Below are 288358 nucleotides of genomic sequence, written 5' to 3' on the forward strand. Positions count from 1 at the left end.
AAATAATAATTATTAACCTCAATTTTCATGTTAATTTTCTTCATCATCTGTTTTCAACATATGATGAAGAAAATTTTGAACTGGGATCCATATGATCGTCATATGGATCCCAGTTCGAATCCGGTGAATTGATTTCGTTTTCATCGTCATCAGTGTCCCACAACAGATCATCTTCCGTATCATCCATAAGATTAGAGATACAGCACTTTTTAAATGATTTTATTACAGTCTCTACTTTTACTTTATTCCATGCTTTGATCACAAAATTGCACAACATATCAAGTGATGCAGCGCGCATAGATCCACCGTTTGTAAATGATTTTTCACCAGTCAACATCCAATTATTCCACTCTTCTCGCATGTGATCTTTAACTGGTTTGTTCAAGTAGTTGCAATATAGAAGTTAAACCACCTGGTATAACAGCAATTTTTGTGTTATTTTTTTTTCTAGAATACTAAGTCTTCTAGAAAAAAAAAACACAAAAATTGCTGTTATACCAGGTGGTTTAATGAATAAACTACGTTTTTTCATTATACCGCCTGGTCGCATATTTTTCATGACCTGTACTTCGAACTAGCACACTCTTACTACCTTTAGACTCCACTGTTTTATTGCTTATCATGTCAAAGCTCATAGGAGTTTCATCCATATTTCCAATATTTGACAATAGAAACTTATGTTCTTGTCTCAAATGAATAAAAAATTTATGGAAAGTGGTAAGTTTGTGGTCAAGATCTGCTGGTAGTTTTTGAGCAATTTTCGTTTTTTGTCGTATTACCAGATTTTGTCTGTTCATAAAACGATTACACCATCCTGAAGTAGCTTGAAATTCTTACTTTCATCCAGATTCAATCTTGACCATTTTGGTGCATATGCTCTAATCATATTTCTAGTCACAAGATAACCATTCTGCCTTTGTTCGAATACCTTCTGCAACGTGATTTTTCAGTTGCGGCCATTGGGTGATCCCCGTTCTCATCGCACATTTTTTTCTTTGGCCATTTTTTTAAAATATCTTCTTTCTTCCTCCATTCTCTTACCATCTTCTCAGTTATGTCAAACTTTCTTGCAGCAGCACAGTTATTAGTTTGCTTTGCCATTTCAATTACCAACTTTTTTTTATTTTAAATCGAGCTTCATACTTTCTTCGTTTTGTTGCTGGTTTCATGATTTTAAATAATAACAATTTTAATAATCCTAAAATTTAAAAAAAATGCAAAATTAATAATTAAAATTGGGGCTAATCACTTAATTAGGGTAATTCTCGTAAATACAAAATCTATGCTATGCCAAAAAAAAAAAAATAACAGATATGCATAGATATAAAAATAACGGATATAACAATACCTAACGTTGCATTAATACAAGAAAAAGAAATTTGGGGGATCGTCTTATACAACCGACATAAGCTTAAAACCTAAAAAATAGCCTAAAATTTAGGCTTCGTCTTATACGCCGCCGGTAGGTGAAAAAAAAATTTTTATTTCATCATAAGAGATTTTACAACTGCACTACATGAACGTTTCAGGAAGTAATAGTAAGGTAATTAAGTTCACTAGTTTGTCTATTTATTAGTAGCTATTTCTATTATGACTAGATTCTTATCAACAATTTTCTTCCAAATTAACGTTTTTTATTGTCTGGTCTCTAATACTGTCAGATTTTATATTTTGTTTTCTAAGATCTTCGTTTTCCTGTAAGTCTCTTTCTTGCCATCCCTGCATTATAGAGCTGTTTTGCTGACCGCTCATCTCCCATTCTATTTATGTAGCCAAATCACCTTAGATTTCAGAGAATCTTGAATGCTAAGAATATCAGATTCCTTCTAATACTTTCATTTTTAATATTATTCTACCGCTGACTTCATCTGTTCATTTCCTTTAATGTTCTTCCTTCATAATTGGTATTTTTTCGCCTCTATGCAACCTTTCAGATCCATAAGTTAAAATCGGTTAAACATGGTCTTGTACTCTGCTAATAATTTTTTTCAGTTGATTTCTCACCATACTAGCTTTGAATATTTTACATTTCCAAATTTAATTTGTATTTTTACTAAAAATTTGTGAATTCTAAGTAAAAGTTTTGAATTTTACTTGTTCTGTAGGTTCTCCATTGAGAATGAAGCTGATTTTGTTTTCTGTTTCTGCCTATTTTCATAGTCTACACCTCATTATTGCCTATTTTCATAATTTTGTTACAGCAGTTATTCAATTTGGTTAAGGAGTCTTAAAAAATTGACGGTCTTGTACTGGATTTATTTAACAGTCTAACATCATGCGCATAAGGTAAAGGGATGAGATTAGCATCTCCAATCATAGTAAAAAAAAAAAAAAAATTAACTCCAAAAATCAATATTTTTCTTAAACATAAGAGAATCAAAATTTTGGAATGAAATATCTACAACCTTTAAAATCATGGCATTTGAAGATATGCTTAATCTTCAGCATTCAGAAAAATTATTACTACAGATAAAATTTGAAAACTCGAATACTCTAATGTTCTCCATCTTAGGTAAAAGAAGCTGTGGTGTCAAAATTTCACTGATACCAAAATTTCAAATTTATTAAAGATAACAGAAGGATAAATGATATTTTCAAACCGAATCTAGTTCAAGAGCAAGCAAGATATAATAGTTTACAGAGAACATCTCTACAGAGAGCAGCAAGCTTGTATAGCTTGATACATGCGGAACAAAAACAGATGTAGAGAAATACGTAAAGAATTTAAAATTGACTCAGTAACAGGTGACGTCTAGAAATACGAAAATGGGTGGACTAATCACATTTAAAGTATGGTGATAACCCAAAACTATCCACAAATAAAAGATACTCCGACACCACTCAATGGGAAGAAATTTTCCAGTATAAAATTTTTTATACTATGACATTTGAGCAATTCTAGTCGAATATCATCACATTTCAAAAAACCCGATATTTACTCCTCCATATTTTATACCATTGTTCCGTCACTTCTGATCGCATTTAAGAATTTTTGAAAGTAGTCTCTAAAGGATGAATTACTTGACAGGAACTTTCGATATGATTTATTCTTTTCCTAAACTGTTTCATTACCTTCTGGAGTCCACATGAATTTCTCCTTGCAGAAAACTGCACGATGGTCTCGCTAGCTGATTCAATGTTTTCTTCATAGTTTTGCTACTGGGTCTGTAAGGTTTGGTTCTTATTTTCAAAAATGTTTTCTCCAATAACACAAATGTTACCGGAGAAACACAAACGAGTTTATGATTCACTTTTCCCTATTATGATTCACTTCTGAAAACAACTTTCATTCTTCATAGAGTTTTATTTTCAGTGTGATATTAATTTTTATCCTCCTCAACACTAAATAGTAATCACTTTCTATTACACGTGCTCTATATCTTTTCTATCTTCAACCAGTTTGATGGTATCGATAAAAACAACCTATTAACAGAAATTCGCATATTTTTATGCTTTTTTTCCTGATAATTTATACATATCTTTATGTATGAATATCTTATTAATAATAAGTCCATGTACTGAACAAAATTCGTGCATACTACTGTAGTTTGTAATTTTTGGTCAAATTTTTTTCTCCAAAAGATCTATCTGATATTCTTTTCTTATTCTTTTGTTCTTATGTGTTTTTCCCATAGGTCTTCAACAAGAAACAAGAATGGAATCTTTTTTTTATGTTAGATGCATCTCTAATGACTTAAAAAAAAAAACTCCTACACGTTTTCTTACTAGAATCTTTTGTGGAAGCATAAGCAAAAATTTCCCACATCACTTTACTTGAAACTGCCTACTATTCAAAAGGTTTATCTTTGTGGTTAGTGATAAATGCTTTAACTTCTCTTTATTACTATTTGTATGCGCGTAGTTTTTTTTTTTTTTTATCATTATTTAGAAAAATGTCAGCAGTTATTTTCCCCGTCTCGATGATTACTTATGATACAAAATTTTGTAATTCCTTTTCTTCCACATCTCTTCTGTTACTGGTGATAATTATTTGTCCATTTATATGTCTATGTTTCGTGTTTATTCCGTTAGGTGACTTTCCCTAGTTCACTGATGAAAATAGGGGGGGGGGATTAATACTAACCAAGCCGGTATGATATTTCATTATGTTATACCATTGCATCTGTGTGATGGTACAACATAATTTACCATAATCACAAATATGATGTTGCATTCTGATAGCGCATCATTTAAGGGGTTTTTTTTTTTTTTTTGGTTTCCCATGCATTGTCGATATTCTTTCCATCCAGCAACTGATCCCATTCCACTGAACTCAGTATACTCTTCAGTTGGTCATAATTTCCTGCTTTGGTTTATACAGCATGGAACTTTTTTTTTTTTTTTAATGGAACATTCATAAACTTAGTCCCTTTCCAAGTGAGTATTGCATGATCACTGTCACCAACCGGAGGCAGAATAGTTTCGTCTTTAACTGAAACGTCCTCTGATCAAATCTAACACTCTTTAACCTTGAGTTCCTTCTGTCACATGCTACTTCAGGAAGTTGTCGCGTAACAGCTCAATAAATGCATTTTCATTCCTCTCATGAGATTCTACTGTTACCCAATCAATATTTTGATAATTAAAGTCTCTCTCCCATTATGATTACTCTTCTCGCCCTGATCTTTTTTATTTGGTGATGCATTTCTTCATCACTAGCAACCGATCCACCAGGTCTGTAACAACACCCCATTGTGTAATTGATCTTGTTAGATTCCACCTCAAACCAGATTGCTTTAAACTTACCGCCACATGAAATACTGTTAGTAGTAATACTACAATCAGAGGTCTCAAGTCTAACTGGATTCAAGTCCTCCGATATCATTAGCAGCACGCCGCCCTCCTCTCCAATCCTGTCTATCCTTCATAAAAATACTGTACCTTTTACACTTCAAATACCAGTTAATATGTCTGATTCTGATAATCAGGTCTCAACATACAGACCAAGGCAACATTGTTTCTGATACAATATTCCTAGCAATCGTGTATAGACATAATAATCTACCTGCGTGTTCTTTTGTATACTCTTGTCTGCACGACAAAATTGGACAACTTGCAGATCTCTATTCTTCTCTAGTGTGTTATACATATAGGCATCTTCGCACACGTTTGATAGGTCCGAAAAGGGCGAACACAAAATAGAAATCGTTCTCTTCTCGTCAACATTTCCATGATAAAGCCCATTCCCATCGTTAACACAGTTAAATAACATTGCCGCTCTTACATTCACATTCTCACCATTCCTCCGTTTATAATTTAGTTTCCCTAATTCTCTCTGTTAGGTCTCATATCAGTTATTAGTTTTCTCAAGACTCCTGATACGTATTCAGGTGCAGACCATCCCTCTTATACAAATCCAATCTTCCCTCAAACTCACTCCACTCATCCATAAACTCGCACTCATTCCTTTTACACAGCCTACGCATCGAATCGTTTGCCATTATAGCCTTTCTTAATTCATTTTTATCATATCGAGATAATATACTTACTATTTTCACTTTCTTACTCTTGTCTCTTCCAAAGTAAAGAACTGTATACTGAAACGCAACACATGTATATACACACGCTGATTTCCAGTTATTCTTAGCATTCATTTTTCGATCTATGCTGATGCAGAAAATGATAGATGCAATACAAGGTTTGTAAGCATATGAGAAAGTCAAGGTAGGCTAGTCAATCTCAAGTCTTACATGTGATAGATTTCTACACTAATCATTACGAGGGAAAAGGCGAGAACCTTAATCGCACTCTTTCAAACTTTTTACGGACGTTCGTCACACTCAATGTTTTTACTATTTAGGAATGATAGCAAATACTGGTTAATTAAATTTAAAATTAAACTTCGCATGAAAATATTGCATTAACTTACAAAGTTAATACCCATTTCTTTAATTTTAAAAACCAAAATGTTTTAATAAGTTTTAAAAAAAAATGAATGCATGGTTAATTTTTGATGTAAACTGTTTGAACTGTGGAATACTCGAATTATTTCAATAAGCGTTACACAGAGAAGTATACGAGTCGGCCAGGTTAGTTGTCATTTCTCTTTTACTACTTATTCAGAAAATGAACAAATGTTATTTTCTTAAAAAAAAAAATAGCATCCTTACATGATTTAAATAAGATTATACGACCCCTTGACGCATTTATCACAGGCGGATCAGACTGATACATTTGCCTAAAATCTGGCTGCACATAAATACTAAACTGAAATTCGGCTGCCACAAAACAAATTGAGCTTTTGGTTGATCTGTTATCATCTTGAGACCTGATTACAATGGGATAAGCAATATTGTTCATTGTTTCGCAATTACAGCTTAAGCAAGTAAAGCTAATCTATGAGAACAATGGGCTATGTCCGTAAACTGCATGTACTCTTTAGGTCGATTTGCATTTTTTGGGGATGAAAAAACTAGAATTTCCAGGAAGAAAACCTCTCCGTATGAGACAGCTAAAATCACCACCAGTAGAAAACGTCCTCATAAAAATTCATCGCGTCCAGGAGGATTTGAAACCAGGTTTTTCTCCCTAACCAAAGAGCATCATCGATGACAACAGAGCCACGGAGATGAATAACTATCTCGAGTAAATATCAAAAATATTTGCATTTAAAATATCATTTTTGTGTGTATATTAAACTTCTACATAGTAGTGTCATCGAGATCATTGATAAAAGACCCAGATAACGCTACTATTTCAATGAAATCTTTGATTCTATTTCTAACATCCCTGATTGCTAGAACAAAATGTCGGCTATCCTAAGAGACTTCACGGTTTTCCTGCTTGTCTATATATGCCTGCGCAACCATTATAGGAAAATATTAAACACCTTTCCTGACTCCGCTGCACAATCGTGAGGGAGATATATATTCTCCTTCCTTCAAAAGACTTGAATCCGAAACCCGACTTCTAAGAGGAACTTTCATATGAGCTTTAACAGAAGGTGAGTTAGGTATCTCGAATGCATGTGTATGAGGGTTTTTTTTCCCGAAAAACTCTGGTTTCTCATTTCACTAAACAGGCAAACTGACAAAACACACAAACTTTATAGAGATAATGTAATGGCCTCACAGCCATAGTTGCTTCGACTAATTAACATGAAAGCAACCTATTGTAACTTTGATCTTCCAAAATAAGTCTAAATCTTTTTTGAATCGTTAGAATACATAGCTTTCACTAAGTTCATAAAAAGGCATTTGAAGTCCCCACTGATAAAGTGATTTTCAGTTTCCTCCGATTTTATTATTAGTAAAATATTTTCCTATGCTAAAAATGACACTACCTTCAAGAGATGTCCATTATCTTAAATATAGATAATTAAATTTTCTATATTTAATTTTCTATATTTAAGATAATGGACTTCAAGAGAAGTCCATTATCTTAAATATATATAATTAAATTTTCATGAAACTTGTTCGAAGTGCGTGGAGAGGCAAATTCACCACCATTTGTACGTAGTTTGAGTCATGTGTATGATCGGTCAGTTTATCGGGGGGGGGGGGGGAGACTTTCCAAAAAGAAAAACCATGTCGCTGTTAACTTATCTTCAGTTTAAATGCCGTTATAAAGGTTTATTCACGTCCTAAACACGTTGATCTGTTAACGAGATCAACAACGCTTAAGACGCCTACTAAAATGCGTGTGAAGCATTTTAGTAGGCATCTTCCTACTGACTCTGCCTAAGTTTCGAAACAGTAACATGATTTTTTTTTTTTTTTTTTTTTTTTTGTGACTCCCATCCACGAAAGGTTGTAAACCTACAGCACATCAATGCCGGCCTGGTTGATCGAGCGATTGGCGTATCTCTCTTCAGGCTGCGGGTTCGAATCCTGTCATAGGTAAAGTTTGCGATTGTCTCATTAATTCACACATACGAATAAATACACTTTCTCAAGATGGACTGGGTTGCTGTGGGAGAAGAGACCCAACTCTTCCCACATTAGGGAGATCGTCACCCAGCGGGGGGGGGGGATTCTACAGGCTAAATATCATCAGCACCGTTGGATAAAGTTTTTTTTTTTTTTTTTTTACTTTCATTTATTTTTTACATAAGCTTCCAAATAAGGGAGACGGTGGTTTCAGATCGGGGGAAGAAATTCATCTCCCACCTAAAGACGATCACAAACATCCATGTCCATGGCAGGATTCGAAACCGCAGCCGGTTGATTGGAGAGCAGGTAACCTAGTCACTCGACCAATGGTCGACAATTAGGAAATAATGATAAAATTAACAACCGCGATGATAAAAGAATAACCGCGAAGTTATTCTACATCGTTATTACTCTTCTGTGATAAATGGAACATCACAGAATAGAAATCTAAAATGAGAATATTTTTTCTTTTGGGCCAGGAACAAAAATTCCTTTCAAACACACACACACAGCTTTCTCTATAGCTCCGTTTTCGAACGAACTGATACTTATGCAAAAAAAAAAAAAAACGATGAGGACCTCACCGCATTAGAGACGCGAAACGATGGGAACACGTGACCACCGTCAATAGTAACTGAGCGCTGTATTAATGACCTTAGCAAATAGTACACTGGAGGGGTAAAAAAGTATCGCTTTCAAGCCTAATTAAACTCCAAGAACATCGGAAGGACTTGTCTGTTACGTATTAGACGACTTCGATTCGTTTGTAGTTAGTCCACCGTATGTGAGTTGTAGTCCAAAAAAACATAATTGAAATAAGTCATAAATAGATGAGCTCGCGTTTTTATGTTTGCAATAAGAAGCGAAAAAGAACGTAACTTTTTAACTTAGAGGGAAAAAAGAAACACTATTCTTGATTGAAGAAGTAGACTATATGCGGGTATCTACATAGTCAAATCTTTCGTATATTAAGAAACACATAAAATAGTTTATTTATTTAAACGAGTATCTCTACCGAACCGAATTCTCTTGATGATGAAAATTGACAAATAGTTTTACAGTCGTGCAAATATTAGAAAGATAGTAAAAATGTTAGGCATTAAAGTTGCTAACTCCATGTTCTCAATCATTTCTCTTGCTTTTGTCTCCATCATTTAATTAAGACGCTTCTGAGATGTTCTACTGGAGATTGTTTAGAATATCAAACTGTGAAAAGCGGACTAATAGATTAAAGTTTCTTAAACTTTTTCGGGAGTGCGTAACAGGAAATACATAAAGCTATTTCTTTTTCATAGAAAAATTTGCAAAGCTTGACAATGAACAGTTATATGCAAAATATTTTAATAAAAAAGCATTCAAAAAACTGTTTTAAAAAAACAATCTTACTCATATCGGTAAAAAAAATTAAATAATTGCAGTAATAATGAACGCTATCACTGAGCCGTAATAACTGGTGAGCAACGATTTGAACAGTCCACACAGTGTCGCCAGATAGTATTTTTCCTCATTCACGCAATTCCCTCCCCCACCACACACACACACACACATCCCCCCCCCTCTTCGAAAAAATTACACCTAATAAAAGTTATAAATGTATGATTTTGAGAAATCATTAAGTTTTTGTGGATTCGTTCGGTTTATTTGGACTTTCGGCCAAAGCAACTCAGGCTATGAGGCCACTGTATTATGTTTGTTAACTGCGTCTGTCCTAATTGCCAGTTTGCCTGCTTTGCTGGCTGAGAAACCCGAGTTTTCGGGATATTTTTGCGGATCCCAGTTTAAGAACTGCTTGAAATAGACCAGTTATTGGGAGGATCGGTATTTTAAGCCTCCTTAAGAGCAATGACATACTTTGGACAGACAGAAAGAATGGAAGGAAGACTTCTCAGAACAATAATGGATGATAGCAAATGACCCTCTGAGGTGGATGGATGGATGGTGTATCGGGAGAGATTGCTCTTTATAGACTTGGATTATCAGGATGTGGTGATGGTCAATCCTAATGAAAGTGTGGATAAATAATTTAACTGAAGGTTAATAAACAATAATGTATTAAGCAGTGGTTCTAAGATATTCCCAACACGCAATTACCTGTTTTGATTGAAATTATTTCAAATCCTCCCGCCTCCCCTCTTGAAGCAGTTGCTTCAATAAGGCGATCTGACAGTCCGACTTGTTATTCTTTCTCCAACCAACAAGCTGCAGGCATAGATGTTTTATGAATGTCTTTTCTTAGGAGATGAATTTCCTTACCTAGCGTGAGAACACCTCCCCATTTATTGGAAGCCTAAAGTGGCTTGAAATATTTCCATGCTTGGTCTGTAGAGCAGGGTTTCCGAAAGTGTATTGGAGAACAGCTTCTCCAGGATGTAATTTACATAAAAAATTTTCTGAATATTTATTTTTATTTTGTTTTTAACTAAATAACAAAACAAAGAAATTAGTATTTTTCAATAAATGATAGTTTTTGTTTTTTTTCTGTATTAGGCACGGAGATGCTTCGAAATAATGACGTGCCAAGAAGTGGAGGCTGCAAAACAGTTTGAGGAAGTCTGGCTTAAGGTTTGTTGTTTGGCGCTTTTTAGGAAGAATAAATGGATGAACAGCGGAATTAAAACACTTAACTGTTTTATGATGAAAACATTTTTCAGGAATGGGACCCAACGGTCATGAGAAATATGTAAAAATGTAGTGTTCGTTACTGATGAGGACAAAGTTTTCTGAATTCGCAGTTGATGTTGCACACACTTAAGATGCTTCTGGTACGTGGTGCATTGTCCGCAACTGACACCGAGTTTCCTTGTGAAGTGCGAGCTGCTGTGTGTTTATTCGGTGTGCCAGTGACTCACTATGTGTCCAAGTACAGGTATCACAGGTGGTCGACCAACCAACGCTTAGAGAGCTCGTTTACTATGTAACCTTCCCCCTTCGGCTTTCCCCTAAGTGTATTTGGGATGTGCGCATGCGTGGTCTTGGTCTCCGACCAGCACGTTGATGCCGTGGGCAATGTATGCACTCACACACTAACACAGACGCCAAGGCCTAACACCACCTAGATCTAGGGAAACTACAGTTGGCGTCGAGGAACGCTCGCGTGAGTCTACGGCCGCTCAGCTGAAAATGTCCGCGTATTACCATACGGTAGCAAAATGGCGCTTTGTTGACGTTCGAGCCAAAAATTATTAAAAGTGTGCGGAGATAAGAGTTACGTGTGCACGCCGCATTAAAATCGTGAATGCTTATCAGAAGACAGCACAATGGGAATGCTAAAAAAGGAAAAGGGACTGTTCGTCAGGAAGAGGAACGCTTGATTTCAGCCCCCACGGGACCCCTTCTTCTAGTCATGCGCCGAACTTTTGACGTCTTACGATAGATCAGGTAGGTGTCGTTGCTGTTAAACGCCCCCATATTAGAAGTTATGACAGGTTTATGATCACTCGTAAGTTCGGCATTGTAGTTGTAACTCAGTTTGTGATGTTGTGATTGTGTTAATGAGCACTTATCTGTCGGAATATCTACACTGCAAGCGCCATATGTACTTTGTATCTATAATTGCACGTTAGTGAGAATAAACAAACTTATTCATAGTAAGCTTCTTTATCAGACATTTGCATCTTCGTTCATCAGAAGCTTATTATAAACAAATTACGATTAACGGAAAGTTCATGAACTTTTATTTTCAGTATGAATTAAAAGTACGAATTAACTGAACTCATCCCACTGCATGTAATTACCTGTGTGTGTCAGAGAGAGAGAGAGAGAGATGGTGTGTGTAGGGGGGGAATGTTTATTCCCATTTCAGTTCCGATAATTACAATCTCGCGATTAGGATTCAGAAATGCTAAATTCTATCCAGCAACGGGAGGCTTTTAAAGGTGGGAAAAAAAATCTTAATCCTCCAAGTGTGCTTTCAAGGAAGGCTTCCTAGTATTAATTCTAAAGTACATTGTTTATCCAATCTTGGAGTGCTGTTGTCAAGATGGAGCCACAGATGTGTGTATATATATATAATCAGAATTAAAGTTCTAAATTATTAAAACCAAAAGGTGTTTTGTTAAATTTGTAGAGTTCGGGTAATTATTAGCTACACAAGAACAGATATTTTTCATCAAAGGGTAGTATTCTTTAATTCAATTTTTTTATTCTTCGCGTTGAATAATTTTACTTTCAGTCTTTCTTAGAATAAAAGTACGGTTTATTGATATACTTGGTAATTATTAGACAAGGTTTTATTTGAGCTCCGCTGTTATATTGATTCCAAATATTAGCCACGTACAAATTCTTCTCTCCCGGGCCTCAGAAGGAAGAACACGTGCCTGGTGCATATTCGAATTATGAGATGTTCTCCAATGTCTAGAATGGTGGATGGTTTTTCAAGTTTAGTGTGCGAGTCCACGCCCGTACTTATTAGTTCTATTTGGTCTCTACAGCAGGGTTTTAGGATTATCTAATTTTTAGTCCCCCTGTAGTACTAATGTGCTACAATATTTCTTAAATGGGATGCTTATTTAACAATAACAGACAATGTTATGCATTATAAAAGTCCAGCATGGTGGCATGTTCCGCTACTTGTAACTGCTCGTCTTATACCAACTATTAGCCTATGCTAAGTCACTTTAGGTCGCGCTTTAGCCCATTCATCATTGAAGCACGCGCACACACAATCCTTCAATATCAGCGTATATGCTTCATACAGCACAGAATGAACACGTGGCACTCTGGTGAAGCAGTGGATTTAACAAATAATGGGATTGTACCTAATAAACTTGCCACTCAGTGTGTATATAAATTAGAAACTTATGCAATATATTTCTTAACATTAGAGTTCATGGGCTTCCACTTTCTTCTCAGCCCCAATTATTTTAAAATTATTTTTTAAAATTATTATTATGTGACAATGGATAATCAGTAACAAAAATTCAACACAACAACAAAGAAATTATCACCGAAAGTAGGATCCCCGTAGCTAAGTCGGTATCGACGAAGCCCATTAGTTTGAATCTCTTCTAGGGCGCGAAGAACGCTTATCGGGACCTTTTGATTGAAGGTGAGTCAGTTGGTCTCACATGGTGGAGGTAATTGGGATGAGTAGAGATACTCTGAGGGTTGGGATATTTCCCATAACAGCGGGAGGGAAAGAATTTTTGTTTTTTCCTATGACAATTCCATTCACGAAAGGTTGGAACCTGTAGAACATAAGACACGTCGGTGGGCTAATGATTCTAGTGACCAAAAATGGTAATTTTTCAAGCGTTCAATGTGTCAAATGGGGGAAGCTGGTAGTTTCACACCAAACAGCGAAAATAACGCAAAGAGTGAGTATTAACAAATTTCAAGACCTACTTGAGATCAGTGGCGGAGGCCATATTTTATAGTTATAATGATAAGGCTTTTCATTATACGCAATATATTTAAATATTATATTGTTTGCGATGAGTGCAAGTACTCTCTACTAATCTGAGTATCAGCAATCGATAACGCGTTTACTAGCCGAACTAACTTTGCTAGCATAACATTTTCGACTATTTTATCCGAAAAATATAATCTAGCTTTGTATAACAATGCATCTCATGAGATATTATATTGGCTATCACTTACACTGTGGTCACGTGAATGCATAACTGCAGAAATATTTAACTTATCAAACACCAAAACTGCCAATTTCTTTCAACAACAGTTTGGAAATTGCTTTTAGTGCTTAAAGAGATTTTATTTCTTTAACCACAAATAACACGCTTGGGGCCTACCGCAATAAAACCTGCGAGTCCACGGAAGTGCCATATGATATTTTTATATGGTTCTTTATACTCGAGTCAATTAGATTTCGTAATAGTCACCAAATGTCTGCTCTAAAAGCCGTCTCAATTTCCATTTTAAAGTACTTGGGTGGGCACCTCAAATCTGGGAAGACTGAGTTTTTATATTTAAAATTTTTATATTTATTTATATTAAAATATATTTTTTTATACTTTTATATCATCATTCTGACATGTAACCGCTATGATATTCAATGCTCAGGTCTTTGAATTTTAGGATATTGGGTTTCTCTGTTCTGTTATTTATTTATAAGTCACTCAATCTATTACTGGGTGCAAGTTGAATACTTATAAATACTGCAGTTTTGGTGTTGAAAATAAATTATTTTATTAATAGAAAGGGGGATAGTAAATCCCTTTATGTTTTAATAGCCAGGTACGAAACTCGGATCGAAATTTTCGATCCGAGTTTCGTACCTGGCTATTAAAACAAAGGGATTTACCATCCCCCTTTCTATTAACATGTTCGCCAGTAAAATAGCCTTTCGGCTTATTAAATTATTTTATTTTTATTGAGCAATAAATGCTTTATTTTGCATTTTCGGTGTGGGATAATCGTTCTGCTGTAAGAGCAATAATATACCAGAAACTAAATGTTGCATTAACTTCAGAATAAAGCATTCACACACACACACACACACAGAATATTGCAAGGATGAAAAGGCTAATAACTAGAAATGTAGTTACTTTTAATCAGAGCGTAAAGTGCTTGTTTATTCAAGCAAGTAAATGGATGTTGTTTTTTTCTTTTCATTATCGGATGTAATTTGTTACTTGCAGGATAGTAACGCAATGTAAAATGAAGTCTCAATGATAAGTCCCATTGCAGGGTACCGAGCAGAAGTTGGACTTTAATATTGTCAAAATAATGAGATGTATTAAAAGTAATTCTGAGTGTAGCTTAAAGAAACACATATGAAATTTCTTTCTCACGCTCTTTTATGTTTTAGAAAAATATTAAAACGAAGAAGTTTTTTTTTTTTTTTTTTTCTTTTCAAAATGTGTGATACATGAACATTATTGACCTCCGCGTGGTTAGCCGAGTGGCTATGCGCTTCGCAACCATATGCCTGGGAAAGGAGTGTCCTAGGCTCGATTCTCGTCGCCGACTTGAGGAGCTTAAGGATCTATCTCCAACAGTCAAGTTAGCTGCACGTGGACAGCAAAGTTTTTCTCGCCAGTTTATCTGGGGTTTTTGCTCCCACAAGCAGGCAAACCGGCCTCGTGAACACACGGATTACAGTCAGGAATACTTAAGATCCAGCCATAGGCCTGATGGACATCTTATTGCCCTATTTATTTCAACCTTTAAATATGGGAGGCTTTTAAAAATAGGGGAAAAAAAATCCTCATCGCTAATTTGTGTTTTTACGATTCAGTGACAACCAGTAAAGCTAGTTAATTTGTAGTTTTAATTTTTTTTTAATTTCAAGATTTGTAAATTTTATTGAGCAATAAACGAATAATAAAATAAAAAAAATCATTCAACAATAAACATTTTTCATAATATTAGCTCAATTATTTTTCAGAGCTAACATGTGCTGCTTAGTAATAAATTAGGTTGTCACGAAACAGTATTTCCGGATTTTGCTCTTAAAAACAAAGATTGAATGTCAGTGGATGGCACATCAACATTTCAGCATCAAAACATTTGTTATAAAAATTTATTAGCTTTTTTTTTTTTTTTAAAAAAAAAAAGTCAGTGTGTTATGATGAGTATAATTAACGCCCTTATCTGCATACCTTAGAAAAGGTTTCTCAGCTCTAAAAGGTGAATCTGAATGAACGTGATATATGAAATTCACGAAGAAAGATAAAATAAAATAGAAAAATAAAGAAAGGAAACGGTAATTCATGCGCATGATAATATTGCATGTCAGAGGTTGTTCCGGTACTAGATCAGAGAACAGGACATGGTTATTTAGAGTCTGGTGATGACAAAGCTCTGTGACCTTTAATTGTCCTGTCCTTTGTCTATACCCCGCGCTGCTATCTGAGCCTTCATATCAGTTGCACACGCACGTCCCGTCTATACTTAATTTACTGTCTGTGGAATCTGTTTATTGCACATATAGTCCAGTCGGAGCATGAAAGTGATAACTAGCACGTTTTTCTTTCTTTTTTTTTTTAATTATCTCCATAAATTCAGAGTATTTATTTCAATGGAGGCATTTGAAACTGTATTGATTTACAAAAATATTTACAAACAAGCTATGCTCAAAATGAAAATGTCACAGAAACACAATTAATTCTGCAATATCATGACGAGAAAATGCAGAATTGCCTTGGCAGCAACATAATGAATTACGGTGATCACTGTTTTTAGATTTCTGAGTGTCGTTAAAAGATTTAAAACAGAATGAGTTTATCTCTTGTAAAAAGAGGAATAATTTGAGTATCCTTGTAGTGTCCAAGGAAACCAAACATCTTTGTATATCGGCTCTCACAAACATCTTATATGTTAAAAAAAAAATGAATAAATGAACAACTAAGCAAGGAAGTAGGAGCTTGGCTACAGTTTAGAAACAGCAACTTCACCGACATTTTAACAATGAGAGGTGCTCTTATTGCTGATGCTGTGGTACAGTTTGAATTTTGAAAAGGAAGTAAAACATTTTCAGCAATTAAAATAATGTCAGCCAAGCAACTGCATTTTTTACAAATGAGTTTTATTCTTTTTTTAATGAAAAAAAAAAGTAACACAGTCGACATAACGCATGCAACATTCATTTTCCTTTATTCGCCCTTCTTTACAACCGCCTTCTATTTTGATCCGTTTATCAGGAGACCTTAAATAACGCGAGAAACAACTAAATTCTTAATTTTGTTGTTTCTTACGTTATTTATGATGCGCTTCCTAATTCTGATCGGAAATTGCTGAGCGATGAGACATGGAGGTATCTGCACAGATAAGAACTACGTAGCAGTCAATCTTCATTTTAGTCCGATTAGGCTCAATTTCTCAGGATACCTTGCACAACGTAAGAACCAACTATATTCCAAATCTAATCGAAATCGATTTAATGATACGAGTCGTAGAGGTGTCTGCGGGGGAAAATCCTTTCTCCTGACCTTCCCTTTTCATTTTAGTCCTATTAAGTTGAATTTCAGAGTCTCCATAGTTCAGTCGGTATACTAGAGTTTCAAATCCTGCCTATTACGCGAAAACCCTTTATAAGGACTTTTCAACTAAAAGTGGGTTAACTAGTCTCATTAGGAGTTGGAAGAGTTTTTCTTCCATTAGTACTGATAAACGGGCTAAAGGATACATTCTTGCACTGACATCGCAAACTATGCAGATAGAAATAACCTCTATCACATCCTCAATAAGATTCATATGGAGTCAAGTTACGTGAAAGACTATATGAAAATGCTTTAATCGTTTTTTTTTTTTTTTTTTGTATGTTCTTTATTAATTCCATTTTAGTAGACAATATCCAAAGCTTAATTTCTCTTCTTCTTATGGGTCAATGCTCTGCTCGAACCTTTCTAATCCTTCTAACAACTTTCTTGTTCCAATTTCATGTTTTTGCTTGTAATTGTGGACCAAATAAATCGTTTAAATCAATCTTAGTCTGGTATATATATATATCATTTCTCTTGATGTTAGAAAGTGCAACATCGTCTCTGGATGGTTTCTGCAATTTCTGTTCTTCTCCCACTTGTTCTATAGTTTGGTTTCCTACTTTGATTTTTAACTTACGAAAGTAAGTAGACGAAATTATACCTGTGACTATTTTTTTTTATTATTATTCAATGTAATGCCATATTTTACATTGTGTAACATAGCATCGTTTCAACACAATATCGTCAGCATGATGAAGATTTATATTTTTTACCTCCTCTCTTTACTTCGGTTTTTCAATTCTTTCAAAAATTTCTTCATTGGAGAGATTTAACAGAATGAGAGGGGGAGGACACATAACCCAGTATAACATCTGTTTTAGGAAAGTTCGGCAGTTCAGTGTTAAATTTTATGCTTGCAGTTTGGTTTCATGACGGCGAAATGCTGAATCAGACGAACCCCAACTCACGAACATAATGTGTTTTTAAGTTCAATGTTCGCAAGATGAATTAATTTTTTTCATAACCACAGATAGCAAAAATAAAATGAATAATTCAAAAATAATTTATTCTAATCCGTAGCGCAATGGAAGAACGACCGTACGTTGCGCCCTTCGGTTGGAAAATGCTTAAGTTCGATTCTCGTTTTCCATTGCGCATAATAAAACAGAATTTGCTTTGGTACAAACTGGAACAGTTTAGTTTTGTGGGTCAAAAGGCTTATCGGCCTCTATTTGCATTACTACCGCAAGTGTTTTGGGTGAGATATTATGGATTTCTGAATTTATCAGGAACATATATTCACTTTTATTGTAAATGTATTTTTCCTTATTTTGTTTAAAATTCTATATTCTGGTTCATTTAGTTCCTATTTTCATGCCTTCTTTTGTTGAACAGGTTTAATATATATTTTATTATTCATCCACAGTTTCTCGTATTTCTATTTTGGAAATACGGTCATAGGTAGCGCCTCTAAAATGTTTCCATTACTTTTTCTATCTTTAGATTCTTTATCAGGTCCCATTACGCGTTCTAAATGACTTCTGATTTTCGTTGCAAACTCACTTTTAGTAGCCATTCTTTAGAGAATCAAAAGCCACGTGAAGTTCTTTATTTCTTCTCTTATAGTTTATTTTTTTAAAGTATAATGTGGTCCGAGTCTATATTTGAATTTCCGGTAAGTTTTTGTTTGTAATACTTCTTGTAAATCTGTTTCTAATAATTATATAATTTGAGTTTATTATTTCAGCTTTCTGAAGTATACATTTTTTTTTCTGTTTTGAAAGAAGATATTTATCATTATTAGAATATTTTGTTCACAAAACAATTAGACTTACACCTGTGTCATTGCAATAACAACGCCAAGTCCAAAGTTATTAATCGCTGCGAACATTTCTCTTCCTCTGGCTCCACTTGTGCATTCAAGTCCTCAAAGAATGATAAAAACAAGTTTATTTTATAACCTTCGGTAAGTTTTCCTAAAAGTCTCCAACCTGTATCATCACAACATAGGTTAGAAGAAGCATATATATGGAGAGTACCAACGTTTAAAGGTTTCCCTGAAATTTTGATTAGTACAGTTCGGTCATTTACAGACAAATATCCAGTTCACTCCCAAAGTCAAAGCACAAAATTATTATGCTTGAAAAGTTGGACTGGTCATTAGAAGAGCATGAAATTTTAATGAACAGACTCTGGCTAACAAATGGAGAGCATGTATGCTCTCCATTTTATGGAAGACCATAAAATCACAAAGTTGGCGTTTGTCTTGTTATAGAGGGCCCCCCCCCTTTTTTTTTCAATTCTCCCCCAAATCTGAAAAAATTTGAATTTTCCAGTCTTTTAAAAACTCCTTATTACTTGCCGCGAGCTAGTGTCGTCCGGATTTGTGTCGATAAACATATCAGAACGTAAATATCAAGCTACTTATTGAATATTATGAATGTGTGCTTAGAGCGATATCCATAACATATTTAGGATGATCATTGGTGAGGAAGAGATTAAAAGTGTTTACAAATGGTTAGAATTATCTGATGTTCTGGTAGGCATGAGGTTCTTGTGAGATTGCCGGTGACAGTAAATGCCTCGTTATCTCCAGCTGCTGGACTGGTGCAATCGGAAAAGGAAAATGCAGATGAAACTGGAAACTCGGGTTCGGGCCTTATTAACTATATGGTGGCCGACCTGATGCACCGTTTTACTGCTATATCTTGTACGTGTAGGTCTCTAAGTATGTTTGGTATGTCCTTGAAAGGTATCACACTGCATGGAAACGGGGGAAGACAAACCGGAACATCTACTCTGGAGACCAAAATAGCATTCATCTCTTCCTCCACAATAAATAGGGTGATAGTGGTGTTGCACTGGACGAAGGTTATTACCACCTATTGGATCTAACTGGCATTTCCTCCAACTAGGAAGATATTCTTTTGCTGTGAGAATGCTTGCTGGGTATGGCAGAATCTCTTTTTTGGAAACCGTCCACACCACCTTAGTCCGGGGTTGACCAATGACAGCGGTATATTGAACCTCTCCTGTCCATTAGTGCCTCAATACTTGAATTATGTATATATTTACGTTTTGGATAACTTGATATTATATTTATGGGGCACAAGCCTCTCATTGACCCAACGTTCCAGCTTGTTTCAAAGTTATCTACAGGATTCAGATAACGATTCTGGGTGGATTGGGAAATTTTAGATCATGTGGTGAGTAATACATCTCACTTTGTTAGCAATTGCAGTATTACTAGTGCTAAAGAAATCCTAGCTGTTTGTCATCGTGAATAGACCAAAGGCGGCTCATACCATATCAAAATCCATTCTGTTTAGATTACCAGCACTTGAATACATTTGAGATATTGAGTACATCGTCATAAAATATTTTAGGATTAATTGTGCTAGAAAAAGAATGCCATCAAAATTCAGAGAAATTGATTTAAATTATGTCCGAAGAGCTAAAGACAACTAACGATTAGAGAAACGTTTTAAGAAGTAAACGTTCTAAATAAAGTTTGATGTGCTTCGTATTTACTAATTTCCCTTCTCGACACAGACCCAGGGTTGGACCCTCTGTGTTGTGGAAAAAGCAGAGCTACGGCGCCCAGTGGGGAAAATAAATTTCTATACTGTATTTTCCCAACAGATGAATGCAATTTTGTGTCATTCAGTTGTATAATGGCGGCTTCTTCTGCCTGCGTCCCACAATAAGTGCGAATTTGCTTTTTACAGGACAGTTTTTTACATGAGTTTGTTTTCTAAGAATTAACTGAGTGTACGTAAAGGGCGCTGTTGTGTATTATAGTCGCCACCACCTATTATGAAATTCCTCTCTCTCCCCACCCCCTTTATTTTTCTAAATTTTTAAACCTCAAATTATTTCAAAAACACATCGGTACATACTCATCCCTAGCTTTAATGGCTGATAAATCAACTTTGTGTCAGATGTCAACATCTCATTCCTTCTCCATGTGATTTTCGTAAGCTGCAACAAGAGACTACAAACAAGAGCAGCGGTTGTGGAACGTCGAGATAACTCTTAAGCTATTACGGAGAGGCCATGGCACGTGTGCAATCAATCTTCAACGCTTTTTTTTTTTCTTAAGTCTGCAGCAATCCTGTCGTCCCTTAGCTATCGCACGTTCTTGCCTCTGGGTAATCTTTACATCAGAAAAGTTGGTCTAAAACGGTTCAGCGTCTGTGATTCTCTCTCTCTCTCTCTGCTTGCTCCTTTAACTAAAGTGTCGTGCGCTCTGGCCTTAGTAATCCTTATGGTGCATGTGGGTGCGCATTTCTTGTAACTATCTGTTGATACCATTTTATAATGTGTTTACTGTACGTGCCAACCAATTTCTTCTACCTGATATATCTCTTTCTTTTTGGAGTTCAAAGAACACAAAGGACTTTTTTATAGAATAATTACTTGAATACATTAGAATTTTTTTTCAAGAGCGATCTCCTGGTTTCAATAATGGGCATTCATGAGGTCTTTATGCCTATCATAACATAAAAAGCCAAACGGCTATTTTTTCTGGCGAAGTTAATTAAATTAAGGGGATAAAAAATCCCTTATTATTTTGCAGCCAGTATGCGAAACTCTCAGATCGAAAACTACGATCTAAGAGTTTCATGCCGAAGAACTATCGGCGAATCCAAGCGTAAGTGAACACCAAGGCAACTCGAAGCAAAGGTGGAGCAAGCTCCCTCACTATCCTTGATATTTTCTCATAATGTAAAATACAGCTCCTAGGAGATATAATACTGGGAGTAATACTCATAATGTAAAACATAATGTATCATAATGTAAATTAAAATAAAATAAAATCATAATGTAAATTAAAATAAAACATAATGCATCATAATGTAAAACACAGCTCTTAGGAGCTGTGATTTACATTATGAGTATTAATTTTGATATTCTGAAACAACTCTTTCCTTCTCTCAACACATTTAGCATACTCAGCGATATAGAAGGTAGCTGTTTAGCCTCATGACAATCTGAAAACAAGATTCAGGGATGTGATTTTTTTTTACTATCCTTGATATTTTCTCATAATGTAAAATACAGCTCATAGGAGATATAATACTGGGAGTAATACTCATAATGTAAAACACACCTCCTAGGAGCTGTGTTTTACAATATGAGAAAATATCAAGGATTAGTGAGGGAACTTGCTCCACCTTTGCTTCGAGTTGCCTTGGTGTTGTACTACCAGGTGTTCACTTACGCTTGGATTCGCCGATAGTTCTTCGGCATAAAACTCTTAGATCGTAGTTTTCGATCTCAGAGTTTCGCATACTGTGTGTAAAATAATAAGGGATTTTTTTATCCCCTTAATTTATCATAACATGTGTTCATTGCAAAATTATATTGCCAATACATTGAAGATTAATATGCCAGACTAGTGATTAACTCGGGATGAGAGGATTAGCTTTTCACCGACTCTTAGGAGACACTGGTAACATTTTTCATTAGGATCCTTAAGAGAGAAATTCCAGTTCCGGTTAATATTTCTCTCAGAAATATAATTTAGGATCTACATCATGATATTCTGAAACAACACTCTTTCCTTCTCTCAACACATTTAGCATACTCAGCGATGTAGAAGGTAGCTGTTTAGCCTCGTGACAATCTGAAAACAAGATTCAGGGATGTGATTTTTTTTTTTTTTTAAGGGGGAATAAAGGAGAAATACGTGATATATAGCAAACTATTCTCTTAGAGTGTAATTCAATTTGACTCCACCTGAAATTTCAAAGAAAAATAGGTTTTCTTCTATCTGTAACGAACTCTCAGAATTACGGATGAAATAATGACGGCATCCATGTATAAACTGTCTATTGTAATAACTAAACAAATAATTTATCTTTTACTACCTCAAAAGAAGAATGTTAACTGATCTAACAGCCTAAAAAGATTACGCTGGGACTGTTAGGAGGGAAAGAATACCTATCATTAAAGTTACATTCATTCCGTACCGGAAGGATTGCGTGATGCCTTTATTGATTGTTAACCTTGTTACTTTCTTAGCTTATCTAATAAAAGACTTTTGTTCTGTTTATTTCGCTTCTAGGAAATTTTCCATTTTTTTTTCTTTTTTTCATTCAATGAACCAATACTAGCTAACGAAATAAAGAAGTCACATGAAATTATCTCCTAATTTTCTTCAGGTCATAATCAACCTTTTATGTGCATTGTGTGTTGGCTGATAGCACTGCTCATTTTGGGGATAAAAGGGGGATGAGAACGAGAGAGAAATTTGCCAACAGGATCTTGGTCAAGAATAGTGATGCCTTTCATCTCCTGAAATTGCCATGTCATGACCTTTGGATACAATTAGAAACCTCTCACATGCTTGTAGCTGAACGTGCATAGCAGGAAAAAAGTTTCCTTTTACGTATTAGAATTGGAGTCTAAAAATTACCAGACGCCACAATATGAGCACTGAGCCTACTAAATGTTGTTTAGCCTTGCGGACTGCGGTGCCTGGAGACCATTTAGACTGACTATCAGTCAGTCAGACATCGACAAATTATTGACCTTGACCATAATGCGTATGTATCCGCATCTGTAGATATGCGTTCGATAATCATTTGTAACTCTCGTAAAACTTTTGTCCTTTGGTTTCGAAGTTAAGATGCTGCATTCAATACGAATGGAGGTTGTTAATCATTCCAGAATACGCCTGATCACTCCGTAGAAAGAGATTGAGAAAGAAAATGCAAAAGTATGTTCTCGAACACTTCTAACGAACACGAGGAAAAAAAAAACAGAGTAGGACATATTTTTCTTATACTGTACAACAGAAGAGTAAAGGGCAAAGGATTATGAAGTAATAAGACGAAGAGGACACCAGTGAAATGAGGCAGTTAGCCTTGAAAAAGTGAAAGATCTAGATAATGTTTTTTATATGCTGACAATATTGGCTCCTATAGGCCACTAAAGGCAAAGTGTGCTATGTACTGTAACGAGCTTTATAACTGCTAATAAAAGACTAATTAGGACCTCGTGAATACGATATTAGAACAAGACATGCCGAAGGTCGTAAGTGTTCGTGATGGTTTTATTGGAAAGTTGCTACCATTGTTTCACTTCAGGATTAAACTCTTAAAGTGAGAGCTGGGGTATATTCATTGATGACTGAATATACATTGTAAACGCCATACTTATTTACATTAGGAAAGCAGACTTTTTTTTTTCTGCTGTTGGTAAGTCTTTATATTTCATTTTTATCTGAAAAACAATTATCATCTGTGTTCCGATGTTCTTTTCTTTCTCGAGTATATTGCCTTGTTAATAGTTACTGATTTACTACTCCATTCTTTTCACACTAAACCGAAACCAGTTCACAATCCTGAAGGCGAAAAGAGAGTAACAGGATCTGTACTTCTACAGGCGTCTACTGGGCAACGGAGTGTTTGTTTGGATACTTAATGGTCTTCTTAACATCTGACAGTAGCCGAAAAGACGCCACTGAACCTCATGGTGCATCGCCCTCATGAACAAAGGAGATGAATAAGGAGTGACTTGAGACTATAAGGGCTGAACCAAAGGAGTTGGCTCTATCGCAACCGCCACGCCTATTCTAATGACTTTATAACCAGTAATTTGATGAAATCATGTGAAAATGGTCACCAAGCGTAGAGTATCCTCTACGCTGGATAAATACGACAAACAAATATATTTGTCTCAATGTCCACATTGCATTCACACCATGAAAAATCAGTGGTGCAGCACACTGATTCATTAAGTCCCAAAATGCAATGACGTAGGATCATTGACTGACTTCCTGCTTCTCTGCTCACATAACATCAACGCATGTTGGAATCAATGGCGCTTTATGAATAATAGATATATTCTATATATGAATAATAGACCTACAATATGAAGTCTTGGTTATCTCCTTCGGTTTTCATCTCATTCCTGAAACGCTTCCCACTTCCTATACGCTTATTGTCAAGTGGACGCATCTGCACCGGAAGCGATATTTCCTCCAAAAATAACAGCGAAATGCATGTTTGAAGCAGTGACATGTTTGACTTTACATGGCTTCGTACTTAAAATTTTTCTCATCTTTACTTTTTTGTTAACTTTTTTTCCCAAAAAAATTCCTGTCCAACCTCAAATAGTGACAACTATCATCAGTGAAAGAGGCGCGGATATTTTGGGGAAAGATTTTTCCATCTACACTTGAGGGAAATCTACTGTTTCCCTTTCCGTACCGTTTTGGAAATCACGTTTCCCAAACGGTTTCAAGATCAACTACTTTGGAGTCAAAATGCAATGCAGTTTCGCAAGCGAAAAAACCATCGTCTTCCAGTGCTGCTGATATTGCAGATATAATGTTGAAATAAGTATGGACCCCCCCCCCTTTACATGTAATGTATTAGTACGTATATTGGTGATGTCACATATGTCCTGTACTTCTATGTAGGACAACGCATGAGGGTAAAGGGATAAAATAAACCTCAAAAGCGGGGTTATAGAATGCCTTATCAGTGCTTTATTCGTCCGTGACACTGGTTAAACACTGCAAACATCCAAAATCAACTGCAAGAAACATTATTAACCGATGGAAATGTTAGGGTGCCACAAAAAGCTAATACTAAGCGATCAGATGATAGGATTTTGTTTATTTGGATTTACGGCCGAAGCAACTCAGGCTATGAGAGCCAGTGTATTGTGTCTGTTGGTTACGTGTGTTATCTAATGGCAGATTTGCCTACTTTGCGGGATGAAAAACTAGAGTTTTACAGGAGGAAAAAATTCTGCCACCTGCGTATGAGACCAGCTAACTCACTTTCTGAAAAGCCATGATAAAGTTTCTTCGAATCCTAGATGGAATTCGAACTAGATCGTTCCAACCAGAGTGCATCGTCAAAACCGACTGAGCTACGAAGATCAAAGAGTTTTCGGATTATGAAATTTCAGCTGTCCAATGTGGAAGCGACCAGACAGGAGTTCAAAAATTATCTACAGAGTCAAATTAGTAGTAAAACGATATATAGATTGACATAGTCTGATTCTAAGGAAGGGGAAGATGAATATAAGCCGTCAGTTATAGAAACCAATAGCACAGATATAAAAGAAAGCATCGTGAGTATATCACAGAGCGTTGGCAACTCGTGATATGGCGGTTGAACCACATACTGTTTTCCAAATATATGGGCGAGTGTGAACATGGATGATGTCTGGGTGCCTTATGTCAGAGGATAACATCCCAAATAAATGTTGATGGCTGAGGTGTAATGGGTCTGCAGCTATTTCTCATAGTATGGACAAAGACCCTTAGTTGGTTGAATATCTGGAATAAGGAATACTAACGGATATGCGGTTTGTAATTACGACTGCGGCATCTAAGACTGTGAGACCAGTATATTAAATGCGCGTTCTAATCGGTTTAATATATGAAAAATTGTTTTAATATACGAAAAAACCCTTTCCACTTCCGTATGAGACCGGCCATTGTGAAATATATATAAGCAAGTAGCAGGCATAATAATAAACTCTTGAGATATGGAATTCATTTTGGAAATGCATTATTTAATGAGTAGAATTTTCAATCTTGTAATCCCGAAAGGCCATTTTCACGGTGGGAAGTTGAAGAGAAAAAATAAATAGAAATAAAAAACTACGTGCGTGGATCGCAGGATGTTACACGCAAGAAGCGAGCTCGATCTATAACTCTTAGAATTCAAGGAAAAGTTACTGATATTATCGTCAAATATGATCGGGCACAATCTTGAAATGTATTGAATAGGAGGACGTCCTAAAATTGGGAAAGTTTAAGGCGATCATTTCTGTTGATGAATGTTAGTTTCATTTATGCAGTCTAATAGAAAACGACCTCGATGTAATAATACTTCAGTGTTATTCCAATAAATCTTGTAACCGATTAGGCGTGAGTGAAGAGATCCAGTTACCGGATATATTTTTGGTGTTCTAAACGTACTTGAGTAGACAGATTTGTCTGCCCACAATAAGCGCCTCCATTACTGGACATGCTCCTCCAAAGACAATCTAATGGTCTTTAGTTTTCAGTACACAGAAGGAAAATAAATACAGTGAGGTACTTTGTATTTATGCATTACGCGCTCCGAAAGATAAAATCTTTTTCTTTCCTATCCAGGAGTTTACAACTTCTTGCTCACGCAGTCATATTATGGACAGAAAAAGAACACTGATAGAAAATGTGGCTTTTAGATGGATGCGAATGTTTCTGTGGGTTAACAGTTAAATTAATTTTCGGTTGAAACCACATGTTTCTTAATATATAAACGTTTTAATAAAATAAACAATATAACCCAACAAGTCGTCGAACTTACATCATCAAGGGTATTACAAAAAAAAAAAAAAAATTCCATGGACTGCCAAAAAAACTAATTTAGAAATTATTTAAGTTAAGGGATATTACATCCCATATTGTTTCATAGCCGAATAAGAAACTCGAAAGTGTCATGCCGAATATAGAAACTATATAAAGTTCGGCGATTCCAAGCGTAAGCAAATACCTGGATAGTGCAACAACTGACCCATTTGGTAGTGCAACACTGAGGCAACTCATAGTAAGGGTGGAGCAAGCTCCGATCACTGTTCTTGGTATTTACTCATAATGTGAAACTCAGCTCCTAGGAGCTGTATTACTGTTCTACATTATGAGAGAAGGTCACTACCCAGACCGGTTTCAACCTTTATTGAGGTCTCATCAGTGAGTAGCTAGACCTATATAATACCAAGTTTGTAGCGAACAGAGCTTACATACCCTACTATGAGAATTGCCAAGAAGGTGTCCTAATAAATTACTAATTATATGAAGAGCCAAAGGCTTCAATTCGGCGACATGAACTTATTTAAGTTAATGGATATTCAGGGATATTACATTCCATATTGTTTCATAGCCGAATAAGGAACTATATAAAGTTAAGCGATTCCAAGCATAAGCAGTTCAATAGTGTTATTTAAATACGTATTTCAAACATAGTACAGTTTACATATTAACGTATTTGCTTACGCTTGGAATCGCCGAACTTTATATAGTTTCTATATTCGGCACGAAACTCTTTGAGTTTCTTATTCGGCTATGAAACAATATGGAATGTAATATCCCTGAATATCCATTAACTTAAATAAGTTCATGTCGCCGAATTGAAGCCTTTGGCTCTTCATATAATTAGTAATTTAGAAATATTAAAGATGATTGGAAACGATAGTAATCTGTTGAAAACCATTAAGAAAAGGAAAACCACCTATCTTGGTCACATACTAAGGCATGAATCCCTACAAAAAACGCTTCTAGAAGGAATGATACAAGGAAAAAGAAGAACAGATTGGATGGGAAATATTAAGGACTGGACCTTTTTTGTCCTATGAAGAATGCAAAAGAGAAGCACAAAACCGTACATGGTGGAAGCTCATGGTAGTCAACCTCCTTGAAGGAGATGACATCTAACAAGATAAGACTCGTTGGAACAAGCTAGTTGTTGCTGTCACGTTCTGTATTATGACGCATGTTATATCCCAGGTCTGAGGTGGTCAGATTTTTGATGAAAGTAGACCAAACTTGGTAGAGGATTAAGTCTTGATTTTTGTTACATTGTGTGGGGGATCCGAAGCATTTATGAGGCTTCTTTGTTCAGACATGCGAATCTGCCGAGACCTTCCTCGTCTGGCCTACGTATCAAATACCACAGGAGCAGTGAATTTTGTAAACTCCTCGTTTTCTCATGGGAGAATGCAAGAACCTAACAATGTAGTACATCGGCAAAAAAAGTCACTTTAACTTTGTAATCACAAAGCAACTTTGTAACATTCTTGATATAAGGTAACGTGATTGCATTCTTGAAATCTTGTTTATGTAAAGGAGTTGTATTAAGAATTTTATTAATTGTCTTCGGTTCGTACCCATTGAGGGCGAAAATATGTCTCAGATAGCGCAGTTCTTCACCACGCTTTTTTTTTTTTTTTTTTTTTTTTTTTTTTACATACTAGAAATGTATCTCGTAATATTTTAATGATATCTTTTGAAATGGATGTGGTAAGATGCGCATGTAAAAATCTTCCAGTCGCAGTAGGTTTTCTGTATACTGAAAATATCAATTTTTTTTTTTTTTTTTTTACTTCATTTACTCGAAAAGGATGTCAAGAAACGGTAATTTTTTGTAATCTTCTAGTTCAAAATGAATTTTATGGTTAAGTGCAAGCTGTTCAGATGTTAAGAAACGTATGGTCTCAATACCGAAAATTAACTTATAGCTCGCCAATACTGTACGTGTGTTAGATATGTGTGGTCAATTCAATAGTCTTATTTAAATACGTATTTCAAACATAGTACCGTTTACATATTAAGCGGTTAATTAGATTGTGCTTTATATATGTATAATGGTCCTTTAAGTATTTATATACGACTATATACGTCACTATGCGGTCAAGTGTTTCTGTAAAGTTGCAATGTCGTTCGGTATGATGTTGTTGTATATATTTATTAATATTTAGGTACCTGAAAACTATGATTATTCTCCTTGATTAAAAATAAATAAATAAATCAGATCAAATGCTCTGCAGATGATGGTACAATATTGGGTTTGCATGCTGATCCCAATATATGGCGATAATAAATCGAAAGAGAAAATATACAGATTTTGCAGTTTCACGCCATTTTTTTCTTGGTTACGAATAATTTCACGCAACTCAGTTGAAACTGTCTCCTTCTCTCTCTCTCTCTCTCTCTTCTGTTCCACATGACCTATAAAATGATGTATTGGCGTACCACGTTACTCGGCTCACTAGCAATGCTATTTTTCTAAACTTACAACGCATCGCTCCGCCACTACCGTCAATTTTTCCATATTATGGAAAATATCAGATGCAGTAAAGGACTAAAAAAATGTTTGCGACTATCGAACCGAAACATGTTCCGTTAGTTTATTTCAATCGTCCAGGCCTTAAGAAATACGTTGAGTGATTTTCGTTTCTTGAATTCTGTCTGGAAAACAACCGGTTTTCATTGGTTAAGTATCTAATTGTTATACGAACGGTTCACTAAGTTGCGTTACATCTATTGTAGTTCTTGTTGTCAAGAACTACAATACGGCACGTGTTCTCCAAGGAAGGTCATGGAACTGTCTTAGTCTATGCATATACCGTAGTTTCCTATTGTCTCGTTTTTAAAAGGAATTTTGCGTCACTTCCTAGTCCACAGCTCATTCATTCGCAAAAATGTGCTACCATTCCTATGGGGTGCAATTTCTTTTCAAAAAAAAAAAAAAAAAAACCACAGCATTCATAAGGGAGAGATGGTTTTCTTTGTGGTGCCCTAAATGATGATTGCATTCATTCGTAACATTCACACTTTAAGATTTCTTTATTAGTTATAGCTCATAAAGGAAAAGATTAAACGAATTTTTAGTATTCATTCAGCACTCTTTCACGACAGGGAAAAATCCCCCCCCCACTTCCCATTTGATATTATTACGTTCATGAACAGAAATCGTTATGCTTCTTTATATCAACATTACTGCGCAAATTAATTATCTTTTTACAGTTTGGATTTTTTTTTTAAACAAATATACAACCAGATATAAAATAGGTTTGTTGGAAGTTTTTTCCCACTTGGTTAGATTATAATAAATTTAGTTTAATCCTTTATCCAAATGTGAGCAAACAAAGTTTACACCTGAAGTATCTGTAGGACTGAGGCAATTCGTGGTAAAGGTGGACCAAGCTCTCATCACTCCTTGTCTTAGTATCTTCCATAATGCAAAGCGTATCTCCTTGCGGACATGCATACTGCTATGCATTAAGGAAGGGCCACTACCCAGACCGGAGACCTCAATAAAGATCGAAACTAGTCTGGGTAGTGGCCCTTCCTTAATGCATAGCAGTATGCATGTCCGCAAGGAGATACGCTTTGCATTATGGAAGATACTAAGACAAGGAGTGATGAGAGCTTGGTCCACCTTTACCACGAATTGCCTCAGTCCTATAGATACTTCAGGCGTAAACTTTGTTTGCTCACACTTGGATAAAGGATTAAACTAAATTTATTATAAAATAGGTTTGTTATATATAGCTGCATAATAGTTCTGAAAAGCGCTCAGGAAATGAGAGAATAACAACTATATGTGGGGTTTCACAAATGAAAAGTCGAACAATTCTTTCATCTCTGTAAAATGACTGGGCGATCATCGCGCCCTCTGAGAGAGAACTATATGTTAGTTCCTTTGGTACATAATATATTCACATGCTAAAATAATAATAAATTATATTTTTGAACCTCTGAAGATTTTATAAACGCAAAGTACAGCGTTCTCACTAGTTAAATCTTAAATACGAAGTATTAATAATAAATAAATAGACGCTCCCCGAAGATATCTTCTATTGGTTCGTTATTATGACTTTGCCATGAACAAAGACCTAAATATCAGGTAAATTATTTACGCCTTGCATTTAAAGTTTAAAAAAATGGCTGGATATTTTATTATTATTGAAGATCCCAAATGAATTCTCTCTCTCTCTCTCTCTCTCTCTCTCTATATATATATATATATATATATATTTTTTTTCTTCCTTTTCCTGCTTTGCGTGATGAAAAACCCAGGATAAACTGGAGAAAAACCCTACTGACACTCCTTCCCCAGGCATATGGTTGCGAAGCGCACAACCACTAGGCTAACCGCGCGGATATATATGTGTGTGTGCGCTTCGGATATGAAGAGAAAGACGACAACTAACATTCAAAAACGAAGCGTTATGATGGTGTCACACCTTAAATCTAGAAACAGAAAAAGCAGCATGCAGTGTAAGCATTCCTTTTATCCTCTATTCCAAAAGAATGAACAAGTATCAACTGAAACTCGGCAAAAACGGTCACGAAGTCTTCGAGTTAGTCTTTACTTCCTTTCTATCCAAGTCTCGGTGGTCCACGGGTTGAATCCTCTAATTCTGGATTTTAGGCCATTTAATGCAGCTGGCTTCCCATCCTTCTAAGGAGGAGTATTTTACGTCTGCAGATGTACGTTTAAGAAAAACCCGAGTTTCCAGGTAATCCTGGCACATTTGTAGGAGACTAACTCACCTTCAGATATTTCCAACCAAAGGTTTCGTCTACATCAGTGTTTCCCAACGTTTTTTGGATCATGCCCCGCCTCAAAGATTTTGATGTCCCCCCCCCCCAGCATAATAGTCAGCCAAGTTCTGAAAAAGCATAATAAAAATATGTACTTTAAATAAAAAAGTAACATGGGTAAAAGTGTTTTTAATTTGACTTTCTTCAATGAATATAAATTTTATATTACACTTTGTAAATTATAAAACATAAAACGAACTGAACTCGGGAAAATAAAATCCAGGTTAATGCGATCCTTGAGTTTGATGTCTGCTGCAAAGAGTTTTTATTTGAGGTACTAATTTAGTCATTTTCAATCACAAATCCAAATGGTTTGTGATATCCAGATGATTTCTTTTTTTCAGTAGTAAGTCACTTATAGCACTATTATTATATGACGACGGGAAGGGCAACAGTATTTTTTTGCAAAACTAATTGAATTTCGGTATTTCGTTTCTGTCTCGTCAGAAAGCCTTGCCATTATGTTGAATAAAGTTCTAACAGACTCATCATTTGCTTTTCTGAGCGTTCTTCTTGATACTGTATTTATGTTGACCGCTGTACTAATAATGTCAGCTTTTTTTCTCGGAAAATCAGGGTTGCAACATCGACAATTTATCGCCGACAATGGTGAATTTTTCGGTGATGAGGTGACGAATGCAACGTCATTTTCTTATTGTCCCCCCAATATTCAAATTGCCCCCCTTGTAGGGCTTACACCCCACATTGAGAAACACTGGTCTACACTGATTAAGCTACGGATGCTCGTTTACTTACTTTTATGCAGTAAGTTTTGCTTAGTTCTTTAAAATATTTAAATCACGTCCTTTTATTCTTTCTTTAAGAATCTTATGAATTGCTCCTGCAAAGTTGTATATTTTGCCCTTTTTTTTAGTTCATTTATGTTTCTAGGTATTGCGAATGAGGTTTAAAATTGTTATATGACAAATGAATAACAGACTGAGAGGTTAACTCGTAGAATCAGAATCTAGTTTAGCATGAACAGAAAATAGATTTTGTTCCTTTTAGCAAAATACTTGGGTCAATTCCTAAGTCTTTCACGTTTTAGCGTGTATCTGAACGTTATGTGGAAGAATATACAGTCGAAAGATGTTGCGGTCCTTATAGTAAAAGAAAGGTCAACATCCCATCACTGAACGTGAACAGCCTTCGGAGCACTAAATTCTGTTATCTTCCCGCCTTGTTTTGTAAACGAAAAATCAAAATTTTAAAAGAGCACACCGGAAGCAAACGATTCACCATTTTTTTTTTTTTTATCAGTACCGCCCGTGTTCTGGTTTTCCGCTAAATGACTTCGAGCGCTATATTTTTATGACACCATTCCAAAAGAATTATTCAGTGCGTGTTTCTCTTTAACTTCTTTAAATAACAAAAAGAAAAACGGTATTTTATAAACACAACAACTATTATGGTACAGAAGACGTTACAGTTCCACGAAGTTTAAGGCATTCTTTACTATTGTATATACAGCTTTTATGTGAAATGCAGTTTCTAATATCGTTCCATTTAAAGGCGTACCACTTTGTAAAGATTTTGTCCCGGTTCGCTGTAGACGATAAAAGTCGGCAAGACTTGGGTTTTAAATCTAGTGAACAGATATAATAATAAAACACAGCATAATAATTCGTCACTGTGTCAATCAACTAACAGATAATAAAAATTCACTCGCATCTCATTGTACCTACGAAAGTTCCAATAAAAGCAGGGAAACAAAACTCCGATACTTTCTAATTACAATCATGAGCACGTGTTCCCGCCAAAGATAATTTAGGAATTTTCTATACAACATTGCATGAAAAATTAATTACCTCAACATTTAAGAGATAAAAGTGGGTTCGTTCGACTGCATGCACCAAGAACACATCGCTTACCTATAAGTCGCTCTGCTGCTACCACAACTTTGTTGACAAGAATGGACATGAACTGACCGAGACATATTTCGTTCTATTCAAGATTTTTTCAGTTCTTTGTTAAATTTCATAATCTCATTAATTATTAAAATACCTTACTTAATTTTTTTTTTTTTTTTGTCTCTTTTGTTTGAACTATGCACAATAGATAATTTACACGAAATGACAAACCAGAAGTGAGTAAAATGTGACATGTTCTTGTTCATGTACAGACGCTTAGGAACACTTTCCAACGTCAATTCTCGAGAGGACACTTTAATTTTTTTTTTGTTTTTTTTTATGTAAGCACCTTCATATATTTATGAAGACGTTCATTAAATTTCGTGAGATTTCGAAAAAAATAAATTTCGGGCAAAGTGGGACCCAACGTGGGAATAGAACAATGAATTAAGGATATCTAATCCAAATAATTTAAATCCAATATCTGTGGTAAAACTGATGATATACAGAAGGAAAATGCCAATGCGTGCATTAGAGGAAAAGTGAAATATCTGATTATCGTCGTCATTTGTGTGAAATCGTGAATGAACACGAAATACATATTTGGGAACCAAACTTCATATACACGAGTTGCCACTGCACGTGGAATGCTGCTTATTTTAAATCTTCACGAGATGATTATCAAAAACTCTATTTGAATAAATTAAGCTTGAATCACTAACCTTTCTTCAGCAGTGCCATCAAATCTATTCATTACAAAAGAGCGGGGGGGGGGAATAACGGAAACTTCGGCTCAATGACCCTGCAAAGCACCACTATACCGGGGGGATCCATAAAATTTCTCGATCCCAGTAAAGATGATGTCATGTCATTATCGAAAGATAATACTTTATGAGTTGTAGTCGCGTATCCGATGAATTCTTGGTAAAGTTTCTGCTACTGGCACTTCTGAATGAGTACCCAAACCTAGTCGTGCATTATTATGTTTTCGCTTCGGAATGTGTCAAAAAACTTGAATATTCGCTGAAATTCAGATATGCGTTAATTTATAAACCAGAAATTTATTCAAGCAGTAATTATTCAATTATCCATTTAGAAGTAGAAATCATATCCCACTTATGAGAAATTCTCAAAAGTTCTTTTTTTTTTTTTTTAATTTATTTTCATTTTATCAAGAAACCAGTCGTATACACTCGCACATTCACGAAACTATTTGGCATTTAAATCTATCCGTAAACACTTCTTTGAGGAAGTTACGCCTGATTACTCGCGTGGGCAAAACGTCCAAAATAAATAACGAAAATAAATTTATTTTTCATGATTCTGATAAATGTTTTTTTGCTTGGATCACTTCTAGCTCAGCTCCCAGAACTAATATTACGGAAATACAATTCTGTCAAGACAACAGCAAATTCCTTGGAGGGATTAGACACATGGATCATTAAACAACCTGTGATGTCATTGGACACTAACTCTAAATCGGCGAAGACTTGAGAGTGTTCATTTCCGTGGTGATGAAAAAACTAACAAGCAGAAAGGAACGGCTTCGTTCAAGATGTCCACTGATAGTACTCCCTGCACTGACTCGAGGGGGGGGGGAGATGCTTTTACTCCAGAGGAGGGGGAATTGCACTTTTTATTTCCACGTTCTTCTGCCGGAGTAAACATACATTCTCAATAGATTGGCACTATACAGTACTACCTTTTCTTAACTATTTCTTGAAATCCTCCGATTCTAATACTTTATCAACGATTTTTAAAAGATCACTTACTAGCAAAAATACAAAACCCTTCAGGATAAAAATAAATAAATAAATAAAAATTTTAAAAAATGCAGTGTGATTAGCTTAAATTAACATTTCGAACTTTCCATTCTCACTTAACTGCCATTACCAACAGATGGAAACATCAATCATTTCAAAACTGGTTTCGAAAAGTTCAAATGTAGACGTGAAATAGATCCAGACAAGCAAAATTACTAGAAAATCAGTTACAAAGTATTTAAATACTAATCATTAGATCATTTTCCGGTAGGGTCTAAATAATAAATAATAGGCTCCTATTAGTAATTGGCATTATTTTCTATATTTCCAGGATGAATTAAAATTAATTCATCCTGAAAAAAAAAAAAGGTTCCCTCATAAAAAGAAACCTGCCCGTGACTACACATATCTATAGACATATTTATCACTTCGGAAAATGATCGTGGCCAGTTCCCCCTCCAGTTAGGAAGTCATAATTTCCTATCAATACCTCATCTCGAATTCAAATGCCTATCCTTGCGTTAGTAATCATAACATCATTATAATCAAACATAACACAATCACTATTCAGAATTGGAGTTTATAATTTCAAACTCTTTTCTCTACTTGTTAATGGGAAGAGATCTGTAACCCGAGCCAATCCACTGTCAAACCTTGAAATTCGCGACACCGACTTTTCTTCTTCATTATCTTCTATTACCTATTTTGTTCTGAACAAACTTCATTCACTCTCATTAAAATTATAATCTTCAAAAGTTAATGCCACTGCTTCATTTTTCTCGCTATCGATCTACGATACTAAAGTAAGCAGAATTGCAACCCGAGTTTTGGATTACCTTAAAACCTACTTTAAGTGCCTATTGAATATTGAGAGATTTCATTCCTTCGATTGAAAATGTGCAACATAAAGACCAATTTATACGTTTTATATTTTAATTATAAAGCGACTTTTTAAATAAATCCATATCCAAGTTAATATGTTTATAAATCTATTTTAAAACCAGTGTCATATTGTGGTATGCTTATTCAGACACTTTAACGCAGAGCTTTAACTTCACTTTATCGCTAAATATGGATTAATATTCTAAAAGTCACGCGGTTCTGCATTTTACTTGCGCTATCACGTGTTTGTTTGATAAGCATCCATTTACATAACTAGGTTAATCATCAAGTACTGTAATACGGAAGAAAAGACAACAGCGGTCACGCTTTTTTATTTATATAAAAATAAATAATTGCAGATAAATGAATGACAAGCCTGAAAAGTTTAGAATAATGGGGAATAGATGTCCACACAGAATTAATGGCATGCAAATGGATACGAAACACGATCATGATCTTTATGGTTGACAGCGGGTAACATTACATGCTCCATTTAATTGTTTTCCAAGTCACGTATACCACGACCAGCGCTCTGCTGTTCGTACCTTGCTGAAAAGGTTCTACAGCTGAAATGTGATATCTGGTTTTGTGTATGCCATAACTATTAAATTTGTTTCATATATGGAGCTATTCCGATGGATAAAATTCAGAAGCCCGTAGACTAATTTTAATTTTTGAGGGGCAGAAAGGACTGTACGAAAAACTCCTGAATTTCATGCTTACTAACCATTTCATTATTAAATTTAATCGGGAATATGAATACAGCTCTTACAATTTCCTATCGTGCCAAGGGAAGAGAAAATTTGAATATCTTACAATATCAGGCACTCCTAAATGACAGTAAAACGTGAAATAGTTCGAATTGACGCTGTGTTTTCATTGATATCGTAAACTTGTTTCGTATATATCGTCTTCTACGGATTCTGCAACCAAGAAAATCTTTCCTGCACAATTCTGTTATTTCCATTATAAGACCCGCTGTAATTATATTTTCAAAGTATATATTTTAATATGTATCCCGTTCATATTTTCATTGATATCGTAAACTTGTTTCGTATATATCGTCTTCTCTATATATCGTATTCACTATATATATATATAGTGAATACGATATATATATATATATAGTTCGAAAACAGAGGTTTCAATATATATATATATATATATATATATATATATATATATATATATAGTGAAACCTCTGTTTTCGAACTTAATTCGTTCCCGAAGGCTGTTCGGAAACCGAACTGTTCGAAAACTGAAACCATTTTCCCATAAGAATTAATGTAAAATGGATTAATCCGTTCCCGAACCTCAGATGATTGTTTATTTAAACCTTTACAACAGTAGTTCATGCATAAGATCATATACAAACATAATGAAAATGCATAAAATCTTACATAAAAAGAATAAACACAATAAATAGATTAAAAAAAAACACGAAAATTTAACTTCACTTTAACAATATATATATATATGGAGGAGAGTTGATGGCGTAAGTGGAAGAAGGTGAGTAAGGGTTCCCTTCCATAAAAACATTATTATTATTTTTAATTAATTATTATTATTATTATTTATTATTTTTTTTTTGAGTATTGTACAGATCGTTGATTTCGCCATACCGAACTGCATAGCAAGATTCGAGACACGAACGCCATTTTCATGTTTGGATACGATTTCTTTTTTCATCTCTATCGTGGTTGTAAGAACTTTTCTTTTCGCTTTGCTGCTATCACTATTCTTCTGCGACCCCATGGCGGCTTAATTAATAATAATTAATGAAAAAAAAAAAAAAAAGCACAAAACACAACAAAACTCGGCGTTCGACAACTGAGGTTCCGCTGTAATTACAAATACGTGATTTAGACAAAATCGATGATTGTAGGATCAAAAGCGGACTAATTTGTCTCATATAAGCAAATCGATCAAAGAAAATCAAGAAAGCTCACTGCAAATTCGAGCAGGTGTCTGCACTGAACGAAGGCTGCTGCGTAACTGACGCTTTCCCGCCTTACAGCTCAGCACGTGGTTGCCGTTTGCCTGTTCGGGAACCGAAATTCTGTACGGAAACCGGGACGTTTTTTGTTCGGAAAATATGTTCGGGAACCGAATTGTTCGAGAACAGAGGCGTTCGACAACCGAGGTTCCACTGTTTGTTTGTAGGTGTGTGTGTGTGTGTGTATATATATATATATGTATATATATATATATATATATATATTGAAGTATGAATTCCAAAGGCAAGTTACAGATTTATTTATAAAGATTTCAGATAAAGACAATACACTAGGGAATCTCCGAGTGCATTTGCTTCATCTGGAACATACTAAAATACAAAAAATGCATAAGTTTTTACTAACCTTTGTCCTATAATATATTCTGTTTCAACATTTTCTTTTATTGGTTATTGTATCTGTAAAAAAAAAAAAAAATATATATATATATATATATATATATATATATATATATATATAAGCGTTGTCTTAATAAAGAAACGAAAATCTTTATTTGTATAATACTAGAAGAAATATTGAAAAATATGCGTACAGCATCGCTCTCTGGTGTCAACGACTTCAGAAAAATACAATAGAAAAAATAATGTGATCAATTACTTAATTTACTCGCAATTTTGTAAACTTTCAGAAACACATAACTAAATACAAACTATTTATTAACGACGTTTGGGAAGGCAGCAGTAATTGGCAGAAACTGATTGCTTTGTGCGAGGAAACATGGCGTCATATCCGTCCTAGTCAACAAACGAAACTTGATTATACAGAGAGAAAATTATTATAGCAGACAATATTTGTTTTTACGTAAAGAAAAAATCGCTCTTTGCAAAAATATTATTCGATGTCCGAAAAACGATCACAGATATACTTAAGTTATGCCAAAATTAAGATTTGAGGGAATCTATTTAATCTTCTTGTTCATACACTTATGTAAATGATGGCATCACGAAAAGTTACCAAAACGAAATAATTAATAAACTGAAGTAATATGATTCCCCTACTGTTAGATATTTTCTCATATAATTTCTCCGATTTCTTCTAAACATGTGGCAACCAACTACCATCCTCTAACGCTTAACCTTTTTCGTCTCCGAAAGCTTCTTTGTCGTCTGTTCATTCACTTCCTGTCTAATGGAAATTTGTAAGAAACATTCAAGAAATCATCATACTTTTTATGACTGTATAAAAAGTATGGCTCTCAGACAGCGAAGTTTAATGTCAGCTCTCTCCATCTCGGCGAATTCTCAGCCCATCTATAATGCAGCACTTTTAGGCAGGCCTACGATTATCAGAAGTGCTTTTTTTTTCTTTTCTTTGTCGACGCATTCTCTAAGAAAACTAACTAAAAGATTATTCTATGGATGGGCAATGTAAAAATAAGATCGAGAGTGAGATTAAAGTTGATGAAAATCAAATAGGCATAAAAACGCTAAAGTAAGAAATGAAGATCAAAAAGGTGTACAGTGACGATCAAATAGTTGAAGGAAGGGGGGGGAGGACAAAGCAAAGTTACATTAAGAGTTTTTAGTTAAATGACAAATATTATTTTATGCATTTTTATTTGTAATACAAATTAAAAAGTGGACATAAATGTTACTGATGGAAACGAGGTCATTCATACTAACAAGGGGAAAATGGTTTTAAAAATTTAATCGCCTGGTAATATCGCAATCAGGTTTTCCAAAAAGTAAAGCCTGAATGCGCTATTGACACTGAAGCAGGGATGGCAAAATCTTTCTATAAAGATTTTGCCACCATTCCTGCAATTACACCTAATTCGTATTCCTTATGCAAGAAAAGGATGGATCGCATTTAAATTCATAGTTTCACAGACGTGTTTTTGTCCCACTCTCTTTATAGACTGCTTTACACTTTCATGTGTTGTATAATAATGTGAACATGCTAATAGCCTTATGCTCCCTTTACGCTGTTTAGAATGCTAACAAGTGAATAACAAACATCAGCTTTTACACGTGATCCTTCTTTCGCCTTTTGTCTGTTAATGGTGTTCGGGTGTCTTGGATTCTTTCGACAAGCCGTAAAGCGTTAGAGAAAACAGTAAGGCGTGGACAGAGTCAGCTAGACGAGTTCCCTAGCTTTATTTGTATGCAGAGCATAACTCCTTTCTTGCACTGATAAAAAGCAAGAGTGATCAGAAAAGTAATTTTGTCTATTGCACAGAGCTAGTATGTCTAAACGTGTAGAATCACTGTTATCGTTGTGTATTCAAAGAACTGTCCCGTTAATGATCGGCCCACCCCTGTTCATTACATCGTTTCCACTATTTAGCAACAAAAGCAAACAGAGGAGGTACCACGACCTCTAGATAACAGACAAATTTGTTTCATACCCAAACTGATAATGCTAAAAAGGGTAAATATCGAGTTCCTAACAAAGCCAACAAACTTAATGCCATTGCGGTTATTGACGCTCTGTTTTTTTTTTTTTTTACAACGGATGTATTGAACGTTATTGCGCTCGATGATTTCTATAGTCACGGATGATTTCCTAATCTCTCAGCAATGTGCTTCCTCTTTCAAAAGGTAAAGAAACCTGCTCGAAGATACCCTTCAGGGCCTATCGATCTAACAATTCGTATTTTTTAAACGTGCAAAAATCGCGGAAATCAGCACGTGATAACCATCTAGCACCTTCGCGCGTAGGCTTGCAACAATAACAATCGAATCCGAACAGTATAAATCATGTTATTAGCAACCCATTGAAGTCACCCAACGCATTGCGCAATGGTTTACTAAACAGAGAATGACCTGACTGCTTGTACGTGAGTGGCAAACGGAAAAGGGTGTTCCGCTATAAGAATATCGACCTTTCTCTATCTTCTTTAGCTAATTCTTTTGTTCGTTCGCGGTCTTTGTTTATTGCTCTCTTCCTTATGGAAATCTCATTGCTAATGAATTTCCAGCGAGTCAGTCTTTCCTAACCTCTTGATTATCAATTGTAGAGAGGGAGAGAGAGACAGCAAGCATTGAGAATATTAGAAACTCTCTCTCGTGATCGATTTAGGAAGTAAAAAAAGTGTATCACAAGAGAATCATCTAGAACACTTTTCTCTCTCTCTCAGTTCCCTGGACATTTTACTAATGTAGTTGTTTAAGTACCTTCCAACTGCAGATAAGACTGACTAACTCACCTTCAGGCGAAAAAAACCTTACAGGCGTTCTTCGCCTTCTCTTGATCAGATTCCAACGTGAGTCTTTCTCTACTACGAAGAACACACGACTATATTAAGATAAAAGCTTTCAACAGAAAACATTTTTCCTGATTCTGAAAGAATATTGTTTATCTGTGATTTATGTGCATAATGGTGTTTCGTTTGCGAGAGATAGACAGAGTGAGTGAGTGAGCATTGAGAATATTAAAAATCATATCGGAATTCGTGTTGTCGCTTTCCCATTGAAACAGCGCATAATTTATCACATATACAACGTAGCTTAAAAAAAAAAAAAAAAAAAGGAAGTAGCGTTCGCATTAATCTGTTTTACAACCCCACCTCCTATACTGCTTGAATGACGGCCGTCTACAACTGCATGTACAGATCCGAGACGCTGTAAGTGACGTCACATCAGGTAACTATTGTTGAAAAGTTGAAGCACACACAGTAAAAGGCCTGACCCTTGTCAAGCTACGCTTGGTCGAGTCGGCCTTGTAGGAGCAGGTTGTACACAGAAATATGAAGAGAAAATGACGCCCATAACATACAAGACTACCCTGGGTGATTTTCTTAGCTGGTTGACACAAGTTATAGACTTTACACCTGTCTTGCATCCATGAGTTAGGAAAATCATACAAGTTTTGTGGTTTGTTTTCCTAAGAGAATATTACTAGAGATTAACTAAAAATTCGTTCATTTTTATGCTGAAAATTTTTAAAGTCAAACTTTTTTTTTTTTTTCAATTATCTAGTTTATTTCTTAGGACCTCTGCAATAAAAAAAAAACAGAATACTAAATTTTAATTGAACAATTCAATTAACAGAAGTTGTGCATCGAAATAAATAACTGTTTTATACTGTATTTGTGTAAAGCAGCGGGTGAAAAATCTCTGTTGTCCGAAGGCAGTTATTTCCAGCCTGGGTTTAACGAGATTCAGATACACACAGGTCTTCCCGACTAAACAGAAATGTTACTAAGCTGTGATGTCTCTGTCATTTATGTGCTTTACAATCAAAAATACAAAGACGAATGAGATAAAATGCCAGCCAGTTTTGAGAACATCCTTTAACAGTGAGAGTTCCACATAATTTTGTAAACAACAAAAAAAAAAAAAAAAAGTGGGAGGAGCCAGACTAAGTTTAGCATTGTTGAATAATGCAGAAATCCATTGTGACCCGAGATCTGTTATAACCCTAATCGGTATATCAAGGTAATACTAAAAGAACAGTAAAGAACTGTCAGGAAATGCGGAGGGAGGAACGAAATGCGTCGTAAAGCGCTATGCATTGAAAGCAGTGATGGGAAAATAATTTATAAATTGGAAGAAAGAAAAAAAGATATTTGTCGTGTGTTTTCTTTATCGGATTCTTTTAGAATTTACTCTCGGCATAATTTTAAAAGGCTGAATAACTGAACAGACTGCAGAACATTTCTCTAGAAGTACAGTATTCGTGCAATATTGTTATGGGAGAAGGTTTCCTTTCTCCTCCTTAACTGAATGAATGTTCATGAAATCTAACTACTGAATACACGGATGATAAGATACATCAATGCCTTGCGTGGAGTGCAGGTGAGGATTGAGAGAGAAGTTTATTGTCATTCTTCTTGAACAGTTGCAGGCTGTGAGTTGTTTGGGGATACTTCATGAAGAAGGCTGTTCCAGAAGATAGGTTGAAAGAAAAATAAGATAAACACGTTCAGTGGGTTTGCAGACCTATTCCTCAAGAACTGGACATCTATTTGGAATGATTATTTTGATGGATAATTTGACAAACTGACTTCGGAATGAAACCCTTCCTTTTAAAAAAATATTGTTCTGTTATCTCTTTAGGAGCGCTACTATTTCCAAGTATACAATTTTTCTGCACTTTCCACTCACGGAATCAAACTGGGTGGAGAGCTTAAGTCAAGTTTGTAATAACAAAAATCGACAGCAACTCCAGAGAAACAGTCAAAAATAAAAGTTACTGTAGATTCTTTATCCAAAGCTGAATATTTTCTCTTCATCCACAAAGACGTCTGTTGAATTCAGTGGAATAACAATGAAAAACAAAGTCAGTTTTTCATTGTTATTCCACTTTGCATGTGTCTTGCAATTAACCCTATCCATTAAAAGATTCTGTAATGCCTTATACAGTTGTTGGTTTGGTAACTAACTGCAAGGCGATCTTGCTGTGAAGATGATTGATTTTTATAACGTGGGACTTTCATCAGAAAGTAATTTAAGACGGACATTAAAAAGGCATAGCATGTTAATCATTCAGATCAAGTAACTTTTCTTCTGCTGACAGCTTGCCGCCCCCCCCCCCCCTCAGCTATCTCAGATATACAGGAAGTTCCGTATGAACATGTGATGCTTACAATTCCTGGTGTTGATTTTGGCTTTTCACGGGGAAGAAGTTCAGCTCAGATTGCGATGTTTATTGAAATACGAACAACGCAAATTCATCAGGGACAACTTACGACCATGTGCTGATATCTTGTGTAAACAAACGTGAAACAGCCGGCTTAAGGGCAGAAGGAAGCACGTTTTTATTTACAAAAGAATTCTCAAGGCAGTGCAAGAATGTGTATTTACTTGTAGAAAGCAACTCACTTCACACTTACCTACATGTGAGGACGACAGCTTGACAGACGATAGTTGGTGTTTATCATCCTCACGTGATAAGACTTCTTTTGTGATGATAAACACGAAAAAAAAATTTCATAAATCAAGTATACACAGGTTTCAAATGGATTCTTTACTGTTACATAAGAACATATGTTGTCCTAAAGTAAAGTGAAAACTAGCCTTAGTGCTCTGAGCAGCAGCACATTGTAAGCGATAAAAAAAAAAAAAAAAAAAAAAACATTGCTTGATTGAGCCACAGTATCATTAAAAGTTACCGTTAAAAAAAAAAAAATAAAAAATAAAAATAAATAAAAATAAAAAAATCAATTCCACGCCACTGTACATCAGTGAGTCAACTGCATGCGGAGGGGAAGATAGACTAGTACCGCCTTAATATCCAGAAACAATGACTTCTGCTAACTTTAGTGTTCGCTGATTCATGACAGAATTATCATTAACAATAAAGTAGAGGGCATTTTCCCCACAAATGCTAATTAAAACCTTTGGATGGAGGTGCCCGTTGCTATGGTTAACATTTTTGTTACATCCTATATTATTAGCAGAAAGGAAAAGATAAATATGTGCATCACAATTAGAAGTATGCGTATCATATGTATATTAGTTAAGATCATTTGCTGAAATGCTATATGAAATGGCCGATCGGATTATTCAGTCTCAATTAGAATTAAATATAAAAAAAATCTTCTAACTCCTTTTATTCCCTATAGGGGATGAGAGACAATTTAGACTTATCTTTGGAGACTGAGAGGGGAGGGGTAGTTCAATCTCCACCGGTAGCTAATCAGAGATAGCTGGTTCAAGACTATCACTAATTATCTGCCTCCGGTGAAGCGAGGCAGACAAATGCTGATATCTCTCGGTTCCTAACCTTAACACACTATTTGTTTGAAACAGTGTAGGTTCTACGGTCGATTTTCTCGAGTTTATGGGATTAAAAACCGCATTTCCAGGAGAGAAAAAAAATTGCATTTGCCAGAGATTGATTAACCTGGGAACTGGTGGAAGAAAGGGTTACAAAAAAAGATTTCTCTGGTAGGCGACTATCGAATTGACAACAGCTTTTTTTCGGGAGGCCTAGTGCTTTGGAAGCAAACACGATTTCCACAGGGTTATACAGGCCTACATCGATGAATTTTGGTAATTGCAATATTGCATTTCATAAAATCTAGTACCCGTGTCATAATGTAAAAGATGCTAGGAACAGCCGTGAGGCGGAAATAAACATTCGATTTTCCACTGCAAAAAATACAGAAATATTCGTTATGAACTCCCTTAAATATATCTGTTAATGTCATTTAATTAGATAAACTGAAGACATAACCAATTTTTTTTTTTTATTAATTGCGCAACAAAACTGCTCAATTTTATTTCATTTTGTTTTTCCAACTTGGAAAACGGCGAGTAGTGTGTAGAATGCGCTGTGAAAGCTAAAAGCGTAAACGAATTACGATTCAATACGATAGATGTGTTGCAAAGCAGAGCAGGCCTTCCATAATGGACTATGGAGGTTTGTTGTAATAACCCCTATTATAATAATTTGTTGTAACACTTCTCTCTCTCGATTACTCTTCGGCTCCAAGAGAATGCAACAATAATAAACTAACCTGGGGTGCTTTCCCGTTGCACATTTTAGTTGGATTAATGCTAAACAATACGGTTAACACATGCCTTGTATGAGATTTGTCTGTTGCGTGTGTTCTCGAACCAGTTGGTAACTTTTCGCCGAGGGGCGAACGCATTTGGGTGATACCTTCCCTGTCCTATGTAAAGATACCCTCATCTCATCCTACATGGATTCGAAACCACCTTTTTCCTGCCAAGAGATTTTTCCCCTTTCCGAAAGAGTCATATGCGCAGGTATTCTAGAAATTAAGAATACATAAGATAAGAACACATATGCGAGAATTGATGTCTGTTGTAAAATGGCGCTGACCAGCAATGTCACGACATGACTGCTCAATAAAAGGTCCATGTTTATGTTATACTGTCATTCTAAAATCATTAGCCAAAACAAATTAACGGTTGGGGAATAAGATTACATCGAATAATAATTTACATCAGGTAACCAAAATGTTATCTAAAAATAAAGCGAAGTATTTGAAAGCTAAAGTGCAGAGATAAGTTTCTGATGAATGTTAATATTCATTTCATAAACTGTTCGGTTACGTGTCGTAAATAACGGAATGAATGTCAACACTATCCAGGATAAAAATGAATGAATATTAATATGAATTTCAAGACTGAAATGGGACAAGAATCACTTTGTTTTCCATTATTCACAGCTATTTCTGTAGGAATTCAAGTATTTAAAAAAAATGCTTCGTCATTAGATTCAATCAAGGATTACTCCTTAATCCTTTCCGACATCAGCATTTCACGGCGAGGTAGTTAAGCTACCTATTCCTAATAATGAGAGATTTTTTTAATGAAAGATTTTTTACTTCTTAAAAATCTGACGTTTCTAACCAAACCTAATATGAGTCATGGAGAGGGGGAAAAAAAAAACCAAAAAAAAACCACCAGGCTTAAGTATTCATTTAACGAAATGCCTAAAGAAATTACACCCTTGGCAATGAACGTGTTAAAGAAATTTTATGAGATTATAAAATGCAATGTAATTACATACGATTATTTCTTATAAAACGCAGGGTTTTATGTGAAAAAAGAATTTATGTGAAAATATTTAACACGAGTCCGTTGCATCCAACGCTATCTGCAGCCATTTCTTAATATTTCGTTAACTCCCCTGGGGGTTTATTCCAGCGAGACACCCTTCTTGGCGTACCCAATGACGTGTGCTTCATCACTTAATTTCGACTCGCCCTCACAACTCGGGGGGGGGGGGGGGGCTTTTACATCTAGATTTCTATGAAAAGGCATTCTGCCCTCTTGAAACTGTGGATAATGAAACAGGTAATGATGTGTGTGGTAATGAGGAAAGTGACAATAACGAAATCGTGTTAATAAATAAAACCACTCAAATGGGTTAAAAAAAAGGAAATTCAACAGATGGAATAAACCAATACTGAGAAAGAACGAACCACACAGAAAAGAAGCTCGTGGCCTGAAATTGTGATTCGTGACTAATGCATTTGTCACGAACACACAATACATTGAGTGCAGTGGGGAGCGTGGATTAGAATTCAGAGGTCTCCAAACTACGGCCCGCGGGTCAGATGCGGCCAGCGATATGATTTTATCCGGCCCGCCAATTGGACTAAGTTTTCAATAAGAATCGGCAAAAAAAAAAAAAAAAACGGGGTGTTGATAGATTTCAAATGCATTACTTAAAATTGTGTTCAAAATATATTCCTGAATAGCAAAAAGTAACAGTAATCCAAGTTACGGTCTTTCTGACTGTAAAAGGTCGGTTAAAATGGACTAACGAAGAAAAAAATTTGAATTTGACAAAATTTTACAAGCAAATTTGAAGAAATTTGCTCGTAAATTTATCTCTATTTTGGGGACAACGCATCTTTGCTAACAAACTTTTTCCCAAATGAAATATATCAAGTCAAAATACAGGGAAAATTTATCTGATGAACATTCGAAATCGCTACTTGTAATTAGCACTCAAAATTTGAGCCCGAGTTTAATAAGATTTTAAAAACACAAACACAGTTACATCATTCACATTAATGGTTTTATTATAATTTGTGATAAAAATATGAGAATTTGCTGATAGTGTTCGTTGTCATTAATATACGATAATTTAATCTCGCATGCTCTGTAATCAGTTTTTATTTGCTTTCAATAAAACTCATATATCTAGTTCAAGAGTTTTTTATTACTACGGCCCGCTGAACAGTGCTGAAGTACCCAATGTGGCCCTCACGGCGAAAAGTTTGGAGACCACTGGATTAGATGATCACTGCTCCGGATTTAGAATTAGAAACGATGATCTAGGACGTGGATCCACTTCAGTGTTCAATAAGCAGAACAGTAATCTGAATGCTAAGTAATTATAATCCTCATCCTAATAATGAATGTTTCCCCCAAAATAAAGAAACGCCTTGCGCTCTTCTCCCTTGCAATTATGGTAAAATTGTAGAGGGAAAAGATTCTTTAAACGTTTTTGCCACTGTTTTATACTTTATGAATTTTCATGTTTCTGAACTGAATTCATTCAGAAACATCCAGAAGACTATCTGTACATTGGAACATTTTTTCACTATAATTTTAACAAAGACTTTTGCATGGATTATTCCATCTCTCGTGAGCATTCTGTTTCCATTACTCTCCAGAGACTTTTGCTATCGCTGGGTGATTTCTCTTTGCCCACCCCGTAAGTCTACTCCGACGTCGGAGCACTTCACGAACAGGTTCTTTCAGCTCAAGAGGGATGGTCGGGAGGATGCCAAATGATCGTTCTATGGGAGGAATCAGTCCAGCCAAATATTGCAACATTTAGCTGGGCCTCTCCTTCCCCATTCCTAGTGATATGGAGAACATACTTCTCCATATCCACCTATCAGACAGGTATGAATTTCCATCAGATTCGCATCTTCTACAGTCAAGAAGTCACCACTCACCTTCATCTGAGCATCCACAGCAGCCGCCATTTTGAACTATTTCTGTGCTACGCTCATGTGACCACTCATTATATATTATATACACAGCGTGCCCGTTAAGTAATGAGATTGATTTTTTTTACAGGACAGCCCTTGGAATAAAAGTAACCAACATGTTTATAGTTCTGACCACTAGAGTGTGTTGTAATCGCAGGTGCAACTTTCGAGTCGGATGACTCAGCAATTTTCGTATGGCATCCGTTGAAATAACAGTATGTGAGTGGGGGGTGTCAGAAGTTGCGTTATGGAGGCAAAGAGCTGTGATAAACTTTTACTATAAATTGGGAAAAACTGCTAAGGAAAGTGTACCAAGACCTAAAAAAGTTTACGCCGATGAGTGACTGAGCTATGCACAGGTGTTATGCTGGTTTTCAACGTTTGAAGAGGAGAGGGAGTCCACGCGGTTCATCGTGGAGGATGAACCACGCTGTGGACGGCCCATTTCTGCATGGACAAATGAAAACGTGGTGAAAGCTAGGGAAACGGTTGCCCATGACAGGCGAATAACCAATAGGCTACTCGCTGTACAGTTTGGTGTCGGTAGGGAAACTGTCAGATTAATCTTAGAAAGAGATTTGAGCAAGAGGAAGATTTGTTCCAAGTTTGTGCCGCACATGTTGACACACGAGCAGAGAGAGCACCATATTGCATGTTGTCGAAATTTCATCCATGAAGTTGATTACGATCGTGATGTGTTGCAACGAAATGTCACCGGTGATGAAAGTTGGTGTTTTCAGTTTGATCCGGAAACGAAATGCCAGCGCATGGAACGTCTTCTCCCTGGCAGAAGAAAGTCAGGTTACAAAAATCACCTGTCAAGACAATGGTCATTTTGTTCTTTTTCGATGCTGCTGGAATTATCCACCACGATCGGTCAGTATTATTTAGGAGTAATGTAATGTCCGTACGCACGCATGCGACGTGTCAGGAAAGAACTGTTCCACAACAACAATTGGAGCACTGTACGCTACCTGTGAAGCAGTTTCAGGCTTCGAAGTCGATCTGTGTGATCGAACATTCTCCTATTCGCTAGATTTCACTCCAGTACACTTTTTTCCTCTTCCCAAAAGTGAAGTGTGCCTTGAAAGGGGCGTGCTTCAGCGACATTGAGGGCATCCAACTCGGTAGTATGACCCAGGGACTGAAGGAGTTTCCCCATTTAGGACTTCCACCGTGCCTTCGAACACCTGTACGACAAATGTAAACATTGTGTGCAATTGGAGGGACATTATTCTGAACCTATGTAATTGACAATTCAAAACATAGTTCTTTGTTTTGATATAATAATTGTCTCTTTACTTAACGGTGATGAGTCTTTGGACTCCCTGGAGGTGACAAATAATAATAAAAAAAATAATAATTAAAATAATTAACGGGCACACCGTGTTTGTGCGTGTGTATAGGGCGCAAAATCTGAACCGAGTCACCCTGGAATGTTCTGTCACTTTATATTTACTCTATAATATAAAATGATAAGCTTTTTTTTGTAACGTTTTTGTGTCACGTTTTTTGACAAGTTATTTGAAACGTTTTGAAACTCAGGGACTACCCTGAGTGTCGAGTCTTCAAAATTCGAGTCATCAGAATTCAAGGAGAAACTGGCCTTCCAGTCCGCAACTCGGGGGTGGGGGGAAGGAAGCCCCTTGGAGTTTTCAAAATTCGAGTCATCAGAATTTAAGGAGAACCGGCCTACCAGTCCACAACTCGGGGGGTTGGGCGCCATATGCGCCGGGGGAGTGGACCCTTTCGAGTTTTCAAAATTCGAGTCATCAGAATTCAAAGAGAACCGGCCTACCAGTCCGGAACTCGGGGGGGGGGAGCCGTAGGCGTCAGAGGGAGGAGCCCCCCCTAGTGCTAATATAAAGTCCCAAGGATGTCACAAGCGTTTTCAGACTCGCGCTTAGTTCTCACGTGATGTCTTTTTGTCATCCTGATTTGTGCCTATGAGACTTCTACTTCTGCCGTAAACTAGAGTTGGCAATGCTGTTTGGAAGCTCTTTCTTAAGTCTTTTGGCACATTCAACGGAACTGTCCATAGTAATTTGGAGGAGACCTGAATCAGTGAGTTGGCTTTATTCTCCTTCGCACTACCTTAAATTGAGGAACTCCCTGAAACTGTGTCTTTCAAATCCAGCCTTATCTGATTCGCACTTTTCTAGTGAAAGGGGGTTAAGAAATTCGTCGAATCAGCATTCGCCAAGAGATAAAGTCAAAGATTGCTGTCAACGTCAATTTCCTACAAATCTTTCGGAATGTCTATCTAGTTTTTTAGTTTATCACGGAATCTATCGTGGCCTGTTTCCGCTTGTCTTCGTATCCATACGTCAGAGAAAAAAAGATATCATTCGCACCGACTTCCCCCCCCCCATTTCTGTCTTTCTTTCCTCAGTTAAGGCTTTGTATATCGACCTTCCTTTATTTCTGCAGCTCAGCATATGAGCACGGAAAGTTTGTTTAAAGTAGTGATTAACTTCCGGCATGAGAAAACCCTCCTCTCCTGCCAGTTGTCCGTTATTTCCTCTCTTCTCTCTCCGTTATGATGTGATATGTCACTTCGAAGTCACGTAGTGCTTGTACCTTTCGTTCCGTCCTCCGACTTTTCACCCTAACTTAGGCCTTTGGCCAGCAAGATGAGACAACGCAAGGCGTTGATGCTGTGGATCATTACGATGTGCCGTTTTCCATTGTTGGCCGCGTGTGTTATTGGTATCGTACCTTGAGCATGCCGGTCACGTTCAGCACGCACTTGGCCCTATTCCAGCCCGTTCTTCTGGCAACTTGCCAAGGTTACTTGGCACAAAGCCAAAAGAGAAATTTTTGTGGGTCTCTCCTTATTTGTTTTTCTTTATTTTTTTTATTGTAGTTTTCAACTAATGACAATGATTACAAGTTAAGTGCGTTACACTCGAGAAGCTCTGTGAGGCACTTACCTGTTATATAAAAAAAATGACTTTACACATGCGCAGCTCAATTAAAAAAAGGGTAAAATGTGCATTTCAGGAAGTACATTTTAAATTATCCAATTTTGGTGGGCTTTGCACTTTTATATGTCCCACGGTGCCAGTGTGGTTATCCTTAACGTTCATCCTTTCGCAATTTACGCGATGAGAATCTGATAATCTCATTACTAATATAAAAAGCAATAATGGAACGCTTTTAACACTCGAAGTGTACCTGAACAACGAGCTGATGCTCGCCTGCATCAGCGGATGCTTTACTTTGCACTTCAGTTCGGAAAAAAGTTAGTTCTGCAGTAAGGGAAGTAATGAAAACGTGTTTAAGAAATAGGTACACAAATGCATTAACTTCTGCTAATGAAAAAAGAGGAAGCTCAATATATATGAGCGTTATCTTTGATGACGTGTGTACGTTTCCACAAAGATGGCTCAATAGACAGGATTATCTTTGTTTGGACTCCGATGCTTTTAATGCTTCGGACGTACTTCAAAGTGAAAATAGATAGAAAATGAAAGCAGATAGAATTATGCAATGTTTAATCTGCTCGAGAAATACATACATGGAATATCTATTTTACTAATACGTATTTTCATACATACTCGTATGTATTAAGATTTTGAAAGTAACTAAAGTTCCATTCTTATAATAAGATTCTGAACTATCATCTTCCATTTACGAAAAATAAACTTACACTAAACGACGCAATTGTATCTTTCCCTTGCAGTTTACAAATCTCCTTCCTCCTCCACCCTAATTTTTTCCCCTTTTCTGATTTTCTTCAAAATTGTATTTAATTTACGAAGTACGCTAGATTTTTCTTCATGTGCTTCGTTTGTCTTCATCAAAGCACCGGACACTAACCGAGAAAAAAAGTCGTTTATTAGAGTGAAAGACTTGAGGATTTTTCCAGCTGTGGACTGTCACTCGTAATAGCAACGTACTTGCGTCGTAAATGATGGTTTATCGGCACTATAAAATTTGGCGAAAACCGGTGACAACACGTAAGCTATACTCGTATTTCACAATGCCGCCACATATGCTATTTCCGGACTCTGTTGCGGATAAATAGGAAGCACGCTTTTCAGTCGGAAAGACACGAAAAATCATTTAAAGTTAGCATTTTTTTTTTTTTTTTTTTTTTTTTTTTTGTAAGCGATCACTCAGACGGATATGACAAGCAGCGCCACCTTCAAAGTTTTCGTGCCCTCGGGCTTAATATTATTTAGGGCACTAAAAAAGCATGAAAACATTTTTACTTTTTGCAATTTATTCAAAGCAAACAAAAAAAAAAAAATACAAACAAGTGAACAACAGAGCAGCATACCTGTAGAGAAGAAAAAATGTACATTACTTGAAACAAATGTCAGCTAATTCAGTACACACTAATATCATCAAAAATAGTTCGTGAAACAAGACCTAACAATTGCAATTTGCTGTCCATAAATACCTAACGGAATATAATGTATGATGCAATACAAACGATGCAGTATTAAACAAACATCGACAATAAATCGATACATGCCAAATTATATACGTGGAAATAATTCTCGGAATGACCCCTTCATTTCGCCGTTTATTGTCGGGAGTAATTAGTAATAAGCCAGTAGTGATAAAAAATTTAAAAAAAAATAAAAGAGAAAATAAAGGTAAAATGGCGAAACTAGACACAGACAATGGGTTTGGGTGGGGGATTCAAACTGAATTGTTCATGTTTTGCAGGCAGTGGATAACCTAAACAGTTCTAACTTTCTCACTACTATTATTATTCGTGACACCTCCAAGGAGTCCGAAGACTCATCGCGGGAGGACACCCACAACTGTCTCAACCACTACACCGAACCTCTACTACCAATCACCTCCATCAACGCCAACCACCACAACTAGTATTTTTTGTCTGTAAATTGCGTGTGTTCTGAATGGCCGATTTGTCTGTATGCGGGATGAAAAACCCAAGTTTCCGGGAGAAAAACCCCTGCTACCTCCGTATGAGATCGGCTAACTCACCTTCGATTGAAAAAGTCCACATAAAGATTCCTCCCGTCACGACGAGAATCGAACTTAGGCCTATTCCAATCGAAGGGTGCAATGTATCGTCGTTCTTCCAATTGCGCTACGGAGGCACTATTAGGAACTGTCTTTTCTTTGATACGTCCATGGTGTGCTACGTAGGTATTCAACTTTTCATGGAAAGAGCTGTACTTAAAAATGCCCTATCAAATCCTTTCAGTTGCTATTGCACAACATAAAAAAATTAGTCAAAATGGGAACCAGCCTATTTCTTTGAGAAGAAATAAATCAGTGTTTCTTCTCAAAAAAAAGATGGCTCAAATAGAAGTCACGTCTTTATAAGAAAGAAAAGGTATGAGTTTTCTTTCTAATATACATTCGGTATCTCAAATCAGAGACATTATTGTAACTTCACGATTTAGAGATTTTTTCCCTGCCAGTATATATAATCGCTCACGCGACTAATGTATTTCACTTTTTCGTAGTTGGTTTCCATCATTTCTCGAAGAACGGTGGAGCCAGTTGAGCAGAGTAGCGCCCATGGAAATAAAGAATACACATAAGGCAAGAACAACATGCTGTGAGAAGGCAGCCAGTGAGAGATGGGTCATCTTCTGACAACATCAAGAATTTTTCTGAAGTTTTTGATTAGCACTTAAGATTAGCAGGCACCCAAGTGAGAAGCAGAGTCTTGAGTAGAAAAGGACATCATACTTTTGGAAGCTGTGGATGCGTTATGTTATGCGAGGAAAAGTTCGAGTTCAGCTCAAGAAGAGAAATCTGATCTTTGAGATTTTGATATTATGAAAGCTAGGTGGAGGGGAAATGAGATCTTCCTTACAAAAAGGAATAGTAGATTGTGTTTTGATATCGACTGTCCTCAGTCCAATGAAAAATTGGCAAGACATTAGTAGAGTACATATGAAGAAGGGGAACGGAGTGTCATATTATCGGTAAAACTCTGGATAAATTTGAAGTCAGAGAGAGGTCACTGTATACACGTTAAGAGAATAACTCCATCCTCCAGTTTTGATAGAGAAATCTGAAGAAACGCGAAACTATTTACCAGATAAGAAATGGTTCCCTGTCTCTCTAGAAACTGGATGGAAAATGTGGTAAGTGGGCTTCTATACTACACCCAATGAAATATCTTGGAAATGTGAAAAACGACCACGCAAGTTCTTCCAAACCTCCATAGATTGCGACCAGAGGTAGGGGTTGTGAGTTAGAAAATTCACTGTAGAATCCATACTGGTGATGAAAGAGTTCATTGCTGATAACGTGTTCCATTATTTTTGAGAGACCAGAGGTAGAAACGATGAGGAGATGATACTTTTGTCACTTTTTTTAGAATGCGCTTAATATAGAGCTGCTGTAGAATAAATACCCATTAAGTATGAAAAACGATATGGTGGGTGTTAGCTCTGGAACACAGTAGAGGGGAAGATGTTATCAGGAGAAGACTTGTTACCTATGCTATTCACGATTCTTCTGATGTCATGGAGGAGGAGGAGGGGACAGAACCAGTGTAATGTTCCTACCACACACACACACATATGATAATTGGATATCTTACACAATTTCAGTGTAAATCGATTTACTTTCTTGTGTAAGGGGGGGGGGGGAGTAAAGAAACCGTGTTTAGATAGTAAAACTAATTGCTTAAGTACTCTGCCTAGGCTAGTAAAATTTCAGAACACCTTAACCTTATCACAATAAAAAAGGTCAATTCTTATCTAGATGTGATTTTTTTCTCGCATAATAAATTGTGTTTGTGTATGCGCGTGAGAGAGAGAGAATGCAGGTATGACTACTACTTCCGGTTAATTCCATCCTACGAGTCGTCTGTTTGGTTTAGTCAGAAACCAGCAACCTGAAACTAATTGCTCGCACTCCCTTAGACACTGGCCATTAAATTCTTCCCTTCGTGGACTGATAGCTTACAATTATTCCTGCTAGACTGTATTTAAAGTGTAACACACGACTTTTTGCTCCGCTTCTTATGGAGTAAAGTGTGACTTCATTACGCCACGTAAAAATTTACGATGCACAGCGTATTAAATACAACAGTGCTAATGAGCGACACGTGACTGTGAAAAATCAATGAGAAAATTGATTTACTTTGCAGTGAAATAATTACTGAATTTCAATTTTGAGGTCATCGGTATCATCACTGCATCCTCTCCCGGAAATGTTCATACTGCTAAAGAAAGACAGTCTCGATTTAGAAGACTGCAGTAACCCTCATTTTTATTTTATTTTCTTTATTTACTTATCTGATCATGAAGCATGGAGAGAGACAGATCGAGCAATCACACCAAAAAGAATTTTCTAAATTGAAATAAGAGGAGCTATGGAGAACATCCAACAGCCGCAGATATATGCGTGGGAAATGCATTCATACCATCAGCAGGAGAGAAGAAAATGCAAGATGTTTTTGTCTGGAAGTCAAAATACTAATTAGCCACCTACTGCAGAGCAAAACCTAATTAGTGCTCATAACAACATGTGTCCAGGAAATGAGATTGTTGTCTCGGTCGGTTCACTGAACGAACTCTCAGAGGGGGTGTTTTGACAGAATGATATTATTGCTGAAATGTTATTTCCTGTATGTGCTTTCTTACATTTCATCCAAGCCAAAAGGGGTATTTTGTCAGATAAGAATGGCTTCCTGTTCATCTGTCTCTGGCGCCTGACATACTTTGCAGCATTATCCGTGAAAAGGGAATTCAAATAGAAACAACGAAATGGAATGGATGAATCCATTATCTTCCATTCATTAGAAGATAATTCGTGTTTTAAATCAAAAGAAATTTTAAATTAGAAGATGATTGAAACAATGAAAAAAAACATACTAAATTTCGTAATGCATTTTATTTTTTTATTTTCACTAAAAAGGAACAAAATATTCAGGAACTACCAGATTATTGTTTTCAATCATAACAGAAAGCAAGTCCGGTGGTTGATTGCTATCTTTTGCGTGCCATATCTGTTGCCTAGTCATATGCAAGAGAAGGAACGGAACTACAGTCTACTAAATGAGGTCTACAACCTACATTGATATCCAGCAAAGGAAAGCCTTTACTGGAGAAGAACAATCATTTGCGTCATAATAGCAACGATTATCAGTTGCATATATCCTGCCTCTATTGTGTCACCATTATTTTAAAATCTGTTTTGGCCCTACCGAAATACTCAAGTTTCGAAATTCCACCCGTGGAACTCGGCGGAAATAAACACGAATGCGTTCCGTTCACAGCGCGCCCATGGTTGATGAGACTTCCCGTGAAGTGACTGCGTAGTTCTGATCAATCTCACAATCGACACGGGAAGGTGTGTTCCACCTGCTCATAACTCCCAAATGGCGCTCTTTACAGAAATAAACCTGACATAATCTAATGCAGTACAAACCTTAAGCTTTCAGAAACGAATTTTATTTTAAGTATCAAGTCCATTAGATCCATATTATTTGAAACTGCGTAGCTCATTTCTGTAAAAAAAAAAAAAAATTATATTATCCAAACAGAATTTTATTAAAATATATTAAATGGTAATTGGATTATATCACGACCCCCCCGGGGTGCAATAATTGCTTGCATTAATCCTCTTTATTATAGAGGATTAATGCAAGCAATGAGCAAGTGAAAAATTTTAACCAGGCGGCTGAAAAAATGCAACCAAGTTAAAAAATGAGTTGATTTATAAAAGGAATGTAATTCAAAAGATGTTAAATTTAAAATACTTTACTGAATAAAGAAGTCGCTTTGATTTATAAATATAATTTAAAAAGGCTAAAACTTAAATTCGATTTTAAAAGGCACCAGTTTATAGACAACTTATTTTTATTTATTTATTTATTTTGCCAACGACATGCTGTAGTTTTAACACAGTTAAAGATAAGTGACACCCGGTCACATAGATTAAAAAAAAAGTCCAACTAAATAAAATAAAGACATTTGACATTATCTGGGATATAATTTAGTGCAATATTTCTGATCACTATAATGATATTCCTCCTGAACACTTTTTTTTTTTTTTTTGAAGTTCATCTTTATAATATAGACGTATATGAACATTACTTTTTAAGCACGAATTCTGCAATATTCTCCCATATTAGAATTAGCAGTTAACACTATGAAACCAGTATATTTATGGTCCTTAATTGCTTGTATTTCAGAATGAGAAACCTGAATTTCCGCGAAGAATGAATTTGCAAACATCGAGGTAGGTGAAATCCACCCTGCCATTTCGGTATAAGATCGGCTTTCTCATTTTCAACTGAAAAACCTCAGCGCCTGTGTAGCTCAGTGGATGTGGCGTTTGCATACCACGGCGCTTGACCGCACGAAGGAAGACTTTGTTTCGAATTTAGTCGTGGACTAGAGAAATTTGTCTAAGCCTTTTTTCTATCGGTTCCCGAGTTAGTCGATCTCTGGCACGGCGAAGCGGGTTTTTTCTCCTAGAAACTCGGGTTTTTCGTCCTGTAAACTCAAGAAAATCGACCGTAGAACCCACATTATTTCAGACATTAAATATATTGTGTTAGGGACCACGATGGCGGCACTTGTTGAGCAGTCTCTCTTCACTGTGTGCCACTTAATTAGTGATAGCCTTGGGCCAGCTATCTCTGATTGGTTGCTAGAGTGGAGATTGAACTGCCCACTCAGTCTCCAAAAGTTAGATAGGGCTAAACGGCCTCGCCTACTCCCTATATACGGGAATAAAAAGGCGTTGGCTGATTTTTTTTTTTAAACCTTTAAAAGTTCTTTAGGTTATAGAACAACAACACAATTCATTAACGGAACAACTGAAATTTTATCCGTAATCCGAGTTCACTTTCACTAATCCCATATTTGCACAGTTAAGAGTGATCGATAGGTATAGCAGGCTAAATGGATAGGATTAGCCAGCTTACTGAGCATTAATTAGGTTTATATGACGGCAGTTTATTTATTAATGACAGGCCAATGAATAATATCACATTTTAACAGTAAAATACCATTGCTATGAATACTTTGTATGCACAAATATTTACCATCGTAATATTTGCAGTAACTATCGGAATGAAAATTTTTTTCAGTTAGTTTAGCATCGACTATAACGAAGTTGTGTTATATTGCAGAATACATGACACAGTTTTCATTACTTCAAATAGTAATGAAGACAATGTCGTCATTACATTTTGTTCGCCTTAGTAATAAAAAATTTAGGAATTTATATTCTCCGGTTAGCTAAAAGTAAATGAAAAAAAAAAAAAGAGTTATTGTTTCTTACCATTACGAAAACAGACAAATATTAATACGCTGATATTACATTTAAAAGTAAGTTGGCATACTTGCACACACATCAGTACCATTTATATATGTGCACGTATATTTTAGAAGTAAATTTACGTACTGTCATACACGTGAATATACATGAGTTATTTGATCTACGTGTAGACCTGTGATGAATTTGAGAAAAGCAGCACTGAATTTAGCCGCGTTTTTAACTTATTCTATACAGTTCTATTTTTAATACGTCTTATTCCTTTCTTACTTGTTTAGAATTAACTATATATTATCTTACAGAAAATTATACACTCAATTTTTAGTGTTTATTAGGAACTTTTAGAAGGAACCAGAGATAGAATTATCATAATTAAAACGCAGCATTGTATATACATTTGCGTCATTTAATAATCTAGTTTTATAAACATTTTTTTAATTTTCTTTCTGTTCTTGTTATTTGTAGCCATTTGGATGATAATCTTGATTTTATTTTAACGAGGAAGTGGTCACTACTTATTTCATCTCCTCTGTGAACTCTAACATCAAACGTCTTTTCATTTAAGATAAAGTAATGTAATATTGATTTCTATCCTCTTGCTGGACAATAAAAAAAGACAAAAAGATTAATAACAGCTGAAATGAAGTTTATGAGAAAAACTGCAAAGTATACCCTATTTGATCACAAAAGAAAAGAAATTATGAAAGAATTAAACCAGGAATCAGTTATAGAAAAAATTAAAAAAATATGAACATAAATGGACGGAACACGTTGAAAGAATGAAAACGGAAAGATTATCAAAACGAGCCTTAAAGTAAAAGCCATTAGGAAAAAGAAAACCAAGACGTTCTCTTAAGAGATTCAACGATGACTTCTAGGGCCGGAACAGGCCACTCTAGGCCTAAATCCTTGACAAGCATGATGATGATAAAACGCAGCAAAAATGGTAGCCATTCTTCGTGTACCCATGCATGGTTTGTACAGTTTCTCAGGATTCTGCTCCATTTGTTACTGAACCGTATTTTTGCTTGCTTTTTTTCTCCCCCCCCCCCTCCAGCCTAGTTCTAATCTTCGCGATCGACTTTTCTAGGATTATTATACATTATTCCTGTGATATTCTTATACACTTTTATTCTGTATAGAGAATAAAGAGTGTATAAAATTTTATTCAGTGAATAGAAAATATAGGAGGAATAGGGAACATTTCCTGCCCTGTCTACACTTACAACCATTTCTCTTCCTTATGCCAAAGTTAAGAAGAAGAAAAAAAAAAAAAAAGAAAGAAAAAATGGAATTCCTCTTTGTATGCTTTCTGGAACTTCCTCAAATGTGATTCTTTAAAATAACGAGGAGGAAAAGTGTAATTTTAAAAAGGAAATAAATAGCCTCTTTAAAGGCTATTTATTCCATACGACTGTGCTACGCTCACAATGCCGGAGAGATTCTTCAATAAGTGCTTTGGAAAGAAGACTCCTCGTTAACTAGCCCCATTACTTAATTTAAACAACTAAATTCGCTCTCTTGTGCTTCACTGCATCTACAAGTCATTCACTATTAAAAAGCCTGTGCCATAAATAACTAATCGCATAAAGTTTTAAATTTAACGGCAAAACCCGAAACCAAAATACGAGATGTAATAAAAGCAGACGAAATATTATTAATAGCTGCTAATGAGATGGAAGGAAGCAATAGAAACACTCCGAATGTACTTTATTAATAGATAGAGACCTTTATTATTAGTTTTGCTTGTCGAATAATTGTTTGAATGTTCTCATTTCACACACATTTTTCGACGTGTCGCACTTCACTGAAAAAAGTGGCTTATAATTTCCTGTGTTACGTTCTGGATTCTTATTATTTCTGACGTAATAAGGAGCAAACCCAAAGTCTTCGAAAATCCAAAAATTGGCTTGCAGTATTTACTGATGGCGAGTTAATAGTTACCTGTGGGATGGACACCAACGTTACAAGACGACTGAAGGAAGCGTGAGAAAATTTTCTGGTAAAACAGCGGAATCGTGCATTACTGGCTGACGGCTTCTCTGGTTGTCCAAACGAAGTGCCTTTCTAAGCGTGATGTCATTCAAGAGGTTTACAACTGCGAGAATATGCGAGAAATATCACAGCAAAATCTTCCTAGTTGAATATCGACTTAAAAGAGAAACTTGCAGTTGTAAGCGACACGCATCAAGTCATATTCGGCGTCACTTTGAATAAAAAAGGAGTTTCCCCCTTAAGCTTCAGATCAAAAAGCACGTCATGGGAAGGGGGATGAATATTACAAATCAAATTTATGACCAACGGCATAATCGAAGAAATGATAACATCTTTCGATGTTCACAAGGTCGAAAGTTCATAAAATTTCAAAAGTTGCGCGCATAAATCATTTGTATGCGCAGAACTTTATAACCGGTTTATATGTAGTAGTTCGTAAATAACCGATGTTTGGAAATTCGTCACGCTCTAGTTTTGATGACAGCTTGGAATGTTTCATTCACTGTCCAATCATCCGCGCACTTACTCGCAATAATGTGTTTCTCAAACTACCACATAAACTAAATATACACATCGATGCTTAAAAAACAACCCAAATCCAAGCAATTGTCCGGAGAGAACAGATCGGAATTCGAGTAGGAGATACTTCAGTGCCAGGCGATTCTTATATGGACTCTGCCGCAGAGTAAAAATCTAGTTTGAGCGCGATTTGTTTCTTCTACAGGCATGCTGAAGGAATTCGAGATACGCAAAAATAATACTGTAGTTTATGTTTATTTTCTACCTGCTTTCTTGAAGAGGGGCAGGGTCATTACTATTACAGTTTACGACTCGCAAGTGAAATATATATCCCCCCTCCCTTTCTTTTGCTACGACATACATCAACTATGGTTTCAAGGATGACTGAAACGAGGAAAGGAAACAAACTATTCATTCCCAAAGATGAAAAAAAGCTACTTACAAAATTGTAAGAAAGCTATTAAATTTAACATTTAATAAATGGCTTGCAAGTAGTAACTGAAACACTGCCGTAGGCTGGAGTTGTGAAGCATGCTAATTAAAAATTCTTTAGTCAAAAACAACAACAAAAAATTAATTTCATGATAAATTTCGTCTCATGTTGAAATATGAACTTTGGCGGTTGTTTGTTTCGTATAAAAAGAGGACAAACGATAGTTTTCTTAGTATATTGATAGTTTGAATATTATTATCGAAAGTTAGGAATTAAAATAAGTGTGATCGGGAATTAAAAAAAAAAAGTAAGGATACCAGTTTAACGTTAATAAATGTATTTTGGGTAAAGTATCGCACTATATCCATTCGTTAGTGTTATTTCACATGAAGAGAGGATCTTAGGAAAATAGTGAACAGAGAGCTAAAGTTTAAAGAATATATTGCAAAATCGATGAAACCATCACAAAGAAATGCTGCTATAGTAAGAAGATCGTCATTCCACCGTACATAACTAGGTTTAGAGACTACCTCTGGACTACCGCGCAGATGTGGCTTTAATTTCTTTGAGACAGTCTTGAAAATATTCAAAGGCGGACAATAAGGTAGTATCGGATTTGTGAAAAAGTGTATGTGATGATAGGTTGAGGAAATATAATTTGCAGAGTTCAGTAACTAAGTGGAGAAGGGTCGATATGATTGGGACAAACAGAACTTTACCAGACAGGGATGCTTCTCAAAGGATTCAAAAGGGAGAAAAGAGTTAATTGGTCATCCTTGAAAAATGCGTCGAGGTGTGGTGCATAACAACACAGTGAGGCATCACCTTTTTCCATAAATGCTGGTGAGTAGAAGTGTATTGTCAGATGATGCGGTAAGTGGATTGCTTCCTACTCTTACCTCCCTCGATGTACCATCTCCAGGAGGTGTGTGTGTGTAAATAAGTTTTTGATTGCGAATTTCTGAAGAAACAGGATATACTGCATCCTTCTACAGAAATCTGTAGTTTATTAATTCCGAAACAAAAGTAAAACCAAATATATTAGAAACGCAGAACGGTCTTATGTAGCTTTTATCTCCCTTCTTTGGAATTGGTTAAATATAGGTTTATTCCATTCGGCATGCTGGGATCGATGTCAGATGAGTATGAAAGATTGTAAATACAATGCACATAGGATAGACGCTAATTTCAGAGCGCAAGTTTCCTGGCACACCATTGTAAACTTTTCAACTTCGTGTTTAAAACTTAAACGTACAATGATTTTGTTGATTTTATATCTAATGGAATATTTTTCGTTAGATAGCCATAGCTTATGAAATGGAATATACAACTTCACAGGATCAAAATAATCAACAAAAAGTTATTACTTTTAAATATTGCGGAATCCAGGCATAATCCTGGAAATATTACATAATCGTCGAATTAACTATTTCCTTGTTAACAATTTATCCGTAGAGTGTATAAAGATTTTTTTAATCCTCTTAATGGGCAAATTATTCATGAAGAGAAAAGCGATCATCATTGATGAGTTAAGATAAAACATCAATGCCTCGTGCAGATGTTAAACAATAACATTTTCACAGTTCGTGATTCAATCAGCTTTCGCAATTGAAACACGCAGTTGTTGAAATTTTGACTAAGCCATTTGTGCTTAAACTAGACACCTGCCACTCTAAGCACAGCATGTATTAATAATGCGTGGCATTTCTGCACGCATTACCACAATTAATTATGTAATTTTTAATTATGGTTGGTAGTTCTTTGCGTCATAAACGATCTCGCTGATGAAGGTTGTTGAACCAACACGGATAAGCCACAAGTATATCTGGATGAATGCTACTGCAGTGCCACCTATCAGATACTCAGTGCGGAAGCGAATATTAGCTAGAAAAACATTTATCAAACAAGGAAATTACTTATGCATAAATATCAACTAAAATCGGGTCAAAGAATCGACTGAAATATTTGAATACTATTTACCACAGTAATACATATTTCGATTATTTTCAAGTATAATATACATTTTATTTATAAATTACGTATTTATTATATATTTATTTTAATCATTTAAGCTGTCCAAATTCCGCAACCATAAATAGAAATCCACAGCTTCTTGATTCGGATAATGAGACTCCAAATGCAGATAACGATGAATATAAGAATGGATTACTACAAATAATCGAAATAAGATATTGATTTCTTATGGCACTCTGAACTGTAACTTCTTCATCTGACACAAATTTGACTCAACTCACCTTCATATGACATGATGCAAAAAAGGAAACTGAGTAGCTCCGAACATATCGAAGATAGCATTTGTTTGGAAAGAACTGAGTTCGAATTCTGTCTAGGATGCGAAGAATCATTGTAATATCTTTTCAACTAAAGGTCAGTTAGCCAGCCTCATACAGAAATTGCAACGCTTTCACCTCTTGAAAACGAGCACACCAGCAATTAAAAGTAACAAAATGGCGTCACACAGCCTTAATTGCTTCATAACTCGATCCGTAAAACGAATTATCCTCTCACTGCCAGTAAACGCCATCCAGAAATTCTTTGTTAGAATCAGTTACAAACCTTGGTGTACAAAGAATTCCTAAAGTAGCAGAAACAAAAAAAAAAAAAGTACTACCTCTTGAAAAAGTCTTAATCTTACTTTGCGATAAGAAATCAATTCTTACAGTTTACTTATAGTTTAAGCATCTAAAACATGTAATCGCTTCTTTTAGAATTCTCTGTCAGAAATTGCCTTCCAAAGACACTAGGGTGAGTTCGTGTTTTGGTGCTCGCAAACAATAAATTAAATCCAGCACCTAAATAATGAGGTCCATGAAATAGGGATTTTTTTGGAGAATACCTCTGAAATGGGGTAGGACAAAAATTCCCAAATTTTTCCAATAGCATACCTGCAGAAGTATTAAAAGGGGAATGAAAATGAAAACAAGTATTATAAAAGTATATTCATAAAATCCCTCCTAGATTAAACAAGTGTTGAAGTGAAACATGCACTAGTGCATGTAGTCAGTAAGTTCAACAAGGAGGAAGATTGAAAGAAGAAAATAAATACTACTTAGTTGATGCGTCCTCGATTACAGGTTAAATATTACCTGGAAATAAGGACACAAAACACCTGTACAATTTTCCAATGCACAGCATAATTTTTATCTGATATTTATCTCATTTTATGCGTAATGGGAAATCGAAACTTACACACATATGCGGTCAGATGTCCGTCTTATCGACAAAGATTATCTAATAACATGAAAACAAACAGCAAAATAGAAAGAATGATGTATACTCACTTTCTGATACATCTCTCTGCACTGACGTCAACGGATTACGGGATTGTATCGAGCGTAGTGTCAAGTGAAGTGATAAGTTTTGTTTCTTTAAGATAAGCTTACTTATTTTAAATGTTTTTTGAGCAGAGAGCGGCAAAGCTCTGTGAAAATTTTATCATTTTATCATGCTCTTGTTATCATCTCTCTCTCTCTCTGAAAAACGTTTAAAATAGCAAGATCGACATTATTTGTTAGCTGACGTGAATCCAATTAAAACCAGTTTCCCTCAAAATTTAAGAGGGTCTTGTCATAAACTCCTCATATCCTTTGAAGAATATCGCAGAAGAAGAGAGATAGGAAAGCATCCCATCCGTGATACACAGAATGTAAAGAAAAAAGTCTGCACTTTTTATGGAATTCAAACACTGTTGCAACCGCTTCAGACTGTGCAACAATCAGGAACCACGAAAATCATTCGCCTTTTTACTTGCATCAAAAATGCTTTTTCCAATTTTGTCATTTTTTCTTCCTATGGGAAGAGTAAACGCAATACCTCGTAACCCGTTTGCATTTAGATAGCCGTGGTCTTTTTTTTTCTATTAACAAGCCAGGTGCGAATCGACACGAATCGATTGCAATGTGTCAATGTTGACACACAATTGTGACAATATTCAATCACGCATGAAATCCGTGTTTCGACTTCCGTGTGTAAAAGTTTTCCGCGGTGGGTCCTTGCGTCTTCCTGGTCTCCTGTAGAAGAATGTGCAAGATTCCTAAAACCCATAGTGAGAGGAAACCGTTCCACTATGTTAGTAACGGATGAATGCTGATCCTTAGACCAAACCTTTGGGGAAGCTTAAGGAAGTTTCTCCCAAAAGAATTAATAAATGGTCTTATAAAGATTAATTCTTAAGTATTTAACAATTAATTTCAATAAATAATAATAAATAATTCAATAAATAAATAATTTCATTAAAATGTATAAGAACTCATTATAGGGTTGCTAACCGTCTCATAAAAGAAACCTCGAATCCAACAGACATCAACCAATAATACTTTGATTGCAATGAAGGCCTGCCATATTTTCTGCCATGGGTTTCGCGGTAGAGAAATAATCATTGCTCTACGGAAAAAAACCAAGAGTGCAGGACAGGAACTGCTAATCACCGATCAGAAATGAAATGTCATAATAGTATTTCGCATAAAGGGCGGGCGGTGCGAGGAAGAGCTTTAACTTGTATGAGAAATTCTGGAACAGATCGTCAGCATCACTCACTGCCAGGGTCTAATAACAGGGGTGGTTACTGATCTCGTTGGATTAATTTCTTCGAAAAAAGAATGACCTGATGAAGGTAAATAAGTCATACTGTACCATACAGTGGCCACTGGCAAAGTTTTTTTTTTGGAGGGGGGGGGACTAGGACTTGTGTTGCCAATTCAGATAAAAAAAAGGGACCCTCAGCCCTCGAAAAGATGGCTCATCTCTAATGTACATGACCTCTATTTCAGACATTGAAGAAAAGCAGCTGTGTCAATTTATTAAAATAAATTGCTTCGTTGTGTGTATTAAAAAAAATAAATAAAAAATGAGTTACGGATTTATTATAGCATCTTAAAGTTAAAAGATGAAATACATTTTCTTTTTTAATAATCATTATTAATAAATAATTACATTTTAAATTAAGCAGCACTGATGAACGAGATGTGACTCTTTGTTTTCGGCAATTTTCCCTAAATCTGGAAATTTTTGGGATCCTTGCTGGTTTTTTTATTATTATTATTAGAACGGACAATTCATCGAGGAAGGCCCTGACATCATGTCAAGAACAACTATTCAACATTCACACAGTATCTATCATACTTCGCCTTGAACTCATTCACAGTCATGGCACCCACAACAGACTCTGGCAGCTTATTCCACTCATTCATCACTCTCCAAGAAAAAACCTGGCTCTAACGCCCTTGCTAACCACACTCTTGCCCAGCTTCCATGGATGGCCCCTAGTCCTCCCACCACTAGTCCTATTCTCAAAAATATCTTCTGAATTAATCTTATAGAAACCCTTCAGTAATTTGAATGTCTCAATCATATCACCCCTTTTCGCCTATCAGCCAATTTCTGCAACCCACAAATCTTCAACCTGTTCTCATAAGGTTCATTCCATAGACCTGCTATCATCTTGGTCACTCGTGTCTGGATCCTCTACACCTCCTCCCCATCAAGAAGAAACCCTGGCGCCCAAATTTGGGCACAGTAGTCTAGATAGGGTTTAATGAAGGCTCGATACAGAGGAACAATAACCTGTTTGTCTCTGCTCGTCAAAGTATTTTTCAGCAACCAAGTGATTTGATGAGCTGATTTAGCCACTTTTGCAATGTTTCCCCTAAACTTCAACTCCCTATCCACCAACACTCCCAAATCCCTGGCCTCGTCAATCTCCTGGAGTACAGTTCCACCAATGTGGTATACTGCTGCTAATCTTTTCACCCCAAAATGCATAACTTTACATTTTGCCACATTAAATTGACATCCATTCTCCTTAGCCCAGTCCTTCAAACTATCCAAATCAGCTTGCAAAGTTTTGACATCATGTGCATTCACTATTGCTCTACCCAACTTTGCATAATCAGCAAACAAATGAACACTTCCTCTCAGATCCTTTCCTATATCGTTAATGAACAAATTAAACAGTAGTGGTCCAAGAACAGAACCCTGCGGCACACCACTAGTCACAGGCCGTCTTTTGGACTCTACTCCTGAATAAACCACTCTCTGATATCTCTCAATGAACCACCCTCCTATCCATCTTACCAACCCTATATCCATCCCCATATGCTGCAGTTTACTAATTAGAATTCCATGTGGTATCCTGTTAAAGGCCTTAGCAAGGTCCAATAGGATCACTGTAAACCCATTACCCTTATCCAGTTCAGCCGTCACTGTGTTATAAAATGTGAGCAAGTTACTGAGGCATGATTTTTGATTTTTTTTTAATTGCTGAAATACACATTCTAACATTATTGCACAATTCACTACTTTATTAGTGAACACGCCTTTCTTCAACGTTTTTCTCATATGAGACAGCGAAGTTTCACCATGTCATTCATTGGAACAATTGTTACTCACAAATTATTGAGCCAAGCACTGCAGTCTGTACAAAATCTGTAGTCAGTCTGAATACATATCGCGATCAGCCATTTGGGAATACGTGATGCATTATCGGCAAGACTTTACATGCGAGGGATTTTTCATCATCATCATCAAATTCCTGCCATGTACCCTCAAGGGGTTTACAGGATATGACACTACTACATGAAAAATTTACATCATTACTAACTTCCTATCTACAATTTTCCTCCAAATCAGTCTGTTACTTGTCAAGACTCCAACATTATCAGATCTTATATTTCTATCGTCTAAGGCACTTTGTACCGTATCAATCCACCTATATCTTGGTCTTCCTCTGGGTCGTTTTCCTGCCAACCTGGCAGAGAACACTTGTTTTGCTAATATTTCCTCTCCCATTCTATTTAAGTGACCATATCACCTGAGATTAGCTCTGCTAACGCATTCCTGGATGCTAACAATGTCAAGTTCTTTCCTAATATCCTCATTTTTAATATGATATTACCATTGATGCCATCTGTTCACGCCTCTAATCGTTCTCAGGACTCTCATATTTGCGGTCTCTAGTCTTTGGTCAAGTGTTTTACTTCTGACCAAGCTCTCGGATCCATAAGTTAAAACTGGTTTGAACACTGTCTTGTATACAGCTAATTTAGTGTTCTGACTAATTTCTCTCTTATTCCATATGAATTTATTCAATTGACTTCCCACCATACAAGCTTTGCTGATTCTGTTGTCTATTTCTATATTTAGTTTACCATCTTCAGTAAAAATCGTGCCTAAGTAGCTGAAATGTTTTACTTGTTCCACAGGTTCTCCATTCACAACACAGTTGACATTTTCAATGATTCTGCCTATTTTCATCGTCTTTGTCTTTTTATTGCTGACGTTCATACCATATCTATTACAACAGCTATTCAATTTAGTCAGAGAATCTTGCAGACTTGTAGCGGATTTATTTAGAAGTATAACATCATCCTCATAAAGCAAAGAGCTGACATTAACATCTCCAATTTTGATATCAGGTTTAATATCACTTTCCTTCATAATGTGATCCATATAGATAATGAATAACAGAGGGGATAATGTACATCCTTGTCTCACACCAGATTTAACATTAAACCATCTTCCTGTACTTCCTTCAATTCTAACTGCTGACTTACAACTCAAATAAAGACTAAGTATTGCTTGATATAATGCCCCATTGACATATAACTGTAGCGTATTGAATAGCTTCTCTCTTGGCACCTTGTCATATGCCTTTTCCAAATCGACAAAACTTAAATACGGATCTTTGTTATATTCTCATGCTTTCTCAACTATTTGTCGTAAAGTAAAGATCTGATCCTGACAGCCTCTATTTGGCCTGAATCCAGCTTGTTCTTCACCAAGCTTTTCTTCCAAAATTCTTCTCAACCGTTTCTCAAGTATACTTGAGAAACGGTTGAGAAGAATTGTGGAAGATCTTGTGAATAGATCTTGCCAGGAACACTCAGTAGGGAAATACCTCTGTAATTCTCACATTCAATTTTATTTCCCTTTTTATATATGGGTACTATGAGAGCTCTACTCCAATCATCGGGAATTCGTCCCTCAGTCCAAGCCCTCTGAACCATGCAGTGCAGCCACTATAAGACTTTTATACCACCATACTTCAGCATTTCTGGTCGAATATCATCTACTCCTGCTGCCTTTCCACATTTCAAGCCTTTGATGGCTTTTTCTACTTCAAGTATGGATATGTATTCCTGACTGCATGCCCGGTCAGTGCTTTCCATCACTGTGCTGTCATCACTGCTTGTTTCATTTAGCAGTTTTTCAAAGTAATTACTCCATACTTCAAGGATATCTTTTTCTCCTGTTTTCATGTCACCTTTATCATCTCTTACTCCTTTTACAGCACTCTTTCCTCCATTCCTAAGCTTCTTCAACAACCTCCAGAATATTTTGCCACCTTCTTGATATTTATTTTCTATATTCTTGCCAAAGTCCTCCCATGATTTTTGTTTAGCTAGTTTAACACACTGTTTAGCTTTCTTACATTTGTCTCTGTAAGAGTAAAAGCTGACTTATTTGCCAGGAACTTTTGATATGCTTTCTTCTTTTCCTTCACTGCCTCTTTAACTTCCTGTGTCCACCAGGGAGTTCTGATTTTTTTTATCCTTGCACACAACCTCATCACATGTCTCTCTGGCAGAATCAATCAATGTTTTCTTCAGAGTTTGCCACAGAATCTTCAAGGTTTGATTCCTGTTCTCAAACTCTTTCATTTTCTTTTCAATAATCTTTCTGTATTTTAGTCTACAGTTCACATCTGAGAGCTGCTCAACTTTTATTCGCTTTAAAACTTTTTTACGTGTTATTCTTTTCAATATGAAATTCAATTTTATCCTGCTCAAGACTAAATAGTGATCACTTCCAATTTCATCTGTACACTCTGGTGTCCTGCACCAGGGAGAAAACATCACTATCAACAATAACATAGTCAATGAGACTTTTCTTATTCCTAGCCTCTTCTCTCCATGTGAATTTGTGAACATTTTTATGTTGGAACATGGTGTTAGTAATAACCAGTCCATGTCCCGAGCAGAAATCCAACAGATATCTGCCATTATTATTATTATTAGCTTTGCTCTTTTCTCCAAATTTTCCCAAAATATTTTTGTATGTCTCGCAATCATTTCCTACTCTGCTATTTAGATCCCCAACAAGGACCAACTTTTCCTTTTTCATTGTGTCAGTTGCTTTTTCTAAAGCGTCAAAAATTCCTCCACTTCTACCTTAGTAGAACCTTCTGTGGGACCATAGGCACAAATAAGTCTCATTGTCCAGTTCCGCATTCTCGTATTTGCCCACATTACTCTACTTGAGACTGACTGCCATTCAAGAAGATTAGCCTCGTATTTTGTGTTGAATACTATGGCTACTCCTTCTTTTCCTTGATTGTCATTGCCTGAATATAACATTTTGCATTTATTGCTCAGAAAGATCTCACCAGTTTTGGTCTTTTTTGTTTCAGTCACCCCTATTATGTCGATCTGGTACTTATCTAATTCCTTAGCTAGCTCCATTTCTTTGCCATTCAGGCTTCTTACGTTGATAGTACCGATCTTTAACTCTGGTGATATTCAGTTGGGGTTTGTTTTCAGATTTGTTCCAGTAGCTGAATTTTCGCTGTTCGCACTGGTTCCCTGGCGAAAACAACGGGGGCCTTGTTTAACCGGGCGACGCCCCCCCCCCCCAGCCGGCATGAAATTTTGTCATTTTGTACCATCATTTTTTATTTTGGTTTAACCAATAAGAATACAATTTGGTCGGCTAAATCCCAAATTGCCAGCCCATCCTCGTTCGTTCAGTATCAAAGTAGATACCCAACAACGTGCACCACGAGAAGGTGAGGATTGGACATTAGGTCAGAAGCCCTGGTGGGTTCTCCGCATTCCTTTAAAGTCTATGTGGTTTTTGACGTACATTATTGCAAAAATTTGTGCGATATTTCGTTCAGTTGCAACAAATATATGTTCAGTTGTTTGAAGTAGAGGAAAAGCTGGTCGGCTAAATCCCAAATTGCCAGCCCATCCTCGTTCGTTCAGTATCAAAGTAGATACCCAACAACGTGCACCACGAGAAGGTGAGGATTGGACATTAGGTCAGAAGCCCTGGTGGGTTCTCCGCATTCCTTTAAAGTCTATGTGGTTTTTGACGTACATTATTGCAAAAATTTGTGCGATATTTCGTTCAGTTGCAACAAATATATGTTCAGTTGCTTGAAGTAGAGGAAAAGCCGGAACTTCCGACTTTGCCTCTGCAAAATGAATAATTCAGCCAATGAAAGCCCACTTCCGTAACTTTCATTGAAGGAATTTACTTTCTCCGCTTTGCACGGTATGAGTCGTCCCGCTGGCCTCTTCTTTAAGTAAGTTTTAATGACTGCAAAATTGTATGCTTTCACCTATCAAGCAACGTGGACAGAGGTGATGAATTGTCGACTCGTGCATCTCCCAAGGTTATCTCAACGCACAGAGAGAGAGATAATACTTAAAGCTCCGGACTGGAAACGTTGGAATTCACAAAACTTGAGAGTACTTCTTCGAATGAAGCCTTGATAAGGTGTCTCCGTAGCTCATGTCGGTAGAAACAAGTTACCTTGATTGGAAGAACCGAGTTTGAATACTGTCCAAAGTCATACTTGAGACGGAAACCTTTATAAGGACTTCTCAGTTGAAGGAGCTAGCAGATACAGAAATATCCCGGAAAAGCAAGTTTTTTCATATTTCAAAACAAGCAAATCGGCCAGATAGTAAAAACTGAGTTGAACTTAGTCAACCTATTTATATATATATATAAGATTAACAACATCTTCGCATTAATTAGGTTATATGGAAAGAAATTACTTCAGTATGAGATGACACTGAGTCAAACACGTTAAGGAGAAGATGAGACGAGACAGAGGATTAATAAAATGACAATCATTAAGGATTCTCTCGATAACTGTCCTTGATTAAAGCACCGAATCAATAACGGGGTCGAATTACTCACTGAGATAGGTTGTTGCACATGACCTGCACTTGGTGAGGATGCTTGAAGAAAAAAAAAAAGGGGGGGGGGGAATGCACGCGGAAACGTCTATTTATTAACAAAAAAGTCGACTATTAAAAACTAACAATTTTTATAAGATTCGAAAAAGTGTTAATTCGAACTTGCTCAGGGTTGACGGAGTTAATAGGTCATCACCCCCCCCCCCGCTTAACAAAACTAATATACTAAAAGATAAATGAGATTTTTAATGTTTTTACTCCTCTGTAATTAAGAAAAGATGCATTTGCTGTTAATTACAAACAACTAAATATCGCTTTTCAATTTGGAAAGGATTACTTTTAAATATGACGTACATCAAGCTGTGGCTCAAATATTTAGTTTTCGAAGATATATTAGTGATACTTTTTTTTTTTCTAATAAAGACAACTTTCCGATGAGAACCTTATACTGCGCGATAGACGTTCTCTCCCTCCCTCTCCCGAGCAAGAAAGAAGATGAAAGAGATGCTGAACCATTTTACCAAAGGTACATTGAATGGATAGTCGCTACGACCGCCCTTTATATAAATAACGCTGGCTTTTTCAAGTTTTTCGTCTTGGGAAATAGTAGAGAGGTTGGGGAGCGGTGTGGGTGGGGCGAAGGAGATAAAACTTATGGACCGCCATGAAAGAAACCGAATTATTTTTTTACCCCCACGCACCAGAGAACTTAGCACCGCTTAACGCTGTCTCTAAGAGGCTGAGGGCGCACGTAGATCGCCGTCATCCGGGAAGCAATGCTCCACTTCCTCGGTCAGAAGAGAGTCGGCTACACAATGACCTCTGTCGTACCCCAGTTCGTCTAGTGATAACAAAGGACATCCCGTATCTAGCTGGCGTTTCGTGGAAAAAGGAAAAAAAAAAAATGTTACAAGGATTTGTGAGCACAAGGTGACGGTGACTAAAAGTCTGAAGTGCGTGCTGTTTGAAAGAAGAGAGTTTGAATGAATATACGAAGTAGAAATAATAAAAGGAAGGGCAGCCTCTCCTAAACGTTTATATATTGCAAAACGCGCGTGTTTATTTAAAGTTAGGTTTGTGTGTGCGTAGTAAGCGAAGAAAATATTATAGTATGCAGTAGCTCTTGAGAAGTTTACCCAATAGTCGTTACAAGGGTTCAGAATTAAAAATAAACTGATTTTATTATTAAAATTAAACGAATTCTCCATGAAGGGTGTAAAATTTAAATGCTATTAAAACGCCAAAAAGTATTTGTATATTATCTTTTATGGAAGATTTAATTTAAATGGTTGAAAGCATTCACGATGTACGTCAAGTTGACTTACAACAGTGACGAGAAAAGTCCTCATTGCTTAAAGGGAGGTTATGATAAGATCAAATGGAAAAAAGTTTAAAATCCGTTTAAGAGTAATTTAACCCAAACTAGGGTTTAATCACTTCGTCCCGGTTTCGATCCTGCTAAAATTATCCGTGTAACACGAGTCCTGAACACATGATAGGGGGGAGAGGAATCAAAAGACTGTTTTTTCTTTAATTACTCGTGAAATATCCCAAACACCTGCACAGTCTTATCTTTTTCTTCTCATGTCTCTCATTTCGAAGATTATTTTATTTTTAATGTAGCTCCCACCCACGAAAGTTTTTCCATAAACCTATAGTACATTCGTAGCATGGGTGGGCTAAGGATTATCCCCCCTATTTTTTTAAAGGGCTTTCATCCCTGAATAAGGCAAATTAGCCTAAGAGCATATAACAAAATTCAGCCAAGCGCATTGTGGGATGGGCCTGCAAGTGCAAGATACACTCAAGATAGCCCAAGACGGGGGGGGGGGGGGGAATTGGCGACTTCGGTCACGCGTGCCAAAATCATGTTGTAGAATCACCTGAATCTCTATGAGAACCAATTTCTTATCTGATAATTTCTCATGTTAATAGGGATTTCATGAATTCCTATTAATCATGTTGTATAATTTACTGATAACTCATGCAACAATAAATTATCAGTGGCTTAGTTTCCTGTTCGATGTGACAAATACTTTTTTTGGCATTGCTTACTAATTCTTTACTGTCACATCTGATCATTACATTGTTCTTTCAACAGTTTGACATGTCGCAATGAAATTTAGCATGCATGCATAGTATAGTATAGTATAGTAGTTAATTCATATTAAAATATCTTTTTAAGTGACTTTGTTGGCCCGCATTACAATCTACCGCTTAAACTTATGTTTCTCTGTTCCCACTGCCGAGGTATCTTAGTATTGGCATTATGCCATGAGAAAAGTAAAATCTTTTGTCTGTTTTTATAGTGACTGACTTTCAGATTTATGAAGATATCAAACAGAGACTTGCGAAATGTAATTATTTTACAATGAACAGATAGCAAGCAGCGCTTTTGGTATTTTTCAAAGGCCGTGGTTGTTACTTTTTCTCCATATTATTTTAAAACGTAGATTAAACCCGACTCTGAATGAGTTTTTGATATGGTGGGTGGGGGGGATTATAACTGCAAGAAAAAGAAGAGATGAGAGGGAGAAGGACAATAGTGAAGATGGCATATTCTTTAGCTTACAGCACTCTGCCAAAACTGCTCGCTTCCTGGTTAACATGTGGCACTTGAATCTTCTTGTACCCTTTCCTAAGTTCTAGCTTTGCCCCCCCTCCCCCCACTCTATCCTAAATTCCACACACAGTTGTTTTTTTTTTAACTAACTTTATTTAAACTTCTCTATTCCGACTATCTTTTTCGCTACCCTACCAATTACTTGCATCTATCCCAGTTCACTCCCTCCCTCACAAAAAAAATTCTGCCAACCTATCCTGAATGTCAACAACTCTGCACATTTTAGCGTCATCTTATCCTACAACATTTTATGGCGAGTAGTGCAGCAAGAAATATGTTAACATGGGGATTTATTAGTTTAATAAAAATTCTTAAGGTTTTTTTTTTTTTTTTTTGTATCTTTTGTGCGATTTTCCATTTTATGTGGTATTTTGCTTCCCAAGTGTTAGACTTGTTTGCCTGAGACTTAAAATAGCTTGAAAAAATGACCAAGTTGTTTAGTTCCAGATCAGGCTTATCGCATCCTATACAGCTACTTTTAAGACCTCTGCGACTACCCTATTGATATGCTTCATTATTTTAAGTGTAATGCAAAATAACAATCGAATTTCTAATAATGAAGGCTCTGTAATCAAAGCTTTAGCAAAAATCTTCGGCATGCGCACATCTGCTGCACCTACTTTTTAAAATAGTGATTTCGATCGCTATTTCACTTCGTGTCTCTCCATTGGGTCATTTTACAGACTGCATAACATTGTCCATTCTGTTGGCCAAATACCGGCGAGAAAGTGAGGTTTTAAATATCCTGACTCGTTAGGTCCCCAGGGTAGCCACGTGCCAAGTGTCACGACACCCTTCGCTGGACTTTGGCAGACAAATGTCAGGTCCGAGGTCACGGCCAAGTTCCCATCAGAAATGCGGGTCGAATATTTTCACTGGGGAAGAAAGGTGGTGGCGGCAGTGTGGCCTTGAGTGAGAAATAAATTCCCGTAACTGTTTCCTGGAGGGTTTCGAAAACAACCGTTCAAATATCAGCAATTCGATCGGAGTTTAGTTTCACTAGAGGAAGGCTTCTGACGCAAACGTAATACGAATGCGACTATTTGGTTCTGTATGTGAATGGTGATCACAATGATTCAGCGGTTTTATTATTATTAAAACAGTTACGGATTACAATTAAATTATAACAAAGCAAATTATAATATGATCTTAAAATATTTATTAAAATAAAACATATGAGTATTATATGTTAAATGTCGAATTTTAACAGTGACTTTTAATTAATACTTAAAATATTTCAGTCGTGGTACTGTTGTAAACCTGTTCAGAAAGGATGACATACTGCAGTTTCTCTTAACTTCTGTGTAATAATCAGAGAAAGAATAAAGAAAATGCCCTGCTAACGGATGTATACGAATGGGTTTGGTCGTTACAGCAGAATCAGAAAAAAATATTTTATATATATATATATATAACGAATAGTAGAGATAGATAGAGGGAGATGGATGTGATACCTGCATTGGAGTATGAGTGTAGAACGGGGGCAAGGCAATTAATTTCAAAGTTCTCTGTTCCAAAGCAATTAATTGCTTTGGAACAGAGCCTAGAACTGGGCTTTCTATGATTTAGAACGAATAATAATAATCGGTACGTTGTAATTTAGGACTTGAGACAAACTTATCCACTTGGCTAACCAGGCCGAGCGGATAAGTTTCCACTTTCCATTCAACAGGCTGCGAGTTCGAATCCCGCTGCAGAGAGATGTTTTGTGAACATCATTACGTGAGAAATGAATTTCATTATTTTGTGCGAAACCAGCTTGAGTAAGTTCCATATTTGGTCTCTGGATTAGGATTTTGAGATTATCTAACTTTCATACCCCCCCACCCCAAGGTATACACATGAAAGGTTTACATTTTATGGGTGAGATTTACATAAAAATGTTTCACTTGACTGGACTGTTACACAATAACTTATTCTCAAACTTGCAACTGTTTGTCTAGAGATCTACCCATCTTGAATAATACCTGATTCTTCCAAAGAACGAATAAATTTGAACATCTTGAGAGTTTGAAATGCAAAAGCAATAATTCGATATTGTATTATTATTAGTTATTACATTAATCGTACAGAAGAGATTGTATATCATAGCACGGTGTGTATTACGCAAATTTCGAGCCTTGAATAAGTTGGGGAGAAAAAAAAAGTATTATATTCTGTTGTGGGTGCATTAACATAAGCATTATTTCACGGGATGTAGAGCATTAGATGTGCCAATACGGCCTTGGTTTAGTAGAATATGTAGAAAAACCCCTCAAGCTTATTTCCTCTTTTATCTCAAACTTTGGGCGACCTTCCTAAATGGAAAAGCAGACTGCAGGGGTGTCGTGGGATGAAAGAAGCAGTGTCGTTGAAGACGAAATTGTGTGAGAGACAGTAAACGGATCTACACGTATACAGGCCGCTGAATTAGAAACCTCTATGTAGGTAAACGTCACTTAAGCATCGAATATGCAAAATACTTCGTCAAGCGTCACCACTTGTTTTTGGCAAGTATTCAAGAATACTGCTGGTCAGTAATCGTCAAGAGTGTTGATCAGAGCGGGAAAAACAAAGGAGCTTTCGGAGTTCGATAAACGTTAATTGTGGGTGCCCATCTGGCTTGGAGTCATGATTTTGAAAACAGCAGAGCTGACTGGTTTCTTAAAAGGTGAGATCTCCCTGGTGTTTAATCAGTAGGAAAATAACATGCATTGCTTGTCTAAGAGGCGTAACTGTAGTCCTAAGACAGTCTGTCAGGAACGAGATCGCCGTCATCTGAGATGTTGGTACTGAAAAACAGAACTTCTTGTGTTCAGAAATTGACCAAAGCATTTAATGAAGCCTGTTCCCGACCCAAAACTCACCGAACTAAATGCAGTGAATTGAAAAGGATTTGTACCGGCAATCGCATGCCTATACGGAAATCAAGGTATTAAATAAGAGTTTTTAATTTAGTGACCATACCGGTCACTACAAATGTGTACAAATGAAAAAACTTCGAATAGTCTTGATTTATATTATGAAAAGGATTCGATGCTTTTTCAGTCTCGCAACGCTCTCTACGCCAGGAAGCAGAGGGAAGAAAGGCAATGATAAGGTAGACCAACATGGAGAGGCATGAAGATGGGGGGGATTCGACCCCCCCAAAAAGGGGAAAGCAGAAAGATCTGAAAGGTAGTTAACAATTAGAGTTAATACAACCACTTTTGTGCATGAAAAAGAGAAATTTTGTCGTGGCTGTTTGGAATTATAGCCAAAGAAACTAATGCTATGACAGTATGTCTGTAAAATTACGTGTGTTCTTATGGTCGGGTTTGTCTGTTTTGCAGAATGAAAAAAAAAAAAAAAAAAAAAAACTGCGTTTATGACATCGGCTGAAGCTTTTGTTTGAATCATTCCAATCTTTGCTGTAACCAAACCAATAATTCCGCTATCAGAAATTATACAATTTAGGATTTAAGATATACACGAGAATGCCCATGAAATCCAATTTTGGTTATTTATAGTAATATTTGGTAGTGGCAAAAGTAGGTTAAGAAATTTATATGTCAGCATTATATAAGCCAAAAAGGGAGAGGGGATGGGGAAAATAATTCCATAAATCACCTCTAAAATTCTGAATAATGTCAATGTCGCATGAAATCAGCTACAAGCGCCTGCAAAGCTTACGAATTTTGAATGATGTCAACTGAATGACCTTGAATAATGTCAACCTAGCGCCCGTAATCCATTATGAGTGTGTGTGTGCTAAGCTTATGTATTGATCGTGTGGTTTTGTTGCATGCAGTAATGTTCGTTCTCCAACCAGTCAGACGTGTAAGACTTACTAATGGAAGATTGTTTGCTATAATTATATTTACAAAAAGAAAAATAGCTTCTTTTTTTTTGTGCAAGTCTAAATGATAGTTTATTAGAAAAACGATTCGAAATGAAAGCCAATAATTCCTGGCTTGACATTGTTATTTGGAAATCTGTATTAAAATTGGTTGACTGTAGGCTTCTTTTTAAGTGAGGGTGAAAAATCAGGCAAAGCAAAGTTATGTCTTCAGTATGTATTGTGTGTGAGAGAGAGAAGGATGACTCCAGGTTCAATTGTTCCGCTGATGAATGATTTTCACTACTACTACACAAGAAAATTTTATCATAAATACAACTTCTGTCTAATCACTTGCTCATTTTTTTTAAAATCCCAACTCTGCTGCCTTTTCTCCATAGTTCCCAACACAGATTATTTTATTTATTTTAAATAGTTAACGACAAAATCCAAAGTGATGATTGATCAAATAACCAATCTCTTTCCTTTATAGCCGTATAAGCCAAAATCACCTTTGAATAATTTTTTTTTATTTGCAAGTAGACAATTAATGTGGGCAAAATGGGTTTGATTCGGTCATGAGTAATAATGGATTTCGTTTAATAGCACAGTAGATAGTCCATTATGGATTAAATAACTTTGTTTTAATGCAAGATTTACTCCAAAACAAAGAAATGCAATCAAATTATTTTAACTCTTTGAACCGGTCATGCAAAACTTCGTTAGCGCACCAGTCAACCGAGTTCATGAAGAGGCGATTAAATTAAGACTTCAATAAACTTAAATCAAGCAAAATCATATTTGCAAGGGATTTTATAACTGTTTTTCGATTTTCAACCGATGTGTTCGCTAATTAACTTGCTGGTTGAAATTACGACTGTCGAAAGCATGTTTCCGAGGCCACGAGGAAAAGTTACGAATTATACCGAACTAGTCTAAATATACACGCATATGTGCGTGCACACACCTATAAAGTGAGCACATGCTGCCTTATTAAGACGATGTAGTGCAATCTTTGTCAAGAAATGTCCTTTTAGCAATGACGCCTTTTGTAGGAAAGGAAGCCAGCGCAGAATTTTTTTTTTTTTTTTTTTACGATCCGGGGGGGGGGAAATAACTAAAATAATAATTTAGAACTTGATTCTTTTAAAGTTTATTTCTTTTTGTTAGAGTAATAAACCTATGACAGTGATAGTTTGAGATTTTAGAGATGAAAGAATTAGAAATGAAAAGATGTGTGCGACTCAACGAGCGATCAAGGTCTGTGGAAGGAGATAAGAAATCTCCTTCCACAGAAATCTTATTCCATTCAGATTAACAGCGTTCTATTTCAGGGTCATTTCGAAAGTATGCATAATATCCTAACTTTTTCATAACTTGATGTTCTCAACACCGAGAATTATAAGCTGATTACAACTGTCATGTTATATTATAAAAAGCAGGCTTTTTTTTTTTTTTTTTTGCGAAGTGACAGCTGCCGTCACAAAACAAAATCAATTTTCCATCCAACACTAACCAAGAGTGGCTAAACTTACTACAGAAGTCCAGTATACATTGTCACCATTGATGCAGCCAGGCGATCAAGAAGGCTGTGGAAGGAGATGAGAAATATAATTTCAGAAGAAAGGTGATGGTGGAAGATCATGGAGAAGATGTGGCTGAATAGGAAGAAGTGAAAGGACCTGGTGTTCCAGCCTACCCGGATGGCTGGAAATGGGATGGATATATATACAGTCACGTTTAATGCTTTTTTTTATAATTTGACTCCAGGAAAAATTTTCAAATTTATCTAAACATAGCACGATCCTGATTACAATAGCGTAGTATCGATATCGCATAAAAGGATATTAAAGTTCAAAATTCGAAAATGACCTGTCTGTTGCAAAGAGCCAGCATAAATACGGCGCACTGTCCAGCCCTTTTAGCTGCAGGGGCATCCGATGCTTGTAACAATTCACATATTACATTACAAAACCCCAGAAGTCCAGTGTACATTGTCACCACTGATGCAGCCAGGATAGAGAAAGCCTGGTGAATTGAAAATTCAAACTGCTATTATTAGCATTTCAGTGCGCCAATAATGAGAAGTTTGTCCAAATCTAACTAATATATTTGACAGAAAATAGCGCAAAATTACCAAGAAACAAAGCGAATTCTGATCATGTTAATACCATAAGTTGAGCACAAGACAATACTCGTTACCAACAAAATAACGTAGCAGCACATTTTTAGTGTAGTACTCAAGTCGCTCATCATAATGTATAGATTTTCAGAATAAACAGTGCAAATCAAATCTTACAGAAGATAAATTCAATTATCTGGGAATTTTTGCAGATAAGTTTGGCATAAAATACAGACTAAACATGATAAAGTGCCATAAATGCTTATGGCTGGTTGATTGCCACAATTATTCCATTCAGATAAACAGCGTTTTATTTCAGGGTCATTTCGAAAGCATGCATAATATCCTAACTTTTTCATAACTTGATATTCTCAACACCGAGAATTATAAGCTGATTACAACTGCCATGTTATATCATAAAAAGCAGGTTTTTTTTTTTTTTTTTTTTTTTTTTTTTTTTTTTTCGAAGTGACAGCTGCCGTCACAAAAAAAAAAAAAAAAAAAAATCAATTTTCCATCCAACACTAACCAAGAGTGGCTAAGCTTACTACAGGAACTTTTTCTTGCGTGCAAATCAGCTGCACGCGAACTGACCTACTATTTTTATCTTCATCATAATGAACCGCAAAATGAAAGTATGTAATGAAACATATGAAGATTAATTCGATTAACCTGAACTTCTGTAAATGTTCCAGTTTATGTGCAAATAATCTTTCTGCGCGCAGGTGAATACTGCTATAAATCATCGCAGATATATTCCCCCCCCCCCTTCCTTTTTGAAGATGTATTACAATCATTTCTAAACTACAAAAGAAATCGTAAAATACATCCATCAACACTTGAACTTTCAAAATATTTACATTAATACTTCTAATAGGTCATTTCAAAAATGACTATTTAAACAGAAGATTTTTTTCATTGCAAGCATCATAAAATATGCATTACACAACATAGTTGAAACGAATGAAAAAAATATTATGGATTATAAGTTCTTTCCCTCGTGGGTGGTAGAATTTTTCCCTCCGGAAAGTCGGGTTTTTTTCATTCGCAAAGTGGCTACAATTCTTGTCAATTAATAGATTGGCTACATAGTCATGTCCCTAATTTCAAACAATAACTCTTCCATAGATATATGGTACGATGACTTAATTTATGTGAATCCTAACTACAGAAGGTAGTGAACCTATTGTACATTTAGTAGTGGGTGGGCTAATGGTTGAACAATATAGAACTTTCTCAAGTTATTTCAGGCCTCCAATATGCAGTGTGATAAAGTTTCACATTAAGCGATAAATCATCACTCCTAAGAAGTAGTTTGATTGAAAACTAGAATTGTTGTTTAAAATAGGGGAACATAATATACGTAACAGCAAACTTCCGTAAAATGGAGTTTCCCATGTACATATAATCAACCTGTACGGCTATATTTATATAAATCTTTAACACCTTTTTTATTATCTAAAGTGAATAAATGGAGCTCCTTAGACCTGACTTTCCGAAGATGGTGGCAACCGGTCTCCATCCTTCAACTTTCGCTGATAGTGAGCTCCACCTACTAATGTTTCAAGATTTCAACGAGGAGAGAGAGAAAAAACAACTACCGCCATTAAACCCTGACGGTAATATAAGTACAGTCGTCGACTAGAAAAACTTCTAGAACGACTAAAATCGAACATAGCGGTCTTTCTTCAGTCGGCCCACTGCTATGGAAGCGAAAGCTATTTCCCGAGGACTATATCCATGTTTTTAATAATTAAAATTTATTTCAGAAAGAACATTGACGAGATAATATACAGTAGACCCCCCTTATCCGCGGGGGGGATACGTTCCAGGATTCCCCGCGGATAGTATTGAACCCTATATATACTATGTGTTTCCTATACATATGATAAAGTTTAATTTATAAATTAGGCATAGTAAGAGATTAACAACAACTAATAATAAAATAGAACAATTATAACAACATACTGCAATAAAAGTTATCTGAATGTGAATGGAATCTTAGCAACCTCAGCATACGTTTTTATTATTATTTATGAAGTCGAAGACTTTCACCTCTTTCACTTAAAAGGACGTACTTTACGGCTTCTCTTTGGCATATCCGAATTGCCAGCATCACTACTCTTGCGCTTTGGGGCCATTATTAACTAAAATAAGGGTTACTTGAACGCAAGTATTGCAATACCGCGACAGTCGATCTAATAACCGAGAACTGCTCAGAACGGCACACAATTATTTAAAACTTATGAAATACTAAATTACTAAAAGAAAGAGCCATACAGTTCATTTCGGCGATGTAAAATTACATAATATTACATATATTAGATTCAACATTATTTCAAACCCCCGAGTTACCTTAGCTTGCACTACTTGATTAAAGTGACTAAGGCAACTCGTGAATGACGAGGATTGTATTCTCGTAAGCTCTCAGGTCAATTATAGTTTCTACAAACATTCGGCTTTGAAATAATGTTGGATCTAATATCCACTTTGCCGACGTAATTATAAATTGCTTATTTCCGGAATTTTCCATTTAATATTTTCGGACCGAGATTGGTCCGCGTATAACTGAAACTGCGGATTACCTCACTTTTCTATATTCGTTCAGGGACTACAGTACCTAAACATTCTTGATGAGATGATTGCTGTATTCGTAAAACTTTCAAATTAGTTACTTCCAAGGTATTTTTATGTCATTTTTTTTTTAAATTTAGTGCTGAACTAAACAATGGAATGGAAAATATTAAATTGAATACTAAATTAAAAAATAGAATAAAAATCATATACTGTAAGTGACTAATTTGAAATTTCTAAAATATAAATATTATCTTAAAAATATTCAGATGCGTCTTAGGAGGTTGGTTATAAGGGATCAGCTCCCTTTCTACTACGGTTTGCTATTACATTGGCATCAAATACCTGATGGTACATGAAATTAATTTTCAGAAACTCCGAACATTGATTTTCAATTTAGAGTGATGGTCCGCCAGACTCCTTTCCAGACGAGCACGTGCGTAGTGTTCGTTTGCTGTCTAACATCGCACCATGTCCGAAGCCATTCGTTTAATGGTGGTGGTGGGGGGGGGGGTTCAGTTTTGCATTTTTACAATTCTTTTGTGCTTTTTTAAATAAAAATATACCGAAGTTAACATAAAAGATTTAAAACACAGTAATTGTCCTTCTCTCATACATACAGATTCAACTATTTCAATATTTAAACTGAAAAATATTAAAACACTCATTTTTAAACCTTTGTGGATTAAACAAAATAGTTAAGTTTGTAACCCTTTTTATATTAAACCTCTTCGCGGCCATTTTCTTTAATAAACAAAAGAAATTTTCTACACGAGTCTACCTCCTACTACCAATAATCACCATTTGAACAACTAAGAAGAAAACCTTAATTTGCAAAATCGGAGATTTTTTTTGTTGTTGCTCTAACTTTTCGGAGTAGCGATTCTATCATCGTGCCTGAAAACATTTCGCTGTAGAACTTTTTTTTTTTTTAACGATAAGAATAATAATTATTATTCTCGCGCCATTGGATCATCTTCTCTAGAGAGCCTGAAAATTACTCCAAATATGTACAACTTCTTCATTCCACATATTCTATTTCCTCAGTTTTCTATATTCGTTCACAGGCCTTCATACATTTAAGCCCCACTAACAAAGGATTGCAAGCCTAACTCTGTTCTAGAAACCAGGGCATTTCAAACTATTTCAGGACTCCAAATAAAACTGTGGTCTCACACCAGCCAATGAAAGTCATTGATACCACAGCTGGATTCAAACCCACAGGCTGTTCAAGTGGTGGAGTAGTGTGCCCTCCCACGATGAGTCCAAGGACTTCTTGGAGGTGTCGGATAATAATAACAAATTGGAGCCATCGCCCGGCCAACCTTGCTAGCATTTGAGGCCTCAAAAAAACTTCTCTATTTATCCTTGGAAAATCACCTATTTCAAAACATGTCAACAAGTGATTAGCTTTTGTGACTGAGGAATAAATTAACCGTTGCTTGTCTATTCTTTCTATCTATTCTATTCTTCATTCTTGAATGGGGGAGAGTGAGAATACAATACTAATGTGGATTTTTTTTTAAGACTGATTGAAGTATATTACATAACAGCATTAATATTTATTAATCGGGTCTTATAACTGCGGTTAATCTGCACTACGCAAATAATATTCATGGAAAACTATTACTTATCTTTAACATCTTCTTTAGAAAAAGGCCTGTTTGGCCGAGTGGTTATGTTTACTTTTCAAGACATGAAAAATGACTTCCAGAAAAAAGAACATTCGTTGAAACAGTGCACAAATCGACGGACTAGAATCAAAATCATATTTTTTGATGTCTGCTGTGTACCAGAGTTCCTGGGGAGCAGTCGGAAGTAATACAAATATCGTCTGGTAGCAAGAATTTTGATTCAAATCCGATTAATGTCCTTTTGCCAAATCTAACCGACCTAGTCTCAACTGGACAGGAGGATTTTTAAATCCCAGGAACTTGCACTTTTTAATCACCGCGAAACAGAAAAACCGAACAATGAACACATGCGGCTGACATACATAAACTAAAACCCGTGGGATCGTAAACGTTTCAGTGCTCATTCCAAAAAACCCAACCGAGCTATGCTGCTTGCGACATTAGTCACCTTAATACCATAAATCGCAAATTTGAAAATATTATTTCTAGCTTAAATAGTAAAGTCACGTAAGAAGTTTATGTAAGGCATGTGTAACTTCCTATAGGGCGTGGTTGGTAGTAACTTCTAAAAGGGCAGACAACACAGCAATATATCTTTGTAGACTGTTTGGAATCCTCTCCTTGTGACAATGAATTTTTTTTATTTTTTGGTGCGTCTTGAAAAATGCATTAAGCACCTATTAGATTCGCTTTGCAGTCCGTTCGCAAGTTATTCCTGGAATCTGGTTCGAAGGATTTTATTGAGATAAATGTTTTGGTAAAAAAAACATTCCTTATCTAGCCCACTCAATTTTTGTTTCAACATTTGTATGAACAAAAATGGCAAAATATTTCAAAATTTTATATGTATAAAACTTTGTTCTGGGTATGGATGGAACATAGTATTCTCACTGAACTTCAAACGTAAGGCCCTTACAAAAGTTCACTGTTGTCCTACGCATGGAATAAAATTTGATATTTGAGAATAGAGCTCCTAAATAACTATGCCCTTCATTTCAGCTTTGGTTTACTCGGACCAATTTTAATATTAAAATTAGTCAAAACAAAATTATGTCTAAAATACAAGTGATGTGATAATGAAAGATGTAACCATTTCGAAATGCATAATTTTACGATTTCTTTGGTGTCATTACTTGTTTTAGTAGCCAATAACGTAGAATTTCTATCAACCTTTGTCAATTTGATTGTTTTGTAACATCAAGAAATTCAAGTTGAATAGAAACGACAAGTAGTTGCTTTATCTGCTTGCACTTAAGAATTATATTTAAATAAATAAACAATTCAGTTAATACTCAGCTCAATTATTAAAATGGAAAGTACTGCCACAGTGCATTATGGCTTTCAGTTTTTCATTAAGAAAATGAAAAAAAAATCACTTAAAAAATTGAGAACCCAGATGGCCTAACAGAATCTCATATAACGGCGCCTACGGTTGAATGACAGTTTAATCTGATCTTCCCTTTTAAATAAACGTATTAAACACTTTTAAAATGAGCAAAAACTAAACTGAAGTACAATTTTTAAATAAAGCTTAAATGCAGTTTAACTCTTGAATCACTATAATGTTCAGAAAAGATCGAGCAAGATATCCTTCATTCTTGTCTTAGATTGAAAATTAACGAACTTATTTTCTCTATATATATAAATATATATATATAATTATTATTATGTGACACCTCCAGGGAGTCCAAAGACTCATCGAGGGAAAGTGTGCCAACAGCATCGAACGATTGATTCCCTTCCAACTGCTAACCGCGCTCAAACTTGCTTAACTTTATACGTGAGCCATTAGTAGCAGAGGCTCTACCAATCGACCAACATTTGCTGGCATACATACATACATGTATAATCTTGATGAGGAAAACAAAGTGTTTCGGATATTTTAAGAAAAATGGACTTGTTAAAGTTCTTTCGTGTGTTCTCTTGCCAATCAATTTTCAAAAATTAGGAAAAAAAAAATGAAAACCGACTCATTTAAAATACCTTAATACATATGTAAGGAGCTAGAGTATCAGTTCAGCGGCATTTAGGAACTATCCTCTAAAACTGAGATAGGATGAAGAGAAAGTGATTTTCTTTAAAAGACACACCACCCTCACTCTGCAATTGCAAAATTTCATAATCCACAATTTGCAGAGATGCATGCTAACAAACCATAACATTTCCATTTGTTAATCATTGTGAAAAAGTGCCTCTGAGAAGTAAAATTTTTTCTGGTAGTTAAAAATAGCTTTAAAATTATCAGAGGGTTTGAAAAAAAGAAGTTATTGGAACCTATTTTTGAATGTTGATATTTACTTTTGACTTTTCTGCAATTTTCCCGCTTTCTTCGTTAATTTCAACGAGCACTTCCTCTTCCAGGATATTAATTTAGACATCCTGAAACCAAGTCGTCCCAAGTAGTAATTGATTCCACATTGTGGTGAGCAGTGACTTAACTTCATTATAAATATGACAATAAAAAATATAAATACAGTATAAATATAACAAGAAGATAAATATGAAAGATACTTTTTTATTTACTGGATAGAATATCATTTTACAGAATACAGTATATGATGTTCTATACCAGGCGTGGCCAACTTCATTCTATACGAGGGCCAATATATGTTAAATGGTAGGTCACGGGCTTGCACACTTTTAGATAGAAATTTAATTAAAAATAAACTGCATTTTTTCAAGGCAATAGTTATATGTATTGAATTACTATATTTGTTAAATCATTTTAATACTGGGAGAACAATATAAAATGCTTGATTGATTTAAAAGTTGTTAAATTAAATTTAATTACGTATTTCTGTTTTTTTTACATGTAACACAACTTAATGAGAACACTGTGGGCGTTCATATGCGGCAAGAAAGTCGATTTTCAACGATGATGACGATATTCGTAACAAATCCTGAAGGTGATCATCAGTCAGTCGGTTTCTTTGTGACGATTTAACCGCCCTCATCGTTGAGAAAGTGCATTCACATATGTATGTGCTTCCAAACATAGATGCAATTCTCAAGCTGAAATCACTCAATTCAAGATATTTTCCCCTTGGTATCAGTTTCCAAATGTCAACGCCTATCTCCACCTTTGACTGGAAAAAGGGGTCACTTTGAAGCTCACACAACTGCAATTGAATAGTGTCATGCTGCTCAGAAATCTCGCATTTCATTGGGTTGTTAAATAATGTCAGTTGTGGCCGCATGTCATCACTGAAGTTAGAAAATCGCTTACTGAATTGCTCCAAAAGGTGGTTTAACATTGGCACAAGAAAACTTGAGGTCAATGTCATGGTTTCTCCAGGTTAGACAGAACTGAAAAATGACTTAAATGACTAGGGTTCTCTGAAGGTTAAAACCCTTCAGTCGACTTATGAACCAATCTAGGTGTCCAACTAAATGTGAGATTGTTTGGTTACGTCCCTGTAACTACACGTTGAGTTCATTCATGTGGTGTGTGATGTCTGTTAGAAAGGCGAGTAAACTGTTAAAATGAGGATCACATAGTTTTGTGATTAGTTCTGTTCCTCTAGAAACTGTTTTATTTCCCTTTTCAAAGCAAGAAAACCGTTTCAAACAGTTCCCTCTGCTTAGCCAACGTACTTCTGTGTACAAAAGAAACTTGCGGTGTGTCAAAGCCTGATTTCCGCCCTTACTTAGATTCACACACTTCATTACAGTTTTCATAACATCCTCTATCTCCAGAATTTTACCACACAGAGCTTCCTGATGTATAATGCAGTGCAATACAAGGAAACTGATTCCAGCCTTTCTTAGTAAGCCAACTAAGTCTGTTTGAGCACCACGCATTGATTTGGCGCCATCCGTCACAATAGCTGTGAGATTGTTGATGTCACCAGTACCATTTACAACCTTCATAACTGCATCATAAATGTCTTGACCTTTGGCTGTGTTATGCAATGACTTTAATGAGAGTGAGCTTTTTTGTATTGATGTTGGTTTAGTAAAAATAGATTTCTGAGCACTAACCTTTCTCTTCAAATTACGTGCAATTTTAGTACGTACTTGATCAACGCATTCTTGGTATTTAGCGCATGGTGCTGTACGTAGTGTTTGAGGTTATATTCTTTGTGCACGGACAATACTTGCAAACAAACTGTGGTTTGTTGTCGTTATTGTTTATAAACAGAAATTCATTTTCCAATTTCTCCTGAAATGACCTGTTTTCTTCAAAGATCTTACGTTTCTTACTCATAGTACACAAACGCTGAAGTAACTGACCAGGGGACACAAACTGCAACAATAACACTGTTAACTGTGAAACTGAGTCTCTGAAACTGATCACTGTAACCAGAGCAGAGCAAGTGATGACTTTCAATGATGAGCTACTCTGGAGCCCACAGAAATCTACCACTCCCACTACTATAACTCGCACAGAGAAGCAGTAAATTTTATAAAATAAGTAATCTTTTTTAAAGCAATTTTGATTCTGTGTTGAGAATATAAATTGTTTCCGTCATCAGAAATAATGAATATAACTAGTATATCAATCAGAAAATCTGCTGTCGAAACTAATATTGATAACACATAATTTAATATAGTTTTTATCCTGCCGCGGGCCGCACAAAATCACGTTACGGGCCGCATGCGGCCCTGCTGTTGGCCATCTATGTTCCATACAGTACTGTTTCTTATAGAATATCATCTTAGAGAATTTACAGCTACTGCCATCTATCGAGCATTTTTGTAATAACATAACAGTTCCTATTACTTGAACTCTAGGTGTGCAAGAATAATCACGGGGGCCTGTTACGGGTTGCTAGTTCATTGGTAATGACGAAATATTATGAAAGTTTGAGAGGTATTATGGGAAAAATGAATATGAAAAATAAATTTCCTTAAAAATCAGTGTGTATTTATTATACTCTAAGATTTTCGTAGGTCGTTACATTCAAATCTGAAGAATAGGTTGGAAATTACGCTTTTAGAAGAATAGTTCTAAAGGAAAGGATAATTCTGAATGCGTAATTCTAAAATAGGCCTAATGTCGTTAATAGTTCTTTTATTTCTTTTTTTAGTCGGAAGCCATCATTTCAGAATACAGCCAATGACAGATGATTTGATTTAGTCTGTCTCAGACGGTAGTGGTAGGTTTTTACTCTTACAAAATCCAGCTGCGGGCATGGAATGCTTCCGATTGTCTTTTGGTGAGAGAAATTTTATTGTCTGATATGAGACCATCGCCTCATTTCAAGGCCTGAAGTAGCTTGAGAAAGTTCCATGTTTGGTCCCTAGAGCAGGGTTTCCTAACCTGATTAAAAAAAGAATAAAAATACAAAAAAAAAAAAAAAAAAATAGCCCCCACACGGCATTTATAAGTTTACAACTTTTCGTAAGTGGGAGTCGCATAAAAAAATCTATCCTGTCCACGCATACTTCAGCCAAAATACACGTCCCTTGAGATATGCAACAGCGAAATGGCCAATAGGAGCGTCTTTAAAAATTTAAGTTCCCTAGTCAGTTGATTCAACTTATCAGAGAATTAAAAGAAAGACAAAGCACGTGTAAATGTGTAAGACTTGTTTCATTATTTTGCAGATTTTACATCACTAATTCCAAGAAACGCTGGCATAATTGTAGATATGGAAATCATCGTAGACAAATTTGTTTCGTAATCTTTGTATAACAACATCTTTCATTATCACAACAACTTGAACCTGCAATCGTTTTGGATCTATTTGGATTTCTCCTAATTTTATAATTAAAATGGAAACAAATAATTTTAATAGCGATATTAAATACCAGATTTCATTCAACTCCATCAAGCCGGAGGGGATTATTTCAATTGCCGATCATTTTGCCAATAAAAAAAAAAGATCCGCTGTAAAAGGGGGGAAAAATCCTTTATCATGCTGTTGTGGGCTCTAAAACATTACGCTAAGTTAGCATTTCAGGGAACTGATCCCAGCTGACACTGCAATGCAAATTGCAAGTGTTTGTAGTAAAATTGTCTGATGTTTCCTCGAGGACTTGTATGAAGTGTGCAACAATTCGCGTTACTCAAAGAATTCTCTCACTGTGGTACATTTGTTAAAATGCAAGAAAAGTTTTTTAAACCGCTTTTTAATGCGTTTTATTACGAATGCTAACGTACTGTATACATACAGTTTTCTTCATCCATTTTGTCGCTACAAATGAAACCGGAGATCCTAAATACCGGATTTCACTAATTCCTCCCAACCGATACGGAATTATTACGATCAGTTCGAATCGTTTTACCAAATTTTGCCAATAAAAATGCACCGATTGAAACCAAAACTGAATCTCTCAGACATCTTATGTGCATCCTATTGTAAGCGTATCCTAATCCTGTGGCTTCCTCTCTCTCTCTTTGGGAGGGTTGCAGCTAAGGAGATAAATATGACGCAAGGTGGTTTTCCGTTGCCTTCCTGGCCATAAGTATTTATGACTGTAGCCGTGTGTGTTCACGGGGCCGGTTGGCCTGTTTTGGGGGAATGAAAAACCTGAGTTTCCGGGTGAACCCCACTTCCGTATGAGATCGGTTAACTCATCTTTAGTCGAAAGATGACCAGATAAAGGTTCCTCACATCACTGACGGGAATCGAACCCAGATCTTTCTGACCGAAGGCCTTCGTCTATACCGACTGAGCCACGGAGGCTCTTATTGCATGTGTATTTTCCAAAATTATCAATGGAGAAGGTAATAAGGGGTACCTCCCATATAATAACTAAACAAATGATTTATGGAGATCTCTGGGCTTCTCTCCCACTGAGAGATATTGTTTTCGTCAGCCTGTTCTCATATTTCGTAAACGATATTAAATTTCTTCCGAAGTTCAGTCTCCAGTTGACGCAAATTCATTTATTTCTCGTTGCTGGCCGAGATTAGGTTACTGCAAGCTTCAGCTGTTAAAGCTGCCTTCCGCCCTTTGTAATTTGATCTAAAGTTCTATCTGTCCGTCGTTCAATGTAATGGTGAAGGTGTGGAAAAGGCCTTTTCTCTATCACCAACTGTCTTCTTCATATATTGTACATAAACACCCTTCTCTTACTGACCTCTAACCCTATTCATAGTTTTGCAGATGATGCAGCACTCTCCATTCCTCCTACTCATATGACAAACTTTGAAGCGCTAAAGCATTCCAAGTTCTTCAACACAGTTCCCTTAATACTTATCCCCATACCATACTTCAGTGGAATTATGACAAACAGCAACCTATATGCATCGAAACACCATTTTTTTTTCTTCCTCCCGTAAAAAATCTTAGTACTTTTTCCACTTTCCTTCGATAACAGTCAGCAGTAAAGACGCCAGATCTTTCTCTCGTTCTTTCTTCCTGAACTGACACTTAACTGTAACTACCTCACTTCTATGTCACGTTCAGCCTTCAAAGGAGTGTGCATCCTTCTTCACTCAAGACGTTACTTTTCACTTGTCTAGCTGCTGTGTACCAAGTTTGTTACGTCCAATCTTGGAATACTGATCCTGGAAATTCCTGGTGTCAAAAAGAAGGCAGTTGGCTAATTGACGATCTTTTTCTCACTCTTTCCAGCCTCACAGACGGTTGATTTCCTCATTTCTTTTCTGAAAATGCTTTCATAGACGCTATTCAGCAAAATTGGCATCCATCATTTTCCCTCATTTCTGTTAAGCCAACAAAACATAAGCATCAGCTTCCCAACGTCCATGTACCTTTCAGCCGCTAACCCACATAACTTGCCACTCCATTAATCTTCATAGGAAAGGATGGAAAAGCCTTCCTAAAAATTACAACCTCTAACTCTTCAAAAAATTATCAGTAAATTCCTTCTCGTAAGATTAACCTACACATCAATTTGCTGCTGTTCTGCAACTTCTCGTGTGTGTGTGTGTGCGCGCGCGCGCGATATAAAAAAAGAATAACAAGAATATCGAGGTTGTAATATAAGGCTTATGTGACAGAGTCCACAATTTTGTTTGCTGCAGAGCCTGTTGTTACTATCATCATCATCGCTTGACTTCTTCATTGATTTTCGGGACTCATTGCAAAAGGCTACTCGTACATAAAGCTCACTAGGTGGATAGTAGTTATTTCATTAATCCCCTCATTCCACCCATTAAATATATTTTGTCGAGTCATTGCGTGTGTTTTAGAGCGGTTCTCAGCTCTAGTTTTAATACTGACTATTTTGATGCTTTGCTTGTTAATAACAAAAGGCACTAATTATTCTAGAAAAAAACTGAAATGAAGCCATAAGCAGCAGTTGATTGCTACAAAAACTTGACTATTTAACTGTGATTGTGTTTTTTAAGATAGCTAGTATAATGCGAAATAAATGAACACCCAAGATCGCGCGCTGATCAGAACAATATGATGATAGCGCGACGTCAAATGACAGATTTATACGCGAATAGCAAAAGTGTTGATTATATAAAGCTGCGTACCACAGCAACCAAAATAACGAAACAAAATATTAATCGCGGTTATTATAATTCACATTTCGGAAGAGGATCCTGCCTGAATGATGTAACATATATAATTTTCCGCCTCGGAGAAGGGTTCGCCAAAAGGTGTTCCGTCACTTAAAGACAATGCAAGGGCGCTTATTGTGGTTGTGCATCCAATTATCAGACGACCGCACCTGTAGGAACTTCCTAGTTCCGCCCGTGCATCGAAAACTGTGGTGTAATTTTACATTTACCCAAGTAAATAGAAAATTACTGGTTAACCGGACTTAGTCTGGTTAGCTCTAAGTGTGTCAAGTTGCCTACGTTGCATTAGGTGCATTATTGAGCCGAAACTTAATATTACGAAATAAAAAAATAAATAAAAAACGACAGCATAAAAAATGCATTTTTCCCCTTTACATCTTTTATCTTGCTTTTCTTTCTCAACTTTTGCTATACAGAATATACTCAACAACGTTATTATTATTATTATTATTCGATATTTATGCACTGGGCATTAATCATTTCGACAAAATTAAGAGCGCGATGTTGTTTTAAATTGGCTACTTGTCGAAACTTCAGAAACCGAAAATTGCAATTTCGTTCAGTTAAACACATTCGTTCCTCAGAGAAGTTAGTTATATTTCTGATTTGTTTTCCTTTAATGCAAGAAACCTTATATGGTTGAATTTTGCAAAGTATTACAACGTTTACCAAAGAATAATTTAGTAAATTTATACTACTTAGGAGAATAACAACAATAACTTAGTAACAAGAGAAAGCAGTTGACATCTAACAAATGATGACAAATCTCATATGGAACTATGAAAAATATATCCAGTAACGTTCCCTAATTCTCTTATCGATTCTCTCTCTTTTTTTTTTTAAGCCAAATGTTTATTCGATAAATGTTATCTTATCCATTTAATGAATAATAAAAAAAAAAAAAACTGTTCATCTTGAACATAAATCATTAGTTTTCCGGGTGGAAAAAAAAAGGGGGAAAAAAGCGATCTCAGAGAAAGCTGAAGGGAAACAAAGAAATTCAATAACAAACAGAAATGTAACCGATTCGTCTGGTGCCGTTTATCTGTTACTCCAATCATTCTCCAACCTGCTATTGTTACTGAAATAAAAGTATTGTTAAAAGATTGGCAAGCTGTTTACCTGAAAATGCTTCAGAACTTGAATTTTTGCATTACATTTTTTGTTGTTAAATTAAATTACTATTTTTGATGATAATATCAAATACGAAAAAATATTGGATCGAAATGTAAAAAAAAAAAAAAAAAAAAAAAAAAAAAAAGCTGTTTCAAAAAATTTAACAGATAAACGAATAAGAAGAAAAATTATTCCGGTAACGAATGGCTGCTTGTTTTTTCTTTATTTTAACAAGTTAAAACAAACTGATGCAGTTACAGATTGCAATTCCAACTATGTCTATTTGTTGCGGGGAAGGGGAAGTTTGGGGACCGTTTGCGAGTTTTCCTTGAACTCTTTAAGGTCAACTGTTTTCTCTAATGGGTGGCCGAGTAGATAACGTCCGCGCAGCTACAGGTTTAACCCCCCCCTCCCCCACCTTGGATATCGGTGTTTGTGAATATCAACTGGTAGCTTAAGACCTGAAGGGGGACTTTAAATACATATTTCGTTGAGTCTCTACAAGGGATTTCGAGTCATCTAAGTCTTAGCTCGCTGACAGTAGCAATTATATGTTGTTGGTTTCCAATCCTTCGTTATTGTCCTTAAAGAAGTTAATCAACAATCTCAGTGTGCTCATCACTACTCCCTATCCAACGGACACTATTTAGCTTCTACTTTGCGACGTTTCTATACATTCTACCGGTGTTGGCATCTATATATTCTCTATCTTAAAATAAATGCAATGACAAATCATCAATTCGCAGTCCGATTATAAACTCATAGACAGCTCTGCAATCTCTGCAATCCTTTACTATTTCAGAAACTGAACGTTTGTGTTTATTTCCCCCAAACTTCACCCCATCCAAGATACTTGTACGTCACCTTTCCTGATCCCTTTATTAAACGAAATACAGGTGGCGTCTCGTTAACAATACCATAATGAATAAATATATTACTGCATTTGTAGAAAAGGTGAAGCAAACTCTCTCGGAAAATAAGTAAATAAAAAGAGAATATTCACGTGATTCACTACACAGTATTCACAATACTTTGTGAATATACAGATATTCACAAAATATTCCGCCCCCCCCTGCAATATCTAAGAAAATTCACGACGATGCCCAGTGGCCTGGAAAGCCATGATTTAGAATACAGTCTCGTACGCCAAGTACCTTTATTATTATTATTTATTTTTTATTTTATTTATTTATTATTATTTTATTTTTTTTTTTTTTGCAGAAGGTAAATTAGCCAATTTTTTAAGGATGTGGCAGCGTTCTTCATCCCCTAAAACAGATAAACTGGACTTAAGAACACACGTAATTGCTAGATATACCAGACAATGAAAATAGGGTTAACCGTCCTTCCCAGATATTAATTAAGTTTACGTGAAGCCAAGTTACTCGTCCATGGCATGCCATTAGGCCTAGCACGTCAAAGGGAAAGTAAATACTGATCGAAGTATGCTGTAGATATTTATTACTGTTATTACTGTTTATACTTGTTAATTGTGTTCGTGTCACATGTCAAATTCTATGTAAGAATGGGAGGGAGAAACATCCATATTCATGCACTGTTGTGGCTCACGAAGTATTCTGGTCAAAGAAAAATGAAACGGTTCTTGTTTCAGAGGTTGCTGCCCCCTAACCCAGAAAGAAGTGCTGAGCTAATATGAACGTGTAATACAGAAATAAAACAGTCTGCTTCTTATCACGAGGAAATCATTGATCTGATGATAGTAAAGTAACTTAAGTTTCATTATTTGTTTTATGTATTAAGAAATCCTCTCCGAACCACAGGTAGTAAAGTTGAGAAAACCAAAATTGTGTACTCGTGGAGAATCAACATTAATCCCCTGCAAGGTAGGCTCCTTCTGTAAACATGCGCTGATGTTTCTGTTACTACTCGAAACATCTTTCAAGCGCATTTTGCGCTAACGTTATAGTTTCTTCGGTGTATTAATTGTCACAACTCTTCTGCCTTTCAAACTTATCTGAAGTTGGGAAAATAACTTCTTACTCGTGCGACATATACCGAGGTGCGAAGAGTGCGTGCATATTGGTCAAAAATTAATGCTCGTTTCAAAGATTAATGAAACTTCATTGTGATAAGAATATTGTTATGGTGAAGTTTCTATTCACTGGATATTAAATTTGCAGCCCTTTCCACTACTTGTTGCAAATGTTTATCTTGGTTAATGTTTTGTCATTGACGCTCGCGCTCATAATGCACCGAACTAGCTTCACTCGTAACTTTCGACAGATGTTCTTTTGCCCTTTAAATTAGAGACTCCTTTGCACAATTCACTGCGTCATTACCAAATACCACTTGCAATAGTTCACGTAATTCAGCTGCTGTCTTATCAATTTTCACACAAAACGATGCAAACACGTGCTATTTCCGATTGGCAGACTTTATGAAATACGACAACAGGCTTACTGCAGTAACATATTAAGTATATCATAACTTTATTGCTGCATGTATTAAAAATGTTAAATTCTATACCGACCTTATTTAGAAATGAATTCGTTGACTAATATTCTTAATTTCGTATTCGGAGGACGCTGCCTTATTTAGATTCTATCACACCGGCCGCTGAATTGAAAACTTTTATTTAATACCGTGTTTCGTATAGAAATGCGACTGCCAATACCGATCCTCTTCAATTCACTGCGCTTAGTTCGGTGAGTTTTGGGTCGGGAGCTGCCTTCATTAAATGCTTCGGTCAGTTGCTGCACACAGGACTCCGTTTGTCCGTACAAGCTTTCTCTGACGATGGAGATCGTCCCTGACGGACTGTTTTAGGACCACAGTTACGCCTCTTACACAAGCAATGTGGGTTATTTTTACGCTCATTAAACACCCGGGATCTCTCACCTTTTGAGAAACCAGTCAGCTGTGCTGCTTTCAAAATCGTGGCTTCAGCCAGAAGGGCATCCACAATAAGCCCTTAACCGAATTCCGAGAGATCATTTGTTTTTCCCATTGCGATCAGCACTGGTGACAATTACTGACCAGCCGCATTCCTAAATAGTTGTTGCCTAAAACATGTGGTGCCGCATGACCAAGTATTCTGCTTATACGCCTGCATAAGTTACGTTTATGAACATTTGCATAAAGATGTCTAATTTAGTGGCCGGTATGTGTGAAGTTTTGTTGTTTTAAACTTAAAGACACATGCTGCCTTAAATGCATGTACAGTATTTAAGCTATTAAGCCTAAGCACTTCCTGCTATATCTTTATTTGTAACCTAGATTTGTTTTATTTGGTGCAGTGCAATGTCTAAGACAAATATGTTAATACAAACAAATTTATTAATTAGTGCAATACTTTTTTTTGGGGGGGGGGGAGTGACATGCTCTCTAGTGCATCGCAGACCCTGCAGATCCAAACAAGCCAAGACACGAACAATGCTACCGAGTAGCAATGGCCAAAAGAAACGAAGTCCGTTACCCCCCCCCCCCCAAAAAAAAGATTTGTAATGAAGTGATTCTCAAACCGTATAGAGTATGGAATAGAATTATAGAAGACCTAAACATATTTCTCGAATATTTTATTCATATTTAGTATACATTACGTGGCAGGAATTTGTATTTCTTTAGCAACTTAAGGAATACAAATACAGACAAAAGAAAAAAAAAAAAATTTGAGGTTCTTGAAAAGAAAAAAAAGTCCATCAATACTTTAAAAGGATTAACTACAAAATTTCCAAGTCGTGTTGTCCAACGTTTTAACTCCGTCATTTTATATTATAAATTACAAAGAAAGTTGCATTGAAGTTGGGTGAAAGCGTCCTTAAAATGCAAAGTTTCCACCTCGATAAATCTACAAAACCGACTTTTAACACACAATAATGCAGTGAATTAATTAAATATCGTGATTTAGTTGTGCTAATTTAACTAACCCATCTCATAATTACTTTCTCACATCCAATCAAGTCAAAACCTGTTAGTATGTTAAACCAGATGATCTGGTCAGTATTTCCAAATGGCATGAAATAACTCTCAAGGATTGAATTAAAAAACAATCTTTTCCCCATTAACAGTACATTTTTAAACTTGCCAGAGTCAACCATATCAATACTCACATCATGAGATTTTTGCACAATTAAAAATAAGTTGAAATAAGCATTTTGGCCAACTTCGGACTTGGTCCACATACATGAATCCATCGATAAATTTAACTGCAAAGCTGCGGAAGTGCTATTCGGCTGTACTAGAGTGGGGAGTACAAACACGGCTGATATTCATCTTTTGACGTCATTGATTAAATCCTGCTACTTAAATATCATCGTTGAAATAACTTTTTTTAATAAGAGTATTTCGTGCTATCTATATTTTCTCTTCACACAGCGCATATTCTCTTTCGACCTTGACAATACTGACTCAGTCAACGGTGTTCAAAACCAGCGAGCACATTAAACTGCACGAATCGAAGTCTCGTAATGAAGAAAGGGCACGCAAATGGTTTCACTGATGGCTTATAACCGACTCTTCCGTAGACACTGAATGACGCTCGATATTTTTAGCGAAAAATGTCCTTCCTGACCATGAACAAGGTTGAACAGATAAGACGCGGGCTTATACTTGGATATTTAATGACTCGAGAAATTTTTGCTGCATTAACTGCTTTTCCCCCCTCTACGTCTGTCCTTTCCTTATACATGAAAGTGAGCAGCTGATAAGACCTCACGTGAATCATATATTTGACATTTTCCGCAAAGAGTTTGTTTAGTCGTGGGTGTGTAAGCTCAACGATAATCTATCAAGGAAGGAAAATAATATTTAAAAAAATAAGAATTAGAATTACGATTCGGAATTGACGCAAGTATGAAAACACACACACACACACACACACACACACAAAATTAGAACGAGGTAAAATACATATACAAAGCGTAAAATAAGTATTCAAAATATCGGGATATTACTATAAAAGTATGAATATTTTCCTTAAACTTAGACCGACATTTCTAGGAGAAAGTTGCAATTTTACCCCTTGAGCTATTCAAATCCAGTGAAATATGGGTTAAATGTGATGAATGTTTTGTGCATGATTATTCTTGTTTTTTTTTTTTTTTTTTTTTTCTTCTTCCTTGGAAAATCTTGGATGAAAAAGATCTGGATTTTTCACTAATTATAGGCGTTATTTACACACACAGGATTACTCACACGGTACGTCTTCGTGGCTTTGCTAAACTCACTTTTGAAAAGTGACCCAAAAGAAATTTCTAGACTTTTGTAAGAAAGGGCTAAGAATTGGAAGAAATTTCTAGCTCGATAACACCTGTCCACTCACTCCTTTTAACATCATATACAAAGCACAGTCAAACAGTTTCATAACAATTCAGAATGCAGTTACTTAAATACTCTTGCAATAATATTTTAAATGTTTTCACAATTAAACCTTTTTCTCTATTAAAACAGCACCTGCTGGTGAATGGGAAAGTGTGACATTACCATGTGTTTAATTACCTACTGTCACATGAGCAGATATTTCGTTGGGCAGCGGAATTCTGTATTTACTTGACTTGTCAAACCACTTGTGGTTTGACAAAGTGTGTAGCTGTAGAGCAGCGCTTCCCAAACTGTGGGCCGCTGCCCCCTTGGGGGCCGTAGATTTCGTTGAGGGGGGCCGTGAAATAATGAAAACAAATTTAAAATCTTTTAAGACTAAGTAGATTTTTTTTTATCTTAAAAGAAACGTATTTAATTTTTATTATTTCTTTTTTGTTATTTTTTATATTTTAATGGAAAAAATCACACATTGGTGCGGGTTCACGAATTTTGCTTCCTGCGTATTTCGGCGTTTAATGAATATTAGTAAATATATGCTTATTCATATAAGTTTCATTTCAAAGCTGAAATCTAAGAATTGCAGTTTCAAATATTTCACCTGATATTGACTTTTTGTGTAGCAGTATTGAAATACATCCACACATTAAATTATTAAACTTCTTTTATGTTTTTAACTCTTTCTTTATAACTATTCGTTTTACGTTTCATGTGCTTGTACTGCAAATGTACAATAACAATATATCTATCTATATAAAAATATAATGTGGCATGTCAAATGTGTATGTAAGATGCTGAAAATGTAATATTTGCATTTGATTTTTGCAATATTCGCTGTGTATATTTTGTATTGAATATAAATACAATACATTTTATAATAATATATGTCTATATATTACAATTTTTTTCGAGGGGGGGCGTGAAATATTTTAATTTTTCCAAAGGGGCCTTGGCATCCAGAAGTTTGGGAAGCACTGCTCTAGAGCAGTGCTTGTTCTCAGTCCAAAACAGACCACAGACCAGTAAAATGTATGCAGGGTATATAATTAATTAAAATATGTAATTTTAATAGTTCTGTGGACCAGTGATGAGGAAACGGTAATTTAAGGCTGGAATAGCCAAGCCAAAAATATTCAGGATCCATTGCTTTTCGTAAATGTATGCCTGAATGAAATAAAATAATCGAAAGAATTCACCAATTAATATTAACATAAATTTTGAAAATTAATGTCTTTAACAACTAAAACATTAAAATAAATTATTTACGTTGTTCCCGATAATTCACATTATTGAGAAGTGGCCATTAACAGTGATAGGGTGCCTTACTGAGCATTTCGCTCCCATAATTGATAAAGCTGAAGAAAAAGGTTGTTGGCCATTCATAATCTGTATTTTATTTTATTTGTTAAACAATCTGCTTTTAATTCTTGTTCAAGTTTCAATGAAGTATTTAATTCTTTTTCAGCACACTGAATTATCAGTTTATTAGTTTCACCTTTCTGGGAATCGGCTAATGCTGACACTATTAAAGTAAGTATATTTAAATACTCTTTTTTTTTCCGTTGAAGTTCACAAAACTATCGTTTTTAATTATTTTTGTAGTGAATGGTAAACCGTGAAGTTATCTTGTTTGGCTACGATTCTATGCAGAGATCTGAAAATGAGGTTAAGTTCGAAAGCACGGGATCGTTGTATTTATTTTTCGACTGTTCCCACTACTACAGAACACATCCGCAACTGTAAACACGAAACCACATTGTTATTCAAGTGAGATGTTGGACCTTGACTAATTTTTTTTTTTTTTTTTCTTGAATTAGCTGCATGGAGAAGGTCGCGCCGCTAACTCAAGGTGTAGCAGGTGCAAAAATTCATTAGACTTTCAACACAGTATAATAGATAGCAAATGTGTTTTGCAGCCACAACGCTTATGCACACATTCAAAAAGACTGCAAATATCAACGACGAAGAAAGGCCACGCTACCCGTCTACATCAACGGCTGATCAGAAAATTGAGAAACCCAGTACTTATTTCCTCGACAATAAAAGCATATCAAAGTGGTAAACTAACTCCTAATTAGTCGCAGTTCTCCCTATAAATTCACCCACAAAGGCTATCCCTCCATAAATCTGATACAAGATAAGTTTCAAAATCTTACAAGCAAACTGTATGCAACTGAGTCATGCGGAAAGTGATATTCTTGAAGTATTCAAGAACAGAACAGTGTACTTTTCCCACGCTAAGAAAAAATTTCTACATAGCAACATTCTAAGTAAAAGTGATGCTGACACTTCTCGTATTCATAAAGATCAGTCCTTGAACATGACCGGGATTGTAAGCAATGACTATTACAGTGAAATAGCTGACAGGCTGAAGCCAGCAATTCTAAGTACACGCTGAAAAACTGTTATCACGAGGTGTATTGTTGCAAGATCGAATTGGTCCTCATACTATTAAAACTTCTGACTTTGCACAATTCGAAGTAATGCAGCATTCTTCCAATCCAGACCTTGTTCCATCGGACTAACACTTCGTTTGGACGAATGAAATGCTTCGAAAAGACACAATTTTGACAAGTGATGAAAGAAGCATGTATAAAGATTCTTTGAGTCCTCGAACAGGATCTTTTCAACGAAAATAAATCATAGTAACCGACTGCATCAACCTAAGGTACAGAATGTGCACCGCTATTTCGGGTATATCCAATCCTAAACATGCCGAGGTGAATTCATACTTTCTGCATTGCTCTTATGCTGATTTTAACAAATTAGCATAAGAGCAATCCTTCAGTGGATCTTTTTCATGGCGGCATAATATGCGATGCCTCACAGTACATCTAAGGTAATTTATATCTTGTAATTTAGACTTGCTTTGCGATTAACGAAAGCAGTAAATTGTCGCAATTTTGTGACCTCTTAAACAGGCGACATGCGCTGAAAGATATTACGCACGAGAAGAAAACTGTTTTGCTATCATAAAACAGACTCATTGAGAGACTCCATAATCCTCGCGGAAGACAAGTCTTTCCCCACAGTTGCAAACAGTTGAGTGCGAGGGTTAGGGGAGCCAACCCCCCCCGTGTTATTCGAAAATCCACGTAGAACTTTTGACTCGCAAAATACTAACTACTAATAGCTTACTATTGACCGGAAGCCCTTACCGATAACAATGGGCGTCCGCAGACGGGTGCAAACCCCACCCCCGCCTTGGGATCTATTTGTGAAAAAAGAAACCCAAAAAAATAAATAAAAATGTATTGATGTAATAATTTTCTCCAAATTTTACCCCGCCACTGGAAAAGTTTGATTCCCCCCCCCCCCCCGGAAAATTTTCCGCAGATGCCGATAACACACATATTTTGTTATGCGATATTCTTAAAATTAAGTAAGCTATAGAAAAGAAAATGTTATTAAATCATAAAGAAGTGAAAATACATTTAGTGCTGTACTGTACTGTACTGTCCTGTCCGACCACAGATCCGAGATTCTAGTCTGGCAACTTGCCAAGAAGAGTCAATTCATGTCGAAGGGGAAAAAGAAATAAGCTGATGTACGAATTGGTCACCAAAACGCAAAATCTTCCAACTGTTATACAAGCAAAATAGTTACCACTTTAAAAACTACAATGTTCATAAAAGAAAAGTTATTTTTCCGACGTGTAATAATAAACAACTCATCCCACAAGACGGATTGATTACCCTATTATCGGAATGGATTCTCCTTCTTCTGACATGCGCAGAAGTGTAGAAGGTCTCGTATCTGTGGGCGTACAGTACTATATTTATCGATACGGTAAGTTTACGTCGTCTGTTTATAAGATAAATCGTCTGTCTGCCAGTACCTACATCAATATGTCTTGTATGATACAAAACACTGTAGATGTTATACGTATTACTAACACTAGATATCAAATATGAAAAGAAAACGTGAAAAAGAAATTCATATTTATTTTTACAGATATAACGATTCATGCATTGATAACGAAGAAGCAGCAACATGATTGCTTTATGGTAGCCTAGTGCAATCTATAGGATTACTTCGCGGTAGTCTAGCCTATATTACACTAATGAATGAATTTTCTGTTTATTTTATACTAATTAAATAAATTCAACTAATTAATAACAGTTAATTTTATGCAGTGATGATTTAACACTGCATCTTTACTTTTGTTTACATTTCTCTCGACTGCGAACGGTGTCATGTACGGTCTGTAAGTGTAGAAAGTTTTGATAAATTTTTTATAATAGATATTTGTGCATATTTATGATAGTAAATGACAAAATAGACTAGTCTAGTATCTGCATATATTTTATGCATGCATGACATACCTAACTTTTTCTTAATTTTTTCGATATTTCTAAGTACGAGATTCATCTACAATTTTCAAATTGTCGAAATCTCTAAAAAAATTTTCCAATATATTTATATTCAAAAAAACCCCGCGTATAAGTGGATCCGCGCAGTTCGAACCCGCGTTTTTGAAGGATCAACTGTAGTTCCTTTCAATAATGACTCGGAAGATTCAGTCATTAAGAATTAGTTGCGAAACAAATAACACTGCGGTATAAGTTATTGCTCCTCTGTTTTACAGAGGAACCATCCTAGTTTCTGAATCCGAAAATGCTTCAGTGAGAGGTGAGAAGAGTAGAGGCAGCGAGTTTTCCAGATGTATAATTATACTTAATGATTTACTATATGTATACGTATTCCTAGCATTTAAAATACTTACAAAGAGCATGAAGGCTACATTTTTTTTTTCGTACCCCCAAATGGGAAACCTAATTAAGTGGAACTTATTTGACGCTTATTACTTTATCAAAATGGAACTTATTAAATAATATGTTCATTTACTTAGTGTTCTTAGTTCATAATTATTTCTGAGGCTTGCTATATTTTCTGTTAAAAAAACTGATGATCTAGCCCACGGTCCAAATTATTTCCATCTTAAGACGGTGCTCGTTATTTGGGCTTCTGATATTATCAGTTTCATGGTAGCATCTCCGCCTCTGCTTATAATAATAATAATAAAAAAAGTCTCATTTCTATGTTGAAGTGATATTCCGATATCTCTCGCGATTAGTCCTTGGAAGTGTCACGTAATAATAATGTTCTAGGCTTAGGAATATCAACTCGCTAATCTTTAAAGTTATAATTGGGATAACGATCTGAAAACCTACATTTGAAAATTCCCGATATGCTAAATTTCAGTCAACATTGCCAAGAACCAAACTGAACTTATCGATGAACAATGAAATAAATTTCTATTATTAGATGAATATTCCTTATTTAAAAATAAATTACAATCCTGTTCTCTGCACAAAAAAAAAAAAATAATAATAATAATAATAATTTGTGGTAGATTCTTTTAGAGTTCTAATAACTGAATACAAAAACGGCGTGAAACGTAACTTGCTTCCTCGAGATGAGATAAGAAATGGCAACGCAACGTGGCATAAATCAAATGAGATCTGCCTGTTGAAAATTACAGTGGACAAGAAGGATTTGTGACCAGAATCAAATCAGATGGATTCGGTGTATTTCAAGAGGCTCAAGCATTGATTGATTTTTCTTTTGTTTGATATTTTTCAGATTTTTGTCTGATAAAAAAAAAAAATGTAAAATGAATATAAAAAGACTAACAAAATTTCCATATTTTATTATTTAAATTAAAATAATAAAAAAATACGGCTAATTTGCGATAAAACAACCTAGAAACCTATGAAAAGAATGCGCGCGCATTCTTTTATAACAAATTCCTTGTGTAATGGATATTTTGGATAGCAGCTTTGGCTTCGGCAGTTGGTAATACATTAGAATCACCTGCATTAATTAGTAGCAAAATAATAAAAAAAAAGCCTAATTTGTTGATTATAATTTCGTTTCAGTTTTTGGTAACAGAAAACACACAACTACACTTGCATGTCTTAAAAAGGAGTTGCTAGCCCCCCCCCCCCGGTGCTTTGAATACTGATCTCAAAATTCAGTTAAATTTCAAAATATTCTGTTACTTCAAAATTGGACGAAACCTGGCTGACCGACGCATGTTATCCTTTCCCTTCATGAAACGCAGCCAAAACGCGCATGCGTTCTTTAGATAACACTACGAAACAACCTTAATTGTGCTCCATAATGTCGACAATACGGCATTTTATACCCAGCAGCTGCGTCACGGTGAAGTCGTTGGGTTAGCATGTCGCACAAATTTCCCATATTGACAGTAACCTGGAAGAACAGAACACATCGTCAGGTCAAAAGGCTTTTTTTTCTTTTTCTTTTCTTTAACTGGTACTCCGACGTGCATGTTTCATCTAGCCGTCCATAATGGGAGCAGAGAACAATAGATCATCAAGGTTTAGTTGCAGACGTTGGGCCAGCGGCGGGTCACCCTCATTAACGGCACTAACAGAGTGTGATGTGTTAATCTTAACGATCCTCCCTTGCCCGATTCAACGTACGATATCTCACGAGCTTAAAAGAAATTGAAATCGCATGCCACTAAAGAAAACTACCCATCGGCAATGGAACTCATTATGCTTTTTTATTTATTTATTTTATTATTATTATTTTTTTTGAGTACAGAAAAAAAGAATATTAACTTTTGAATATCTAAATAAGCATTGCAATGTCTTTATTATATTAGAACAGTGATTCCAATTGCATCCTCCCACCCAAACGGTTATTCTTTGCTTCACAACTGTCCTCCAATGGTACGCAGGGTTAAATCGCTGGACCCAGCAGCCAACTCTGACGTAATAACAGCAACTATTGTTAAAACACTGTTTGAAACACGAAATTCTGAAATTAATACAACTAAGCAATTTCAATAAACAGGCTAAATGTTAAAATGTTCAAAGAGAACATTTTATGACATTTATGTATTGATCCACGACCAAAAGACGGGTGTTCCCGTGGTGAAAAACAAATTACAGGAAGCAACGTACTTTAACAATGTAAATTAACAGAACCCAGACAAAGAAAATTAGGTTAATTCCTGACACAGCTGAACATATGTTAAATATTCTTTGTTATAAATAGACTAGAAAATGGGAAAAGTTGTCGCTTAGTTCCATAAACTAGCGAGAGAATGTAATTTAAAGGAAAATGAAATAATATGTAGCATGCCTAAAAATAGTGCCAGGACTTGTGAATTCTAAATTCGAGTTGGAAAATTGTGTACCTCCCCCCTTACACAATCAGGAAATCAAAAGTAGATTGGTACATGTATCTATAATTTGAAATCAAGCATTTTTCAAGGGAAGGAGGGTTCCCTGACCGTGATTTTTCTCCTTAATAAGTGATGTGTTATTCATCTCACAAACAAGAACAAATATAAAATTGGCGGATAAACTGAACGCAACATTGCGTGCTAGCCTCGACCACAGTATAAGACAAAATGAAGTACTGTTAACAACATGTCAAAACAGTCTTACGAAAATTGTCAAAAGGTGGTGGGGGAGGAAGTAATTGTTTCGAGGTTGCGATTATTACGGCATCTAAGAATCAACAGTCATCCTCCTGTAAAGGGAAGTTATGAAACAAATGAATAAAATTTTTTACGGAAACAGAAACGAGAAAATATTCATTTATGAATTGTTAATCGACCTATCAAAGGATGATGTAGGGGCTTGTCATTTAAGATGGGAATTTCTTGTATTGCACAGTCATCAGGAACAACCAAAAACTCATTACTGGTTCCGACTGCTCGTCAAAATCATGCGAGCCCAAAGAGTAAGATAAGTAAAATCTATCGCGATGACTCGTCTGCGAAAATGATTTTATTGATCCAATTTTCAGTGTAGCAAAGTAAGTCAAAACCCAGACTTAAGAAACGGACAAACGTAGCTAAGAATAACTAACAATTAGCTATTCTTAGACATTCATTTGTTCTTCCACTTCTGAAATCTACGTGAGTGATCTTAACAGCCGGGAAGGAGTGCGTAAACTTATAACGAGTAATCCATTCTGCGCTTTTTTTTATTGTTCCGAAGCACACACTGCGACTAATAGACGGGGTGGTTTCAACTTTTGTAATCGTGTCCGCATTCGTTTACGTACCTCCTTTCAAGAACGAAGAATGTTTATTTCAAGGCCGCACAAAAGTAGAATAAACAAACACATCTGACCCTTGGCATCCATTCAAGTGTTACGCCCTAAGGCATGGTCCTCATTTAATGTCCGGAGCCGCAGTCTTCGATAACTGCCTTCAAGGTGTAGGCGATTGCTATTTTTATGTTAAGAACCTCTTGGACTGCTTCCAAGATAAGCACTAAGCTTATTTCTGGATACCTTTTTCTGTTTGCGATCTTATATACTGCGTGTCACTTGGTGATAATAAGTCAATGAAATTAGAGCTTTGAAGTTTTATAAACTTTTTCTTTTACTACCAGTAATGGATAAACGTGTGGGTAAAGCGTTTAACACAATCCATGACGTTGAATTCTCTTCTCCAGTATCTCGGATAATCCAGTGGAAGAAAGGAAAGGGTTTATGTTAGGCACCTCAAGCAGATTTGCTCTAAAGTGTTTCTTAAACTTTGGTCCGAGGAACCTTAGAGTTCTGCAAAAGTTTGGTGGGACTTGCCAAAGAAAACGGGCATTTATAACATATATAAATTTCTAAAAAGTAAAAAAAAAAACTTCTGTGAATGAGGAAAATACTTTCTGGCAAGACTATTTATGGTGATAGTCTATCCAGGGTGACTTCTCCGGTTGTTAGAGTAATATTAAAGCAGTGAAGGCGTTAATATGGCAGCAATGACTGAATTTATTTACCAATATGAGTAGGCAGTATGATTTTTTTTTTTTTTTTAAACGACAAAAGTTAGTGGTACTACTCACCCTGCCAGTGCCGGATTTAAGGCTGTTTATCCATAAGCTGTAACTTTTAAGAGGTCCTATCTACTGAATAAATTTTTACCTCAGTGAATTTATCTATACTGAGACGGAGGCCTTAAGCTATAGCGGGTCTGGCTTATGCGTAAATCTGGCCCTGGACCTTGTCGAAGAGCATACATCATCAACGAGCGATCTTAGCATGAATATAACTTGTGTAGCTGAAAGTCTGGAGCATCATCTTCACGCAAGAATAACAAACACGAGATTTTCCACTCTAAAAGGTGTGTTAATATCACACTATATGCGATTACAAGAGATTTGGTTTCGCATTCTGCATGATACTTTGTAAACCTCAGGGGCAAATCGATGACAATATGATAATCATCAAAAGTGTGCGTGGTTTTTAGTTCACCGCTTGTTGAATTAGAAGTACGTGAGATGAAGAAAAACCGATGTCAACAGGACTTTTCGTGTTTTCCTCTAACAAATTTGTTAACTAGTTAACAAAACAAAATTTGATAGAGGAAAAAAAACGAAAAGATTTATCTAGAATGTAAATTACAACCCATAATTAAAAAGCATGGATAAAAAATAAGAAGATTGAAATGGAAAGCACATGCTAATCGGATGGACCAAAAAAGAGTAGTTCAACTAGCCAGTGAAGACAAACTAAATACGAAAAGACCACTTGGTAAAAAAAAAAAAAATAAAGACTATCTGCATTGAAGACGCAACAAACTGAAGCTTAACGCAAGAGGAATTAATCTGTTAATAAAACATTCCAACTGGATACATTCCACATAATTAAAAAAAAAAACGAAAAAAAGACAGATCTACAGCACGTTTTGTACTATAAACCTTCCATGCCTACAGAAAAGAAGTGGTTTCAAATATCTTCAGAAGTCTGCTCGAATATCAACCGAAACAATGGAATCATTTGACTAATCTCGTCAGCGTGCCCTTCTCGCCACTGTATGTTGTCCGTATTAAATTCTGTTACTTGGCTACTTTTCAGTACTTTTCACTAATGGACCTATCACATCGACACATTATATAAAAGTTGCTTTAGTGTTACGTTATGGAGATAATATCGTCATATCTTTGTCGATTTATTCTTTCAAGGTCAGAAAGTCCCTTGTTCCATTTTCGGATCTCGAAAGAATAAATACTATAACCCAATGTCTGCAAGAATGGTTCTAGTAGTCGATAGGCTCGGTATTAACATCGGTTGGCGAAACCCATGTTTAGCTGAACTCCATCGCAAAAGCACAACAACAACAAAAAACAAAAACAACGTGACCGGATGAGTAGTGAACCGTCATTCCATTTCTCCCTCCCCACCACTTACTTGAAGTACACAAGACTGCTATCAGGATATATATATATATATATATATATCCTTCATTTGGTTATAAAAGTGTTTCATTTTGTGAAATCAGCACATGCTTTGAAATCCATCGTACTTCGATACATAACCATGAACGCTTGATCTGAAATGACCTGCGCATAATTATTCATTATTATGTCTGTTCAACGGTAATCAAAGATGAACCAGTGAATTCAACAATTATCATATGAAACCTCGAATTAAGAAAATGTTCAAATTTAGAAATAAATAAAATAATGGTTCGTTAAACTGCGGCTACGTTCTCCCCCCCAAAAAAAAAAAACTACTATTACCACACCTCATTAGAATAGAATTAAAATACAGCTAAACCAGCCATAATCGTAATTATATTCTCAGCAAAATCGATTTATCTAACAGATTTATGCCGCGCTGTTGTCACGGAAACCACCCACTAAGCCCTATTCTGTACCTTCCGCTGATGAAGTCAGAGACAAACGGTATTTTGCCGTACTACCGCGAAGGGGACTGGCTGTGATATTCACAAGAACGAAGTAATGCATTGAAAACAAACCGCATTTTAGATTTAATTTAAAAAAATGTCCGACTGAAAACAGCGCAACTTGTGCTACTCACCACTTCTGAGAATGTCGCATCTCTGATGCTTGCAACTGCGCCACGCCCTCATTATCATAAATACTGTATTACAATGGGGAGAGGGGGGGGGTTCTTTTGTGTAATCAGCTACAGTCACTAACTCGATCTCCTTACAGTGTACAGTGATCATGTCTCCCGCAACAATAACCTATTTTCACTTTTCTTTTTATCCCTACCCTAGGGAAGATTGGCGAAGAGGTTGTTGGTACCTGCGAAGACTAAGGCCGAATGAAAAACAAGATAGAAGGAGGGAGAAACCTTTCGCAACCTATCTTGTCGCAATGTATGCAGTGATATATCTGGTTTCCGTTGTTTTTCAGTAACCCAGATGAGAAGTTGGGAGAGAAAGAAAGAATAGATCCGTTAATATGAATTCAGATTGCTGTAATAAATTTGGCATGGAAGGAAGTAAGGGGTCGGTTGGGTCTCCTACATCTATAACGGCTGCCTTGTTAAGTGTCAGTGGTGCATTCTGTTTATCTGAGATGTTTAATATTTTGCAAGTGGTGTGTATGTTAGTGGTCTATGTAAGGTTTTCAAATTTCTGAAAGAGACAATACATGAAGGGAATGGTTTAGAAATAATACATTTTTAAGCATTTCTTGTTGATTTATAAAGCAAATGGGAGTAAGTAAATATTAGTCCTATAAAATAACGACCCCACTGACATAAGTTTCGCTTGCTTACAAAACTATTAACTGAACACAAACTAATAACACTTAGTTCAAATTCTTAATCTCTATTATAATTTAGAAAAAAAAAAAAAACACATCCGGAGTATTTTCGTTATTTAACTGAAAATTCATAACATTAGTTTTACTTAATTTCTCGAGGGGTATCTCTCCAACGTCATTGTGCGTGCTAAACATAAGTGGAGTTACAGATATTTGGGCGTCCCAAGCAAATTTAACTTTTGAAGCTTCATCGATGCATAAATTATGAATTAATACGGCGAAATACAATTTTTTTACTATTTTAAGAAATTCAAATTATCTCACTACTTGCGCAGTTGCGATATTAAATAAAATTTGTAAAAGAAATTAAATTTTAATATAACTCTACCGTAAATAATTCGGCACCGCACTACTTTACTATGAATGCTACAATGTAGAACTACTGCCAGAATTGTTCGCATGTTTCAATGTCGAGTGTTAGTTTATGCGGCTACCGCTCGATAATATTACAATAAGTAGTAGGCAGAATTCAGCCTACAGATAATTGTGACAACGGGAATATCAACTTGCAGTGCTCTTCTGTAGCGATTTCAGTGACATGAGGTTAATTATTACGCTAAATACAGTAATACCATAATTACAGCAGGCGTTACTTCACACTATACTTTTGCGCTGACTCCACCCACAGAAGGTTGCAAAAAGCAAACATAATAATATGTCACATTTTTTGTTTCTTGCTAACAGAAATATCTGGATTATATTTCAATAGAAGAAACATCGACTGCAAAACTATTTATTACGTAATTAGATTTATGGAGGAAAAAAATTAAAACTTACCAATCTTCCTGCTAAACAAAGCACCTTGGCAGACGACAATTGCAGCAAACGACCAAAAGGAAATTTTAACAATTGTAGCGCTACCTACATCTGAAACTGAATTTTATATCATCGTAATTGTTAAAAATAAATGCTCTTCCGAGAAATTTAAAAAAAATTAACAAAGCTATAAGAATTATATACGTACTATGAATAATTTAAATGGTAATCACAGTTTTGTGATAAATTCAGCACATCTGTTATAATAATTGGTTGTTATAAGGGGTTTGCAAAATAAATAACTATTTAAATTCGATTTGTCAGGCCATTTCTAGTCTGGCATGTTATTCTTTGGCAATGACTAAACGATTTCATTGAAATTTGGTATTTTCAGTTTTGGTTTCAGTCGAATATTTTTATTGATAAGATTTCGTAAGAATTTTGACAGTATTTCTGTTGCGATCTGACAAATTGCAACCAAAATGTAATTAATGACAATAATGTAGATGTTATTATTAATGACAAACTGTCTGCAGACCAAAAAATGGCCTTCGGTTCAACTGTTGCAAATAATCAAAGATGTCCGTTCACAATGCGATTATGAAACGCACGTATTTAGGATTCTACATGATTATTTCCTTACTTGTTAACACTATTTGTAGTTGATTTCAAGTGCACTTTAATTATTTTAACCTTTCCAAATTACGATTCATATTTTTTGGGGAAACCATCGCGCAAATTTGCAATTCTGAAAGTTTTATATTTATTGTGACATAACGGGAACTCCAATAATTCTGAAAGAACTTCAGTCTCCAACTCATCTATAAGAATTGGTCTGATCAAAAATTCTGTATATGGTCATTGTAATATTTAAGTATTTCAGTTCGAATGCCATTTATTTTACTTATCTTTCCATCTTTTAAGTTTTAAGTTACTTTTATCTACTTCTAACATTGAAAGGTACTCAGCCCTACGTACATTCATAAGCCAAAACATTATTACCACATAGCCCATTCAGGCCAACCCGACTGCACGGCTGACCGGAAACTGATTGGCTGGAGATTGTTTTCATTGATATCATCAGCCCTCTCATCACCATTGGACACACACACACACACACACCTTGACCACTAATTCTTACTCAGGAATCATTTCGAAGTAAATATTGCCCTACATGGTGACAATTGGCCCTATCGATCTGCAATCTTCCAGCGAGACAACGGCCCGAGTCACAAGTCTCGCATTGTGAAAGCATGGTTCGAAGAGTATATCTAATCTAATTATTCCGTGTACTTCCACGGACTCCCTTGATATGAAAACCGTCGAACATTTGTGTGGTCAATCTCGCTCGACAGATGACCTCTGGGAAGTTTTTCTATCTAGCTGGTCTGCAATACCTCGGAATACGTTCCATGGTGTAGCGTAGTCAATGCCAAGACGAGTGCAAGCGGTGATCTTAGCCAAAGGAGACCCAACACGCTGCTAGATAGATAATCGTTTGGCTCATGAGTATATTTCCTCGATATTCGCTGCTTGTATTCCATAAGTGGTGACTGATTTAGTATTTATCAAAGTAATTATTCCAGATGTGCAGAATATTCTCATTCTCAGTTTTTCTTTCAATTTAGTTATTTTATTTCCTTTTTAGTAAATAAGGTTGCTTTAAACTGAAAAAAAAAATTGCACTTTAGAATATTCATTCTAAAGTCTTTCCACCACTGTTATTTAGCTACATTTCAACGACGTCAGCTTTCTGTTTCTATAATGGTTAAAAATATATGCTGTTTGCGTACCAGGTTTTTACTATACTACTACTTCTTTTCCAAGATTGCTTCTTTAACCTCTTGAGGCAGCCAACAGAATTTCATTTTCTCTCTTTCTGCTGAAAAATTCGCTCGGCGCTTCCTTGGCTGACTCTTGGTTATCAAAGTTTTATTCTGATTTTGCAATTCAGTCCCTAAGGTTTCGCCCTTGTTTTTTTTTTTTTTTTGAAACTGCTTCATACGTTTTCTAATATAAATATGTTTTTATTATATGAGTCTGGAGTGCGCATTTCAACGAGGCTCGACTCTAAATGCTTTTCCGATGTAAAAGATTCAAAATCTTTTAGAAAAGTTTCTTTTAAACAGATTGAACTTAGACATTTTTCTTTCTTAAGCACGAAAATTTATTATAAAAGCATTTATCGTGAGGCGGTTCAATGTGTTTTACACTGTGCGAGCTCAGCTTCTTTACTTCTTCTACCGAATGTCCTGCTTTTCTAGCGTGTTACGCGCATTTTTATCACCCTTAAAAATGCATTGTAATCATTTCCCCCTTTCAACTCCTTGTTGTTATTATTAAATCTCGTTTGTGTATTAAATAATGTAATCGTCATCGTATGCTACGCTTTCGCGCATGCCTACACATTTAACCGCGTAAGCTTCCGTAACCGATAATCCCGCGGAATAAGGTTGGTTGCTCCTTATTCCTGGTAGTATCCCATGTCTGTCGAAGCGTGTGTTCACGGGGCCGGCTTGCCTGCTTTGCAGGAGAAAAAAAACCCAGGAAGAACTGGAAAAAAAACCTGCTGTCTACGCCCAAGACCGGCTAACTTGGCTATGGCTGAGGAAGAACCTTGAACTCCTCGCGTCTCCGGAGGGAATCGAACCTAGGACACTCCTTCCCCATTAATATGGTTGCGAAGCGCATAGCCACTAGGCTAACCCCGCGTACAATAATGTAATAAAGAAGAAATTAATCAAAGCGAAAAATTAAATATGAAATCAATATGAAATGATTGGAACGCATGAGAATACAGCACGTGACAGTAATTCAACAATACGATATAAATGATTCAGTTGGGAAAAAAATGGTCAATTATTACAGTAAAGTCAAATGAAGTGTAATTTGAATGAAGTCTAAAAAAATTGTTGAATTTCTGTTATGCGTGCATGCGCGCCTATGTTCCACCCATTTCATACTAAATTCACCTGTGGAAACTTGGGAGGAAAATTTATGTATTAAATTAATTATTTCACTGATTTTTATTTTATTTTATTTTTATTTTTGTTAACAATGCCTAGTTTATTGTATTACGTATTATACCGGTTGGCTATGCCTCCTCGTTCCTTTTTGCCTGACTAAATCAGCTTTTTTAACAATATTTTTAGAATGATCTCATTTGTTTTGATGTTTTTCCCAATAATAAAACTTATCTCAGCATTTTTTGTTCTGTTTTTGTTCCTCTGCTAGCTTCACTTTTTTCCCGTATGCTTACGCATTATTCAGATGATTGACTTTTCAGTGTTCTCCTGGGTTTCTCAACTAAAACAGCGAACGCTGTATTCAATGCTATGTGCTAAAAGAAGCGTAATTTTTTTTTTTATTGTTGTACCTTCCTAGTTAACACAACACAATAATTTTTAAATATTCAATCTGCTAAATCTCAAATTTCCAGCCAGTCATCGATGGTTCAGTGTCTAAATTGCTCCTTAATTAAATATAGGAAACACCACTGAAAGATGAGGATTTAAGATCAGAATCCTTAGTTGATTCTTCACAGTATTCTGTGAGGAGGCCTAATACGCCTAAGGTTTTCGTTGACAGTCCAACAAGGGTTTACAACTTATTCGTATATATGACGTAAAGGCTAGATAATCCAAAAAACAGGAATCAATCTAATTCTCAATAAATATGGAAATCAGATCTGAAATATTTCACACGTTTCAGGGCTCCAATAAGCATCGGGATTTGCTTTCGATTATTTTCATTTTATTTAACTCAAATCCATGAGATTAAATCATTTCAGATTTCGTGTGTTATAGAATGACGTAGAATGGACTTTGCGGAAAGATGATTAAATTAAGCTGCATGGTTATCAGTGATAAGTAACGGAATATCAAAATGCATGCATTAAATTCCTGTTCTTCAATAGTAACCAATAGTTGCAACAACAGACTGTAAGAAGTGATATACCTTTTCGTCTGCATCAAAATCTGATTGTTGTATTTCGTAATAATCAAGAATATATACCTTACTTGTATTTAAATATGAATTTCATTTAATGAGATAATTTCTGAATCTTGTTAAATCATTGATGTAGTATTTACCGTATACAGTATTTCTGAATGACATGAATTATTTACGAGATTTCATGAATTTTACCGTAGAAAGAAAAGATGGGAATACCTTGGTAAGAAATAACATTTGTGAAAACTCTTAAAATCTGAGAAAAACTAATATTGTGTTAAAATTATAAATATATTAAACTAGTAGGAGTTATTTATTCATATTAATTAAATACTAGTTAGTAGATCTGTCAGCAAGTATAGAGGGATTAAATCTTTTCCTTAAAGCTCTATGAAGTCTACCCTAGATGTAATTCGCCAAATAAAAATGCAGAAAAAAATAATTGAATTAATAAAATGATGAGTCTCTTGTTTATGTCTTAAAAAAAAAATATGGAACAAACCACAGTATCCACGTGATATATCACATGCTTTCATACATTAACATTCATTGTTTCAACGTCCGCGCGGTTAGCCTAGTGGCTTTGCGCTTCGCAACCATATGCCTGGGGAAGGAGTGTCCAAGGTTCGATTCCCGTCGCCGACGTGAGGAGCTTAAGGATCTTCCTCAGTCAAAGCCAAGTTAGCGGGTTTTTTTCCCCCCAGTTTAGCTGGGAGTTTTTCATCCCGCAAAGCAGGCAAACCGGCCGTGAACACACGGATCTACAGCCATAAATACTTAACCCCAATGAGAGGGCTCAAGTCGCCCCTATAGGGACTGGGGAGAAAAGGAAGGAAACTCCATATGAATAAATAAATAAATTGTTTCAACAAACTAAAATCGTTTGCTTAAAAAATCTGATGCTTAACAAATCGCAAATACTAATTGTAATGAAAATATGGAGGAACTGCTACACTGAGTTTAATCAGTATTCTTCAAAATCTAGGAACGCGCACCGTCCCAAATCTAAAAATAATTCATGTGGTTCCTCCATAGCAGCGGTATTCGCTCTTGGGAGAATTGAGATACATCTATTATTATTATTATTATTATTATTATATCATCAACATTATTATTTAATACTACACAAAAATTATAAAGTTCATAAATATCATAAAAGTCGGCAGCGTGTGCAAAAGGAAGGGAATCAACGATGTCTGTGATCCCTTTAAAAGAGTACGTATTCCCTTTATATTTATATATGCTACAAAAGGGGGGGGGGCTCGATTTACTCCTGCTCTTTGGCGAATTTTGGTTCCTATCTGGCGAATGCCTCGAATTTTGCTACTAGTTGAGAACATATTCATAGATAGGAGCATAAAAAGTAATTAATTTAAAAATAAGAGTTAGCCCCTTTAACATATTCAGAGATATTGTGTTACTACTTCCCCTGTAAGAAATTCTCGTATACCACTGCGAGAGAATATACTATATTTAACATGAGAATCGGTGATATTATAAATGTTTTCTTTTTATTCAGGAAAGTATTCAATTCTATTTCGTGCAATCATATAAAATCAGATTTATATAAACGTATATAATTATTCAATCACATGCAAAGTACATTAGTTGGATATTCAATGCATTACGCGTGGCAACATGATGAAGAGTTGTCAAATTACAAATTCCTACTTTTTTACTATGTTTAATTATATAATCTTCGGATAGATGGCGCCCTTCTTCCTGTGATTCTCAGAACAGCTGTAAAATTTCAGAGTATGGCAACTGATGATCCATATATAAAGTTTAACTCTTCGTCTATCCGTAATGGCAACGAACAGCCCATTTTCATCTTCTGATGATTCTTTGCATCACTTGTAATCTCCAGGGAGGGCGGTTACGTCATAGATCGATAACCGAGGATTACTTTGTTGGCAAATAATGCTTAACGTGTAGTCTCCCAGGACGGCATCCTAAGACTTCGTGACTTACGAGGGATGCTGCAATAATAGTGCAGTAGGGATGAAAGACAAATAAAGGAAATTTACGCCGCCAGGGAATGCATCTTACGATTTTATAGGATGTTGGTTAAATTCTCGAATACATGTCTTAGTCTAGGGAATTAGCTTCGTGAAGGGAAGGTTTATCAGGTTCATGTACTCGTATGAAAGGATGCTAATTGTTATGGCAGAAATAATTATCATTATTATTAATTTTCCCCTTTGGTAGTTTCATTGAGTAGGAAAGATTCACTACGCATGCTCCGTGTTTCGAAATAAACAGTAATTTTTATTCAGCATTTTTTTTTAACTTGTTCTTAACGATTTTTAAAATATGGCAAAGTTCGGTGTTTCTAATCTGAAAAACTGAAACTTCTTAAAATAAAATCTGAGAAATAAGTCACAGTAGACGCATTTCTAAGGAAAGAAATAGTATTAACTGACAACTTTCCGTCTTGTTACAGAACATCGCATTTTCCCGAGTATACTCCTCCTCTTCCTCCTCCTCTTTTTGTTGTTATTTTTCTCATACGCGTAATACTCGTACCAGTTGAAGACATCTACTAAAGATAAATGTTTTCATCCGATCACTGAGTACGAAAGTATAAATTATGATTCATTTCAAAGTTTCTGAAACAAAAAACTACGTGAAACTAGAATGCAAATAATTTATTAACTAACATTAATTATTTACAATCCATTTAATTAATTTTAATTAGCAAATGAATTATTTTCATTCTAGTTTCACGCAGTATTGTATGCCATAAACCTCGACATGAAATCTAGTGGAAGGCCAGTAATAATAATAATAAGAAGAAGAAGAAGAAAAGAAATCCGCTAACGCCTTTTATTCCCTATATGGAGTAGGCGAGGCCGTTTAACAACAACAACAATAATAATCTCGTAATGGAGAAAGAAATCAGAAATGGCAACGAAATATTTGAAGCATGTCCCGAATCTTTAGGATAACCCTCTTCTTCTAACGATAGTGGTTCTTTGCCCTGAATTCTTGTTTGTTACAAAGCCTATCGGCACTTCAGGGATGAGTGAGTTGAGAACGTAAAGAATTAGTTTTCTGATAAGTAGGAAAATATTCGTGTTCGTTGTAGAAAACATAAAAAAAAATTCCAGTATTTCGCATCTATCATAGCAAACAGACAGAAAGGTTCGAGTAAATAAAAATGCCATAAAATGATATAAAAAAAAACTGTCTAAACTTTTTATTGAATTATGGTTACAGAATAGAAGAAAATCGATATGAAGATCACAAAGATTCCTCTACAAAGGACAACTAGGCGCCATTGAAAGGAAGAAACAGAAAAAGTACCGGAAGGGAAGGGGAGAAGGGGGGGGGGGATCAAAACTGTAAATTGTTGCCTCTCCATACTTTTCGATGTTTATTAAATGAAGTAACTGGAAAACGATGATGAGAAATATTTTCATATAAATTATTCCACTAACTATGAACACTCGACAAAGAAGACCAGGAAGAAGATGGGAAGTGCACACTAGCGATGGAATTGATAATTAGGGGGAAAAAAAGAAAAAAGGAACTGAAGTGCGAGCTGAACTAACAATGGAAACCAGTGAAAGAAACGAAGTTGGCACGTGCATCTGCACGAGAAATCAATGAACGTGATCTGTGCCAAGCACTGTTGAAATGGCTGCATATGCCATTAGCATTCAAATTCCAGCCTTCGCACCGAATGTAATTAGTCTTCTTTGATGGTGCGGGTTCGCAGCACTATCACTTGAAAAACTGAAATTGAAAATTCAGGCGAATTTCTCGAACGCGGAGAACAAAAGAGTTTATTATTAAACAACCTTGGGTTTTGTAGACGTGAAAATGTCGTCCTAAGAAGCGTTGATAAATGTTGATGGATTTTTAATTTCTCAGCACGTGTGTGTGATGGTTACAGGGAGAATTTGAACAATATATGCTTTCGGTTCTAGAACTTACTTTAGAAAATCATTACTAATTAAAGTGAAGTAATTTTTTCTAAGAAAAAACTTCTTTTTTTTTCTGAACTTCGTGAGTTTTTTTTCATATGATCTTTGTGTTCAACTATTGCATTCCTTAGATTCCTCGTCCTTTTCACTTATCGATACAGTCTGACTTGATATATAAATAATAGATTAACATCACTATACTAAGAAATGCTCAATCGTAGTATACTTTTTTTCGTTCTTTTTTTTTTTTTTTTACAAAATCATCTTCAAGTAACATAATAGCCTTCTTAAGGCTATTATGTTACTTGAAAGGGAGAACATCGGTTCTTCCTTCGGTATGCGCCCCCCCCCCCCTCTATGTGAACATATATTAAGGGACTATAACTTTATTCTCGTAGTATCTTTACGTAATCAAATATCTGCAAATGACATAATTTAAATGTGCAGGAGGTCAAAGGTCAAAACTTCCCATCGAAGAAATTTGGTTCGCAAAATAGGTTTCGATGTAACATTAAAGTATATATTTAAGAAGAAGAATTCCCTGGCTAAAGACGACAAGTGCTGGCATGAATTCTCAATAAAACTTATGTTTCAAATTATTATTTTAACTATCTTTGAAATAGTGCGTATGCGTCGGAAAGTTCGTTTTATTTCCATGGAAATACTAGAATCTCTTCGAAATCCAAATAACTTTCATGAAATATGGATGGCCTGAGAAAGTAACTGCAGGTGTAACACATAAATGCAAATCTACAAAATCCTTCGCATTCTCTGTGACAGAGATTTAATGCATATTGCCCGATCAATGTCGTTTCTTTCTTTTGTTCGCAGCTTATTTACACACGAAAATGGAAATTACGTTATTTTCCAAGGATTACCAGACGCGATGCAGAGCATATAGTCAAGAGAGCTAATAGCCCCCGAATGTCGATGAACGTTTGCTGATAACAAAATGATGTGCGGATGGTTATTTCAAACGGAAAAACATTCGACTTCATTGCAGCGCTGTTTTCGTTGGAACTGATTTTCAGACTTCGCTTTTCGAAAGTGATGTGTTTAAATTGCATCAGCAGTGTATATCGGCGCTTTTTTGCAATTCAGTTTCCTTTTTAATTTTTTAATTTTTTTTTTTCGTTCGTTAAATCGGTGCTTTTTTAAATTTGCGGTGCAGATGTCTCATTTGTCACATCTAGCATAAACCTCGCATACTTCATATCAGGGAGTGAAAACCACGAATGGTTACGATGGACAAAACTGCAGCAGTTTTTAAAACTTTTTAATATAAAACTTATTATTGTCAACGACACCGACGAACATGAGTAAAATGGTAAATACGGAAGCACTGCTTTCATATTTTCTTTTTTTGGTTCAAGTATCGTACATATGGTATCCCCTCCTCCACACACACGCGAGCGCGCGCGCGCGCGCGCGTACTGCAAGGACCTGGATTCAAATTGGTCTAGGACGCGAAGAACTTTACGCGGCTTTTCAACTGAAGGTGAGTTAGCAGGTCTCATGAGCGGTGGAAAGATTTTTCCTACCGAAAACTCGGATTTTAATCACTGATACGGCATTAGAACAAATGCAATTTACAGACATAATACACTGGCCTCATAGTCTTAGCTGCTTCGGCCGTAAATCCAACATAATCAACCAACCTTCAAATATTAAGAGACTAATTTTTTAAACCGCTTCCTGTCGCTTTGAGCTTGAATTCTTATCAGTTATTTATTTATTTATGCTATTTTATTTCGATATGTATTATTAAACAAATATTTTTAACGCGATATTTCAACATGTTTGTTATACTGGTTGTCGTTCTCTGTTTTGTCGACATGATCTGTTTTTAAATTTATCAATTACTTTAATAATATCCCCAAATAATTGTTATTTCTTCATTTCTTCTGTCTGCCTATCTACCTTCGATTGAAATGTCGACCGTTCGATTCGGTCCATATTTCGATCGAAATATATATATATGTAGAAAGTTTTTTACCTTGGATATAATATACGTTAAAGATACCAAGCTATTTTAAACCTGGTTTTAATCCATTTCCCAAGTAAGCAAACAGACAAAGTCAAGTTTGCGCCTGCAAGTAATCTGGGTGACCCCCCGCACTTAGTGCAAGTCTTAGGTAACTCGTGGTAAAGGTGGAATAAGCTCTGATCACTATTCTTGGTATTTACCCTTAATGCAAAGCACATCTACTAGGGAGGTGATGTATGATGCTATGCAGCAGGCCCAAACTTCACTTTGTCTATTTGCTTACTTGGGAAATGGAGTAAAACCAGGTTTAAAATAGCTTAGTATCTTTAACATTTATTATACCTAAGGTAAAAAACTTTCTACATCTATCTCTCATCCTGAGATTTTTATTTAATAAAGTCAAAGCACCTTTGGTAACTTGTTTCGGTAAAATATTTATAAGCTCTATATTACTTAAACCTTGGTATTTCTAAGCCTGGCTCCCACTGATGAGACCTTAATAAAGGTCGAAACCGGTCTGGGTAGTGCCCCCCCCCCTTGCCTTTAAAGCATAGCATCATACATCTCCTCAAGGAGATGTGCTTTGCATTAAAGGTAAATACCAAGAATAGTGATCAGAGCTTATTCCACCTTTACCACGAGTTACCTAAGAGACTTGCACTACGTGCGGGGTCACTCAGACTTGCATTACTTGCAGACGCAAACTTGATTTTGTCTGTTTGCTTACTTGGGAAATGGATTAAAACCAGGTTTAAAATAGATTGGCATCTTTAACATATACAGTATATATACAGGGTGTTCGGGATAAATTTGACATATTTATAATTAATTATATTTTTCCGTAAGTTACATGTATTAACACACACTTCTCTTCATTTAAAAGTTTGGACCCTTCTTCATTCATATACAAGATGTCAGAAAGGATGGATAGCTGGAACCCACCTGAATCATGGAAGAGAATAACTTGTATCATGATGATTCGTGCCCGCCATCAAAATAAGGATATTACGACTGCTGCCCAATGCTCCCTGAATACAGTAAAAACAATCAGGCATGAACTAGAGACTTGCAATGGTGACTACGAGGATGTAGCAAGAAGAAAGATCCCTAGCAGACGATCTGATTGCGTTCGTACAGCAGAATTCCTCGCAAATCTGCAGGAACAGGTGTTGAAGAACCCTGGCATTGGAATTCGGGCTTTGTTCGTGGAGTTGCTAACTGTAGTCAAGCCCTGGATAACAAGGGTAGCCAATGGTAGGCCGTATGTATGGCAGCAGGATTCGGCCCCTTGCCACACCTCTGGGAAAAGTCAAAAATGGTTGTCTGAAAATTTCTACGACTTCACCAGTCCAAATGTTTGGCCTCCAAACTCCCCAGACCTTAACCCCATGGATTATTTTGTATGGGGCGCAGTTGAAAAAGACACCAATCGCACTTCCAGTAATACAAAAGCCCAGTTAATGGATAAAATTAAAACAGTTTTTGCGGCCCTTCCCAGGGAGACTGTAGCATCAGCTTGTTCGAGGTTCCGAAGCAGAATTGAAGCTGTGATCGATGCTAATGGTGGTTATTTTGAGTAAATCTTGTTGATAGTATTGTAATTAACTCTGCCTGTAATGTTTTTTGTCAATTCATTAAATTTAATAGATACAAAGAAGATTTTCTTTTTCCTTACGAAACTGTCAAATTTATCCCGAACACCCTGTATATGGCATGGAAGAGAAATCAAGATAATATAAAGTAAAAAAAAAATGGTTAAAAGAAATAATAAAAATGAGATAAAACTATAGACGGAGGGAAGGGGGAGGGGAGGGGGTCTGCTTTGGATAGAATTACGGCCGAAGCAACTGTAAGGTATAAAATTAGTATATTATATTGTCAGTTAAATGTTTCGCTGCGGGCATGGATATTTGTAAATATTTTCAAATGGGTAGATGATTTTCATCGCCCGGAGTGATACTACCACCTGCTTAGTGGAGACTTGGAGTGGCTTGAAAAGTTCGAGCTTCATTAAGTAATCAGAAACTCTGCTTTTGACCCTACAAAGTAGGATGTTATGGTTATCTAATTCTCAGCCTACGTATGGTACTAGTGTACGATAAGTTTGCAACTTTTCGTGATGGGATTCACATAATGAAAAAATAAAAATAAATTTGACTAATATTTCGTATACATCATTAGAGTAAAAAAAAAAAGAAAAAAAAGACAGACAGAATACGGTGAGTTGAAACAAAATGGAATATGATGGAGTTTGTCACGTAAATTTATTGGACGCTACTGAAAATGTCACTTTTTCTAATGATTCTTCTTCGAGGCTGACCTTTTTTGTGTTCTTGCTTCATATCTTCCTAATTGCTTCGCCTGCACGTGAAAAATGAAACATGAATATACAGACATACTTAAAAAAAACGTGACTGAAGTGTGTTACTGTTTTGAAGTTAAGGTCTAGACGAAGTAATTAGAAAGATATGCGGCAAGAACTAAAAAAAGGACAGAGAGAATCATAATAGCGTGTGGTATGTCTGGAACACAAAGGCTAGGAGGCTTGCAGAAATTAGAATAAAAAATATAGATCACATCAGTTTTCTCCAGGTAAATCTGGTCGTCTTTTGGACCCATTAGCTACATAATAAAATGAAAATTGTTTCTACGTAAATGTTTATTTCCACCAGTCAAATTTAAATAAAAATGACTACCTATTTCCAAGATGAGAAAGTGTCATTAGAAATCATAAGATTCGATTGCTTCATCTAGTCTTTATGCTCTGTACTTACTGTGTTTTGATTTTTCTCTCCACAACTTATCATGTTTTGCTCACCTTGTCTCGTTTTACTAATTATATTGTCCCGACCTTAAACAACTTTACCATATTTCTACAGCGCAACTGTTTTAATTGTATTTATGCATCTATATGTTCATGCTTTCAATTAAAAAAATGTTAATACTTTACATGTGTTCCAATTTAGCATATTCTGTATATTGATACCGATGATGTTGGCACAGTCGATACGCGCAATATTAGGTTTTGATAAACTGATGTTTTCCATTTAAGTGTCTTAACTTCTCTTTTCTCAATTTATTTTACCTTTTAATTATAAAATCAATAGTCAATTCTGTTTGCAGCTATTATCATATTGTTTTTTCAAGTTCTAATCTATTAAAAAAGAGTTGCGAATATTTGAAATAAAAAAAGAGAAAGAAACATTTTTTTGTGTGTGTGCTAATAATAATAATAACAACAATAACAGTTTAACATTGACAATACCTCTTTTCCGTTTCTGTTGTAGAATCCTATAAAAGAAGCAGAATAGAAGTATTATCATTATTCAGATATTAATAACTTAGAGTTTACGGGAAAATATATTAATGTTTAGCTTTGGCTCGGGCTTTGGAATTGTGAAACAATCTTAATTAATTTCATAAGCACAGTTTTCGCAACAGAACAGACAACGCTTTCTCAAATATTTATCTGAGCGTGTACTATCGGTTAGGTTCTGATTTGTATTTGACTTATTCATAGACATTACACCGAGTGCTTCATTTCGAATTAATCAGATATTTGCATTAATCTCTCATATCTCCTTCCTACTAATTAAAAAGAGTCGGACTAAGCGCATCGAATTACAGTGGTTGACGCCAAATAGCGAACGACTTGTTGCCAATGCAGAGCAGTAACCATGGAAACGTCTGGAGCGCAAAGTATCCCATCAATTATAAACAATTCAGCTCATCCTGGAAAAGGGAGTATGTAGGATGGGCCTTATGTCTCGAGGCCATTCAAAAGTTATTATCATAAGAAATTATTTCGAAACTTAAGGTCCGCCCTGTAAATATCACAAAAAAAAAAAAAAAGATCGGAGGCAGTTTATGTAAACATATCTAAATTAATAACATTTTAATTTGAATGAAAACTGGAAATCCATATGAAAGCAAGATAAAATTGAATCCCATCAATGTATCATATCAAATAGTTTTGAATAAAACAAAGGCATCATATCAGACTCTCTTTCATACCTTCATCTTTCATAACGATATGAAAAGTTGAATATCTTAACCGTTCATATTTTTATGAAAATACCAATTCACAAAGAAAGACGGCCATAATAAAACTTTAACGCATAATAAAACTCGAAGCGGTTTGCAATGTGAAAATAAGGTGATCTTGAAAGGTGGTTCGAATACTTGTACAAAATACAAATGAATATTTGTACTGTAAAGCAAAATCAAAAAGATTTCTAGAACATTAGTGTAACTTATAGAATCTTCATGGACTAAAACGCTCACGTGGATCGCTCGTTCCTGCGGAAGTAGTAAAAACAGTCTGCATAACTCAACGGTGGTTGATGGGAAAGTGCTCAAAAATTTTGCTAAGGAATTTCACCCAATTGCACTGATACGGGATTTGTGAATTTTTTCCATACAATTTTAGACTTCCAACTACAAAATATAAATAATAAATTCTAAGCTAATTTACATATGCTTTTACATTTACCATCTCTTGTTTACGGCGACACCCACGAAAGTACCTTACTATTACGTACTTTGAATATGAAATTTATAGTAGTGTCTACTTATATTATTCGACGAGATGAAATGAAATGAACTAATTAAAAAAAAAACACTCTGATTTTGTCTTAGTAACATTAATTTCCAAAGCGTCAAGTGTCCTTCCTGTAGAACAGGCATCTGCACGTTAAGATTCATTGATTATTGGTAAATTATAGCCTCGATTGACCACCTCTCGCACTGAAATATCGCCGCAGTTTAATTCATCGACGATCTACTTAATACTCTGCTGTAGTATACGTGGTACCTGTTGTTGTCATAGAAATGTAGAAGCATACCGTCACATGACATATTGTCAAGCAAATTATTTACAGAGATATAAGGATTTCAGTTTATAAAGAAGATTAAATTTCTCATCTCGTCTTTCCATGGGATTAAATATCTCTTTTCTCATCTTTCAATAGCCTGTTCTAACCAGTAACCTGGCACCGTATCATAATAAGCCAGCTTAATGCTACGATGAGACATTTAATTCCATCTGCAGAATCTGCTATGCCTGTCAAAATAATAACTCAGCAGTTATTCGTGGATAACCTTGTGGCCTCTCATATTCGTAACTGGCTGGCAAGATTATGTGACAGTTTTTGTATAATTTGTGAGTTTTTTCGACAGATTTGCTTGAGTCCGGAAGGGAGATGAAGGAAACTGACGAGTTTTCGTGGAATCTTGCTTTCCTATTCCACAGGATAACATTTTTAGTAACGCTTAGAAAATTCAGCTTTAATTTCTTTCCTAACCAAGTGAAGAGGATCCGATCCATTACACCAGAAAGCGTCTTAAATATTTATAAGATAGTTCTCATATTTTTCATATTTTCTGTGATCCGAATATGGTTTTTTTATATATATATATTTTTATAGCAGTTCTAAAAACACTGATAATAAACGCTAATACTGACAGCTACAATGGTAGTCTGGCAAATCCAGTGTTTGGCAGCAATCAATATTTCGTTTCCGGTTTTAATCACAAATTCGCCAGCTAAAGACGTTGTACATTAATTTACTGAATTATTTATTTAAGTACAATCTCCTTGTATATAAATGCATATATACTGCATTATATAAATGCAGTACAACATGTTCAAGGTTACAACTTATGTTTCACCATTGACTGAATAATTAATAATTGGAATTGTTCGATTCACGCTTTAGATTAGAAAACAAATGCACTGCGATCTAACGCCGATATTCGTTTGCTCTTGTCATTGCACGTTACGTCATTCCCAACTGTAACTGCTCAAATGGCAGTGTATTTTTAGTAAGCTTACGCGCCTTATTTCTGTGAGATATTATTATTATTATGATTTGACACCTCCAGGGAATCCAAAGACTCATCGAGGGAAAGTGTGCCAACAGCATCGAACGATTGGGTCCCATCCAACTACTAACAGTGCTCAAACTTACTTAACTGAGCCATTAGTAGCAGAGGCTCTACCAATCGACCAACCTGTGATATGAAACGTTTATTATTGGCGCGTGTTCGTGGTGAACTATTTTTTTGTAAATCTTAATTTTTTTTGTTAAAATAACATATAATTAATTATTTATTACAGATACAAGGCTGAATTATGACGAGTGTCACTGCTAAAAATATGAAAAGAATAATATTTTTTCAATTATCGTTACACGAAACAAATGCACTGCGATCTAACGCCGATATTCGTTTGCGCTTGTCATTGCTATTGATACGAAACTTTTATTATTGGTGTTTGTTCGTGGTGAGGATGAAATATTTTTAATAAATCAATTTTTAATATGTAAATTTATTTATTAATAAATTCGTTACTGATTAGGAAAAAAAAGTGTTTTTTTTTTTTTTTTTTTTTTTTTTGTATATGCAGCACCCCCACTTAAAATTTTCACCGGTCGCCACTGGTACTGCTCTTATTAAAAGATGGTCTAAATTACATGCTGGTAATGCAACATTATAAACGAATCGGAATATCAAACGTACAGGACTCTAGACAATTGATGAGTCCGAACAGTTGACGAAAAAATCGTGTGCAGATGTCACTGTTGCGAATTTGTTTCTGTATTATAGATTTTTCACATCACAACATTCTACGAAAGTTTGCAAATCTAAGTTACAGATAAAGAAGTAACATAAATCGTATAGGTTTCTTGTACTTTATATACAATGCGTTTTTATGTTTGACTTTTTTTTCTTTAATTTAAAATTTTTCAAACTCTAAAAAGAATCCTAGCAACGTCTCTTAACTCAGAAGAATTAAGAATATTAGTAAACGAACCATTTTGAAATAAGATTGGATAAAAAAATAAGATCAAATAAAATGCTATGAATTTGACTAATTTAAAAAAAATTACCTAGTTGTTACGGCTGTAGGATATGTGTAATTATTATGTGTTTCATCCATATTGATGCGTGAAAATATTTTTAAAAATAAGTAAATAAAAGTCAAGAAAAAAAAAGTGAGTGAATGAATAAGGGAGAGGGAATAGAGTGAATGAGTATACGCAAGTCAATCTAAACGCTGATAATAAACTTCGTAGTAAAGTTTTTTTTTTTTTTTTCCAGCATTGTCTGTCTCAGGCTGTAGCTGTGTGGTTAGTTTTTCCTCCAGATGATCCGATTTTACCATCGCAAACATAAAATCGAACACATTCGATAGTACATTCTGAAATAAATATGAATTTGGATAATGCAGTTTATGCACTATCCAATTAAACTGTACGCTGTTGCCACTCTACATGAACTTATGCCTCGATGTCTCTAATAAATATGTAGAAGGCTGACAATGATAATACTAATAAATCATCTAACGTCCTTTTATTTCCCAAAGTGAGTAGGCAAAGCTCTATTAGCAAAAATCAACTTTTGAAAGTCAGTAGACAAGTTGGCCTTCGTCCTTAATTGTCATCACTAACTTGAGCTTACGAATTTTTGATGATTTTCAAGCTCCAGGAAGAGAGAATGGCAAATAACCTGCCGCCATATTGTAATCCTAAACCCGAACAGTTCTGTGTTGTTGTCCTGTGCTGTGATTTTTCCGATATGTGAAGTTAAAATTCCAAGTTTCCGAAAGAAAAAAAAAAAAAAACACTTTAATTGCCTGTGCGGAGAGATCGACAAACTGGAGAACCAACCGGCTGAAAAAAGGCAAGAAAAAATTCCTCCATACGGTATCTAGAATCAAACCTACAACGTTCTTTCTTCTGGCGATTTGGCATTATGATAAGATTGGTTCAAGGTTAAATATTTTTATTCTTCTTCTTCTTCTTCTTCTTCCTTTCCAGCAATAGGCTAGTGGACTGTTACGGTCTCGTCCCATGTTTTCAAATGCAGTCCTCTATTCCTTCTCCCTTGAGGTCGATATCTCTGTATCTCTCTCGGGAGTCTTCCTTCACTCATTCTTTCTGTATGTTGTCTCCATCTCTCTCTCTCTCTCTCTCTCCAAAAAGATCGATGTAGTCTAAAATAGCTATCACCTCAAGTTCCTTTAAGATATCGCTTTTTTTTTTTTTTTTTGAAGTCGAGTGAAGTCTATTGTACTCATCTGTTTTGCACATGAATCTCATTTCAGAGCTTATCAGTCTTTTTCTGTCTGCTTGAGTTATAGTCCAGGCTTTGGAACCATATGTTAAGATAGCTCTTGCTATTGAGTTAGAATTCTTATTCTTGCTTATTAAATTTGGATTGAATATCTAATTAATAGTTTTTGTGTTATTCCTATATAATTGGTTATTTTATGTTGCATATATTTCTCTCTTTCATAAGATAAGTGGTAGCCTACATATTTGCATGTATTAATCTGTTACAAGAGCCTCCGTAGCTTAATCGGTATAGACGAAACCCTTTGGTCGGAAAGACCTGGGTTCGATTCTCACTCGATCTTTCGACGAAAGGTGAGGTAGCCAGTCTCATACGGAGGTAGGTTTTTTTTTTTTTCACCCGGAAATTCGGTTTTTTTTCGTCCCACAGAACAGGCAAACCAGCCCCATGAACGTACACGGATTGCACTCAGGAACGCATAAGACACAGTCATAGGCTTGATTCGTATGTTTTATGGACCCGAGCCCGGATAAAATTGGGCGCGCGCGGGGGGGAATTGAGATGGTACCACACCTACCCGTAAAAGGGGCTCACGACTGTTGTATCATCATCATCATCATACGAAATAAATATATTAACCTGTTCTATGATATCATCGTCAATGCAAATTTTGCTTCTAATTGGGTCTTGGCCTTTAAATGCCATGACTTTGGTTTTGGAAGTGGAGATTCCATATTGTATGTTTTTGCTATTTCATTTAATGAAAAGGCTGCTAGCTGTAGTGAATCTTCGTTATCTTCAATTAGAACCTGATCATCAGCAAATAAAATTGTATCGATGTTGGTGCAATCGTTTATTTGAATGCCGAAACGAGTTGTTTCCCTTCACTCTCTTATAATGTCATTAATAGAAATATTAAAGAGGCGTAATTAAAAATCAATTAAATGGTATACTTAATTGCATGACTACAATGAATATCATTCATACATAATGTGGAAATGCGCTTGTAATAATATGTTTTCTAAAAAAATTCTCTGTTGTAGTTAATAACAAAAAATTATCTTCAGTCTTAGGATCCCCCAGTTACTTCTTACCACTTGGGACTTCCGACTGCTTTCGAGAGGCGACTTTCGATTTTTCTGGTAAATGGCTGTAGTTCAATATCGTAGACGGTAAAATATGGCTAAACACAGAATCTAATAAAACAGAACTAAAAATAGCACCACCTCAGTAAAAGCAAGAGTTCAATACTAAGATTGTTATTTCTTTATGTAAAATATATTGGATTTACCCAAAATAATCTTACGACTTTGAAGTGAAGAGAATTTTGATATATCTTGTTTACAATTCTATATTCATATTAATAGTTTTGTATCCTCTTAGATTGGTTCCAGTAAGGGCATGTATAAGAAGATCCGTGAATACCCCACTAATAAAAAGAAAAGATGTAATTTTTAGCTTTCATTACTACTGTTTTGCTGGAAGACATTTATTTGATTAAAGCAAGAAAGTCTTAAATGAGATTTGTGTTATGTTTCTGTTTTATGACTGGTCTGTTCGGAAAATTTGCATTCTCACAAAGGGCTACTATTCAGAAATAATACTACAAAGAATACCTTTCACCTAAAGAATTGCTCGTAGATTACAAAAATAGATTTAAGTTTGGTTATAACTTTTTTTTTTTTTTTTTGAACTTGAATTGGATACAAATTATTTTAGGTTTCTTTCATTTAGCACACGAGAGGATTTATCTTTAAGTGATATCATTCTTGGCTGAATATTAGCTTAACAGCATAGGATCTTCCGCAGATGGTGCTCACAAATAAATGACAGAGAAGAGGCGAAACCCTTGCTTAAAATTCCGCTTTTCGATTAAAGGGAGAAAGAAATTCTAATAAGCATCCGTCCTTAAAATCAGTGGTTTTCAAACTCTGTGTAGCAGAGTTACCCTACGTCAAAATCTTTTTACTGTTTCTTTTTTCCTTCTAATTAAATATTTTTTTCCAAACATTGGTACTGCGTGTTAATAAGCCATTGATTAAGATATTCGTAAATTATTCATGTATTAATGAACATTTCAGAAATAAATATTAAGACACACATATATATACGTATTCGGAAATTTATTCCGAATAAATTTATTCGGAATAAATTTATCCCGAACACCCTGTATATACATGTAAAATATGTATATACAGGGTAAAGACTGTATGTATATATATATATATATACATACAGAAAATAAATGCATAAAAATTAATACGACGACCTATTTGATTAACAAATAACTGTAGGATTATCATTATTTTATTTATTTATTTGTCATTTGCGCTGTTTAAAGATATATTCACACGAAGACCTCAAAAATTTATTCAACAAAATACACTATATTCATATTCAGCATAATCTCCATTCTGACTTATCACTGCTGACCATTGTTTGGGAACGTCTTGTATTTATTTATTTAATTTTCTTTTATATGTTTGGTAAGTCGGATTCACGCCAGCAGAAACCTCATAAATGGTAGTAAAACGTTTTCCGTAGAGTATTTTTCTTTCAACTTAGTGACCCGATCGCATTCTGGATGACCCATGTCTGGAATGTACTAGCCATCTACATTTTTTAATAAGATTAGATAGTTTATGTGAAACATGTGGCCAAGCATTGTCATGGGCATATCTGATATGAGTTATATTCTCCTTCCATTTTTTTTAAAAATTTTATTTTGCTTTTTTTATTTTATTTAGAACACTAGAAACAAAAAATGAGCACTTAGCGTTTTGACTTCAACTTAGTGAAAATGGAAACTATTACATCTCACTGGCCACGCATGCGCGTGTTCAGAACTTTTGCAATGACCCCTCATATGACGCGAACGAAGTTCCTCTCGTCTCTCAACCATAGTTAAAAGTGATTTAAATTTCTAAATTTAAAAAAATTAATGATTTTGACTATTTTTGTTTTATAAAAATATATGGCACCTGATTTATACACTGATAATATGAAAATTAAGGATTTTCGGATTCACGAACAGAAATATCTATTTAATTTAAACTGCATTCAGTAAATGTTGCCAGTAATCACAGCGTACTGCAGCAAACAGCGTGCATGTGTATACGTATTACTGCTCAGATTATAATTACAAATAATCTGATTGAATATAAACTTTGAAAATCAAACACTGCTGTAACTGAACTAGAAGCGTGATCCGCAAAACCAAGGGCTCTGTGGATAATGCGGAAAAGATCTGGCTTCGAATTCGGTCTGGAATTTAAGAAACTTTGGGCTCACACGAAGGTAGAAGGTTTCCTCCTACTTGAAACTTAGATTTTTGCTTACGGGTTTAATTGTTTCTCATTGTTTTAAACCACCATTAAAGAAGTACTTGACTTTTCTCGCAAATCAGTGTGGATAGACTGGTTTTCTAGCAACATGTTGATGAGGGGCTCAATGTGTTACTAGAGGTTTTATTTATTTTTTTTTAGCATCATAATAATTTTTAAATTTAAATAATGAAAAGGAAAAAAAATCATCATAAATATATATAAATCATAATTTTCTTGTATATTTATTTTAACACAATAAAATTGTAAATCATTTTCTGTTAAAAGAAAATATGCAAAAAATAATTATAAAAAAAAACAGCTGAAAAGTTATCCGATAATGTAACTTTGATATATTTATCTGTCTTTCTTTTATATCTGATTTCTTGTAGCATACAGCAATAACCAGCCATCGTGTTGATCTTCTAATCTCTATCTATCTATCTATCTTTATTTCTTTAATGTTTCAATGAAACGTTTCCGTGTTCTCTACTATTGACTGTAAGATTCTTAGGGAAATAGTTTAGTGCGAGTTTTATAAACGGATCTGCAAACCATAGTACATCCCAGTTGTTTAACTTGATGGATCAAATTTGATCATTTAAGTTCTTGTTATTTTCTTAAGAAAGTTAATTTAAACCGTGCTTCTTTTTTAACACCCTTTACTTTCTTTGAAATCGCTCATCCGAAGTCAATTTCCGACTAAAAGCAAACGTTTTTAAGTTTTTTTACTGAAAGAGTCGAAGTTTATCACGTAGATAGGTGAAACAATCCCGATCTTTGGTTAAGGCTTTTACTAACTCCTTCATGAAATCCAGTTTTATGTGAAATGAGGTAAGAACTTTTTTTATCCCCCTCCTTGGCCAAAACTTTAATATTGAGTGTGTTTGAAGCTGCCATCAGCTTGATCTTCATGACCACTGGTAGCTACGAGGGTGGTCTGAAAAATCTCGGCCTAACAATGAAAAATCAAATTTATAATTTCAAAATTATTTTTATTTTTCAACATAATCTCCCTTAAGACTAATACATTTATTTCAGCGATTTCCCAGCGCCATTATCCCGTCCCTGTAGTGGTTCTCAGTAAGATCTGCAAAATACTCCTCTACAGCTGCAATCACTGAGGAAGAGTTTTAGTTCTGGGAAGAGACAGAAGTCAGAGGGAGCCAAATCTGGGGAATAGGGTGGATGTTCCAACAATTCATAGTGCATATCCCTTAATTTTCTCATAGCCAAAACACCTTTGTGGGAAGGTGCATTGGCCTGATGAAAGATGATTTTTTTCTTCTGCAAACTGAGTCTTTTCTCACGAATTTTTTCGTCTAGTCTGGTTAAAACATCGGAATAATATTTTATTGGTTATAAGGTTATTGTCTTATCCTTTTTAAGATAATTAATAAACAAAATGCTTTTAGCATCCCAAAACGCCGATGCCATGACCTTTCCTGCTGATGGAACCGACTTTGTCTTCTTTAGCGCTGAACAACCAGCTTCTGTCCACTGTTTTGACTGCTGTTTGGATTCTGGTGTGTAATGGTGAATTAAAGTCTCATCCCTAGTAATAAATCGACGCACAAAATCAGTTTTATTCTTGTTAAAACGCTCCGAGCACTGTTCAGAGATTTTCATGAGAGTGCGTTTTTGATCTGCTGTGAGCAAGCGCGGCACCCATCTTGCGCAAAGCTTTTTCATTTGCAATTCTTCATGCAAAATATATCCTACACGTTGTTTTGAAATGACCAAATGCCCATATTCTCAGGAATTTCACGCACTTTGACTCGCCAGTCATCCAATACCATATCGTGCACTTGATCAATGCTTTCTGGTGTTGTTACACTTTTTGGACGTGCTTCACGTGGATCATGTTCAAGTCTTGTACGGCCACGTTTAAACTCGGCAGTCCATTTCTTAATTGTCAAAAACGAAGGAGAAGTGTACCCATAAACTTTTATGAACTTCGAATGAATTTATTTTGGCGTTAAACCTTCTTTTACAAAGAATTTTATAACCGCAATGACTTGCAATTTCACATGGATGCTTATGACAAATGTACCAACTTAGAAAAAAAAATCTTACCGATAGTGTTGCCATCTATGGTCGAGGCCGAGAACGTTTCAGACCATCCTCGTACTGTTCTGGGTACATTGCTTAGATTTTGCGGAAGTGATCTAGCTAAGGCTTGTAGGGGATTCAACGAGATAAAATAAAACTCTTAAACGACCCATTAAAAGCTTGTTGCATAGTGGAGCAAACGCCGTAATTACTGAAGTAAGCACAATGCATGATTCTTGAATATAAGGAAAACATAAGGCAAAAGAGATTTCGTATATGAATCAAAGTATATTGAGGGAAAAAATAACTCTGAAGCTGAGAAGTTAATGGAAAATAGAATTGCATTTTTCTTTTTCTTTTTTGTATTCTCTTCTTTTCAACGTATTGAGTATTGTTATTCGTCATTAATTAAATATACTGTCCCTCCTCTAGGGACAGTATATTTAATTCCGAATGCCTGCTTAAGGTATGTCTGAAATACGAGTTAAATGAGTGCATTATTCCCATAACCCAAAGTAAAATGTAATATTTATGAGTTATTCAGTGTTATATATTCATTGTAAGAGTATGTGGACAGCAAATCTCCATTATTTCTTAGTGGAGGAATACTGGAGAATTTTTTTGTCCTGAATTAACGTGATTATTTATTTATTTATTTATTTTTTTGACTGCGGGATTCGAACCTAAACAGTCAGTAGTAATGCGATTTTTGCTGCTATTTATACTGATATACTGAATGTTCTCAATCCGGTATTGGTTAGGGGAAGCGAACTTGCATTAAGAAAGTTTCCCAGTGGGGAAACTTTCTTAATGCAAGTTCTTTAAAAAGAAGAAATGCATGTTTCTTTAAAAAGAAGAAACACAAAGAGAAAATAGCATCTAAAATAATAATAAAAAAAACATTATTCACTATTCATTATTATTCCTTATTCAGAAATACTGTCCTTATATATGATTAGTGTGTGTGTGTGTGTGTGTGTGTGTGTGTGTGTGTGTGTGTGTGTGTGTGTGTGTGTGTGTGTGTGTGTGTGTGTGTGTGTGTGTGTGTGTGTGTGTGTGTGTGTGTGTGTCAGAGAGTGAGAAACAAACAAAATGCCTGACATAAACGCAAACTGGGGGGAAAAGAAGAAAACAAGCGGGGTTGTTCTAGTAATCATGGCTCAAGTGAGTGTGAAGAAAGAAAGAAATAAGGGGTCGGGAGATCAGCGGAAAGGGAATGAGCCAATAATCACCCATTACAAGGGAGGATCAGCTTTCCGAGAAACGAAAGACAAGTGTATCCTACCATCTGAGAGTCATTCATTTGACCCTGTTCAAACAGGGAAAGAGCGGGGAAGAGACACACCGGGGAATCCAACTTCGCTCCATTCTTACACAAAGAATGCCGCCCCTGCGTTGTGGACTGCATACGTACTTGTGCAGCCTGATTGTGAGAGACAACCCAGCGGCCAGTGATGTGGGAGGGACGGTTTCTTGCTGAAATTCTAGGTATTTTGAACTCTTCAGACGATGTGATGGATGTTATCCCATACAACGGAATTTTTGTTTATTTGTTTTGCACGCCATTTGCTAGAAAATCTTCTGACCAGAAAGATATTATAGGAATAGTTGCATCAGCAAAGTTCGATGTGAATTTATTTTCATGAAATCTTGTACTGTACTATACTGTGCGCCATATACTGTGTTCCTGAGATCATTCTTCGTTAAATCAAATGTATTGAAAAATTCAACAATGAGATTAAGCGATTTATATGGTTGATCGGTTTTTGACCAGGAATCAGTAATACAAAAAATTAAAAAATATAAACATAAATGGATGGAACACGTTCAAGGAATGAAAACAGAAAGATTACCAAAACAAGCCTTAAAGTACAACCCATTAGGAAATAGAAAACCAGGACGTCCTCTTAAAAGATTCAACGATGACTTCTAAGGCAGGAACAGGCCTCTCTAGGCCTAAATCCTTGATTGGCATGTTGATGGTGATAATAATGATCAGTTTTTGTTTTCTAAAAGTCCTTTTCTGTTTTAGATGATAATTGGGTAGCGTATGTGGCCAACGGAACAACTGAATGAAAAATTGTTAATAATTGAATAATTGAACTACATCCGCAAGGAAAGAACTTAATTCTCTAAGAAATAATTCTGAAATTATTTTATACACCATGGTTATAATGTGCAAAGGTGTACAGAAAAGCGATGCTATTTTTCTCAGCGTAGGAGTAGATATTTTGCTGCAGAAAAAAAAAAAAAAAAGACTTTCCTTGACTTTATTCTATACTTTTATACAATTATTTTCCAACGAAATCATATATGTTCAAGTCTATGTTCAAGTAGTTAGTTTCCTGAGTCCAGTGATAAAATTCAGCGTTCTGGTGACAGACCATGTCATCACTTCCCCCATCAACAAGAAGTGAGATCCTCTCCAATGTTCATTCTTCAAGAACAGATGAAAGTCAAATGGCGCCAAGTCACGCAATGAGCGGTGTCCGTCTGCATCACTCATTGTGGAGAAAAGCTTCTGCATGTGAGGATCTGCACCGACATCGTCTGAACATATTGATCATTTTCACTGCGGTAACTGAACGATCTCAGATCGCAGCAGAACTGTGAAACTCACGCCAGAGTGGTAGAAAGCTCACTGAATGAGTACAGCTTTTGTTCACACCTCCAGGTGGTTTCTTTAATAAAAAATAAAAACAACCATCGCTTTTAAATATGTCCTCGTAAAACATCGCTGCATGCTTGGCCATGCTTTTTACTGTGTTTCTTTATTTATTAGAATGATTATAACGTCTGTTTTATATGATATCATAGAACAAGAGGGGGGGTGAGGAAAACAAGAGGAGAGAGAGAATAGCTGGAGCAAAAATAACTGGACATTAATCTGACCCTCAAATTGCACATCGTCAAGGACCATTTACTATTTAATCCAAACTGGAAATGATGCCTTCGCTGGTACAGCTATGAATTAACGAAAAATGGCTGAATGCTGTATGAATTCCATCTCACAACAATTTGAATCTGATCCTTTTATGCATTGATGTTCACATTTTGTGTAGATAATTCATTTTTAGAGTGCAGTTTGTCAACAGGAACTGTTGTAGTCCATATCTGGAAAAAAAGTGGCTGCACCGAACCAATTACCTACATTTTTGTGAGGGCACTGTGCACAATAATTCGCGGGGCATTTAAATCTAGTACCGCATGCGTGAAGTAATGATATCCACTGATAAAATAATATTTGATATTCTTTCTTTTTATGTCTATTGAATATTAGTATAGGTCGCAACAATTTCTTTTCCCACGTTAATTCATAATTTTGACGTTTCTTTCTTAAAGGAAAAAAAAAAAAAAAAAAAAAAAAAAAACCTCCCGCCTCTGAAAACCTAGATATATTAATTAAAGTTCCTGAAACTACTGTTGTAGAATTCGAAATGAAGTTTCTTCAGATGAAGTAACACCTGGTACCGTGTTAAGTTTTTACTTAACATCCTTCCGTTCCTTGTTGAACTGCTTTAAATTTCAAAACAGTCGAGAAGAAACAAAGATCCTCGCTTTTTTTGCAGACGCATCGTGTGCCTTAGGCTCGTTCTTTAATTCACATTTTTCCGTAGGATTTAAAATTAATCCAGATGGAAAGAGATCATGGTGTTTCTACACCATCTTCCAAGCTCCAGCTAACGGAGTAATTTTCTCGTCCGACAACGAATATGTTTTTTTTTTTTTTTTCCCTTTTCACGTCGTCATGTGGTTGCTGTGGAAACAAACATTCAAACATCTATTCTCGCCTAACTTTTCCGCTGCTTCAAAGATAGGAAAACACACTTGCTCGGTATCATTACATAGTCAGAACAGCGATTACAGAAAGGACACAAAAGTCATCGGTGATAAGTGGAGCGTCTGTTGTCGACACATGTGAAGAAAAACGTTTTACGACTCGATGCCGAGAGTAATAGCTTTGTCGTAGGTTTGTCTGTCGGCACGTACACAGAGCGTTTCCGATTTTATCGATCTGCATGTGGGTGGGTGTGTTTGCACTCGCGCTTATAAACGAAACCTAGCGCAATTGTTGATAGGCAATTGGATCAACACAGCCTGTTACTTTAGTCTGCCGTATGGCATGGAATATCGGTGGTACTGAACTGCGATAACACAGAAATGAGACAGAAGAATAAATCTTGTACTCAAACATTTATTTTATTCATTGTATCAGAGAGTGGAAAAATGGCTCCAGAGGATTCACACCTTCTGAGATGGACTTCACATTTGAAAATGAAAGTGAACGTTAACGAAATAATTTTATCTAATCATCGTCAAGCTCTGTGTTTTAAATGTAATTTGGTTAAGACGTATTGTGCAGTAAATTTGCTTTCATTCATAACTAACTGGAGTACCTAGTACTGCCAGGAAACGTTTGCTGATGAAACACACGTCACATTGCGAAATGGTGAGTTTATGAGAGGATGAGCTCCTTCTGAAAGTTGTGTTGTGAGTACGGTTCTACTTAAATTTTTTTAAAGTAGTGTTTGAACCTTTTCAGGACATCCAAAATAATGCCTTACATGATTATTTAACATTAATAATAATAATAATAAAAGCGACGTATTCGTGAAAATTTTATCTGTAAGATGTAATAACTGGGACAAATTATTGCTGTAAATTCGACGTAAGAGTAAATAAAATATTCCAACGCAGAACCTACCTACCATGGAAAGGTTAGAGGAATAGAATATCGAAGCGCACATCGTAGGATATTTTATTCTCATGGGAAAGAATATCATGAAATGGTATTCTAAATAACGTGCATATGAACAAGACAATTTTCCGTTTGAAATCAAATCATGTTATGAACAGAATGTAGCATGCAGTATTTGCAACCATAATTTTCCTGACATTGAATTACTGCAATGTGAATAGGCAACAGTGTTCGAAGTGTTCAATTGCATATCAAGTGAATGAAGACGCTCGAGACTTGTGCGATATAATGATAAATGTATCTTACACAGAGAAGAGAGTGCTACCAGCTAGAAATATTCACCGAAGTCACATATGTGTTCTGCAGTCTAAAAAAAAAAAAAAAAATAGTTTGTTAAAAATGAGCTCATCTGATCAGTTTTCAGAGAGAAAGAGACGAACGCTTTCTAACGTATTACAAATGCATAAGTTTTCACTGTTCAGTATGCAAAGTGCAATGCTAATAGCTTTTATTATGGGAGCACTAACAATAACGGGCTCAGGCGATTTGCTTACATTGTTTGCAAATTTTGAAAAAAGAGAGAGATGAGATTTAGAGAGATTTAGTCTAATTTCCAGCGGAAGGATGATTTAAATAACCTAATATCCATTATTCATTAAAATCAGCAAACTGTTTATTTTTAAGCAGTTTGTTTAAAAATTAAATCGAATTCAAGTTCCCGCTGAATTCAAAGGAAGCACTTCTGAAATTAATAAATTACACTTCCTTCCGCTTTCGTAACAGTTTACCCAAATATTAACATCGCGAGAGATGGAGAACTATCTGATTTCATGTCAAAATGGTTTGTAAACTATTCTGACAGCTTGTCAAATGATCAATGTCATTGCAAATCGACTTCACGGATTTTAGCGATGATATTAACTAAGAGAAAAACATTTATTGTCGAATTATAAAAAAATTAGTTTTAATAATAAATAGAATTCAAGTAGATTTACTAAATGTTTTTTTTTTTATTCTCTTAAATGTATATTGAAAACAAAGAATAGTAGCAATGCCCATTGTGTACATGTAAATTTAGTTTTTGCTTCCATCGCAGCTAGTTCACATTGTTTTGGGGGGCTTTAATTTAGAGGTCCACGATACGCAATGCAGATTGCGAGACGTGCACAGTTGAATAATGACAGAATTGCTAATACAATAACCTAAATTAGATACACATCGCATACTATTCAGCCTACCACACACACACACACACTTACGAGGACTGAACTTAGTGTCTGATATTGAAAACAAAAACAAAACAACAACAAAAAAAAATAGCTCTATTATTTAAAATGTTATTTTTATTATTTGAAAATTTCTTCTTTAGATGATCAGAAAAAAATTATTTCCTCGTGTTAGAGGAAAGCTATTCACTTTCCTCTAACACGAGTTTTCACTTATCCCGAATTCTTCCATCACCTCAACAAATTTCTTTACTTAACTGTTATGCCTAACTGCTTTTAAAGGATCTGGAAGTGGGGAAACGCATTTTCATTATTGAAGTGGTCGGTAAGTATCTTTGTATGATGTAGATGGGTACATAACTGACATCTTAATTTTAGATTAAATTTGAGAATAAACTTTACTATAGTTGAATACGCTAATCCTAATATCATAATCTTCAGGTTAGAGAAGCAAGCCAATCAAGAACGTATACGGTATATTGTAAAAAAAGAACCAAAGTAATTTCTGCACTTGCCTAGACTAAAAAAGAAATCTAAAGAGGTTTTTAGAATGCTTTCGTTTCAATGCTGTTCTGACTTGTATGACTGAGTATCGCACATTCAGAAGAATAGGAGAGACAGCATGCTAATAAATGAATATCCGTTGATCGATCAGTATGCACGCCTATCCTTTAATTTACCTTTTCCATCGACTCCCCCCCCCCCCTTTCAGTATGCAAAATAATTACAAATGAAATTCACGATTGTCATTTGTTTCAAATTCAAAAAAATAAATTTTCTGTCGACATATCAAACTTATCGTTCTAATTAAATATAGCATGGATCTCCATGAGCACTGATGCGTTTATTGCTGTCGTTGTAGGCTAATTTTAAAGCAAAATTGCAATGGATTACTTTTTTAGTTTTAATTAGTAGCTGAAGACCTTGCTTGGGTCAAACAAACTCTTCCAGTTACGAGTGGATATTGAACCGTCATAAGAAAAGCTGTTGCTCAACTTAGTTAAGATTTCTCTCAACAAATCGAAAGCAGTGTTCTATCAACATAATTAATGAATTTTTTTTATAATTTAAAAAGTCTGTAGTGAAAGGAATACCTTTCACTACAGACTTTTCCGTCATAAAGAAATTAATGACGTTGGGGATCACTTTCGAGCTGAATGAGGGCAGTGATCTTCCGTGAAATTTTCGACCAGTTTACCGTAGCGAGTGGCAAGAATTTGGCTCTCTTCCTCTTTTAGTGCAGTCACTGCGGCAACATTCCAAGTAGGACACACATTAACCTCGCCCTCATTCGGATTTTCTGCTAGCTTCAAACTTCTTTGGGAATCATATCAGAACAGACTCCAAGGGTAATTATTTTAAAACTTCATTTCCGCAAACCAGTGTTTATATCGCTGATTTTACAGGGCGCAGCATTAAATGTCATTAATGTGCATGAGTGTAGGAGATGTGACTAATAATAAGCTAAGACAACCAAGAGGCATGGACCGGGAGAGGGTACATCATAACAACTAATTGCGTGTCGACAGATTTTAGAGGTAGAAACTGTTTCATCTGAATAAGACGTAATTCATCTTTTAACCCAAAAGTCTTGTCGTTGAGATCGCGCTACAGAGGTCCTTTCATATGCATTCCAAATTATCAATATTATTTTTGGTGAATGTAGTAGGAACATAATGATGGCTTTAAATTTATACTTTAGAATTTACTGTTTTCTAATATTTAACTTTCGTTTTGTAAGCGCATTGTTCATCTAAACTGTATATTTTTAGGTGTTATTTTCTCATTGTGCATGGGATGTGAGGGTCTGTCGATGGCAATCAAACGTCCGGGACTATTCAAATCCTACAATAATACTAGGAATCATTCCTGGAATATTTCACTTAAGTATGCAAGCATCTATGTTCATGAGCAGTAATGTGTCCGCTTTCCGATCCAGAAAAGTATCTAAAGTAGTTCTTAAAAGTGCAAGCAAACATAACTTCGGTGATCTTGGCATCGTCTCTTAACCTGTATAAATTTCTTGATGATCTGGATCTATTTCCCTAGTTTTCCTGTCGTTGTTTAATGTTCCATTACAAGTTAAGGAACACTAAACAGTGTTTAATGTGGACGATCTATTGTCACACTGAATATCCCCCTCTCTTTTGCTCCTAGTTACGTCCACATCAATAAATGATGGAACGAAATCAAGAAACATACTAGAGCATTTAGGTTAAGGTGGGAATCACGTTTCATGAAAAAAAAAAAAATACACAAAATAACTTTGTGTACTTGTCTTTTGCCAAAACTATTTTTGTGTACAGCATTTTTCTGTTTTGTATATGTGGTGGTGTGTAAATCTGACGTATTTTGTACCTAGATATGATCTGTCATTCCTTAACTATACATACTGTAATTTTTGCATAATTTTAAAACTGTAATTTTGAATTTGCAAAAAATGAATTCAAAATTTTAAATTTGAAAAACACTTCGTGACTTTCAACAGAGAATTATATTTTGTTTTATTCGCTTTTCACAGATTAAGAAAATTTAGCATTTTCTTCAGATACTGCATGTGTGCTTTCTTGTCTCACATCTGGTTCTCTTTCTTTTAGGGCATTCCATGACGGACGAAGGAAAATATGCGAGCACCAAGATCCTCCTTACAAACGTCTCCATGGTTACCGCCAGAGAACCACGTGGTAGCAACTGGAACGTAACATGAGATGAGGCGTCCCTCTGAATACTGAGGGCAAGTCACGTCGCAATTCCGACGGCACACTTATTGACAGACAGAGTGGAACCGTCCTTCAGATACGCTTTGATGAAGAAGCAGGGGGATGATACAGAGCGAATACATGCGTTCTCAATAAAAGAGAGATTCTTTCTATCATTTTCATAAAGGAAAGAAAAGTATCCTCTATTGATTGTCAAGCCAAGTGACACACCCGCGGTCATTAGGATGGAAAAGTGATACTATCTGAACGCAGCGCGAGTTTTCAGTGCCTTATCTGAACCCTCATTAACACCTCTCTTCTGATGGCAGCATCCGAACTACTCATTTTTCTGTCAGCATCCGATATCAGCTAATCAGCGAATGTTAGCTGCAATTCCAATGCAATGAAAATATTTTCTGATTCGGATGGTGGAGAGCTGGGGCTTCCCTTCAATCTTGGCGTTGTCGGCAGCGACCACTCAACTTACAACAACGACTGTGACGGAATGCAGGTAACTACAGTCGAGACAACCCCCGCGATTATTGTAGAGTTTGCGCAGAACGGTCTTGGCGGGAACAAATCGATGGGTACTACCGACGTTGATGACCGACAGGCAGAGTCTGCACTTCACGCTGCTGCTAACGGAAACAGTTCCGAGGACTGCAGCAAGAAATCGCCAGAAGAGACGCTTCAGAAAGCGAGTAAATCTGACGATATTTTTCAACAATCCAACTGTATTCCCGTTGAAGGTCTGGAACCGGATGTGCGTAAGGAAACTGAAGGAGTCGGGGATGGAAAAATTGTGGAGACGGAAGAGAAGGAAAAAACACCGATAAACAACGATGAATCTGTTTCGAACCAAATGTCAGGTCATCATGTTGAAGAGCGAGAATTTATTCCTCAGTCAGACACCGATGAAGATATCGAACAATCGGATACGGCGCAGGGATGCGACACATTTTCGCCTACATCGGACATTCGATCATTAACAGACATCTTACATACGAAACAACTGAAGAACTCCGTGTTTGATAGTGAAAGTTATATGGAATCCACGCAGAATCTCCTTTCGTCGAATGTGGAAGAGAAAAGTCAATGTATATCCACTTCCTCTCCTGCAGACAACGAAACCAATCTAACAGAAGAGACATCTTGCAATGTCACCAGCGAAGAAGTATCAGAAGCGACGACAGTGGTAGAATTACAAGAACCTTTACAGACCGATCAGAATCAAAATGACAAAGGTAGGCAAGAATCGGAAAGCAAGTATGGAATTCAGTTTCCTGACGAGGACCAAGATGATTCTTCAAGTGCTTGTGTTAATCCATCCGAGGTAAGTGTTTGTGTAACAGAACCAGAAGAAGACAGAGACCTCCTGGACACCTCCTCAGACTGTTATCCTGAAAACAACTCTGCTGCAGCAATAACAACTAGTGGACCCAAATCCGTACTCAGGAAAAATTCTAGCTCGAAGAATATGAAGAGAAGAGTCACTTTTAATGAGTCGGTGACTGTGTATTGTGAAGGTACCGAAGTTCGCGAGGTAGCGCTGAAGATTAAGGAAACACCGCCGCCGTGTTACACGTATGATCCTCCAACGGAATATCAAGATTGGGAACCATTCGAACCACCAGCAGAATATAAAGATTTAGAGGCAGAATTAGCTGCACTACGCGAGAGAGAAGCTAACGGTGACGGTTCGTTCGTGCTGAGTTCTCTCGGGGCAGTGTTATTCGAGTGGTTCGATCCTCAAGGATTGGAAGAGGAGTGTGAGGAGTTCGTGGTACACTACAATAGTAATCGGAATATGGGGGAAGATGACTTGTATAGTTCGTCATTAGGCGACTCCGATGGCGACAATACAGAAGAAGAAGAAAATGATGATGATGAAAACAATCATCATCATCAGTATCAGGCAATGAGGAAAGATTATTTGGAGGAGCTAGCTAAAGAAATAAGCGAAGATACGACAGAGGATTTTTATCATTCGAGAGAAGAAAAAAACTCTGCAGTCTCCGATTTGAGCGTCGATAACATTCTGAAACACGACTCTGTCACAACTGAGAAAAAATCAGAATGCTTCGAAATCGAGTTGTCTCCGTCTCGACAGCCATCTTCGTCAGTCGCTCCAGTTTCCATAGCTGACCCCTTTCAGTCAACGACAAGCCAAGTTTCTATGTCGCCTCCTTTGAAAGAGTTGGTGATGACTGTGACTGGACGGCAGCCAAGAAATGATGACTGGGGAGTGGAGGTGAGTCCTTTGAACTCCGTCCAGGAGACAGACAGCGACTCTAGCGCCTCCTCTCAGGACACTATGATCATGATGACAACAGAGGAGAGCGAGCGGAACGAACAGCACATTCGGGACAGTTTTAAACGGTACGAAGACCTCCGGCGCCGTGTACTAGGAGAACAACTTCAGTTTGAAGGATGCGACAAGCTTCGAGTAGACGACATTGATATGTCCGATTCGTCCAGTGCCGAGGATTTCAAGTTGGATGGAGAGTGTGGCCGCAACGAGACCGAACTTGAAAGGACAAATTCATTTATTAGAAGGAGTATCGAAAATTCTGCGATTAGACGGAATCTTCTCCGAGGTGCCGAAGTAAAACGCCGTCAACCCAGGAGCAACAGTCGCCCTAAATCACCCACGCCATCCCGAGATTCCCTCATAGAGAAATTACGCTGGTTAACCGACACGACGGATGATGCCAAGGATCAGGTATCACCGGATGACAAATCCGAGGTCAATAAATTCCCTTTCGACGATAGTGCTGCTGATTCCATAACACTTTCTTCCGAAACAGGTCTAGTACAGCGCCCTCTAGTGAAGAAAAGGCCGGCTTCTTTGGAGTGCAATTTGGATGATACGGAACGTAGAGAGAGGTCTTCGCTAGCCGCTGTGTTTATCCCGAAGGATGTTCGAGAATGGAAAATTAATCCAGGACTTGCCAACAGGCATTTGACCTCATTTTCAGATAGCCACTCATCGTTGGGACAGTCGACAGAGATATTCTGTCCGGAAACTAGAGAGGAAAAGGAGAATCCCAGTATTAAGTCGTCGGATGTGTGTCTCCAAGCTAACAGCTCTGAAGGCGATGAACTGGAGCGTTTCGTGGAGCAATATCTAGACCGAATAGAACGAATTCGGAGACGATACAGCCTGACAGAAGAAAGTGATTTCGCTCTTGGATTCATCAGGCGACCGTCTGTGCGAGGAATACGACCGCGCTTCGGATCAACGACCGAAATTCTGAAGCAGATGCAGGCGCAGCTTCAGCCTCCGCTTTTGGCTAGTCCCGGAAATGTGAGAAGCCACATCACATGGCCTTACTTCGACACTGGCGAACGAACCCAGAGACTATTTCAAGGTCACGCGCAACCGATGTTAGCGAGAGTGCTGGAGGAGGATCCTGACTCTGATTCTCTTAACAGCGGGGAGAAAATGAAGGAACTAACCTACGGGTCGACATATGAGTGCAACCCGTATTTTCGAACTCGGAAAGGTAAAAGCGGTACGTCAGTAGGGGTTCATGTGCCGAAGAGCAGTTCGAGCACTTCCATTGCCTGCCCTTTTTTAAAGGACGAGAGAGGAGCACCAGAGGGAGCTAGCTCCTCTCCCAAAGTGTCTTCCGATTCTCTGTATCAGGGACTACCTTTCCACGAACCTCAGCCTACGAAACCGGAAATCTCTTCTAAAGAAGGTGTTATTTATTACGCTATGAAAGTGTGAAGGGTTCATATGTGTGTGTGCATCTTTAGTTTCGATCGGCGACATCCGAGCAGCCCGTCGCTGCATTCACAAAAGGAAAGTGCCCGGCGATGGCTTCCAAATAACATTTACACTTCGAAGAAACTCTTCGGTCATTTACGTGACTCGTCCATCATGTCCGAAGTTGTGTAAGTTCTGAATGTCAGCACGCTGTGATAAATATCCGTATCATCAAGAATCATTGTCGTTGGTACGTTTTTATGTGTTAGAGAGAGAGAGAGAGAGAGAGAGAGAGAGAGAGAGAGAGAGAGAGAGAGAGAGAGAGAGAGAGAGAGAGAGAGAGAGAGAAAGCGGTTTTAGTGTCTAACAGTGCATTTCAGAAGTGTCAATGGAAAACTAATTGAAATGTTTTCACATATATTTCCGCCAATTTCTATCTCTTTTATAAGTTAGTTGTAGATTTTTTTATTAATCGGAATTAATCCATAAATTTAAGTTTTAGATGCAGTAGCAGAATTCATATTGTATGATATTTTTTAAATGAAAACTTAATGATATTCTTATTTTCAAATTGTTTAGTGGATAGTGATGGATTTAGAAAACAGAAGGAAAAAAGAAAGTTTTAATGAAAGTATTCCGATTGGTACGCCATCTGCTCATTGTTGCAAACAATGTAAATAATATCTTAAATCCGAGTCCAATACTTTATTGACTTTATTGATTTTCGATTCATTTTAGAAATATTGTATTTAAGCAGCAGTCTGAAGGACTATGAGTATGTGCGCAAGCGCGCAATCAGTTCGTGACTGCGTGGATGTTATACTAGTCCCATAATTTTTAGTATAACTGAAACGTGTTGTAATTTTCTTTTGATGTTAGTAGGAATTTTCATGTGTTTAACGAAATTTTGTTTAATATAGATCACAGCTGCTTAATTTAGAGAAGAAAAAATGAGAAGGGATATAAGGGGATGTGTGTATGCGCACGCTCATGTAAGAGAACAGAGAGACAAATGTTTTTTTTTTGTTTTTGTTTTTTGATAGAGTTAAATCTCAAAGTAATAGCGTTTCTGACTATAAGGAACATCCTTATAATTCATAGTAACACCTTCTCAAATATAAAAACAATGCTGTTAAAGTAGTAATACAGTAGTCCAGAATATCACACAGTGATTCAACGCCACAAAAAAAATAATAAAATAAAATAAATAATTAAAGGAAGGAAAGGAAAACAATAACTAAATATTCCGACTGATCTTTCGTCCATCTAGCTTCTTTACTAATAAATATATATCAAGTTCTGAATATCTGAAATTGATAAGTGCAATTATGTAAATATGAGTAATATATGCCAGTTTTAATGTGCTGGACAGAGAAAAATTGTAAAACCACCAAAATCTCTGATAAAAATGAATTTTATAAAAGGCGCAATTAAGAGGTATTATACGTTTTAAAACTAAATGCCATAAAATATAAAATGAACCCCCCCCCCCCGTCCAAAAATTCCTTCATTTTTATGTGATTCTCATCCATAAACGTTTGTGAACTGATAGTACACTGTACCATAAGTGGAGTAACATTTTTTTTTTTAAATAATATTTTGTAATTTTTACCTAGTCAGGGGAACTCTTCTCTAGAGACCAAACACGGAACTTTTTCAAGTGATTTCAGGCCTCCAATAAGCGGGAAGGTAATGTCACACCGGATGATGAAATTCATCGAACCTGCAATCTGTTGATCGGTCAGCCAGCCCTTGTCTTTATTACTACAGAAAGTAAAGATAACTAAAAATGCTGTTACTAAATAATATGTAAAATATTAATTACGAATGGGTTTCCTGTTATAGGATGTGTAACCAAAATAAAATGGATAAAAATGGCAACTAGTTCATGACACAGGAAAGGATTGGTCTGCTTTTTTTTTTCATATTTATTTGTGTGTGTGTGTGTGTGTGTGTGTGTGTGTGTGTGTGTGTGTGTGTGTGTGTGTGTGTGTGTGTGTGTGTGTGTGTGTGTGTGTGTGTGTGTGTGTGTGTGTGATCTTTTAGAAAATGCAATCCTGTGTGGAATGTTTTGGATTACTTTCTGTATAAGGAAAAAAGAATAATTAATGTGAATAAACTTAGGATTGACGTGTTTGATTTCCGGCAGCCGATTATGAAGAGGTAACGAATATTTATGAACGCTGTAAATTTGATTAAATAATAAGAAGAAACATTTTAAACAGATTGGTTGGCATGAATCGAAAGTAATGCAATTACCAGGATGTGTTTGTTGTAGAAAATTTTGATGGATAGTGAATCGCTTCACCAAAGTTAACAAAGACTTCTGACTTTATTCTTAATGTATTTTGTGTCCTAACTGTCGTAGAATTTTATCACCGGGTGAATGGCGTTCAGTTCATTACCTGAAATTACGATATTTTCGACACAATTCGTTAAAAAAATGATGTTTTTGAACAAGGGAAAGGAAACAAATGTTTCAATTTTCATCATAAAATTAAATTTCCTCAAACTTTCGAAACTAAGGGACAAACTGATAAGCTAAAACATAACTACTGATTTGTTTCATTTTTTTCAAATATCTTAATTCAATAAAAACAAATTCGTAGTTATTAGCAAAAATATGGAGCCATTCTATTATAATTTGAAGAGTTAATTTTGTACTTTTGTTTAACAGAATGTCATTTTGAAACAAATTAAAGTAGGATTTAATGTCATGTTTATCCTTAGACAAAGTGATATGACATTACAGTCTATTTAATATATGTTTGCCTTCCTGTTAGCTCGTGGTTTGGAAGAAGGCACGTGTAATTAAGAATTCAGGTAAGGAGGTAAGAATGATTGGGCTAGTGTTTATAGCAGAATTTTATCTTTTATTTTTCTGTTTAAAACAATCGAGAAAAAGATAATCATTCCAAAAGCTGAAAGCTATTTGAAAATGAAAGTCGAAACTATTTTGAATATGTGGGTTTTTAAAGATTTTTTGCTTTCGCCCTTCCCTTCGTTCTGACGTTGGTTTGAGCAAATCATTGGAATCGCACTTCTTGACTATCATCAATGAGTCGGTGCCCTATTTAATTTTTAATAATTCTCTTTCGTTCTATATAAGCCATTGTGATCTATTGTGGACTACTCAGTTACCACATTAAAAGTATTTTTATGTTAAGAAAATAGAAACTTTACAAGAAAATCTTGGAATGCAGCATTCACTGATTTACTTTTATCACGTCTACAACGCGTGCGATTTAAAAAAAAAAAAAAAAAAAAAACATGTCATTTTGTAAGCTTCTGGCAGTTAATAATGTCTAGGTGACATTCACAAAGCAAAAATTTGGACAGTCATTACCATAATTAACACTTTGTATTTATCCATTCAAACGGTGCTTGAGTTCCTAAAACAAGGTCAACACAATAAAATACAGCATTCTGTGTAGAGCGGAAGTCTCTCTCTCTCTCTCATTTAAAATAATACAGAGCATGTGAAAAGTGTTTTATTCTGAAATTATTAGTGAAAAATGTCCTCTGAGATCATTTTTGCACTTTCTGTACAGAAATGAAACTTATAACGTCTAGATGTGAACAGAAATATACACAATGATTGCTGTATAAAACTAGACTCTTAAATAACTCTTTTCTTGGCAGTAAACAGTATCTTAATAAAGTTTCAGAGAGAGAGAGAGAGACTTCATGCTTGCAGAGCTGCCTCTTTTAAAAATAGTAAATACTATTTTCCAAAATAGTAAAAGAAAGACACTGAACTTTTCTTCGTAACAAGCATTACATGCTCCTGTCCATGCTACTAAAAATAGTCTCTATCAGGCACAAGCTAAACATGAAATTTACTTGTGCCTGACTGATGAGAGCAGAATGCAAGACCTGAACGGTGCCATTTAAATGACAAGCATTCTTTTAATCTTAATACGCCAGCTTAAATCTGAAGCAAGATCCGGTTATTATGCATTTAATTATTCAACGAAATTTGTCCTGTAACTCTTTTCATAACGGATATCAGCTGTTTGAATTGATGTAAAAGAATTACTTAAGTGCATGCGTATATTGAGATGATCAAATTAATTGATGATAAAGAAGAAGCAGTGAAGCGAACTCTAGCGGCAGTGAACTCTAAATAACAGTAAAATGCATACAATTTTTCAAGCGCCCAAGACAAAAAAATTCCAAGAAATACCATTAATTTGTTATTGTGATAGTCCCAAAGTGACCAATAATAGATAATAGGACCGGATTTAAGATATAACGCCCAAAGACCTTTTCTCATTTGCAGATACATAATAATTATTTAGACATAATATTCAGTTTACTTTATTTTTTGATATTTTTTTATATTATTGTATATTTATAATAATTTTAAATTATTATATAAATTTCAACTTTTAAAATTGTTATTTTAAATCGAATCATTTATATTAAAATGCTAACTTAAAAAACAAATAGATTTTTGGCATCTTAAGCAGTTACTGTTTACTTATGGGGCAAAAAAAAATTCAAAACAAATTATGATACAAATTATCAAGCAACTTACTTTAGATTTGAGAGTATTTATAACGAACGTCGTTCTTCAATTTCCCGAATAGCATAGCATTTACTGAATTCAAATTTTCTAGGCAAGTAAAATCCCCCCTTGAGAAAAAATTCCCAAGGATCAGGAATGATTTCTAAGTTGGTTGGTTTCCAGTTTTGAAAATTTTTCAGCTTTCTTTTCGTGTCGGGACAATATTTCCTTTTCCTTTAATAAAGGAATTTAGAAACCGAACAAAATGAACGAAATCAGATAATAAAAAGCAGACGATATACGATACATACTTTGTTACTGCGTAGATTGTGGTCTTATGAAACAACAAATAAATACAATAAAATCACTAAATAATGTCATTTAAAAATCACAATATTAAAAACGTGTTCTTTTTTTTTTATTTTCTTTGATAATTTTCGACTTTTAATTAAAAACACAGCAAAACCAAGTAAATTGAAACAGTCATAAATATGGGCTTATCACGTATAAGGGGGAAAAAAATCTACTCTGTACATCTGTTTTTCCTAACTTAAAATTTTGACGCTAGGAAGAATATTTCATCTCTGACGTAAAGACGTTGCTGGTTTAACTTGTTAAAATGTTACCGAAAATGCAAGCAGTTTTAAATTCACAGAATATTTTATATTTTAAATTAAATTAACAGAAATATGTACCAAATAAAAGTAGTTATTTATTAAGGATTTTCAGCCTTAAAATCAAAATATTTATTGACGATACAGATGTGGGCCTAAAAATAAAAATAAATTTGAACTGTTTCTCAGATGTGACAGTCTTAATTTTGCATCCTCCTTCTCCCACGCATAAGCACTCAGACGGCGCCATATACGCACAGCGCCAAGATATAAATGCAACGAATGATTTTCTTTCATATTGACGAAAAGAACTCTGCACATGAAACAAGCGAGTAGTGAGACTAAGAAGTGCAACACACAGCTGCTCTAACACAACAAACACTTTGTGAGAACAATTGAATTACAGGACGCTCAGAAATAAGAATAAAAGAAGAGGGGGAGCAGGAGGTGATGACGGAATATTTAAATCAAGATAAGAAAAATTGTTTCAAAGAGAGATCTCTTTGCCGGTTAACATTATACATCTATTTCTTATTTATACAATGATAAAAACTGTTGATGTGAAAATTGTTGATGTTTACATTATGGTGGCGTCATCATATTTCCGATTATCGGATAATAGTAAATCTGATGAGTAAACAGATATTGGTAGGTCGACTGTTGTTAAGGATTGTGATTAGCATTTTTTTTTTTTTTTCATTAAGATCCCTTATAAGGGATGTGCAGATTAAAATTATGTTTAAATTTTTAAATATAAAAATTAAAAAAAAAATTAAAAATAGTTGTGATGAGTCGCTGTTTCAAAAATAAAACATTTTTATGCTAATTACATTAAAACAGCCTACAAAGCATCCAAAACTGCAATGAATTCGTTCTTGAGACCTTTAACGATTTCTTTCTGAATGAAATATTTACGATTTTATATGGAATTTAAATCTTTCCTTTAAATTTAATTAAGTTATTTTATACTAAATATAAGACTAATAAATCACTGGTGAATTATAAATATATAAATAAACATCATAGGTGAATTAAAAAATATAAATAAATAATTTCACAATTTTTCCTTTGTTCCGTAAGGAACGGCTTAACGTGCCGCACAATTGGTCACCAATGCTTTACAGAGCATGCGCCATCGCGCTTCCTTACTAAACTGATGTGATTTGAAGTTCGGTAACGGATGCCCTTATGGCAAACAAAGATGGTCACGGAAAGAACATTCTACAGAAAATGTTACTGATTAACTCATTTAGAGCGGGCATAACACGAGATAGCTGAGCGAAGAAAGTTGTCGGAAAATCCAAAACTAAAGACATTTTTACTTTTGATTTTTTTAAAAATTATTTTGAAGAGACGCTTATACATTCTGAACTATAAACACGTCTATGCGCAAAAGAGAGTAGCTTCGTAGAGTTGACTGATATCATTGTTGATATTTTATACTGACCTTCATATCAACCGGAGAGATTAAATAGTTTAAGCATTTTATGAAAGCAAATGCGACTTGGAAATTAATTTTATATCATTCCATTTATCACGATTTTTTTTTCTATGTGCCCGTTCCGTTCTCCATCTATGAATGACTCATAACCTTTATTGGTCCAATATCTTTAGGATACTTGACTGTATTCTTTGCAGGACAAAATGATCAATTACGATTCAGAGAATAAAGATTTTCGAGTCAAACACCAAATTTCACACTGATAATTTTGCACACCAATGATTTCGTTCATTTCGTTAAATATGCAACAAAGATCTGCAAAGGGTAGCGGTTCACTAGCCAGGAACATTTCCATTTACGAACTACAAAAACATAAGTAGCCTTTGGAAACGTGTTTTGACACCTGAAGCCTTGGTAATCTTTCCACTGCTGTAGTTGACTTCTTAAACCCGCACGACCATGTTAAAACTGGATGACTCAGTTTTAAGATTTCGTTTAGCGAATCATCCTTATATAATGTCACACTTTAGGAAAAGAAAGATGTTGATGTTAGAAAGAAAGAAAGAAAAAGAATGATGTTACGTTCATAATAATAATAATAATAATAATAATAATAATAAAAGAATTTTCTTAGAAGAATCTGATTTTCAAATAAAAAACGTAATGAGGTAACACATTTCAATCGTAATGACGTTGTGCATAAATTGGAAAAATTATAAATATAAACAGCATTTAATGATTATATTGTGATTTCAAAATGTGATAGTGTAATTATTATTATCTATAAGTATAGAAGTTGCAAGAAAACCGCGCAGTTAGCCTAGTGGATTTGCGCTTCGCAACCATATGCTTCGGGAAGGAGTGTCCCAAGTTCGATTCCCTTTGTAGACGTGAGGAATTTGAGGATCTTTCTCAGGCATAGCCAAGTTAGCCGGTCTTGGGCGCGGTCAGTAGGGTTTTTTCCGCCAGTTTATCTGGCGTTTTTCATCCCGCAAACAGGCAAACCAGCCCCATGAACATACGCCTCTACAGTCAAAAATATATCCCCCCCAGCGGCAGACCAGGCGACGGGTCGGTTGGGAGTAGTACTAACAAAGAAGTCGCATCTAAAGTAACACGCGGACCCTGCATGGGAAGCGGGAATAACGCGTAGTAGAAGAAGATAGAGGTTATAAGAAAAAAATACTTCGAAATTTTAGAGACAAAAATGTCGTGTATTCATATAATTTTGTTTAAAAAAATGTGACCTTTAAAGATGAATGAGAGGAAGCGAAAAAAGTGTTCCCGAGGTCTGAAGTTCTGTAAAACTTACAACGGAAAAATAGATCAAAATATATTCCCCCCCCCCCCAAAAAAAGTGTGACATTATTAAAGAATGACCCTAAGTAGAATTCTGAGACTTTAACGCCTTGATGATTGACAAGGTTTGTTACAAGTCGGAACCCCAGGCAGGTTTGTTAATGGACCTCGGATAGGTCTACTGCAACTATTCAGTGCTATGTGATACACTCATTCTCTGTATCTATTCACTAACACAGTGTTTCTCAAACTTCAAATATCCGCGTACCCCTTCTTAAATTTTCATTATTACCCTTATCAAATAACAAATAAATAAATAAATAAAGTATATTTCATTGTAAATGTCATTTTATTTGAAATTAAAATGTCATTTTATATTTTTCTATTAAAAATAAATCACAAAAAATGTGATTTATTTTTAATAGAAAACGAAATTTGGAATAGGTTCCTTTTCATTTCCCGTCCATGAAAATCCGCATTTCAAGTAATTCATATCATACTTATGAAGATTTTTCATCTTCTTCCTAGTTGGTTCTCTAGAAATGTCAGACGACACACCCTTATCAATTTCATTTGATCCAGATGCAATATCAACATTTTCTTGTTGCTTACAGCTACTTGTATTTGCTATATTGCTCTGTTTTGTGGGTTTTATAAATCCAATCTTTAACCAATGATCCATACGTAAGAATTTGAAAGCTTAAAAAATTACCGTATTTACTCGAATATAACTCGCACTTTTTTCCAAAATTAAAGCTAAAAAATTGTGGTGCGAAATATGCGGGGATTTTCGGAAACTAAAGTTTTCAGGGAAAAAATTGCAAATGGTGTGACTTACCAAGAAGCGCCTAGTCGCTGTCCCTACTTTAGGCATCGAGAACAGTTTCCTTGTGTGCATCGTCAAAGTCATCTACCCAGATAGCTTCATCTTCTTTCCCATTATTTCAAGCAAAAATTACCAGTAAATTATAAGACTTGAGATATGTAGAGCAGCTATGAAGAAGTGCATATAATTGGTGCAGTATTAACAAAAGATCACGCGAACCAAAGACAAATTTACATTTCAGCAGTGGAGTTGAAATGCTAATTCTCTTTAACCGAATTCCATAATATCTGAAACACATTCACTACATATTTCTTAGTTTTAACACGTTCACGACTGGGTGGTGTCAAGGTGGAGTCTATACAGCAGTTTCTGTTGGAGGGGAGATGTGATTCATTAGCTAGTGCCGCTTTTATCCCAGTTGTCTCTAATTTCACTATTTGTTGAGAAATATAATGATTCCATGCGTTAATGATGCATAACCGAAAATATCCACGTACCCCCCAAAGACATTTTGCGTACCCCCAGGGGGGGGGTACGCATACCACACTTTTAGAAACACTGCACTAACAGAACAGTTATGCACACTATGATGAGTGTTGATGTTCACTGTGGCAGTGTATAGATTGCGAATTGCATATCTTTTCTTACTTTCCTCGTAATGCTATTTCTTAAAAGTGCTCAATGACAGAAACTCTTTCTTTACTAAATACTGTACTGTTTTTTATATTAAACTCAACCCTGTTTCTCTATCTGTCAAATGTTGTTTGAATAACAACCAACATCATTTTCATTTTGAGATGATAAAAGGTGGATCGCATTGCAAAATACGATGTAATGAATGAAATTTTATGCTTTTGATGTATACAGATTTAGTTTGCACGTGGATTGTTATAAAACAAAACGAAAAAATAAAAGAAAAACATTTTGTAGTTATATTAGGTCTCTGTAAAGTATGTTTTGCTGTATTGCGCTTTTGCAGGACAGAGAAGCCTTTGTTAAAAGTATATGAAATTACTGTACATAGATATAAATACCGCATATACTTGTATGTATACTATAATATATATGGAATGAATAAAATTATAGTTATATAACTGGTGTTGTAATGTACTTGTTTCATACGATGAATACACGATGTTGTTATATGACTATATAAGAGCCAAATAACAGAATTATACATTAACTTGTAAAAAATTACATTTATTATTATTACTTGAGACACATTTAAGGAGTCCAAGAACTCATCGAGGGGAGGTCACTCTACTCTCAACCCTCCATCTCCACTACTTAATCCGCCAAATGCACAGAACGCCACTATCATCATCATCATCATCTACACATAACGCAATCTATTGTCCATCATCCACCACTAGCATTTTTGTCTGCAAATTGCATGTGTTCTCATGATCGATTTGCCTGTACGCGGGGTGAAAAACAAGTTTCAGGGAGGAAAATCATGCTACTGCCTTATGATATCGGCTAGCTCACTATCAATTGAAAAACCCCACAAAAAATTCCCCTCGTTACAACGAGAATCGAACTGAGGTCTTTCCCAATAAAAGGGAGTAATGTGTACCGTTGTTCTTCCAATTGTGCTTCGGAACCGTTTAATGATTATGATTCACCTAGCAGTAATGAAAATTCGTGGAAGAGTGAGTGCTACATGCAAAACGAAAAACTCCTCATTGACCATAGCTAAATTTAGTTAACATTTTTATTTTTATTTAAATGTGCAAAGTAATTACCAAATTAGATAACGACAAAGCCAAAATCTATGTCGATTAAAAACGAAGGTTTTTTTTATGACTCCACCCATGAAAGGATGTAAACCTATAACATAATACATTAACGAATACAAAGTCATGTCGAACTTTTACGAAATCGGTACTTGACTAGGCCTGAGTATATTACCCAGACATTCAACCCTACTGAAAGTGATTACATAGGAATGAAATCTAGGTATAGATAGACATATGATTTCCACATCTCCCTCAGATAAAAGACAGTCCCTGCAGTAACAGGCAGAACTACGGGGGGGGGGTCTAATACTCTGAGGTGAGAAACCACTGATTCATAAGAATTCTCGAGTGTTTTGAGTGCGCCACCTCAAATATGATAACAGTATTCTAAGGTGGACTGGATTTCGGATTTATAAAGTATTAGGAGTTGAGCGAGTGAGTGTGTGTTTGTGTGTATGTGTGTGCGAGAGAGAGAGAGAGATCACAAAGTTTCTCGAATGCAAAAGGGGAATGGAGAGTATTGTTATCAGCAGAATTATATGTAGGATTTGTAGTTAAAAAGTCATTGATGTATAGGAGGAGCGCTGGAGAGAGAGTACAGAACTATAGAACATTCCAGAATCGATAAGGAAATCTAACGAGAGGGAGCTTTCCAGCATGACATGCAATGAATGACCAGAGATGAAACTGACAATTCATTCCTAAAGGTCAGGAGGGAGACCATGCGATGGTAGTTTGACAAGAAAGCTTCAATGCCAGACACAATTGGAAATGCCTTGGGAAATATCAAAAGCGATCACATGAGCTTCTTCAAATTTTTCTATGGCTAGTGTTCAAAGGTGAATAAGGTTAGCGAGGAAGTTGGGTATACTGTAGAACGAGAATGTCAGAATCCATATTGGTGATCACTAATAAACTTATAGTTGTTAAAGTAGGGAAAAAAGCTGGTTGTAATGATAATACTCTTAATACTCTATCACTTTCTAGAGTATTAAGGGGTGAACAAAGGGACGTTAATTTGATGGTTGATATTTCTGTCCTATTTTGGGGGGCTAGCTAGATAAACACTTGCTTTCATGTTATTACGTTGTCAGTTGGGTGTTACAGCTTATATGGGGGGGGGGGGGGTATACATGCAGCTAGATTTTAGCAAACTGGGTAAGTTTGCTAAAAACTGGAGGGACACCATCTAGACCAACAGACTAGTGGGGAATTTTCAGGTGTTCTTCTGATAAAAGTTCAAAGCGAGTAGACATTTGTGAACAGTTGTGAATTCCCCCCAAGCAACAGCCAGCCACATTGAGTGATGGAAAAGAATAAAAGACAACTGATAACGGATGTATGTTAATTATTTTTGATATTTCTTCCACACACGAGAGACGGAAGAGCCTATAGAAAACAAATGCTGAGTATGGGTAGGGTCAGGAGAAGAGTGATCTGTTGATCTTTTTCTTGAACTCTTGGAGATTGTATTCCTTTGGAAATGCTTCATGAGGAAGGCTGTTCACAGAAAAATAATGGAGTAGTATGTTCGGTGAGTATGTAGTTCGATTACAGGGATGGTGAGCAGCTGTTACTCGAGTTCCTGCACATCTGGATTATGTCTCCCATTTCTGCAGAAATGGGAGGCATAATGGATGCAAGTTCTGCTGAACAGTGGCCATGGAAAAATCTGTAGAAGAGTCACAATGCAGAAACTGATCTATGGGGAAAAACACTCTTTAGGAAGATCTTAGGTGCATCACCACCCCAAACACGTAAGCAGTATTCCAATGTTGATTGGATTTGTGATTCATATAGAGTAAGTGACTGTTCATTAGAGAAGTCCTGTCATCAGCAGAAAAGGATGCCAAGTTTTTTTTGGAAATTGATGAGGTTATAGAAGTGTATGATTGTGTCAAGACGGTTTGGAGTAAGAGTCAGTCTGAGAAAGATTTCGTCTTGACTGTTGAGATGAGTATTATCAAAAGTAAGCGGAGAAGATCTCAGGTCTGTTTTACAGGAAAACCAGCAAAACTGCATTTGGAAGCATTGAAATTGACTAGGTTGCTCTCACTACAATCAGAGATGATGTGATCATTTCAGGCACTTATTACAGATGATGTCGAAGTTTGAGATGTTTGAGCACTGCAAGGCTTGTCATATGAGTAGGATGAGTGGAGTGCGCTATCATCAGCAAAACTATGAATAGGGTGAACTCACAATGAGAGCAGGCTGTTTATATAAATAGGAAGAGGGTGAGTGAAATGACAGAGCCCTCAGGGACACCAGCATTGACAGGAAAGTCTGAGGAGAGAAAACACTTTCCACCATTACACCTAAGGATCAATCTGAGACAAAACTGGCGATCCATTTACACAAGAATGAAGACAGCTCAAATGATGGTTACTTGTTGAGAAGCCCTCAGTGCCACAACCTATCGCCTTGGCGATATTAAGAGCAATGGCAGAGGTTTCTCTAAACCTTTCCATGGAATGGGTCTAAAGGTGCGGGATGTAGACAAGTAGATCTCCTGTGAATCTAGATTGGCAAAGTTCATACTAGTGGCCACTAATTAGAAAGCAGTTATCCAGGTGTTGAAGATGGTAACCTTCTCTATTACTTTAGACAAACCTGATGTGAACACAATAGGTAGATAGCTTGATGGTAGACATTTATCTCCTTTTTGGGAACTGGTTGTATATGAGCTTTCTTTCATGCTAAAGCATATATGCAAGTTGAGCCCCATGTACACAAGTAGATCTCCTGTGAATCTAGATTGGCAAGGTCCATACTAGTGGCCACTAATTAGAAAGCAGTTCTCCAGGTGTTGAAGAAAATGACAGTTGGTAACCTTCTCTATTACTTTAGACAAAACTGATGTGAACACAATAGGTCGATAGCTTGTTCCCAAAAAGGACATTTATCTCCTTTTTGGGAACTGGTTGTATATGAGTTTTTCTTTCATGCTAAAGCATATATGAAAGTTGAGCACAGTTTAGTGAATAGATGACAGAGAAATATTAGTTCAGGAGCACATCTCTTGAACACAATGAGTGGGATTCAATCAGGTCCTGCTGCCTTTGTGGTATCCAAATTATTGAAGGTTCTTCAGATGTCTCCAGCAGATCACAGGAGGAATGAGATGCAATGTTCTAGGCAAAGAGGAAGGTAATTTCCCATGGTCGTCTATATAGGTGTCGAAGAGAAGAATGAAGCTATCAGCCTTGTTTTTAGGTGTTACAATGCAACCGTTAGAGTGAGATAGGCGGTAGCACAGATGGACAAAATTGCGCACAACAGATTTGGCTAGAGACCACAAGGCGCGACTACCAGTGGCACAAGCTGCGATTTTTCTACATTTATCCTTGTTGAATTTAGACTTTGCTCTTTTAATGGCGGCTTTACAAGTGTCGAGGATAACTGTTGGAAGCTGGTGTTTTGGTCTCTAGCCACTTGTGAAAGGCTGTTTACTTTTCTTGGACAGCCCTGAATTAGAAAATTTGGATAGAATGATGAATGAAAGTTTCCATTCCAATATGGATTATTTCTGTAACAAGATCACGACAGGTATCCGGATCTGAACAATGAAAACAGTAGTCTAGCCTGTAAAGGAGAAATCACATAGGTGCTCCCATTTGGCATTATAATGCCAGAGCATGTGAGGTTGTGAATGTCCGAAGGAAGAACGTTCCATCAGATACGAAATCTGGATGAGATTGTGGTCTGAATTACCAAGAGGAGAAGTCATTCACCAGAACAAAGTATCTGGAAGGAGACTAGATAAGAAGAGATCCAGAGTATTGGATGAGTTAAGGGGATTGTCGGGAATTCTGGTAAGGAAATGAAAGATCAGTGAAATTTGAAAAAAGTATTCAATTAGAATTGTGAACATTGAAATGGCCAATAAGGATGACTTCACTATTTGGTAATTTTGACTGAATGAAATCAATCTTTGAAGATAGGAAGTCAAAGAGGTCAGAATGATTTTCAGAATTGGGAGAACGGTAGAGGCGGCAGATGAATGAAACAAAATGTGGCAAAGAAATTTTGAGGTCAGGCATCCTTCTGCTAGAAATATCAAAACGCACAAAAGTATAAGAACTTTGAGGCTACAGAGTGATATCCACAGTGCAAAAGTAGGCAACTATGTTACGAGGCTTAAAGAGCTCGTGAAACATTCTAGTGCATAAATAGTTTATTATCAATAATCAATTAATCATAGAAATAATTTTATGTAGCCTCTGTCTTCACTTTCAGTAAAAAAAAAAATTTAAATAAAAATAAAAAATATTACAGTATCACCTAAACAAAGTATACTAGTTTTAAAATGATCTAGTGCAACTTAACTGTTTTTCATAAAAAAAAAGATTATAAATACAGTGTAGCTACAAATTATGACCTCTCTGCAGCTGGCTTTCAATGGTCTTCTTGAGAGAATGGGTTAGACTGCCATGCGTTTTGCCATTTGGACAAAAGTTCTTGAATTTCCTCGATTCCCACTGCAAGGTTAGTATGGAATTTACACTATACGAACAGTAATGATATAATTATTATCAGTTATATTATATTACTAAAAGCTATGAAACAATTCAATATCATATTCCCGATTTAGCAGATCTCTGGTACACGCAAAGCAGGGAGTTCCTCACAGAAACTCAGATTTTTAACTAAACATTTAAGTAGGGTTTGCTGTACTCCATGATATAGCAGGAAACTCAGCTGTTGGTGATGGCTAAGGGTAGAAGTGAGCTACCCACCGATTCCAGTTAGTTAGGACTAAAACAGCTCCTCTATTCTCTTGGAGAATATAACGGTTTTAGACTATTTATTTATTTTTAATAAATAAATCTATTCAAAACGCTATGTATTTTTAAACAGTTGAATATTATTTCATCCCACAGAATGCAGAATACCGAATCTTGAATAACCTTTTATTATTTTTTTTTTTACTTTTGCCTTATATGACTTAAAGTATTTTTGTAACATTCAATTGTACTCTGTGTCACTCTCCTACTTCGCTAAATCATTCTTATCCCCAAAGCCGGATTTAATTTTTTTTTAAATTCTTAATGACCACAGTTCCAACTAGCTTTATTTTAATCTACTTTCCAACTCATCCAGTACTACTCATCTTTTCTTGACCAGTTGTTTTTCTAAATATATTGTAGAGGTCACCATACCTTTTCTTTTTAAATACAAACCTTTATAAATCCAAGGCGCTATAGAAGCTTTTACCGACAGCCATATCCTTTGTGAGACTCGAATTCACTATCTGCTGGTTGGAAAGCGGGTGTGCTATCTACTTGGCCAACCAGGCCGACTTAACTGATGTCATAATTTCTATAACTCTAATCATTTACCAAAAATTATCCTTGTTGCTATACAGGCCTTCAGAAATTCCGATTTCATTCTAGTTTCCAAGTGTGCCGAGGCAGTCAATTATTTTATTTTTTTATATGGTTTCCGGGAAACCTGAGTAAGATTATAAACAAACTGTACATTACGAGTAATATGGTGGATGGACTTTGTTATATTTTTACATGATCCGGAAAGAAACCAAACAGATGTTTCAAGGTTCACTTCAGACCTTCAACAAGATGTGCAGTGGTCTCTTACTGGGAGAGACCACTGCACACTTGGCATTATTCTCCTTCACTTCTGTATAGATGACTAATGCATATTACCATCGGCCATATCTGAAACGGTGCACTACATACCTCCCATATCTACCTTTTGCCAGAAAGACAGTAGAATAATCTTGAATAATCTAAATATCAAAAAAATCTACTAGTGCTGTCTCTCCAATAGTATCTAAAAGTGGTGCCCCAAAACTAACACCCATCCTATATGATCTTAATACTCATCTGATATCCCCACAGAACGATGGGAAGCAAGTTCCTAATCCGACGTTCTCTAAAATAAAAACCAATACAAATAACTATTAAGCATTTCACTACGTGAAGGATCGCTAGTTAATCAATGACCACCAGTAATAATTCTGTTATATACTAGATTTACAGTCAATTTCTTCGTTTATTGCATTCTTTATGATTATAAAGAGACGCTTTTGGACTTGATATTTAGAACGCATTTGATACAGTAACCCAGATTTTTTTCTCAGATCGTTCAGTGTATCATGGTGGATGGCTTTATTCTTTCCAGATTTCTCTACTAATGCGAATATGCTCCAGATTGTTTGATTACTAATTTGACAAATCTTACAATGTGTTTGAACATTCCAAGCTTCAAGATCTGTAACCAATGCCTTGAACCCTGTTCTCTATACTATTCAATAGCAAGTAGCCACTTTCAGTGCTATCACCATATAGCCCTGTGTTTCTTTCTCGGACAAATGATCTTACTTTACCTTTGCTAATACCCAGTTCGCAAGATAAGACAAGAGAGTAGACTGGACCCCCTCTCTTTCTTCTTCGGCTGACATTTATCGCTAGCCTTTCTTGGCTCAAATACACTCTAGTAGATTCTTCAACATCCAAAAAATTTGGCGTTCTTTCAGTTCAAAATGTTACTTTCACCTGTCTAGTTATTAATTCTGCACAAATGACAATTCTATCGAACCTTGAAAATCTTACACATTTGGGATTTGGTTGGGTATTTAGAATTATTGCAGAAATAGCTAAGGATTTTTGAGGGCAGTGTGTTATGTTTGTTAATTGCACGTGTTTCGTCTGGCCACTTTGTGTTCAGGTTGAAAACCCATTTTCCGAAAGCAAAACCTTTCCTGTTTTGTATGTTTTACTAATCCGTTTACAGAAGGAAAACTTTCGTATGAGATCTGTTACTCATTGAATGATGCACCTCAATTTGGCTAATCATGGTCCTTTCCTCACAATCTCCAACCACTACTTCACAGGTAGTCTTGTTTATGAATTTTCAACATATGTTCAAGAGCATTGCTCCACTGCACCTCCCTTCCCTTTCTAATGAGCCTGCAATAACACAAACTGCCACCTAACATCCATGTAGAGTTCAAATGCTAACCCACCGAATCTGATTTTACCTGCTCCTCCTCTTTCATTCCATCATTTTCTATTCCCCATCCCTTATTCACAGATGCACTATTATTTTACTGCACTTTCCGAAATTTTTCCGGTATTTGGGATGGAAAATAAATCCTCAATTCTCAAATGTCTCTAAGTAAGCAGACCCAACTCTTTTTTGTCCCAGCTTTTGGAAGGCAGCTACTCTCCACTTTAGTCATCATTAATTATTCAGGTTACCTTTATAGAAGTTTGTAGGCTTTAGGGTGCAAGAATACAGCGGATAACTGCTGCCGCTTTGTGTCCCTAACTCATATTAGTCTGAAATAATGCCTTCTTTAGTCAGTTTTTCTGATTTGAGGAGGGGAGAGTCCCTAGTCCCTATTGCCTGTGATCGATTAACTCGGCAACTGTTTGAAAAATATAAACTTAGAAAAAGTTATTCCAGTTAGCGACTAGAATCGAACGAAAAAAAACGGTCTTTTTCGAACAATGCTATATCAGTAATCAGTAACTGACGGTAAATTCCACAATTGTGGAAGTTAAAATCTGTTACACAAGCACGCATCAAGATTATTAACACTCAACAAAACTAGAGCTCATTCCTCAATGTGGGAACACTTTTTTTTTTTGGTAATGTTATACCTTATTTCTCTCATAAATTGCCAAATAAGTTTATTTATATGCTCATCTCGACAAATTTTTAGTGGTATCTCTCCTCTGAAAAATCGAACTTGTTCCTAAGAAAATTAACTTCCCTCAGGAAAACAAAATGCTCATATTCTAGATACCCTCTCCTGAAGGGTGATATCATTAGAGATGTATTTTTTTTTTTTAAATGTGAATCCAACCCACGAAATGTAAACGTGCAGTTAGGCAGGGCTGGTGGCGTGTGCGAAGTGTGCAACATACACAGGCGCCTAAAAAGATGTCAAAAAATATGAGATAAGAGTTTAAACGAACAACGAATAGTACATATAATTATGAATGTACGTCTTCTTCTGTTCGGGCCCCTTCAGATCTCCCGGAAACGAACAAATAAATTCTGAAATTGTATCCTGGACCCGATTATATCACTTAATTTTTGATAAAAATTTACGAAAATATACCTAAAATAGTTCTTTATTTTTTGATGTATCATAAATCAACTTATGATTAATTGTTGAGTTCCGTGTAAAAAAAAAAAAATTGTATAAGCAGGACTAATCCGTAGATAAAGCGGTTTTCATTTCCTGTTCGTTTTATTCACAGTTTATTCAAAAAAAAAAAAAAAAAACTTTTTTGGAAAGGCGCAGAACATTAATCGCACACACAAGAAAAATACTAGGCGCCGGCGCTCCGTGTAGTACATATGTTATATCCACAAATGGAAAATTTCTTGATGCAAGTTGCAGGTTTTGAGAATATGCTAGTTATGTTTCTGCAACATTTTCTTTTCTTTCTTTTTTTTTTTTTTTTTAAATATCCACTAAAGCCTTTCTTTCAGATATAAACGCTTTATGCCTATTTCTTTAAGGTGCTTGCTAACCATGGCTCTCAAATATTACGACACTACGAGTACTGAAGACACTAAGCTTCTGTGATTGTTGTTCGTCTAAATAAATAAAACCCGGTATAACAAACATAATCAACACTATTTTCTCTCTACTACTCTGTTACACACCAACGATGTACTTGTAGATGGTATGATGTCCGCTTACAAATCCTGAAAATCACAGACTAGATTATGATGGAATTACTCAGCATAACACGGATCACCAATGGGGCACGCACGTCACATTTCATCGCGATATCAACTATTCATCTCACAATGATTCGTTGGCTTATATTGTGTCCAAAACCAAAGCACGAACACTATTTCTGATGATTACAACCGCAAATTCAGACGAATTAGCTTCTGGCAATTTGTATAATTGGCGATTTCGAGTAACAGCAGGTATACATTTGAATTATCGAATCGCGCGCCAAAGTAATACTATACATGATAAAAGACAAAAGGCTGTGCTATGTGTTCGAAGGAAGCTCTTATCGTGAAGGAATAAAGTTGAAATCGTGGATGTCTTGTAATGTCTCAAAGATACCATCTACATGAGTTCACATTATTGGGAAATTTATTGGAAAGCTTGAAAGGCTGCAAATTTACTGATATTGCCAGAGTTTGGAATCTCACATAGCATTGTATCCAGGTTCATTGCAGCGTTTCAAACATGGTTTCAGTGGTGGTGTATCCATAAAAATTGGACAAGACACCAATGGGTTAATGTACTTTACAGATGAGTCGTTTTTCCTTCGATTCTAGACGACACTTGATCTGGCGTGAAAATAGTACTCGGTTCCACTCTAGGGGTTCTGGCACCTCAATGCAAAGTTGATAAATGATAGTATTAAAACGTGTTTTTATTCTATTTTTTCTACCCACTTCAGCAACCCCGACGTGTGTGTGCAGGAAAAAAGGAATATGACTGGCGAACGATAGTGCAAAGAAGTTCTTTGGCATCATGTTCGATTGTTCTGGTACTGTTGGCAGATTTCATTTTTATGGATGACGATGCTACACCACATCGTACACAATTAGTGGAGATAGATCTGGAGCCCGAGGATACTAATCGAATCAAGTGGCTAGCATGCTGCTCAGATCTCATTCCCATAGAACACGTTTCAAACGTAGTGGGAGCATTGCTGCTCGAAATTCCCCTCCAGAAAACAAAGCCTTATCCTTGCTCTGAGGGAGGAGTGGGCCAGTTTGCCTAAGAACTCCCAGACCATTTGGTGCTATTGCATGACATTATGAGAGCTGCATTGCAGTTCGGGGTGGACATATTCCATGCTGAAATGTCACTCCACATAGTTTTCTGGAAGCTCTGTACATTCCTGCGACTATAATGATGAAAATTTTTTCATATATAGACAAAAATGTAGTTTGTCCTTAGCTTTTAGACAACAGTGTATTTTATTCAGATATATGTGTGTGGTGATTCCTACTTAACATTTCCTTGACTCATACATAATATTGAACAGATTTGATTTTGTAAAAACCCTGCATATAGTTTAATTCTTTATATGCCTTTGGGCTATAATTTTATTAGGGATTATTATTATGAAACATTTACATTGCAAAAAAACACTTAACAGGCTATTAGATATAACTTGGTGCCATAACAAAAATGAAACTAGATTTGCACAGATATACAGATATATTCTGTACAGATGTACAGAAAAATAACTTCTTTTTCAGAGTGACTTACCATATTACGATACTCGAATACAATATTCCATGATTAGTTTTTGATTAACGACTTCTAAATTCTATGATCTCTTTGAATTCAGATTTGATCAGTTCTTACATTTTGATCCTCTAAAGTTCTCTGAACTGCATCAATCCATCTATATTTCAGTCTTTCTTACCTACACTCTTCTAACAACAGTTTCTCTAATCTTTCATCTTCCCATTAGCACTGTTACTGTTGAATATTAAAAATATACATTTCTCTGATATTTTTGATGCACTTTTTTCTAAGGTTTGCAGTTTTGTGCATTTAGTGCTAGACAAAATGCAATGATTCTAACATTATGGCCTTTAAGGATCAATTTTGCCAAATTCTTTTGGTGGTTAAAAATCAGTTTCCCTCATGACAGAACGGGAAAAAAAATCTAACTTTGAAATTAGCTGGAAAATCAACTTAGGAAAAGTCCCTCCAATCAGTACGTAGAATCAAATCTAATACATATTTCTGCAAACCCAGCATAAAAGAAGTTATGCTATGCATACATCAATCTATTTTTAATACTTTCAGAGATTTAAAATTGTCCTTCAGTGGTATTCAGAGGTTTTTACTGTATCAAACTGAATTCATATATGATTAATAAAAAAAATAATTGTATAAGCAAACAAGCATTTCAACAGAAATGAAATGATCTGAATATAATCACAATTTTCCTATATTTATGAAACCTTTTTTTCTTCCATTAGGCAATTTAAACAACTAATACTTACTCTAATAAATTTAGTTTAATCCTTTATCCAAGTGTGAGCAAACAAAGTTTGTACCTGAAACTATCTTCAGGACTGGGGTAAGATGGTACAACACCAGGCAACTCTTTGCGAAGGTGGAGCAAGCTTACATCACTGCTATCTCAGTATCTCCCATAAAGCAAAACACATCTCCTTGCAGATATGTATAATGTTACGCATTAAGGGAAGGGCCACTACCCAGACTAGTTTCGACCTTTATTGAGGTCTCTTCAGTGGGAGCCAGGCCCAAGTGAAGATACCAGGCAGAAGCATTAGCAAGGTTATCTCTACCTATAGGAGTTTCCAAACGGTGTGCCACCTTTTTAATAAATTACTCTGGATTTAGAGAAAGAGTTGAAAGTTTATTTTTCACTTGGTTAGACTATAATAAATTTAGTTTAATCCTTTATCCAAGTGTGAGCAAACAAAGTTTGCACCTGAAAGTATCTTCAGGAGTGGGGTAAGGTGGTACAACACCAGGGCAACTCCTTGCAAAGGTGGACCAAGCTAACATCACTCCTCTCTGAGTTGCCATAAATGGCAACTCTGAGAGAGGAGTGATGTTAGCTTTATCCAAGTGTGAGCAAAATTTGTTTGCTCACACTTGGATAAAGGATTAAACTAAATTTATTATAGTCTAACCAAGTGAAAAATTAACTTTCAACATCTTTCTCTAAATCCAGAGTAATTTATTAAAAAGGTGGCACACCATTTGGCAACTCCTATAGGTAGAGATGATCCTGCTAATGCTTCTGGTTGGTATCTCCACTTGGGCCTGGCTCCCACAGAAGAGACCTCAATAAAGGTCGAAGCCTGGCTCCCGCTGATGAGACCTCAATAAAGGTCGAAACCAGTGGGGGCTATTATGAGTTCGCTCTCTTAAGGTTTTTGCCTTAAGGGAGCAATTCGAGTCTCCGGGGAAAGTGTTTTCCAGCCCTGCCCGGTGAGGGGCTTTGTTGGTGAATGCTTTTCTTTGGAATATGAGCAGTTCTGCTCGGTGGTGGGTGGAAGGCCATCACTGAGTGGAGCCAACGCTGATATGGACGGTCTTTCGCCCACAACTGAGTAGCCTAAGGATCGTCCGAATTTTTAGAGACGGCTTTACTTATTCATAAGGTCGAAACTAGTCTGGGTAGTGGCCCTTCCCTTAATGCATAGCATTAGACATATCCGCAAGGATGTGTTTTGCATTATGGGAGATACTGAGATAGGAGTGATGTTAGCTTGCTCCACCTTTGCAAGGACTTGTCCTGGTGTTGTACCACCTTACCCCAGTCCTGAAGATACTTTCAGACACAAACTTTGTTTACTCACACTTGGATAAAGGATTAAACTAAATTTATTATATTCTAACCAAGTGAAAAATAAACTTTCTCATCACTTGCCTTAATATACCATAATGCAAAGCCCATCTCCTTGCATAGCATTATGCATGTCTGCAAAGAGATGGGCTTTGCATTATGGGATACTAAAGCAAGTGATGAGAAGTAAATCCACCTTTGCCATGCATTGCCCCAGTCCTGAAGATACCTCAGGTGCAAACTTTGTTTGCTTACACTTGGATAAAGGATTAAACTAAACATAATTTATAGAATTATAAATTTCTATAAAACCAGGCTTCTAAAACCAAGTTAAAAAACTTCCAACATCCCTATCCTTTATCTGCAGGACATATTTTACCATCCAAAAGTGAGCCTTCATATGCTGCTACTAAGAGTAAAATTGTGAAGTAGTTCAGCGGAAATTAGGACAGGATTTCTCAGTGCACATCTGTGTGTACTATGGCACTTATGTACTACCACTAACATTCACATGTTGAGATATATACAGCATGTGGCAAAATATTATGCATATTAAAAAAAAATAATAACACTAATGTTCCTCTAACTTTTGAGACTGAGGGGCAGTCAATTTCTACTGTTAGCCAATCAGAGACAACTGGTGACTATCACATTCACTAGCGATGGGGGGGGGGTCATCTGCAATGAGTTTTCTGACTGATGGAAATACCCATGCAGTCAACTAGTGGACAATACTTTGAGAACTACTGTTTTAGATTTGACTACAATACAGAACAAACTATTAACATTTTTCATAAATCAAAAATTAGAAACCTGATAATTTTCAACAGACTACTATCTTTAACATCCAAAAGCAGCCACTCCATCTTGATTAATTTAAAACAAAAGTGGTTTACTGAGTAAATAATTTTAGAATATAAATTACCCACAACTCCTCAATAATAGTATTACAAAGACACATTCCTTAGCATCAATGCTTAACTCACTAATCACAGGTGGAACTGATTTAAAAAAAAAAGTTGATTTTTGGAGTTGTGCATTAACCAATCTGCTAGTTTTAAGTGAAAAATTGCATATATTTATTAAAAAAAAAAAAAATATTTATTGAACTCACTAATATTTTGCTGGTTTTTTACCCAGGGCACAATGATAACTGTGACAGGCACACAGCACTAAACAAAGTAATTGCAGAAACAATTTAAATTGTAACTGACACTTGATGTCCTTATATGATGTTCTCTATGGGTTGGATAGCTACAAAATTAATTTAGAGCAGTCCAAGCTATTAGGTCTTAAAATGACAGCCTTCCAGATCTTTAGTAAATTAATGCAACCATATTTGTTGAGTTTGGGAGAGTGCTTCATAGCTGATTCTAAAAATAGCCTCTCAGACCTGTAACAACTTCTATGTAATATATGTGAAGGAGCATCCAGAGTATGGTCTACTCATGACAGACCATCCCAAGTATGGTCTGTCATGGGTAGGAGGGATTGGGGGGGGGGATGCATGTAATATTTTATCTATTTTATGTGGGTTGTAGCCATATTTATTCATAGACCTAGGATCTTTGTGCTACTTACACTGTAAATAGCTACCACTCATAATGGTAGGTATTTACATAAACAATCACACCACCACCCTTTCCAATAATAGGGCATCCTCAAAACTTACTCACTGAGAACAGGGCTATTTGTTCAAATGACTCAGCACTGATACTGAGCTTTTGGGCCAATGGCTACAGTCTATATAAAATAGATAAAATATTACATGCACCCCCATCCCTCCTATACCCAACACACAGGATCACACCAAACCATTCCCGTTCCATACATTAAGGATGTGTGTGTGTATATATATATAACAAAAGCTCTTTGTAAATATGATCTCCTTACCACTTTAATTCAATCAGCTACTTTTTTTTTTATATGTTCCTCTAAAGATTGACTACATCCTCTTGAACATCCAGAAGTGTATAAAGTTCCATGCATCTGCAAGTTAGCCTACTTTGGACAGACTGGTAAATCAGTTAACATCTGATGGCAAGTTGGGATTGGCAAACCACATTCTGGATGCTCCTTCACATGGAATCAGATGGAGAAAAACATCTACATTATATTATATAGAAGTTGTTAAAGGTCTGAGAGGCTATTCTTAGAATCAACAATGAAGGCTCCCAACATCAACAAGTATGGTTGCATTAATTTATCTGAGATCTGGGAGTATATAATTTTAAGATCTAATAGCTGGACTGCTCTAAATTAACTTTGTTGCTATCCAACACCATGTAAGGACATTATGTGTCAGTTACAGAAACAATTTGAATTGTTTCTACAATTACTTGGTTTAGTGCTGTGTGCCTATCAGTTATCATTGTGCTCTGATGATGCTGGGTAGAAAACCAGCAAAATCTTAGTGAGTTTGATACCCCCCCCCCCATTGGTGTTGGTTATGCCTTTAAGCATTATTATGAGTAATGAACAACAACTAAGCCTTTCTTATGTACTACAGAAGTAATACTCTTTTTCTGAGTTAATATTACTAAGATTACAGATTATGCTATTAGGCTACAATATTTTAATTAACAGCAGAAGAAAATTAAAAATTAATACAACTGGAAACATTCAGGAATAATAAAGCATTGAAAAGACTCACGTATCCCATGGAAGGCTTCTAGAAATAAAACTAATTAGATGCAAAATCTTTCAGTCACATTGGTTGTGACATAGTTAGCTTAGATCTGTTCTTTGACAGCTCTTATTGATAAATTTACACCTACATTTATTGGCCTCAATAGTTATAGTCAAGTAGCAATGGTGGATATAACAAGATTGGAATAACTATCTTATTGAAGGCAAGAAGTGCATGAAAAAACAGCAGTATGTTAAGTCCTAGAGAATTTCTGGGTTATCTAAGCTCTGGCATATCTATAGTACAGTACGATAGGTTTCCAAATCCAGGATTGTCACAACAAATACTCAAACACATATTGGAATACTGAAACAAATTATGGTCTAAAAAATACAATATATCAGTGGAATTGCATGCCCATTTAAGTTAGATGTGCTGCTGTGTGGCTTATGCAACCCACATTACCAAAATTCACATCAATTTGACCATACGATTGCATTGTTATTGAGGTATGAAAAGTTTTATGAGAGCATAGCATATAGTGCTCATCTTAATTGGTCCAGTGCAATCAATTCTAAAATAACTTTGAATACTTTAATTTATCAATTAATATAATTTTAAATATGGAAAGCATAAATGTCAAATGAACAATAGCTATGCTTCACATGCACCATTTATATGAGAAGCACAGAGGGCTTATGCTTCATAGTGAGACATGAGTAATCTGAATTTTGATATGATTTTTAAATACAGCCATATAATAAGCACAGAAATCAGAAAAAAAAAAGTAATCACTTGGAAAATTATTTTTCTGGAATTTGCGAAAGTTCTGGAAGAAAAAAGGGACGTTCAGCATATTGTTAACATTTTCCCATTGTAAATATGGACCAAAAAAAGGTATAAATTATTTATAGAAAATTACTTGTCGATATCGGTGTCCTAAAACACATCAGTTCATACTTGATGCAAAACAGATAAAACTCTGAAAACAAAGACAGCATCTCATGACAAACAACAACGTTCAATTAGATTGGTTGACACAATAACTAATCACAGTCAATGATTTATGGATGGTATTGTCTCAGTGCCCACCCTGTTTCACCTTCTGGTTGGTTTAAAACCACTGGATTGCTAAGAATTTGACCTGCTGAACCATTTGTTCAAAGGGCTTAAAGTTGTCTGTATTTGTGATTGCACCCCAAGCTATTAACCTGAATGCAATGTTTAAGCGTTGAAAAGTGTCCTCTTCATGAAGCATTAGTATATTGTATTTAATTTTAGGAATCATGCAAAACCAGGAAGCAATTAGGGGATTCTTTAACAGGAATAAATGCAAAAATATAGTATCGGTGATAATGCTATTATGTGGGTATGCACCGCACACCCAGAATACACACCCCTGACATGTGTGTGTGTGTGTGTGTGTGTGTGTGTGTGTGTGTGTGTGTGTGTGTATGCATGGCAAAGGGGGGGGGGGTTCACAATGAATACAGAATCAATGAGTAAGCAACTGTTTCACATGCACTTTTTCACTAGTTTTTTTTTTTGAACTAGGATCTTTCTGAGGTTTACACTGAAAAATTGTCTCATAAGCAACACAGAATCTGATTGATCCACAGATGAATCACTTTAAAGGGGGAGGGAAATGCTGAAAATATGAGTATACTGAATAAGCAGATCACTAAAAACTGAATATATATTCAGAAGAATATGACTGAACATATTCTAAATATAGCTGACAGCGTGTAATTAATCACTTTCACTGCACTGCCTATGTAAAAGAAAATGCCGATAATGACACTAAGCTACTATAAATTGGTGCTGATAAAACTTAGAATAAAGTTTCAAGTATTGGTTTTGTATGATGAAAAGAATGCTCTTTTCACAGTTGCTGTGATTACAGGATATGCATGTGGTTCCCTGTAGTTAGCAAGTCCTTTTACAAATTAATCACTGAAGAAATGCCTATGACTCGACAATGACAATCTACAAAATTTTCCTATAATTTATTTTCATCCAAGATAAATAATATACAACAGAAAATTACATTTAAAAATTAAAACTTTTATAACTGATAAAAACAGTTCTTAAAATCTAGATTACAAACTATCTTCATTATATGAATTTCATGTACAATTCAACAGTTTACAGGAAATTTGCTTAGGAAATGTTTCTTCAAAAGACACTATAAAACTTGGTTATAATGCATATTATCATCCCCTTTTGAAATGCATATTTCACATTTTTTACTTAACACTGTACAATGTTCCAGGATTATGTACATTATTTTTGATTTTCATGATAACGGCAAAAGTCTCCTCCAGATAAAGATACTTGCCTGCACTTCTGTCCATCCTTTCTCTTACCAATACACAAACGTTTTGATGGTGTAGAATGTCGACTTGTACTATAATAAAATAAATGCATTTGTAATTTCAAAAAACATTTAGATGATTTTTCGGCATTACAGTGTTATAAAAAACAACTGAATATTAAAAAAAAAATTGTCTTCCATTATGTATTTTAAAATGAAGTGAACAGTAATCACAGCGAATGCAATAACAGATGTGTATATTCATTCATTTGTAACAACATTATCACAATGTTCTCCATAGAAATTATGACTTTTTTTTTCCCTATTGCAAACTGCATTTTTCATAGATCAGTTATCAAAAAATGCAGTGCTAATGCACCTTTAAAAACTTATAGTGTATAAAAGGAATAGAACTATAAATAAAAGGAATCAGATAAATAAAGGAACTACTGTGGAGACCAATACTACTCTGAACTTCCATTAAGTAATAAGATCAGTAGTGCAATACTGATAGTAGCATAAAAAGAATCAGCATTTCACTAATTCTCTTTATATTCCTCCCAACCCTCAGATGAAGATGCATACAGTGAATGTGGGTCTATTTTTTTTGAGAGAGAGATTTTCATCTTAGGTATAAGCTAGCATTTGCTACTTTCCTCCTTTATAATTTCATGCTAGCCTTTATATTCTTTCAAGAATAACAGTTTTTAGCACCACTATATTGTTGATGAAATATCATTGCATTACTTCAATGATGTAAATTAAAGATACCAAGAAATTATATACTTGGTTTAATCCGTTATCCAAGTGTAACCAAAAAGTTTGCACCTGAAGTATTTTCAGGACTGCAGCAACTCGTATAAAGAAGCTAATAATTTCACATCACATCATGTCTTATGGGGAATTATGGAAATACAAGCAGGACCAGAGGTCCATTTGCATTTTCATAATTCCCGATCATCATTTCACAAGGCATCCAAATATTGCCCTAACTAAGACCATCTCTATCTTATTTTTCATACTTCCACTACTCTTCTCATATTTTGGTAATTTATACCCTCAGTCCCAACATCTAATTCTCATTTCCCTAGCCTGACACATTCTCTTCCTCTCAGCATATTGCCATTCACTCAAATATCCATTTACAGTCAACAGATTTCACTTTCAAATTTATCCCATACTTCCACAAAATTCAAGACCACTCTTCCTACACATCCTAGTTATTATACTTCAGCAAAAAATTCACCCCTACTTCTCTCTCTCTCTCATTTTATGTCTTCAAGTTGCATTCAAAAACTAATTTTTCTTTTCCAGTCTGCTTCCTGTTTTCTTAATAGGACCCACAAAATATGCATCTACAGTTCATGAAATGGAGTTAAACCGAGGCTATTAAAAACATTTCACAACATATGACAAATTATACTGCAAAATCGACATTAGTGACATTTCATATATCAAGTTTTAGTGTCAATAAATTAATGCTGCATTAAAAAAAAATTAATAAATATTTGCCACAATTACTCTGAAGTATATATATATATATTTTTTTTTCTGACAGTAACATACATCTGTCCCATGTAGAAGTGACCAACATTTACTTTTAAGTAAGATAAAAATTAATATCACATTCAAAAGAAGAGCATGTAAGAAAATTTTTTAAATAATTAAAGTTTAGCAGCTTTCTCAGGTCAACTGTACTCAACTATACAAAAATTATTGAAGAAAAATTCAAACAATTCAAAAACAAGAACCAAACCTTGGAGTCTCAGTGGCAAGCTCTGATGAAAACAATGACTGATTCAGCCAGGGAGGCATGTGGTGGAGTTTGGTGGTAAGGCTTATGTATTGGCCTACTCATACCTGTACTTTAAGGAAATTACAGCATAGACTCCATTAGTCCACATTATGATTTCATTAAAAAATACTGTTATGTGATGAAGTAGTCTGCAAGGATAGAAAAATAAGGTGGACACAAGAAATTAAAGAAGCAGCTGTAGAAAAGCAGGAAGAATACCAAAAGTTCCCAGCAAATAAGTTGCCACGATGCTCTAAAACAGAGCACTGAAACTGTGTTCTGGAACTCCAGTGTTCATGAGAATCATCCAGGGATTCTGTGAGATTAATTTGAATTCAGGGATGTAAATAGATTATTTCTATTGCATCAAATAATTTAAAAAGTATCATTTTTGAATTGAGGTGCGAGGTGTCTACTGCCCATTCCCAGCATTAAAGTGTAATACCTAGTTGAGTGGTTTACCCATTCCTAGGTCAGCCAATCATAGATGCAAATGCAAAACATCAAAATAAGTGATGTAGAAAAGAAGAAAGCATACCAAATGTGGAGTATAAAGTGAAATCCAGTGACAGGAAGAATGCATAATGGGAACACAATTTATATCACAAGTCCAGATATTGCTCCCAACATTTTATTTACACACACATGAGAGTGGTCTGAAAAGTTCTCAGATGAAAAAGTTCTAACAATGAATTTATAATTGAAAAACGAATTTATAATTTCAAAATTATTTTTATTTTTCAACATTGTTCAGTGCCAATTGTTAAAACACTCCAAGCACTGTTCAGAGATTTTCATGCAAGTGCATTTTTGATCTTCTGTGAGCAAGCATGGCACCCTTCGCGTGCAAAGGTTTTTCATATGCAATTCTTAATGCAAAATATATCCTACACATTCTTTTGAAATGCCTATAGTCTCAGCAAAATCTTGAAGCAAAAGTGTTGTCTGTATCAATTGAAACGAATAAAATTGAATATCATGTGGTTATAAAATTCTTTGAAAAAGAAGGTTTAATGCCAAAAGAAATTCATTCTAAGTTCATAAAAGTTTATGGGCACTCTTCTCCTTCATTTTTGACAGTTAAGAAATGGGCTGTCGAGTTTAAACCTGGCCATACCAGCCTTGAAGATGATCCACATGAAGGACATCCAAAAAGTGTAACAACACCAGAAATCATTGATCAAGTGCATGATATTGTACTGAATGACCGGCGAGTCAAAGTGTGTGAAATTGCTGAGACTATAGGCATTTTCAAAAGAGCATGTAGGATATATTTTGCATGAAGAATTGCATATGAAAAAGCTTTGCACAAGATGGGTGCCACACTTGCTGTGAGCAAGCATGGCACCCATCATATGTATGTATGTACACACACACACACACACACACACACACACACACACACACACACACACACATGCGCATATACGAGGGTGATCTACACAAGGTGTAGATATTAAATAATGAGACTGGTGGCAAAAATGTGGTTTATTATTACAATTGTACGACTTAACTGTTATCTCCCTTCAACATACTTCCTCTATCTATACAGCATTGCATATGAATTTTCCATTGTTGGAAGCAGTGCTGCAAGTCATCAAGTGTTATCTGTTTCAGTAGTGCTGCAGTTTCTCCTTTATCTCATCCACTGACTGAAAATGGGTGCCCTTCAATGCAGATTTCAATTTTGGAAAAAAATAAAAGTGGAGCTGAGTCCGGCAAGTAAGGTGAATGGCCCAACACTGGGATCTTCTTATCAGCCAGATACTGCTTTACAGACAGTGCACTGTGGGATGTAGCGTTGTCCTGATGGAGAATCCAAGCGTTCTTCAACAGATTGGGTCTCTTCTTCCTAATTCATTGTCTCAACTTGGCCAGAACCTCAAGGTAATAGTTGGTTAACTGCCCGACCCTCTGGTACCCATTCAACTATTACCATACCATTGATATATATATATATATATATATATATATATATATATATATATATATATATATATAAATAAAAAAACGATCAGCATTGCCTTCAGTTTTGACTTGCTCATTCTTGCTTTTTTTCATTCTTGGTGACATGGGAGTTTTCCAGTGTTGGACCATCCACCTTACTCGCTGGACTTAGCTCCATGCAACTTTCAGGTTTTTCCAAAGTTGAAATCTGCAATCCGCATTGAAGGGCACCTATTTTCAGTCAGTGAATGAGGTAAAGGAGAAAATGGCAGCACTACTGAAGCAGATAACATCTGACTTGCAGCACTGCTTCCAACAATGGAAAATTCATTTGCAACGGTGCATAGATAGAGGAGGGGAGTATGTTGAAGAGGATAACAATTGAGTTGTTAACTGTAATAATAAACCACATTTTTGCAATCAGTCTCGTTATCTAATAGCTACACCTTGTGTGTGTGTGTGTGTGTGTGTGTGTGTGTGTGTGTGTGTGTGTGTGTGTGTGTGTGTGTGTGTGTGTGTGTGTATTTTAAACAGTTGTTGTTTAGCAGCTAAATGTGACAGTTCATTCTTATGATCACAATGAAATTGTAACATCTTCATATTAATTTATCAAACAGAATAAATTTTCCAATCGATGATAATTTAAAAAAATAATTAATAAATTTTAATAGATTTACCCTTCACTATGGGCCTTTGGTTAAAAATCAAACAACTTAAACAGAAAGCTGAACAAACAGAAGAAAAACATGAAAATTCTTCAGCAACATCTGCAATTGATTTACAATCAACTTCTGAAACTTCAGCATGCCAAACATCCATTTTGGAAAGTCTAAGGGGCCTATTAAAATACAGAAATTAAATGAAGTTGGTTCTAAAAAAAAAGGAAACACGATGAAAGCTACTTAAATTTTGGATATACTTGCGTAATGAAGATGAGCCAAACAGAGAATGTGTCAAATGTGAAAAATCCATAGTAGTCTGAATTCTGCAAAATTAAGAAGACATATGGAAAGTAACCACCCATATTGAAAGGCTTGAAATTTGAAACATTAAAATTTCAAGTGTAAATATGAAGAGCTCAAAAGCAAGAAAAATATTTTTCAAAGTTTATGTCAATCAATAATGAAAAATCGCTTGAAGTTTCCTACCTCATTAGTTATCATATTGCTAAAGAAGAGGAGGCATATACAATTGGAGAAAAATTAATAAAACTGTGCATCAAAGACTTAATTATCTGTAAGATTGGTGAGAAATATGTCAAAGAAACTGATAGGGTTATCCCCATCTTTGATATAACAGTTGCTAGATGCATTAGAGATATGTAACTTTATTGTGAGGTAATACTGTATGATTTAATATCTTGTTTAAAATTTTCTCCTCATGGTTTCATAATGCAATTAGATGAATCTTTGGGACATTGCTGGTTTGGCTATTTTGATCATTCTGGTACTATATTTTTAATTTAACTGTCCAAGAGCATATTCTTATGTGCTAGCCTCTTAAAGATAGATTTACTGGTGAAAACATTTTTGATGATATATATCATCAAAAATTTTACAAAAATTTTGGCATACCTTGCAAATATATTTTCAATTTTAAATGAAGTAAATATATTCCTCCAATGAACTAAAACTCATATATTTAAAGTAAATGATAACATAAATGCACTGGATTCTGAAATTCAATTTATGAATTTTGTATGTATGAAACAATGGCAAACTGTTTTGAAAAACCAAGCTACTTCTATATATATGGAGAAACATGGAATATCTTGGAAATCATTTTTCACATTAGTATCAACAAAGCCAAATCTTTATTGGGTACCAAGAAAGGAGTCATATCAAGAATAAAAACAATAGCTTCACATATTATGTTGATGCAGACAGCAAGGCGAATGTTCTCACTATGAAATGAATTCCAAAGAAATGAAAGATGTTTTAGATGACATTATGAAAATCATTAAATTTATCAAATTCTGGGAGCTAAACTCAAGATTATTCTCATTACTTTGCGAGAAGTTCTGTAGTTCTCACAAAATATCGCTCCTAGCAGAAGTACAACAACAGTTATCCAGAGGAAAAATTCTGAGTAGATATTATGACTTGGAAAAAAAAAAAAAAAAACTTAACTGAAACATGATTACTGCTCCAAATACATGAAAACATATGGATTCAGATTATGGCATACCTTGCAGATATATTTTCAATTTTAAATGAGGTAAATATATCCCTCCAAGGAACTAAATCTCATATATTTATTTAAAGTAAATGATAACATAAATGCACTGGATTCTGAAATTTGATTAATGAATTTCATATGTACAAAACAATGATATAAACTGTTTGCAAAACTAAGCTACTTCTTGATACTAAATGATTTGAATCTTCATAAAATTGTTCAAGAATATATAATATAATAGAGCATTTGATGAATCTGCAAGAATAGTTTCCGACACAGAATCATAGAATTGGATTAAAAACCCATTTGATCATTGTCACAGTGAAAATTTATCCAGGGAGAGAGCAATTAATTGATATATCTACAGATCTGACCTTAAAAATTAAGTATCAATGATGGGAAGAATTTCTTGATTTTTGGTCACAAATTTACACTGAATATCCTGAAGTGTCTGATCATGCCTTTTGTTACAACTTATTTATGTGAAAAGGCTTTTTCACATATACAGCAACAAAAACAAAACATAGGAATAAAATGATGCAGAACCAGAAATGCACTCACAACTGCAATCAATAAGACCAAACAATAATGTTCTTTGTGGAAATTAAACAAGCACATCCAAGTCATTAAACTGAAGTATGATTTTTCATATAATTTGTTAATCATGTTATAATAAAATTTATTTGTATGTATTTAGTGAATTTATTATTATTTAGTTATTAATTAATAAATGGGTTCATTAAAGCATTTATAAATAGTTTCTGTTTATATTGTATTAAATGTATTATTGCAACATTACTTGTAACATTTTGTTTAAGTATTACATGAAAAGTATTTATTAATGGGTTTTCAGACTGATTTTTCAGACTGATGGGTTTTCACTGATTTTCAGACTGAAAAGGGTTCCTCAGGTGTCTCAAGTTTGAAGACCACTACTCTAAAAGAATAGAGATCTAAGATATCTGTAAAGTAACTAAACAAAAAGTCATGGGACCTGATGGTGGCAAAATATTCTAGAGGCTACTGAAAAAGATAAAGAAATGGAGGAAAGAGTACTTACTGTAAAAGAAATCAAAGATGATAATGATTTCATGAAAACTGAAGATAAAGGTGTCTAGAATCATTACTTTGAAAGACAGTTAAACAAAACAACAGTGACAGAACAGTAGCATAAAATTTTCAAGAGGAAAGCAAACAGGAATACTTGAGGAAGAAAAAGTCATCAAAAACTTGAAATGTGGAAAGCCAGCTCAAGTAGATGACATTTGATCAGAAATGCTTAAATATGGAAGTATAAAAGTTTTGCAGTGCCTGCACTGTATAATTCAGAGTGCTTGGTGAGAAGGTCAAATTTCTGAAGACTGGAGTGAAGCTCTCAATTGCTCCCATCTATAAAAAAAGTGAATAAAGCTGAATGTTATAATTACAGAGGAATTTCTAAGTGTTCGCTTAATATTTATGCAAGCATACTTCAAAAGAGGCTGAGAAAAATTCTGGAAGGGAAACTTGGCGAAGCTGAGTTCAGTCCAAATAGAGGTTGTCAAGATTACATTTTCACTTTATGACAAATAGTGTTGAGAAATATTATAAACTTAGTTGCAAACAAAGTTTGCACCTGAAAGTATCTTCAGGACTGGGATAAGGTGGTACAACACTGGGAAACTCGTTGCAAAGGTGGAGCAAGCTAACATCACTCCTATCTCAGTATCTCCCATAATGCAAAACACATCTCCTTGCAGATATGTATAATGTTATGCATTAAGGGAAGGGCCACTACCCAGACTAGTTTCGACCTTTATTGAGGTCTCTTCAGTGGGAGCCAGGCCCAAGTGGAGATACCAGGCAGAAGCATTAGCAAGGTTATCTCTACCTATAGGAGTTTCCAAATGGTGTGGCACCTTTTTATTAAATTACTCTGGATTTAGAGAAAGATGTCGAAAGTTTATTTTTCACTTGGTTAGACTATAATAAATTTAGTTTAATCCTTTATCCAAGTGTGACAAATAAAGTTTGCACCTGAAAATATCTTCAGGACTGGGGGTGAGGTAGTACAACATCAGGCAACTTGTAGCAAAGGTGGACCAATCTAACATCACTCCTATCTCAGAGTTGCCATAAAGTGCTTAATGGCAACTCCTATAGGTAAAGATGACCTCGCCATTGCTTTTGCCTGGTATCTTCACTTGGGCCTGGCTCCCACTGAGGAGACATCAATAAAGGTCGAAACTACTCTGGGTAGTGGCCCTTCCCTTTAATGCATAACATTATACATATCCGCAAGGAGATGTGTTTTGCATTAAGGGAGACACTGAGATAGGAGTGATGTTAGCTTGCTCTATCTTTGCAATGAGTTGCCCAGTGTTGTACCACCTTACCCCAGTACTGAAGATACTTTCAGGCACAAACTTTCTTTGCTCACACTTGGATAAAGGATTAAACTAAATTTATTATAGTCTAACCAAGTGAAAAATAAACTTTCAAAGTGTTGAGAAATCATGGGAATATGACAACAATCTCTACTTAAGTTTTGTACATCTGGAAAAGGCATATGACAAGAGGCTCAGAGAAAAGATTCTCAAAACACTTCAATTATATGGGATAAATTGAACATGATATCGAGGAATACACAGTTTAAGTTGCAAGTTAGCAGTTAGAAGTGAAAGAAATACAGGAAGATATTTTGATATAAAATCAAGGGTAAAAGATAGTAACATTATCTCCACTCTTATTCATCATTATTATGAATGGCATTATAAAAGAAAGTGGCATTAAATCTGATATTAGAATCGTAGATGTCAAACTTAACTCTTTGCTTTTCGCAGCTGATGTTGAAATCCTGAACACACCCAATGTAAGGCTGAAAGAACTCTAAGTAAATTGAATTACAGATGTAACAAATTTGGCATGAAAATCAGCAATAAAAATACCAAAACTATGAAAATAAGCAGGAAGATAGGAAACTTCAGCTGCATGCTCAATGGAGTAAGAACAAGTAAAATATTTCAGCTATTTAGGCAGTTTTTAGTGAAGATGGAAAATTTCAAAATGGACAACAGGATAAGCAAAGCTTATTTAGCTAGTATAGTGGAGAGCTAACTGAATAAATTTATATGGAATAAGAGAGAAATTAGCTAAACCACCAAACTAGCAGTATACAAGACAGTGTTCAAACCAGTTTTAAGTTATGAATCTTAGTGTTGGGTTAGAAACAAAGTACTTGGTGGCTTTATTTCTGACCCAACTGTCTACTCTCATATCTGTTGTCTAGATTAGAAACCACAGATATGAGAGTTCTGAGAAAAATTAGGAATGAACAGATAGCATCAATGGCAGAATCATAATAAAAATTAAGACATTAGAAAGACCTGACATTGTTTACATTCAAGAATGTGTGAGCAGGGCTAATCTAAGGTGATATGGTCACTTAAATGGGAGAAGAAAGGTTGGAAAAACAAGCATTTGATGGCAGGAAAAAGGTCTGGATGAAGACCAAAGTCTAAGTGGATTGATTCATTCCAAAGTGCCTTAGAAAAATATAATGTTAGAGACAATAATAATGGAGTACTGACTACTTTGGAGGTAAACTGGTGATAAGAGATAAATAATGTAAACTTAATCATAGTGCTATCATTGTAACATGAACATCCCATGAGGATACACATCATGAAATTAAAGATGTTTTCTGTGAGCAAAAAGTTCTTTTGGGTCTGGTTCAAGGCTATTTTGGCTATGGATGTCACATGAAGCTCCTGTAAGATCAGCGATTTTTTTATTTATTTTTATCTGAAATCTCCATGGAGTCTCACGGAGAGGTTATAAATCGCCACCTTCTCTTAAATTTATTCACACTAGATGTACTCACTATCCCTAAAGGCAAACTATTTCACTCACTTACTGCTCTGTGAAAGAAAAACCTAGCTCTCATCCCTTTCTCGACTGCAAATAAACTTAACTTCTATGGGTGCCCAATGTTCTCTCCCCACCTTCCATATAACGAAAATTTTCATCAGATGATATATCCTATAATACCCATTCAGAAGTTCACAGACTCACATCACCCCCTCCCTTTTTCTTGTTAACCAGAGTCCATAATCCACATACTTGCGATCTGTCCTCATAATCTAAATCCCATAATCCAGATATAATCTTTGTAACTCTTCTTCTTCTTCGGGGGTCCCCCACGAGTTTGCTACAGGGTGAGTTGCCATAACGTAATGTCTTTAGAAGCCATCAAGTTCTGAAAAAAAAAAGTAAGGCTTTCAAAACCTTCACAAGAAACCACAAAAAAGCATTACACTCCCACACCTCCCCCATATCTTGAAAAACAGCTGGTCACAGCAATGAGACAATAGTCTGACAGAATCTTCCATGGCTTTAAAAATGCAGCAACTGCTTTTTGATATGAATCTGAGGTAAAAAAAGAAAAGGTGATCCAAGGAAGATGGTGAAATGCGTTTTATTATCCCATAAAGATGCCATATGATTCTAGAACCCATTCTCCTGCATTGCTTTCAATTCCAAGAAATCGGGGAGAAAAAAAAGTTAACTTTCTACTTCTTGTTTTCACAAGAAAACAAGCAAAAGCTAATGTAATACAACAAAGCTCAAATGGTGAAGTATATCTACAGCTGTTTTGGGATAAGCAACTGTAAACCTATATGACATAACAGATCAATACTATAATGCATATCATTTCTCTAGTTTATAATAATTGTAAACTGAATTCAGGAATCCTTTTGGCTGTGATGTTAGGTGTATTATGTTAAGGTCATAAGCTACACCAGAGTTATTATATACTTATACAATGTTTGGAAAGAAGTCAACAGATACTATAGTGTGAGGAATAAACAGCCATGGCAGTGACCTTAATAAGATGTAGGACTTTCTTTTGTTGCGATGACCAGCCATCCTATGGAGCATACTTTCCACAAGCATAGCATATCAACCAATGGGAATTTTAGACCATTCTTCTTGTAGGCAGAACGAAGTCCTGGACTGCTGTTGGGAAGACGTCCCTTGACTCGCCCAATGCTCCAGTTCATCCCACAAATGCTCAATATGGTTGAGATCAGGGCTCTGTGAAGGCAAGTCAAGTGTGGTGATGTTTGTCCACAAACCACACAGTTACAGCACCAGCCTTATGACATGGTGCCTGGGCCTGCTGAAAAAGACAATGGTCAGTACTGTAGAAATACCACAAAGCAGGAAGCACTGAATTGTCCCTCAATGTTCAGATAACTCTCACAGTTCAATGTTTGTGGCACTACAAACATAGGCCTGAGACCAAACCAGAAAAAAACAGGACCATAACATCACAAAGCCACCTTTGAATTTTACAGTTGGAGTTATGCAACTCTGGTAAGAGATCTTCACCAGGTATCCACCATGCTCACATTCGTCCATCTGCTTAGTAGAGAATGTTGAGTGATTCACTGCTCCATAACACAGCTTTCCAAGCTTCTCACTGTATATGCTCTTTGGGCCACTGAAGATGCATATTGGTTTGGGTAATGTGAGGATTGCATATTTGATCCTATCATGGAAACTTATATTGTGAGCCTCGGATCTGAATGTTTTTGTGCAGATCATGTTCCAGTCAATGCCAAAAACTTTGCATTCAAACTTGCCAGCCAACTAATGGCTGTTTTTACATATTATGGTCATGTCTGGAGAGTGTGGTGGGATGTCCACTGTGGATAGCACTTGCAGTCGACTCCCAGCGTTTCTACCTCAGTATGCTATCGGCGATTGTTGACCTGGGATGGTCCAATTTGTCAACAATTTGCTAAAAAAAATAGGCCTACAACATGGCATCCTATCATAATGCCTCTTTCAAACTCGGCCAGTTATTTTCTCATAGCCATTTCACCTGGACACAGTTGCACTGACTTAGGAGCATCATATTCCTCTAATTTATACCAGCTGCAAACATGTGACTCATTACATGGCACAATGCACCTTGCCCAATTACTTGTCAGTTGACTTCTTTTCAAGCAGTGTACATTAGCAATCTCAATAATGACAATATAAGCTTTGGGAGACTTAAGCAGTATTTGTACAAAAATAAATTGAGAAAGCTGAATTTATTAGCAATCACCTTCAAGCATTTCTCTGAGAATAAATAAAACATAAAAGAAACAAGATAAAAAGAAATAGCATAAGATTAATGTTGCATTAAAAATACAGAATTCTGCTAAAAAGGCAGGATGTCGGATTGAATTCCAATGGCATTGATGTCTGGTGAAGTTCTTAAGCAAAAGATGACTTTCAGCATGCACTGTAAAATCACACTTGCATACTGGAGACATATTTCCATTAATAAGTCCATGTTTGACATCTAAATCAAGCTTGCTGGTTATCTAAACCATAAGCTCACTCATAGGCTTACAGATTTACAGATTTTTTTGTGAGTGTGATAAGAAAGAGGAACAATGAAATTGAAAAATTCTTTTGATATTTACCTTCTGGCAGGTGAAGAATCATGATAGCTTGGCAGTAAAATATCTTCACCAAATATTAGGCTCCGAGAAACACCATCCACTTCAGCCTGAAACATGGCACAAAATCACGCAATTAAAAACTAGTTATGTTATGTTTTGTATCAATAAACTTAAGAGTGAGAGAATCTCACTTGATTTCAACTTGAGAAGAAATGGAGGGGAGGAAACTAAGTATATTTCTGAATCAACAGATTATACATAAAAATGATTTATCCCCTCTTTTTTTTTTTTTTAACTGATATTGTATCTACAGTAGCTGATACTATACTATCTACCAATAATTGTCTGGGACTCTAGCAATTAATGATTGATAGCAGCAGGCAAAAACCCTAATATCAGGTATGTCCATCTTTGGCTTTAATTACCTCCTGCACTCTTTGAGGGAGGCTTTCCACCAATGTGTGGTAGACATCAGGTGGAATTTGTCTCCATTCCACTGGCCATTCCTCCAAAGTAGCACTGAGTTCAGCAACAGATTAAGAATGTGCTGCTCTAGACCTCAATTGATGCTCCAATTCATCCCACAGGTGTTCAATTGGGTTGAGGTCAGGACTCCGCACAGGCAAGGGCAGTTGTTTAACACCAATCTCTTCATGCCAATTTCATAACAGCTGCAGCTTAGTGGTATTGTCATCTCGATAGTAACACGGATCTGTTCCATAAAAACTCCACAATGTAGGCAGCATCTGATTATCCAGAATATCAAGGTAATGATCTGCCTTCATGGAATCGCAGACAACGAGCTGTGGTGGTCCCACTCCAAACCAGCTTAATGCACTCCACACCATTACTCCTCCACCACCACCAAACTTTACTGTAGGTACAACACACTGTGGTAACAAGCATTCACCAGGCTGCCTCCACAATCACAACCTGCCATCAGACTGAAAACAAATGAACCTTGATTCATCGCTCCAGAGTACCGTTTTCCACTGGTCAATTGTCCAGTTCATATGCTCTTTGCACCAGGCCAGATGGGCTGCCTTCTTCATTGTTGTGACGTTTGTGTGCTACTGCTCTTCCATGGAAACCATAAATGGAGTTCTTTTCTTACAGTATTAGTGATCACCATGGTGCTACTGACACTCTGGAACTCATTACAGATGGTCTGTGTGATTGTAGCTGGTTTTTGCAGGCCATCCATTTTAGGGGATTTTCCTGAGTGTTTCCCTGCATTAGTGATGCCAGAATATCTCCATTTGTTGATCACATCGCCAACCATTGATTTTGGATGCTCCAGTTGCATGGCAATAGCACATATGGACATGCCACCAATGTGACACCACCCTCTCTCTCTCTCTCTTGAAGTTACTGAATTCATGTCATGTTGTCATACCACCTGTATTTAACTGCTACGATGAAATACTACTTCCTACCATCTGCAAACTGTTTTTTATGTTATTAACAAACCTTGGATGTTCCATAACTTCAAATAACAGGGCTGTCCAGACAATTATTGGTAGATAGTGTATAATGATGGATGATAGAGAAACTTAACTGAAAAAATGACTGTGTACTTCACCAAAATTATGCCCCATGGAAACCTTGTTAAAGATAACCTATCCTCTTACACCAATGTCTTATAATAATTAAATATTTTAATGAGATAGGCAAAAAATAAATATATTAAAAAACCCTTAAATATAGAACCAAATGGTAAAATTTCGGAAAGGATGAAAACATGAAAATTAGTTCCCTCTTTTATATGTATATCAAAAAGAACAACTAATTATAGCATGTAACTGGAGCGCACCTGCATACATTTTTCCATGTCAGCAACTTTTTATATTAACATAGGCTGCATCGTGACTGAGATTTATAAGCAGGCTACACTGAAGTTATTATATACTTATAAATTAGCAATCATTCAATGACAAAATATGCTTGGGAAGACAAGGAGTATTTGTGGAAAAATAAGTTGGATATCTGAAATTTTAAATCGTTTATAACAAAACATACAAGGTAAAGTGACTTGTTTTTAATAAACTATGAATATCAATTTACTAACATTTTTGCTATGCAACAATAATGACAAGAAGGTATTAAACGTAACCATGAATGTGAAATTTTAAAACAAGTAAATTAATGGAAAGAAATCTAACCCATAAATTACCTATCATAAGATAATTTATATATTATTACCTTATCATCCGAGTAGCATAAATACAAACATTATAAGAAAATTTCATGAAAAACATTAATGAGTACCATAGTATTTATTTTATTTTATTTTATTTTTGGGAGGGGGGGAGGGCAAAATCTACTTCATAGCAGTACCATTAATTCAAGCTGTCAAATGAAAATAGTCATCAGCCATTTGCAACTGAAATTTGTTTTTCATATGGTTCATGCATGAAAACATTTGTTCTCTAATATGTACTTGCAAACACACAATTATCATTGTGGCTAAGAAATGAAAGACCAGTACAGAATTCTGCTAGTCTTTTTGAAATATTTTTCCTATGCAAATCATTTAGTTATAAATGATTTCCAATTATAAATGATCAGGAACATCTTATATGTTGAGATTCAAGGCAAACAGATTTTGAAAGAGTCAAACTTCTTTCGAATGTTTGTGAAAATCACTTCAAAAACTCATTCTGAAATTAAATATTTTCTATAAATTTTGTTATTGGTATTAATACAGTCTTGTTCTCTTTTTTTCATTAGTTTCCAACATGTCAATTATGGAGTTTTTCTCCCTAATATATTACTTTTTAATAAGTTGAGTTCCATTTCAAATGCGTCGATCACTAAATTCATTGATCACTTAATTCATTTTTTAAGGAAAATATCAACAAAACAAGCTAACTGAAGAAGTCATTCGAAATAATCCCACAATTTTGGTAATTATTTGCACTTTTTGAAATGCATAATAATTAATTTCTAACAATTATAATAATTTTATATTATACAGATAGTATCTTTTTGTGATTAGCAGAAAATAGTGAAAAATAAATGGTAAATCAGCTGGTGTTGATAACATCAACCAGATATTCTCAAATTTCCATAGTTGCTAATATTCATTTTGAAGTTTCTAGGACAGAAAACTGTGTAAACACTGGAATGCAAATAAGTAATTTACTATCTAAAATTAATTCTTTACAGCCAACATTTTGCTAGCATTATCAGAGGCAATTTAACACCAACACCCTCAGTGAAGAGAAAAACTAAAATGACCTGGATTACAAGGGCAGCCATGTGCATGTATTGACTGCCCTTGTTATTAGGTTATTAATTTGTGTCTTTACTGAGGGTGTAATGTTAAATTGCCTCTGATAATGCTTAAGCTAGTGAAATGTCAGCTGTAAAAATAATTAATTTTAGATAGTAAATTGTTTATTTGCATTCCAGTGTCTACATATTTTCTGCTCCATAAATTTCGATATGAAAACAAGCTTAAATATTGGAGGAGCAATCAGAAGATCAAATTTAAGATTATTAGGGTGCAACTTTCATAGCAGCAATCAAAAAACAATGTGAGAATTACAGAGAATGTTCAATAGGAATTTTCCTATCGAATGTTTCATGTAAGATTTATGCAAGCATACTTGAAAACAGGCTAAGAAAAATTGTGGGAGGGGAATCATGGAGAAAAGTAAGCTGAATTCAGTCCAGACAAAGGTTGTCAGGATCAGATTTTCACTTTAAGACAAACACAGTTGAGAAATCATGGGAATATAATATCATCAAATTCCTGATATGTACCCTCAGGATATGATAGTACTGCATGAAAAAAGTTACACCATTACTAACTTTCTATCTACAATTTTCCTCCAAATCCATCTGTTACCTGTCAAGACTTCAACATTATCAGATCTAATATTTCTATCCTCTAAGGCACTTTTTACTGTATCAATCCACCTATATCTTGGTCTTCCTCTTGGTCTTTTTCCTGCCAACCTGGCAAACACTTGTTTTGTTAATCTTTCCTCTCCCATTCTTTTTAGGTGACCATACCACCTGAGATTAGCTCTGCTAACACATTCCTCGATGCTAACATTACGTTTTTTCCTAATATACTCGTTTTTAATATGATATTGCCACTGATGAAATCTGTTCACCCCTCTAATCTTTCTCAGGACTCTCAATATCTGTGGTCTCTAGTATTTGGTCAAGTGTTTTATTTCTAACCCAGCTCTTAGATCCATACGTTAAAACAGGTTTGAACACAGTCTTGTATACAGCTAATTTAGTGTTTTGACTAATTTCTCTCTTATTCCATATAATTTATTTGGTTGACTTCCTACCATACCAGCTTTGTTGATTCTGTTGTCTATTTCCCTATTTAATTTACGATCCTCACTAAACATCGTGCCTAAATAGCTTAAATGTTTCACTTGTTCTATAGGTTCTCCATTCACAATGCAGTTGATATTTTCAATGCTTCTGCCTATTTTCATTGTCTTTGTCTTGTTACTGCTGACCTTCATATCAAATCTATTACAAGAGTTATTCACTTTAGTCAAGGAATCTTGCAGAGTAAAGAGCTGAGTTAACATCTCCAATTTTGATATCAGGTTTAATATCACTTTCTTCATAATGTGATCCATATAGATAATAAATAACAGAGGGGATAATATACATCCTTGTCTGACACCAGATTTAACATAAAACCATCTTCCTGTACTTCCTTCAATTCTAATTGCTGATTTACAACTCAAATAAAGACTAAGTATTGCTTGATATAATGCTCCATTGACACCATACAACTGTAGCACTTTGAACAGCTTCTCTCTTGGCACCCTGTCATATCCTTTTTCCAGATCTACAAAACGTAAATACAGATCTTTGTTATATTCCCACAATTTCTCAACAATTTGTCGTAACGTGAAAATTTGAACCTGACAGCTTCTCTTCCACAATCCTTCTCAACCATTTCTCAAGTATACTAGAATAAATCTTACCAGGAACACTCAGCAGGAAATACTTCTGTAATTCTCATTCAGTTTTATTTCCCTTTTTTATATATGGGTACTATGAGAGCTCTACTGAAATCATCAGGAATTCGCCCCTTTGTCGCCTTCTGAACTATGCAGTGGAGCCACTGTAAGACATTTATACCTCCGTACTTGAGCATTTCTGGTCGAATATCATCTACTCCTGTTGCCTTTCCACATTTCAGGCTTTTTTTTTTTTTTCTACTTCAAGTATGGATATGTATTCCTGATTACATGTCTGTTAAGTGTTTATTACTACTGTGCTGTCATCACTGCTTGTTTCATTCAGCAATTACTCCATACATCAAGGATATCTTTTTCGTTCCTGTTTAATATTGAGATGGAGGTGGTGAGAGAAGACGTGCCTTGGACAATGTTGTATGCTGATGACATCATGCTGTGTGCAGAATCAAGAGAAGAAGTGACAGCTAAACCGGAAAGGTGGAGGAAACTACTGGAATAGAGAGGTATGAGACTGAGCAGAAGTAAGACAGTATATGTGTTGCAAAGTGGTGGCAGCCATGAGACAGATCTAGAGCTGGAAGGAAATGTCATTAGGAAGGTTAGGGACTTTAGTTACTTAGGAACAACACTGAAAGAGGATAGAGAGGCTGAGAAGGAAATGGGATGCAGGATACAAGCAGGAAGGAGGAAATGGAGAGAGAGAGAGAGAGAGAGAGAGAGAGAGAGAGAGAGATGGCTGGAGTGCTATGTGATAAGAGGGTGCCAATCAATCTAAAAGGCAAAATCTACAGGACAGTAGTGAGACCAGCTATGACACATGCTATGGAAACCATGGTCCTGAGGAAAAATAAAATCAGCAGGATGGAGGTAGCGGAAATGAGAATGCTTAGATGGATGTGCGGTGTGACCAGAAAGGATCGTCTGAGAAATGACCATTTAAGGGAAACGGTGAAAGTCACAAACTTAGTGGCAAAGATACAGGGAGAAAGGTTGAGATGATTCGGTTATGTGATGAGGAGGGAGGATGAATATGTGGGAAAAGGTCATGGATGTGCATGGGGGGGGGGGGGCAGCCAAAGAAGAGATGGAGGGAGCTGGTGAAGGAATTCTCAAGGATGAATAACTTGGATGTGGCTACAGATCAAGACAGGAGGATGTGGAGGAGATTCACTGAGAACAGCAACCCTACTTAAGTAGGACAAGCTTCAGAAGTTCAAGGATATCTTTTTCACCAGTTTTCATGTCACCTTTATCATCTCTAATTCCTTTAACAGCACTTTTCCCTTTATTTCTGAGCTTTTTCAACAACCTCCACAATATTTTGCCACCTTCTTGATATTTATTTTCTATGTTCTTACCAAAGTCTTCCCATGACTTTTGTTTAGCTAGTTTTACACAGTGTTTAGCTATCTTAAATTTGTCTCTGTATTCTTTAAGAGCACAAGCTGACTTATTTGGCAGGAACCTTTCATATGCTTTCTTCTTTTCCTTCACTGCCTCTTTAACTTCCTGTGTCCACCATGGAGTTCTAATTTTTCTATCCTTGCAGACAACTTCACCACATGCCTCTCTAGCTGAATTAATCAGGGCTTTCTTCAAGGCTTGCCACTGAATCTCCAAGGTTTGATTCCTGTTCTCAAACTCTTTCATTTTTTCTTCAATAATCTTTGTGTATTTCAGTCTGAGAGATGCTCAACTTTTAATAACTTTAAAACTTTCTTACACGTTATTCTTTTCAATATGAAATTCAATTTTATCCTGCTCAGGACTAAATAGTGATCACTTCCAATTTCAAATCCTCTGTATACTCTGGTGTCCTGAACCAGGGAGAAAACATCACTATCAACAATAACATAGTCAATGAGACTTTTCTTATTCCTTGCCTCTTCTCTCCATGTGAATTTGTGCACATTTTTATGTTGGAACATGGTGTTAGTAATAACCAGCCCATGTCCTAAGCAGAAATCCAACAGATATTTGCCATTATTATTAGCTTTGCTCTTTTCTCCAAATTTTCCCAAAACATTTTTGTATGTCTGACAATCACTTCCTACGCTGCTATTTAATCCCCAACAAGGACCAACTTTTCCTTTTTCATTGTGTCAGTAGCTTTCTCTCGAGCCTCAAAAAATTGCTCCACTTCTACCTTAGTAGAACCTTCTGTGGAACCATAGGCACAAATAAGTCTCATTGTCCAGTTCCCCATTCTTATATTTGTCCACATTACTCTACTTGAAACTGACTGCCATTCTAGAAGATTAGCCTCATATTTTGTGTTGAATACTATGGCTACTCCTTCTTTTCCTTGATTGTCATTGCCTGAATATAACATTTTGTATTCATTGCTCAGAAAGATCTCACCAGTTTTTGTCTTTTTTGTTTCAATCACCCCTATAATGTCGATCTGATACTTATCTAATTCCTCATCTAGCGCCATTTCTTTGCCATTCAGGCTTCTTATGTTGATAGTACCAATCTTTAACTCTGGTGATGTTGAGTTGGGGTGTGTTTTCGGATTTGTTCCAGTAGCTGACTTTTCGCTGTTCGCCCTGGTTCCCTGGCGAAAACAACGGGGGCCTTGTTTAACTGGGCGACGCCCTAGCCATCATGAAATTTTGTCATGTTGTACCATCATTTTTTATTTTGGTTTAACCAATAAGAATACAATTTGGTTGGCAAAACCACAAATTGCCAGCCCATCCTCGTTCGTTCAGTATCCAAGTAGATACCCAACAGGGTGCACCACGAGAAGGACATTAGGTCAGAAGCCCTGGTCGGTTCTCCGCATTCCTTTAAAGGCTATGTGGAGGCCTCCTCTCAGTTATACAGCTTTGACCCTTAAGCACCCCTGTTCTCCACATCTGGTTTATTAATATTCCTATGCTTGCCATCGAAGGAGCGCCATATCCATTTACGACAATCTTTTTGTCGTAAATGGATATGGCGGAATTTGGTATTGCAAATCATAATCATAAGGTCATTATCAAATTCCAGAAACATCTCTCCATATCCAAATTTTCCCATCCTGTGTTATTTGTACCAATCTTTGTATTCCAGTCTCCTCCAATGATGAGTATACCTGCTTCAGCACCTCATCCACTGCTGTCAGTTCTCTGATTACTTCTGTTGCAGTATTATTTAATTGTTTTTTTATATAGTTCGCTGCAATATCTTGTCCATCTGTGACAGCTACTGATCGTATTTGCCACTTCCTATTGACATTTCTTATAAGTTTATAGACCTCTCTAGTGTTTTGTGTTTTCCATAGTACTGTTCAATGTCTTTACATTGGTCCTCCAGCCATTTGGCTTTATGAGATCTTGATGCTTTCCATACTTTTTGCATTTTTGATGGTATAACTCATCTTCTGCCACTGAATTATCTCTTTTAACATGGAGTTAGTAAGGTTGGGTGTCACAGACCCCAAAGATTTTAAATTGGCTAACTTTTTAACAATGTATGGCAGTGAGTCATGCCTCAATATAGCTTCCCCTCCTGTAACCTGCTACTTGACACCATAGACAACAGGCTGTTGCACGCAAGCAAGTTTAGTGGGACCCCACCGTACCACTTTTATTACATTTTCCCACCTTACTAACGGCTGGTTAAGTTTCAATTCTCTTTTTTCTTGCACCAATTTCAGGGTTTCCGGAGTTATCCATTTCTTGTTGATCTTCTCTCTTTCAGGAATTACTTCCTCTACTGTTTTTTTTTTTTTTTTAGTACTGTAGTCTGTTGTTCTGCTTGTGTTTATGTTTCGTGTTTCACTTGTGGTCTCAAGCTTAGTTTCCAGTATGTCCTGATATGCTGTTCTTACCAGTCTTCATTTAGTCTTGAGATGTCTCTAGCTTTATGGAACTTTCCTTTATACTTCTGTTTCAATTTTAGTCTTATATTTGCAATCACTAAGCTGTGGTTCAAATCAATATCAGTTCCTTGGAATGATCTGCACTGTTGAACTGATGTTCTCCATATCTGGTCTATTAATATTCCTATGCCCGCCATCGAAGAAGTGCCATATCCATTTATGAAAATCTTATTGTTTTAATTTGGTACTGCAAATCATCAGGTCATTATCAAATTCCAGAAGCATCTCTCCACATTCATTTCTTTCTCCATATCCAAATTTTCCCATCCTGTGTTATTTCTACCAATCTTTGCATTCCAGTTACCTCCAATGATGAGTATACCTGCTTTGGCACCTGATCCATTTCTAGTTGTAGATCTCTGTAAAATTATCTGCCCAACCATTTAATATCACGAATGGTCCTGAATATTAAATGGTTGCACCTGCAGAGCTATTTGCATGTGCTCATTGTCAATCATTAAATAATGAAAAAATAAAATTAAAACTGGAAAATATAAGTCTTCTCCTAATAATATTTATTGAAATCGTAAAAAATGTTAATATTTATGTTATATTACAAACCTTTTTTAATTCCTCTGTCTTTGAATGCGAGTGTTACCAGTGTCCGTTTTGTTTGCATGTTTTATTTGTTTAGTCTACTGGCAACCGTATGCATGAGGGATGTGTCACCACTTCAGTGTTGTTGGCAGTCTTTGATTATACATTGCTAACAATGATAACAATTAACCATACAATACACAATGATAACAATTAACCACACAATACACAATGATAACAATTAAAAATTAATTTGTTAATTGTTATCATTTGACATGATAGGCAAGTATAAATTTTCATAAAAAAAATATTGGTGCCTGCCACTCTCTTCACAATCTCGAATGCGCCAGTGACCACAACCAGATTGAGAACCCCTGTGTTAGAGTAATTACTCTAGGAGGTGCATTCCATCCTAAAGCAAGACAAGGACTCATCATGGGAAACCCATTTGGACACTCAAACTTACATTCATTGTGAAAAATTTAAGGAGACAAACACACATATTGGAGTAATTACTTTACTTTTAATAATGAAAATAACACTTGACATTTTGACCTCTAACGAGGTCATCATCAGGAAAACATACGTATAGGACACAAGCAACACAAACATAAGATAAATCTAAATGCTTTCTTAATCTTTTACCCTAGCCTGCCCCTAGTCGTTATTTGACATTAACATATCATCTAAAAAAATAAAATAAAATAAAAATTGGACGCAGTTGACAAACAGACAAAATCTTTGCATTACACTATGGCTGAAATGATTGCATTGGATAATAGGCTATATTCAATTGCTCAAAACAGGATTTCCAAGGCAAATGAATCAATGTATTCTGCAGAGTACAATTTCTCAAAAGAAAATTTCTTTCAGTACCAGCTATCAGTGCATTTATCAAAAATTTTATCAGAAGAGGAAATATTTATGAAGAAACACCAGATGTAGGCTTCTCTAAAAATACCAAAAATATCTTTTCCTAAATCATAATTTATTAAGAATTCATTTTGATTAATAAATCTGTAATTATTCTCTATATTTCAAAATTTAAAATAAAAGTTCCATTAGTATTTTGATTTTCTCATTTGAGGAAGTAAGTGCAATATTTGTTCTGATTTTCATGCTGTATTTTTTTTTTTTTAAAATAAATGTCCCTTATGAAATTTAAATAATGATGGTTTTATTATATTGAAATGGAGAATATTATGGATCCAACCATACTTTTTAGCCATAGGTAGAAAAAAAATCTCAAAAACTTGGAAAATTTATCAGACATTATGAAAACATATCTTCAGCATCAGAGTTGTCTTAGCTTGCACTAAAAAACATGAACTTTACACAGGAGCCTGTATATTCACCTCTCATTACTGCATTTATTTGGTTTCACTGCCATATTATGTTCATTCTTCCAATAAACTCTAAAAGAAAAAACTTAAAACAGCAACAGTCCTCTGCTAACTATATCATATTTCAAACTATGTCAAAAAGTTAAATTCATCATAAGTGAACTCTCAAGTAAGTGCATAATCAAATATTAAAGCATAGAAAAAAAAAAAAAAGTTTGGAATGAAGACGATACTATATAACATAGGATACTATAGATCCATTTATATTTTATAGCCAAAGAAAGTCTATAAAAAAGCTGTTTTAAATTTTCCTACATTTGACTATAAAATATAAATGGATCCAAAATATCCTCCTTTCAGTATCTTACTAATGCCAAACTGAAAATTCTTGACTCTAAAAAACTTCCATGCTTCTTTCTCTCTCTCATATTACACACACACACACACAACTATGAAATATGGATTGATTTGTTTATTTTACAGTGCTGCCCAAATGACAACCTTTAGGCTCTTCTCAATGATTACTCTTATGCACCAACCATGATTCAACTTAAGAAAATTACAACTCATTGACACAGGTACTGAATGAATTATTGTCCTCTTAAGATTTGTGTCAAATCTCTGATGGGAATCAACAGTTCAAAACAGCTGTCAAGCCAGCAAAATTTTAATGAAATTGATCCTTAATAGAAGGTAAATATATGGGCACCCGGGTAGCGAGGAAACTCCAATACCAAGAATCATATTCTCATAAGCTCTCTGGCATTTTTTTTTTAACACTTTCAAAGTTCATATATCTTTGGTTATGAAATAGGATGGTTATTTTTATTTTTGCATTTTTGTATGGTTACATGGTTAGCTGAAGTATTATTACACATATTGTTCAATCTTTCTTCATGCTGCAGTTTTTCCAAAACATGCCGAATTAAATTTTATAAACAAATGTTTTGAACAAGAAAAAAAAAAAAAAAAAAATGAAATGTTTGTATTAGTTTTTAATGAGCATATTTTTTTCCCCGAAATTTGTTTATAAAATTTAATTCAGTATGCTATGGCTGAATGTTCAGTGTTTCGGTCAAATTTCAAACCAAATATTTAGTTATTCAGCCAAATCATAGTTCTGCACCCCCCTACTATTAATCTTACTACTGAAGATATCATCAACAACAATGATGCAACTTTGAGTAATATAATAATTATTATTTATGTTTTAGTATACAACACTGTTGATATCCAAAAATTACAAGCATAGGCATGTTATGTCTAGCATTTCAACAAAGCAGAATTAAAGTACCAAAATATATTAAGTCTAATCATGTGGAGGTTTCTGTGGTCAAGAAAAAATTTAAATAAATGAACTTGTTTTTTCGTAATTTCTTATAGTTTCTGCTTTAAACTGTTAGTTATCTTTACCCCAGAAGATGTTAGTCTGATGACTAACGAAACTTGTCAGGTTTGTTTTTAGTACTTGTTTAGTTTTAAGAAACAGTCTTTTTTTAATAAAAATGTGGTCACAAAACTGGAATGATTCGATTGATATATTAAGTCTATTTACCATTGAAGAAGCACTGCATGATGAGAATGGTTTTCTTGGAGTAAAACTTGTAGTAAAATATGGACTGGTACAACTATGTTTATCTCCTTTTTCTTCTTCATTTTCTTCTTCAGAAATATCAAGAACACCTAGATCAGAAATGGGGTTAAAGAGAAACTATTCTTTAATGATTCAACAAGCTGATGGCAGATACTATTAATTACTAAAGAAATTTCTCAATTTAGTTATTGGAATATGTCAAAGTTTGAGGAACAGACAGAGAAGATCTCACACTATAGACAAGTGAGATTGTGCAGCTTATGGATGACAGGCAGTAGAACTCAGGATGATCCCTAAAGCTGTCTAGGTATGTTAAGCTGCAATGGGAGTTGTAGGTTCTCTTGGCATGTGGTGTATGCATAAAATGGATAACACTAGATGTTGTTGAAGGAGAGATATAATAAGCATATCAGCGACCCTCGAGTCCTCTGAATTCTTGGATACACATTCATAACAATAATAAAGACTGATGATCAAATTTTTCTAATATGACAAAGAACGTGTATGAATAAAAAAGAAAGCCTGGCAATGAACTCAATAATTTTACCACGGCATGCCAATATTTACATGAAATCTTCCAAATTACAAAAAAGCAGAAGGATACTAACCATAATCTAAAGTATATCATATGCTGATGACGTTTTCCTTATATACACTGCATAAAGATATTTAAATAACTTTATATGATTTTGTTTATGCAAGATACTGTTAGTTTAGTTAATTAAGAGTGAAATAAAAGATGTACAAAAAGATCATTATGTTGATAAGATTTTGTTACAATGATATTATGCTGTAAGATGAACAAAGCAGTAATGCTTGTAGTTTTGCTATTAGTAGCAAGGCCATTAAGCCTAGCCATTCCTCACGGTTTAAGCCCCACTGGCAGAATTTGTTTTCCAATTTAGCAACAGCAACAAGAATTGTCAAAAATATACATACTTTTCTAAATTGTTGAAATTAAAATGGCTGTAGAAGTTATACTGAGTGCATGAATGAGTCATCATCATATTCCTGCTATGTACCCTCAAGGGGTGTAAAGGATATGACAGTACTACATGAAAAAATTACATCATTACTAACTTCCTATCTACAATTTTCCTCCAAATCAGTCTGTTACTTGTCAAGACTCCAACATTATCATATCTTATATTTCTATCGTCTAAGGCACTTTGTACCATATCAATCCACCTATATCTTGGTCTTCCTCTGGGTCGCTTTCCTGCCAACCTGGCAGAAAACACTTGTTTTACTAATCTTTCCTCTCCCATTCTATTTAAGTAACCATACCACCTGAGATTAGCTCTGCTAATGCATTCCTGGATGCTGACAATGTCAAGTTCTTTCTTAATATCCTTGTTTTTAATATGATATTGTCATTGATGCCACCTGTTCACGCCTCTAATCTTTCTCAGGACTCTCATATCTGCAGTCTCTAGTCTTTGGTCAAGTGTTTTACTTCTGACCCAGCTCTCAGATCCATAAGTTAGAACTGGTTTGAACACTGTCTTGTATACAGCTAATTTAGTGTTCCGACTAATTTCTCTCTTATTTCATATGAATTTATTCAATTGACTTCCCACCATACCAGTTCTGCTGATTCTGTTGTCTATTTCTATATTTAATTTACCATCTTCAGTAAAAATTGTGCCTAAGTAGCTGAAATGTTTTACTTGTTCCACAGGTTCTCCATTCACAACACAGTTGACATTTTCAATGATTCTGCCTATTTTCATTGTCTTTGTCTTTTTATTGCTGACCTTCATACCATATCTATTACAACAGCTATTCAATTTAGTCAGAGAATCTTGCAGACTTGTAGCGAATTTATTTAGAAGTATAACATCATCCGCATAAAGCAAAGAGCTGACATTAACATCTCCAATTTTGATATCAGGTTTAATACCACTTTCCTTCATAATGTGATCCATATAGATAATGAATAACAGAGGAGATAATGTACATCTTTGTCTCACACCAGATTTAACATTAAACCATCTTCCTGTACTTCCTTCAATTCTAACTGCTGACTTACAACTCAAATAAAGACTAAGTATTGCTTGATATAATGCCCCATTCACACCATATAACTGCAGCGTATTGAATATTTTCTCTCTTGGCACCTTGTCATATGCCTTTTCCAAATCGACAAAACTTAAATACAGATCTCTGTTATATTCCCATGCTCTCTAGACTATTTGTCGTAAAGTGAAGATCTGATCCTGACAGCCTCTATTTGGCCTGAATCCAGCTTGTTCTTCACCAAGCTTTTCTTCCACAATTCTTCTCAACAGTTTCTCAAGTATACTGGCATAGATCTTGCCAGGAACATTCAGTAGGGAAATACCTCTGTAATTCTCACATTCAGTTTTATTTCCCTTTTTATATATGGGTACTATGAGAGCTCTACTCCAATCATCGGGAATTCGTCCCTCTGTCCAGGCTTTCTGAACTATGCAGTGCAGCCACTGTAAGACTTTTATACCACCATACTTCAGCATTTCTGGTCGAATATCATCTATTCCTGTTGCCTATCCACATTTTAAGCCTTTGATGGCGTTTTCTACTTCAAGTATGGAAATGTATTCTTGACTGCATGCCTGGTCAGTGTTTTTTTATCACTGTGCTGTCATCACTGCTTGTTTCATTTAGCAGTTTTTCAAAGTAATTACTCCATACTTCAAGGATATCTTTTTCTCCTGTTTTCATGTCACCTTTATCATCTCTAACTCCTTTTACAGCACTCTTTCCTCCATTCCTAAACTTCTTCAACAACCTCCAGAATATTTTGCCACCTTCTTGATATTTATTTTCTATATACTTGCCAAAGTCCTCCCACGACTTTTGTTTAGCTAGTTTTACACACTGTTTAGCTTTCTTACATTTGTCTCTGTATTCTGTAAGAGTAAAAGCTGACTTATTTGCCAGGAACTTTTGATATGCTTTCTTCTTTTCCTTCACTGCCTCTTTAACTTCCTGTGTCCACCAGGGAGTTCTGATTTTTTTATCCTTGCACACAACCTCACCACATGCCTCTCTGGCAGAATCAATCAATGTTTTCTTCAGAGTTTGCCACTGAATCTCCAAGGTGTGATTCCTGTTCTCAAACTCTTTCATTTTCTTTTCAATAATCTTTCTGTATTTTAGTCTACAGTTCACATCTGAGAGCTGCTCAACTTTTTTTCGCTTTAAAACTTTCTTACATGTTATTCTTTTCAATATGAAATTCAATTTTATCCTGCTCAAGACTAAATAGTGATCACTTCCAATTTCATATCCTCTGTACACTCTGGTGTCCTGCACCAGGGAGAAGACATTACTATCAACAATAACATAGTCAATGAGACTTTTCTTATTCCTAACCTCTTCCTCTCCATGTGAATTTGTGCACATTTTTATGTTGGAACATGGTGTTAGTAATAACCAGTCCATGTCCTGAGCAGGAATCCAACAGATATTTGCCATTATTATTAGCTTTGCTCTTTTCTCCAAATTTTCCCAAAATATTTTTGTATGTCTGACAATCATTTCCTACTCTGCTATTTAATCCCCAACAAGGACCAACTTTTCCTTTTTCATTGTGTCAGATGCTTTCTCTAAAGCGTCAAAAAATTCCTCTACTTCTAACTTAGAAGAACCTTCTGTGGGACCATAGGCACAGATAAGTCTCATTGTCCAGTTCCCCATTCTCATATTTGCCCACATTACTCTACTTGAGACTGACTGCCATTCAAGAAGATCAGCCTCGTATTTTGTGTTGAATACTATGGCTACTCCTTCTTTTCCTTGATTGTCATTGTCTGAATATAACATTTTGTATTTATTGCTTAGAAAGATCTCACCAGTTTTGGTCTTTTTTGTTTCAGTCACCCCTATTATGTCGATCTGATACTTATCTAATTCCTCAGCTAGCTCCATTTCTTTGCCATTCAGGCTTCTTATGTTGATAGTACCAATCTTTAACTCTGGTGATGTTGAGTTGGGGTTTGTTTTCAGATTTGTTCCAGTAGCTGACTTTTCGCTGTTCGCCCTGGTTCCCTGGCGAAAACAACGGGGGCCTTGTTTAACCAGGCGACGCTCCAGCCGGCATGAAATTTTGTCATGTTGTACCATCATTTTTTATTTTGGTTTAACCAATAAGAATACAATTTGGTCGGCTAAATCTCAAATTGCCAGCCCATCCTCGTTCGTTCAGTATCAAAGTAGATACCCAACAGGGCGCACCACGAAAAGGTGAGGATTGGACATTAGGTCAGAAGCCCTGGTCGGTTCTCTGCATTCCTTTAAAGGCTATGTGGAGGTTTCCTCTCAGTTATACAGCTTTGACCCTTAAGCACCCCACATGAAGGAGTCATCAAGTGGAAAATAAACTTCATCACACCACAAATAAATGTACTTGTCTGACATTACAAAAAAAAAACTTCTCTTTGCATTCTGTGATACCCAGCTGTAGTGATGTCATTCACACAATCATAAAATCAGAGAATGCATTGCATGAGCTACTTTGTCCAAAGCAAATAGCTGATGGACATGAGACGGATTTAAAAAATGAAATGGATAAAGAAGATTAGGGGGAGTAGCAAATGATTCCCTTTAAGAAATAAAGAAAATATGAGGATTGAATAGTAGTTTTTTGTGGATTCCTCTTATTAACATTCTTATTGAGAAGTTAATGCATCTTCACCTGTAATTTTTTGTTTTTTGAGTGAAGAAATGGAAAGCTATTCTCTGTTTGTAGAACTGACAGTTGGCAAGTAAAAATGCAGGAACATTCCAAAATAGTTTTCTGTTTCAGTGCTGGATAGCTGAATTTTATGAACCTAGCTGTTAATGTTTTTGGTACCAGTTTTAAATGAAAATTGAATATGCTTGAAGTAAAGCATATATTAAAGTTAAAAGGTATGAGTTGTCATTTTCTTGTGTGATTAAGTAAAAGGAAATTTGTTGCTGCCGTTTCCATTAGTGAATTTAAGGACTGACAAAGAGTATATATTTTGGACTTCACAGAACAAGATTTAATAGGTTTTCTGTTGTCTGTTTGAGTCTGATTAAAATATGTCAACTTCTGCTTCTCCATATAGCTTATATTAATGCCAGAAGACCTGATATTTTAAGGTTATGAAATGTGAATGAGTAGAAGGGTCACTAATTTTGCATACTCCTTTTTTTTAATTTATTCGGTACTCACTGGCCAGAATAAACTAAAAGATGCAGTATACTAAGAAGAGGTACACGGGAAGATAACTAGCCATATTGCACCATCATTCAACACAAAAATGCACCATCAGCACCTGAAGGACAAAGCATATACCATATCACCTAATGAGAAAGAAAAAAAACCCACAGGCTTGAAAACTTACATGATATTCAATTAAACTAATATTTCTCTAATGAAAGTATGGACTATAAAGAACTAGAGAAAAGTCAGTATAGAGAACTGAATTTCCTAACAAATAAAGTCCCAATCAGGAGACAAAGAAAATGATGAAAATCATACATCAACTACAGAACACAAAAGAAAATGACAGAAAACTAAATATGGAAATTGCAAGAAATAAAACAAAAGAAAATCTCAGGAAATAAAGCAAAAGAAAATAACAGAAGAAGGAAATATAACAAAAGAAATCACAAGAAACAGAACAAAGAAAATGTAGGCAATCATACATTGTGAGAGAGAGAGAACACAAAGATTTTCAAGAACTATATATAAAGCATACAAAATTATATGAAAAAATAAAAACGCAAACGAGGGAGATTCATGTTAGCCTTATTCAGCATCCTAAATAATTATTGCACATCAAATCACAGTTGCCAGTGGAACTGCATAGAAAATGCAATTCTTAAGACAATAAATGCCATCTCCAATACTAGCACAAAGGGAACTACAGTCCTATGCATAATCTGCAAAACACTTCCATCTACTTGACATTTAGAGGAGTAACAACTCAGGAGTATAAGGAACTATGTAGTTCTGTTACCAAACTAAACTAGGATCGAATGGTTCTACATACGAGGGTGGTCTGAAAAGTTCTCGACCTAACAATGAAAAAACAACTCAAGTATAAAGAGCTAATAAGCTTCATTTCGGCAATGAAAACATTACTAAAATTAAGGGGATATTAAATCCCACATTGTTTTAAAACCGAATAAGAAACTCAAAGATAGGAATCAGAGAGTTTCTTGCCGAATATAGTAAACTATAGAGTATCGGCGAACGCTAGCGTTAGCCAATGCAAGTGATCCTAGTATGTAGTACAATCACGGGCAACTCGTTGCAAAGGTGTGTAAAGTTCAGATCGCTATTCTTAGGTATTTTCCATAATGTAAAAACACATTTCCAAGGAAATGTATGCTGTTATTACATTATGGAGAGAGGTCACTACCCAGACCGGTTTCAGCCTTTTTTGAGGCTTCATCAGTGAGTAGCTAGACTTAATACCGAAGTGTATAGCGAAAAGAACTTATATACTCTGTGAACGAGTTTTCCAAGTAGGTGCAACCGTTAAGTTACTTAAGTATAAAGAGCTAATAAGCTTCATTTCGGCAATGAAAACATTACTAAAATTAAGGGGATATCTGATTCCTATCTTTGAGTTTCTTATTCGGTTTTAAAACAATGTGGGATTTAATATCCCCTTAATTTTAGTAATGTTTTCATTGCCGAAATGAAGCTTATTAGCTCTTTATACTTAAGTAACTTAACGGTTGCACCTACTTGGAAAACTCGTTCACAGAGTATATAAGTTCTTTTCGCTATACACTTCGGTATTAAGTCTAGCTACTCACTGATGAAGCCTCAAAAAAGGCTGAAACCGGTCTGGGTAGTGACCTCACTCCATAATGTAATAACAGCATACATTTCCTTGGAAATGTGTTTTTACATTATGGAAAATACCTAAGAATAGCGATCTGAACTTTACACACCTTTGCAACGAGTTGCCCGTGATTGCACTACGTACTAGGATCACTTGCATTGGCTAACGCTAGTGTTCGCCGATACTTTATAGTTTACTATATTCGGCAAGAAACTCTCTGATTCCTATCTTTGAGTTTCTTATTCGGTTTTAAAACAATGTGGGATTTAATATCCCCTTAATTTTAGTAATGAAAAAAAAATTTATAATTTCAAAATTATTTTTATTTTTCAACATAATCTCCCTTAAGACTAAAACATTTATTCCATTGATGCTCCAGTGCCATTATCAAGTCCCTGTAGTGGTTCTCAGTAAGATCTGCAAAATACCCCCTCTACAGCTGCAATCACCTCTGGATTCGAAGAAAAACGCTGACCAGCAAGGAATAGTTTTAGTTTTGGGAAAAAATAGAAGCCACAGGGAGTCAAATCTGGGGAATAGGGTGGATGTCCCAACAATTCATAGTGCAGATCCCTTAATTTTCCCATTGCCTTTTGTGGGCAGGTGTATTGTCCTGATGAAAGATGATTTTTTCTTCGGCAAACTGGGTCTTTTTTCACAAATTTTTTCATCTAGTCTGTTAAAAGATCAGAATAATATTCCCCGGTTATTGTTTTACCCTTTTCTAGATAATTAATAAATAAAACGCTTTTAGCATCTCAAAACACCGATGCCGTGACCTTTCCTGCTGATGGAACCGACTTTGTCTTCTTTGGCACCGAACAACAGGCTTCTGTCCATTGTTTTTTTATTGTTGTTTGGATTCTGTTGGGTAATGGTGAATTCAAGTCTCATCCATATTAATAAATTGACACACAAAATCAGTTTTATTCTTGTTAAAATGCTCCAAGCACTGTTCAGAGATTATCATGCAAGTACGTTTCTGATCTGCTGTGAGCAAGCACAGCACCCATCTTGTGCAAAGCATTTTCATTTGCAATTCTTCATGCAAAATACAGGGTGTTCGGGATAAATTTGACAGTTTCGTAAGGAAAAAGAAAATCTTCTTTGTATCTATTAAATTTAATGAATTGACAAAAAAAACATTACAGGCAGAGTTAATTACAATACTATCAACAAGATTTACTCAAAATAACCACCATTAGCATCGATCACAGCTTCAATTCTGCTTCGGAACCTCGAACAAGCTGATGCTACAGTTTCCCTGGGAAGGGCCGCAAAAACTGTTTTAATTTTATCCATTAACTGAGCTTTTGTATTACTGGAAGTGCGATTGGTGTCTTTTTCAACTGCGCCCCATACAAAATAATCCATGGGGTTAAGGTCTGGGGAGTTTGGAGGCCAAACATTTGGACTGGTGAAGTCGTAGAAATTTTCAGACAACCATTTTTGACTTTTCCCAGAGGTGTGGCAAGGGGCCGAATCCTGCTGCCATACATACGGCCTACCATTGGCTACCCTTGTTATCCAGGGCTTGACTACAGTTAGCAACTCCACGAACAAAGCCCGAATTCCAATGCCAGGGTTCTTCAACACCTGCTCCTGCAGATTTGCGAGGAATTCTGCTGTACGAACGCAATCAGATCGTCTGCTAGGGATCTTTCTTCTTGCTACATCCTCGTAGTCACCATTGCAAGTCTCTAGTTCATGCCTGATTGTTTTTACTGTATTCAGGGAGCATTGGGCAGCAGTCGTAATATCCTTATTTTGATGGCGGGCACGAATCATCATGATACAAGTTATTCTCTTCCATGATTCAGGTGGGTTCCAGCTATCCATCCTTTCTGACATCTTGTATATGAATGAAGAAGGGTCCAAACTTTTAAATGAAGAGAAGTGTGTGTTAATACATGTAACTTACGGAAAAATATAATTAATTATAAATATGTCAAATTTATCCCGAACACCCTGTATATCCTACACGTTCTTTTGAAATGCCCATAATCTCAGGAATTTCATGCACTTTGACTCGCCAGTGATCCAATACCATATCGTGCACTTGATCAATGATTTCTGGTGGTGTTACACATTTTGGACATCCTTCACGTGGATCATCTTCAAGGCTGGTACGGCCATGTTTAAACTTGGCAGCCCATTTCTTAATTGTCGCAAATGAAGAAGAAGAGTGCCCATAAACTTTTATGAACTTCAAATGAATTTCTTTTGGTGTTAAACCTTCTTTTACAAAGAATTTTATAACCACACGATACCCAATTTTATCCATTTGAAGGGATACAGAGAACACGTTTTGCTTCAGACAGTTGTATAAAACAAACTACTTGATAGAATGACTTGCAATTTCACATGGATGCTTATGACAGATGTACCAACATAGAAAAAAAAATCTTGCTGATAGTGTTGTCATCTACGGTCGAGGCTGAGACCTTTTCAGACCACCCTCGTATGTGCTACTTAAAACATCAAGTGGTTACTACCATTTAATGGTTGCGCATCCCTGTTAGCAGATGAGCTCCTCAATCCAAACTATTTTACATTCTTCTATAGCAAAATCCAAGACTTATTCAATGAATAGTCACAAACAGATTGAAATAGGACTATTGTCCAGTTTCAACCTGTTTGTGACTATTCATTGCATAAGTCCTGGATTGCATAATATATGGCATAAATCCTGGATATTAGTATATCAATAACAAAAAGCTCTGCCAGCTTTGGCAAGAGATAAGATGATATGTGAACAATAACTAGACACGTTACTCTGGTTTGATATAAAGCACAACAACTAGTATAAATCTGGAAAAGATAAAAAAGGAGAACAGAACTTCACAAAGTGAGGGCAGTTCAAACAAGCAATACACACCAGGCAGTATATTACAAGAAACATCTCTGGGCTGTTACAGAAAAGAAAACTATCAAGGAAAGAACTCACCTTGAAGGGAAATACAGTAAACAGCAACTGAGGAAATGCTACTTTCACAAATTACTACTGAGGTATTTTCAAATAAGCAAGTGAGGATCATTCTGAGAATGTGGCACAATACCATAATGTTCAAGCCAAAGAACAACCCAATAATGAAAGTAACATGGCTAGCAGACAAACAGTGCTGACCACTGTTTGGGCTCCACAGTCCAAGATAGTACTGGTATAGAGCTGTATAAACCATTATAAGATGTTCTACTATCCATAACAATTATGCTTTTTAACAACTTTTTTTTTTCCTGTACACCCCTTGAGGGTACATGGCAGGAATTTGATGATGATGATGATGATGATGAACAACTTTTTTTGTTGATTAAGTAATACCATGAAATCATGTAGTCAGGGCTACAGGATCTTTATACTTAACATTGGTATCTGACATCCTGTCATACTCACTGCCTTTAACTATAAGCTATTAATGAGAATTATCAATAACAGATAAAAAGCCAGCATTTCTTGCATCACAGAATGCACCTAAACCTACAACACAAAGTGAAAAGTGGGATTCCATCTTTCCTTTCTGCATAATGTAATATAGCTTTCCTAAGTAAAACAGCACCCTTTAGCAATTCTTACCACAGAACTAGAGAAAGCTTTTGATTATGTCCAGCTCATGTGTCAGGTTATCAAGGGTGGAATGCACATGCTGACCTATTTTTCTCTGTACCCATTCAAGAACTATATAATTAAATATCTTCTGGGATACTCTGTACTACTTAGGATTATTTAACTACAAAGGACTGCAAGCAAAGGTGATCCCCATTCATAAGGAGACATGTTATTTGATCACAGAAGCCTCCAGTAAAAGCACCAACTCATTATCAATAAAAGTCAACCAAAACTAAGAAATTTTTAAATACAACAATCATCAGACAGCCAACCTCAATACAAATGTAGTAATCTTCTGGGTCAATCTCACCAAAATGCAATGCTACCTGTCAAGACAGGATTTGTCAAGACCTTAGCAAGCTCCCCAACCGTGAAGTTGATCAAACATCAACTCAATAAGCAATTCAAATCAGATAATCCAATCTACTTGTGGATGACTAGAAAGAAAATCAGTCACTTCTTTTACTTCCATCAGCTACAAAATGTATCTTGCAGCACATCCTGTCAGCTGCAAAATGTATCTCACAGCACATCTGTAGAGCTCTGCAAGTTTACCAAAGAAGAGATCATTGGTAAACTTGTAATATAATCAACCTTATAATATTTATAACAGAATTCAAATATCATCTTTGAAATATGCATATGTCACATAAACCAAGCAGTAAAACTCTGTGCTACTATAATTGAGACCTTTTACAGTTCAGTGTTCACCTCCTGCCATCTGTGGTTTGTAATGACAGCATCAAAATGTCTGGTTCTGTCTTTTGTTTAGTTTTATTTAAATGGAAACAACAAAGTTATTTTTCCAAAATGAGTAATGCAGAATCAGTCTTCGTCTTCTTCCTAACATGGAATATAGGCCATGTGGCCTGTTCCGGTCTCATGCCATCTCTTTCTTGGTCTTCCGATTCTTCTTTTTCCACTTATTTTGTATCTGTATAATATTTTTGGTAGTCTGCTGTTGTCCATTCGATTTAAATGTTCTAGCCATTTTTGTTTATACTGTCTTATGTAGTAATTAATTGGTTTGATTTTTAGGGATTGTAAGATTTCTTCATTTGTTTTGTGGTCCCACTTGGTATATCCAGCTGTTTTTCTGAGGAACTTCATTTCTGCTGTTTGAATTCGTTTTTCATCTTTCCTTTTCATGGTCCATGTTTCGCTTCCGTATAGTAGAGTTGGTTTTGACAAGACATTATATAGTCTGATTCTAGTGTGTTTTTGTACCAGGGATGGCTTAAATATACTGTTTATTATGCCATTTACTTTGACAAAGTTTGATATTTTAGTGTCTATGTCTTTTTCTTCTTCGTATGATAGATCACATCTCAAGTATCTGAAAGTGTTTACTTGTTCTAGTATTTTATTATCTATCACTATTTTACTTCTTATTGGGTTTTCTCCTTTGAATGCCATTATTTTTGTTTTTTCTTTGGATATTGTCATATTATATTGCTTTGAGATATCATTTAATGATTTTAATGATCTTTGTAAGTCATCTTCTGATGTAGCTAATACTATTTGATCATCTGCAAATAGTAGTGTATCTATCTTCATTTGCGGGGTCATTTGTATACCAAATGGGTTATGCTGTTTCCAGATTGTTAATATTTCATTTATATATATATTGAAAAGCAGAGGTGAGAGGGTACATCCTTGTCGTACTCCTCTTGATATATCTTTCCATTCTGAGGTGTGTTCTAATTTAACTGCTATTTTATTTCCTGTATATATTTCTTGAATAGATTGTAAAAGTTGGTTTGGTATGTTTAAATTGGTTAATATTTTAAACAATTTTTGTCGACTAATTTTGTCAAAAGCTTTTTCATAATCAATAAATGCCACATGTGTTTCTTTTTGAAATTCTCTTCTCTTTTCTATTAATAATTTTAAAGTAAAAATTGGATCTATGCAGGATCGGCCTTTTCGGAAGCCATTTTGTTCTTCTAGTAATTTGTTTTCTACAATGCTGCTTAGTTTCTCTTTTAATATTCCTGCATATATTTTATATCCTGTATTCAGCAGGCTAATTCCCCTATAATTATTGCAATTGTCTTTATTTCCTTTTTTATAGATTGGGATGACCAGTGCTTTTTTCCAAGAGTTAGGGATTTTTCCGGACATCCAAACCATATTAAAAAATTTCAAAAGTCTTTCATTAAATTTTTCACCTGCATTTTTGTAGAGTTCTATATTTATATTGTCTTCTCCTGGCATTTTCCTATTTTTCATCTTCTTTATTATATTTTTCAGTTCTAGCATTGTGATATTTTCTATTAGGTCATTCTTTGTCTCATAAAATTTTAATTCATTGTTCTCATCTGTCCAGAGATTTTGGAAATAGGTCACCAATTTTTCTAAATCTATTGTTTGTATTTTTATCTTTTCTTTTATTTCTTTATTCATGTATTTTATTACTTTATAGGTTTTGGGTTGTGGCTTAAATAAATCCTTTTCTAGTTCTGTTACGAAATTGTTCCATCTTTCTCTATGTTTTTTCCTTACTTCTCGTTTTGCAATTGCACTATTTCTTTTATACTCTATTTCTGCTTCTATTGTTTTGGAATTTAGCCATTTCTGGTAACTGTCCTTTTTGGTTTTTATTATATTTTCTATTTCTTTGTTCCAGTCTCGTAGTCCTCTTTTTCTAATCCATTTGTACTTTATTCCTAAGGTTTCTGTTGCTGCTTTTGTGAGAATTTGTTTCAAATTTTCCCATTCATCTTCTATGTCACTTGATTCATGTGTGGTTTCTGTTTTTAAGTTTGTGCATTTTTGATATTGTAGTCTAACTTGAGGATCCTGTAATGAAGAAATTTTGTAGCTTGGCTGGTAAGAATTTTCAATTCTATGTGTTTTTAGCCACTTTGGTTTAAAACGAATTTTTGCTGATACCATATAATGATCAGAGTTTAATTCAAAGCCTCGATATGCTCTTATGTCTAAAATTAACTCCGCTAATTTAAAATTTGTGATAACGTAGTCGATTACTGATTTGTATCCTCTGGCTGACCAAGTATATTTATGTATTTCCTTGTGTTTAAACATTGAATTCATTATTCTCATATTATTATAAATGACAAAATCGCGCAATCTGCGACCATTTTGATTACATGTATCTTCGCCAAATTTACCTATGTTTGTTTTGTATTTTTTGTTTCCTATTCTGGCATTTAAATCTCCTGCTAGCAGTAAATAGTCAGTTTTGTTTGTTTTATCTATGGCATTCTGTAATTCTTTATAAAATATATTACTGTCTTCTTCTTTTCCCTCTTCTGGTGCATATGCACCAATTATTGTTATGTGGCCTCTTAATGTCTTGAGTCTAATTTCTATTAGTCTTTCATTCAAATAGTTGTAATATACAATATTGTTCTTTAGGGATTTATGTACCATAATCATTATACCTGCTTTTGCTCTTTCTTCTTTTTTTACCCCACTGTAGATTTGTATATAGTTGTTTGTTTCTTTTGTACCTTTTTGTTTTTTCTTTGTTTCTGTTACTATACATATTTTTATGTTAGCTTGGTTTAGTTGTTTATCAAGTTCTTCTTCTTTGTGTGCAATGCTTCTCACATTCCATGTTGCAATCTTCATTATGTGTTCCTTTTTCCAATTTCGTTTACTGTTTCCTGGGTTGTGGTCTTTTCCCTGACAGTCCGTCCGCCTTTTCTTTGCATGAAACTTGAAAGTATTTTGAATTTCCCCAGGGCAGGTTACTAACCTGTCGCTGGGTAAGTCCAGTGGTAGGACTGCTACCTAACGCCTCTGGACAGGCAGATCTAACAGCATTTACTCTGTTAGGGTGTTAAGGTTATACCGCCCATACTCGGTCGCCAGTGCCTCGTTTGTACTTTTAGAACAGGATGGACCACGGGAAGGTGACGTTGACATTTGAGTGAGAGAGGCTATGTATTGCGCTTCACCACCCCTTCCACCCCGCAGAATCAGTAAAACATGGAAGAGTCTTGCATAATCATAAGCAGCAAAATCAAAGCAGAACAATTAAGACAAGAAAAATAGTCAATCTATGACTTTACCACTTTAATACTTCACTGATCTCTTAAGTCAAGATCTTGAAGTAAGCATTGATCTTGACTTAAGAGATCAGTAAAGTATTGAAGTGATGAACCAGTCTTAATGGTGACCATTCCCATAATGAATTGTAATATACACATCCAAGAGAAGTGTGCTGTATGTTATAAAATAATGGGGCAATTTGATGTGAAAATCATTTGCCTCTATATACAAGTAGCCTAGTCTAAGTTACTTCATGTGAATTTCTAATGGCTCATGCTACAGTAAATGATAAAAACAAGATTTTTTTTTTTCAGATATAATGATGCTTTCTTAGCTAGAGGAAAAAATTTCCCATAATAAATGTAATAAATGTTTATAGCAATATATGTGATTAACCAGTATTTGTTAAATCTCCAACACCTCATAGATGGTAATGCTTCAAGTATATTTTTAAAAGTTTAATGGGTAGCTGGAAGGAATTAAGTACTATAAACTCTATTCAATCTCAAGGCATCCTATATGGAAATACATATTAGTTTCTTATGTATAGTATATTTTATATTAATTCTGAATGCAAAGGCATATAAAGATTTATAGGAAAAATTATCTGAACTAATATGTTACTCTTTCTGATACCTAAATTATGAAATTTACTGGGAAAAACTCACTTGAATTTCTAGGATGCAAGCTTGATCCTTTGTTTACAGGTCTTGTAGATGAATGATATGATCCCATATTATGGGTAGCACTATATATTAGATGGGAAAACAATTAGTATATAGATATATATTAAATACAAAGTTATTTCTTTTTTATCATCATCAAATTGACGATATATATGTTAAAGTTACCAAGCTATTTTAAACCTGGTTTTACTTCATTTCCCAAGTAAGCAAACAGACAAACAAGTCAAGTTTGCACCTGCGAGTGTTGCAAGTCTAGCTGACGCTGCACGATCTCTTAAGTCAAGATCTTGATGTCTAGCTGACCCTGCACGAGGGTCAGCTAGACTTGCAACACTTGCAGGCGCAAACTTGACTTGTTTGTCTGTTTGCTTACTTGGGAAATGGAGTAAAACCAGGTTTAAAATAGCTTGGTATCTTTAACATTTATTATACCCAAGGTAAAATACTTTCTACATACATACATATATATATATATATATATATATATATATAGTGTACAAGGTACTATGAAACCAACATGATTAAGTTTGCATTATCACATAACTGTCTATATATTAATTTCTTCCAAATTAGAATTGGTAAGGTCTCCAACATTGACAGATCTTATATTCGGGTCTTCTGCAACAACTGCCCAGATCTTGGTCTTCCTGTAGGTTTTTTTCCTGCCATCAAAGACCTGTTTTTCTAAACAGAAGGGTTTAGAAAAACAGGTCTTTTCCTTCTGTTTAGGCAATCGTATCATACACCTAATACTAACTCTGCTCACACATTCTTGAATGCTAACAATGCCAAGTTCCTAATAGCTTCATTTTTAGTATGACTCTGCCATTGATGCCATCTGTTCACTCTACTGATTTCTCTCAGAACTCTTGTATCTGGTTTTCAGTTTTTGATCAACCATTTTATTTCTAATCTGGCTCCTAGATGCTCAAGTTAAAATCAATTTGAACACAATCTTGCATATAGCTACTTTAAAATTTTGACTAATTTCTCTTTTATTCCAAATAAATTTATTCAGTTAATTCCCTCCATACTAGCATTACTTATTCTATTGTCTGTATCCATTTTTGACACCTTCACTAAAAGTTTTGCCTGAATAGTTGAAATGTTTAATTTTTTTCTATAGGTTTCTCCTTCAGGATACAGCTGATGTTTTCAATGTACCTACCAATTTTCAGTCTGTTTATTTCATTGCTGATTTTCATACTAAATTTGTTGCAGCAGTTATCTGCAGACTTGCACTGAATTTAAGAGTGCAACATCATATACATAAAAGTAAAGAGATGAGATTAACATTTTCAACTTTGTTATCAGGTTTAATACCACTTTCCTTCATAATGTGATACATGTTGACAATGATTAACAATGTGCAGACAGTGTGCATCCTTGTCTCACACCTAATTTTGCAACAAATCTCTTCCTTCAATTTTAACTGCTGAGTTAAATGAAAATATAGCCTCTGTATGATATGATATAATGACTGTTTATGCCATCAAATTTTAATTTTGAAAACAGCCTCTCTCTTGGCATCTTGTCATATGCCTTTTCCGGATCTATAAAAATCCCAACTATTCCTATTCGGGCTGAACCAAGCTTGTTTTCCAAGTTTCTGTTGCACGATTTTTCTTACTCTTCTTAAGTAGAATTAATGCTTGCTTAAATCATAAACAGAACACTACATAGGGAAATTCCTCTATAATTCTCACAATGTTATATTTCTCTTTTTATAGATGGTTACTATGAGAGCGCAACCCCAATCATCCAGAATTTGACCCTCTGACCAGGACTTCTGAAATATGCAATTTCGTGTGGCCACTATAAAACTTTTATACCTCCATAGTTGAGCATTTCTGGTCAAATGCCATCCACTCCAGCTGCATTTCCACAATCTAAGTTTCTAGGTGCTTGCTCCTGAAGCATTTATATGTACTCTCAACTACTACTTGAATAGACAAGGACCAGAAATTTTGGTGACTCACTCAGAAAGGTGAGGGCAATAAAAAGGATTATAGCAATAATGGGGAGATTAACGAAAGACAAAATTAAAGATGTAGATCCACTTGATACACAGATATACTACTACGTGCAGATTTTGTCACATAGTTTTCAAAAAGGTGAAGATATTTTGGAAACAGTCCAATAATGAGTAACCCAGGTAGCATTAGATTTCTGGAATGGTGGGTACAAAGAATGATGTAAAAAATTTACTCTTCATTCTGTACTTCATAACACCAACATGTTATAATAATGCATTTCATTCCAAATGTAAAAAAAATCTACACTACACTCTCTACTTCACAACACCAACATGCTACAGTAATACATTTCACATTCACTTCCTCACCACCACTCTCCATGTAAAAAATCTACTCTTCACTCTCTACTTCACATCATAAAATGCCTACAGACAACCTCTCATTCTCCTATACTTATCTTCCAGTCTATGAATAATCTTCAAATATCACTAGGCAAAAAAGAGGTGATATATCACCTCTTAGATACATCCACCAAACTTTGCAATTTACACTATCTGAACTATTCATAATAACCAACCTTCTGGTTCTGACACCACCAGTCACTAATCTCTGGATCCTCTGCAAAGTAACACTGCAATTTAAACCAGGTGACTATATCCACACACAACAGTTCTGGTTCAAATGATAAAACCCAGTACTGTGGTACAACACTGTAGCTCTGTTTCTCATTGTCCTCTTATCATTAGCAATGTGCTATGCAGTCAGCATATCCCTCTCCAACCAACAGGTTACAGGGTTGAATTCTGCCATGGACATGGAAGTGTGTGTGATAAATCCTCCCTCTTAGGCAACCATAATACAGTAACCACTTTCAACAATGTTATTTTCATTCACTAGCTGCAATAGCTGCATTAAATTCCTTTCAATATCCTTTTTCTCATTTTTTAATTTGCTCCCAAAACCATCACTAACTAAGATGTGCATTCAATTCTTCTATGCAAGACTTCAGTTATTTATCTCAATGCATCTCCATTATCTACCACACCTCTATCAAATCTTCACTTAATCATTCTTTGACATACTGATTCACTTTATTAATTCCCCCACCTTTCAAATTCACAGCTCTCTCTCACTCATACTTTTTCAAATGTCCCATTTCATCCTCTGCACATTTTATTATGTCAGAAATGCAATCAGGTCTAACCTGGGAAGTGAGCTTAATTTGTTTTGATGAAAATGAGAAAAATCAATACAGATACATAAAAAGCAAATAAAAACATCATTACAAAGTTTGAATAATGTGGTGAAATCCATCTTCTATTTATTTTAGGATGCCTTAAACAAAAGCATCAACCAATGCTGATGCTTTTGTTTATGATAAAAGCCAGTGCTTAAAACCACAAAGACTGCTGCATGCTCAATTCCCATATTAGGCATGGAGGTAAAAACAAACTGGGGTGCTTAAGGGTCAAACCTATATAACTGAGAGGAGACCTCCACATAGCCTTTAACAGAATGCAGAGAACCAATCAGGGCTTCTGACCTAATGTCCAATCCTCACTTTCTCGTAGTACACTCTGTTAGGTACTACGAGAAGTAAAGTAATACTGATTCACTTTACTAATTCCCCCACCTTTCAAATTCACAGCTCTCACACTCATACTTTTTCAAATGTCCCATTTCATCCTCTGCACATTTCATTATGTCAGAAATGCAATGAGGTCTAACCTCGCAAGTGGGCTTAACGTTTTTGATGAAAATGAGAAAAATAAATACAACAGATAAATAAAAATAAAAGCAAATAAAAATATCATTACAAAGTTTGAATAATGTGGTGAAATCCATCTTCTATTTATTTTAGGATGTCTTAAACAAAGGAATCAACCAATGTTGATGCTTTTGTTTAAGATAAAAGCCAGTGCTTAAAACCACAAAGACTGCTGCATGCTCAATTACCATATTAGTCATTACCTAATAATTACCATATTATTAGGTAAAAACACATGAACAAACTTCAACTTCTTGAGTTTATAATGCTCATAAAAGCACTGTCCATAAGGAGAGCATAAGGTTTTATGTTTCCCTTGGATCACAAAGCACTTGTGGTTGGAAAATACTAGAATAATTCTTGTGGAAGTGCAGTCACTATGTCTTAGATGGAAAAGAAACTACTTGATGATAATGACTGGCATTATGAACTGCTCAGAATATAGTTCTAACTAGACAATAATATGAACATGAAAAGGAAACAAAGAATTTTATTAAGTTTTAAAAAACTAGACCGAAACAAGTGGTTAAATACTGTATATATCACACCAAGAATTTTAAATGGTACCCGAATTAAGCACCTACCTATACCTATTTCGATAAAATCTGCAAGGCTTCAGTTGGGGTAAGGGGAAAGGAGAGGAAGGAATCCATTTCATCCTCATTTAAGTTATAATAACAGAAAATTCTATACCGAATTTGGTGGTGTTATCGCAAACTGTTCATGTAATATCTGCAAGAGTTCAGTTAGGTTCCCAATGCTATAGTGGTGAAATTTAGCCATTACGATATCTTGAATGGTAATACTAAGTCTACCCATTCAGTAAAATATGCAAGAGTTTTGTTTGGTACTTATACTTATTTATGAGACTTGACGACTAATATTTTTTTGCCTAAAAAGTTTCATTTTTTTTTTTTTTTTTTTAAATTCATCCTATCTTTACTTCTTCCCACTAAATACTACTAAAAACTAGGCACAATGGAAAAGACAGTTTATTTTAAAATTAATTTAGTCAAGTAGCATTATGAGATCAACCATTCACTCATAAATACTGAGTAGAAACAGCTCTTCCATCAAAGGTCAACAACATATGTGTAATGTTTTCAATCCACAATGAATTATTACTTTCTTTAAAAACTCTTTACTGAAGATTTATGATCAAAATATTATTTCTGGTAAACCTTTCTAAGAACAGAACAACTAACCGAAGAAATTCATATTTTTTAGTATTTTATGTAGTTTTTCATGTTTGTCTTTTATTTTATTTTTTGATATGCATTGCTATGCATTATTTGCTTCAGTGCACTACGTAATTTACTTTTATTCTGAATGCATCTGCTATATTGCCTCTCACGGTTTATTCGATTACAATAGTTTCATTTAAACTACTTTCGGTAAAGAAGACCAGGGACACTATTCTACATTATATACGAGGGTGGTCTAAAAAGTTCTAGGCCTAACAATGAAAAAACGAATTTATAATTTCAAAATTATTTTTATTTTTCAACATAATCTCCCTTAAGACTACTTTTATTCCAGTGATGCTCCAGCACCATTATCCCGTCCCTGTAGTGGTTCTCAGTAAGATCTACAAAATATCCCTCTACAGTTTTAATCACCTCTTGATTCGAAGAAAAACACAGCAAGGAAGAGATAGAAGTCAGCAGGAGCCAAATCTGGGGAATAGGGTGGATGTTCCAACAATTCATAGTGCAGATCCTTTAATTTTCCCATTGCCAAAAAAGTTTTGGGCAGGTGCATTGTCCTGATGAAAGATGATTTTTTTCTTCTGCAAACCGGGTCTTTTCTCATGAATTTTTTCATGTAGTCTGGTTAAAAGATCGGAATACTATTCCCCAGTTATTGTTTTATCCTTTTCAAGATAAAGTAAACAAAATGCCTTTAGCATCCCAAAACACCGATATCATGACCTTTTCTGCTGATGGAACCGACTGTCTTTGGAGCTGAACAACTGGCTTCTGTCCACTGTTTTGACTGCTCATTCATAGCAATAAATCGATGCACAAATTCAATTTTATTCTTGTTAAAATGCTCCAAGCATTCAGAGATTTACATGTGAGTGTTTGATCTGCTGTGAACAAGCGCAGCACCCATCTAGCGCAAAGCTTTTTCATATGCAATTCTTCGTGTAAAATATATCCTACACGCTCTTTTGAAATGCTTATAGTCTCAACAATTTCATGCACTTTGACTCGCCGGTCATCCAATACCATATCGTGCACTTGATCAATGATTTCTGGTGTTGCACCAATTTTTGGAACGTCCTTCATGTGGATCATCGTAAATTGGTATGGCCACATTTAAACTCTGCAGCCCATTTCTTAATTGCTGAAAACTAAGGAGAAGAGTGCCCATAAACTTTAATGAACTTGGAATGAATTTCTTTTGGTGTTAAACCTTCTTTTACAAAGAATTTTATAACTGCACAATATTCAATTTTATCCAGACAATACAGACAACACTTTTGCTTCAAACAGCTGTATAAAACAAACTACTTGATAGAATGACTTGTAATTTCACATGTAATTTCACATCACATAATTGCCAATAGCGTTGCCATCATTGGTCGAGGCCGAGAACTTTTCAAACCACCCTCATATAATAAGCTTTATTAATAATTAATCGATTATACAGTATTTGATTTCTAAGCCTTCTGTGATAGGAGAACATGTTATTTAAGGCCACATATGTAAACCACATAGAACTAATTGGTAGAAAAACAATTTTATATAATACACTACTAGTTTCGTGAACAACTCTGGTTCACTTTGTCAGAAGAAAATAGTAAATTAAAGAAGCAGTTAAATTACAAGCAGGTAACAATAACCATATTGAATACTAAAAAAGACTAACAATGAAGTGCATGCATGTATTATGTTGCCTCTTGGTGGTTAGTGACATGATATGTGATAATGAAGTCTATATGCATCAGATTTTTAAATGCTGTAAAGTAGAAACTGTAGTGTAATAGATGTTTATTGCCATAATAGACCCTGTTTGTTTGTGTGTGTGTGCGCAAGCGCTGAATATCCTGATTTGTGTTGTAAAATGAATATTCTTAAATGTTTTGATATGCTAAGTTTCTGGACTGCCTATGTCTTACGTAACACATCTCACAAGTTTGTAAATCACAGGTTTCTTAAGTGGTGGGAAGGAAGGTTTTAGAGGATTACTTGAAATCTTGTTTAGCAGAAAGAAACCAAATTCAATTGCTTGTTGATCTAGTATCTTGGATATTTTGTCTATGACTGACTAAATGTAGGAGAGAAGCATTGCCCCTCAGTATTCTTTTTTTGGTGGCCTGAAGTTTGCTGTAAGATTTTATTAACCAGTGTCTCGTTGTAGCAATTTTTTGGTAGGATGGATATAAATTTTAATTCTCGATTTCTTTTGTCTAAACTGCTGGAGATCTTATAACAATATTTTTTTTACCAATTAGTTCTATGTGGTTTACATGCCACTCTTAAATATAAAATATTACTTCGCATATAATATGTGATTTTAAATTCAAATAAATCAGCAACCACAACACTTACCTGACTAGTGAATTTTATGTGATTAACCATTACATGAGATTATCAGGACAGAGCTTAGAAGATTATGAACTAAGAGTTACATTGACACCAAGCATGCACTTGTTTCCACAGTATGAACATCTTCCACATGCATGTACACTTTTTTTTTTTATGTGATTTTAGGTTTATCTTAATTCATTGCTTCGGTTTTATGCGGTTTTTGAAAAATATGGAACGTATTGCTAATTTTTCAATGTAAGTTGGGTGTTTTTTGTGTGATTTTTTATATGCGGTTTTCTGTGGAACGTATCTACTGCAGAAAAAGAGACCCGACAGTATGTGGACAAAGAGAGCCGCAATGTCAGGTGGAAATTTGCTCTGTAAGAGAAGAATTGTGTCACTGATTGGGACATTTGTGAAAAGTGCAAAAATATCAAAACTGACTAATAAATCATCTTTGCTGAGTTTTTAAACTTGATTATGAAGTGTTATGTGTTCTTTATATAGGAGGGGGAATGACCTACCAACTCCTTGAGTGTTGATGCTAATTTCTTGGCTAGGTAATAATTGGGGCTATCTATACCCTCAACTATTGGCTGAAGTGAAATGTTACATTTGTGTACCTTGGAAACAATGATGACTTCAATGTGAAGGTCAAAACATCAAGTGATTATTTTGGTTTATGTTAAACAGAAGTTTTACTCTAGCATTTGAATGTACTGAAAGGCGTACAAATGAATGGGTGTTAGAAAAGATTAGTAGAACTTTAAGGCTCCTTAAGGATATTGACAGAAGAAAGTTAAAATATTTTGGACACATAGAAAGGATGGAAGGAGGACTTCTCAGAACAGTAACAGAAGGTAAAGTTCCTGGAAAAAGAGGCAGGGGTAGACCATCAATGAGATGGATGGATGGCGTGTGTGGAGTGACTGATCTTCAGAGAGTTGAGGCTGCCAGAAAAGCAAACAACAGGACTACATGGCTAGACCTGGTGTGGAACATCACCAAGCATCGGAGTGACCATACGGCATCTGTAGATGCCCAGTGAACACAGTGAGTGGTAGTTGTTTCAATAATTTTTATGAATTCTGATCACTGTGTAACCATGAAGGAAGGAAACTAGGTTTAGAATTTGCTAGTTTTTTTTTTGTTTTTTTTTTTTTATGAGAATCCTATTCCCAAAAGGTTATAAATTTATAACTCATCAGTACTGTAATCTGGCAAATGGTAAGATAATCCTGGAATTCTGAAGATAGCTATTTCCATGTACACATTCCACTTCAGTATCAGTAATCCATTCATTTCCTATGAAGTGTTTTTGCATTTGAATGTTCACATTACTATAAGTATTCAAATCCAACATTAATGTTTCCTTTCTGCTCCCCCCGCCCCAATGTTTTGTGGTACTGCTATAACACAAAGTGAGCAACCTATGAATGAAAATTCAAGGTTGCTCACTTTCAGATATAATTAGAAAACCGCATTTTAGCATAACCGTTTTTTAAAAATATGACATCATACTCTATGTTAAAAATGCCAAGCTATTTTAAACCTGGTTTTACTCCATTTCACAAGTAAGCAAACAGACAAATAAGTCAAGTTTGCGCCTACACGTAGTGCAAGTCTAAGTGACCCGCAAAGTAGTGCAAGTCTAGGTAACTCGTGGTAAAGGTGGAATAAGCTCTGATCACTATTCTTAATATTTACCCTTAATGCAAAGCCCATCTCCTTGAGGAGATGTATGATGCTATGCATTAAGGAGCTGATGAGACCTCAATAAAGGTCTCATCAGTGGGAGCCAGGCTTAGAAATACCAAGGTTAAGTAATACAGAGCTTATAAGTATTTTACTAACACAAGTTACCATAAGGTGCTTGACCTTATTAAATAAAAATCTCAGGATGAGAGGAGATAGATGTAGAAAGTTTTTTACCTTGGGTATAATATATGTTAAAGATGCCAAGCTATTTTAAACTTGGTTTTACTCCATTTCCCAAGTATTCCCTTATTCCACCTTTACCATGAGTTGCACTACTTTCCAGGTCACTTAGACTTGCACTATGTGCAGATGCAAAGTTGACTTATTTGTCTGTTTGCTTACTTGGGAAATGGAGCAAAACCAGGTTTAAAATAGCTTGGCATCTTTAACATATATTATACCCAAGGTAAAAAACTTTCTACATCATACTCTATATTTCCTTTTCTAGTAGAATGTAAAGTGCATAGAACAGACTTATTCAAAGTTAACGATAAATGTAAATAATTTGGCAAATCTGCATTTAATTATTTTGAGTGTTTTTCATAAAATTACTGCCTTAGCACAAGGCTGATTTCATGCTAAAGTACACTGCCAACAAACCAGCAAGCAAGACATATTTATAAAAACAGAAACTAAAGAAAGGAAGAAAGATCATGAAAGTAAGGCTTGTGTAACTTACTTTGTTAATGTTACAATTCATAAGCATATACAGAATAATTAATAACATTGAGACAACTGGAACTATTCTTTTCAGTTCTCTCTCCCAATCCCCAGAAAGGGAAAAAAATATGCAGGAGGATGATGTGTTGTATGTGTGGGAGAACTGAAAAGAAGAACACACATACAGAGAGAGAGAGAGAGAGAGAGAGAGAGAGAGAGAGAGAGAGAGACACATACCTTGTATGTAAAAGATGACCATTTGAACTTTGACTTCCTATATTGCAGGAGGAAAGGTGATATGTAGTTTTCCTGCCATTAGGAACATCATTGTGGCAAACTTCATCTTTACTGAGTCCATTAAGAACTATACCAACAACCCAATTAACTGGAGAAAAAAAAAAAAAAGAACATTATAAATCACATATAAAAGCATTTCGAATATATAAAATTACATAGATTTTCTAAATGTGAAAGAAATTCCTGTATAATATAAATAACCACATTCTGGGTATAACAACTGACTTAACCTTCTATCGTCAAAAAGGTGCAATATTCAACAAAAGCAAGCAAAAATTTTATCCAGTAACTGCTAATTCAATTTTTATGTTGCTAAGGGAGAGAGACATATACTGGCAGGAGACAAATGAAAAGACTAGAAAAGACTAATGTAATATCAGGAACATGTCAAAGATTCAACAAAAAGCTAACAATTCAAACAGAATGACATTACTTGAATTTTGTACAGATAACAAATTTAAAATACACTTTTTAATATATCTATCATACATTACATAATAACAAACAAAACAGTGAAACTACAATATATGGATATCAGAGTTATAACATGTGTGAGAAGTGGAAGGGATCATGGACTACTGATTTTAAATCCACAAAATGAAGTGAAAAACACAAAAGTAAGGAAATATAATGGAATAATGTTAAGGTGGAATTATGATACCAAAACAGACTAACCAAAGAGAGCAGTTTCAAAAAATAGCTATCAGTAATGAGGAAGATAAAGATTATCACTGGAAAAAAAAAATTTAAACACATTCTAAATTAGCATATGATGCAATAGGACAAAAACTAAAAAATTCAAAAGATGGACCCACTTAGTATAATAAAGAAATAAAAGCACTAAAAAAAAATAAACATTTAATAAACCATTTGCAAGATAAGACATATATACGGGGTACTTAAGGGTCAAAGCTGTATAACTGAGAGGAGACCTCCACACAGACTGTAAAGGAATGCAGATGATAGACCAGGGCTTCTGAATCTAATGTCACACCCTCACCTTCTCGTGGTGCACGCTGTTGGGTATCTACCTGGATACTGAACGAACGAGGATGGGCTGGCAATTTGGGATTTAGCCGACCAAATTGTATTCTTACTGGCTTAAACCAAAATACAAAATGATGGTACATGACAAAATTTCATGCTGGCTGGGGCGCTGCCCGGTTAAACAAGGATCCCCGTTGTTTTTGCCAGGGAACCAGGACGAACAGCTAAAAGTCAGTTACTGGATCAAATTTGAAAACACACCCCAACTCAACATCACCAGAGTTAAAGATTGGTACTATCAACATAAGAAGCCTGAATGGCAAAGAAATGGAGCTAGATGAGGAATTAGATAAGTATCAGATCGACATAATAGGGGTGACTGAAACAAAAAAGACAAAAACTGGTGAGATCTTTCTGAGCAATAAATACAAAATGTTATATTCAGGCAATGACAATCAAGGAAAAGAAGGAGTAGCCATAGTATTCAACACTAAATATGAGGCTAATCTTCTGGAATGGCAGGCAGTCTCAAGTATTGTGATGTGGGCAAATACGAGAATGGGGAACTGGACAATGAGACTTATTAGTGCCTATGGTCCTACAGAAAGTTCTACTAAGGTAGAAGTGAGGAATTTTTTAAGGCTTTAGAGAAACCAACTGACAATGAAAAAGGAAAAGTTGGTCCTTGTTGGAGATCTAAATAGCAGAGTAGGAAGTGATTGTCAGACATACAAAAATATTTTGGGAAAATTTGGAGAAAAGAGCAAAGCTAATAACAATGGCAAATACCTGTTGGATTTCTGCTCAGGACATGGACTGGTTATTACTAACACCATGTTCTAAAATAAAAATGTGCACAAATTCACATGGAGAGAAGAGGCAAGGAATAAGAAAAGTCTCATTGACTATGTTATTGTTGATAGTGATGTTTTCCCACTGGTACAGGACAGCAAAGTGTACAGAGGATTTGAAATCGGAAGTGATCACCATTTAGAGACAATGAAAATAGGTAGAATCATTGAAAATGTCAACTGAGTTGTGAATGGAGAACCTGTGGAACAAGTAAAACATTTCAGCTAGGCACAATTTTAATGAAGATGGTAAATTAAATATGGAAATAGACAACAGAATCAACAAAGCTGGTATGGTAGGAAGTCAATTGAATAAATTTATATGGAATAAGAGAGAAATTAGACAAAACACTAAATTAGTTGTATACAAGACAGTGTTCAAACCAATTTTAACTTATGGATCTGAGAGCTGGGTCAGAAGTAAAACACTCAACCAAAGACTAGAGACCGCAGATATGAGAGTTCTGAGAAAGATTAGAGGCATGAACAGATGGCATCAATGGTAATATCATATTAAAAACGAGGTTATTGGGAAAGAACTTGACATTGTCAGCATCCAGGAATGCATTAGCAGAGCTAATTTCAGGTCACTTAAACAGAATGGGCAAGGAAAGATTAGCAAAACAAGTGTTCTCTGCCAGGTTGGCAGGAAAATGACCCAGAGGAAGACCAAGCTATAGGTGGATTGATACGGTACAAAGTGCCTTAGACAAATGAAATATAAGATCTGATAATGTTGGAGTCTTGACAAGTAACAGGCTGATTTGAAGGAAAATTGTAGATAGGAAGTTAGCAATGATGTAAATTTTCATGTAGTACTATCATATCCTGTACACCCCTTGAGGGTACATAGCAGGAATTTGATGATGATAACTAATATATCCAAATATGAAGAATAGTAAAAAATAAAAATGATATAAACAACAATAAGACTTATAAAGCAAAAATATTGACTTAAACAATGACTTTTATTGGACAGAGAAAGAAGCATGGAGAATAATCAGAAATCAAAAATAAATATGTGAATGTATAAATATACCAGTTATAGAAGGAGAAAAATGAAAAAATTATTTTACCATATACAAAAGAAAAGAAGAATAAGTATTAGAGATATTACAACCAGAAAAACAGAGTAAATTGAAATAAACAACTTATTTCAAAAGAGAAAGACCAATGTCTAGGTGGATTGATTCAGCCAGAAATGTTTCAGAAGAACAAAATGTTAGATATGACAATATTGGAATGCTGACTGGTAATTTGGAGAAAAATGGTTGATAGGAGATTATATTATAAATAATATAGGAGATAATATTTGCGTTCCATGTCCACGTCATTTTCTGTTCCAGAAACTTCAACATGAATAGAAGCTAAAGCAGATAAAAATAAGGAAAAGTGCTGGTGAAGTAACAGTTGAAAGTGTATGGTGTGGTCTAAAATTGAATATGCTTAAAAATTTGTTGCAAAGAACTCCCTCAAAATAAATAAATAATTGAATGAAAAAGTACCTTGGTTCCATTATTACTGCTAATGCAAGGAACATTCCAAAGGCGAACTAAGAAACATCAAATAAGGGTGATGAATTTCATCCTGAAAACACAAAACCAGCATGAGTTAACAGTGAAGTCAAACAAGGACATCAGGACAAATGATCAGACAAATGGTCTGAATGCAGAATGTCAGTTAAGGAATCCTATAAGAAATAGATAGTCCTTTGAGGGAGGGGAGATGGAGAATCTGGTTTGGTGATTGTAAAAATTAGTGCACTGAAATAAGAAGGTGCCTAGGTAATCATCATTGGGATTAACTGACGAACAACTCAAGACTGGTGTTGTGTTTTTCCTCCATTACAATAACTAACTCCAATACCAAAATGCAATCAAAACCACTGAATAAGAATACCAAGAACATGCTGCATTCATAATCTATAATGCTAGTTTTTACGATTCTATCACATCCATTTCTTATAGGATAAAATCTTTATCCTATAAGCATCTTCCTTTCTTTAAAACATTAGCAAAAGGGATGAAATAACCTTGTGTTAGCAATCTGTGTGTGTGTGTGTGTAAAATTTCCTCCATAATTTAATTTCCATACAATTTTTTTCCCACTTTTGACTTTTTTTTTTTTTTTTTCAGTAATTTAATAATTCACTTTCAATACGTTCCATATATTCTTTCCACTTACGTGGAAAGAATGCACAATGCACAAGGGTCAATGCAAAGACTGGTGTATCCAACTGTCGATCTATCAGTATCTCTGGAGTCGTGGTATAGATTTTGGAAGTTAGTTAGGGCTTGCATACAGAAATGGATTGACAGAGAAACTATACTTTGCAATGAACAGCATGGGTTTGCTAAGGAATGGTCATGTTTTAGTAACTTGCTCACATTCTATAATAAATTTACTGTAGAGTTAGACAAGGGGAATGGATACACTATGATACTTTTGGATTTTGTTAAGGCTTTTGACAGAATACAGTATGAAAAACTGTTCCATAAATTGGAAAATATGAGACTGGATTATAAATTATTGGCATGGATAAGAGGATGGATGATTGACAGATATCAAAAAGTAGTATATGGGGGGGGGATATGATTCTGCAAGATTTAAGAGTAACCAGTAGTGTATCACAAGGATCAATCCTTGATCCATTCTTATTCAATTTGTACATTAATGACATTGGGAAGGATCTGACCTGCGACATACAGGTCATATCGCTTTATATCTTAAGTCACTTTGCTGATGATGCAATTATATGTAGGGTAATCAGGAGCTGTTAATATGAAGTACTTGCAGAATGATTTGAAGATTCAGGAATTGCAAAGTCATGGACTTCATTCAGATTAGATATTCAATGTCATATTATATTGGTGGGATTATGCTAGAAGAAACTGATCTTGGAGTTTTAGTAGATTGGTAGATTAATAGGTTTAGTAGATAGAGGAAGTTGAAGTTCAAGGGCCATATAGCAAAGAATGCAAATACAACTCAGAAAAATTGGAATGCTAAAATAAACCTTGACATGTAAAGGTAATGAAGTCATTTTGCCTCTTTACAAAGTGTTGATAAGACCTCACTTGGACTAGTGCACGGTGTGGTCTCCTGGTTTCAGTGGAGTGTGTTAAAAAGGTAATCAGTAGTGTAGGGGTGTGGAATACTCATTATGAAGACAGATTGAGAATTTGTAGACTGCAGGCACTAGCAAACAGGAGAAAGAGAGATGATATGATTGAGCCTTACAAACTTCTCAAAGGATCATACAGGATTTCAGTAGATGGAATTTTTCATTTTATGGAAGGTGGGGGGGGGGAAGGCCATGAGAACATTCTTGGAAGATGAGAATGAATGCTGTGAAGGAGGGGTGAGGGCTAGATTTTTCTCTCAGAGTGGTGAGTGATTGGATGTAATGCAAGCAAGCAGTGTGAATGAATTCAATAATAGGAATAACAGCTGGTTGGAATATATGGTCTTCCTTAATGAGTCCCTAACTCCCTGAAGTCTCTTAATAAAAAAAAAAAAAAAAAAAAAAAAAAGTCTCTTAAAAAAAATAAAAATAATAAAAAAAAAATGTTAGAAATAATTTTGCAATAATAATTCACTTGGAGATTCAATGGATTTTTCTGATTTTCCATTACGTCTTGATTTAAAATATACACATCACTACTGTACATACATATGTAACTTACCAAGAACAATTCCAAAAATAGCAATGGTTAAAGATGTAAAAGAAAAGCTAGTTCCTTGGTTAACCTCTGTAAATGCATTAAGAGGAACAATTAAGAGTATAGCTATTCTTGCAATATAAGGCAGTTCCACAAAAGCAGCAATAATGGCAGCTGTTAAGAGATAGATGCCATGGAGAATACAGATGTAAATTATACTCAACTGATCACCTATAGAAGAAGAAAAAAAAGAAATTAGTTACTGAAGAATTTTTTTTTTCTGTTCTCATGAAAGTTTAAATAGAATGCAAAAGTTATTATTTCAATGTGTGCATATTTAGAACAAAGTACTAACAATTAACACACACAACAATTAATTATGACCACCTGCCTAATGTTGAGTATGGCTACTTTTTTTTTATACAGATAATGGTCTATATTTGAAATGGCAATAATTCTACTATATGTCTCACAATGTAGTGAGATCAATAGCAATAATGTCTAATATAGACAAATGTGGTATACTCACACCCTTTATTCTTAACTTAAAAACACCTCAAGGATTTTGTTGAACTTGTACACCCAGAAAATCAACCTAAACTTCTGCAAATTTCATCTGAACAAAAAGAAGAAGAAACATTGTGATCTCCAAATTTAGTCTACAGTCTTCTCTAATTGTAACTTAAAGCACTATAAGGATTTTTCTGGTCCATCGTATAATTATAGATACTAATGAATTATTGTGAACTTTATCTTAACAATAAGATCTAGTAGTATGAGAAATTTTCTTTCGGATTTATTAGTGGACCATAGTTCTTTATAAATATATACAATCATTGACAAGTTTCGCCAGCTTAAGTCTGTCTGGCTTCTTCAGGACAAGAAATGGGTACAATAACGTTAAATACTAAAAAAAGAATGGAGTAACAACAGTTAAATTAATTAAAATTGAAATGACGTGACACATCAAGAGCATGGAGCTTTAGTCATTGTTTGTTGATCACATTTTATAGTTTTTTGTGAAGTTTGGTTCTTCTAAACATAGTGAATTTATTAAGCTTTTCCAAATGTCTTTTAGTATCATGCCCTGATTTCTGTTGGGTTGTCTCCTGTCTGGAGTACCACTGCAGCTTCTTTAAAGTTTCTACATCTGAAATTTTCTTCAATGTATGGCATGGAGCTGTTGTCCCAATCGATGGAGTGGTCCGAAATCGAGAAATGATGGGCTAATCCTGAGGTATCTGTTCTGTTGTTGACATCCCCCCACCCCCATATGTTCTTTTTTTCCGGATTTCTAGGCTTCGTGATGTTTGGCCTATATAATTCAGTCTGCAGGAACATGGGATGTTATATACACCTGCGTACTTGTAGAAGGTGATGCTGTCCTTAGATCTTAACATGTGTCGTGTAGTTTGAATAGGTTTGAAGGCAACCCTGATGTTGAAAGACCTGGTTTTTGATTCAACAAAAATAGCAAAAATGATTTTTGCTATTTTTGTTGAAACTGAGCCAGCATAAGGTATGACAATGGATGATGTATACTGCATGACTGGAGGTTGTTTCTATTGAGAATCTTTTGGATTATATTTTTTGGGTAACCATTTCTGACTCGAGTTTGAGATATGAGTGAGAGTTCACCAAGCAGATCTTTTTCTTCTGTGATGATATTTGTTGCTCTATTTTTTAGCATATGTGTAATGCTAAGTTTTTGTGGACGATGGTGAGTAGATTTAAAGTGAAGATAATGTCCAGTGTCTGTAGGGTTGCGATAGATTGTGAGCTTGATTTGTCCATTCTCTTGTTTTTTTATTAGTGTGTCCAGAAAAGGTAATTGATTGTTATTTTCCAACTCTAACGTGAACTTGATTTTTTTGAAGGAACTCATGTAAGGCATTTTCTGTGTTTTTCCAAATGATGAAGACATCGTCCACGTATCTTCAACAGACTAATGGTTTCGGATTTATTTTGGATAGGATGTCAGCTTCTAGTTTTTCCATGAACAGATCCGTGCAAGGTGGTGACAAGGGACTGCACATGGCTAAGCCATCAAGTTGTTCATACATTATATTATTTACTTTAAAGTAGTTTGATTTGAGACAATGGCAGAAAAGCTGAGCAATGTCGTGTGAATAGCGATTTTCTATGATCTTAATCACTTCTTCAACTGGTACGTTCATGAATAATGACACTACATCTTTACACTAAGTATGAGAAATTTTCCAAAACAAAATTTCTCATACTTAGTGTAAAGGGACCAAATATTAACAGTTACAATCAAGATCTAGTAGTTTTAAAACAAATTATAAACTAACCACAACAACAATACTCATTTATTAATGCAATGTGTTAATACATTCAGTTTTCTTTAATGTGTGGAACTTTTGTTGTTTGTAAGAGCTAAAACAACTGTTACTACAGGATTTTGGATGTACTTTGTAATTTGTAAATACAAATTACAATAAAACATGAATCAGATGATCTATTGACAAGGTATAATCAGCCAATCCTGAATTATTGTATGCTGGGGAGAGTAAATATATATATATTTTTATTAGACATTTAATAATGTCTGCAGATCTACTAATCTGTCTAGAGCAGTTACAAGTGCATATGACTGCATGAGAACAAGGATGATGCTTAATTATAATGGAAGCATTGATAGTTCCTGTACTAGAAAGAGGAGTATGCTAGCTACATTTCTTGAAGATGTAGAATTTTTTTTTAGCTATACCTTTTACATGTGAGATTGCTAAACAACACATTTCTTTAGTGTTTTTATTTATTTGTTTAACTTATTTTACATCCAAACAAGAATATGTTTAATCTTTAAAAGGTACCTGTGACATAAATCACACAAACACAAATTATAAAAAACATGATCACTAGCAATAAGTTTAAATGAAAAGTACAGATATTTCGTAATGAAATTAACAGTACATCACCAGTGTGTCAAAATAATAGCAATTCAATGAACACATGGTAAATACAACAATCAGTTTACCAATTAAAATGGTTGTTGCATGTAAAAGAAATAATACTTAAAAATAAAATATTCTGCTGATTGGCCTCATTCTGAAAGGGAACTTACCACCTTCCTATACTAGATCAATAGCTTTTGCTCATGTTTTCAATTCATCATAGAAAAAGGAAGTGCCAGCAGTTGACCATCTTTCTTATTCACACAGCTTCAGGTACTTTGTGTGTTTATCAGAAATTTACCTTTAGTGGCAGATATACATATCAAAAGTCTGCTCATAAAAAAAACAACAACAACAAAAAAAAAAAACGGTGTTGTCAAGTGACTAATTAATAGTGTATAATGTTTGCTCTTCTCCCTCAGGCTCACAACAAGAACATCTCACTACCAAAACTTTAATGGAATGAAATGGTTACAAACTTCATCAAATCCAACAGATAACTGACTCCTTACATCCCAACACCTAAGGATTCTTGATTACAAGGTTCCAATCCAAAATATTTCTGGCATCTCTGAACCTGATAGAATTTTGAAGAATTTTCAATTTAATCCCACATATTTTCCTATCAACAAAATTTCATGTCTCTTACTATCTACAAAAGACAAACCATTGTCTCTATCTTCAACTGGCGTTTACTAGATCCCTTGTGAATGTAATTTGACATATTTGAGTAAACAGGCTGTTTCGTAAGAAAAAAAAGAATCAATCAAGCATACTATGTTGAATGCTTGAAACCTCAAAAATTTGGTCTGGCTCAGCACAGTATTCATGCTAAACCCACAGAAACATTTAAATATGAAATGTTTTCAAAAGAAATTTGATGCCTTTTTATATTGACCTAACCTGACCTGAAATGATTGTGTCTCTCTCTCTCTCTCTCCTCAAACATTTGGGAGATTCTCATATTATGTAAAGATCAAAAATATTTTTTTTTTTAAATATTATTTTTCTATGCAACAAAAAAGTGATTGCTGCATGTTAGAAAAATCGGTTTACCAATTTTAACACTAACAACAATTGGTAAACCAATTATTTCCTTTGGAACCACATCTTCACATTCCATTTGTTTGCTGTCTTCATATGTGCATTGTTCAATTTCAAGAAGATCATTGTCACTGAAATCTTTTGAATTTGAATCCAATAATTCTTTAACATCTTCTGCATCAACACCATCAAAACTGAGGTCTTCACCAATTGCAACGATTTCTTTGACCAAGTTGTTCACAGGATTTTGAAAGCAACTCAAGGCATTAGCGCATTCTGGCAGAAGGTTTTTCAAAACAGCTTTCATGCAACTAGAAGACACTTGCTCCCAGAAGCCACGAATGTTCTCGATTGCATGTTTAATGATAAATTTTTTCCAAAATTCGTGGAGCGTAATCACATTTTCTCCCATTGTTGTTTCCACTGCCTTTGAGCATGTCTTTTTATGAAAATAGGCTTTGAAAGTTGCAATGACTCCCATGTCCATAGGTTGTAACAATGATGTTGTATTTGGTGGGAAAAATAAAACTTTCACATTCTCACACAGATCATTAAAAGAATTTGGATGACCACAAGGCTAGCGGCCTCGTGGCGCGAGCATGATTTTGATTGGTAAATTTAAAGGTGCGTTAATCAAAACTCTTGCTGCATATATCAAGGGATTGCAGCAATTAATTTCACCGCGATAATCAAATCCGATCCACGTTAAGCAAGGGATACCTGTAGTTCATTTGGTATTGTTAACACTGTTAAAAATAAATCAAATAACCTTCAACACCGAAGCTGATCTGTTACACCAAATCCTAACACTATGTTTTTACTATGTGAAAATAGTGTGGATTCGGCAGTCTATTTCCTTGAGTTTCCAGGAGAAAAAAACTCACTCGCCCATGCCAGAGATTGGCTAACTCAAGAACCAGTCAAAAAAAAAAAAAAAAAGGTTAGTAAAAATTCCCCTAATTGGTGGCTAGAACAGAACTTATGATCCTCCTTTCTTCAGGCAGTCTAGTGTCATGAACAGCACATGTCATCTCCACTGAGCTACATGGGCACTAAAACATTTACATTAGAATCAATATAAAGAAATACTTTGGAAAAATGAATACAGCAATCCCTCGATTAATGCACCATCTTTTTTCGATACCCAAATTCAATTAGTGCGCCGATCTTAAAAATAAATGTTACAGATGATGAAATAACTTAGTTACCAATTTGAAACATTTAACAAAGTTATTTTTTAATGGCATACTACACCATTTCCATGTACACTAGGTTCCAAATTTACTGCCAAAATTTATGTCGTCTGCTTTACATAGCATTTTGCTGATCACATCACGTGCAATTGTTTTCCTTACTTTTTTATTTTAAATTACTTTCCTGACCTTTAATCATGAGTAAAAGAATTTGTGTAAGAAGGAGACTATTGTGATCAACAAATATTTGATGTTGATGAAACCGGCCTTTTTTTGGAAGCGAATGCCTTCCAATATTTTTCTAGCCAAATCAGAGAAATCTCAGCTTGGTTATAAAGTGGCAAAGTCGAATGAAATTACTGCTAGCAATATGCGAGCCGTTTGGAAGCACATTCTTCCACATTGTGCAAATGATTTTAGAGGCTTTTCAAATGAATCTAAGTTAATTAAATCTCATTCTGAGAAGTTGAGTGATTCCGACCTGCTAAATGTAGATACACAGCGCGAAGATCCTGAAAAATATGAAGAAAATTTAATCACTGACAAGCCCAAAGAGGTTTCACAGAAACAATTTGAAAATAGTTTTTGTACAATCAAAGTTTTTAAGCAGCAATGCTTAGAGGCTGACCCTGGTGAAGAGAGAACAGTAAAATTTGCAAAAGAGGCAATAGGGCCATACCGTCAGTTGTATGAAAAAAAGAAACAGAATGCCCACCAAACTACGTTAACTCATTCTTCTTGTAGAGAGGCTTATACACTGGTTAAACATGATAACTAATAATTAAGGAATTGACAGCGTACACTAAAAATATAAATTAAATAAACTTTAATATATACTTTCCGATATTTCGGCAAACGTCACATTGCCATCTTCTTAGGAACTTAATACAAAGACACGTGCACACAAGTACTACACAACAGCAAATGAGAACCAAAGCTAGGAAGCTAACGTTTTCTTAAAGTCCTGATTGTGGCCCCTGGAAAGCCACAGTAATACACCGCAGCAAGTTCAAATATGAAAGACTATTCATGGAATCAGCCTCAGCCCTTAGGAACATGCCAAACCTCAACAAATTTGGATGCATGAGACTGCCCCAAATTTGGGAAACATTTATCAGAAGAACTTCAGCTCAAAGGCCAAGAACTACCAATATAGCCCGCCAGGGTGCACAACCAGGACTTTAGGAAAACGTTAGCTTCCTAGCTTTGGTTCTCATTTGCCGTTATGTAGTACTTGTGTGCACGTGTCTTTGTATTAAGTTCCCAAGAAGATGGCAACGTGCTGTTTGCCGAAATATCGGAAAGTATATATTAAAGTTTATTTAATTTATATTTTTAGTGTACGCTGTCAATTCCTTAATTATTAGTTATTACGTTAACTCAATTCTTTGTTAAGAAGCAGAATAATAAATTTATATTCTGAATATGTTTTATTGCTTTCAGCTTCATGGTTTTCCTTTAACTAGGCCCTGAGACATACCCTAATTATTTTATAAAAAAAATTAAGGGTCAAAAAAGAAATCTGAGGAACGAATTATACATTTTCCCATAGGTTATTATATTCAATTAGTGCATTTTCAATTAATGCGCCTGTTTTAAAGAACACATTAGGCTCACTAATCGAGGGATTGCTGTAGTTCTTTCTCAACTTCCCAAGTTTTAACATTCCGCTATTAACAGTCAGATTCTGCATATTCCATCACTGGGTAAAAAATAAGCTAATTACCACTCTCCACTATGTATCTATTTTAGGTGAACATGTAATGATTCACTGGTAAACTCCCAATATGACTGAACACTCTCTAAAGATAAAATGATCCTGTCCTCTCAGTTGTATTCCATTATGATAAAATCAGTGATAATCAGCAAAAACCAACATTTGTAATGACCAGCATTCCCCAGAAGAATGCAGTAAGTAATATAAATATATAAATATTTAATAAGTAATATAAATATATAATCAATCATCACAGACAAATGCATTTTTCAACCCCATTTCAATATGAATTAAAGAAATATCGCTCTAAATAATATCAATGCAAAAGAATCTTACCTGCTCCACCAATAAGCGTAGTCAACCAACCAAGTTTGTCATCTACCTCTTTCTTCATCTCATTCAGCAATGAAGATAAATAGCTAATTGTAGCATTGATACGCTGCAGATTTTCTAATGTCTCAATATAATGAGTAACTGTATAATTATGTTGTTGAAGAATTCTTTGGGTACTGTTATCTGTCAAAACAAACATTAAAATATGCCTTCTTTAAAAAAAAAAAAAAATAATAACAAAGGAAGTTCTTACTAATAAAGAAAAGAGCCTGAAAATTTTCAAGTCATTAAAATAAGGTTCATTCACTTCAAATCAATAAGTATCTGATTGAAAATACACAACACACTATGTAGTCAATTTATTTATTTGTGTGTGTGTGTGTGGCAGGGGGGGAGGTATTACCACTTTGGATAGTCTGAGTCAGACTTAATAAACCACATAAGAATCAACAGGTATTTGTTACTATAAACAAAGTAATAGCTATGTAAATGCACAAAGCTTATAGTCAAATTGTATCAGAAACAAATAACAGATAAAAGTAGTGCCTTTTATAGAAACGACGTCAGATTCCTTTTTGCAATGCATTTTTCCACAATTCATTTGTTCTTTTAGATAGAACGTAGATCTGGTTTTATGTCACAATGCATAAACAAAACTCATATCCTACACAACTAATTCCAATAAGTATGTTAGTTTCTTTAGATTTACAACCAAAGCAACTCAGGCTATTGAGGCCAGTGCATTATGTCTAGTTTGCCTGCTTTGCAGGATGAAAAAACCCATGTTTCTGGGAGAGAAAAACCCTGCTGCCTCCATTGTGTGTGTCCATCTTTTCACAGAAACAGCTTCCTTGAAAGGACATTCACATTTTCTTTTGCAGTGGTAGACCACTGCAAAAGGTATTCCAGTCAACTTTGAGTGATTTTTTTCAATACTATGCCTTTAAAACTTGCAATGTCTGCTGCCACATGATCCATCTCTCTCCAACTCCTCCTCACCAGACAAGACTATACTAACTGGCAATGACATGCCACACTATCACAAGTTATTTTTCATACACTGGATCCTGATACCTAACATATGAGAGTTTGGAAGACCTATTCTGAATGTCATTCATAATATAGTTAAGATCTACAAAATGCTTACCAATGCTTCTATAAATGGCAAAATAGTGCTCCTCCAAAATCTCTCAGTGTTCAAGATATTGAAAGGGAAAGGTTTGGAGGATAGTGCAAATTTTTTCTCATGGCATTGCAGTCATCCCTAGAGAGTGTATCCTTAATAAATTTGAACGAATCATGGCCTTTTATTTCAATGTTTTAATAATCACTATTTTTTTAACTTCAGGGGTGTGTAATCTAACATTCTGATATTTCTCATTATTAGTCATTTTACAGATCACTAAGAAGGTAAAATGGTTAGTATATTTTTTGATTAAGATGTTCAGGAAGGAGAGGTGCATTTTGTTGTTCAAGCTCCATCTTTCATAAACTGGATACTCAGTGGCATTTACCCAGACAGTCAATGAAATCTAAAAAGGAATGTCTCCTGTTTTCCAGGTTATCAGCGTGTTGTGTGCATAGCACGACCAAAGGGCAGTTTTTTTTGTTTTTTTTTGTGGTGAATCCTTAAGTACCTTGGATTCAAATTTTTATACATGGTGTCCCATAAGTCACTGCATATTTTAGTGAAATAGTGCGATTTTCAAACAAATTTAATTACGACAAGCATATTTCTTCTTTTAAAAATTATTTGCACTGTGTTAGAGATAAATATAGTCCTATTTATAATTAACTCTTACCAAAGATTCACAAACAGAATGCCGCTCTTGCCGATAGTTTAAGGTATAGACAGCTCCAATTATCACCTAGCCAAGAAACTAGCATCAACACTCAAGGAGTTGGTAGGTCATTCCCCCTCCTATATTAAAAACACACAACACTTTGTAAACAAAATCAAAGACATCACACTGGAAAAAGGTGATTTATTACATTTGACGTCTCTGCCCTCTTCACAAATATTCCCGATCAATTCCCAATCCTTCATTTACAGGACAAATTCCCTCATGATATCACAGTACTCTTTGCAAATATACTACATTCTGACTATTTTGTGTGACAAAACACTTTCTACCTACAAAAAGAAGGCACAGCCATGGGCTCACAGTTATCCCTCCCAAAACCAATTGCTAACTTTTATATGGAATAGTTTGAGTAATGTTCCCTAGATTCCTCTCCTTTAAAACCCAAAGTCTGGCTGAGATACATTGACGAGGCTTTCGCTATCTGGTCCCGTGGCAGCCAGATATTGGACACTTTCCTCAGCCACCTAAACAAACAACACAAAGGCATACAATTCACAACTGAGAAGCAGAATGCACTTCCTTTTCTAGATACACTTGTCACATGTCTTCCTTCTGGCAGTCTTTCCTTCGGTGTTTACCAGAAACCTACACATACTGACAAATATATACACACAAATTCCTATCACCACCAATACAAAAACCAGGTGTCATTAACACACTAAAAAACAGGGTTTTGAAGATTTGCTCCAATGAACAAGCACTTAAAGATGAATTAAAAATTATCAGCAATAACTTCATAAAAATTGGTACAGCCAAAATACTATCAACAAAATTCTTCACAAGACCTCACTTAAAAACAAAAATAAACTAGAATACAATAAAACGTAACCATTCCATATATTAAAGGGATATAAGATAAAATAAACAGAATACCACAGAAATACAACCTTAAAGCCACCTTTAAATCTCCTGCAAAATTAAAGAATTTACTCAACTCATCGAAGGATCCACTTCCTCCATATGGGTGTTACAGAATATCATCTGATGAAATTTTTTGTTATATGGAAGGTGGGGGGAGAACATGGATCATCCATGGAAGTTAAGTCTGTTCATAGCTTAAGGATATGTGCAATGCACATATCCTTAAAGACATGTATAATGCTACACATTACAGGAAGGGTGGCTATTAGTATAGACTGGTCATTAATAATGCCATGTTTCAACATAAAGATGTGCACATTTTCATATGGAGAGAAGACACATGAAATCAGAAATTCAAACTATGTAATTGTTGACAGCAATATTTTCATGCTGGTTAAGGACACAAAAAGCAATTTGAAATAGGAAGTAATCACCATTTACTTTTGAGAACGACAAAACTGAATAACATATCCAAAAGGTGCATACGAAATTTTTAAAGATTAGTCAAGCAGCTTTCAAATGTTAACTGTAAACTAAAATACACAAATATTATTATAAATTAAAGATGCAAAGAAATTATATTCTTGGTTTCGTCCTAATGCAATGCATAATACATGTAGATTTTGCTGTCAACAGCAAAAAAAAAAAAAAAAATCGAGCGAATTATTATGTAAATAGTATGGAAGTGAAAGAATGAAGAGGCTAGAAGAATGACACTGCATAATGGCAGTGTAAGATATAATAAGGAATCGTGTTTGTCCCACTGAATTTCATTATCATCAGCAGTGAAAAGAAATGAGACATCCATGTTACCTCCAATTAATGCACGTGATCCTCTAGTTCTAACCTTATGAGTAGCTATGCATAAAGAGATTTTACAGTGATTTTACTTGATTTCAATATCAGCCAAATAAAACAAACAATGTTTTTATAGCTATTGGATTTTAAATAAACAAGTTATTCTAAGACTTCGAAAGAAGTTGGCTATGGTGGTGTGATAATATTAGCTATACAGTTTGTCAACAAATGGTAAACAACAGATGAAGACTCAAATCTTTCATAATAACTCAATTCAAAAAAAAATATTCTGGAGTAAACAAACTCAGCCACTGAAATATTTCCACGTTACATAAAATAAGTCCCAGATAGAACAAACTACACAAACTGGGGTGCTTTACAAGGGTCAAAGCTGTACAACTGAGAGGAGACCTCCACACAGCCTTTAAGGGCATGTGGAGAAACGACCAGGGCTTCTGACCTAATGTCCAATCCTCATCTTCTCGTGGTGCACCCTGTTGGGTATCTACTTTGATACTGAACGAACAAGGATGTGCTGACAATTTGGGATTTAGCCGACTAAATTGTATTTTTATTGGCTTAAACCAAAATACATAAAATGATGGTACAACATGACAGAATTTCATGCCAGCTGGGTAGTCAGCAGGTTAAGTAGAAAAAGCCATCAAAACCCTGAAGTGCGGAAAAGCAGGAGTAGATGATATTCGACCAGAAATGCTCAAGTATGGGGGTATAATAGTCTTACAGTGGCTGCACTGCATAGTACAGAAAGTCTGGACAGAAGGACGAATTCCAGATGAAGTAGAGCTCTCATAGTACCCATATATAAAAAGGGAAATAAAACTAAAAGTGAGAATTACAGAGGTATTTTTCTACTGAGTGTTCCTGGTAAGATATATGCAAGTATACTTGAGAAACAGTTCAGAAGGATTGTGGAAGAGAAGCTTGTGAAGAACAAGCTGGATTCAGGCCAAAAGACTGTCAGGATCAGATTTTCACTTTATGACAAATAGTTGAGAAATCATGGGAATATAACAAAGATCAGTATTTAAGTTTTGTAGATCTGGAAAAGGCATATTACAACATGCCAAGAGAAAAGCCATTCAGGATGCTACAGTTGTATGGTAGCAGTGGGGCATTATATCAAGCAATACTTGGTCTTTATTTCAGTTGTAAGTTAGCAGTTAGAACTGAAGGAAGTACAGGAAGATGGTTTAATGTTAAATCTGATGTCAGATAAGGATGCACATTATCCCCTCTATTCATTATCTATATGGATCACATTATGAAGGAAACTGGTATTAAACCTAATATCAAAATTGCAGATGTTAATATCAGCTCTTTGCTTTATGCAGGCAATGTTATAATTCTAAATAAATCCACTACAAGTCTGCAAGATCCCCTGACTAAATTGAATAACTATTGTACAAGGCAAAGACAATGAAAATAGGCAGAAGCACTGAAAATATCAACTGCATTGTGAATGGAGAACTTATAGAACAAGTAAAACATTTCAGCTACTTAGGCACGATTTTTAGTGAAGATGGTAAATTAAATATGGAAATAGACAACAGAATCAACAAAGCCGGTATGGTAGGAAGTTGATTGAATAAATTTATATGGAATAAGAGAGAAATTAGTCTAAACACTAAATTAGTTGTATACAGAAGATAGTGTTCAAACTAATTTTAACTTATGGATCAGCAAGCTGGGTTAGAAGTAAAACACTTCACAAGAGTAGAGACTGAAGATATGAGAGTCCTGAGAAAGATTAGGGGCATGAACAGATGGCATCAATGGCAATCTCAGGTGGTACGGTCACTTAAACAGAATGGAAAAGGAAAAATATTAATAAAACAAGTGTTCTCTGCCAGGTTGGCAGGAAAAAGACCCAGAGGAAGACCAAGTTATAGGTGGATTAATACAGTAAAAAGTGCCTTAGAAGATAGAAATATAAGATCTGATAATGTTGGAGTCTTGACAGGTAACAAATTGATATGAAGTAAAATTGTAGATAAGAAGTTAGTAATGATGTAAATTTTTAATATAGTACTATCATATCTTGTGCACCCCCTTGAGGGTATGTCAGGAATTTGACAATAGAACAAACTATACTGCAATAAACATTTGAAAACTATATGTCATATCATTTACATAACACCTTGAGGGAATAATGTACAAAGCCACACTCTTTTTTTCCCACATAACAGCACATATACATTATTGTTTCCATAACAAAGCAAACAATATGCTACAAATGGTTATGATCTGATTTTATGTGCTACTCAGTTTTTCATGTTTTTTTTTAGATAAACCATTTATCTTAGTAATTTCAGATGATTCCTTTTCAAAAATACAGTTAGGAGCACATAATTTAAATCTTGTTTTATTTAATGGATGATAAAATAATTTCTAATTCATGTGATAAAAGTTATTTCATTTACATTTCACTTAAATATTTTATCTTACATATTATAAAACATATCTAATGTTTAAACAGTACCTCCATAGTGCACATTGAAAGAACAATGAGATGTCGCACCCTTTGATTGGAAATGACCCGAGTTTGATTCTCATCATGACGAGAGGAATCTTTAAAATAGGCTTTTCAATCGAAGGCGAGTTAATTGATGTCATATAAGATTTCTTTTTTTCTCCAAGAAACTCTGGTTTTGCAACCACATACAGGCAATCAATCAATTTACAGATAAAAAATCTAGTTTACAGGCTTAGTTGTTGGACATTATTCACAACATCAAACAAAAATAAATTATAAATTACAATTATAAATGGATATTTATTCTTATATTTCACACAATGCAGGAGATAATGATAATCAATATTTATTACCTTTTCTTTTAATTATGTGAAGTAATTAATTCTATAAAATTTATTAAAAAAATAAAAAATTCCTTACACTTACCTATTTTATCCCAAACTTCTCTGGCTTTCGTTTGTATTGCAGTCAGATCATTCAGTATCTCCTGATGATTTTTTATTTGATCTTGTGCATTGCTTTTCAAATGGTCACTTGCTTCATCTGAAAAAAATTTCAGATTAATTTTAATTATTATTATTTGGGTATCTCCACTGAGCCCTCTAAGACTCATAACAAAAGGCCTGCAATAACCATTGCTGATATGATGCCTATCAAGCCTTCTTATTAAATTCATTCATGGCTAACTCCTCCACAATTCTTTACACCAAAAGTTTAATCCATTCATCCCTGTTAACTATGCTATTACTCAATTTCCAAGCTCTCTCACCATATATTGAAAAATTACTTTCATATTTTTCCTATAAAATCCTCTTGGTCATGTATGTTTATGTGCTGTTCCCCTCTTTTTGAACTTCAACCAAATTTTGCAACATACAAATCTTTCATCTGTCCTAATCGTGAGCATTCCACAGACCTGTGAACACCACAGTCAGCCTCTGAATCCTCTCCACCAGCATTCCAAAAAAAAAAAAAAAGACAACAAATATAAGCACAGTTCTGAGGCCTTTATAAAGCCTTGATTCAACCTCGTATAGTTGTATCACGGCCTCATAAAGACTGAATGACTTCCCTATATCTCCACTCAGCGTGCATTTCATTATCCAAGTGATCCTCTGCACTATTTTGCCTACTGTGACAATATATCTAGAACTGCAATTCAGTAGGACTGTAAAAGGATAGTGGGGAGCTGTTGTTCATTTTTAATAACAGGTTTATTGGAAAGCAGAGGAATGATGAATGCCAGTTCAGGGAGGCTTCATCCCACTGATGAAACCTCAATAGTGGTAAGAACCAGTCTGGGTAGTGTCTCTTGCCATAATATTTTTGCATTATAGAATACTGGGGCAAATGATGTGATGTCTGCAACTTCGTATACAAGTAGGCTACTCATAAAGATACTTTATGCACAAACTTTGCTTACACATGGATAAAGGATTAAAACAGTATAATTTCCTGAGACCTAGAATTTTTGTGCCAAGGTGAAAGTGAAAGAAACTTGGTAACTCAGTCCATAACCTCATCCAAGAGTAGGACTAGCAACCACAGTGTATTTGAAAAAGGATCTTGTTAAAGGTGTTGATGGGATGGTGAGAGTTGTCTAGTATTTTGGTAGAGAGAGAGGTGGACTATCTGCATTATGTTGCTGCTAATGATAAATATCTCAGCTTGGTTAATGGAACTCCAAGGGAAGACAGTTTGAGTTATGAATGTTAAGTCCTCAAAGACAGATGACCTCACTATTCAGATATTTCAACTGCAAAAAAGGAAGTTTTAGAGATAGAAAAGGAAACAAAGAGGTCAGAGCAGTTTTTCTAATTTGAAGAGTGACAGAGGCAGCAGGGAAATGTAACATAGTTTGACAAAGAAATTTTGAGCTGAAGCAGATCAAAAACAGAGGGGATTTGAGGCGTTTGTATTCTCTGATATGGTCTGTCAGTTCTTCTCTGACATGGTCTGTCAGTTCTGATGAATATATAGGTGGCATCCTGTGGCAGCAGGAACTATGCAAGGTAAAGTTCAGGCAGCTGAAGTGGATGGCAAGGCCACTAGTTGAGATTCCACTAGGAATAATAAGTCTGGTTTGGATGCAGTTGGCAGTAGAGCAAGTTGTTTATATTGTTGTTGAGATCATAAATATTAGTAAAGTGGGTATGTGGAAAAATTTTTTTTTTTTTTAGGAAAAATCTTTTGCAATCATCAGTATAACTGTATAATTAAGCTGTTCTTTGTATTTGGGGAAGAAGAGTTAAAGAATAGGGACATGCAATGGAGGCGAGAGAATGACACTTGAAAAAATATTGCCCATGCAAAAGGAAATGGAACTATTTCTTATGCGTGATCTCGACAATTCCCTCTAAATACCTCCATATTTGGATTTCTTCTAGGGAAGAAGGATTTATCACAAGGGATTAAGCCTGTGAATATATTACTCTCATGTTTGGTCCTATGTACTATCTAGAAGATGTACCATCTCTAGAACGTATTTTCTTCTTTACTGCTGTAACCTCAAATGGAAGAGGGTCTGACTCCCTACAGTGTATTTGATACTATACTATACTCTTGAAGGTTTTCACTCACACTGCATCTGAAAACAAAGTGCAGGACAGAAACTGGAGTACTTGCTCTGAAGACCAAATATGGCAACAAATCACTTTGGGTTTGATTTGGGCCTGACACAAGGTGGTATTTCACCAGGTTATGAAAGACATCTACCATGCAGATGCCAGGACTTAGAATGAACACAAGGAAACTACCAAAACTGACACTCCATGCAACAACATTAAGACTGGCATAGAAATGTAAATTAACTTGAATATCAAAACTTAGGTCATTAAAACAAAAAGTATTATGTGCACTAGTAATTAAATTATTAATTTTGGTGTGATAGATAACATTATAGCAACTGTAAACCTTTCATGTGTTAAATGCTGGATAATCTTATAAAGGCATGTCATAGAGAAAAAAGGCTTTATGGAGGCAGCATAAGAGAAATGGAAATAACCAATTCCATGAGGATTACAAAGACCAGGCAAGGCAGGTGACTTAGTTGGTGAGGGTAGCTAAAGAGAAGTATGAACAGCAGTTAGCTAATGAAGCCAAAAAAAACCTAAGAAGTTCTTTCGATATGTAGCCAGCAAAAGAAAGAATGATTATGGAAGGATGACAATGATTGGAGAAAATGGTATAAAGACAGCTAGTTGCAGAAGGTGTGGTGGAGATACTTAATGAGCAGTTCATAAAGGTCTTTCAATCTTGTGAATACGACTTCATGGAGAGATTGAGAGCAGATGATGATGGGGAGGAAAGACTGATTGTAAGTGACCAAGAGGTGTATGGGGGAGTTAAGCAAACTAGATGTAAATAATGCTGACCTTCATACCATATCTATTACAACAGTCATTCAATTAAGTCAGGGAATCTTACAGACTTGTAATGGATTTATTTAGAAGTATAATATCGCCTGCATAAAGCAAAGAGCTGACATCAAAATCTCCAATTTTGATATCATGTTTAATACCACTTTCCTTCATAATGTGATCCATATAGATAATGAATAACAGAAGGGATAATGAACATTCTTTTCTCACACCAGATTTAACATTAAACCATCATCTTGTACTTACTTCAATTCTAACTGCTGACTTACAACTCAAATAAAGACCAAGTATTGCTTGATATAATGCCCCATTGACACCAATATAACTGTAGCGCCTTGAATAGCTTCTCTCTTGGCACAGTGTCATATGCCTCATCTCATCTTCTTTATACCCTCTTTTACCTTGCGGTTTCGAGGGTCCATTGATCATCGGACATCAATCCGTTTACAGGATAAGGTGGTCAGCCCTATGCCCCAGTATATCCTATGGCCTGTAGTGTTATGTTCTCAAGGCCAGTTTGCCTGCTTTGCGGGATGAAAAACCCCAGAATAAACTGGGGAAAAAAACCCTGCTGTCCATGCCCAAGACTGGCTAACTTGGCTATGGCTGAGGAAGATCCTTCAGCTCCTCACGTCACCGACGGGAATCGAACCTAGGACACTCCTTCCCCAGGCATATGGTTGCGAAGCGCATACCCACTAGGCTAACCGCGCGGACTTTTCCAGATCAACAAAACTCAAATACAGATCTTTGTTATATTCCCACGATTTCTCAACTATTTGTCATAAAGTGAAGATCTGATCCTGACAGCCTCTATTTGGCCTGAATCCAGATTGTTCTTCACCAAGCTTTTCTTCCACAATTCTTCTCAACCATTTCTCAAGCATACTTATATAAATTTTACGAACACTCAGTAGGGAAATACATCTGTAATTCTCACATTCAGTTTTATTTACCTTTTTATATAAAGGTACAATGAGAGCGCTACTATAATCATTGGGAATTCGTCCCTCTCTCCAGGCCTTCTGAATTATGCAGTGCAGCCATGTAAGACTTTTATACCACCATACTTCAGCATTTCTGGTCAAATATCATCTACTCCTGCTGCCTTTCCACATTTCAAGCCTTTGATGGCTTTTTCTACTTGAGGTATGGATATGTATTCTTGATTGTATGCCTGTTGAGTGTTTTTACCACTGTGCTGTCATCACTGCTTGTTTCATTTAGCAGTTCATCAAAATAATTACTCCATACTTCAAGGATATCTTTTTCTCCCGTTTTCATGTCACCTTTATCCTAAGCTTCTTCAACAACCTCCAGAATATTTTGCCACCTTTTTGATATTTATTTTCTATGTTCTTGCCAAAGTCCTCCAATGACTTTTGTTTAGCTAGTTTTACACAGTGTTTAGCTTTCTTACATTTTTCTCTGTATTCGCTAAGAGCACAAGCTGACTTATTCGTCAGGAACTTTTGATATGCTTTCTTCTTTTCTTTCACTGCCTCTTTAACTTCCTGTGTCCACCATGGAGTTCTGATTTTTCTATCCTTGCAGACAACCTCACTACATGCCTCTCTGGCTGAATCAATCAGGGTTTTCTTCGAGGCTTGCCACTGAATCTCCAAGGTTTGGTTCCTGTTCTCAATCTCTTTCATTTTTTCTTCAATAATCTTTGTGTATTTTAGTCTACAGTTCACATCTGAGAGCTGCTCAACTTTTATTCGCTTTAAGAGTTTCTTACATGTTATTCTTTTCAATACGAAATTCAATTTTGTCCTGCTCAAGACTAAATAGTGATCGCTTCCAATTTCAAATGCTCTGTACACTCTGGTTCCTGCACCATGGAGAAAACATCACTATCAACAATAACATAGTCATTGAGACTTTATTCCTTGCCTCTTCTCTCCATGCAAATTTGTGCACATTTTCATGTTGGAACATGGTGGTAGTAATAACCAGTCCATATCCTGAGCAGAAATCCAACAGGTAGGGGAGAACCAGAGGTCATCCCTGGAAATTGTATAAAGAGAGTGTGAATAAGGGAGTGAGAAGCTGGTTTTTTTCATGTGGAGTTGTGAATGATTGGAATGCCTAACCTGAGATTGTGGTGTCTGCAGAGAATTTCAGTGTGTTTAATCCACAATATGATGAGCTGTGTGTATGATAAAAGGACTTCCTAGATGAGTCTTTTACTCCATGGGGTATTGGGTAATGATAATAATAATATATATATATTTCACATACAATAGTCTGCATAACCTATAGTACATTGGTGATGTGTGTGTGGTTAAAAAAAAAAAAATGAGTTGGAGGTTGTAATTATACGAACATTTTGTGAAGAATGCTGTTGCCAAAAACAGGACTGCTAGAATGACAGGAATACCCTGTTTAGCAGGTCTGAAGTAGGACAGTAAAAGGATATAGTGGGGAGCTACTGCTCATTTTAATAACAGGTTTAATGGAATGATAGATGCCAGTTCAGTGGAAGCATCCAGTGAAATCACCTGCAGAAGAGGCTGAATGAATCATTTTGTGAGATGGTTGAAGTGAAGTCAAGATGAAAAGGGCCTCATTTATTGATTTAATGGAATAACAGCATTAGGAATGAAATAAATATTTTTAATTACTCCAATATTTTCTCTGTCATAGCAGCATCACAGGGATATGGTATAGGAATTGTATCATGCAACAACAAGAAAAAAAAAAGTGGAAGTGATTAGACTAAAAGACTTAAATCCTAAGAATTTTATATAAATTAGGAACTGAGAAACGAAGGAGAATAGACAAGGACAGCCAGTTTCAAGTGGGGTTTGAAAGCAGTGCAGAATGTGCATCTGTTAATTGCTAACTGGCAAGCAAGGCAGTGAAAGCCATGCACATAGATCTAGTTGCCCTTTTTAGTAGCAATACTCACTCATACCCATCACTACAAACAGACCATGCAGAGGCTTATATATATAAATATTATTAACATTACTCCTATGAATATGTCCATGACACACACACACACACACACACACACACACACACACACACACACACACACACACACACACACACACACACCGCATGAAATATAATGTTTTAAACATTAAATAAGCTTTATTTACCTAGTTACTTGTATTAAAACCATTCCAATACATTATTCATGATGTAACATAAAATATGTCTTATTACAAATTAAAATAATTCATTCAAACTTGAAGGTTTCTGCTTCAAAAAATGGATATTATATTTATCCATTGCAAGTAAATAAATGATAAGTGTAAAATCTATTATAATCCAATGTAAACTTGAATAATTTATTTGAATTTGTTATATAAAGGAGAAGGGGCAATGAAAGTGGGATTTTACCTTCCCATTAAAATATGCCTAAATATATATACACTTGTACATAAAGATCAGAGTAAATTACGATTCCACATTTCGAAACCGCTTTCTTTCTTTCTTCTGAAGTAAACAAAGATATCTTACTATTATTCTAACTGGTTTATGCTTCTGTTAACTATTTCTGACTACCATGTCCAAAAAACTCATGCTTAACAAAATTTGTGATGTCAGTTAATGACATTATAAATATCTATGACATTTCATTTTTGTCAAACCATATTATTTGCATTTAACATACTTCTATAACATTTTATATTAAACAATATTTCTGTGGCAAATTAAAAGATACTTACCTAATTTTTTCTTAATATGTTCTGTCATATCAGCCAATTCTTTCTGTCCAGAAGCAATGAGTGCCTTTTCTTTAGTCAAGTGACGCAGATTATGGACAACAAACTGCTGAATATTCTGTTGAGATTCTTTTAAAATTTCTTGCCGTTCCATCAATTCTTTTTGACCACTGGACATAGATTCTAAAGTTTGGCTTGTAAGATGACTAACTTTTTTCTGATCTAGCTAAATATATATATGCACATAAAAGAAATAAACTGCTGTCTTCTTTTAAGACTACACATCATTACAATACAATTCATTTAGAATATTGTCTGCAAAGTATGATACATTGTGCATGATTACTCACTAAATGAAACCTCCCATGATAAGTTTGTTCACTCTATGGAGATTTGTTGTAATAATAACAATCTACTGAAGCACAATGAACAATAATCACATACCAATTAAAAACATTTAAGCCTTTCCATAAAGTATATATTAAGTTTAACAGTAACAATTCCATGAAATTTAGCAAATTATGATATGCACTAATCAATTACACCTCACAGACACTTCAACAGGTAGGATCAAAAATTAATCAAGGCAGTCAAATCTCTGAATAATCATAATATATATTTTTATTTAGAGTATGTATGATGATATAACAGTCATGAGGCCCCTTTTACGGGGACACCATCTCATCCCCCCCCTCCCCATTTTTATATGGGCACAGGACCAGCATATAGTTGACGAATCCAGCCCATGACTGGGTCTAGAGTATTCTCGACTGTAATCTGTGTGTGTTCACAGAGCCAGTCCTCCTCTGAGGGAGGAAAACCCAAGTTTCTGGGAGGAAAAAAAACAACCCTACTTCTGTATGAGACTGGCTAACTCACCTTTTGTTGAAACAGACCAGATAAAGGTTCCTCACATAAAAAAAAATATGACAGGAATCGAACCCAGGTCTTTCCGACCAAAGGTTTTGGTCTATAACAACTGAGCTATGGAGGCTCTATAATACATATTAATCCAATCCTATACCACTATGACAATAATAATAATGATGACAATGATAAGTAAGGTCATTAAGCATAAAAGTTAAGTACTATAGGAACTAAACTTATTTAAAGTGAATTTGAGATGAACTAAACTTTTTCTGAAGAACACTTGAATCAGTCAATTCAGCATGTGAAATGATTGCAAAGTGAAATGTAAAATGATAGGGGTGCTTAAGGGTCAAAGCTGTATAACTGAGAGGAGACCTCCACATAGCCTTTAAAGCAATGCGGAGAACCGACCAGGGCTTCTGACCTAATGTCCAATCCTCACCTTCTCGTGGTGCACCCTGTTGGGTATCTACTTTGATACTGAACGAACGAGGATGGGCTGGCAATTTGGGATTTAGCTGACCAAATTGTATTCTTATTGGTTAAACCAAAATAAAAATTGATGGTACAACATGACAAAATTTCATGCCGGCTGGGGCGTCGCCCGGTTAAACAAGGCCCCCGTTGTTTTCGCCAGGGAACCAGGGCGAACAGCGAAAAGTCAGCTACTGGAACAAATCTGAAAACAAACCCCAACTCAACATCACCAGAGTTAAAGATCGGTACTATCAACGTAAGAAGCCTGAATGGCAAAGAAATGGAGCTAGCTGAGAAATTAGATAAGTACCAGATCGACATAATAGGGGTGACTGAAACAAAAAAGACCAAAACTGGTGAGATCTTTCTGAGCAATAAATACAAAATGTTATATTCAGGCAATGACAATCAAGGAAAAGAAGGAGTAGCCATAGTGTTGAACACAAAATACGAGGCTAATCTTCATGAATGGCAGTCAGTCTCAAGTAGAGTAATGTGGGCAAATATGAGAATGGGGAACTGGACAATGAGACTTATTTGTGCCTATGGTGCCACAGAAGGTTCTACTAAGGTAGAAGTGGAGGAATTTTTTGAGGCTTTAGAAAAAGCAACTGACACAATGAAAAAGGAAAAGTTGGTCCTTGTTGGGGATATAAATAGTAGAGTAGGAAATGATTGTGAGACATACAAAAATATTTTGGGAAAATTTGGAGAAAAGATCAAAGCTAATAATAATGGCAAATATCTGTTGGATTTCTGCTCAGGACATGGACTGGTTATTACTAACACCATGTTCCAACATAAAAATGTGCACAAATTCACATGGAGAGAAGAGGCTAGGAATAAGAAAAGTCTCAATGACTATGTTATTGTTGATAGTGATATTTTCTCCCTGGTGCAGGACACCAGAGTTTACAGAGGATTTGAAATTGGAAGTGATCACTATTTAGTCTTGAGCAGAATAATATTGAATTTCATATTGAAAAGAATAACATGTAAGAAAGTTTTAAAGCGAATAAAAGTTGAGCAGCTCTCAGATGTGAACTGTAGACTAAAATACAGAAATATTATTGAAAAGAAAATGAAAGAGTTTGAGAACAGGAATCAAACCTTGGAGATTCAGTGGCAAACTCTGAAGGAAACATTGATTGATTCTGCCAGAGAGGCATGTGGTGAGGTTGTGTGCAAGGATAAAAAAATCAGAACTGCCTGGTGGACACAGGAAGTTAAAGAGGCAGTGAAGGAAAAGAAGAAAGCATATCAAAAGTTCCTGGCAAATAAGTCAGCTTTTACTCTTACGGAATACAGAGACAAATGTAAGAAAGCTAAACAGTGTGTAAAACTAGCTAAACAAAAGTCATGGGAGGACTTTGGTAAGAATATAGAAAATAAATATCAAGAAGGTGGCAAAATATTCTGGAGGTTGTTGAAGAAGCTTAGGAATGGAGGAAAGAGTGCTGTAAAAGGAGTTAGAGATGATAAAGGTGAAATGAAAACAGGAGAAAAAGATATCCTTGAAGTATGGAGTAATTACTTTGAAAAACTGCTAAATGAAACAAGCAGTGATGACAGCACAGTGATAAAAAACACTGACCAGGCATGCAGTCAGGAATACATATCCATACTTGAGGTAGAAAAAGCCATCAAAGGCTTGAAATGTGGAAAGGCAGCAGGAGTAGATGATATTCGACCAGAAATGCTGAAGTATGGTGGTATAAGAGTTCTTACAGTGGCTGCACAGCATAGTTCAGAAAGCCTGGACAGAGGGACGAATTCCCGATGATTGGAGTAGAGCTCTCATAGTACCCATATATAAAAAGGGAAATAAAATTGAATGTGAGAATTACAGAGGTATTTCCCTACTGAGTGTTTCTGGCAAGATCTATTCACAAGATCTTCCACAGTTCTTCTCAACCGTTTCTCAAGTATACTTGAGAAACGGTTGAGAAGAATTGTGGAAGAAAAGCTTGGTGAAGAACAAGCTGGATTCAGGCCAAATAGAGGCTGTCAGGATCAGATCTTTACTTCACGACAAATAGTCGAGAAAGCATGGGAATATAACAAAGATCTGTATGTAAGTTTTGTCGATTTGGAAAAGGCACATGACAAGGTGCCAAGAGAGAAGCTATTCAATAAGCTGCAGTTATATGGTGTCAATGGGGCATTATATCAAGCAATACTTAGTCTTTATTTGAGTTGTAAGTCAGCAGTTAGAATTGAAGGAAGTACAGGAAGATGGTTTAATGTTAAATCTGGTGTGAGACAAGGATGTACATTATCCCCTCTGTTCTTCATTATCTATATGGATCACATTATGAAGGAATGTGGTATTAAACCTGATATCAAAATTGGAGATGTTAATATCAGCTCTTTGATTTATGCGGATGATGTTATACTTCTAAATAAATCCGCTACAAGTCTGCAAGATTCTCTGACTAAATTGAATAGCTGTTGTAATAGATATGGTATGAAGGTCAGCAATAAAAAGACAAAGACAATGAAAATAGGCAGAATCATTGAAAATGTCATCTGTGTTGTGAATGGAGAACCTGTGGAACAAGTAAAACATTTCAGCTACTTAGGCACAATTTTTACTGAAGATGGTAAACTAAATATAGAAATAGACAACAGAATCAGCAAAGCTGGTATCGTGGGAAGTCAATTGAATAAATTCATATGGAATAAGAAAGAAATTAGTCGGAACACTAAATTAGCTGTATACAAGACTATGTTCAACCAATTTTAACTTATGGATCTGAGAGCTGGGTCAGAAGTAAAACACTTGACCAAAGACTAGAGACCGCAGATATGAGAGTCCTGAGAAAGATTAGAGGCGTGAACAGATGGCATCAATGGCAATATCATATTAAAAATGAGGATATTAGGAAAGAACTTGACATTGTCAGCATCCAGGAATGCGTTAGCAGAGCTAATCTCAGATGGTATGGTCACTTAAATAGAATGGGAGAGGAAAGATTAGCAAAACAAGTGTTCTCTGCCAGGTTGGCAGGAAAACGACCCAGAGGAAGACCAAGATATGGGTGGATTGATATGGTACAAAGTGCCTGAGACGATAGAAATATAAGATCTGATAATGTTGGAGTCTTGACAAGTAACAGACTGATTTGGAGGAAAATTGTAGATAGGAAGTTAGTAATGATGTAATTTTTTTATGTAGTACTGTCATATCCTGTACACCCCTTGAGGGTACATGGCAGGAATTTGATGATGATGTTGATGATGATGATGAATGATTGCAAAAAACAAATAAATAAAAAAAAATAAAAATACAAACTTCATGGTGGACTCCAGAAGTTAAAGAGCAATCCTAGAAAAGAAGATATAATTTTACAAGTTCCTGGCAAGTATGAGACAGTATAATCCCCCCCCCCACATGCAGAACAGGTAATGCATGTGGGAGGGGGGTAAATAAAGTCTTGCTGGGCAAACATACTTATTATTGAACTAGGCAGCCAGTATTTGCAGCATGCACACAAGTCTCATCTCAGCTTTATGCCCCTGCTCTAAAAATTTCCCACATCAACTTTACCATGAAAGATAGCCATGCAAATATTTGTCACTGTGGATGTAAAAAAAAAAACTCCCATAAAAGATTACAAAAAATATGAAAAATACAACAAAAAACTGTAAAAAAAAATAATAAAACATATCCAAAACTGGAAGAACCTTTAGTGCTATTTTACATTGAAATTTCACCAATAAATGACACAAGCATATCACAAAAATTTCTTATCAATTTCTTGATATATACCCCCACAATGGCTGTTCAGGGAAAACACTTCCATGTCCATTTCAGCAACGTCCGAGACATTAATACCAACATTAACTTACGGACATCAAAACCTGTTCTGATATTTCTAACTGAACCCATTTGGTATTCTCCATGCCTACAGCCCATCTTAACTATCCCAACGAAATCATGCATGATGCATTACACAAACAAAGGAGGAATATAAATACAAAATTAATGACGGAAAATCTCTCGTATATGTCTACTTATGGTATTCCCTTACTAATAGTTAAAGGAGGAATATGTAATTTTCTCAAATCAGATATCCCTTGACAAAGACCCATCTTACCTTGAATGTTCACTTTTTGATCTGTTCTATCTCAAGATTTCCTTACATCATTTTACTGCCTTCATCTGCTGCCTTTACAACTATTTATCAGTAAAAGCTGATTTTATAAAACCAAATTACTCAGATTGCATGATTGTCTTTCCAAGGGGCTAACATCTAAACAAAGGATGAATTGGCATGCAATTCAATAAAAATGAATGCAATTAGCATGACGAAGAAAGCCATCAAAAACCTGAAATGTGGAAAGGAGTATATAATATTCAATAAGAGATAGTCAAATATGGTATATAAGTTTTACAGGTGCTTATACCACATAAGTACCTGCATAGCACAATTGGAAGAACAATGGAACATTGAAATCTTCAATTAGAAAAGATCCGAGTTTGATTCTTATCGTGACGAATAATCTTTATGCACTTTTTCATTTGAAGATGAGTTAGCCAATCTCAAAGAGTGGCAGCAGGAACATAAATGACACATTAAATTTAACAACTATAATAAATATGACCTGGATACTATAAATAGAACTGACTGGAAAGGCAGCTGTGCACAAATTTAAGAAGACCTTGAAATTCTAATCAACCATCCTAATCTCAACAATAATGAGTCTTAAAATCCACATAACCTTTTGTTCTAAAAGGTCATTATAACAAACACTTATGTTAAATTATTCATTAGGTCACTATTGCTGTATCGAAAGATAATATGGATGTGTTCTCAGGGCATGTAAAAATAGGATTAGCTTGATGTGGTTATTATTATTATTTTATTTATTTTTTTTTTTTGTCCACTAGTGGTCCAGCCAGCAAATGACAGCAGACCAAATTAGTGTCACACTGTGTCTGTGTACATATGTGTATACTCCAGGTGATGACCTTAATATGAAGGCCAAAACATGAGAAACTTAATGTAATTATTCTTAACAAGGTAGTAGTCTCTATAATTTGACCAAAACGAATATAGATTACTTAAGTGTCCTCCATCAATATTCAATCCTCTTTTTTCCATTGCAAATTCAAGGGCTATAGCAAATAAATTTGGTGAGATAGTCTCTGACTGCTCTTTTGATTTCTTTTTCTTTACTATTTAAATTTATCACACCTGAACCTTTCTCATATATATGAGTGAATATAATAGCTCATTTATATATGGCATTACTATATATATATATTTCAAAAGAAAAATTGAAAATAATGAATTAAACAACTGGGTTTTAGAATGTACTTGAAGGAAATTAAAAAAAAAAAAAAATCAGTAATTTAACTTTTAATTAGTTACCTCTAATTGTTGCATTGCATATAACTGGGATTCAGCTGTTGACATAAGTTTGTTAACAGTCATCTCTGTTTTAGCAGTGAATTGCTGCTGGCGTGCAGCATAGCAAACTGACCTTGCTCTATTACTAACGATTAGGTAAGCATTCCATGTATTCTGATCCATATCTCGGGTGCACTCCCGCAAAGTCTATTTAAAAAAAAAAAAAAAAAAAAAAAGATGGAAACATATCTAATACATGAAATAGATAATTCATGAACAGAGAAAACAGGAAATAATACAATTTAAAATAATCAAATACATAATTTTACATATATAAGTTGTAAAATGTAATGTTAATTACAAAGATCATTAAGGCTTATTTTCAATAAAAGTGTGAACTTTATTAATTGCCACTGATACACCAGTGTCCAAAACTTAAGGACAAACACTATTTTTGAAGATTACAACTGCAAATTCAGACAAATCAGCTTGTGGCAAATTATGGCAATGTACACCTGATGATTTCGAGCAGAAAGCAGGTACACATTTAAATCTATCGCAAAGGGTCATGTGGTAGCACCTGACATGGTAAAAAGGCTGTGCACAGTAAATTGTGTTTGAAAGAAGCTCTTATTGTGAAGGAATAAAGTTGAAATCGTGGAATGTCTTGTAATGTCTCAAAGACATCATCTAGATCAGTGTTTCCCAACCTTTTTGATGTTGCGGACCCCCTGTATCGAACATTAATTCACCGCGGCCCCCCGTAACATCCAAAATGGAAATTTTTTATATTATATGTGGTAGCACCTGACATGGTAAAAAGGCAAAAGGCTGTGCACAGCAAATTGTGTTTGAAAGAAACTCTTATTGTGAAGGAATAAAGTTGAAATCGTGGAATGTCTTGTAATGTCTCAAAGACATCATCTAGATCAGTGTTTCCCAACCATTTTGATGTCTCGGAACCCCTGTATCGAACATTAATTCACTGCGGGCCCCCATAACATCCAAAATGGAAATTTTTTTTATATTTTACATATCATAAAGATGAAGTAACACATTATAATTTTACAACACTAAATGTGTCATTTATGACAATGCAATACTGTTATTAATGGAAATATTCGGAAGAATATGAATGTATCAATTAGGCCTAATATTATGAATTTAACACTCACCTAATGTGATGGCTGGTGCTATTTTTCAGACGTCAACTTTCGCATGTCAGGATCAAAACTGGATAATTTCAGACGTAGATCTGGCTCCACGTTAACTCTGGTCCTATATTTGTTTTTCATATATACAGGATGAGAAAATGTTGTCTCGCACAGATATGTAGTGGCAAATGGCAACAGATGTCTTACAGCCCTTTTGGAAATTTCAGGGTAAACAGATTTAGCTTGGAACCAAAACTCCAGTAATGGTAATGAAGGAAACAGCATTTTGAACGTTGAATCACAGGACAGCTCGATAAGTTATTCTGCTTCGACAGAAGGAAGTTCATATTCCGAGTCTAGAAAGAGAGAGAGTTTTCATCCAGTCGTTTTTTTCAAGACAAAGCAGAAAATACAGACATAGTTGAGTTGCCAATGACCTCAACTATGCAACATCACTAGACAGGGGTTGTTCATTGAAATCAATGAAATCACTCAGCGTGTGAAAGGAATCTTATTTTCCTTTCTCGATACAGTTGCACCACAAATTTAACTTCTTGATTGTTGCCTCTATCTTGTCTTGCACAGAAAACATGGTGACAGATGTACTTTGAAGGTTCGAGTTTAGAGTATTCAAGATGTTAAAAATGTCCACCAAGTAAGCAAGAGATGAGAGCCATGTGAAATCATTTAAATAGTGTGTTAACTCAAATTTGGAGTTTATGAGGAGCAACCTTACTTTATCACGAAGCTCAAACAACTGCATCAGAACTTTACCCCGGGACAGCCACTGGATTTCTGAGTGCAATAATAAGTGTATGTGATCACTTCCCATTTCATTACAAAGTGCAGAAAATAACTGGCTGTTAAGAGGACGGGCTTTAATAAAATTGACAATTTTTACTGCCTTGTCTAGAATGGTTTTCATTTTGGAGGGCATACGGTGTGTAGCTAGTACTTTGCAGTGTATACAACGTGTTGATTTCACAAGAGGTGCAACTTTCTGGATAAGTGCAACCAAACCTTTATGTATTCCCGACATTGCCTGAGCACTCTGTGCTGATACCTACACATTTTTCCCAGTGAAGTTTATTTATAGTTATGAAGTCACTGACAACTTTGAAAAGGGCTTCAGCAGTTGTATGAAGAGGTAAAGATTCACAGAACAAAAAGTCTTCACAAATTTTATTTTCGTGTTCATATTGCACAAAAGCTAGCAAATTAGCATTATTTGAAATATTGTGGCTTTCATCCAACTGCAACGCAAAATATTCACCATGACGTAACCGTTCTATAGTTCGCCCACCATTTCTAGATCCCTTCTTGGCTTTGTGCCAAGAATAGTCGATTCATGCTGAAGGGGAGAAAGAAATGAAGGATGTACGAATTGGTCGCCAACATGCGAAATCACGTGCTTTCTTGTCTGTCGCTGTACTAGTACTAGCTTGATTTTTGTTGTTCTCTTTTTGCATTATTTTTTTATTATTAATTTGTATGATGGATCCAGTACAGTCAACAAGTTCTGTTGTTAAACGTTTCAGTAGCTCTTGCAAAAGAATATTGAATAATGTGCTGACATTCTGTGAAAAAGAATCGTCAGAAGGCCGTCTTCTTGTTCCCCTTTCTCAAGTCATAAAACGTGCACGTGCAATTGCGGGCGTATCGGGGTCAACTGTTAGAAGAATTCGTAGGGAATCAAAAGGTGAAGATAAGCCAAAATTTAAATCTCCTAAAAAAAAAAAAAAAAAAAGCGCCAGAGAAAGAAAACCATCAAAACCGTAGCATTGAATGATTTTGATGTAGACGTTATAAGAAGAGCTATTCACGAATTTTACGTATTCGAGAAAAGAGTGCCAACTGTTCCGAAATTGATTCCTGTGCTTAAAGAAAAAATTAATTTTCCTTGGAAAAGAGAAACTTTAAGGAAAATACTTCATGAAATCAGATTTTGTTTTAAAAAGTCCCAGAATAAAAGGAAACTTATCATGGAGCGAAGTGACATTGTTTTATGTAGAACGCAGTATTTGCACGTATTAACACTCTACGTACATTTTTCCAACTGTTATACAAGCAAAATAGTTACACTTTAAAAACAACAATGTTCGTAAAAGAAAAGCTAAATTTTCCGACCTGTAATAATAAACAAACTCAGTTTGTTTATTATTAACTTTTCACAGTATTGTCAGATAACAATATTACAGAACCTCGTTGACATGTTTTTCACTAAACAAGTTCTTTAGTATCGCTTTTGTCGCAGACAAAATTAAATCTTCCCCAATTGTATGGAGTTGTCCATTTCTAGCGATCAGAAGAGCGACTTCGTAAGAGGCAAGAACAGCCTTTTCATTTTTTTTCCCACACACAATGTCCTTAACTAAATTCTGTGAGCCACAAAGTTGCAGTTTTTTATTTTGAAAATATTCTATTGGCTTATTAACTGATTCGCCATGTTTTGTTTCAAAGTGACGTCTCAACTTTGATGGTTTCATTGATTCATTCGATAACACTTCGCAACAAAGAACACACTGTGGTTTGTCTTTACAGTCTTTATTCAGAATGGAAAATCCCATTTGGAAGTAGTTCCTTCCCTCAAAAATTTTCATTTTTGAGGGAAGGAACCTTTATTTGCACTAGTGCTATTTTCGACAACACTAGATCCACTCGGATTATCATCTGTCTTGCATTTCAACGATCCACACTTTAACCACCGATCCATATCTAAATAAGATCGTGAACAAATTGAAAATCAGAAGTTTCATTGTGAACTCAATTATTTGACCACGAGTAGAAAAACTGAATATTAAACTGAGAAAAACACACTTGTATAATATTATAAAATTTATTTATAATATAAATTATAATATTATAAATCTCAAACCCAATATAATATTATAAATCATAATTTATTAAATTAAATTACAAAGGGTTGGTTATTCACCTCTGCTTTACAAAGGGAAGAAGTAACGGTACCAATATTCGTGTTAAATTTTACTTAAACCATGGGCCTCAAGAGCCAGAGATATAGATTACAAATATCCCAGGAGTGAGCAACATGATAAGATAAAGTTTAATGAAAATAAGCTATCCCGCGGACCCCCAGGGGTCCGCAGACCACAGGTTGGGAAACACTGATCTAGATGATTTCACAAAGGGAAGAATTATTGAAAAGCTTGAATAAGGCCACAGAATTACTGATATTGCCAGGGAATTTGGAATCTCACATAGCATTGTATCCAGGCTCTGGGCAGAGCTTCAAACCATGGAATGCATTCCAGATTTGTGGTTATAATAACAAAATGTAATACACCAGAACAGGTCAGCTTGCAAGTTGGCTCCATTCAAGAACAGGCACGTGGATATCTTGACAAACTGTAGCAAGACGTTTACGACAAGTAGGCCTATACACCTGAAGGCTGCTCAAAATTCCCCTCCAGAAAACAAACAAGGCCCTTTACCTTGCTCTGATGGAGGAGTGGGCCAGGTTGCCTCAATAACTCCTGAATCACTTAGTGCCAAGCATGGTACATGAGAGCTGCATCACAATTTGGGGTGAACATATTCCATACTGAAATGTCTCTCCACAGTTTTCTGTAAGCACTGTACATGAAATTTGAAAAATTTGGTAAAAATGTATTGCAATTTAATTTTACAAAATTTATAACATTTTTCGTGTAATAATTTATAATTTATTAATATAATTTATGAGTATGCTGGCAATAAATTTATGTCCACATTTGGCTTTAGTCATGAAAAAGGCAAATTTAACACTTTAACAAGAGATTTTTCTCTAATCGATTTAATTAAAGTCAAAGAAATCTATATCACAAAATACATACCATACTGTCAGAGCAAACATATGTTGGTCGACCCTCAACAAAAGACTGACAATTCAGAAGCCTAACACTGAGTTTTCCAATATCTTCCTCTGTCATTTTAGTGCACGATGTCTGTAGCATCATAATGACCTATAAGTAAAGTATCGTTAATATATAAACAAAAGAAAAGAAATGAAAAAATTTTTCATCTATATATCACTATAAGAAAAATTTTAAATATATGCTGGAGATTTTTCCTTTTACAAAAATACATTTAGTACACAATACTTAATGCACAGAGTATAGTTGTCGATATCCTAATATGCACAGAACCATATGGATTCTAAACAAATGTCAAATTTACAGATTAAAGTATTAAAAAGTTTAATAACTAGCTAAAATAAGCACAGATATTTTGCTATAAGTTTCTTATAGTATCATCAAAGTATGAATAGAAAATTTCAGAAATTCAAAAGCAACCAATTATAGGTGTATGCCAACAGTTACATTTCTGAATGTGTGTGTTTTCTAAAACACTATTAGGAATTATTCAGGACTATAGTTTAAAAAATATTTCAGTCAAGTTGGCTTTTCAGTTGAGAGAACTGAAAAATATTACATTAAGCTTAATAAAGCCAAATGTCTTGACTCACTCAGCACTATTGAGATGATACTAGAAATATGATCTTTTGAGCCAATTCTATGAAAACTGCACTGAAGTAACTTTGAATATCTTTAATGGAATTAATTCAAAGAAAGTTTCAAAGCTCTGAGAGATTAAGCCAATCTATTTGATTTTCAAATAGACATTTTTACAAGTTCTACATACATATTTAAATATATTTTTAATCCCAGAGTTACAGAATTTGTTTCAGTCATGGATTATCATGCATATACACAGTCCTGGCTGGACAAGTGGATAGCATCTCTGCTCCCCGCAACCTACAGATTATGGGTTCAAATTCAATGTGGCATGGATGTTTGAGAATATTAAGTGACAGATGAATTCCATCATCCACTATACTTTTAATGGAAGCCAAATGTACCTTGAAAATGCACCACGTTTAGTTTTCAGATTACATAACCCTAAAACCAACCAAAATACTTGTGTATTATAAAGAAAAAGCAAAATAAGCATGACTGTCACTGCTAGTACCTACCTGTTGTTTATAAATTTCCAAAGTCACATAATGGAAATTAATGTGAAGAGATGACAGAGGAGCAAGACTAATAGAATTTGTGGAAAAAGAAATACCTACATGACATTCTTTTTTCAATGAAAATCCACAGAAAATTGACATGGAAAAGTCCAAATGGAAGACCTAGTGAAACTGACTTTACCCTCAATAAAATAACAGAATAAAACATTTCAAGATGGTTCTATTATCAGTACCTTCAGTACCTTACTGCTTCAACTTTCAGCAGCCAGCTTAAAATAAACTGCCAAAAAGAAGAAAATGTTTCAAAGATCAAACAGATATGTAAACAAACACTCAACATTAAAAAAAAAAAAAAAATCCAACATGAATTAAACAGATTTGAAAATAACAGAAGATAACTGCATCTTCAAAAATGCCAAATGGCAATTAATGAACAGCAAAAAATAAATAGTTTCAGTAATGACAAGATGGGAGTATAACCAATCATGAAATAACTAAAGTGCCACAAATTCTACCAGAAATTATGTGGAGCATCTAAAGCATGCAAAATGGAAAAGTTGTAGGAGAGGATTGAGTCATAGCTGAACTTCTAAAAGGGTGGGGAAGTGTTCTACAAAATCTTTGCCAAAAAAAAAAAAAAGTTCAGCCAAGATATGGTAAATCAAGAAAATTTGGTCACCAAGAGCAATGAAAAGGCTGCTCTTATTCTGATTCACAGAACAGGTGAAGTAGAAGACTTGAACTATCAACTACTATTTAGCGATTTATAGATTGTTTACAAAAGTCTTGGCTCATAAGACTTCGTGCAAAAGAACAGGCAGGCTTCAGCACAATGGACAATATTCAAGTTGTACAACAGTTTATTGAATGGTGTAATGAATACCATATCCCATTATGACTTGGTTTTATTGTTCATATCAAATCCTTTGATCTGTTAAAACTTCTGCAATACTTAAAATTCAAAAAGTGAAGAAGCCATATGTAAGGACCATCATATCAGCATACACTAATGTTACAGCAGGAGAAAGATTTTTTCACTAAGTTACAATATAAATTAAAGTCACGACAAATTATATTCTTGTTTAATCTGAAAGGGAATGTGCTTTGCATTATGAGATACTACAGTGACAGGTGTGAAGTCATTAGCCTCTATAAACAAATAGCCCAGTTTTGAAGACATTTTACTAGCAAACTTTATTTGCTTACGTGGATAAAGGATTAAAAAAGAACATGATCTAGAGTATTCATGATCTATATATATGATATGATCCCGAGTATTTTAACAATAAGGTGTTACACCTTTTCACTACTTGCATATTTCTCATATACAAGTGTTTTGCATTTAATCAATTTTCGTATCTCTTCTGGGTGTGGCTTCACCTGATGACATTTCAATGTTTGTCTTCAGGCTCGATTCCAGGGAGTACAGTGGTACATAGTGGTAAGTCTTTGCCTGTCACTGAGCAGAGCCACCAGTGAGCATCTGTTCAGTTTATTTACAAGAGATCCTTTTGGGTCACTCAGCAAAATTTAGCAATTTTTGTAGATCACTCAGAGTTTTCGGAAGCACCTTTTTACAGTACTTCAGTAAAGGTCAAAACTAGTCTGGGTAGTGGCCTTTCCCATAATGCATAGCATTATACATCTGAAAGGGATGCACTTTCAATTATATGACACCAAGGAAGTGATGTGAAATTCCTTAGTATCATCTTTTCCATTAGACGACTACAAGTAGTCCACTCATGAAGATACTTCACATACAAGCTTTGTTTGCTTGCACTTGAAAAAAGGATTAAACAAGAATATAATTTCTTATCAACTTTAATTTAAAAAATGCTACAGATTGATGAACACAGCATGTTTAGAAGAAATATTCAAACTTCTTGATTAGGAAGGGAAAAAAAAGTCTTAAGAAATGTGAAATATTTAAGCCATTTTTGCATCACAGATGCTAGGTATATAGCTAAGTAGGTGCCAAGTGGGAGCGGATACCCCCTTTTGAGTCATCAGAATTCAAGGAGAACCGGCCTACCAGTCCAGAACTAGGGGAGGGGGGCACTGTAGGCATCAGGAGGGGGTGGATCCCCCAGTATAAAATAAAATAATAGTAAATTAAAAGCGGAACTACATCAATTGCTACTAGTTAAATTCTCTACAGTCCTGTTATCTTTAGGCTTTGTATTTTTTCCACTGACCAGGTTTCTCTGTGTTCAGAGGTTCCGAATTTCTGCTATCTTTGGTCTTCAGTCAGTTTTTTTATGTGGTTTCCAACCAAGAAAGGGTCTAGTAAACCTATAATATATTCGTACCATGGTTGGGATAAGCATTTTTTTTCTATATTTTTATTTTTTACCTCATCCAGAAACCCTAGAGACCAAACATGGAACTTCTTCAAGCCATTTCAGGACTCTAATAAAGAAGGATGGTCTCACCCAAGTGATGAGATTCATCTCTCATCTAAAGACAATCATGGACATCCATCCCCATGGCGGATTTGAATAAGAAGCCTGTTGGTTGAAGAGCAGATACGTTAACCATTCTCAGCCAACCAGGTTGGCAAGTTCTTCTATACCTGAAAAGAAAATTCAAAAAAGCTTCTTCAAGTGTTAACCCCTAGAAGGAGGTTGGCAACCATGTCAGGGAACCTTTTTCTTTCTTTTGCTGCTCTGGAACATTTATAGTTCCAGAGGGTTAAGCAAAGAGGGTTAAGTTTATGATTAAGCAAAGAAGCTTACAAGATGCTAAACCATTGTTAGTGTTGAGATTGGGATGATAAATCAGCGTTTGACATGGTTTTCTGAATTTTTTTTTCCATATAAGTTTGATACAACGTAGAAACATGGTGCCTTTCCAATCAATTATGTGGCACATTTGAAGTGCATGATCAGAAAGGTTTGTTTTTCTATTATAAAAGGAATTTAATGTGTCATCTGTATTGACCTTTTCTTATTGGGATTATCCATCTTGTTTCCTCCCATGTAACACAAATTCCAAGTGCACTGGCTTTTGTATACCACTGGTTTTTTCTTCACAGTCTACCATAAATGCACGCACGCACGCACACACACGCACGCACGCACACACACACACACACAGACACACACGGGCTGAAACCACAGACTTGTGCAACACAAAACACGACCTTCAAACACAGAGTCCTAACAATTTACTCGAATGAGGAAGCTCTGAAAAATGATCTCAAATTATATGCAAAACTTTTATAAAGAACAACTACAAAAAAAAATAATTAAGAGGATCCTTCACAATAATGTAACCAAAGATAAGATTACAATAATGGCATAGCCATTCTGTACAATTAAGGGAATATCTGAAAAAATAGCACACTACATAAATAGAATATTAAGGCAACATTCAAACCACCCACAAAATTAAAAAGCCTACTCGGCTCTTCTAAAGATCCCCTTCCCACCCAAGGGCATACAAAACCCAGTGCACCTGTAATTATTATTATTGTCATCATCACGTGACATCTCCAAGGAGTCCAAAGACTCCTCGAAGGGAAACACCTACTCTATAACTCTCCATCCCAACCACTTAATCCACCAAATACAACCAAATGCCACTACAATCATCTACTGCCCACCACCACCACCACTAGTATTTTTTATCTGTAAATTGTGTATGTGGGAAGAAAAATCCGAGTTTCCAGAAGAAAATCCTGCAACTGCCAGAGGAGATTGGCTAACTCACCTTCCAATGAAAAAAAAAAAAAAATGATATAAAGATTCTTCTTGTCACGATGAGAATCAAACTTAGGCCTTTTCCAATCGAAGGATGCAACATACCATTGTTCTTCCCACTGTGCTATGGAGGCGGTTAATTTACTGTATGCAGAGGAAATAGGATGCACACAAATAAGAAAAGATGAACACAAAAAAACACATTAAATTCCTTCATTTAACTTTATTTAACCATTGAAATAACTGGAAAGGAACCCAAAACTTGGCACAAATGAAAATTCAAAGAAACTTGTCAGATGCTGATTCATCATCATGCTTGACAAGATTTTAGGCTAGCGTCGCATGTTCTGGCCTTAGAAGTCATCGTTGAATCTCTTAAGAAGACGTCCTGGTTTTCTTTTTCCTAATGATTTATAATTTAATTAATTCTTTGTCTACTTTGAAGAAGATCCACTCACTTTAATCTTTCCTATAAGACTTTGTCAGCCAACTCTTCTTATTTTATGACTCCTTATGCTATTACAGTATTTGAGGGCTATGGGATCTTTCCATTTCTGGCCTATATCTATGTCCCCCCTCTATAATCCACTCTTTCCCCTTCAATATACCCTATTCCTCCTATGGGCTGATTCATCAGCATCTTACAATTCTACTGGAAGACCCATTTACAACTCATATAGCATTCAGTTATAGAAGAGAAAACAAGATGACAGTATTCAAAAAACCTCCAAGCAGAAGTAGACCTGGTCAATGGACAAAATACAGAACCTAAAGATAACAGGACTGTAGAGAATTTGACTAGTACCAATTGATGTCATTCTCCTTTTAATTAATGTTATTCTTTTTAGTTACTTACCATTACAGTCATCCCTCGACTTATGTTCGTGATCCCATAAGGAATAAATAACATTTTTGGTTATACTTTCAAACAAGACACAAGCGAGCGTAAGCAAGTAGCAACAGAGCTTTCAGTGGCAACCTCCCTCAGCAGTCGGCACGTGTCTTCAACAGTTCCTCTGTTGATTTGTGATAAATACACAAATAACCCATTGAGAAATGGATTATTTGTGTATTTATCATTAAATATTCGCGATATTTTGTGCAAATGGCCCTACACGTCCAATCAAAAAACCTAGTGAAGAATCACAGAAAAATTGGTGAGCAATTGATCTTGAAATGAAGTTGCAAGTTATAAAGCAACATGAAGCTGGTAAGCACGTGAATTTGATCACACGACTTCGATGGTCTCATTCGATAGTGACGACCATTTTGAAAAATAAGGATAAAATCGTAGAGACTGTGAAAGGATCTGCTGCCATTAAATCGACGATAGTGATGAAGAACAAGGTCCTATCGGTGATATGGAAAAGCTACTTGCATCATGGATAGAGGACCTGAACCAAAAGCGCATACCCTTTATCACTGTGACCATAACCACTAAGGCACTAAGTCCCTTCAACATGTTGAAGGAGAAAGCAAAAACCCGATTATAACTACGAATTCAATGCTTCTTCCAGTTGGTTCATGAAATTCAAGCAGCGTTTTGTGCTGCATAATGTGAAAATGTATAGGAATCTGCAAGTGCTGAGAAGGCTGCCAAGGAGTTTGTGGAAAAAGTGGATAAAATTATTACGGAGGAAAATTATTTGCCACAGCAAATATTTAACATGGATGAGACGTCCTTGTTTCGGAAAAAAATGCCCAAGTGGACATTCATCCACAAAAGGGCATTAAGAGCTTTGAAAAATCGAGTTTCAAAGCTCTTAATGCCCATATTACAATTCTGTTAAGGGTAATGTGGCTGGATATAAACTGAAACCATTTGTGATATGGCACAGTGAGAATCCACGAATCTTCAAAAACATTAGGAAGCACACTCCCAGTTCATTATCAGTGCAATAAGAAGTCTGGATGATTCAAAAATTGTTTGAGGATGTCTTAATAAACTGTTATGTGAGTGAAATAAAAAGCTATTGCGTGAAAGAAAATGTATAATTTAAATTAAGTATAATTTCTGGGAAATTCCCATGCTACTCCTCATAACCATTATTAATATAATTAACGGCTATATTAGCCTGTTTTTGTTTAGGAGTGTCCCTTATATTTAATACATTGGCTAACATAACTCAAAAGGGGTATATATATATATATTAGGGCATTATGGGCGAGTAAAGAAGGCAATTATGGCAGAATAAATGTGGAAAAATTATATACAAACCTTGATTTTGGCTTAAAAGATGCCTTCTAAATCCAAGCTCTTGTTGAAGGGGGGGGAAGAGAGGGAAAGAACATGGGGATGTAGTTGAGACTTAAATATAAGGGACACTCCTAAACAAAAACAGGCTAATATAGCCGTTAATTATATTATAATTTAAAATTTTATTAATTCTAGATAATGCTCCAGGTCATCCGTCTTATAATGGTAATCTTCATCAAGTTCAGGGTAATGTTTCTCCCTCCAAACATTACTTCATTGATCCAACCGATGGATCAGGGAGTTCTTGCAGTGTTTAAGGAGAACTTTTTCACAAGCTATTTCTGCTACTGAAGGAAATGACCAGACTTTCATGCAATTCTGGAACACATTCAATATTTATCATGCTATTGAAAATATTGCTGTGGCTTGGGATGAAGTGACCTCTCAATGTATGAGTGGCATATGGAAAAAGACATTAAAAGGTTTGTGCATGATTTTGGAAGTTTGTAATAGCCGGCCTAGCAAACAATCGGAATCTTGAAGTGAATGATGACGACAAATTCAACTCACAGAAAGTTCCTCTGAAGAGTTGACCAACGAAGAATTAGTCGAACTGGAGGAACAACTATTGCAGAAGAGAAAAAATGAGAAAAGGAAGAGGGAAAAGAGAAACAGGAAGAGGTAGTTAAACAATTTACAGTGAAGGGTATTGCAGAAATGTTCTTTGCAGTTAGCGATGTTCTCAAAATGGCTGAAGACATGGACCCCAATGTTGAACACTACTTAATAATAGAAACGAAAGTACATGATGCATTTGCTTGCTATTGTTAGATCTTGAATGAAGTTCTTTCACTATAGAAATAATTCACTCAAGATTTAACAAACTTAACAAATCAACAAAGAGATACCTGTGTTTAAATAAAGAAGCAAATTGTAAAAGGGGCTATAAATGAATGCCGTTAAAGTGGAATTACAAAAATATATTTAAGTAATGTGATCTATTTGTAAAGCATGACAATTAAAAGGTGTTCTATGTGAAGTGTTTATCACAATGTAAAAACAAAAGTTCGAAGTCAACTGGCAAAATTTCAGGTGAATACTTGGCCTACAGCAGTAGCACTTGCACGGCGAGCTCATATTTCTCAGAAGTCGCTAAGGAGAAGATCGTCCCGTGTGCACAAGCAGTATGGAGCAACGTCTCGCATGAAAAAGAGGATCGGTGCTGAGCGGAAAATGTAGCAGTAAAGAGGGTGCAACATAAAAGGACTCTGCACTCCTTACATGGGGCTTTTTTCCTTGGATGTCGGGTCGCTCTCTCCCGTCTCATCGAGGGTTCCGGATCGCCTTCTGCTGTTTGATGTCAACACCAGTTTGTTCCAGAGTCCAGGCTCGGTACATCTTTAGAAAGGAATAGCTGAGTACGATAGTTGGGATGGCAATGCAGACGAAGACATGTGGCGATGGAGCACGCCAAGCACAGGCACAACGGCAGCTTTCGAGATAACCAGATCAAATGACCTCCTTGAGCGACGTGGATCAAAGCCAGAATGAGATGTCTTATCACAATTTGAGAGAAAAGGATTGAGCAGTGCAAGCTGAATTATGAACTAAGTAACAGACCCACTGAACATCGTAGGAGTTAGTAATGTACAGTTTTTGTTTTCCTTTTCTGTTTGAAAAGATGAAATGTTGTGAATTGAATTAATGTACAAAGACATTCTAGTGTAGGAATTTTAAGCGATTGGTATAGGTAGCAGTGGCATAACTCCTGTGATCATTTCTTTAAAGGATGTTATATTAGATGAATTGTGTCAAGTATGTTATTACAAGGTGAATGATTCATCCTAGTAGAGTAAATGTACGGATGAGAATTTAGACCTGTATACTGTATGAAGGTAGTGTTTAATTTTATAGAAAGGTTTCATGATTGAATCTAGTTGATTTGAAACTTAGTTGTCTTAAATAATTCCCTAACTTAGAATGACAATATTTAGTAGAATGTATGAATGTAAATATGTATTCTTATGACTTCAATAAATGTACTGTGTATTTTATCTGATTCATGGCCTGAGAATGAATTCAATACCACTCATTTTTTAATCGGAACCTGAGCGGAACAGAATAGCATGTTTAAAACCATGACTGCAAATGATAGTTAACGAAAGTGATATAGATAATTCGGTACTAGGTATTAATGATAGATTGATTATCTCTGCATATTATCTGAGAATTCTGCCTTGGTTAGGAGGTCTTTCTAACCTAATGGTATTGGCTGGCACAGCGAACAAATAAATGTGCCAGTATCTTATCGGGAAGTAACTCCAGACAGTCGAAACAAAGTATTTGTCTTCTGCCCAAGGCATACCCTTTGTCTAAGTAATTAATGCTCTTAATGAATCTGGGAATCAGCTAAATTGTGTACATAATGTTTCTGTAACTAGCACTGAAGCCAAAATTTAAGTTAGGATCTTAAGTGTAGTTAGGACAAGCGAAGTAGAAGTGAATAAAGATAAAGTTGTGAGACACACACACACACACACAAACATTCATTTTTAATATCAACTGACTTAAAACCCGAGAATTATAACAAAATGAGATTTATTTGAAAACGCAACATGTTTCGTCGAGATTGACTTCATCAGGCGTTAAGAACAGTATTATTCCTGAGACAGCATTATTACTTATCTCTGAATTCTGTCTCTCTGTTTCCTTATTGCCTATACAGCCATATGACTAGATGTGCACACTAAAATCCAAATGTGTTCTGATTAATGCCCTACATAGTAGCATTAGTCAAGTCACATCTCCTTATGTCAGAGTTCTTTGCATTATAGCAGAAATTTGCATGGTAACCTTTATAACTTTTGTAGTCATCATATATATATATATATATACAGGGTGTTCGGGATAAATTTGACAGTTTCGTAAGGAAAAAGAAAATCTTCTTTGTATCTATTAAATTTAATGAATTGACAAAAAAACATTACAGGCAGAGTTAATTACAATACTATCAACAAGATTTACTCAAAATAACCACCATTAGCATCGATCACAGCTTCAATTCTGCTTCGGAACCTCGAACAAGCTGATGCTACAGTCTCCCTGGGAAGGGCCGCAAAAACTGTTTTAATTTTATCCATTAACTGGGCTTTTGTATTACTGGAAGTGCGATTGGTGTCTTTTTCAACTGCGCCCCATACAAAATAATCCATGGGGTTAAGGTCTGGGGAGTTTGGAGGCCAAACATTTGGACTGGTGAAGTCGTAGAAATTTTCAGACAACCATTTTTGACTTTTCCCAGAGGTGTGGCAAGGGGCCGAATCCTGCTGCCATACATACGGCCTACCATTGGCTACCCTTGTTATCCAGGGCTTGACTACAGTTAGCAACTCCACGAACAAAGCCCGAATTCCAATGCCAGGGTTCTTCAACACCTGTTCCTGCAGATTTGCGAGGAATTCTGCTGTACGAACGCAATCAGATCGTCTGCTAGGGATCTTTCTTCTTGCTACATCCTCGTAGTCACCATTGCAAGTCTCTAGTTCATGCCTGATTGTTTTTACTGTATTCAGGGAGCATTGGGCAGCAGTCGTAATATCCTTATTTTGATGGCGGGCACGAATCATCATGATACAAGTTATTCTCTTCCATGATTCAGGTGGGTTCCAGCTATCCATCCTTTCTGACATCTTGTATATGAATGAAGAAGGGTCCAAACTTTTAAATGAAGAGAAGTGTGTGTTAATACATGTAACTTACGGAAAATATATATATATATATATATACACAGGGTGTTCGGGATAAATTTGACATATTTATAATTAATTATATTTTTCCGTAAGTTACATGTATTAACACACACTTCTCTTCATTTAAAAGTTTGGACCCTTCTTCATTCATATACAAGATGTCAGAAAGGATGGATAGCTGGAACCCACCTGAATCATGGAAGAGAATAACTTGTATCATGATGATTCGTGCCCGCCATCAAAATAAGGATATTACGACTGCTGCCCAATGCTCCCTGAATACAGTAAAAACAATCAGGCATGAACTAGAGACTTGCAATGGTGACTACGAGGATGTAGCAAGAAGAAAGATCCCTAGCAGACGATCTGATTGCGTTCGTACAGCAGAATTCCTCGCAAATCTGCAGGAACAGGTGTTGAAGAACCCTGGCATTGGAATTCGGGCTTTGTTCGTGGAGTTGCTAACTGTAGTCAAGCCCTGGATAACAAGGGTAGCCAATGGTAGGCCGTATGTATGGCAGCAGGATTCGGCCCCTTGCCACACCTCTGGGAAAAGTCAAAAATGGTTGTCTGAAAATTTCTACGACTTCACCAGTCCAAATGTTTGGCCTCCAAACTCCCCAGACCTTAACCCCATGGATTATTTTGTATGGGGCGCAGTTGAAAAAGACACCAATCGCACTTCCAGTAATACAAAAGCCCAGTTAATGGATAAAATTAAAACAGTTTTTGCGGCCCTTCCCAGGGAGACTGTAGCATCAGCTTGTTCGAGGTTCCGAAGCAGAATTGAAGCTGTGATCGATGCTAATGGTGGTTATTTTGAGTAAATCTTGTTGATAGTATTGTAATTAACTCTGCCTGTAATGTTTTTTTGTCAATTCATTAAATTTAATAGATACAAAGAAGATTTTCTTTTTCCTTATGAAACTGTCAAATTTATCCCGAACACCCTGTATACACACACACACACACACCCACCCACACACACACACACACAAATAAAAAAAAAAAAATAAATAAATAAAAGGACTACACAACACTATGAACAAATTTATGTTGAAAAGAAGAAGAGGAATAAGTGAATCATAAAAAAAAAAAATTAAAAAAATAAAAAAGGTAACATCAGAAGAGCCACAGTCTGTGGTCCTTCCATCAGGGAAGGCAATGAAGATGTAATTGCAGAGGAAGATTTGCATGATTATTCTCCTGTTTTATAGTGGCAGTAACACACAGTACAGTTTTATAATAAGGTTCAAAAAACACTTTATAAAGCCATTTCAAGCTTCCAATAAGCAGAGCATGGTCTCACTGAGGTTGACGAAAACTGTCGACTACTGAAAAAACTAGACTAACCCATGTTAATAATACTCCTAACAGGTATTTCTGGCAATGGTAATTATGCATAACCTTCAAGCATTACTTCTCTAACCATTCCTATTAATTATTTTTCTAGGCCTCATCACAAGAGGCTTACACTCAAAAACTACAACAGTCATTTTAAACATTAGTAAGATTAAACATTAAGCACCAGAACATTCATCAACCACTCTCACAATGAATTCCATTCATTTATCATGCAAAAAATATATTTTTTACATGATGAACTTAAAGAGACCTTTGTACAGTTCCCAGGAATGACTTATTTTCTCATGTTTTCTCATCTCAGTATATCATTTTTTTCATCTCTCAGACCACAATCCCTAAACCTGTCCTCTAACATTCCTGAGACAGTATTATTACTTATCTCTGAATTCTGTCTCTCTGTTTCCTTATTGCCTACACAGCCATGTGACTAGATGTGCACATTAAAATCCAAATGTGTTCTGATTAATGCCCTACATAGTAGCATTAGTCAAGTCACATCACCACCTTATCCTTATGTCAGAGTTCTTTGCATTATAGCAGAAATTTGCATGGTAACCGTTATAACTTTTGCAATGTACCCTGAATTTGAGGTCCCTATCCAAAAATATTCCCAGATTCCTCACTTCTTACACACCAGGAGAAAAGGTTCCCCAATATAATACACCTCATTCTGTCTTCTCTAGCTGAACTACATGATTTTACACTTAGGAACAATCAAGTGACATCCCTATTCTTCAGTTCAAAGTACCAAACTATTCAAATCCTGTTGATTATTTTTAACAGTACAGATGAGAACACAGCATAATAAAATAACTATTTATTAATGCTGATTACTTATTGCTGATATTTCACTGGTATTCTATCCAGCATCTTCAGAACACAAAAAACAGTTTGTCATAGTACGAGAGACAACCACAATCTGGTATTACAATGGGACTAGTTTGAACAATTGTAACATGCAACACAAAGACTAAAGTCCTAATTAGGTGCAATCTATGTTAAAAAATAAATAAAAACAGAAAGCGAGAGAGAGAGACAGAAAGCAGTATTAGTTTAGTCTTAAGATGACTGTCTCCAAATTCTTTGGCAAATTTATACAGCCATACTTGTTGAGGTTTGGAGTATGTTTGAAGAGTTCTGTTGATTCTAGGGACAACCTCTCCGATTTGTAAAAGCTTCTGTGCAGCACTTCTGTTTTTTTCCAATCGATCCTGTGGGCAGGGATATCTACAGCATGGTCTGCTAGAACTGACTTCCCATAGCGATAGTGCCAGATGTGTGTTTTTTATGTTCACTGAGGCAGATGTCCAAAGTAGGTTCGATGACGCAAACAGGGCACTTCATAGATTCCTGGATGTGATAAAGGAGAGATTCTGTCCCTGGGTGAATGGATGAGAGTTTCCAATTTCACATACGGTTTAAATACGGTGCATAGTTGGTGTTTGTTAAGCACCCTAGATATCTTATCAGATCTGCCTTTAATGTATGGGATTGTGACAGTTTTGTTGTAGTCTTCTATGGTACAGTGAGGGGGATTTCTGGGTAGCATTTAGTATTTTGTCTACCTTATGGGGATTATAGTCATTGGCCAAGAAAGTGTGACGTAAGTGAGTGAGAGAGTTCAGAAGTGAGAGCACTGTTATCAGAACAAATTACTCTAGCTCTGTGAGTTAGTGTTTTTAGAATACCATATTGTTGAGATGAGTGATGGTGTGATTGTTTGTGTAAATATCTCCCTGTATGTGGGGTTTTCTATAAACTGAAAGTGATAAGGAACCATCTGGAAGACGTGATTAGTGTATCCAGGAAGGGCAGACAGTCATTAGCTTCCAGTTACATTGTAAAGTGGATTTTCAGATGCTGGCAATTTAAATGCGCTAAGAATGTATCCAATGTGTCTTGGCTATATGGTCAAATAGCAAACACATCATCAACATAGCCAAAGTCTTGGTTTGAGCTGTATTGTATTGATAGTTTGATTTTGCAAGTGTTCTACGTGTCAGATGGCTAAGGGGGGGGGGGGGTAGGAGCCTATAGCTGTCCCATCTAATTGTTTGAATATTTTTCCCTTCCACATAAAATAACATGTCTGTATGGTGAATTTAAATAGAAATATGTATCAGGGGGAAATTGTGACTTTAGTAAATCAAAGGTTTCTATCAATGGTACATTTGTGAATAGTGAGGTGATATCAAAGCTCACCATTATGTCTGAACTTTTTAAGGTATGGTTTTCTAAAATACTTTTTAGATGGGTAGAATTTTTAACAAAAGAGGGAGAATTGTTTGTGGTAATGGCTAGTAGTTTGGCTAAATGTCTAGCAAGTTTATATGTGGGGCTGTTTATACTATCCACAATAGGGTGTAATGGTATACCCTGTTTGTGAATTTCTGGTGCTCCATACATCCTGGATGTTTTAAAGTGGAAGTGCTTAAGTTTGTTAACTGTTTCTTTAGGCCAGGACAAATGACTTTGTTCAATAATTTGTACACCTTATTCTTTTGCGAGTTTGTGGGATCCCATTTTTTGTGTTCTGAAGATGCTGGATAGAATACTAGCAAAATATCAGCAATAAGTTAATAATAGTTATTATCTTATCAGTCTGTGTTCTCATCTATACTGTTAAAAATAATCAACACGTACAATGAACACATAAGCCTTCCCACACATTATTCAAATCCTTTTGTAACATCATCATGTCAGAGCTTCCTACCATTTAAAATAAGTTAAATATGCCAAGAAATTACATTCTTGGTTTCAACCTTTATCCAGGCGTAAGTAAACAAAGAAAAGATGCTGAAAAACTTTCGACATGTCTCTAATCCAGAGCATTTTAGTAAAAAGGTGCGACACCTTTTGACTATGTATATGGAAATATGGCTTTTGCATTACTTCAACCTTGGTATCCCTTCTGGGTTTGGCTCCCACTAATGGGACCTAAATAAAGGTCAAAACCAGTCTGGATACTGACCTTTTTCATAATGCACAGCATTATAAATGTCCGTAAGGATATGTGCATTGCATTGCATTATTCGATACTAAGGCAATTGACGTGAAGTTACTAGCTTCTATATAAAAGTAGCCCAGTTGTGAAGTTACTTCACATGTAAACTTTGTTTGCTTACACTAGGATAAAGGTTGAAACCAAGAATATAATTTCACGGCATCTTTTATTTATAGCATAACCAAGTGAAAAAACTTTCAGCTTCCCAACATTTCTCTTCCTAATTAAGCATCATCGGCAAACAACCTCTTAAACCTAGAACTATATATATATAAATGAAACAGCAGTCCTAGAACAGAACATTGTGCTGCACATTAGTCACCTTTTCTTTGGAAGTGAATGAACCCTCTATACACAACTTGCTGGCTATCCATCCTCATCGACAGTAATTTGTCAAGTGGTACGCTATCAGACACTTAAGTAAAATCCAGAAAAATCACCATGTAAATATCCTCCCTCCCCATTTAATACACTTCTTGTCCAATTATAGAATGCACCGTAACCAAGTTTCTGATACAGGACTCCCCCACCCCACCCACACACACATTCAACAAACCCATGCTTGAGCATCTGATATATTGACCACTACACCTGATATATACATATACACTGGCCTGTAACTGGATACAACTGACTTGGATTCTCTCTTATATCAAAGAGATATAAGAGATACGAGGTGGTATCAAAAAGTTTCGAGACCAGCTCTGTTTATGAGAAATTACTTTATTTATCTATGTTTACACACACTATCACCTTCAAAATAGCACCCTTGCATATCAATACAGTGCTCCCAGCGTTCATGCCACTTCTGGAATGTATCCTGGAAATCTTCTTTTCTAAGCATGTCAAGCACCTTCTGCGATTTGCGCTGAATCTCTGCAATGGTGTCAAAACGGTGACCTCTGAGCTGGATCTTCATCTTCGGGAAGAGGCCGAAATCTGCAGGAGACAAATCTGGCGAGTAGGGTGGATACGGAAGTGAGATCATGTTGTTTCTAGTGAGAAGCTCACGTGTGAGGAGAGCTCAGTGACAGGGTGCACTGTCATTGTGGAGCATCCAGTTTTTCGCACTCCACAGATCTGGTTGCTTTCGCCGAATGTCCTCCCTCAGACGCCTTAAAACCCGGCAGTAGAACTCACTATTGATGGTCTTGCCCCTGAGGACGAATTCTCTATGCACAATACAGCGAATGTCGAAAAAGAAAGACAATGAGCATGCACTTGGTCGAGCTGCAGACCTGACTTGCCTTTTTCGGTCATGGAGATGATGGGCTCTTCCACAGTGAAGACTACTGCTTCGTCTCAGGGTCGTACCTGTACACCCAAGTTTCGTCACCAGTAATAATCCTCGAATTTCATGTTTGCTCTTTGCTCTAACTCGCTGTCCATGATGAAATTGCAGATGTGGTAATGCAGGTGGTCAGAATAGCATCAGTTGCACAGCTCCTGATGTACACAGGACGATGTCTTTTGGCACACTGACTTATGAAGGTAGGTGCTCCCCGTGACTATGCGTGCAGCCTTGTGCTGCCATCTGTTGGTGTGTTACAAACTTAGTCTCGAAACATTTTGATACCACCTCATATAAGTGGGGAAAATAGTGCCACTGCATGTACCACTATTCCCCCCTCCCCTGTTTTGAACAGTTCTCTTCTGGGACCATTCCTGTTGTCAGTGTCTTGCTGAACAACCCAATTTGCAGCAATGCCAGCTCTTTTGCACAATTCCTTAATGTAAGTGGTGATATCCCATCCAGTTTCAGAGCATTATCAACATTAATCTTATTTAAAATTCTAGATCCTTCACATTCCAGAAAATGGTAGGTCTAGATCAAGACAACAGAGAAGCTGACTGTTGATGATTTTCTCCATTATTTTGAAGACCAGGTACTGGCAATAGGAATGCTGAATGACAGCATACTTTTCTCTCCCCTTTTTTTTTTTTTTAAATAGGATGAATATGTGTTTGCTTTCACACATCAAGATGTCAGCTGAGTATAAAAGATTGTATAAACAATATTAGGTAAATGTTAGCCCTGGAGCACAATATAAATACAACTAGAGAGATACTATGAGGATTAGAAGACTTTTTTTTTTTTCAGTGTCTGTCATTTAATATTCTTCTGATATCTTATAGCTGAAAAAACATGTAAGATATATAATGTAGATTGGTATAGCGAGAGGAAATTTACCTTGGTTATCTATGCAGCAGTTGAAGAAGAGTAATGCCAAGAGGTCAGCATTATCCTTAGGTGCTGTAGTGCTATCTTCTGCATGAGAGAGAGAGAGGTGATCTTCCTGCCATTAACCATCTGTTCTGCTAATATATTCTATTTCTAATATATTCTATTTAAGCAAGCACTTCACATTAGCTCTGCCAACATACAGAGCAGTCCCCAACTTCAGTAAGCGTTATGTTTCTCAAACTTTATGTAACTCGAATTTTATGAAAGTCACGTTTAACCCTCCCCCTCATTATTTAATCATAACTTATTGCTTACATTACTCCATTACTTTTCAACATGTATGTCAATGATCTTTCCATCTTTCCAGGAACTAGAAATTTTATCTACACTGATGATCTTGCTAAAGCTACTCAATGAAATAATTTCAAGTCCATTGAAACTACTCTATCATTAATAAATTAAAACCAAAAACCTCTTGAAAACTCAAACTAGCCTTTTCCACTTAACAATAAAGAAGCCAACAAGAAGAAAGGGGAAGGTTCCAATATAGAACATTCCTAGAACCCAGTCTACTTTTGACTCTCGATTGCACTCTTTTATATAAAACACGAATAGAAAAAAACAAAGGCAAAAGTTAATGCAAGAAATAATTTACTTAGAAAGCTTACTTCCTCCAAATGGGGTGGAGACTCTAGCACACTGAAATCTTCTGCCTTGGCCCTTTGCTATTCTTCTGCTGCTGAATATTATTATTATTATTATTACCCCAAGACCTCATGGAGTCGGACCCATCTGGGAGGTCCTTTTATCACACACACACTGCTCATCATACTGTGCCTTGAACACAATCACTCCTTGCAGACATCACACTCTCACAGGCAAGGCATTCCAATCATTCACAACTCTGCACGAAAAAATCTGTTCCTCACTCCCTTACTCACACCCTCTTTATACAGTTTCCAGGGATGGCCTCTGGTTCTCTCCTGATCTCCCACTATTTTCTGCAGAATTTCTCCAGTATTGATCCTATAACAACCCCTTACCAACTTGCAGGTCTCTATCATATCTCCCCTCTTCCTCCTGTCCATCAGACTCTGCAAATTACATCTTCTCAATCTTTCCTCATACTCGACATTCCAGAGATCAGAAACTACCTTAGTCAATCGCCTAGAATATGCCTGACCTGTATGAGCAATATCCTGCCATACTGAAAATCTTGACCCAGCATTAAATGAAAGCTGCCAATTAATTACAGGATGCCTGAAACCAACACCATTAAGAGATATGTATATTTTGGCTGGTATTGCACCCCCTTTAAATCAAAGCTCTGCATTCTCAGATGATGAAAGAAGCAAACAAATGAATGATGAGCACCACCCCCTATTTAGCCAAACTACAGTGCCCCAAAGACTAAGATCCCAACAGAATTTTCTAGCAAATGTTGAACCACCTAAAAGTCCTCCAGAAACAAGACTTCAACAATGGACAATGGTTTGCACTATACCCTGAGAATAATAATGGTATTCCAACAGCCAAACATCTTCCATGTGGTACCCACTTGGACTGAAATAGTTGGAAAAGTCTCAACAGACTATGAACAATAGGCCACTGCAAACAAAAACTCATCAAATGGGGCTACCTCACTGGACCAGATAATTGCGAGTATGGGCAACCCAGTCGATGGAATACCTTCTTTCTTGCCGCCTTCTTCAATTGCCCTACCCAAAAGAAGACCTTATATCCTGCATAAAAAGGGCAGTTGATTGCGCAAGATACTAGAGGAACATTTGACTATATTTACTGTATATAACTTATGTATAGTTTTCTTTTCCTTAATACTGTATATAACTTATGTATAGTTTTCTTTTCCTTAATATTGTACTTATTATTCTGTAACGCTTACTCAAGTTGGGGACTGCTCTGTATGTTGGCAGAGCTAATGTGAGGTGCTTGCTTAAATAGAATATATTAGAAAAAGCTAGCAATCTTCCTGCCATTAACTATCTCAGATAGTTAATGGTAGGAAGATCACACTCTCTCTCATGCAGAAGACAGCACTACAACACCTATTAAATTTAAGTTGTTTTCATTTGTAACGTATCCTAATTTGTTATAAATAATGTACGGATTACTTATTACTGTACCACTTGTGTTTGGATACAAAATAAATAATTGCTTACACGTCTTCTGCATTCTTTCCTACTATTATTCAATAGTGCTTCCAATCTCAAAAGATGGGGGGAAAAATGCTCACTAAACATTTAAAACGTATGCTCTACAAATGTGATGATCCGTGTTTCATCAGCAACTAATGTTTTCTAAACACAAGGCTACCTATCAGTTTCTGCTGATATGATAAGAAACCAATTATAAAAGAAATTTTACAAAACTCAGTGCTTTTTCTCATCTGTTCACCCAGATCCAGATCTTATCAATAATCCTTCCCCATGCTCCAATAATTTTTAAGAAATTACTCCAATTAAGAGCAAAAGGTTTTATAGTAATGAAAAAAATGAAGGGGTCTAGTTGATAAATATGATTATCTTTTTCGAAAGCTTTGGATATGGAACAACTTGCTACTTTCTGAACAAATGTGTTCATTCGATCAACATGAAGGCAACTAAGACCACAAGTATTTTGTCTGTCAATTGCATACGATAAATGTCTATCAATCAACTGCATGCATTTTCTGGCCTTCTAGGATTTTTTATTATTATTATTATTATGGGCGACTCCAGGGAGGCCTAATCGAAGGAGGACCTAAACATCATGTCCACACAACTATACGACATTCTCACAGTACCCACAACAGATTCTGGCAGCTTATTCCACTCATTTACCACTCTAAAAGTAAAGAACCCAGCTCTAACACCTCTTGCCCAGCTTTTTCTTTTGACAAAGCTTGAACAGGAATGTCTCTTCTCGAAATTCCAAAATTAGCATGTCATGCAATTTCTTACCTTTTAGTGGGAATTGCGCAACTTACTAAAAGTCTCGCTCGTTTCAGGTTTGAGAATTAACCCATTTCGAAAATCGGACTCCTTCCCTTCCAATTTCAAGTAGCAATCGGACTACTTCCATTCCCTTTCAAATCTCGTCAATACATACCTTTCTTTTATCTTGATAAAACTGATATTTGGGGAGATAGCAGCAAAGATATTCGGATATGGAGGAGGGGAGTGATTATGCTAGTCTGATACCCTCTGAAGATATTTGGACTGACTTAATTTAATTCGAAATTTGCAGCAGCCTCTGACTTTATTATTTACCATTTTATAGTAAGTCTCTGTTCCAACATACCTTGTGGTGACACCGGTCCAAATTTGATAACTGGAGACCAAATTTTTCTGCTTCAGCCAAAAATTTTTCATCTTTACTGGTGACTTCAAAAGGTACTGAAACGCGTGTTCCAGCATCACTACCTTTATCCAAGACAGAATTTGTATTAATTTGCTTATTATTTACTTCCCCAAATAACCACTGCCAGATACCTTCGGAAACATTAATGTGGTTTAAAAGAACTACTATAAAAACGCCCTTAAGCAAACTACTTGTCATTCTTGCTTAACTTAAACCGAAATCTAAAATTAAAACTATAAACAGGCCTAAACAAGTATAAGCACATCTATTGCATTGTATATTTAAACCTCGCGCACATCAAGCAACTGATATCAATAGATACATGTACTTGCACATCGTATTGAGTGCATATTCTAATTTTATTTCATCTTTAATATCAATAAAATTTTTACATTAAATAATAAAAATAATAATAATAATAATGGAAATGCTCTGTTGATTACAGATACGAAACAGAAGAATTACTTCATTTAAAGCGCAGGAATAGTGACGTAACCGTATCTCAAGATGGGATGATTGAACTAAGGCTCTAATTAGAGCCTTAGATTGAACAGTTTAAAATTTTCAAAAGCTTAGGAATAAACATTCATTAAATATGGCATGTAATATTAGTTTATGCATTATTTTTATTCTTAATTTTCAGGAAAACAGAATTATTTTCTGTTTTTCTGAATTTTTATTAATTGCTCTTAATAATCTTCTAATTGAACATCTCCGCATGGTCGTATCGCAATTAGAAAACGACAAAGACATATTGCACTCTTCGACTAGAAAACAACTGAGTTCTATATTTGTCACGTCAGTTTTCATAAACTTAGGAAGCTTTATTTGTTGGAGGTAAGTTTGCAGGTCTATACGATAGTGACAGGGTTTTTCTCCTGAAAACTCAGATTTTTCATCACGAATATAAGCAGATCGGTCCTAGTACACAAGCAATTTACATATACACAGCAAAAATATCTTTATTAACGGTAGATGCTAATGTGTAGATGATGGACTGTCACTTCTGGTACAGAGTGGTGCTATGTATAAGCGATGTACACAGTGGGTTGTGTATCACGAAGTGCGCTCTCCCGATTAGTACTTGGGCAACCGTGGAAGTGTCGCGTAATAATGATTATAATTATCCAAGGTAGAATTTTTTTTTTTTTTTTTTGTCAATCAGCTTTAGAGGACTGGATACAGTACAGAAAATTTAAACTTCCTAAGATTATGGATTATGTCTGATTTCCTTCTTTTTTGAAAGAAGGACACCAAGGGACAGGCAGAATCGAGTGAAAGAGAAACGATAAGAAATCCCGATTTCATTTCGTTTATTGAACATCCACAAATTATACTGCATAATATACATTGCATAATACTGCTGCACATTATGAAAGCCAGGACACACCACTTTTTGAATACATGTGTTCAATATACATTAAGGGAACTAAGACTATTACAGATTGGTACTTGGTCTATCAATCAACTGCGTGAATTTTTGAACCTTCTGTGCTGTTTTGCTGGAGGAAGGGGGAATGAGTTTCCAAACCTGTCTAACTCCTTCAAGTGAATGACTTGCTCACATCTAAGGTTTCCAGATCAAAGAAAACATGGCATATGAAGTTCATTGATGTTTTGGGTTAAAAGAAAGCAGCTAGAGTAATGAGTAAATGTTAAGATTTACTCATTACGCTAATTACAAAGAGTAAATCACATGCACGCTCATCTTTATTGGAAGGCTCGCTGATTTACTTTACCATGTCTTGTCCATTGCCTGCAGGTTTACTTTAGCCCTTATAAAAAAGTTGGCGTTATGTTACACTCACACTGTAACAGTGTGTGTGTGTGTGTGTGTGTGTGTGTGTGTGTGTGTGTGTGTGTGTGTGTGTGTGTGTGTGTGTGTGTGTGTGTGTATGTGTGTGTGTGTGTGTGTGTGTGTGTGTGTGTGTGTGTGTGTGTGTGTGTGTGTGTGAATATATATATATATATATATATATATATAATAAAAAAAATCGCCTAACTCCTTTTATTCTCTTATAGGGAGTAGCCAAAGCCGTTTAAGCCCTATCTAACTTTTGGAGACTGAGTGGACAGTTCAAACATTTTGGAGACAGCTGGTCTAAGACTAATTTAATCGACCCGTGGTGAAGAGACTGATAACAAGTGCCGCAATATCACGGTCCGTAACCCAAACACAATATTTTTAATCTCTGAAAATAGTGTGGAGTTTGACGGTCGATTTTCTTCAGTTTACAGGAAAACCCGGGTTTCCGGAGAAAAACCCTTCGCCCGTTGCAGGGATCGACTAACTCGGGCACCGGTAGAAAAAAAGGCTTAAAAATTTTTCCTCTAATCGGCAACTAGATTTGAACCGAAGACTTCCTTCGTGCAGTGAAGCGCCATAGAGTGCAAACGCCACTTCAGAGTGTCAGGGATATCCTCCAAAATCCTCAGATTGTACATCCTGCTAAACATGTATATTGAAGAGAAGAACATGTGCCCGTCCCCATTTCCTAACATAACGCCTACTTCTACTTCTTAATCTTAGTGTGACTATACACAAGCGTCCATGTCTTTTAAAAAAGTAGAACATTTGTGCTAACAGATCGTAATTTACTTGTTTACAATATGTAACCTGTACAAGAGCCTGTGTAGCTCAGTAGAAGTGACGGGAAAATCATCAATTGATATTACAAGCTCACCTATTAAGGCTACTAGCTTTCAACAACTACCAGAAGGAAATGTTTCATCTGGCAATACCTCTTCAAGTACCAAGGCTACTGGATCTCTGAAGGATACATCCCCAGTCACTACAGTAACAAGTCTACATAACACAATGGAACAGGCATCAGCGACCGTCTCTCAGTCACCTGCTGCCAGTACAACGAAGGATTTCAATTCAGATGTTCTCTCATCGTTGAATCTCCCAGATGAACTAGATTGGAGCAAGGCCTGCATCCTAAAGTGCGATCCTTCTGGCGCCCCATATACAGAACTGGATATCATCGAAAGTTTGAAAGGCAATGTAAGAGGTTCCGATGTATGGCACCTTGGCTCCTTAGAGTTCAGTTATATTTTCATAATTTCATTTAAACATGTTTCCTTGAAAGAAAATTTTGCTAAATTAAAACCACTTAATGTTAATAACCATACATGTGAAATTATCCCCATTGTGAGATCTAGAAAATTAGATATTTTAATTCATTGGTTGTCTCCCCACAAATATCTAATAGATTAGTTGGCATGCACTTTGAATCATTTGGTAAAATAGAATGTATTGAAAATGTATCCAATATAAAAGATAAAGAATGGGCGCATGTATTATCTAACAAAAAAAGATTGACTATTACATTGAATGACGATGCCAGACTAGAAAATATCCCATACATTATAAAAGTTTCTAAAATGCCAGGCTTAGTGATCATTCCAGGAAGACAAGACCTCCTGTGTGCTTCAGATGCAGGCAGGTAGGTCATCTAAGAATAGAATGCACAGAATCGAAATGTGAGCGATGCAAGAGAATCGGACACGATATTAAACAATGTCCAGGGCAGACATATGCCTCCATGTTGGCCGCGCGCCCTTCGGGTAGTCAACAGAACATATGCGATGAGCTTGAAAAAGCAGAAGACTTCCAGGAAATAACTTCAACTATTGAATATGAGGCAGAGAATCGGGTCAATGCGAGCAGCACCACAGGGCTTAACACCTACGGGCACGAGGAATGTAATGAAAATAACTCTCCGCTAAAGGCAAAGGAAGGGATTATCCAGGCGGGCGAGGAGACTAACAGCCAAAGGTCAGTTTCAGATTCAGAAAAAGTAACAAAACCTGAAACTACAGAGAAAAAAAATCACTCCGAATAACACAAATGAAGAATTAAATAATAATTGCCCGGTTGAAGATGAAGAATTTCCAAACATTGAAATAATTCAAACCACCTCGGTAACACAAATTACAGAAAAAATTAAACGAATTTAGAAAACGAAGTAGAGAAATCAGAATGGAATACTAAACAGATCCCAGTAAAGAGAGCAAAAATGAAGTTTATGCCTAACATCACCAAAAGCCGGAAGTCAAAACCCAAAGAAAAAAATTAACTACGAGTCTGGAAAGAAAAGGCTCTAGAAAACTTTTACCTTTCTAACTATGACTTACAATCTAAAAATCATTACACTAAATGTAAACGGGCTAAATAATAAAACATCGATTCAACTAACAGTTAATTTAATATTTCAACACAGACCCGATATACTTATGATACAAGACACTAGACTACACAACAACACTGACCCATC

General features: G+C 35.6%; 1 protein-coding gene and 1 long non-coding RNA gene across 4 annotated transcripts; one reads left to right on the forward strand and one right to left on the reverse strand.

The window, feature by feature from the left end:
- The first annotated feature begins 11095 nt into the window (after positions 1-11095).
- Positions 11096-144715, forward strand: LOC150105371 (uncharacterized). The gene is made up of 3 exons (XR_016548428.1): positions 11096-11249; positions 101936-102000; positions 144634-144715. It is a non-coding gene; the product is annotated as an uncharacterized LOC150105371 (long non-coding RNA).
- A 31077-nt stretch (positions 144716-175792) lies between these two features.
- On the reverse strand, positions 175793-284332 carry LOC150105372 (protein brambleberry-like). 3 transcript variants are annotated; one of them, XM_090394741.1, is made up of 12 exons: positions 284019-284332; positions 263379-263507; positions 258413-258598; positions 251691-251913; positions 245054-245170; positions 238610-238789; positions 231426-231632; positions 225842-225989; positions 215889-215968; positions 200743-200870; positions 188497-188582; positions 175793-176208 (listed from the first exon to the last, which is right to left on the reverse strand). In XM_090394741.1, the coding sequence occupies exons 1-12, from the start codon at positions 284274-284276 to the stop codon at positions 176085-176087; spliced, it is 1866 nt and encodes a 621-aa protein (XP_090250867.1). In that variant the 5' UTR covers positions 284277-284332; the 3' UTR covers positions 175793-176084. The 3 variants fall into 3 exon arrangements, with proteins under 3 accessions (XP_090250867.1, XP_090250868.1, XP_090250869.1); XM_090394742.1 differs by lacking the exon at positions 284019-284332 and adding an exon at positions 283679-283710; XM_090394743.1 differs by lacking the exons at positions 263379-263507; positions 284019-284332 and adding an exon at positions 259567-259838.
- Between the last annotated feature and the right edge of the window lie 4026 nt (positions 284333-288358).

Source organism: Typopeltis vanoorti, chromosome 6 (assembly GCF_054136105.1).
Source record: "Typopeltis vanoorti isolate ZY-2024b chromosome 6, IOZ_Tvanoo_1.0, whole genome shotgun sequence".
In the NCBI taxonomy this organism is placed as follows: Eukaryota; Metazoa; Arthropoda; class Arachnida; order Uropygi; family Thelyphonidae; genus Typopeltis; species Typopeltis vanoorti.

Coding starts and splice junctions, on each gene's coding strand:
- LOC150105372 (XM_090394741.1), bottom strand. CDS start 284,276: ATGACAAGTAGTTTGCTTAAGGGCGTTTTTATAGTAGTTCTTTTAAAC. Junction 238,790..245,053: donor AGAAGTTTGGGATAAAATAG/GTAAGTGTAAGG, acceptor TTGTTTTGACAG/ATAACAGTACCCAAAGAATT. Junction 176,209..188,496: donor GATTCTTCACCTGCCAGAAG/GTAAATATCAAA, acceptor ATTTTATTATAG/TACAAGTCGACATTCTACAC.